The 286,495-nt window shown below is 51.0% G+C and overlaps 1 protein-coding gene across 2 annotated transcripts; it reads left to right on the top strand.

Moving 5' to 3' along the window:
* Nucleotides 1–55,348: 55,348 nt before the first annotated feature.
* On the top strand, nucleotides 55,349–179,727 carry RBM19 (RNA binding motif protein 19). Of its 2 annotated transcripts, XM_082416784.1 has the most exons (25): nucleotides 55,349–55,515; nucleotides 57,680–57,862; nucleotides 58,241–58,366; nucleotides 58,549–58,587; nucleotides 58,869–59,061; nucleotides 60,267–60,475; nucleotides 62,082–62,162; nucleotides 66,559–66,637; nucleotides 67,547–67,618; nucleotides 68,640–68,843; nucleotides 70,206–70,336; nucleotides 71,159–71,280; nucleotides 71,719–71,815; nucleotides 73,380–73,490; nucleotides 75,674–75,874; nucleotides 77,134–77,263; nucleotides 85,717–85,892; nucleotides 88,163–88,223; nucleotides 91,719–91,798; nucleotides 94,862–94,917; nucleotides 97,591–97,707; nucleotides 143,899–144,004; nucleotides 157,015–157,135; nucleotides 176,566–176,676; nucleotides 177,399–179,727. In XM_082416784.1, exons 1-24 carry the CDS (start codon nucleotides 55,480–55,482, stop codon nucleotides 176,661–176,663), a joined length of 2,829 nt encoding a protein of 942 aa, XP_082272910.1. In that variant the 5' UTR covers nucleotides 55,349–55,479; the 3' UTR covers nucleotides 176,664–176,676; nucleotides 177,399–179,727. The 2 variants fall into 2 exon arrangements, with proteins under 2 accessions (XP_082272910.1, XP_082272911.1); XM_082416785.1 differs by lacking the exons at nucleotides 176,566–176,676; nucleotides 177,399–179,727 and adding an exon at nucleotides 158,340–167,022.
* Nucleotides 179,728–286,495: the final 106,768 nt, after the last annotated feature.

Below are 286,495 nucleotides of genomic sequence, written 5' to 3'. Positions count from 1 at the left end.
GGCTTTTTCTAAGGATTAAATAAGCAAATATTTTATCAAGCAGTGAGGACAGTGCCTGGCACATCATGTTATATAAATGTTATTTAATGAAGAAAATCCCCGAGTCTTCCCAGAAACCTCATGGAGGAAGGGACGAGGGTCTCCCTCTTACCAATGAGGAAACCGTAAGCTGGGGTGTCTGTGCCTCCCGGGTCCCACAGCCGGCCCACGGCAGCCTCCAAATTTTGCAGCTCGGCGGTCTGACTCTAGTCTTTGCCTGAACCCCCAGCTTCATATTGCAGTTAACTGATTTGGTGACTAGACGCCAGATGGTTTTTCTCCTTGAACGTGGGCATTGTGCATTCTGTAGCCTCAGTGTCCGTCAGCCTCAACACTATCCGTTCAAACTACTGACGTTTTAAGCCCGCAACTTCTCAGACTATTGTCCTATTAACACAGATTATGAAATCATGTCTTCAGCTGTCTACCAGTTAACTAAAACATGGGGGGGGGGCGTCGGGGTGGAGAGAGCTGATGTTTAAGAGGAGCCACGGGAACCCCGTGTAGCCCTTAGCCAACGGCTGGTTTTCAAATAACGTTTATATTGGCCTTACTAGGTCCTGAACACTCATCTAAGTTCTCTGCATATGTTAGCTTCTTTGAAGCGCAGCTTCTCCATCTGTAATGCGGGGAAGGAGAGCAGCTTTGAGGATTAGGTGAGTTCTTTTGCCCGTGATGGTTGCAAAAGCTAGTAAGAGAACTAGCATTGCAAGCCCATGGTTCTGGTGCTGGTCTGTGCTCATAACCGGCCCTCTTGAAAAATGAGGGGGCCAAGAGGATGCTGAGCTGGGCCCAAGGCTTCTCTGAAAGCCAAGTGCACCACGGGGCCCGGGCGGGATGGGCGTGCCTGGCAGCGGGCGGCGTGTGTGTTATTCCTGCCCCACGTTCTGGAACCGAGGGCATTTGGTCTGTAGAGGACGTTGAGTAATAACCAGAGAAAGGGCCACTCTGGTTCCCAAATAAACAGCCTCATGAATGATGAGGGGACCACCCCTCCCCGCCCCTAACCACCCCCCCCCACCCCGTCCCCCGCCAGGGCAGCTGCCGCCGCCAGCACTGTGCACACGTTTCCTACACGAAGGCGAGTAAACACCACCAGGATCCACTTCAAAAGGCTCCGTGGGCAGCCGCGGCTGATGGAACCGACGTGCCTTTGGGGGGCTGGGGTGGCCTCCAGTAACAGACGGCCCCAAGATGTCCAAATACATCAGCGTGGAGGCCTCAAAGGCCCGGAGCCTGAGAGCAGGAAAAATAAATAATTTCGTTATCTCTGATGAATTTTTGCCTTTGATCTCACACCCCCCTCACCTCCTTCCATCTCTCTTTCTCCCCACCCCCTCCCCTGATTTTTCTCTCCCACCTACCTTTTTTTTTTTTTAAAAAAAAAAAAAAAAAACCTTTCCTCCTCGTGGTTTGATTTATGCCCCGAACAGCTCCGAGAGGCTGACGTCCCCTGATGAATTGATAGGGTTGTTCTGTTCCGAGACCCCGAGCAGGCGGCTGGGAGGGGGCAGGGGAAGAGTTGGAGGGTTCGTTTCAAACAGGGAAAGACCTGGCTCCAGTGAGGGCTTGCTGTGTAGACACACGTGGACACGCGTGTAGACCCATGTTCCATGGCACATCTGGGTACCTTGAGCTGAGGCAGTCTCTGCTCCCCCTTGTCTACTGGGTTTGAGCCAACCTAGGGGTGGGGAGAAGGATGCTTTCCTGCCTTCCCTTCCTCACTTGAGGGCTATTCATTCAAAAACCATTAAGTGCTTACTGCATGCAAAGCCCTAGGAATCGAGGGCTCAAGCAGGGCAAGACGGTGCCCACATCTCAGGCTCTGGAGCCAGACTGCCCAGGTTCAAGTTCTCGCTCTGCGATTCACTAGCTGTGTGACATTAAGAAAACTACTCCACCTCTCTGTGCCCTAGTTTCCTCACATGTAAAATAAGTAATAGGGTCCACATCATAGGATTAAACGAGTTAATACTGAAACCACTGAACAGCAGCTACTGGGTGCCGAGCACATTTCTACGCCCTGTTAGTGGGGGAAACAGCAGAAAAAGTGAATGATGCCAACCTGGTTTCCAAAGCAGTCTGGACACTCCTACTCACGGTTCATGAGAACCGCTGACCCACACCTCTGCCAATGCTCATCTGCTTGGAAGCGACCCGTTACTCTATCTCAGCAGGTCCTACACTTTTGATACCCCTCCCGCATACCCCTGTACCTACCTTCCTTTCATGGTCTTCGTTTTATCCCCAAACCGATCCTCTAATGGAGGACTTAGTAGAATCCCTGTGTCAAGAACAAGCAAACTGAGGAGGAACCCAAGTCACACTGATGGGAAGGGGGCAGATCCAGATCTCATTTCCACCTCGCACTTAGTAACAATCATAACCTTCAAGAAATCACAGTTCCTCAACTGTAGAAGGGCATCCTTTGTACCCCCTGGAGTGTACAGCTCAACGGTCCCTTCCCCAGGTAGGCAATAACTTGCACGGTAGGAGCTTAACTCCATTCTAAAAGCTGGTGGTGGCATGGTGTTGTGGCTTCGGTGATTCCAGACCATCACAAGGCTAGTCCCACACTTCGGGCTATTGGGCGGGCATCCAGAGGCTGTGAGAAACTCACCCTTTAGAATGAGACCGGGTGGGTAAGGGCTGCCCTCCATTAATGAGAGCCACGTGACCTTGGGCCAGTTCCTCAGCCTTGCTGAGCCTCCCATCTCCATCTGAAAATGGATAGACCACCTTGCTGCTAGAGCCATGGTGCAGCTTAGATACAACCTTGGTACGTTTGCAAACGTCAGACATTTCACTTGGGACCTTGGGAACGGGCAGTATACGCCACCACCACTTTAAAGAAAAGAGGGAAAAAAGCATATGTTTGAGAAAGTAACCTAGTTCCAGCAGTTAAAGTATAAATGCTGAGGAAGTTGTCTTCTTGATAATGCAGATCCCACAGCATTTTGAAGTGTGTGTGTGTGTGTTTGGTGAGTTACTAAGAGCCGCTGGAAGGGGCAACTGGGGGGCCACCTTGATTAGAGTGTAGACTCTCCTTGCAGCGGTCACCTTATATCCACACTTCCTGCCTGCTACTCCATCAACTAAGAATACAATTCTAAATGGATAACATTCCAAACAAAGGATAAAATCAACCCAATTAAAGAGGTGGATAAAAGTAGAAGAGGTTAGAATAACAGAATTAGTGTAAAATAACTCCCTTGAGTAGGTTAAGACCCCTAGCTGTCGGTCCTCAAAGCACCCCCACTCCCCTGGCTAGAAGGCCTCACAGTCATAAAGGACATATATTTGCTGGCTACCCACACCCAGAAGAGTGCCCGGGAGAGGGGCAACGTAGGGACAGCGGCTGCCGCCTTCAACGTTGTATCCCACACACGTAGATGCTCACTAGGCATTTTCCCCTTTCTCCTGCCCGCGGTTTTATTCAGTAAGCCCCCCTGGACCCAAAAATCTCCAATGAAAGGATAAGATAAAGCTTCGAAACTGACATAAGGCGTAAGCTAAGATGATAAATGATGTAATCATGGTCTGAAATAAGGAGAAAATAGGTGAAACAATTCTAAAGTCAAGTTAAGAAGCCAAGAACTTAATCGGCTAAAAGGAAGCGTGGTGTCAGTCTTGAGCTCTTTTCCCTTTGTGTGTTTAAGCTCCCAGGTCACCCTCTAGGTTCCGATGCCTGGATGTCTTCAGACCGAGGTAGCTTGACTCCAGAAGGGAGATACTTTTGCTCACCTGTCTTCCCAGGGTTGGAGCTGTCAGCAAGAGGCCATGGAAGCGCTGTCTCCTAACTTCCGGCTGAGCAGGGCCCTACGCCACCCTCACCTCGTGCCCCGGCGTGAGCCTGGGTGTCAAACTCTCAGGCTTGGCTTCTCCTGGCAAATCTCCCTCCATCAAAAAAATGAAAAAACGGGTGTGTGCCCATAATTCCCAAGCATGGCTTCCTTCCTGCAGCTTCCCTTCTAGAAAATCTCTTGTCCTCCCTTCCTGACTTAGGTGGTGTAGCCTGCTACAGTTATTCCCTCTTTAAGGGATGTTTCCCACTCAAACCAGTTTGCACCGGCCTCAAAATGTCCCTGTGGTTTCTAGGGGCATGTGTAGGGGTGTCTGGACGGGTCCAAGCAGAAAGGAAAAGGAAGGTAAGTTGGCATGTGATTCCATAGGGTCTGCTGCAGCTGGACATCCGGAATTGTTCATCCATGAGCACCAGGTGACCCCACTGGAGAAAGACCTTGATGTTGGGGTCCTGCTGACCAGGGTCTGCATAGGAAGGAAAAGAGTGTGACAGTCACGGATGACATAGGCTTACAGTGTCAGGTGGCTCTGATTTCAACCTGTTTTTACCACCCACCAGCAGTTTGCTCTTGGACATACTTTATATCCCTGAGCCTTCTTTTTCTCTCCTGTAAAATAGCAATAATAGTACCATGAAATAGTGTTTCTTTTTTTTAAAATTAATTTATTTTATTTATATTTATTTTTTGCTGCATTGGGTCTTCGTTGCTGCGCGCGGGCTTTCTCTAGTTGCAGCGAGCGGGGGCTACTCTTCGTTGTGGTGCATGGGCTTCTCATTGTGGTGGCTTCTCTTGTTGTGGAGCACGGGCTCCAGGACCGTGGGCTTCAGTAGTTGCAGCACGCGGGCTCAGTAGTTGTGACTCAGGGGCTCTAGAGTGCAGGCTCAGTATTGTGGTGCACGGGCTTAGTTGCTCTGCAGCATGTGGGATCTTCCCGGACCAGGGCTTGAACCCGTGTCCCCTGCATTGGCAGGCAGGTTCTTAACCACTGCACCACCAGGCAAGCCCATGAAATAGTATTTCATGTGGCTGTTGGAATTAAATAAATCCATAGGTGGTAAAGGGTTTTGAACCCCCCGTGCCAGACACTGTTTAGTATTGTTATATTATTATTCCTCCTGTGCTTGACATTTGCTGACTGTGTGACTTGAAAAATGAAAGTCACATCCTGAAAATCATATAAAATGGGGGAGGGTCCATTCCTTCCCCGAGGCTACTGTGAGGATGAGGTAAAGTTTACTCAGACCTGCCTCATGCACAGACCTCGGAGTCTGTGGCACTGTGTTTGGACCCTGGACCCTCCACACTACATGTAGCTTTGGGCAATGACTCTGCCTCTGTTTCCGCACCTGTAAAATGGGGATAACAGAACCCCAATGTGTGGCAGTAAGGATTAGCAGAGACAGCGCTTGGTGCGTGAGAAAAGCTCTGCAAACATAAGCTACAGTTAAGTGCCGGGAAGACCTTTTTCTGAAAGTGCAGTAATGAAGGTTTTCATGATGATGTGTCCAGCATTATAATCATTAAATGTGTGTTTGGCTTTTTCCTCTCTTCTCTAGGGAGCTCTCTGCCACCCCATCCTATCCTATCATTGTCTTTCCTTTCTCTCCATTCCTTTCCGTTGAGAAAAAAAGGACACCGTCTGAGAAGCTCCCAGCCCATCTGTTTCAACATTCAGGGAAAGATGCCAAGCAGCCTTCCCAGCTGGGGACTGGCTCGCCTCTGATAAGGATGGAGAGAGGTGAATTCTGAAAATTAAACAAATCCTGGTGTCTTTGAAAGGTCACCCGGCTCTGAGGTTGACCATCCTGTCGGTGACAGACTGCAGGGCCGGCCAGCCGGAAGCGGGCATCCTCGGGAGCAGATGAAACCAAAGCCTGGGGCGGCCACAGAGAGAGGAGGTCCCAGGATGTCCCTCTCCGTAGGTGAGCCGCCCAGAGGACGGAGGGAGCTTCCACGAAGCTGGACGTTTGCCAGCACATGCAGAGCGCCTGCATACAGGCACGGAGAGTGCAGGAATGACTCCATCCCCACCCCGCCCCTCTCCTGGAAGGACTCACTTTCTGGCAGAAAGTCAGTGCTTTTCCACTGCCCGGTGGCAGACAAGAGTGCCGCGTCCAGAGGTGGGCTTCGGATCTCTCAACAGCAACACAGAGGATGGTGCGGGGGCTTCCGCTGAGCCCGCTGTGCCTGCCCCTTTTCCCAGGAACCTACATGAGACTCACGATGCCCATTGCTTCCCTGGCATTGGACGTGGCAGTGGGGATGTGCTACGTTTCCCGGCAGCCTTGCCTCTGGGCACAGGATAGAGGGTCGGCTCTGAGGGACGTGCTGTGCTCAGGGGGTGAGAATGGAGGACGGGCACCACACGGGCAGAGGAGGGAGCCCAGCTCTTGGCTACAAAGTATTGAAAGCTTCCCATACCCATAAGGAGGTGGCTAGAGCCACACATTTCCCTCAAGAACTTTTCCTGTGTAGTCACAACTTGGCCAACTGTCAGGCCCAAACCAAAGCTAGGCATCTTGTGCCAGTCTTGGCTTTGGATGTGCCTTCCTCACTAAGCTAATAATTGTTCCTTGCTTTCGATTTAAAGTGAGAGACGTGCAACTCTTCCTTTCACTTGAACACGTAGAGGCCACTGTATTAATTGGCCTAATTTCAATATTGTTGTGTCTCGGGGAATAGGGAGGTCCAAGGATGGGGAGAGAGACTGGGAACGGCCGGTCGGTGGAGCAGTCAGAACACATAGAACATTCATCGATTCAGTTCCCCATCTTATATGGGCGCGGATCACGGTGCCCCAAAACAAGTACAGTAGGGGCATCAGAGATCACTGATCCCGGATCACCATAACAAATAGAATAATAACATAAAAGTTTGAAATATTGTGAGGATTACCAAAATGTGACACAGAGACAGGAAAATGAGTAGAAGCCGTGGGAAAAATGGTGCTGATGGGCTTTCTTGATACAGAGTTGCCACAAACCTTCAATTTGTAAAAAACGCACTCATCTGTGAAGTGCAGTAAAACAAAGTATGTGTATTATATACATATGTATGTTATGTATTATGTATGTTATAGTCATGTATGCATATAATGTTATACACAATATAAAATATATGTGAATGTATATCCATACACATACATTCATATAGATGCAGATATATGCATGCGTATATGCATGTACATATGAATACATGTATCTATTCACTTATGTGTATATTATACATATGAACACATGTATTCATACATATATGTATATATATGAATGGATGAATGAGTGCTATAGATTGTTTTCATCACATGGGATGCCATGAAGTTTTCTATCTTCCAGCGGTTCCTGGATCAGTGTAATAGTACCTTGTACAAGGTAAAGACATAATATGTGGTTTTGCCATGAGGAAATATTCAGTGGAGCTGGGGAGATAAAATTATACAAGTGTTTTATACACCTCTGTGGCCCACCATCTTATTTTCGTGTTTGTATTTAATAGGAAAGAAGGCAAATAAATGATACTGTGTATCACCTGCTGGTTCTATCACGGGGGACTCACAGGACCAAGGAGAACAGGACATCACTGGGGGAAGGGCCTGGGTCATCCCAGGGTTAGAATCCCAACTTGGCCATGGTGTGACCTTGGATAAATCACTTCACTTCCCTCAGCGTCTATAAAAGGATCATGAGGATAATGGCCATGTCACAGGTTGTCCTGAAGTTTGGAGATAAGGTACTTAGCAGGCAGACTGTCAGCTTTTATATTGTCTGCTGTGTGGCGTGGTGGTGAGACGGGACTGCCAGAGCTGGGTGGGCAGGGCACCTACTCAGTTCTGTCACTTGCTAGCTGTGGAGGACAGAGAGGTGAAGGGACCTGCCCCAAGGTCAGTGTCCTCAACGGTAAAGATGGATGACAGGGTCTACTTCACAGGATGGCTGCGAGGTTTCAATTAGTTGGACCACAGAACAGTGCCTGGTACATAACAAGTGTTGGCAGGCAATTCTTCATGGGCATCTCAAGGTTCTGCCTGTCTCGTGCATGAGACACTCACTGCCCTTTCATTCTGGGCTAACTTTTCAAGGATGTTTATAAAGCACACTGCCTTGGAAGAGAGAATTCGTATCTCGCTCCAGAGCAGGGAATAGTTTTGTTTGGTGTCCAATGTAATAAAGGTAATGTTTCATCTGGGGCAATTTCAGGCAGGTTTGCTTGCAGCCTGTTATAAAAGAGTCAGGCTCCCTAAACTTGGGGCTTCTCAACTGGGATGCAAACTCACCGAGTATGCAGTGTTCACCTGGATCACTCCTTGAGGGACGACGGGGACACCATGATTGTGTTGCTTTCAGTGCTGTGACCCAGGAGTCTCATGACCTCTTGACAATAAGTGTTCACAGTATAGCTTTAAAATAGCCACTATAAGAGCTACCATTTGCTTCCCATTGCAGATAAGGCCAACCTGGGATAATTTTCATCCACAGAGATGAACAGGTGAAGTTTAATTCATCCATCCCTTGTGGATTTCCTCTGTCTCAAAGGATGTTTTGAACCTACCTGCTTCCAATTATCTGTCATCTGCCAAGAATCAAACTTATGCCTGTCAAATGGTGGCAAAGGGATCGTGTTAAGGTGGGGACAAAATTCTGTCCCTCTAGCTACTTGGGTCAATTGGTGGAAAAGGAAGACTTCAACAATCAAGTCATAGATCTGCATCTGGAATATTAACACCAAAAGGGCTGTGAAGTCATGCCCTGTTACCAAACCCTAGCCCCACAACTAACTAGCTCTGTAACCTAAGTCATTTCACCTCCCTCAGCCTCAGTTTCCTCATGTGTATCATGGTTATAACACGGTCACCAACAACTCCGTCTCCCCCCCGCACCGATGTAGGCACCTGCCACTCCTCATAGTAAGAGGTGGAGTCCTTTTCTCCTCTTCTTGAGTGTGGACTGGCCTTGGGACTTGCTTTAATCAGTAGAGAGTGGTGGAAGTGATGTTCTGGGACTTCTGAGATTTTAAGAGGACTTGAGCTGCTGCTTTCCCTTCTTGAAGCCCAGCTTGCATGTTGTGAGGAAGTACAAGCTGGACCACTCAGTGATGAGAGGCCCCATGCAGAGAGACCCTGGAGGATGAGAGGTCATCTTGGCTTCCCATCCGAACCACCAGGTAAATGCAAACACACAGATGACTCCAGCTGACATCACATAGGGCAGAAGAATCACCCAACTGAGCCCTGCCCAAATGCCAGACCCACAAAATAATGAGCAATCAGTGTTTTTTGAAGCTATTAAGTTTGGCGATGTTTGTTACTCAACAATCACGATTCCCCTCACCAAGATGTGAGCCCAAATGCTAGGATTTTGTCTTGTTTCTACTGTATCCCCGAGTCTAGCATGGTACTTGGTACTGGATAATTACTCAAGTGTTTTAATCGGTGGTTAAAGCCCTTCAAGTAGGTGCAGTGTCTTGTTCACCACTGTATCTCCAGTTCCTGGGCAAAAAAGTTCCTGCCCTCTTATTGATTAGAGATGACTTGTGTACATTCTTTATCTGGAGTTACCTATTCCTGTTTAGTAAGGGCAGACAGACCATAGTGGTATAAGGCAGACCCATGAGGCAGGACAATCTGGGAGTATCTTCACATTTAACCCAGGCTGCCAGCGCCTCACATGTCCCCTTTCCAAAGGGTGTACTTCTCCCTAACATCTGATCCCAATTCTTTTAGTTGGTGGACTGCAGCCCCTTTCTTCGTCTACCTTATAACAGAAAGGGGCCCTTCTGCTTCCAATCCGTGCTGAGGAGGTGTGCCCTCCATCTCAGCTCCCATGGCACTGGTTTTCACTAGAAAGAGGGTGTCTGAGTCTGTATTTCTCACTGGTTCATCACCTCTGGGTCCTAAGAATAGGAAGATCTGAAGAGAGTTGATTTCGCTCACCCTGCTCCTCATCTTCCAGCCCGTGAGTGCTTCGGAGAAAGGCTGTAGACAAGAGGTGAGCAAGAGAAAGAGATGCCCAGCTTACTGTGGCAGCTGCCTCTCCCTTATCTGTCCCCCAGCATCAGATCACTGCTTCAGCTCCCCGAGCTGAGTCTGACAAGCTTGTACGTTAGCACATTTCAAAAGCAGTGTCCACTTTGGGAACAGTGCTGGGGCCCAAGAGCAGTCACTTCCTTTGACAAATGCCAGTGCTGACAGCTGGACGGTGTTTTACATACCCTGGACTCCTGCTGCAACCCGGGTGGTGCCGGGTAGAACAGGAAGGAGCTCAGAGGCAAGTCATTCACCAAGGGCAGTGACACTTGAAAGGACATCCACTTGGTGGAAATATGTGCACACAGAGGAGGGGCAGTTAGCTCCGATGCCTGACAGTCCTCAGGCTGCCGGTTTCCTAGATGTGTCCCTTGGGCAAATTAGCTCACGTCTCTGAACCTTACTGTCCTCACCTGTAAGACAGAGGCAGTCATCTTGCTGTGTAGTTATCTATTGCTGCTTACCAGATTATATCAAACCCAGCTTAAAATAGCACATGTTTATGCTCTCAGTTTCTGTGGGGAATTGGTACACTGCTTGGCTGAGTCTTCTGAGACAAGGTCTCTAGTGAGACCACAAAAAAGTGTCAGCCAAGGCTGGGGTCTCAACTGAAGGCTCAACTGGGGAAGGATCGGCGCCCAAGCTCCTATGTTGTTGACAGGACCCCGTTTCTTGCAGGTTGTAGGATTGATGGCCTCTGTCCCTTGCTGGGTGCTGGCGGGAGGCTGCCCTTGGTTCTTTGCCACGTGGGCCTTCCCAGCGTGGCCATTTGCTTCATCAGAGCCGGCAAGGGAGAAAGTCTGCTAGCAAGATGGAAGTTACAATCCATGTAACATATCACAGATGTGGCATCTCATCCCCTTTGTCATGTGCTGTTGCTTAGAAACAAGTCCCAGGTCTTATTTACACTCAAGGGGGTCGGGGTGGTAGTTTTACAAGGGCATAAATACCAGGAGGTAGGGATCATTGGGGACCATCTTAGAGCATGTCTGCCAGGCTTACCTCACTCACAGTGGGGCAATGAAAGAGCTGATGTATGTGAAGAACTTAGTGTAGGGCCTGGATTGTCTTTTTAATTCTCCTAGCATTCAGGGTCCCAGCAGGACATGGATGGCACATTCAAATGATTAAACTTTCCCCCCAAAGGGGTGGAAAGGGAGCATAGAAAAAAAGGGGGGATGTGAAGTACCTTGGGGCTAGTAACAGCAGACACTGTTAATGTCCCTATACCTGAAGAGTATATACTTGTAGACTGAATATTTATATCCCCCCCAAATTCATGTGTTGAAACCTAACCCCCAAGGTGATCGTATTAGGAAGTGGGCCCTTTGGGAAGTGATTAGGCCATGAAGTGGAGCCCTCATGAATGGGATTAGTGCCCTTATAAAAGGGACCCCAGAGAGCTCCCTCACCCCCTCTGTCGTGTGAGGACACAGTGAGCAGGTGGTAGCTGTGAACCAGGAAGGGGCTGGTTCCTGACACTGAAACTGCCAGCACCTTGATCTTGGACTTCCAGCTTCCAGAACAGTGAGAAACAAATATCTGTTGTTTAAGCCCCCAGTCTGTGGTATTTTTGTTATAGCAGCCAGAACTGTCTAGGAGGGAGGGTGCAGTTCCTGGAACTGGAAGAAAAGAGCCATATGGAGAAGGCTGCCTGATGAGAGCTGTAGCCTGTGGTGAGGTAGCAGTGGATGGCCAAACAGTGACCCAGCAGGGAGGGAGCCAGGGGGAAATACGCTGCCCTCTCTCCTCCTCTTCCTGATACCCTGCTTCACCTTCCAAAGCAGAGCCCCACTGGAAGTCAGAGGGCAAGTGAGCCCAGGGGATCAGTGCTCCCTGGTCAGCCTCTCCAAAGAGGTGCAGGGGGGATCTGGGGCTCAACAGAACATCCCCTGCAGTCGTTCACACCAGCCCATTTCCAAGGCAACTAGCAAACGGAAGGAGAATGCGTGTTTCCTGTTTCCAAAGATTGGAACATCTGCTTGGTTTGAGGATCATGGAGATCCAAAGACCAGTACAGCCTAGTTCATGGTCTAGTGCAAGGTCAGCATACTACACCTTGTGGTCCAAATCTGGCCCACCGTGTGTTTCTGTAAATAAAGTTTTATTGGAACCCAGCCGTGCTCATTCATTAACGTACAACGGCAGCACTGAGTAGTTGTAATAGAGAATGTACGGCCCTCAAAGTCTAAAACATTTACCATCCGGCCCTTCACAGAAGAAAAATTGCCAACCTCCGGTCTAGTGGAAAAAAACATATTATGGTTAGTAAAATAAGTTTAAGCTGTTTAGAGGACAGGGTAGGAAGAAGTTAAACGTAATCCCTGTTTTTAAAGGTAAGTATGTGGTTGGCGATTAATGGCGTCTGGTGTCTGAATTAGCTGGAACACATCATGAAAGCCTTCAAGTGACACTGCCTTTTATGGGAAAGAGTTCACATGCATTTCAGAGGTTTCTATTTTATTTTTATTTTTATTTTATGGCCGTGCATCGCAGCTTCCAGGATCTTAGTTCCCTGACCAGGGATTGCACCCGGGCCCCGGCAGTGAAAGCGTCGAGTCCTAACCACTGGACCGCCAGGGAATTCTGCGATTTCTATTTCAAAAGGTAAACATGAAATGGCTTCATTCAAGGCACACTGAATCCTGGCATCTAGGTGGCACATGTGTACATATAGCCCTGAGTGATCAGCGACAAACATGGGAGACCCAGCAAAATCCAAGAAAGCCTTCTGAATTCGCCGTGAACTTGATTTTACTAAAGCCACCACATTTCTATTACCCAAGCTTCCTTGAATAGATTCCCCATCTTGTCTTAGCAAACTCATTCTTATCGATCGTTAAAATGGGGAAGAAAATAATCCACAGTTTATTTACTCAACAAATATCTCAGCATCTTTTATATGGTGGGTACCAAGACAGGTGCTGGGGAGATTTGGAAGCTACAGTCATTCATTCCTCTCGGAGACCTTGATCTCAGAGATGATCCCCCCACCTCCACATGTCCCCTCAGTCCTGTTCCTTTCTTTTCTAGCCCACCTTCATGGCTGGTGGGTCAGAATGTTCCACAGCAGAGTCAGGATGGTCTCCTGGTCTCCCTAATTCTATTGAGTGTGCCATTGACTTACTAGGTGTGAGATCCAGGCTCAGTGATTCACCCCAACCCTCAGTTTCCTCATCTCTACAATGGGACTAACATTTCCTGCTCCATCTGGTTCAGAAGGTAGTCGTGAAGATGGAAAGAGATCCTGGAAGACAGATGCTGTGTGATTCCACTCATATGAGTTTCCTAGAGGGTCAAACTCAGGGACAAAAAGTAGAATGGTGGTTGCCAGGGGCTGGGGAGAGGGGAGAATGAGGAGTCATTGTTTAGTGGGTACAGAGTTCCAGCCTTGCGAGATGAAAAAGTTCTGGAGGTGGATGGTGGTGACGGTTGCACTACAGTGTCAAGGTATTGAATGCCACCCAACCGTAGACTTAAAAAAAATTTTTTTAAGAGAGATAATGGCGTAGTTAAGCTTTTGTGAACACTGCTGCAGGAAGAGAGGAGTGCCTACTCTCTCGTGGCTGTTGGGCTTTGCTGCCACCCACAGTGGAATCTTGAACCCTGAGCCCTTTGCTCCTTGCAGCTGTCAAGCAGCCTTCCCCACCCCAGCTCATCCATCACTGGGGTCCCTGCTCTCATCTGTCTCCTCAAGGCCATCCCAGACACCACACGCTCATCTATCAGTGATGCTGATACCATCCGCCTCTCGCCCACCTTCCCCAGCCCGCCAGCCCTCCTCCAACCTCAGGCTTGTCCCTGAGCCATCTTTCTGCTCCACCTGCCTCTCCCGCCTTACCTCCGTGACCCTCACTTCTGCTCTTCCTAATCGTCCTCCAGCTCAGCAAGATGCAGCCAGAACTACAGCAGGTGCGGCATTGATAGAGATGGGACCACCCCCTGCTTGGAGTTAATCTCCCTGCCCCGTTTCCGGAGACCCTGGGATCTTCTCAAATGATGGACCTGTGCCCCAGTCACCTTGGGGGTGACTTGTTAAAATGCAGAGTCTGAATCAGGCAGTCTCGGTGGGGCCTGAGTCTCTGCATGTCTGACCAACTCCCAGGTGATGCTGGTCCAGGGGCCACAGCTGGAGAAGCCGCATCTAAGATGCTACCCAATTCCCCCGCTGATGCCTGACCCCGGGAGGATTTCAGAGAACTCTGAGAAGGAACTCAGGGGATACTGGGGATCTTGCTTGAGAACTTTTGGGGAAACTCCACTCAATCAAATTGAATGAAACTGGAGTGCGGGGTGGAGATCTTCAATTCATCAAGCATGCTGTTATCCATCTTGGAGAAAGATAGGTATTTTAGTGGAATTTGAGAAATTCTCTTTTTACGAAAGTGAGTGATGAGGGAAGTGGGACAAACCTTCATTACAGGAGAAACCAAAGAGTAATAAGTAAATGTCTACATGTCCAGGAGGCGGGGCTTAACCCCTTCCCCTCGTCCCCCCACTCCCCACAAATAAGAGCATGTGGAATGGAGGAAAATGCTAGCTTTACAGTGAAGAAACCGGCAGACATCACCTTGACCACGTGGTCAAGGTTACCACCACCTGTGAGGGCAGGTGAGCAACGGGGTTTGCATGTCTGTGGTCTTCTTTCCAGTAACCCATCAACCCAGTCTCATCATGAGAACAACATCAGTGAAACCCCAGTTCAGGGACATTCTACAAAACGCCTGACCAGTAGTATTCCTCAAATCAGTCAACGTCACGAACAACGAGAAAAGACTGAGAAATTGTCATAGATCGGAGGAAACAAGATGAGTAATTACAATGTGGGATTCTGGATGAGACATTGGAACAAAGAAAAAGAAATATGATTGTGTAAAAGGTGGTGAAATCTGAATAAAGTCTGAATAACATTTAGATAATTGTTATGTACTGAAGTTGGTTTCTCACTTTTTTTAAAAAAATAATTTTAATTTTTTTTTCAGCCGCGCGGCATGTGGGATCTTATTTCCCTGACCAGGGATCAAACCCTCACCCCCTGCAGTGGAAGCACGGAGTGTAAACCACTGGACCGCCAGGGAAGTCCCAGCTTTCTCAGTTTCGATGAACGTTCCATGATGTTGGAAGATGCCAGCACAAGGGGCGAGGGGATTACGGGAATTCTCTGTATTATCTGTGCAGTTGTGACATCAATCTAAAATTATTCCAACACTTTTAAAGTTGTTTTTAAAGAAAGTAATTAACCTCTTACATTGTAGGCAGAAATATAACTTGGAACCAGTATCGTACTGGGAGGGGTGGTATGTGCAACAGCAGAAAGGAATTATTTTTATCGTTGGTATTGTTTTCAGTTTTACTGTCTCCTGCCAATTCTCCAAAATACTTCTGTGCCAATCACTGGAACACTGTGGGGGGCTTAAGGGAGGGGCACAGCGAAGTGGCTGCCCCAGGCAATAAGAAGACACATTCATCTGTAAAGAAAAACAACAATAAAACGGACTAACAGTCGGTCTGCTTTTTATTATTGCTTGCTATATGCTGGCAGTTCTAAGCAGTCATACTTTTGACCCAAAAATTTACCTTGCAGGCCTTGAAAATTGAAACCAACCTCAATTTCTGTTCCTACGTGAAACAACGTTGAGGCCAAGCAGAAACCAGCTGCTGGTTTTAGGACATACTCGCCCCTTGAAGACAAGACTAGACAACTTACCAAGACAATTTGCTCATCAAGATTCACCCTAAAGCCTAGCCTCGCTGTGTCCACCCATCCAGGGCCATCATGTCATAAGCTCTGCCAAATTCGAAACCGTTCCCTGCCCTGCGAGACCCACTTTAGAATCATCCAGCGCAACTTTTAATACCCTGTCAATACTCTGCCCTACTTCCCTTTTGAGACACGGCTACTACTGTCCCTTACTGAAGTCAGTCTAATAATCTTAGCCTTCTTGGTTATCTATTTTAAACCAACAAGGACCTACTGTATAGCACAAAACAAAAACACAGACCTAGAGAACGAACTTATGGTTACCAGGAGGAAAGGGGGGCGGGGATAGATTGGGAGTTTGGGATTGACATGTACACACTACTATATTTAAAATAGATAACCAACAAGGACCTACTGTATAGCACAGGGAACTCTGCTCAATATTCTGTAATAACCTAAGTGGGAAAAGAATTTGAAAAAGAATAGATACATGTATATGTATAACTGAATCACTTTGCTGTACACCTGAAACTAACACAACATTGTTAATCAACTATACTCCAATGTAAAATAAAAATTAAAAAAAAAAACTTAACCTTCTTGACCTACGGTTTTCTCTGGGGGGTCTTTAGGGGGAGTCAACAGATGTATCATATAGAAATACTACCACAGGTGCACAAAGATAAACAAGCACAAGATGTTCATGTGCAGAATGACTTCCAAAGGAGAAAGTAGGTAGTCACCTAGGTGTTCATCAAAGGGGGAACCGTTAAATGAATGCTAACTACCGAGTGGTATTTCATAGGACGAAATGCTAACGGAGCCATAGATATTGATGCTGAAATGTTCTACCCCATTCTGAGATGCATTACATAAAAATCACTAACTTGCAAAATAGATAGAATACGATACTCTTTTTCAAAAAACATACTTTCCAGACTATCTAGATGTACATTTATATTTGAAATATAAAAAAATTCATTGAAAGAAAGACTGGAGAGCTTCCCAAACTAGTTACAGTGGTAACGTCTGGGGAGCGTCAACAGAGGCTTTTGTTTTCCTATATTTATTTGTTTGGCTTTCTTTTCTCTTTCATTAAAACTCTGCTGAGTTTTTTCATAGATTGTCTGTTTTTCTCTCCTGGTCCTACATCTGGTATGTCACTAGGTTGCCCTCCTGTGCCCAGGTGATCATAAGTATGAGTTATGAGAGAGCTGGGAACTTAACTCCATGCAAGGCCACGGTCATGACCGTCCACTTAAAGCTCATGACAGTCCTAATGAGAGAAGTAGTTGTTTCTAGTCATAGAGGGGAAAACTGAGACTCAGATGTTATCACATAGAGAGTGAGTGGTGGGGTAACCATCTGACCCCACGTTTTCTTTCTGCTGAAACAAGCACTGTAGAGACAAGCGTGAACCCCCAGCCCAGACTACAGCTGAGCGCAAGGCTGGGAAAGCCCCAAGGTCATTCCAAGGTTACCCCAGTCATATCCCCCACCCAGACTCTTCCGACATAAACCCCTGTCTGACCAGTTATGACTCCAGCATCTTGTAGATTCGTTAGAAATGCGGTAAAACATCTCCTGGAACCCAGACGGCGGTCTCAATCAGCACTCAGCCTCTGACCTTATAGTTGCTCAGGGCCAGGCAAGGGGGCTGCCAAGTTCTAGTGTACTGCTGAGCAGAGGTCCTGAGCAGGGCTCTAGGGATGACATAACCTGCTCCAGGACCCACTTCAAGCGTTACTTGAAGTGGCAGCCTAGGAGGGCTTGGTTTTAAGCCAGCCAACAAGATCTCAGGTGAAAATCTAGTTCCAGCTCTAGAATGATCCAGGCCTAGGAGAGAGGGTCTGAGTCTAATAACTTCTCCCCCAGGGCCCACCACGGCTGTCTCCTGTGTCAGCCCAGCTGACCGTGAAACGCTGCAACTTGGCCAGGTGTGTTCCAGACCCTGAGCCCCAAAGCCCTTGTGGGTTCCATTCAGGGACTCCTAGCGGCAAGCTTGGAGCCTCAGACCTGGAGCCGAAGGCCTTTCCAGTGTCCTGGGCTAGGTCATTACTTCCCCAAGATTCAGATCACATAGTTCATCAGCTTCAGAATCAGAGACTTGGTCCCAAGCCCTGGAATTTTCATCCCCACGGTCATTAGTCCAGCACGTGGATGAGTAAGGTTTCATGGATTGGAGGACCAGTGCATTCTATAGTATGTGCTCCCAAAATGAAAGTTTTAAAGCTATCGGTGTCATTAATGATTAAGAGCATGGACTCTAGAGCCAGTCTTCCAGGGTTCAAATCCCAGATCTGCCTCTTGCCAGCTGGGTGACCTGGAGCAAGTTGCTGAATCTCTCTGTGCCTCCTTTTCCCCTTTGAAATGAGGATGACGACAGTAGTTACCTCACAGAGTTGTTGCAAAGATGAAATGATTGACTATTTCTAAAGAACTTAGAACGCTTACCATGGGCCGGGCCCTGTGTCATCACCTGGGTAACCCCTGCTGACACTGGGTTTTTACACTTTCTGATGGTCTTTTTATTTTTAAGACTGTCAGTACAAAAGGGAAGGAAATCCAAAGGAAAAGTCCTCCCTCTCTAATCGCCACCACCCACCTCTCCTGTTTCCCCAAAATAACCAATGCTAAGAGTCCTTTATATTCTTCCAGGAAAAAAAAAAATTCTACTTAATAATATGCCATCATCTTATTATGATGGCATTTAATAAGAAATTGCCATGACAGTTGATTAATCCCTGAGTTTGGGAAACATAAATGCCCACCATGCTGTGAGCAGGATATACAACGGCATTTATTGAGCATTTACTCTTTACTCAGGCCCTGGGATGTAAGCGATGAAATGCATTACCTTATTTAATTCTCACCGGCTCATGATATAGGCACTATTACTGTTCCATTTCACTGATGAGGAAACTGAGGGTTATAGAGAATGAGCAAATTGTACAAGGTTACCCAGTTGGCAAATGGTGGAGTGAGTGACAGCTCTTTTTTCAGGCTGCTTTCTTAGACGTAGAATGACGAGTGCAAGAAGGATACAGTCTTTAGGCTTCCTGGTTCACACTGTCACACTCGCTTTGGGAGACTGACTTTACCTGCTCTGCAGCAGCGTGTGGGAGTTTGACGTCTGGAGTTTGGATGACGGCTGAATGAAGACAATGCTCCCAACAGAGGGCTTCGCGGCATTGCCAGCGTTCCGGTGCCTCAGGTCTGCACAGCCCGAGACAAGACTTGTGTGCAAGGTATTTATTAATGGGTTGTCCCCAGGAGAAACCTGTAAGGCAGAGGGCGAGGCAGGAGAGGGGATCCAGCAAGGATGCGATTTCGGGCAAAGTCTCAACCTGATCCCACAGGGCACTCTGGAGTGTGAACTATACCTCTGAATTTGTCCCAACTTAGACGAGGGACCTGGGCTTCTCTACCACCCACCAATCCATCACAGCCTAAGGGCCGCCCCTGGAAAACACGGAGTCCTAGATTCTTCAATCCGCCTGGCAACGAGGGCAGAGCAATTCCAGTGCCCCGGGGGCCATCTCCCTGAGTGAGGTCTCGATTCGGGCCAATAGAAGCACAAGGGCACAGATGCTGGCGGTGATGGGGACTCAGGCAGAGTAAATGGCACCCCAGGGACCTGGGGGGCAAGCCAGTGGGGTCTTCTCCACCTGAAGATTCTCACTCCTTCCATCCTGGGCACTTCCTCCCGCCCTTTGGATCGTCGAGTTGACGGCAACGTGCACCTGAGTCCCCACCTCCACCCCCATCCCAGGCTGCGTCCCTTCTTCTGGACACCACTGTCCTAGTCGCAGGGCCAGGCCATTCCCTTTCAGATCGCAATCTCCTTTGTGAAACAAGGCTGTAGTGTGACTAGAATACTATGATTTTTATTTTCTTCTCCCTTTAAAAATGGCAGAAGAACATTTGCTTTCAAAGGCATATGACATACAAGTCTTAAATATAATTTTGTTTTCAGTTTTCATCTACCAGATTCATTGATCCTTGATATCCTCTCTCTCTCTCTCTCTCTCTCTCTCTCTCTCACACACACACACACACACACACACACACACACACAGAGGGATAACACTCAGGCTGTATAGAAACAAACACTTCAGCGGACCAAGTGTAAATTGCCAGAGCCCTTTAGGCAAGCAGTCTGATAAAAATCGGCTACAATTCAAAAATTCTGTGGCCTCTGACGCACTTCTGGAGCTCTAGAAGTAGTAGTAAGGGCTGAAGGAACACGGGCAAGGGTTTTGATCGTAGCACGTTTTATAACATGAAGAAAAGCTGGCGTGACCTTCCTGCCCATCAGCAGGGAAACGGCTGAGTGATGACCCAGCCACAGTGTGGAATATTACGCAACGCCTAAAAAAGAACGAGGCAGACCCATGAATTTTAACTTGAAAAATGTCCGGGATCTATCAGTGAAAAAGGCATGCCACAGAATAACAGTTTGATGTGATCTAATTTTTTCAAAAGGGAGGAAATCCTATGTGTCTATATGTTTCTTATCTGGAGGAGGAAGAAGTTTGGGAAGGTCACACGTCCAGCAATTCTTATTGTTTAGCTCAGGGTGATAGGATGATACACCCCCTCTGCATTTCACATTTTTCCTTAAAGAGAGATCATGAGCGCTATTCACGGTTACAAAATGAAGTACTAAAACCTTGAAGAGCGGCTGGTCGAAGAGGGAGCACTGGGGAGGGGGCAGCACTGGCCTCCCGCCTGCCCCTCTGCCCTCGGTCTGCTGTCCCAGGCTGGATGGTGGATTGCAGGCCACGGTCCCCCCACCTCTCTGCCGCCCCCTGGGCCCTCCCCAGTGGTCCTCCTGGGATGTCTCACGTTGACAGGCTCCATGCTGCCCAGCCCTCCAGCCCTCAGCAGGCCTGCTGCCCCGGCCCTGACCCCAGCCCTCCCAGAGGTTGAAAGGCCACAGTGAGATAACCCAGCTCCACGCCCCCACCCCGCAGAAGGTCAGTTAAAAAGCATCAGCCTGGAAGAACCCCCTCAGCTGCCTCTCTGGGCTCTTCAGGGCCTCCTAGGAAAACAGCCAACAGGCACTGAGCCCTTTAATGCTCAGTGCCGGGCACTGCACGGACCCCTTTAATGCTTTACCGTGTCACAGCCTCCTCAGCAGAGGGCACAGTTAAGAGCATGGACTCTGAAGACAGGCACCTGATATCTCTGGGACTTTGTTTGCTCATCTGTGAAATGGGGATGAGGATAATAGTACCTTCCGCAGCGGGTTGTTGAGAGGATCAAAAGATTGTGTGTGTGGGTGTAAGATTATATGTGTACATGTATGTATTCATATATTCTCCCATCTAACCTCTTAGCTATATCCTCATAGATATAGATATACATATATATTTATATATATTCTCTTGTCTATGTTTATGTACATATATATGTTTTATACATATTATATATTATAACATAATATTGGCTCTGTTCTTATCTATAATAAGAACAGAGCCAATATTTATAAAGTGCTTACTCTTTCCAGTAACTTCTCTTTCAAATAGTATTTAAGAGCTCTGGTGTCGAACTCAGACTGGACCTGGTTTCAAACCCCGGCTCCATAGATAACTAAGTCTCCCCAGACGATTGCCAGGGAGAGGCTGGGAAAGCATCCCCCATTGCTACCGCTTGGAGAGTTGGTGTCAGGTGGGAAGTGTCCCTGCAAAATGAGGGGCCACTTGGATGAATTTCCCCAACGAGAGAAGACAGTGTGGGCAGGACTGTTGAAGGGGCTTCTGTGCTGCAGGGTGGGTACTTGGTCTTCTGGGGAGACGGGCGAGGAGCTGGGTCATTTTGCTGCACAGCTGCGGGGGAGGGTGCCACTTATACTTCACGCTGGGGGGTCTCTCTGTGACCTTGGGGCAGCTGCTGCTCTTGGGGTAGCCAACACGGCAGTACTATCAGGACATTTTTAGTAGATGCCCCTGGGCAGTGAGCAGAGGATGAGGGGGGGAAGGGGGATCAACTCCTAGGCCCCCAGAAAGCTCACTGCCCCTTCTGACCTCCTGTCAAAGGCTCCTTTCTTCTTCTGTAAATGGGGACAGCAGCAGACAAGAACCTTACAATAATAAAAACCACAAAATTATTTATTAATGGTTAAAAAGTTAACAATTCAATCAACTGAAACTCTTGGCTTGGCACATTACATGTACTATCTCATTTAATCCTGCCCACGACCCCCATGATCTGGGGACCCTTCTAATTCCCATTTTCCAGGAATTGAGTAGCAGAACTGAGCACATTATAAGAAGCTGTCACTTACCCAGTGCCCGCCGTGCACCGGGCACCACGCCAAACGCTTTCCCTGCAAGGTGGCTATGATGCTTAGATAATGTGGTTAAAGGGAGTGTTCTCCCCGGTCCTCAGACAGGAAAACTGAGATGCATAGAGGTCGAATCCCTTGTCCAAAGCCTCGGAGAGAGCGAGTGTCAGAGCTGAGCTGCAAACCAGAGTTTCTCAGGCACCAAATCCCTTTCTACTCGGAACAAAGGGTTGCTTCCGCCTAAAGAGTATGAAGGACCCCTTGTGGCAAAATTTCGCCTCACTTGAAAACAACTCCAACAGAAAAGGGCACGATTGATGGGGAAGAGGAGGAGAGAGGAGTAGGAGGGATTTTTTTTTCCCCCTGTGTGGAGAGAGAAAAGAGAGACTCCCATGAATGCAACTCAGCTATTCCTTCCCAGCGTCTATAAGAAGGTGAAAAATTAAAACAACACAAATGTGCCACAACAAGAGATTGGTTAAATTGATTCATTTATCTGATGGAATTCAAGAGGCCATTCAACCTGATGTCACAGCTCTTTGAAGGATTTGGAAAGAGTCCGTTGAAAAGGTTCGTGAAAAATTGGGCGGGAAACAATCATGTACGACTGATCCATCTTTAATAGACACAATCTACATGTTACGTCCTTTGAGTCATATATTAAATCAATGTTGCATGGTTATACCTGAATGGTAAGATTAATTATAGGCAATTTTTAATATCCTTCTTATTTGCATTTTCCACATTTGATAAGCCTAAATGCTTTATTTTTCCTCTGGAGAAAAACACTGTCCTACAAAAAGATTAAAAATTCTTTTTATCATACTATTACAGAAGAAAGCCTCCCCTGGGGGGGCCTCAGTCTACCCACCTATAAAAGGAGGTTGGACTAGATGAGCTTCACATGACTCAGTTGTGTCCGACAGAAGGCGAGTCACTGCACTCTGGTTCCTCAAAGTCCATTCATGACCTGCAGCTAAAAATCCTCAAAAGTGGGGACTTTGCAGCCCCCGCTGGAAGTGGAAGGGCAAGACCGTCTGGGGACACCTTTCCGGGGGTTGGGTCAGTTCTCTGATGTGGGTCAGCGGCTGCCAACGTGACAAGGATTTCAATCTTGTAGACACAACACGCCTCGATGTTGCTTTCTGTTAAATGGGGCAACAACTTGCCTCTTGAATCCTACCCACTGGAGGTGAAGGGAACAGGCAAAAATCACACTGTATGTGGCTCATCCAGGGACCTGTTCTTCCTCTAAGCCTGTCCTCAGCATCTGTGTGGAATGTGGTGAGGGTGAAATCTGGAGAAGGGGTGGGAAGTTTGAAAGCCCCTAGGGGAAACACCCCTATGCATTTTAGAATGCCCCCCACATGGGATGCTGTCACACCCACTGCCTGACACTTGGTAGGTGCCCTGCAGGTGTTTCAAGAAATCCAGCCCTGCCTCACACTCCGTCAGCAGCCCCATCCTCAGGCAAGCGGCTAGCCACTTGCTCCAGCCAGCAAGCCCCGCCCACTCTGGCCTCTTCCTCCTTCCAGACCATTAGGTAGGCTTTCTACTAATCTAGCCTGCCACCTCTTCCTGCAGGAGCATTTTTAAACCCATCCAACAATCAACTGACTGATATTTCATAGGACAGTAGGAACCTACCTACAGATCTGGTAACAGTTGTGCGCGGGTGTTAGAAGGCTGGCCCTCACCCTGGCTCTGCCCTTGCTACTTGTGAGACCTTGTGAGACTTCCTTTCCCCTATCTTACCTGGGAAGACACTGAGGTTAGGAGAGAGGCAATGATTCCACCAAAGTTCACACAGCTGCTAAGCGGAGGACTGAGGGTTTGAAGCCAGGTCTGTCTGGGTTCAAAGCCTGCTCTCCTCCCGTTCTGCCACCTCTGCCCTGCATCCTAACACAGGACCACGCCTTCCATGTAAAAAGAGGGCATTCCAGGTTAGAGCAGGCCATCTGGGTGGCGGGACCCTGGCATAATTTGAGAGATACAGGGGTGTCCTGGTCCTACCGCCTCCCCAGTCTCTCTGCCAACAGTCACCCACTGGAAGCTAGTCCTGAATTTGAGATGCCGCCCCAGCCCTTGGTCGCAAAGGCTGGTGTGTGGACCATGCAGCAGAGTCCTCGGTCTCAGTCCAGCCCCCCTGAATCCAAATCCTGGTGAGAACAAGATGTCAGGGGATCTTGCGTGCTGCCCTAGACACCCCGTGAAGTGCAGGTGTAATTATTATTACCTCCCCACCCCACTGATGTTTGTTATAAGCCCCTTGACTTCTCCATGGAGGAGGGAGGCGTGCCATGAGGCATCCTAAAATTAAACCAGGTGTTACTTTTTGAGCCAAGCACTCACCTTATTTATTGAGCACTTACTACATAGTACGAGGCACTGTGCTTGAGGCTGCACATGATTCACATCAAACACTCCAGCCTGATAACGAAAGAGAGGCACAGTGAGCTAAATAGCTCTCCCCAAATCCACGCCGTAATCGGCAAAGCCAGGACTCAAACTCCCACACTTTTTCTAGAGTCTATTCCTCTGGGGCTGTTGTGGGCCTTCTGTGAACACTTGGGCCCCTGAGCCCTCATGCCCCCAGTCGTGGGCCCTAGACGCCCTTTCCAAGGAAGAAAGATAAATTGAACCGCTTTTGCCCACACTTAGCCAAAAAGCAACAAGTTCTTCCCAATCAGCGTCTATCTGTCTCTGTCTCTTAGATAGATAGACGATGGATGGATGGATGGGCAGGTGGATAGATGGCTAGATGGCTATCTTTTTCTCCCTCTCCCTATCTTTCCCTCTTTCTCTCTCTCTCCCTCCCTTCCTCCCTCCCCCATCCATCCATCTCTCTCTCTCTCTCTCTCTCCATGCTGCCCACATACACATAAATCTTAGCCTTCAATTCTTCAACTGTACAGTGGAGGTACTAAAACGCCATACCTCACAGGTGTGTTCTGAGGATTAAAGGAGTTGATATAGGTAAAGCACTTAGAAGGCATTCATCCATCATCATAAGCACTTAAAGCCCCTCATCACCATCATTATTATCCTTAAGCACTTAACAATGATGCTGGCGGACTAAGCCAGAGCCAGTCCTCAAACCCAAACCCTCTGGTCCCAAGTATAAAGCTCCTCCCTGTCACTGGATTCCCTGGTTCTTTATGACTTAGTTTCTGATAGAGGGGCATCAGCACAGAGGTGGGCTAGCATGCTGGAGAGATTTGGGAGGGGGATGAAAAGAGCTTCCCAGAGGCCTCTGAAGCCCCTTGGGGAGATGACCACAGCCCCCTGCCCTCAGCACCCTCCAGCTTCCGTGTACTCATCTCCGTCCTTTCTCGGCTGCTGAAGGTTTCTGCTTCCCTGATTCCGGGGTCCTGTTTCTGCCTGAGCAGCCCAGATCTCTATGCTTGCATTCCTGGCTGCCTGAGAGAGGACCAGGAGGGCATAGAGAGCTTTTACTTCCGAGAATAACTCAGAAGTGACAGCAAGGGCAAGAGGAAAAGGAGGAGGCTTCCAATAAGACACGATGCCCAGCTCCCACTCTGTTCCCCCAAGACTCCTAAGGAAGATTCTCACCATCGGGAAAAGATGGGGGAGGGAGGAGAGCCCAGACTGCTCTCTGCCTAGCCAGCCAGAAGTTTAAACCGTAAACTCCACCCACGAGGGGTTTGCTGCCTAAATTGAGGCTACACCGAGGACACCCATGTGCAAGGCTGAATTTAAATGTTACAAGATTCATGGAACACAGAGAAGTGGAATACAGAGTGTGAGCTCAGAATGGACTTAGAGAACATGACACCTGTGTGATGGTTTAAGGATGGCTGCTCCCTGGAGAGATGGAGTCTTATATTCCTCGCCTTGAATCTGGGCTGGCCTTAGGGACTAATTTGATCAGGATAGTCAAAGCTATCATAAGAGGTCATAAGAGGCCTTGCACCTGCCCCCTGGGTCTCCAGAACACTTGCTACAAGTCGCTGCCCCCATGCTGTGAGGAAGCCCAAGCTACACGGGGAGGCCGTGGAGAATAAGACAGCACATGGAGAGCGGGGCAGGCCACAGAGCTCTGAGGCTCCAGATACAAACAAAGAGCCGTCCTGCTGTCCCAGCCACCCCAGCAGACCCAAGTGAATCAAAGAGGAAATGCCCAGCTCATCCCTTCCTGAATCTCTGACCCACAAAACTGTGAGCAAAATAAAATGGTGTTCTAAGCCACCAAATTTGGGAATAGATTGTTATACAGCTGTAGATAAAACAAACTGTCATTTGTCTACCATTTTAATAATTTTGTCACGCCAAATTATTTACGTATGATTTTCCTCCTTTAAATGGACTGACCTTTTTTACTTTATTTTTTAAATTTTTTTGCCATGCCGCGTGGCATGTGGGATCTTATTTTCCCGACAAGGGATTGAACCCATGCCCCTTGCATTGGAAGCGCAGAGTCTTAACCACTGGACCGCCAGGGAAGTCCCTACTTTATTTTTTAAATACTTAATTTTGGGAATTCCCTGGCGGTCCAGTGGTTAGGACTCCGCGCTTTCACTGCCGAGGGCGCAGGTTCAATCCCTGGTCGGGGAACTAAGATCCCGCAAGCCGTGCTGTGCAGCCAAAAAATAAATAAATAATAAATACTTAATTTTTTATCAGTACAATAAAATGGAAAACCAGTATTATTAGTCACAAACAGAAGGTAAAAATGAAACCTCTTTCCTTTGTTGGATTTTTATTTTGCCTCCAGTGGTAAGTATACCACACTTTGGGAAAAACTATGTATTCTTATCTCTCCCTTGGGCTGTCTGGGAGATCTGAAAATCATAATTACACATGTGATACTCCCTGTGTCTGCACTGCCCCTTCTCTTCTTCGTCCCTGAGTATTTTTCATTTGTCCTCCAAGATTTATCTTCAATGTCACCACCTCTGTGAAGCCTTCCAGGGTTCCCCTTTCCAAACATCTGGCAATGGCTTCTGTCTCCAAGCCCCCATACTATGTTGTACCAATTTCTTCTTTACACTCAGACCCCTGTCATACAATGACATTTCAGCACCCTGGTCCAGGAGATGTGTCCCCACATGGAACCGTGTCTAATCCAACTCAGCATCTATTCCTTGTGCACTAATTCATTCAACTGCTACTCTGTCTACAAAAACAGGTCTGACTCCTTGATTCTTTTGTTCACAGGCGAATAAACATTCCCTGATGTGCAGCCCACCAGAGAGTTTAGGGGAAAAGGATTTTTTTCCTAATTAAATGGTGTACAAAATGGGGTCCATTTGCCCCAACGGGTGGAATCTTGACACAGAGGTGGTCGGTGAGAATGGGAGCCACTGGGCATCATATAACTACAAGCTTCCATGGCGGATGGCCCCATGCTACATACGCACACGTTACATAGTCTATACAGGTGTGTTAGTCTCGTGTAAATCCCAACAGCACACTTGAACATAATCAGGTGTAAGAACAATTTCCTGTAGAGACTCAATGTCAAAATGCTTTCCATCAATGAACTCATTTGAACATCACAACAACACGGTGAGGTTTATCGCATCCAAACTCCATCATTGTCTTTTTCCTATTTCATCTTATTATATACACACAACCATTATTATTAATCGTCACTAGAAAGGTATGTGATGATAGTTAGACTTTTATTCAGTAGTACACCAGATTATCTCTGATTTGATTGTGCAAAAAAAAAAAAAAAGAAAAAAGTCTTTGCAAAAAGTGTTGGCTTTTAATCGCTGTCCTGCCCATGTATATATCGAGTCTCTATCCCAAGCTGGGATCGAAGTCCAGGTGCCCCTCCCCTCAGCTTCCACAACATTGCATAGGATTCCCCTGTTGCTCCAGGTTGTCCCTCCCACCAGGCACCTGGGAAGAGTTTGCTTATGTTCTTCTTCTAGAACAGAAGTTCTTAACCTGAGCCTGTGGACCCCAAGGGGCTTCCCTGAACCCCCTGAAACTGAATGCAAAGTGTACATGTGTATACCTGCCTATGAGATGCTAATCTGGGCAGAAGCTACTAACTTTCATTCAATTCCCAATGGGACCTGTGACTCCCTCCACCCCCAGCCAATGTTTATAATCCCTAAACTTCTCAACTTTAAAACTACGGACATTTGGGGCTGGAATAGTTCTCTCTTTTTTTCTGCCAGGTGATCATTCATTAATTCATGTATTCACTTGTTCCGCAAGCATTTGTTTATCGCACACTGTGTATTGAAAGAAAACTAACCATCACTGAATATTTACCACGTGCCAAATAATTGACTAGGTCATTTGAGAAATATCATCACATTCAATACTCACCCTAACCCTCTGTGGGATACATTATTCCCGTTTTCAATTGAGAAAACCGTGGCTTAGTGGGCATGAATAATGTGTGCACTGTCCAGAAGCTAATAGCTGAGCCAGTGGCTGAGATGGGCTTTGAGTCCAGAACTGAACGACTCCAGGAACGGGACTGTAATGTGTGGGGCGGGGGGTTGACCCAGGCACTGGGGAAGGGGACAGGAGTCCCAGGAAAGGGTAACAACAGAGTTTGGGACCACAGAGAGCTTTACTATCTGGTTAAAGAGATACGAAAACAACAAGTATCAGTCTCATAATAAAGAGAATGTGGTACACATCATAACTGAGATGCAATATCTAGGTCTTCAAAGGAGGGAGAGATTACTTCCAGCTATGATAATTAAAGAAAGTTTCTGGGGAAAAAAAGTAAAAATCTGAAGAATACCATGTAAACTAAACCCCATGATCACGTGTTCATACAGCAGGGGCTGGAGAAGTCTTGGTGATGGGGGCCGTCCCAGGCATTGGAGGAGGGGTGGCAGCGTCCCTGGCCGCTGGATGCCAGTCATATTCATTCTCTATTGCTGCTGTAACAGATCACCACCAACACAGCAGCTTAAACCGCACACATTTATTATCTCACAGCTGTTTAGATCAGATGTCCGACGCGGGTCTGACTGGGTGAAGGTCAAGGTGTCAGCGGGGCTGCATTCCTTTCTGGAAGCTCGAGGGGAGCATCCATTGTCTTGCCTCTTCCTGCTCTGAGAGGCCACCCACATTCCTTGGCTCTGCCTTCAAACCAGCGATGGCGCGTATCTCTGACTTCTGGCCCATGGTCACATTTCCTCTGACTCTCTTCTGCTGCCTCTCTTCCCCATTTAAGGACCCTTGTGATTCCATTTGCCCATCCAGATAATCCAGAATAATCTCTCTATTTTAAGGTCAGCCAACTGGCAACCTTAATGGCATCTGGAACCCTTCATTCCCCTTTGCCATGTAACATATTCACAGGTTTCTAGGGATTAATAGAGGGACATCTTTGGGGCAGGGCGGAGGGGCATTATTCTGCCTACCACCCTTGTAGCTACCCCACCCCGAGCTGTGACAACCAAATACGGCTCCAGACGTTGTCAGATGTCCCCAGGTCGCCAGGGGCAGGGGTGGGGGTGGATCACCCCAAGCTGAGAACCACTGAGTCAGAAGATTCTCAAACATCTTAAAGCCCTGCTTCTGAGAGTCATGTTCTTTTTCAGTGAGTTCATAAGAATTGCAGAGTCCGAGGGAGAAAAGCACGTGTCCAGCAAATAGTAAGTCTCAAATCCTGGAAACTTCCCAAGACCCCCGTGAGGTCATTGACACCAAATGAGCAAGTAAGTGACTTAACCCTTCTGAACCGCCACTTCCTCATCTGTACCGAGGGGAAAATAAGAACGACCTTAGGATCATGGAGAAAACGAAAGGCTCCCACAGTGGCTGAGAACAGAAAGCCTCAGCGGTCAGACGCTGAGAAAGACTGTGAAATAGATGAACAGTATTAACTGTCTTACTGGAGGTGCCCTTAAGTCAGAGCCCAAGATGAAGGTTATTTTGGGAAGTGATCCCAGGTAGTTGGAGCAGGGGGTGGTCTGGGGAGGCACCGGATGGGTGAAATAAGGATGAGGAAAAGCCAACTCAAAGGTGCATTATTGAGCTGGGTGCCCTAAAGACACCTGGGCTCAGTCCCACCTGGGCCCCCTCTGAGGAACCCCGTAGAACACACCTCAAATGTTTCCACCCAAGTCACAGGAGGAGGGTACGGGGAGTATTAATCCACCCGCTTTTGATCCCGTGAGTCAAGGGTTTTCCCAGAGAATGTTAACTCCTGCATTTTCCAAGTATGTGTAAGTGTCCACATGGTAGAAGGATTTCTTGCTGTGGGCAGAGAAGCCCAGAGAAGAAAGCAAAAGATGAGAAAGACAGATGAGGTGAGTTTCTGTCTGGCTACGGCTGCATGCGGCTGGTTTCCATGGCAATGGGACGCTGGAGCAGGAAGGGAGATGGAAAGGGAAAGAGGTGGGGCTAAGAAGTTGCATTCTGTACAGCATAGGTTAGTGAGTCACCGTGCCATAGGAAGGCCTAGGTTCAAACCGCAGCTTCGCCTCTGGATGGCCATGTCACCTTGAGTAAGACACATCACCTCTTTCTGCCTCATCTGTTAAATGGGGGTGTTGACGGTGCCAATTTCATGAAGTTGTTGCAAAGATGAGATGGCGTCATGTATATTAAGTGCCTAGCAGCATGCGTTGAATGAAAGGAAGTTCATGATATGGAAGCAACTCGAATACGCATATTGAACCCAGTATCTGGAAAAGGGCTTCCACTTGCTCTTCTTTTTGGAAATATCTTCAGAATGAATCTGAGTCTCCTTCTCTGTAAAATGGAAATAATAACAAAACTTACCTTCTAGGGTTATAGTGGGGAGCAAGTGGGATAAAGCACGGACACATTAAAATGGGTACCCAGCATATGACAAGTGCCAAGCCTGGGCACTAGGTGATTACACTAAGGATCAGCTTCAGGGAGCTAAGGTACTGGGGCTGGGTTTTGTGTGTGAACCCAAAATAAGCCAAAAGCAGAGAAAGGTTCTGCCCCAGACTCTGCGGTGATGGGGACATGTTGGAGGGGGCCAGCACGGAGCTGATGCCCTCTCATCTCACATCTCTAGGGGAAGCTGGAACCCCAAGCAGTACCTACAGTAGGGTTCAGCTGCGTATAGAAAGGAAATGTGGGGGACCCACAGGGATGCCTCTGTCACTGAAAGACCAGAGCCCCAGTCCCTGTTCTGCCCCGCCCTCGTTGTGTGACCTTGGGGGATTCCCATGCCCTCTCTGGTTCAGCATTCCCTTCTGAACAGTGAGACTGCAGAACAGCCCAGGATTCTCCAACCAGACACTTCAGGATCTGTTTTCTTCTCTCTCTTCCCTGCCGTCCATCTCTCCTTCTTCCCTGGATGCTAGTCTGATCCTGGGTGGTCTCGGACACCAGGAACCTCTGGACTCTCAGGTCCCTGGCAGGGTTTGCCCGTTTTGTGACTGTCACCTGGCCACCTAGTCTTCTCCACCTGTCTGTCTGATTGGACGTGGTGCTCCTTGGTCATCTGTGTCTTGATTTCCTTCCTTTCCCTTTCCCCAGCCCTTGGCTGGTTCTGGTCTCTGGGGAACAAGTGCCACCTGGGGACATTAGCAACTCCATGACCACTTTTACGATAGGTGGAATTTAACCAGAACTCCACCTGGCCTGGGGGGAGGTCACCCTGCCTTCCCTGTTCCTCTCTGCAAGGTTGCTGCAAGGCAGGTGTATTAATCACATTTTTTCATTTGCTATATTTTCTGATGTTTTGATGTTGGGAAGCCATAGTTATTCTGGAGAGACCGCCCCGCCCAGGGCTAGCTGATTCCTAGAGACAGTAAAGGACTTGCCTGCAAGTGTATCTATGCAAGCCAACCAATCCAGAGCCCACACCCCAACCTTCTCCTTTACTGGGCTCTCACACCCCAGGTGACTATCCCCCTGCCCTAATCACCCCCAGGGCCAGGTACCAGGCAATTAGGGACAGTCCCTACACCCCAGAACCTGCTGAAATTACTCAAACTAACCCATCTTGAGCCTGCTTACTGTGCCTTGTCTTACCTTGCCTTTCCCGAAGAAATCACAAGAAAGGCTCTTGCCCACGTTTTCCGCTCACTGACTCCGCCTCCTGACAGACCCTGGTGCATACCCATGGCCCCGCAGTGCCATGCCATGCCTCCTGCTTCTCGGAAGTTCTGAGTAGAAATGTTTTCCTTCATGGTAGTCATGGCTGTGTCTGCGTGTCTTATGAGACCTGATTAAACCAAAACCCAGGTACATTTTAAACTATATGTGCATCGTCTCCCACCGGGGATTCGGGAAGGGATATGTTGCATGGGCACAGCATCAAATAACATTGGGAAATTCAATTCCACGTTCACTAACTCATTCATTTATTCCCATTCCATCTTTTGGATTATGTGGACGGGAGAGTCTCAGCTTGGTGCTGGTGTGCCATGAACATCTCTTGATCACCTGTTCATCTCTGGTTAAACACACAAATAAGCTTCAAGACTTTGGCTGAAGAGCATACGGTTAAAAACATATCACATTATTTTCATGGCTTTTATGAAGGAGGAAACTTCAGTCATCCCAAGACAACCTCCCAGGGAGGGACCCACACAAGTCAATACCCCGATTTCATTCTCCCTTTTTTTTTTCTCCTGGCAAGGCTGCATTATGGCCAGAATCAGCCAGAAGCCAAATGTAGGGGGACGCCTTGATGGTTCATATAGGTCAGCCTTGCAGGACACAGAACAGAATGGAGAAGGATGGCGAGACGGTGTGGAGAGGTGGAGAGAAGGGGGAACAGAGAGATCATATAGAGAAGCAGAGGGAGGGGGCAATGGGACCAACTTACACGGAAACCAAATTACTGCTGGTGCCTGAGTAGAGGGCAAAGAATCCCTCCCCACCCTGGGAATAAAACCTCCAAAATCCCTTAAGGAAGAGTCATTTGCATTATATATGAATTATCACAGAGTCTCTTTATGACGGGAGCCTTCTCAGTTCTTTTACTTTGAACCACAAAGTATTATTGGGGGACACATTAGCCTAAAAAAGTTGTTTCTCAAGCTTTGGCAGTACACTGGAATCACCTGGGAAGCTTTGAAAAATTCTGATGCCCGGGTCCCACCTGCAGGGAATCTGATGTAATTGGTCAGGGGTGGAGCCTGGGCACCGGGATTATTCAGAGCTCCTCCCATGACCCTTACGTGCATCTGAGTCTGAGAGCTATGGATTTATGACAATCTCAATCCCTGCAGACGATGCTCGTGGAAGCCACCTGGCATTAGTTCCCCCTCGTTCACCTAAACCCCTAATTCCAACAGGGATTCAGTAACTATTCACAGGATGATGGCCTCAGCATGGCATATGCTGGATGTCACAGGCCAGAAGTCTCTTTTTTAAAAACTTTTTATTGGAGTATAGTTGATTTACAATGTTGTGTTACTTTCTGCTGTACAGCAAAGTGAATCGGTTATACATATATCCACTCTTTTTTCAATTCTTTTCCCATATAGGTCATTACAGAGTATTGAGAAGAGTTCCCTGTGCTATACAGTAGGTCAAGTCTCTTAATGAAATACAGTAAATGGCTGCATTGTAGAGGATAAATACACCCCCAGGGATGAACTGGAAACTCAGCCATCCTAATATTGGGTAAAATGGCTCCTACGGTTTGCAATACAATTGCCAGTGTCAACATCTGTTATGGGTGGAATTGTGTCCCCTCAAAATTTATATGTTAAGCTCCCAACCCCCAGGACCTCAGAATGCTCTGGCATTTGGAGACAGGGTCTTTAAAGAGGTAATTAAGTAAAAGGAGGTCATTAGGGTGGGCTCTAATCCAATATGACTGGTGTCCTCATAAGAAAAGGAAATTTAGACAGACATACACAGAGGGCAGCTGATATGAAGAAACAAAGAGAAGACGGCCGTCTGCAAGCCAAGGAGAGAGGCCTCAGAATAATCCAACCTGTCGAGACCTTGATCTTAGCCTTCCAGAACTGCGAGAAAATTCATTTCTGTTTAAGGACTTTGTTATGGCAGCTGGAGCAAACTAACAATGTCATACACGTATTCAAACAACGCTGTATTTCAGACAACTTTGTTTTGTTTTTAAGAACAGGGTTGCCCAGTCACCAAACTGAGGCTTTTCCCACTGGGAAAGGAGAGTGAAAGACAGAGATTCTGGAGCCTCAGGCCCGATTCCATCTCTGACCAGTTGCATCTTCCCCATCTCAATGCTCTCCCCTCTGCCCAGGGCTTCCTGGCATCACCTCCCAAACATACTTTCACTTGATTCCTTGGCTCAGGGTCTGCTTCTGGGGGCATCCAGCCCAAGACACCTCCTAGCCCAGGAATTTGAGACTTTGGTCTGTCCTGACCGGGGGCTGAGGTCACTTTTATGTGTGTGATGCACTTGGCCAGGTTGCCTCAGCCACAGCAGCTAATATTAGGAGACGACGGTTTCCCAGGTGGCATTCAGAGCTGCTCAATTTCACTATTTTCCTCTGCAGCAGAAGGCAGCCTCCCCTGCTCCGGTCTCTTCTCACACAGGCAAAGCGCCTGCAGTTCTGGACATCACAGACTCAGGTGTAGGCTCTCAGCCTTCACACCTCACCCATCCTCAACATGCTACATTTGCTGTGACAGGTTCCTACTCAACTTCCATTCAAAAGGGAGGGACCGTAAGCCGACAGAGTCTTACGGAGGAGAGGGGATAAACTGGGATATTCCCAGGATCTACAGACCTGACGATCACTAAAGTGACAGAGAAAGACAAATATCATATGATACCGCTTGTATGTGGAATCTTAAAAAAAATGATACCAGTGAACTCATTTACAAAACAGAAACAGACTCAAAGACATAGAAGACACACTTACGGTTACCAAAGGGGAAGGGGGAGGGGAGGGATAAATTAGGAGTTTGGGATAAACAGATACTACTATATATAAAGTAGATAACCAACAAGGACCTACTGTATAGCACAGGGAACTATATTCAATTATCTTGTAATAATCCATAATAGAAAAGAATCTGAAAACAAATAGATTTATATATATATGTATGTAAAACTGAATCACTTTGCTGTAAACCTGAAACTAACACAACATTGTAAATCAACTATACTTTAATGAAAGAAAGAAAGAAAGAAAGGAGAAATAAAAACTTCCCTAAAAGTTGAGAACGGAAAACCAAGTTGCTGTCAACTTTCTCAAAACACTAGGCAGAGAGGACTATCACATCTAGAATGGATAAACAGCAAGGTCCTACTGTAGAGCACAGGGAACTATATCTAATCTCCTGCGATAAACCATAACGGAAAGGAATATTTTTAAAAAAGAATGTATATATGTGTAAAATGGAGTCACTTTGCTGTACAGCAGAGATTGACACAACATTGTAAATCAACTACACTTCAATTAGAAAAAAAAAAAACAAAAACACTAGGCAGAAGGGAGAAAAAAATCTCTCTTCATCAGCTTGCCCATGCATGGGCGGTCCCCAACCAAGATGCACTTCCTTTGGCTGTGAGGGTGTTTTAGTGGGCTCTTTTTGGAAAAGAAGTCAAATAAGGTTTTTGAAAATTGTCATCAGGTGCTTCCAAGAAAACTCAGAACTCTGACCAGAGTGGGAGGTAGTGTGGCCTCTCCTGGGCGGGAGCCACCCAGGAGCCTGGGAGAGTCAGGCCAGCTTTGGCCGGAGCTAGCTGAGCCCAGGGCAGAGGAGGTCACACTCTTGGATGTGCCAATGGACCACCCCGGGCAGGGCTGCCCTGTAGGACTCACAAGTGGCTCATTCTCTCCGAGACAGCTGGGCACCAGGCTCGGGAGGAAAGGTGGAGACTGTGTATCTTGGCAAAGCAGGGAAGAGGGTCTGGGAGACAGTTCACAAGACGGGCATTTGCATCTCCTGTCTACGTAGAAGGAGCTGATTCAAGGCTGGAGCCACTGGTGGAGCAGAAATTTGAAACCTTCAGGATCTAAGTCGGTCAGTCTCTCTTTTTAGAGAGAGAGAGAGAGATTCTGGGGTTAAAAAAAAAAAGGGGCTATGTGGGAAATCTGAATTCCAGGATCCCTCTAACTTCCAGACTGCAGTTAGAGAGCAGATGCATGAGGAGGGGCCTTTCACTCGTGGGCCATGCGACTTGGGCACTGGAGACCTTAGGACTTCGTAAATATCTCCCCACCTTCAAAACAGGGGCTTGAATTAACCACCACCACGCTACCATCTTCTGATGTCTTTAGGAGGAAATTTAGGTCATGTCTGGAAAATGCTTCCCGCTGGTCGGTTTATCACCACATAAATACTGGAAATAGACTTTGTAAAGGCCTGTCACCTGCATGCGGTCTGTAGGTAAAGCGTATTTTATTATAATCCTATGTATTAGGTGCCTTGTCACTTTTCACTAATAGGGTGACTACTGCCTGGGACTCTCCTGGTCAGCACTGAAAGTCCTACATCCTGGGAAACCCCTCAGTCTTGGGAAGAGCAGTTGGGTTGGTTAGTCAACCCAAACACCCACACTCCTAGGCCACCCCTGATCTTTTCAAGGATTTTGGCGGTTCACTTGCAAAAACTAGTCCCACACCCCCTTTGGACCTGTTAGGCACCACATGGAGCCCTATGTACATTCCATAAACGTGATAGATGGAGCTGAAGCCCCGCCCACATCCCCTTTATCCCTGATGCGCCCGCCCCTGACCTTCTCCGAGTGCTTCAGGAGACTCACAACCGTGCAACCTTCCCTGGGAAATTGACCTGGACTGAATCGAGCCACTTCGCCCAGAGATGGACACCCCTGGGAGGCTTTGCCCCACCTACTGGGAGCAGCTGATAATTGACTGAACTGGGGGGCAACTCTGTAATGCAAGTTATGCTCCAGAGTCCCCCAAGGGTGAGGTCGAGGCCAGACTTCACCTGAGGCCACACCCTGACTGGGCCCCCATCCCTGTCCCTTCCTGCTTGCCTCACTCCCTCTCCCTGACCCAGCAGTCTCCAGCAATCAATCAATCAAGTTTTCCTGAATCCCTTCCTCAGACTCTGCTTCTAGAAATCCTGACCTAGCACAATGCATATGGCCGGGTGCACTCCCTTCGGTGTCACCTTTCCCGCCACTGTATCTCTTGGAGCTCTACCCTTCTTTCTACGGCCACCACCAGCATTGAGGCCACCAGCATCCCTCACCCGGAGGACCCCACGGCCTGCTCCCTGACCTCCCTGCCTCCACTCCTGCCTCCTGCAGGCCACTCTCCTCTAAACGGCCAGTGGGGGCTTTTCAAAGTAAAGGTCAGCTCAAGGCACTCCTGTGCAAATCCTTCTGGAATTGAACACTTTTGTGAGGAAAAAGAAAAAAGCAAACTTCCTCAACCTGATTACAAGAAACCCTCAGCAAGCAACAGGCTTAATGATGAAAGACTAATTAAAAGCATTCCCCACTCTCCCTAAGATCAGGAGCAAGACAAGGATGGCCACTCCTGCTGTGTTTATTCAACACTGTGCTGGAGGTTGCAGCCATGGAATTAGGCAAAAAAGAAAGAAGGAAGGAAGGAAGGGAGGGAGGGAGGGAAAAAGAAAAGAAAAGAAAAGAAGAAAAGAAAAGGCAACCAGATTACAAAGGAAGATGTAAAACTGTTTCTGGTTGCAGATAACACGATCTCATGGGGCACAGGGTGGGTGAAGTCCTGATTTGCAATATTTACTGATTTCTGTGGCTGATTTCAAAACATCAGTATGATGTTCCTGAGTCTGGAGCTGGGAATGACAATTTCATATACAGAGGTGACCTCACCACTCATTGTGATTCTTCCTCTGAAAGCCCTCCTCTGACTTTCACTTACATGGTGTCTGGCATGGAGTAGACATTCAATAATTATACATCGAATTACGGGGGAAACACTTCTGTGGCTTCCCATTGCCTTTAAGTTAAAATCTGAAGTCTTTGGGGCTTCCCTGGTGGCGCAGTGGTTGAGAATCTGCCTGCCAATGCAGGGCACACGGGTTCGAGCCCTGGTCTGGGAAGATCCCACATGCCGCGGAGCAACTAGGCCCGTGAGCCACAACTACTGAGCCTGTGCATCTGGAGCCTGTGCTCCGCAACAGGAGAGGCCGTGACAGTGAGAAGCCCGCGCACCGCGATGAAGAGTGGCCCCCGTTCGCCGCAACTAGAGAAAGCCCTCACACAGGAACTAAGACCCAACACAGCCAAAAATAAATAATAAATAAATAAATATAAATAAATAAATAAATAAATAAATAAAATTTGAAAAAAAGCAAGTTGCCAATCTGTTTAAAAAAAAAAAAATCTGAAGTCTTTGCCGCTCAAGCCCCTGCGTGATCTGGCCCCTGACCCCCTTCCCAGCTTCAGCTTGGACCATCTCCCCCCTCACTCACTGCTCTCAGCCACATTAACCTCCCTTCTCTTCTCAATGATCCGAGTTCTTCCCACCTCAGGGACTTCGCACAGGCTGTTTCCTCTACGCAGGACGCTGCTTTCATTGACCTAAGTCTTACTCAGCGCTCAGGTCTTGGTTGAATGCAGTGGTTCTCAACTGGAGGGCATCTGCCAATGTTTGGTGGTCACAGCTGGTTACTAACATCTAGTGAGAAGAGGCCAAGGATGCAGCTCAATATCCTCCAATGCCCAGGACAGCCCCCCGCCGCAAAGGATCACCCAAGCCCAAATGTTCATAGTGCCCAGATGGAGAAACTCTGGCTTATTGTCAGACCTCTTGCCTTGATCACCTTAGAATGGAAGGAAGTTTTCCCTAATAATAAAAGTTTTCTCATAATAATATCTCCTGCTATTCTTTCTCCTCTTATCACTTAAGCACAATCTGGGTCAGGCCCACAGGAGACAGTCCAGAATATCTGAGAAGATATTTGGGATCCTCTGAACGGACTAAACCGTCCCGCTTATGTCAGACTCGCAGAAGCAGGAACGGACACTAGGAGTCTTTTGCATGTAATTTATGAAGGAAATGCTCCAGGAGGAAGCAATAGGTGACGGGGGAAGCAGAAGGGGGACAGGGAAGAAGCCAAGCCAGGGTGAGGTTTCCACGAAGCCTCAGATTAGCCTGATCCTGTGGGGAGCTTGGGAGCGTAAATGATACCTCAGAGCTCCTCTCAACTCATCGAGGCAAAGAAGCCGAGCTTTCATGCTCCTGGACCAGTCTGTCATCAGCTAAGGGTGGTGCCCGCGGTGTAGTCTATCTCCTGGCACCTCAGCCCTCTGGGTTTGCAGGCAGGGCAGCCGGTAGCCTGGGAGCAGACCTCCAAAGACAGCTCCAGGTGCAGATGCGAGGAGCAAAAGTTCACGGAAGCTAGAGGATGTCCGCACAGATATGCAAAAAAATAAAAAAGCGGGGGGGGGGGGGGCGGGGAGGGAATCTGGATAGAGCACTGATGGTGCAAATCTGCTGAAAATCTGGGTAATCTGGTTAAAATGAACAGCTCCATGTAAGTTTTTCTGGTCTGCAAGTGCCAGATCCTGCTTAAATGTTTCCCTTTCCTGGGGGCCAGCAGAAAGGGACCAGCATTGGTGGGCCCCTCCTGGGAGCCGGAAGCTGTGACATGACTCAAGGGGCATTATCTGTGCCAACCCCTTACCCACAGTTCTTGCCGTTCACACTCCTTCCGTCATGAAAGGTTTTGGGCTTCTCTCCCTTCTCATGATTTATGTTTCAACAAAGGTTGTTCATACAAAGAACATCTGTATATCAAATCCACTTGACTTAATCAGCTCAGAGATGCTTCCTCATGTCTGCCTGAAACTGCTCTGAGCAGTTACATGTCTCCAGAATGTCTTTTAAGACATGGATGGGTTTGAGGATATTTGAGGACTGCCCAAAGTTGTTTCCAAAATCCTACGTGCACATGAGATCTTTGTAGAGAGGGTCTGTTGTTTTGTTTGATGATGCGGGTGGCCCATGACCCAAAACACAACTGAGGAGAAGCTCCTCTCCTTGGCAGCACTGAATTTTTCTATTTTAGGATGTTTATTAGTTTGCTAAGGCTGCTGTAACCAAGTACCACAAACAGGGTGGCTGACACAATAGAAATTTATTCTCACGGTTCTGGAGGCTGGAAGTCCAAGATCAAGGTGTCGGCAAGGGTGGTCCCTCCTGAGGCTATGAGGGAGGATCCTTTTGTTCCTTGCCTCTCCCGTAGCTTCTGGTGGGTTGATTGGCAATCTTCAACATTCCTTGGCTTGTACCTGTTTCACCTGGATCGCTGCCTTCATCTTCACGTGATGTTCGCCCTGCGTGCATGTCTGTGTCCAAATTTACCCTTTGTAGAGGGAAGACAGTCATGTTGGATTGGGGGCCCACACTACTCCAGCATGACCTCATCTTAACTAATTATATCTGCAATGACCCTATTTCCAAATAAGGTCACATTCTGAGGCACTAAGGGTTAGAACTTCAACATGAGAATATTTGGGATCCACAGTTTAAGGATGTCCTAAAGTCAGGCAGGTGCCACGTTGTGCTGTCAGAGGCGGTACGGAGGGAGTATGCTCACTAGGGTAGAGGATGGGAGGGGGAAGGACTGATACGAGTGGGGTTGACCAGTTGGCTATGGAGAGCATGAGCCAGCCCCAGCCCATGGACTCTGGGAAGAGTGGCATCCAGGGTTTCAGACCTTCTGTGCACCTCTTCTATCTACTCAATCCCCCCTCTTGCCCCTGCCACTGATGTGGGGACCGGTTCACCAAGGTACAACCTAGAAGTGGGTGGCAGTTAACAGTCATGAGGTCACTTTGACCAATGCAGGATAGGAGCCGATGGAGAAACGCTTCCCTTCTTTATGCCATGGGCGGAGGCTTCTGAGATGCATTTCATGAGGCTTCCTAGGTCCTGCAGAATCCACACCGGTTGCCTGTAGTCACGGCCAAATCAGTAACACATGCCCACACTGGCTCTCCTTCCCTCCCTGTCCCTCATTCCTGCTCCTTGGGATCAATTCCCAAGTCAAATGCCTGCACATGAACCCTTGCCTCAGGCTCTGTTTTCAGACCCAGGCTAAGGTATTCTGTAGGCTAAAACTACAGGGAAAAGGGAGTGGGCTTCTCCCTGGTGCATCTGCATGTCCCCTCTGTGAACTGATGAAGCTCTTGGAGGGAAAAATTGGTGAGAGGAGAGAGGTCCAGGGGCGTCCAGTCCCCAAGAGCAAGCCACTGGCCACGGCTTACTGGGAACTCAGGAGCATCCATAAAAGCCCACAGGGCCACTGAACGGCTCTGTTTCCTAAAAGCCCCGATGCGTCCCACAACTACTGTGTGTAAGCTTGCTTCTTCCCTAACACCCCCTCTCCCCCCAAAATTAAAAACGCTCTCCCTACTGACCCACTTCCAAGAGGCATCATCCGTATAACAGCAAGAGCTCACAGCCCTACAGCCAGGGCTTAAAGTTTTGAAGCCTCACTGACCGGTGTGTGACCTTGGGCAATTTCGTTAGACTCTTTGTGCCTCTGTCTTCTCATCTGTGAAATAGGGATTTTTAACAGGGCTGGCCTCAGAGTGTTATTGCAAGGTTTAGGTGAGGCCAATGCCTGCCAGGCCATTTCCTGTCCCTCTTAGTTCCTGGTGAGCATGCAATCCATAAAAACAACTTAAGCAGTTTCCACGGAGAGGGTAGTGACCGGAAGGGCTCACGAGGGAGTTTCGGGAGTTGGGGAAGGGGGCAGCTGGGAATGTTCTGCTTCTCCATTTGGCCGCTGGTTCCATGGGTGTGTTTGGTTTGGGACAATTCAGTGTGGTGATATGTGCATTCCCCTGTGTGTATGTTATACTTTAATAAGAAATCAAAAGCCTAAAATAAAATAAAATAAAATTATAACCTGCTGCTGTTGGTAGTAATGTTATTGAACCCAGCCTGTAGGAGATAATGGGAGAATTCTTGGCTTGAGCAAAAAAACCAGTGACTCAGCATTGGGCCCCCCAAGCAGCAGCCTAACCCTCCAATTAGGGCCAGCTCCCAGGTGGTGAAACACTGGGCTGGTTTCTGGTTGCATGACTTCCCAACTCGAGACCTCGGTTTCTCCATGAGTCAAATGGAAAGCAATAATCCTTACTGAATTCCAGCATCTTGTGTGGTTTTCCATTTTACTGATGGGGAAACTGAGGCTCCAAATAGATCATTACAAATTAGTAGGCACTACAGCTTTGGGGACTATGCAGACTCTATCATTCCCTCCCAGACCTGGCTCTAGGAATAAGAAGAGCCCTAACAGCACGGCAACCACAGCTGGCATTTATGAGCTCAAACTGGGATCCAGGCTTCTGTTCTAAGTGCTCTTTCTTTTTTGAACTCATTTTGTCCTCACGTTATTATCCCCATTTTGCAGAGGAGGAAACTGAGGCACCGCGAGTCAAGGTCAAGAAGCAAAGCCCATGCTCCTAACTGCCCCCGCCGCCAAGCCCCTGCGGTTGGGTGGGTTGCTCCTCGCTCCCGCCCCCTAACTCCCTCTGTCCTTCCTTCCCCTCCCCCACCAGTGCATTTAGCCGGGCTGGGTCCTTGCCAAGTCTCTGCTGTCACAGCGTTCCCATCTTTGATCACCAGTCAGCGTTCTTGAAGTGCCGAGTCTCCCAGATGTTGGGCTGATCAAAGGCAGCTGCTGCCCGGACCCTCCCCAGAGCACAAGATTATAGACGCACGTAGGGTAGAGGCGGGAGGGTGGAAGGGACGCACACGTGACCGATGGAGCAGGGCAGCCCTGGGGGCGGGGCTCGGCGGGGCGATGGGGGACCCCCCGCCCCGCCCCGCCTGGCCGGGGTGGTGGTCCTGTCGGTGCAGGTCTCAGAAGGACCGGGGTCCACCGGCGCTGCGCAGAGCAGCTGATGCGGGGGCAGATATGCAACGAGCTTAACTTTGAAGACGCAGAAGCTTCAGGGGCCCGAACCTCAAAAGGAGATCAGAGGCAAAATCTCAGAGATTAATGTAGAGGTTGCCAGTAGCTTTTATAATGACAATAATTCCCTGCAGTTACATGATTCGCCCCATTGACTCCATCTTTTCTTGCAGGTCGTCAAGAGCTGAATTTTATGTTTACGATTAATTAAATAAAAAGCAGAGCATGAAACAGCATGTACGAGATAATCGTGGGAGTTTTGGTTTTGGGTTTTTTTTTGTGTGTGTGTTTGTTTGTTTTTAATACAGTTATGGGAACAGAGTAGAGGCGCGTACACCAGAAAACCTACAGTAGTCGTATCTGGGCTGAGAGAAAACATTTACTTTTCATCTTCTTTCATCAGTTCAACAATACGTATGGGCATGTTCTCAAATAATAGTACCTAAGTTTAGTAAATGTTTGCTGGATTCCAGAACTGGCTTATCTCTATTTTGCAGACTTAGTATACGCTATTTTTGTAAGAAGAATTTTGAAATTTAGGCAAAATATAAAATGGTGTAGATACTTGGATATCAATTTTCTAGAAGATGATATAACTATATAAATGATAGATGATAGATGGATAGATAGATAGATACATAGATAGATAGACAAGATATAAGGCTGAAAAAATTGAGCTGAAGTACACAAGGAGCCCCCAGCACCTGTCATCTGACTGGCAGTGGCAAACCCATCTCCCTGCCTTGTTCCAGTTTCTGTTTCCCGTGGGAGAAATGGAAACATATGCTGTGCTAGAAAAGCTGTGCCCGCATCCTCAGAAACCCCAAGGCCACAAACTCTAACTGAACCTCAGATAATGACAGCTCGCATTTTTAAGCGTCTGTTCTGTGCCACGCCCTGTGCATACATTTTCTCTAACCCTCACAACTACTGTCATCTGTGGTATCATCCTGGTTTTACCAGCTGCAGAAACCAACACACAGAAGGGCCAGTGACAGGGGTGTGCTGGAGCTGGCCGCACCCACTCCTGAGAGCTGATTGTTCAATTTTCAGGAACTTTTGTGAGTTGTTAAACACGGCCATCATTCAAAACTAAATTCTAGAAACTTACAATTAAATAAACTATGTTCCAAACAAAGGCAATTACTCCAAACTCATCCCTTCCTAATTGTCTTACGACATTTTGCCATTATCTTTGTTCTTGTGGTTACTTCTGGCTGGTAGAAATTTTATACAGTGGGGCGTTACTGTGTATCTCTTCCCAACTCCACATTCAGTGACATGGGTAGAAATCAGCCACGATAGAAGTATTTACACCATGGTAACTGGCAAACGCTACGTGTCAGGATTTTGTTTTTTCCGGAGAACCATTATGGAACATTTACCAGCACATACTATAGGCAGTGGTAGAGTCAGGATTTGAAATATCAATATATAAGCACAGAACCTGTGCTTTTAATGCCTGCACTAAATTGCAGTCACCCCAGCCCCGATCAGAGTTCCACACTGTCCTCTAAGCCTGGCCTCAGAGCCACCAGGATACCTCGTCTTCCAGGTACATAAAGAAATAAAATGCAAGTTTCATGTAAGCAGAGAGAAATCATTCTATGGGGAATAAAAAGTACATGATTTGAATCCTGTTCTATTGATGCTACAAGCTTTAAACGAAGGTCTCAGCCCCGACTCCAGCCCTGATGGGGGGGATGGATGGTGACCTCACTGGGCAGACGGCTGAGAACTACCCAATGTTGATGAGAATCATGGCTCCCTTTATTGAGCACTGACTGTCTGTCAGTGTGTGTGCAGAGCCCTTTAAGGGAATTATCTCATAGATTCTCCAGGACACATGTTTTTCCATTCAAATATGTTTAGGAAAACCCAGCCACTTCATTTTTCTTTCCCCTGATCAAGGCCCAAACATCACAGGAATCCTGAGCCTTGGCAATAGAAGGGCGAGCTGAAGCACACACCCTAATTGTGATTCCTCACTAGGTGCTGTATCTGCCTTCAGTCCCCAAATTTTTCCTAAGACACGAGTAGCGATAGAGAAGTCACTGCTGTATAGTTTGGAACCCGAGAACCACGTCCTGGCGCAAGGAGCTGACTTCACATGGTGCTGGGAACCGTACACGGTCAAGGGGGTTGAAATGAGCTCTACCATACCACTCCCCTGCCCCAAATTTTGATGGGGTAACCTAGAGCTCTTTGGTGAATGTCCAAACGCCCTAGCAAGGTCAAGGTCCACTCTGGACCTGCATCTGTGTGTCCAGTGCGATCTTTCAAGCACACCAAGCATCTCAGGCCCTCGAATGCCTCCTCCTTCCACACCTCTGCTCTGCACACACGGGTTGGTCACACTCCCTTGAGGTTTATCTTCACCGAGCAGCTTGGAGAGGTAAGGGCCTCCTCTGTGCCCTCCAAGCATTCATAGAAAACACCAAGAGTGAGTGATATTCGAAATATCTGACCAACTGGTCAGAATGGCCATCACCAGTCTACAAATAACAAATGCTGGGGAGAGTATGGAGAAGAGGGAACCCTCCTCCACTGTTGGTAGGAATGTGAATTGGTCCAACCACTATGGAAAACAGTATGGAGGTTCCTCAAAAAACTAAAAATAGAATTACCATATGACCCAGCAATCCCACTCCTGGTTATATATCTGGAGAAAACTCTGCCTGCACCCCAGTGTTCATTGCAGCACTATTTACAATAGCCAAGACATGGAAGCACCCTAAATGTCCATCAACAGAGGAATGGATAAAGAAGATGTGATACACACACACACACACACACACACACACACACAATGAGATACTACTCAGCCATAAAAAAGAACGAAATAATGCCATTTGCAGCAACATGGATGGACCTAGAGATTATCATATGAAGTGAAGTAAGTCAGATAAAGACAAATATCATGATATCACTTATATGTGTAATCTAAAAAAATGATACAAATGAACTTCTTTATCAAACTGAAATAGACTCACGAACATAGAAAACAAACTTATGGTTACCAAAGGGGAAAGGGGAGGGGAGAGATAAATTTGGAATTTGGGATTAACAGATATACACTATAAAATAGATAAACCACAAGGACCTACTGTGTAGCACAGGGAACTATATTCTATATCTTGTGATAATCTGTAATGGAAAAGAATCTGAAAAAGAATAGGTATATATATGTATAACTGAATCACTTTGCCGTACACCTGAAACATTTTAAATCAACAATACTTCATAAAAAATTAAAATTAAAAAAAAAATCTAAACAGCAAGCCTGGGATAAAAACCCATCAAAACTGACCTTGACTCAATCAGAAGGGAGTATTTCTAGTATAAACAACTGGTCTACCCATACTGAGCATCCTTTCTGCCTAGCCCTGTCTGAATACTCACCACGCTGGATCACAGGGTCTCTTTCTCTTTCTGTCGCCCCCTGAAGAATGTGAACAACTGGAGGAAAGGAACTGTGTCCTGCAACCTTGCTCGATCAATATTTGCTGAGTGCTAAGTGGAATCCAGCCTCACTGGTTAATAGCTGTGTGCTCTTAGCCTCGTCTGTAAAATGGGTCAATAAAGATACATGCCTTGTGATTTGGCTTAAATGCATTTAAAGCGCTTAGCGTGATTAGCGTAATCCGTCAGTAAATGGTAGTTTTTCATTATTATTTTGTGAGTGTTGGCTTTATGGGCTTGTCAGCTGAAAGGGGAGTTTTCTAGAGGCTGGAGAAAGTGTGATGGTACCAGCTTGGTAGCCCACCGCTCTGCCTCGATGCTCCAGAGCTGGAGTCTGCCCACCCCTCCATCCTGGCCCCTGAGAGCATGAGACCAAAGAGGGAGCTGATCAATCACCAGGACTTGAAAGGCCAGTCGGCTTTCATACACTGTGTCCTCCCAGTGTTTCTCTTAGCTACATGCTAACACCCGTTTGTTTAGAACTCGCAGCAAATACATCTCGGAGAGGACTTTGATCCCTGGCAGCTGTGTGAGTGAGGCTGGGTCCCAGGGGCAGACAGAGTCTGGAAAGGAGGTAGGCTGGACTTGCCTCTCTCATGCCCTCTGGGCTTGGCACTTAATTTCCCAAGCCCTGCCCCAGTGTGCTGTCCTTGTAGACAGAATCAAAAGCAAAAGCCCAAGCTCCAAAGTCAGAGGGTCTCCGGTTCACATTCGGCTCTGCCACTTTCCAGCTGCATGACTGTGGGAAAGTCACTCTACCTCTCTGGGCATCACTTTCTTCATGTGTAAAATGGGCATAATAATAGTTCTTGAAGCCAGTAGTTCACACAGCAATAAGTAAGATCGCACATGGAAAGCACTTGGGATGAGCTAGGAACTTAACAAGTATTTGAATGGGCAAATACTTTGCCTCTGCTTGTGAGAAAGACAGTACAACATTGTAATTAAAAGCACAGGGTCAAGTGCCAGATGGTACCACCACTGTCTAGCTGTGTGGCCTCAGGCAAGTCACTTCCCCTTTTCATCCATAAAGTGGAAATCACAATAGTACCTCCCTTATAGGGAAGGTTAGTATGAAAATGAACCAAGGCATCACCTTAAAGCACTGCAAACAGTCCTCAGCACATTATACTCAATAAACATGACTATTATCTTCATGATGTGCAGTAGTAGTGTCATGTGATGCTGTGTGACCACGGGCATTGTTCCCACCTCTCTGAGCCGATTCCTATCACAAAACGATGATAATAATAACAATAACAATAATAATAATAACAAAGAACTCACAGAGCTGGGGAGGGCACTGCATTAAGGCAATCCCATGAGAACAGATGGTGTGATGAGTCATGGGGTCATTTAGGGTTAATTTCTTTTAAAATCAGGAGAAAAAAATGAAGATAATAATAATGAATAAAAAGTAGTGAATCCAGCCTGGATTATATTTATCTTTATATCAACGCAGTCAGAAAATGGGTATATGACTACTGCAATAGTTATATGACTATAATGTTACACATCCTATATGTATAACATATATATGTTATGTAGTATATACACATATATGTTATATAGCATGTGTTATACTTGTGTATATATAAAAATATTGCTATATGTATCTATGAATATATGTGAACTTATATTTATATATATAGATACATAATGTATGTATAACATAGTTATACATACGTGCACAAAATATATGTATCTTTTATTATGCACAGGACATACACATACATGTATACACACATATATAGCGACACATGTATATATACACACAAACACACACGTACTTATATATATAATTTTACGAATGGGGGAAGAAGTCCTCCAAATGCGTCCAGGGCCCAGAGGAGTCATGAGTCCCGACGTGGTCCTGGTGCTGCTGTGGACAGTGGTGGCTCAGCCCGGCTGGAAGTGTCTGGGAGACTACATAGATCACACCTCAGAGATGTCCCCTCTCACCGAGGGCCAGGGAATCTGGGACATTTATCCATCCACTTCAGCAGGTGAGAATGATCGTAAGAGCTTGCCTGGTGCAAGGTTGTGTAGGGCCTGCACTTGTAGAAAGCCCTCCGAGGGGAGACACAGGGCTGCAGAAGTAAGCTGTTGGGATGTCAGTGCCGAGGGAGTGTGGACGCCCTCTGTTATAAATGTCACCGTTGCCAGTTTCTTAGGTATCTTCCCAGAAGTAGTCTATGCATAGAGAAGCATAAATGTGTGCATTTGATATATTTTTACACAAGTGGTCCCCTCATAAAAAAATGGATACATTTGTGAAGTCATCATCAAGACACTTGTTACAGTAAAAATAAAAGTGTACTGCACTGTCTTGAAACCAAAATGGAATTACACTGTACATAATGTTTGGAATACTGCTCTCTTCCTCCAATTAATATGTGTCAAACATCTCTTCATGGCATTCCTTTCAGGAGTTTGGTGAATTTCACTGTGTAGTCTAACCAGAGTTTTAAAATTTCTTCTTAAAGTATTAAACAGTTCTTGATGGTTGGACATTTCTAGAGCTTTGATTTTTCACTATTGTGTACAACACATACTCAAAGCTTTCATGCATGGGTTAAATAACTTCCTAAAATAAACTCCAAGAAATGCAACTGTTGTGAAAAAGTCTCCTATGTGGTTTTCAAATCATGTTCCCCCCAAAATGTAACAATTTCGCACAACTTTTTTCAGAATATTACAGAATGTCCATTTCCCAACGCCATCACCGATACTGATTATTATATTCTTTTTTTATTTTAACCAAATCAGAAATGATAAGTTAATCATTAAAGATAACTTCAAGAAAGTGTTCCAGAAGCATCGCAGTGTGAGGTATATACGTTGTCCTGTGAAAGAAAGGAAAATCCACCAAAATATGGGGCTGTCCTGGGAATGGGAGATCTTCGCTGCGAGCACAGACCTGCCGCGCTCGTTATGGTCCATTGACCCCCAGGCCCCACCCTTATCCATCCTTCACCCGCCTGTCGGGCTCAGCCAATGGGAGGCACCATCAGGCAATCGGAGGCGGGAGAAAAGGCAGTTCGATCCCGCCCACGCCCAGCCTGGACCGTGTCTTGAGACAGTGGTTGAGTCTCGCTGTGCCCATAGCTCCTCTCTAAGTAGCCCCCGGTCGCCCCCCTCCCTCCCTCTACCTCTTCAGTCCTGGAGTAGCAATGTCTCTGTATTAGTCTCTTGTGACTGCTGTAACAGATCACCACAAACTTGAGGGTTTAAAACAGTACGCACTTATTCTCTCAGTTCTGGAGGCCGGAAGTCCGACATCCGGTTCACTGGGCAGACACTGAGGTGTCAGTGCGGCCAAGCTGCCTCTGGAGGCTCTGGGGAGACTCCGCCCCTTCCCTCCTCCAGCCTCGCGTGTCTGCCAACATTCTCTGGCTTGTGGCTGCATCGCTCCCATCTTCAAGGCTGCGCCTTGAAATCTCCCTCTTCCCCATCTCGCATCGCTCGTCTTCTCTGTGGGACTCAAATCTCCGTCTGCCTCCGTCTTCTAGGTACACACAGAAATCTCAAAATAATCACATCTGCAAAGACACTTTTTTTCCCCTGTTCTTTTTCTTTCTTTCTTTTCTTTTTGCCACATAAGGTAGTATTCTCAGTTTGCAGGGATTAGGGCGTGGCTATCTCGTGGGGGGCCATTTCTCAGCCTGTCGCAGATCCGTGCCTTTGATCCTTGGCATCTCCTAACCCTGCCCATGACTCTGTAGATGGTCCCTACATCAAACTATCTTCAAAACCTCCATGGCCTTTTCCCTGCTTGCTACCCGGACCAGCAGTGTCCTCGCCTTCCTTCCCAGACAGAACTCTCCCTCTTGCTGTCTGCAGTTAGACAGCTTTCTTGCACTTCCTCTGGGTTCAAATCCACTTGTTTATCCAGAAATATTTACTGACAAACTCTAGCCAGGCGCTCCGTTGAGCAGGGTTCTGCTGGCAAGGATGCAGGGTTCTGTCTCCCTAATGGGGTGAAATCAGGAATAAGCCCCATCCATTGTGACCAGGTTAGGCCCGTATGTCTGGGGGTCCTACCGCCCAGTGGACAGTGTCCTTGAAACCTCCCGCTCTGTGGATTCAGGTTCACAAGGATTTTCCCCTTGTTTCCTCTGCTCTGAACGTGTTTATACATGATCCTCTGGCGCTATCTGCTGGCCAGTCTCTAGAGCTGCAGACAGGCTTTCTAAATGGGCAGCGCAAAGACCCATTGAGAAAAGAAGCCTCTTACCCAATAAGGAAAAGCAGGAAAGGGAATGGGGGGTGGTGGGATATGATGGACATTAACAAGAGCACTGATATTGGGAAGGGAAGGAAGTAGGAGTGCGCAGAAGGAGAAGTCAGGCTGTGCTGCGGTGTCACAAGAGGCTTCGGCTGACCTTCCAGAGAATTCTGAAGATGGGCTGAGACTTCAGGGTTGCCCTTAGTTGGACAAGGAGGCTGGGCCTCTATAACCGCTCCCCCACACACATCAATCAGTCACTGGGCCAGGACCACGCAGGACGGGGTGAGGCAGCCTCCTGCCGCTGAGGAGGAGTCCTACGAACCATCCTGAATTCACGGAAGGGGAGATGGGCGGCCCTTCACATCACCCACCCGAGCGAGCAGAGGCAGAGGCAGCCCCTGCCCAGTGAGGCTTCCGTCTGGGGGCAACAGGCATCAAAAATGTGGACAAGCGAATATCTATGGGATGACAAATGGCTGAGGGAGGTGGAGGGTGGTTTCAGAGGCCAAATCAGTGTGGCCCTGACGTAGACTGTGGTGTCCTCTCTGAGGATGGGGCATTTAAGCTGAGGCCCCTGGGATGAGCTGGACTTGGGCAGATGAAGAGTTGAAGGGGGAGGCCAGGATATGCAAAGGCCCTGGGGTGATGTGTCTGTCTCCGAGGGCTGCTGTAACAAATCACCATGATCTGGGTGCCTTAGAACAACAGAAATGTATCCTCTCACGGTTCTGGAGACTCTACAAGTCTGAAATCAAGGTGTGGGCAGGTCATGCTCCCGCTGAAGGCTCTGAGGGAGAATCTATTCCTGGCCTCTTCTACTCTGATGGTTGCTGGCAATTCTCATCTTGTGGCTGTATGACCCAGGCTCTGCCTCTGTCACCATGCAGAACTCTCCCTGTGTGTCTGTGTTTCCACGTGGGCTCCTTGTAAGGACACCGGCCATTGGAATAAGGGCCCACCCTAAATCTAAAATGACCTCGAATGACCTCATCTCCAGATCCTTCACTTAATTACATCTACAAAGACCTCATTTCCAAATAAGGTCACATTTACAGGTTCCAAGGACTACAATATATCTTTGGGAGGAGGGGGGACACAATTCAACCCATGGCAGGTGAGAACAAGGTTTGCACATCTGAGAAGCAGAAGTGGCTGGTATGGCCAGAGCTGAGTGGAAGGGGAGCAGAGGTCAGCAGATGGACCTCGTAGGACCTTGAGGCTGAAGTCAAGAAATGAACTGTCTTTTCAAACCAGATCCTCTTTGGTAATCGGGTAGCTGTCACCGGGGGCAGTGGAGTGACCAGGCCATGTGTCTCTCTTCCTGCAGGTTGACCTGGCCTTGTCCTCAGGGTGCGTGGGGCTCCCAGAGAGCGTGGCAGCACACGGGCCCCGCGTCATCAAGGCTCAGATGTGGTCCCGCCGCTTCTGCTTCATTGTGTTGCTTAGTACCACTCTCCCAGCGGGTCCTGATGCAAGAAGGGGAAACGGGCTCTCTGCCAATGGGAAGAACTCTGAGGCTCCACGCCGAGGATGTGGAGAAAGGGAGGGAATAACGGAGGTCATCCTAGCACTCGCTTCATCAGAGCTGGATTGGAATCGTGGCTGTGTGACTTGTGAGCTGCAACATTTACACTTCCCTTTACTCCTCTCAACAAACAAATGTGGGTAATAGCTAGTTTACAACACCGCTGCCACGTGGATCAGGGACAAAATGTGGAGTCCCAACTCTTCCTCCCCAACTTAATCACACCATTGCCTTAAGCCCCTTCTCCACATAACCCTCCAAACAAGTCAATTGCCAGCTTTCAAGGCTCACCACCTCCAGGAAGCCTTCCCTGATAGCATGCCGACCCACCATGACCAGAGCGCTACCTTTGGAAAGCCCTTCTAAACAGTCAAATAAGTGATGCCTAAAATGCTTTGTGGCATTACCTTTTCTACTTAAAATGTCTCAAGCCCCCAAGCCATGCGCCCCAAAGAGCCCAGCTTCTGCATTTGGTAAATGAATTAGATTTTTTAAAAAATAGATCAAACACTCACCCCTTCCCCCAGCCATCCTGTTTGCCTTCCTAGAGGAAATCACTGTTACCAATTTCTCATCTATTCCCCCAGAGATAGCCAAGCACGGGATCAGCAAACATTTTCTATAAAGAGCCAGGCAGTCAATAGATTCGGTTTTGCAGGTATATGGCCTTGGTCGCAATGACTCACCTCTGCTGTCTCCAAAAGCAGCCACAGACAAGACATAAGTGAACACGTGTGACTTGGTTCCAATAAAATTTTATTGATGGACAGGGAAATGAGAATTTCATATCATTTTCACGAGTCATGCAACGTGATTCTTCTTTTGATATTTTTTTCAACCACTTAAAAATGTGCAAACCCTTCTCAGCTGTGAGGCCATGACAAAAACGGCGACAGGCCACATCCGGCCCAGGACACGGTTTGCTGCCCAGTGTACAGAAGCAGGCGTGTAGAGAGACCCCCGTGCCTTTCTGTTCTACACCAAAGGGAATATCCTTAAGCACCGTGCTTTTTGCCCTTTTATAATATGCCTTGGCAATTATTCCACCTCTATAAATACTGACCTCCTTCATCCTTCTCTTTTAATCTTCAAAATGTCTCTTTAAAGAGATAGTTAATAAACTCTTTATTTTAGAATCTCTTTCAATGTACAGAAAAGTTGTGAGGATACTGAGTTCCCACGCACCCTACAGCCAGTTTCTCCTACTGTGAACATTGCTCTGGTACGTTTGTCACAAGGAACGAACCTGTATTGATATGTTATTACTAATGGAAGTCCGTGCTTTGTTTGGGTTTCCTCAGTTTTCCCCTGATGTCCTTTTTCTTTTCCACAATCTCATCTGGGATCCCACATTCCACTGGGTCCTCCTGCGTCCTGAGGCTGCTCCTGGCTGTGACAATTTCCCAGACGTCTCTGGTTTTGGATGACCTCCACAATTTTGAAGAGTTCCGGTCAGGGATTTTTGTAAGATGTCTCCCCTCCTACCCTATTGGAGTTTGTCTGACATTTTTTTATAATTAGATGCCTCATGTGGAGGAAATCAAGTGTCCAACTTTCTCTCCTCTCTCCATCCTCCAACCCTTCCAAGATCTCTCCCCACGGCTGGCCTTTCCCTGGTGGGACATTAATTACTACAGAGCCTAGACAGACTTCTCATTGCCTGAGTACATTTGTGAAGGCAGCCGTGATTGATTGGAGCTAGTTTAGATTTTAGATTTACCTGCTTTTTTTTTTTATTTTTTAAATCCCCGTGTCTAATCAGAGAGCCCAGCCTGGTGGGGGCCAGGTGCCCCTGGATAATATTTGGTGGGAGAGAAAAGGAGGCCGGAGACAAAACGGGAAGGCAGGAAAGCAGGAAGGCTAATAATAATGTTACAACCTAGCTGTTTATTAAAAGCCCAGGGATATACAGCCCAGGAATGGTTCTTCCTTTCCCCGACATGTGGGGACCATATTTTCTTGGCCCAGAGTTGGGTCGTGCGATTAGCCGAGAGCATTCCATTTTCTTTTAATACCTTTGAAAGGCCTTCTGATTTGTGAATTTCTTTAGGGAAGGCTACGTTTAGTTGCACATTTTAATAAAGGCAGTTCCTGAAAATAATAAAAAGAAAAGTACGTGAAACCAGGCCTGGCTGGGGAACCCACACTTGCCCTCTCATAAAAGGCTAAGATCTCAGCGCTGCCTCGTAAAGCTTGCTCCGGCCTGTTCTGACCAGGGTTGCGGTGTGCAGAAAACAACCCCCTAATTGTCATTTAATTAAAGAGCACTTTCATACATATCAATAAATAGCTGTTGAATAAATGAATGACTTGGAAACACAGTGACCCCTTGTCACCTACTCTAGGCTTGAGGGTACGTTTTTACATGGGTGTGTGTGTTTTCTTTGAATAGACAGTCTATGTAAGATGTGGACAGGGCGAAGTCTGACCTTCAGAGTAACCTACTACCAAGCAAGTAAATCCTCAAGTAATAGGTTGAAGAGACATGCCAACATCCTTTCCCCGGAAACTGTGAACATGACCTTACTTGGAAAAGGTTCTTTAGAGACATCAAGTTAGGGATCTTGAGATTAGACCATCCTGGATTTAAGATGGGCCCTACACCCATCTTAGCAGGTGTCCTAATGAGAGAACAGAGAGGGAGATAGATTGATTCAGACACCAGAGGAGAGAAGACCACATGAAGACGGAGGCAGAGATTGGCGTGATGCAGCCACAGAGCCAAGGTTCCCCTGGAGCCACCAGAAGCTAGGAAACTAAGGAAGGGTCCTCCCTCAGAGACTCCGGGGGCAGCTCAGCCCTGCTGACACTTTGATTTTGGATTTCTGGCCTCCAGAACTGTGAGAGAATACATTTCTGTTGTTTTAAGCCACTAAGTCTCAGGAAACTTGTAGTAGGTGGTAGGGAAACAATACACCCCATAATCCTATGTCGACTGAAAAAAAAAATGCACAATCTAAAAATTGAGAATTGTATTTTATTCGGCAGACTTACTGAGGACTTAAGCCCAGGAGGATACAGCTTCTCAGATAGCTCTGAGGGGCTGTTCCAAAGAGGTAAGGGAGATGACAGGATATATGACTTTTTCCACTTGGGGGGAAAAAAAAATGTAGTTGAATATCAAAAGATTACTGCTAATCACAAAAACAGACATCTCGAGTTAATGATTTTAGCACTTTTAGTATGGGAAGATGCAAGAGCCTAGGCTCATTGAAATTATTCCTTTGATGTGCATCTTAACTATCTTGGGCCAGGATCCTGTTTAAGTACAGGAAGTGGCTAAAACGATGATTTCCGAGCCTAAGCAGAGCTAAAATGCTGTTCTGCCTACGGGCAATCCCCCGCCAACGTTAGGGACCAGCGCCCCCTGGCGGCCTGGCCACTACGTTGGTCTCTCCAGGCGCCGCCAAACAGCCTGCGCCTGCGCAGAATGCAAGCGCTCAGGCCCACCCCTTGGAGGGTGTAACTTCCTTGGGTTGCTCTCTTTGGCCACGCCTACTTCCGGAGGGGGGTGGGCTACGCCTGGAGCACGTGACTCGGTTCCGGCTTGCGGAAGATGGCGGCGCCCAGAGCGGTAGCGTGAAATTTGGTGGTGGTGGTGGTAGTCGCAGGCCATTCGTGCTGGAATCAAAACAGTGGAACCGTGCGCCATGTCGCGACTGATCGTGAAGAACCTCCCAGATAGGGTGAGTACAGAGCCTGGACTTGAGAATCTGAAATTGGGACCAGCTAGGAGCTGGAGGTTGGGAGGGAGGTGCCTGAGGAGAACTGAGGGGCTTTATCGATCTCGGGCAGGATTCCCGGAGGATTCAGAGCCCGAAAGGGGCAGGCTTCTCGGCACATTCCCAGTTGACATTTGGGAGAGAGGGACAGTGCCTGCTCGGGGTTTCACAGCCGGCCCGATGGTACGTGATCCCAGCCAGACACCTCCTTCCCCGGGACGTGCCAGCCCCCACGCTGTGTCGAATGCCTTTGCTCCCACAGCCCTCTTGTCAGTCGCTGTTTTGGGTTGACTCGTGACTGGGTCAGACACTGCGCCTGTATCCCTCTCCCACTCGGGACACTGTCTGGGAGGAAAGTGGGGAGCAATAGACTGAAGACCTGCGTTCCAGTTCCCACTCCCGCCTTTAGGGAAAGTAGGAATAAATAGTCTAAGAAAACTGAGTGAGTGTGCAGGGCTTTAAACCACTTATTGAGTAAGTGGGGAGGGGTGACCCAGTCATACTTGTCTCCGCCTAGAGTCCGCACAGAACCTGGCACGTGGTAGGTATCCAGTAAATACATGCTGAATAAATGAGTGAAGAAATAGTTGAATGTGTGGTGTCAGACGGTTAGTGCTTTGTGCCCAAGTGGATCATCTGTACCTATTTCACTATGACTTTTCTTGGATAGAGAGGCCACGACTGGTGTGGCCAGTAAACTCATTCCCAAAATACAAAATGTGCCGTTTGGATGGCATGAGAGATCTTGTGTACTCCTTAGAAAGAGTGAGAACATAAAACCATTTCTGTTTCATTGTTGTGGTTTTTTTAACTTTACCTTCCCCCCCGCCCCGGCGGATGGGGGGGCACCTATCATACGATTTTTAAAATTCAGTATAAAACGAAAAGCACAGTGTTTTGTTCCATCCTAGCCTCCATCTCTCTCCAGGAGTAACCATCTTTACGGCTTGCATCTCTTGACAAGTTCCTCATCTCAAAACCCTTAATGTAACTACATAGTAAGCTCTCAAAGCGTTAGCTACTACTACTACTGTTATTAACTCTTTCATTCCTCAAACAAGACATGCAATGGTAAGAGACACAGTCATACTGAGAAGCAAAATGAGACGGTAGTTGAGAGGGGAAGGAAGGGTAGCCATGCTAAAATCCTCATCCATCAGAGTGAGGCATCAAGAGACGCTATCTAAAGCTGACGGATGGATCAATAATAGATACTTTTTAAGTGTACTGTTTAGGATAAATGATGGAAGAATTAAAAACAATAAATAACAGTGTGGAGGGAAGGGATAGTTAGGGAGTTTAGGGTTGACATGTACACACTGCTATATTTAAAACGGATGACCAACAAGGACCTACCGTATAGCCCCGGGAACTCTGCTTAGTGTTACGTGGCAGCCTGGTTGGGAGGGGCATCTGGGGGAGAATGGAGACACGCATATGTATGGTTGAGTCCCTTTGCTGTGCACCTGAGACCATCACAACATTGTTAATCGGCTCTACTCCAATAGAAAATAAAAAGTTTAAAAAAAACCCAATAAATAACAGAGACCGGAAGGGAGGAATAGATGATGTAGGTTTTTTATCTTTCATAGTGGGAGTCAGCAGATAGTCATTGGGTAAATAAGCCAAGAAATGAAAGTGAGAGCTCAGTATAGGGACATAGAGCCATGCTTATGAGGAGTCCTAAAAGCAAGCCGTAAAGATGGATACTCCTTTCTACCACAATTAGCAGGCACTGTGTAGTTTACCATTTCCTTAGTTCACACGTCATTGTGACAGGCATTTATTAGGCGTCTACTATGCCGCAGCCGTGATGCTGGGCTGCTTGTACGATAGGTCTCCTTAGCCTCCTAGCAGCCCACAGGATAGGAAGATTTCAGTGCAGTCATTGTGAGTCTTGATTTCCTCATCAATGAAGTGGGGAAGGGCCTTGCTCAAGGTCACACAGCGAGTAAGTGTTGGAGCCAGAGCTGGAACCGGGTCCACCTGCAAAGCATGCTCTGCCACCACCCCTTCTAAGGTCACCTCCGGGGAATCCCAGGGCCTCAGGTTCCCAGCCCTTTTTGTCCCCTTGGCTCTGAGGGTTCCCCGGCTCCTCCCCCCACCCATCGTCCCCTTTCCATCCTAGATGAAGGAGGAGCGTTTCTGGCAGCTGTTCACTGCCTTCGGCACGCTGACAGACTGTAGCCTCAAGTTCACCAAAGACGGCAAGTTCCGCAAGTTCGGCTTCATCGGCTTCAAGTCCGAGGAAGAGGCCCAAACAGCGCTGAACCATTTCAACAAGAGTTTTATCGACATGTCCCGGATCACGGTGAGTGGGTGTGAATCTCACCCTCTCCTGCCTGTCAACAGTGACCCACCGGCTCTTTCTCTCCACGCTCAAGTCCAAAGCCTGTCCCCTTCCGGACCGTGACATCTTTGGTCTTCCTCACTGTTCTCAAGTTCCCATGCTTGTGAATCCCCTGCAGCGTTTGCGGAAACAGTTTCCCCAGAGCTTCTGATTCCGTATGCTGGGGGAGGGGATGCAAGGATTTGCAGGTCTCGCAGGCTTACAGGTGATGGGGATGCTGCCGGTCCCAGGGTGAGCGGCACTGGTCTACATTATTCATCCACTCGCCCAGTCAGTGGCTGAACGGCCTGTGCCGGGCGTGGTGGCAGCTGTCATCATCCCCCTCTCTGTCCCTCGCAGGTGGAGTTCTGCAAGTCGTTTGGGGACCCGACAAAGCCCCGAGCCTGGAGCAAGCATGCCCAGAAAGCAAGCCAGTCGAAGCCACCTCCGAAAGACAAAGACTCCATCTCCCCAGAAACTAAGAAGGTGCATGCATGGTCACTCCTGGCCGCATCCGGGTGTCAGCAGGGTGGTCACCCCGGGAAGGCAGGGGAGGGGGAGGGACCTGAGAATCCCTCTCGGATGGTTCCCGAAAGCAGCCCTCCCAGGGCAGTGCGTTTCCATCTCCTTTCATCGTGACCCTCACCACCTGTGCCTTCTGTTTTTAGGATGACAAGAAGAAAAAGGTAGCGGGTGAACTGGAGAAGGTGAGTCTGTCCTGGTGACAAGCGGAGGGCGGGCAGCGAGGGCGGGCCCGGCAGGCAGCGCCTTGCCGTGGCTGTGGCTCCTTCGTCTTTCTGTCTGATGAAGAGTCCACGCCACCCTCCCTGGGACTGACCCAGCTGGCCCCAGGGGTCCTCTAGAGACTAGGGGAAATGGCCTCAGAAGATGCGCTTACCCTCCGAAGAGTTAGCAAGGGTGAGCCCTGCCTGAGCCTTCTCTGCCTGTTCTGCCTTCTTCCCGCTTCCCTGCCGGCCGGCGCCTGCAGCTGAGGGAAGATAACGAGTTCCAGGAGTTCCTGTCGGTTCACCAGAAGCGGGCGCAGGCGGCCACCTGGGCGAACGATGCCCTGGACGTTGAGCCCTCGAAAGGGAAGAACAACTTGGCCAACGACTACCTGAACTTCGACTCCGACTCAGGGCAGGAGAGCGAGGAGGAGGGAGCCGGGGAGGCCCCGGAAGGTAAGGGTGTGCCCCCCGCCCGAGTGCGCGCCCTGCAGCGCCCGGGCCTGTGCGCACGTGACCTGAGGCCCCTCCGCGCCGGGCCCAGGAGACAGCGAGTCAGACGCTGCCCTGTGGAGCAGTGATTATCCCGCGTACGGGTACGTCGGCTTTGACCGATCCTGGTTCCTTATTTAGTCAGTTGATGACTCACTCAAATATTGATTGAGCACCAACTGTATGCCAGGCGCTGCTTCAGGCATTGGGGATATAGGAGTGAGCAAAAGACAGGGAAGCCTGCCCCCGTGGAGGTGTCGCCCTGGTTGGGGAGAGAAACAATAAAGACATTGGTCTCCTATTTAGTATATGATATGAACGCGAGTGCTGTGGGGAGAAAGCAGGAAAGGGAGGAAAGTAGGAAAGGGGATGGGAGAGTCACCGGGGAAGGCCTCCGAGGAGGTGGCCCTTGAGCAAAGGAGGTGAGGGAGTGAATCTCTGTCCTCAGAAAGGGGTCACGGTGTCATGGGGGGGCCGTATGGACCTGTGAGCGACTGTAGCTCAGAATGGTGAGTGCCGTGGTCGTGGGGCGGGAATCGACTTTGGTTAAAAGGTGAGGGAATGAATTTAACGTGAGTTTTATGGCTGGTAAAGTCTCTGTGCAAAGCTGGGATCCGAAGGACTCACTGGGAGTTGGTGGGACTCAGAAGGGATGGGGGGAGAGAAGGGGTTCCAGGCAGAGGGAACAGCATGGCAAAGGCGCAGAGGGAAGGAAAAACAGGAACTTGGAGGGGGGGTTCCACATGGCTCAGGGCGGCTGCAGCAGTGGGAGCTGGCGGAGAAGCCAGTGAGCTCACCGGGCCCGACGAGGAGTTTGGGTTTCACCCTGAGAGCATCTGGGAGCCCCTGGTGTGTTTTGATCAAGGAGTGAGAGTCCTCTCTGTAGGCTCAAAAAAGTCACGCAACCTCGCAGTTGGCGAGGCTGGTGAGGGAACCCCGAAGTTCTCAGTGTGTAGCACGGAAACTGTCAAAACTCCATCAGTTTCTCCCCATTTGACGGTGTTTATTCAAGGACCTACTGGGGACTGGCTGCTTGGCACGGGGCCCCTGGTCACCTCAGGCTTGGCACCTTACGTGCCACCCATCGGTCACACCCCCATGCTGTCTGCCCTCCAGCCCTCTCATTTGCTCACACCCGTCACCGGCTCCCAACCTCTCCGGTTTTCCAGAGGAGGACAGCGGCCTCGAACCCAAGGCAGCCGTACGGAAGGAGCTGTCGGACATGGATTACCTGAAATCCAAGGTGGTGGAGGCCGAGTCGCCATCGTCAGGGGAGAGTGAAGACGAAGCCGTGAACTGCGAGGAGGGGAGCGAGGCCGAGGAAGAGGGTTCCTGCACCACCCCCGCCCAGCAGGACCGGGAGGCGGCCCGAGCCGAGGTGCGTGTGGATCGGGGTGAGCTTGGGAGCCTGGGGAGGGAGGAGGTCTGCTTGGCCCTCACCCACGTTCCCTGCAGCCCCTTTGTCGGGGCCTGTAACATCGGGGAAAGACAGCTCAGCGGCCCAGAGACCTGCCTTCAGGTCTCGGTACTGCTGCTTGCTTGCTGTGTGACCCTGGGCAAGCATGTTCCCTCTCTGAATTTATTTCCTGTTGCTAACGCAGAGGCTGCCCGCCCCTCTTGACTTGGGGGAGAGGGGGGTGTAAATGAGCTGAAAAAGTATCCCAAGCATATTGTACTGTGTAGTTACTAGCAAGGTAGACAGGTGTGAGCCCATAATCAACAATAATGCATGAAATTAATTGAGCACTTACTACATGTGAGGTTCAGTACCTGGCGTGTCATTTATCATTGAATCTCACAGGAATCTTGGGGGATGGGGATTCTTGTCCCCTTTTACAGGTGAGGAAACTGAGGCCCAGAGAAAGGAAGTGACTTGCTCAAGGTTTCGGCTGGGAAGTGGTGGGGTCAGCACCTAGACCCAGGTCTGCTGGGCTCTGGAGTCTAGATCATCAACATGGGTGCTTCCTCTGGGGATGGCCGCCCCGTCTTCCACCCGGGGGTCCTCACACATCCTTTGGGTCTTCATTCCTTCATCTCCCTCCTCCTCTTTCTCCTTCCCCCTCTCCCTCCGTTCATTCTCTTTCCCTTCTAATTGCCACCTCCTGTCCTTTTCTCCTAGAGATGTATATTCTAAAGAGGTAGTCGAGTGTGGCTGAGTCAGGGAGCCGTGGGTTCAAATCGCAGCGCTGATGTGGAGTAGCCATGGGATGGGGTGAGGTGCTTCTCTTCGGGCCTCTGATCTTCATCTAAGGCGATGTGCAGCAGAGCACGGGTCTCTGTGTCCAGTTTTCAAAACCCCTGCACCTGGGTGCGCACTGGAAATCACAAGTTCCAGATTTCAGGGCGATACCCCTTAACTTATACAGGGCAGCACCCCATAAAAGCACATGACTATTTCTGCAGTGAAGCTAGAAATGATTACTCATCTACTTGGGATAGACGTAAGCCCTAAATTGTGACGTAACAGCTCAGAGCAGGCTTTGCCGGCAAATGAGTCCAAGTCAGGGCAGGTTTTGTTACCAAACGAATTAACCAAAAGATTAGGTTTTTCAGAGCTGTTTCGATTCTAAAACTACAGAAGACATCCCAAACCCTGTAAGATTGTCTCAGAGATTCGAGAGGACAGCTGTATCTGCAAAGTATTTTGCACAACATCTGGCACAGAATAAGCCCTAAATAAGTGGTAGCATGTGTCACCGTACCTCAGGGCTCCTTCCCAGGAGGTCTGCTCCTTCTGCGAGCAGGCCCCCAGCGAGCCGGCCTGTGGTTCCGGCCCTCATCTCAGGGGCACATGGAGGCTTGGCACCTCCTGCCGCAGGCTCTGGCCAGACTCCACGTCCGTGGCAGGCACGATGCTTCCGGCATTGCCAGCTGGCCCTGGCGCCAGGGGCCTTGGAGCGTTCACTGCGACGCCCGGGTCAGCACCTCCTGCGGCTGCACCAGGGAGCTCACCGTGGCCGTTTCTGTTCTTTGCCATCACTCAGACCGAGAAACCAGCCAACCAGAAGGAACCCAACATCACCCACACCGTGAAGCTGCGGGGAGCCCCGTTCAACGTAACAGAGGTACGCGCCAGTAACGGGACGGGGTGAGGAGCCCCCGGGGAGCGGGAGGCAAGGGCGAGGGTCCCAGGAGGCTCTGCCGCACGGGAGCTTCAGGATCAGTTGGGGACTTCAGCTGGAGGGGACTGGGGGCCAGAGAGACTGATACTGAGGATCTTGGGCATCGTCAAGGTCAGGAAACAGGGCCGGCTATATTGAGACCGAGAAGGAGTGGTCTCACTCACCAGTCATCTATGCTAGGGGTGGGTAAACTTTTTCTGCTAAAAAATTTAAAAAGGATCAGCTAGTAAATACTCAAGGCTTTGTGATCAGTATGGTCTCTGTTACGACCACTCAACCCTGCTGTCGTAGCGCAGAGGCAGCCCGAGGTGAGAGGTGGCCAAATAGGCCTGGCTGGGTGCCAATAAAACTTTATTTACAGAAGCAGGCAGTGGGCCACGTTTGGCCTGCGTACTGTAGTCTGCTGACTCTGGGTCTCCACAGGAGAGAACACTTTGTCAATTTCCCTCCTCATGGAAGTAGTAGAAGTTCAGCATAGGAAATGTTTTTTAATGTAGCTAAATAACAAGAAGTAAAAATTACCCATCACTCTATAAATTGCCAACCAAACTGTGTTGAGAGAGAAGTGCTAACCAGATGGGGTACCAGGCTGCAGAGCTAATTACCTACAGGTCTGATTACTATAGGAGTAAAGACTGTCCCAGGCAAACTGGAGCAAGCTCCCCTCAGTCCCCCACGTCTATATCCCATACACTGACAACCACTAATAAATTCCGAGTATATCTTCTTAGACATCTTTTTCTTTGTATAGAAACGTTGACCTGTGTTTTTCTTTTTTTTTTTTTTTTAATTAATTAATTTATTTTTGGTTGCATTGGGTCTTCGTTGCTGCGCCTGGGCTTTCTCTAGTTGCAGTGAGCGGGGGCTACTCTTCGTTGTGGTGCGCGGGCTTCTCCTTGAGGTGGCTTCTCTTGTTGTGGAGCACGGGCTTTAGGCACGTGGACTTCAGTAGTTGTGGCACGCGGGCTCAGTAGTCGTGGCTCACGGGCCCTAGGGCGCAGGCTCAGTAGTTGTAGCGCACAGGCTTAGTTGCTCCGCGGCATGTGGGATCTTCCCAGCCCAGGGCTCGAACCCGTGTCCCCTACGTTGGCAGGCAGATTCTTAATCACTGCACCACCAGGGAAGTCCTGTGTTTTTTCTTTTTAAAAAGCAATCCTACAGTAGGAACTATTTTGAAACTCTTTTCCTCCCTCATCACATTGTCATAAATATCTTTGAATATTGAATATTCTGCTACAGCATCATTTTTCACATTGCGTGCTATTCTTTACTCTGGACACACTGTGTTACACTCACCCAACCTCCTCAGTTGAGACATAGGGATTGTTTCCAGTCTTCTGCTGATTTGAATAATAATGCAGTCAGCGCATTTCTTGAGATCAGAGGTCAACAGATGTTTTTCTATCAACGTCATTTAGTGCATATTTTAGGCTTTGTGAGCTATATGGTCTCCGTTGCACTTTTTTTTTTTTTTTTTTTTTGATGATCCTTGTTAAATGTAAAAACCATTCTTAGCTTGCAGGCCGTGGGCAGTTTTTGGCCTGTGGGCTATCGTTTGCCAACCCTTGCTCCAGATAAGTACTGTACACAAGCACATGCATGCATTCAGTACATTTTTAAGGCTTTGATACAGAGTGCCAGTTGCCCTCTGGAAGCCTGGCCAGTTTATACTCCCTTAGCAGAGAATGAGAGTGCCCATTTTTGTGAACCCTGGGTATTAATCTTTATCAACTTGACAGGTCAAAATGGCATTTTATTTTGATTTATATTTTAAATTATTAGTGAGATCAATCATTCTTTCACGTTTGTATATCATGTGTGTATCCTCTTTTGGAAAGTGCCTGATTATATTTTATGCCCTTTTTTTCTCAAAGTACTCACCTTTTTTGAGCCTGTATATTTGCTAATTACTTTTTTAAGTAAAACTTAATCAGATTTCGGAGTAACAAGCATTTGGGTTCTACTGGACTATCTGAATTGTCTGCTAATTTAGAGTCAGAGTTCTGTCAGTACCAACCATGCAGAAAATCATGTGCTTCAGTGGGGACAGGGGACATTAGATGGACTTTTGCAAATAAATACACAAAAAATGGTCACTTCTTTCCTCTCCACAAATGGTAACAGAAAATGTAATGGAAAAAAAGATTACTTAATCATAAAAGATTATGAAAGAGAAAGAAAAGAAGGAAGGAAGGAAAGGAAGGGAAGGAAGAAAAGAAAAGGCAGTCTACTTCTAGATATTCTAATGAAAATTATGTATTGGGGGCTTTACAGGTATTCTAATAAAGGTTTTATAGATTCTATATAAAGAAAGTGTTCAATTCCACTGAGGGATTTAAAAGAATGCTTACATAAATGTAAAGCCATACATTCTTAGAAAGTAAAACTGCCAATTCCTCCCTAATTAGTGAATGAATGAATAAATTCAGTGGGTTCACAGAGTTTCGTCAGGATTGGGGGGGTGGGGGTGGGATCCCAGAGAACAGCTGGGAACATCCTGTGGGAATAGACCCTTCCCCTGCAAGATGTTGAAACATGTTTTGAAGCTACAGTAATTAAAACAGTTTGGTTCAGGTGAAGTTGTTGACAGGTTAATGGAATAGAATCGAATTCAGAAATAGACTCACATGTATAAGCATCTAGTTTAGGATAGGGTGTCTCATATCAATGAAGAGAAGAGAGATTTTTCTATAAATAGTAATGGGACAACCAGTTAATTTTTGTGAAGAAAAAAAAAAGGTGGAGCCCAGCCTTACTCCTCATAGCAAGCTAAATTTCAAAGGCATCAAGGATTTACGTTAAAAAACTGAGACAATAAAAGTTCTCGGAGAAAGCATTGAATTTACTTGTAATCTTGGAATGAAGAATGCCTTTCTGTATTCAGTATCCTGTAATAAACTGTAATGGAAAAGTATATGTATACATACACATATATATATGTATGTACACACATATATGTGTATACACATACATATATATACACACACATAACTGAATTGCTTTTCTGTACACCAGAAACTAACACAACATTGTAAATCAACTATAATTCAATTAAAAAAAAAAAAAGAATGCCTTTCTAAGCAGTTTGCAGAACTTGGTAGTCATAAGAAAAAGATGGATTAATTGACTAGATAACATTTAAAACTTCTCTAAGGCAACTTTTTGTCATAAAGTCAAAAGACAAACAACAGACATGTATAACACAAACAACAGACAAAACCTGCTTCTTTAATTTACAGATAGGTAAGTAGATATTAGGACCTACGTATGACCCAATAGAGAAGTGGACAAAAGATAAGAGGTATTCTAAGAGAAAGAATTCAAATGGCTGGGAAATATGCCTGAGTTCACTCATAATTAAAGAAATACAGATCAAAACAGGAAGGTTACATTTTTGCAGAAAGTTTTTAAGTTCAGTAATAAATTGTTTCACACACTGTTGGGGAAAGTGTGCGGTGAAGCCTTTTGGAAGGCAATCTGGAAGCATCAGTCAGAATTTAAAATATATGTACGTACCTTTGACCTAGCAATTACCTTGCTGGGAATTTGCACTACAGGCGAATCAGCCAGGTAAACCAAGAGGTCAGTGCAAGAATGTTCATTGCCGTATTTTCTAATTCTTATTTTATTTATAAACTAATGTATTAATTTGTGTCATTTTATTTATAAAAACAGAAAACTGGAAACAACCTCTATGCTATATCACTAGAGAAGTGGTTAAATTAGTGGGTCTCAGCTGGGGACAGTCCCCCCCCCATCAGGGAACACGTGGCCCTGTCTGGAGTGCCAACAAGAGTGATCTGGGCCTTGCAGTTACGACCATTTTTGTTTTCTTCTTGGGACTTTTCAGTATTTGCTAAATTTTGTACTCTGTGTGTTTGCACATGTTTTAAAAAGAGTTTAAATCACCCTCACGTCTAAAAAATAGACAAGTAGTTAAGAAAATGGGGAACCATGTACAACGGTACTCGATGTGTATCATCCCTGTGAAGTAACGTGGACAAATAATCATGCTTTGATGAGACGTGAAAAAAGCTGGATTTAACCCCAATTAAGTAAAAAGGTACTTAGGAAAAAAAAGATCAGAAGCAATACCTTACAATACTAATGGTGCCATTACTCTTCTATATTTATATTCCTTGTTTCTTCTCCAACTTAAAACAAAATTTCTTTTCCAAGGCGGTTTTAATTTACGATGGAGAAAACGTGTATAATTTAGAGGAAAGAGAGAGACTACAAAAGATGAAACACTTTGGTGTCCTTTCTGAATTCAGAAATTTGACCCATGTTTCTTTATTCGGTCTGCACTTTTGGAAAAGAACTTTTCTTCTCCTAACAGAAAAATGTCATGGAATTCCTGGCACCCCTGAAACCGGTGGCCATTCGAATAGTGAGAAACGCCCATGGAAACAAAACAGGTGAGGTCTGGGCTGTTCCGAGGGGGCTGGAGAGGCAGATGCTGGAGCTGGAAGGTTGGGGCAGTTGAACTGTGGAGATGTTTGGAGGGCAGCTACTTTTTTCCTATTTGTGGTCCCCACTTCTGTGGATGTGGACAGGGGTCTGCCTCTTGTCCCCTGCCGCTGGCAGCCTGGTATGAGGTTTTCACCTGTGCAGGCAGGGTCTGGCCCCCAGGCCTGGGGGCTCAGTAATGACTGCGGCCTTCAGCCCAGACGCAGGGGCCCACCAGGGGCTCAAAGCAAGGGGACGCCGTGATCGGATTCAGGATGGTCCCCTGGCTGGTGAGGGAAGGGTCCAGGGGCAGGTGGGCTGGGTGGGGGCTTTTGCAGTCCCCCAGGGAAGGGTCTCGTGATAGAGACCAAAACCCATAGGCTTTGGCGCAGGTTACGGCACTGCCACGCGTTAGCTGTGTGTCCGTGCACACGTCACTTAACTCCTCTAGAAAAGTGGGGAGGCGAGGCCTCTCGTGTTTAGGGAAGACTCCACGTGCTCGTCTGTGTAAGTCAGGGCCGCGGGCACTGACGGGCAGTCACCGTGGAGGTGGCCCCTTGGTGCCGAGCCGGGTTGCAGCACTGCAACCACAGGCATTTGTCCAGCGAAGGTCACGGAGCAGGCGCTGGTCAGGACAGGGTGAGGCTGGGAGGGAGGCCAAGGCCCTAACGTTTCGGAACGCTTCCTACGAAGGGAGATTTGCCTGGGGGGCATCAGGGAGTGTCTGTATTTTGGAGATTGGGGGGAAAGTACAGGTTTTCCTCCCCCTTTCTGCTCAGATTCCCCCAAACACCTAGCGCAGTGAGGGTGTTCCTCCGTGACTCCCACGATTGTCTGCAGGGCCTGCAGACCTTACCTTTGTCGTGGTCCTTTCACAGGGTACGTCTTTGTGGATTTCAGCAGTGAAGAGGAAGTGAGGAAAGCTCTGAAATGCAACAGGGAATACATGGGTAAGGATGCCGGGCGGTCCCACGCCACGTGGTGGCAGGGGTTCGTTCATTCAGTTACTCTGTAAGGTTATATTGAGGGCCTGCTGTGTGCCTGCCGGGCACTGCCCTGGGCACGGAGGATACAGCCGTGAGCAGAACAGACCAAAGCCCCCGCCCTCCTGGGGCAGAGATTAGGCTAAGTTTCCTGTAGAGGAAACTTACATGGAGAGGGGAGAGACAGGCGGTAGCCAGAGAGGCTGTGCTCTGGACAAGTGCAGGAGAGGGTCGGGATGGGAGGAGGCGCATTTTAAACAGGGTCGTGTCAGCTTGGGCCACACTAAGCTGGCGACACTGGAACAAAAGCCAGAGGGGTAGAGTGAGCCAGCTCTGGCTTTGTGGGGCGGAGCCGTTCCAGTACAGGGAACAGCAAGTACAGGGAACAGCAAGTACAGGGTCTGGAGTTGGGAGGTCACCTGAACAAGATATCCAAGGACGTGCTCTTTGGCCTGTCCCTGGTGTGGACAGGTGATTCAGGTCCAGCCATTGACCCCTTGTGAAGACACAAGTTCTGTTAGGGAAGAGGAGAAACCTAAGCAGCCTTGCTAGCAAGTCAGGTGGTAGGTATTTATTGAGCACCTACTGTGTGCATGTGGAGGTGATGGTGGGGGTCGTGGTCTAATCAGGTGCCCGGGGCAACGCATGGACACAGTTCAGCGGCAGCCCAAGGTGGCTCTTCAGGGTTGGGCTGTCACATGAGATGATTCCCAGGGCAGTGCCAGGGGCCGTGCCCTGGAATTGGGAGGATGCAGCCCCATGGACCAGGCGGCCCAGGCAGGCTCCCGCCCTGGGCTGAAGCCGAGCTCACAGGATGAGTGAGATTGAGGCCCGGCACTGGCTGGGGCCGCCACCCTGGTTAACAGAGCCTGGTGTCTGGCGCTGTCACCAGCCACCTTCGCCATGGCTTCCAGAAGGCAGCAACAAAGTCTGGAAGCTGGCAGGTTCCGGGCCCCCCCCGGGGCCCTGACTGCCTCTCCTTGTGCAGGTGGACGCTACATCGAGGTGTTTAGGGAGAAGAACGTCCCCGCAGCCAAGGCGCCCCCAGAGAATAGCACCAAACCCTGGCAAGGCCGGACACTCGGGGAGCATGAAGAGGAAGAGGACCTGGCCGACTCTGGGAGGCTCTTTGTGCGAAACCTGCCCTACACCAGCTCCGAGGAAGACCTGGAGAAGCTCTTCTCCAAATACGGTAGGGGCGTGGCCTCCGGCTCACCACAGGCACCTGCAGCGGGTGGTCCGAGTCCCCATCTGCCTCCTGCAGCTCTTGACCTTGGGCTGATGACATCCCCCTCTGGCCTCAGTTTTCTCATCCATAAAATGGGCCTCGCCATCTCTGAGCTGCTGTGAAGATTGAGACAGTGTGTAGACAGCGGAACTCGAAGTCCTAGATGGCATCACAGGCACCTTTCGTGGTCTGAACCCAGACTCCCTTAGCTCTCACTCGCTAAACTCAGAACTGACGGGGTTTGGGTGCAGTTTTCTGAGATGTCCCTGGTATCTGAACCCTTGCTCTGGTCTTGGAAGCCCACTCACTGTGTGTGTTGATATGAAGTGCTCCCCAGTCTGAACTCTGCTGTCTAAATAATCTTGCTCTCCAGATCCAAATGCGTTTGCTAGTGAGGGCCATTTTCATTGTTGTGGTTGCTAGCATTATTTTGCAGGACACGGACTTGAAGGCCTGTAGTTCAGCTTGGCACACGGGGCTGTGCTTGTTTGTAAGGTCGTGGTTGTTGAAGAGAAGGAAGTTAGGGCTCAGAATGGCGGGGCGAGGTCTAGATGCTTTTAAGATCCCCCAGAGCGTCTCCCCGCTTCTCTTCGGAGACCAGCTGTGGGTTGCAGGGGATCCGAGCTCGGTCGAGTGCTTGTCTTCCGGACAAGGAGGCCCTGAGTAGGATTCCGCGATCAGGCAAATTGGTGTCACCTCCTGGCCTGCTGTCCAGCCGCCAGATCCTCCCACACAGGCTGGTGCCCTGGTTTACATGGCAGGGCTGGGCAGCACTGGAAAGGGGGTCGTCAATAGACTCGAAGTATCCATCCGGGAAGATAAAGCCCGGGAAGGAGGACTTGGTCACACCCTGGTGTTCAGAGTGGAAGGTGTGTACTTTAATGTGAGCATCATGATAATATCCCAGCAGACACTTCTGTGGCCCTACGTCACCAGCAGGTACTGTTTAGGACATGACACGTATTAGTGCGTTTAACTCTCCCCGCCGTCCTCCGAGCTGGGTATTCTTAACGATACCATTTTACAGGTGAGAAGCCTGAGGCCCGTAAAGCCCTGTGGCTTGCCCGAGGCCACACGTATAGTATGTGATGAAGGCAGGGTCCAGGCCAGACACCTCTGCTCTCAGAATAGACACACGAAGGGTTGTGGAAGGACACCCTGACCCATGAGGGGGTCTCACGGCAGCCCCTTGCCACCTTCTGTCCTGGGCCAAGCGGCAGCAGCAGCTCCACGCTCTCCCTGGTTAAAACCCATCGCTTGACTAGTGCCCAGAATTTTCTCACCCCGCTCTGGCCTGCAGGACACTGACATCCTTCCTACCCTCAGGTCCCCTGTCTGAGCTGCATTACCCCATCGACAGCCTGACCAAGAAGCCCAAGGGCTTTGCCTTCGTCACCTTCATGTTCCCGGAGCACGCCGTGAAGGCCTACGCGGAGGTGGATGGGCAGGTGTTCCAGGTGATGGCCCGCGGGGTGGCGGGCGGCTGCCGGGCCCGGGTGATGGGGAGAGGCTGTGGGCGTGTGCGCGTGCGTGTGCGCGCAGGCAGGAAAACGCACCCACGCTTCCAGGGAAGCACACCTTATGCACGTGAAGCCGCCTCCTGATCCGAGCTGCCTCCACGGGGCAGGGTCTGCTCTGTCCTGTTCACCGATCTATCGTTAGCCCCTAGAGGAGCACCTGGCCCACAGTGGGCCCTTAAAAAGTGTCTGTGGACTAAATGAACTTGCTCTCTCAAAATACCACTTGGAAGAGGAAGGAGTAAGGAAAGAAACAGTTTTGACCCAGTCATTGAAATGGCCACAGTAGAATGTAGGAAACGCCTCTTTCTTCCAAATAACATGCTTAGCACACAAGCGGAAGCCCCAGGCTGCCTCGCCTCCCTTTCCTGTTCATTCGTTCATTCATTCATTCATTCATGATTTATTGATCCCCTGTGGCTGCAGGCTGAACCCGGCTCCTGCCCGCGTGGAGCTCACACTCTCACAGGGACAGAGTTGGGTGGGGAGTCCTGCAGGTGTTACTTACAAACCGATCAGCGTCCTCTGTGAAGCTTTGTCAAGTGGCCCCCGTCACAAAGTCAGGCCCCTGTGCCACATGTCCAGGCCCCCATTCTGGGTTCAGGGCGGCCTCGTGGGCATCCTGCCCGAGGCCCCCGTCTTGCGACAAGGGTCTCAGTGCTGGGTCCAGCCCCCTCGTGGAGAGGCTGACGTACCCGGGGCAGGATGTAGAAGCGCCTGCCCCCTTCCTGTCTTTACCCCCTTCCCCTCGTCCTCCTCCAGGGCAGGATGCTCCATGTGTTACCATCCACCATCAAGAAGGAGGCCAGCGAGGACGCAGACACCCCAGGATCATCGTCTTACAAGAAGAAGAAAGAGTCAAAAGACAAAGCCAACAGCTCCAGGTCCATACCTGCCTCTGACCCAGGCTTTGGCTGCCCTCGCCCCTCCTTTCCTAGCCGCCAGGGTACCCTGACTCCTCATGGTGGCTTTAGCCCCTCATCCATAACTTTGCTGAGCCTCAGTTTCCTCATCTGCAAAATGGGAAGGATCAGTGGTGCCTCACTTTTGTGGTGTCATAAGGATTGAGTCAATGTAAGCAAAGTGCTTGGTCCCTGGTGCCGAGTAAGCGCTTGACAGACGTTAGGGCTTATTAGTATCATCGTGGCTCTTGTTGTCTTCAGGCCCTGGTACTTGGCCCACGCCAAGTAAGATGGGGGAGGAGGAGGCTTCGGGGACTTAGGAAGGCAGGCCCACAAGCTCATTTCTTACAGGCTTTGCATCTGAAAAAAATTGCCCCCATTCAGCCATGGTCTGACCTCTCTGTTCTGCCTCTGACTCAGCTCTCACAACTGGAACACGCTGTTCATGGGCCCGAATGCAGTGGCCGACGCCATCGCCCAGAAGTACAGCGCCACCAAGAGTCAAGTGTTTGACCACGTGAGTGGGCACCCTGTCTGATGTGCCCCCGGCTCTGGGCAGGGGAGGGGGCGGGATCGGGCTGGGGTTGTCCACCAGCTTGTCCTCTGGGGCCTCCCCCATGGAAGCGTCCACCCTGCCCTGGCTTCTCATGGGTGAGCGTGGAGCCACATGGAGAAAGTAACTGACGATGAGCATTTAGCCTGCGGTGCTCCTCTCGCCCCACTTCCCAGATGAAGAAATCGAGGCCCAGGGACACAAAGGCACTTGCCCAGGGTCACACACCTGGAAAGAGGCGGAGGTGGGGTGACCCCAGGTCAACCCGAATCCACTGCCCTCGCTCTGAACCACTCCTCAAAGGTGGTCCCACCCACTTCCTGGGCCCAGCCAGCCCAGGTCTTTGAGACGAGCACAGGGTAGGTCGTAGGTCTCTGACCCTCCCCCTCTCCCAAGTCTAACCTTGTTCCTTCCGACCTTCCCCCTCCGTCCATTTGGCTTCTCCAGATCACATACCTTCTTTTAAATGCTGTGTCTCCAGTTAGACCGTGGCCAAATTCATCTTTGGCAAAACCTGGGAGTGTGTTTTTCAGCCAGCAGGCAAAGGATATCCATAGATTTGATCCATAAACTCACTGGCCATCGTCATTTACTGCCCCTGCCCCTTCCCCATGCTGAAGGTCAGCGCTGTCCCCCAGAAATAGAACGCGAGCCCCACACAGAATTGTAAATGTCCAAGTGGCCACATTTTTAAAAAGCAAAAAGGAACAGGCAAAGTTAATTTTCAAAGTTAATTTTTCAGAATACAATCTATTCTGTTAATTCCATACGGCCAAGATATTATTATTTCATTATCCACAATATAAAAAAATGACAAGCTGTCTTGCATTGCTTTCTTTGTCCTCACTGAGTGTTTACATTCAGTGCATGTCTTACACTGGGTTCAGACGTGCCGCGTCTCAGGTGCCCAGTGGCTGAGCTCGTGGGCACCGTGTTGGCCGCACAGCTCCGGACCTCAGCCAGTCGGGAGCGGCTGCAGCTGGTTCAGATCCCACCAGCGCCCTGAGCACTGGGAAGAGAGCAGGGCCCTAAAGGGAAACAGTCCTGGTCTTCTAGAGCCTTCCAGCAGAGGAAGACACTAGCTCATTAACAAAGGTGCCGCATGTTGGTGTGATGGCTTGAAGAAGGCTTAAGCTGAGTAAGGGGACAGGGTGTGAGAGCGAGGCAGGCTGCTCAGGGGTGCGACATTCTAGCAGAAATTGAATGGAGGGCAGAGGTGAGCGCACAGAAGCCCTCAGGTGGGAATGAACTTGGCATGAGACCCTTACATACGACTGGAGGGGAGGGAGCAGGCGGGAGAGGGGGGAGGGGAAGCTGGAGGTGAGGCGTGGGGCTCTTGATTCATTCTGACAGACGCGGAACCCAGAGCCATCAAGCCAGAGTGGGTATCCACGGGGGGAGCATCCGCGGGGGGCATCCACGGGGTCCGGCTCCGTGCAAGCCTCCTCCTCAGGCTGTTGGGAGATGGGACAGCTGACCCGTCACCTGCCCGACAGACGACAGGGCATCTTCCCTTTCCCTCCCGCAGGAGACCAAGGGCAGCGTGGCCGTGCGCGTGGCCCTGGGAGAGACCCAGCTCGTCCAAGAGGTGCGGCGCTTCCTGCTCGACAATGGGGTCAGTCTGGACTCCTTCAGCCAGGTGAGTGCCCACTGCCCAGCCCAGCGAGCCGCTCAGGGCTCGGGCCACCCCGCCCCTGGAGAGCTGGGGGCGGAGTCTCACATCAGCGGATGTGTGGATGGGTGGGAGGGTCAGACCTTTCAAAGATGATTATCATTAACTTTGCAACTGTCGCTTAAGAAAGAAAGAAAGATCATCAGCTCAGACTCGTGGCCCATCGGAATGGTGTCCCTCGGGGGCCGTAAGCAAGAGTTTCTCTACACAGGACGGGGTTGGGGGGGGGCCCTAAGCATCCTGTTCCCCGACCTAGCACCTTACTAAGAGCACCTGCTATCTGTTTCGGGATTGAGACCTTTCTTGAATCACATAGGGGAAGGTTCCTCCACATGCTTATTCCTTACGAGGTAGAAGTTCTTAGGTGTCTGGATGATGAAGTCTTGGAGGGCCCGCTGAGAACACCTGACATCCTCTCCTTCGTTTTACAGACTGGGAACCTGAGGCCCAGAGAGTGGGGAAGGGACTTAAAGATCAGACAGTGAGTCTGTGGCAGGAGCCTGGACTCAATCTCAGGGCTTCTGACCCCCAAACCACTGTTTCCTCAGCCTCACCAAATCTTAAGAGTTTCACCTTAAAAGGACGGTTAGGATACATGCACCCCAATGTTCATTGCAGCACTATTTACAATAGCCAAGACATGGAAGCAACCTAAGTGTCCATCGACAGAGGAATGGATAAAGAAGATGTAGTACATATTTACAATGGAATATTACTCAGCCATAAAAAAAGAATGAAATAATGCCATTTGCAGCAATAGGGATGGACCTAGAGATTATCATACTAAGTGAAGTAAGTCAGATAGAGAAAGACAAATATCATATGATATCACTTATATGTGGAATCTAAAAAAAAAAAAACTTATTTACAAAACAGAAGCAGACTCACAGACTTTGAAAACAAACTTATGGTTACCAAAGGTTAAATGTGAGGGAGAGGGATAAATTAGGAGTTTGGGATTAACAAATACACATCACTATATATAAAATAGATAATCAGCAAGGACCTACTGTATAGCACAGGGAACTCCACTCAATATTCTGTAATAACCTATATGGGAAAAGAATGTGAAAAAGAATGGATATATGTATATGTATAAATGAATCACTGCTGAACACCTGAAACTAACACAACATTGTAAATTAACAATACTCCAACGTAAAATAAAACTAAAAGAAATAAAACTGAGGCCCAGAGGGAAAGCACTTGACCCAAGGTTTCAAATTAGATTGGTGGCCAGGTTGAGACTCGTACCCAGATATGCCCTATGCCTGGAATTCTCCCGTTAATTTTTTTTGGCTCTTTTATGCTCCATCCAACATGCTTTAATAATAAAATAATTGCTAATGTTAGCAATTGCTAAGCAGCGTGCTTATGTCAACCCCTTTGATTGACTCCTTTCCTGGGACGACCCGTGAAATAGGTGCCGTGTCCTCATGTCAGGTGAGGGGGCTGAATACATTTCAAGTGCATTTCTCAAGGCCATATATCTGGTGTCTTGGTTTGGGTTCTTCCAAAACCTGACTGAGACAAAGATTCATGCACAAGTAGTTCACTGGACAGAAAACACTGGCGAGAAGGGATGAGGGGCGGGGGGAGACCAGCACAGGGCATGCTCGTCCCAGTGCCACTGGTAGAACAGTGGGCTGGCACTTCCCCCGGGGGACACCGCCCAACTCGGAGTTGTCCCACCCAAAGGACAGGGGACACGCCAACTCCTGAGAGCCACGGGCAGCTCCCACGGGGTGTTAACTTCTCACGTGTGGTGTCGGGCGTTCTGCAGATCCGGGAAAAGACCCCTAGCACAGAGATGCAGGTCCCGGCCCTGGGCTGGAGCGTTCTGGAAGGTCCAGTGAGGGCTGTGGTTGGGCGCTGTCAGAATTTGCCTCGGCTCAGTAGTGGAGGGGCCAGGATTTGACCTGGGGGGTCCAGCTCCAGAGCCCTCTCCCTCATCCAGTCCTCGGGGCCGCCTCTCATCCACAGGGTGGCGCGCCCGAGAGGGTGGGGTCTCCTGGACCTGCTTCCTAAGGGCCTGGTACCCGAGGTCCCACGTGGCCGCCTGGTCCAGAGTCACCCACCAATCAGTACTGGCGTTGGGGGTCAGTGACCCTCCTTTCCATCGTCCCACGTGAGCTGTCCCCTCCCTGTAGGCCGCCGCTGAGCGAAGCAAGACCGTGATCCTGGTGAAGAACCTCCCGGCCGGCACCCTGGCGGCCGAGTTGCAGGAGACCTTTGGCCGCTTTGGCAGCTTGGGCCGCGTGCTGCTGCCAGAGGGCGGCGTCACGGCCATCGTGGAGTTCCTGGAGCCGCTGGAGGCCCGCAAGGCCTTCCGACACCTGGCCTACTCCAAGGTAGGGCCGCCCGAGCCCTGCTTCAGGGACAGGACGGAGGGAGCTGACGGGCGGACAGTCTTGGCATAGACCTGGCATGTGCGAGCACTTGCTGGAAACCACCCGTGTCTGTCGGGATTGTGAATGTCACCCCGCCCCTGGGAGCACCTCTGGACGGGGGAGTGTGAGGGGCAAGCTCAAGACATCCTCCAGAAACCCTGCCTTGGTTCCCTGCCGATTCTGGCTTTCCTCAGCTTTCCATTCCCCCATGACTTTGAACCATCATCCTTGGCGCTTTGGCTATCTTATACCTACAATTAGTTGAAAGTCAATTCTGTAGGTGGGCTGCCTCCTGATTCTTGGTCAAAAGGAAGAAAAAGTTCTGTGTGTTAGTGTGTTCCTTTCTGTGGCTGCCATAACAAGTTACTACCAATTTAGTGGCTTAAAAGAAGAGAAATGTGTTCTCTCACAGTTCTGGGGGTCTGAAGTCTAAAATCAAGGTGTCCAAGGGCCATTCTCCCTTCAAAGGCTCTTGGGGGTGGGGGGAGGGATCTTTCCTTGCCTCTTCCCGTGCCTGGTGGCTCCAGGTGTCCCTTGGCTTGTGGCCGCATCACTCCAGTCTCTGCCTCTGTCCACATGGCCTTCTTTTCTCCATCTCAAATCTTCCCTCTGCTTTTCTCTTACATGGACGCTTGTCACTGGATTTAGGGCCCACCCAGATAATCCAGAATGATCTCATCTCAGGATCTTTTATTTAATGACATTTGCAGAGGCCTTTTTTCCAAATAAGGCCACATTCACAGCTTCTGGGAGTTGGGACGTGGACATATCATTTGAAGGGCCACCATGCAACCCACTGCAAGTAGCTTCTCTTTATCAAGGACTTGAATGCTTTGCTGACTGTTTGTCAGTGTCTTGTTTATCCTTCTTTTAAAAAAACCCTCTCTGCACGTACATATATGTATACTCACTGCCTGTGAGTGTACGTATGCGGAGGGAGAGAAAGCACGGTTGGTGTCCGGCGGCCCCGTTGCACTTCCTCCAGGAGGGCTGCCCTGTATCAGTGATTCTGCTTCCCCGTCCCACGCCCTGTCCACACTCTTGATTAGAGAAAGCACAGGGGGATGCAGAGGTATTCAGTGACAGCAGATGCTCCAGCCTCTCACCTGAACCCTGAGCTGCAGCAAGGGGAGCAGGCAGCACCTAGAGTTCTATACTCTGAGCCTCAGGCTCTTGGTCTGTGTCGTGGACTGAGTCCCTCCCCCGCCCCGTCTCTGCAGTTCCACCACGTCCCCCTGTATCTGGAGTGGGCTCCAGTGGGCATCTTTTCCAGCCCAGCCCCACAGAAGAAAGAACCCCGAGATGCACCAGCAGAGCCGGCCGGAAAGGACAGGATGGAGCCAGAAGCAGGTAAGAGCTGGGTCTGGATACAGCATAAGGTAGCCGACTATCTTGGCTTATCAAGTATAGGTTGTGAAAGGAAAAATAAAAAACCCACTAGAATCTATTAATAGGGATTCGGAACAGAGCAAGAGAAAATAGCCTCTGGTTCGTATTGATACATCCGCCAGGATGGATGAGCAGGGCTGTTGGAGATGTTTATTCTTCGGGGTCCCAGGGATGGTATGGCGCCCTCTGGTGTCCAGTGACTGCAAAGGCAGGAAAAGGAAGGGAGGCGGGGGCCCAACCCTCAACTGATGCTTCACCCTCAGGTGAGGAGGGGGCGCTCCTGGCACTCAGGGCAGCGCAGTTCTTCCCTGTCGGGACTGTTCTGCAAATTGTAAGACATTTTGTTGACCCTGCCCCCTGAATGTCAGGAGTGCCCCTGTAATTTTGACAATCTAAAACACCCCTTCCCTGTATGCCAGATGCCCTCTAGGGGGCAGTGCAGCCCTCGACTGAGAACCACTTAGGGGACCATGACTCCATCCTAGAAGCGAAGACCTTTAGAAAAGCTTTGAAGAACACCCTTACCCAGACATTAAGATCTTGCCCATCGGTAATATCCGTCCTCCATACCTCCATCTCACCGTAGGGTTGCCGGTTGATTAAAATAAGGATTAAAAGAAATACATCTCCCGTATACCCTCTCCACTGTCCTCATAAAAGAATTGGGGTGGGGATGCGGAATTCTTAGATTAAAGAACAGTCCTTTAATTGAATAGACCTCACTGTCCATAAACCTCCCTAGGCTGGCTGCATTTCCCAGTTCATCTTGGATCGGTAAAACCTCCTTCAGGACTGGCCCAAGTCACTACAAGACATTTGGAACCCCCTGGTCTAGAAGCCTTGTTTCAGTCAGGAAGGAAAATTCTTCAGTCTCTGCTTTCTGAGGCCCCCGAAAGCATCCCTTAGCCATTGGGGTTACCTACTGACCATTGATATAAATCTTTCAAAAGCCCCTCACTAGCCCCTGTTGATGAGTTATTTTTGTCCACAGATTGGATTAGCGTTCTCTTCCAACGTGCTTATGCTTCCATCAAAAAGAATTCTCTTTATATAGTCACGGTTTCTTCTTAACTAGCCATCACCCCCAAATTATCAGCGACCTTGGTTTCAACTTCAGTTACTAAACTTGGACATGACTAATGTTTTTCAGCCAAAAGCAAGTCCTCCTTTAAAGCACAGATTTGCCAGGAGCGAGGGCCCTGGAAACAGATCCAGCAGAGGCCTCTCCTAGCTTTGGCGGGACCACTAAGTATGGCGCCTCCCCGGGGGGCCGCTGCCGTGTGGCCACACTCTTTTGCAGGTGTCCCGGTGCTTCCCTCCCTTCGCTCTGTTGTTTTCTTCTGTGACACTCGTCACAGTTTGTATTTATCCTGTTTATTCGTTTGTTTTACTTGTTTAACATCCGTCGCTGCCAGACAGTGAACCGCGAGGGCAGGGAGTGGCCGTCTCGCTCACTGCTGGGCGCAAGCATCCCACAGGGCCCCGGGCACGGGGTAGCTCAGGAATGTGAGTCGAGGGAGTGAAGGAATGCAGGAAGAAGGGTTTCTGTGCCTCTCTGTCTCTCTTTACCTGTGAAGAGTAGGGGCTGGGCCATCCTCGTCCTTGTGTCCCAAGCCCCGGCACATAGTAGAGTTGGTGACATTGGCAGGTTTGTTCTCCATCGTTCGTTAAGCATCCGAATGTGGCGCCATCCATCGCATAATCGCCGTGGCTCCCTTCATGGGTACTGATCTGTACCCACCCCTCCCCTCACCCTTAAACTTTGTTTCAAAGGCTTATTGCTGCCCAGAAGAGTGTCATTATGGGTTCCCTTCCTCAGTGTCTGTCTGTCTGACTCCCTCACTAGACGTCCATCCCGCAGGCCGGGTACCTCGTCTGCTTGTGCACTGCCGTGCCCGGGCACCCAGGAAGGCGCCCGGCGTCTGGTGGGAGAGCAGTCAGTAGGTGCTGAGTGAATCCACAGGCAACAGCAGCATTTCCTCCATGCCAGGCCCTGCACTAAGCACTTTGCGTCCTCCGTATGTGAGGCTTACAGCTCCTGGGGAAGTCCTCTCCTAGCCCTGTGACTGGGCAAGCCACCAGCGTTCTCCCAGGCTGTTTCTGCATCTGTAAAATAGGCAGAAGGCCTTTGTGAGAGTTCAGTGAGAAGCCGCCCGAGTCACCATTACTCTGACCCTCGTCCTATTCAGCAGCGTGAGGTGAAGTGGATGGTCTCTAACTCAGCCCTGAGCACCAGCTGGGTGCCAGCCATCGAGCTGGGGCGACCAAGACGGGCCCAACACATACCGCTTCCCCAGAAGCTCCCGGACCGCTAGGAGGACGGGTGGGGCTGTTTGGGGTTAGCCGAGATGTCACAGTAATAGAAGTGGGCCCTGGGTGCAGAATGTTCTGGAGCACAGCGAGGGGAGGCTTTGCAGAGATAGTGTGCCCTGGTCGGAAGGTAGAGGGCTGCCCCTGCCTGCCCCCAGTGTCCCCTGGGTGCCCGGGCCTAGGTTCCGGTGTTGAGAGCATCCCAGACAGACTGTCCCCAACAGGCCCTGCCGCTTAGGGGGCTGCTGTCCAGGGTCCTGCCGTCACTCACACAAAGGAGGCCTCGGAGCTGGGAGGAGGGAGCCAGTAGTTGTAGCTAATAGCTCGGATTGGGGGCCAAGAAGTTGTGCACGCCTGTGCTGATTTCAAACCCCGCTGAGTCCTGTGTCGTCAGGCAGATCCCCACAGAGCTCATCTCGCGAACCTCCTTTTGCCCTTTTTTGTTCCTTTTCTTACCTGTATCACATACACGGTCCCCTCCCTGGTCCCCGAGCTGTTCCTTTTCACCTGCTCCCCCCAACGCCCGCCCCTCTGCACACGGTTCCTGAAGCTTCCCCAGCCCCTCATCCCCATTGCCGGGGGACTCAGCCGGCCCCCAAGCCCTGGATTTTCTCAGGCTCCGCAGGAAGGCGAGCAGGAGGGGAGTGGACGGAGGTGTTTTTTTTGTTCACCAGCGCCCGCTTTCTTTTCAGCAAAGCCCTCCGTTCTCTGTACCGTTCTCGAGGGAGGGGGACAGTGTGTTTTATCTCTCCACAACCAAGACCCTCACCTCCAGATAAAGGGCTCCAAGTAGGGGGAGGTCCTGAAAAGCTGCTTGAAACTGATAACAGTCTCTGCTGTCAGCCTTCCGCACAGAGAGCCGGAAAGGGGAGGGAGCGACCGTAAATTCTGCGGCCTGATTATAATAAAGCCCCATGTGGTGATGCGTGACTGGATTTTATTGTGCCAACTACAGATGGACGCGTATTCCCCCCTGCCTCTCCCAGCCCCCTCCAGCCCACCTTGCTTTGAGAGCCTTCCTCGCACCCTCACCCCGTCCCCCACACCCCCGCCCCTGCCCCCGTCCTGCTCTTCTTCCCACTTTTCCTGGTTCCTGGTGATGTCGTTGGCAAACATCTGTTCATTTTGTGATGCCTCCTTTTTCCTTCCTAGTCTTCCTGTCGTCACCCCACTTGAGGCCAGGGGCAGAAGCGCTTTTCTTTCTTTTTTTTAATTTATTTATTTTCTTTATTTTATTTTTGGCTGCGTTGGGTCTTCGTTGGTGCGCGCGGGCTTTCTCTAGTTGCGGCGAGCAGAGGCTACTCTTTGTGGCGGTGTACGGGCTTCTCATTGCGGTGGCTTCTCTTGTTGCAGAGCACGGGCTCTAGGCGTGCAGCCTTCAGTAGTTGTGGCACGTGGGCTCAGTAGTCGTGGCTCGCGGGCTCAGTAGTCATGGCTCGCGGGCTCAGTAGTCGTGGCTCGCAGGCTCTAGAGCACAGGCTCAGTAGTTGTGGTGCACGGGCTTAGTTGCTCCGCAGCATGTGGGATCTTCCCGGACCAGGGCTCGAACCTGTGTCCCCTGCATTGGCAGGCGGATTCTTAACCACTGTGCCACCAGGGAAGCCTGGCACAAAAGCACTTTTAACAGTGAGCTTTGGCTTCGTCCTTGGCCCTTGGCCGTTTCCACACCTCTCTGGACATGGGCATGGGTCATAGCAGGGCCTGGCCACTTGAGCGGGGCAGAAGCTGTTGCCAGGGATGTGGCCGGCAGAGACACAGTCCCCGGCACTCAGACCTGTGGCGCTGGCGGTTCTTCTCAAAAGCCTGCAGCCGGCCGGCCTGCCTCTTCCGGCAATGGGCCTGTGGAGGTAGGGATTCCTGACGTTTTCCCCTGGCCCAGACACTGTTTTAACTGGGTTTCTGTGCGCTAATTCTCATAATTGTCTTGCAAGTGGACCTTGTGATTGTCTTTCTCCTTTTTGGAATGGAAAGAAGGAAGCATAGGGAGGTTGAGTGACTTATGCAGAGTCACACATCTGGAAAGAGCTGGGCTGTGCCCAGAGCCACCAGCTCCCAGGTCGGTGCTCTTAGCTGTGACCCCGCAGCTCCTGTCGGTCACACTAAGTGCCATTTGTGTAGCAAATCATCATCCACCAATATTTTTGGAGTATCTGCTCTGGGCCCAGTGCTGGGGATGCAGAGGTTACTGAGTCAGATGTGGCCCCATCCTCAGAGAGCTCCCCTTGCAGTTGGGGGACACAGAGAAGTGAACCGATAGGTGATTTCAGAAAGGGGTAAGGGCTCTGAAGGAAGGGTACCCAGGGGCCTCTGATGGCAAGTGGCCAGGCCTGTGCTGGGAACAACTGCACAGGAGGAGCTCAGAGGGGAGGACGTTTGAGCTGAGACCTGACAAGAAGCAGGCCTGGGAAAACAGGATGAGCAGGACAGGCAGAGGAGACAGATGGCAAGTGCAAAGGCCCTGTGGCAGGGATGGGTTTTGGCAGGCTCAGAGGTCAGAATAGAGGCTGGTGCAGCTGGATGGAGAAGGCGAGGAGACAGAATGGTAGAAGCTGGCAGGCCAGGGACGGGTGCCGACGGGAGACCAGTGAGGAGAACACTCGGTCATCCAGACAAGAGGCAACGGTGCCCTGGACCAGGGACCCAGCGTGCGGATGGAGTAGCAGACATTCGAATTTCCAAAGAAGCCAGCAGAGAAAAGGGGAGTGTGTGTGTGTGTCTGTGTCTGTGTGTGTGTGCGCGTGCGTGCGTGTGTGTGTGTGTCTGTGTGTGTGTGTGTGTCTGTGTGTGTGTGTCTCTCTGTGTGTGTGTGTGTGTGTCTGTGTGTGTGTGTGTGTGCGTGTGTGTAGCCCCATTTCCCAGGTGACGATGCTAAGGCAGCGTGTGTAAGCCAGTCACCCAGGGCACACAGCTAGTGAGTGGCGTCACCGGGACCCTGACCCAGACTCCTCTCATGTCTAAGGCCGTGCGCTTTCACAGCTCTGCGCTGCCTCCTGACTGCGGTCTGTGGGCCCCCTTCTCGTTTTCTTCAGGCCCCCTTTTTTCAACAGATCTCGAGACTGGGATGCCCTTGTCTTGTTAGCTCTTCCAGCCTCCCAGGGGCAGTCGCAGACTGGGGGAGGCGGTGGCTGGGTACACAGAGGTTTGGAGAAACAACGGACGTCTCTGTGCTGTTGGAGCAAAGCCAGGCTGCGTTTAATCGTGTCTTTTATTTCAAGCTGGATGTTCTCCTGGATGTTGGGGGTCAGGGGCGTTGGCTGACTTAACAGAAGTGGGAGGAGCCAGGCCAGCTGCACACCCGGGTAGGTGATAGGTCCTGGCCGTCCTCGCAGTCTCCTCTTGTTCCCCCTGGGCTGGGACTGAGGGCAGCTCACCCACTGGGGAAGGGATCTGTCTCTTCCTGGGGTGCCAACCCTGACTGCAAGCTCGTCTCAGCTCTGTCACGAAACCCAAACATCACACTTCCTGGGCAGGGGCCTGTGACCTTTGAAATGCTTTGAAGCAGACCAGCCCTTGCTCCTGGGGCGGGGAGGCGGGGAGGAGTGGACTCTGGCCCTGCTCACAGCCCCTGGGCTCCCTGGAGCTGTCGTCCTTGTGAGGCTTCACATCCCTGGGGTGCCACGCTGGGAACTGGCTGGATTCCAGGCCCCTGGGAGAGGCAGAGGGAAGGGTCGTTGGGCTTTGCCAGGCTGGAAGTGGGGAGCAGAGCACAAAGGCCCATAAGCTGGTTTAAATCAGTCTGTTGACCACTGCCTAGGACAGAAGCCACATGCCACTGAGTTAGTTGCCAAGGGTTTTAAAATGTGGGTTTTCCCATAAAAAGCTGGATTTTCAGCTTCTCGTGAAAGCTCTGAACACCTGACCACACTCGGGTTGATGTGCCCCCGTGACGGCACTTGGCCGGTGCCGCGAACGGGCTGCCCCTTAAGGCGGCACAGCGCCCTCCCGGTCAGCGTCATCCCCACCATTCTTTTCTCTACAAAAAACATGTTTGCAGTCTCCCGTGAACCTCTCTCCCAACCTGAAGATGCCTGAGGTCTAGAGGTCAGAGGCAGCGGACTCCAGCACCTGCCGTGGACCCCCGGTTTACTGTGGCGCGGCTGCCGTGGTCGGCAGTGAGACAGCATCCTCGCAGGCCCAGCCCGGTCCCCGCACGCAGGGGGGCATCTGATTGGCATCCCTTCCTCTCTCCTTTCATCTCCGAGACGCCAGACGTGAGGCGAGCCGGTGGGGCGGGTGCCCTTCGCAGCTGAGGGGCTTGGTCTTCCTTTCCATTGAGGTTCTCATTCAGAACCTGGAGTCTTGGCCTGTCTGCTTAGCTTTGCCTCCCCATCATTAGTAATACTTTTTCTACCCTGCTTTGCTTTGAAAGTTGGGTTTTGAGGACAGATGGCCACACCACGGAGTCCCTTGTTGGGTAAATTGCGTTAGTTTCTTGGGTGGGGGAAGGAGCCTTTATGTAGATTTCTCCTACTTTGTCCTGGAGCGAGAGTCTGGATTCTGGGTTCACCTCCGAGGGAGTGTGAAGGGCGAAGGCTGCCCGTTCAGCTGATGTGAAACGGGCAACATCCTCTCTGTCGCTCTTTCCAGTAGGGCTTGAAAGGGTTGTTTTATGACAAAGCTTTTGAAGTTCAGTTAGGCCAGCAGTAGGCTTGCATCAGAGAGGGCCGGGGCGATGGAGGTGGCTCTCGTGCTTGGCGTGAGAGCGTGGGGGACGGGTTCGAAGCCCCAGAAGCTCCCTTGGCCTTGAACTACTTGCATCAAGTGGGCACGAGAGAATGGAGCGTCCCCGTCCGCTCCAGGTCGGCGCGTGCAGGGCTCAGACCTGAGGGGAGGGACGGGGCCACATGCTCAGAACCATGAGGGTGGGAGCGGGCGGGCATCTTGGAGAATGGCTGAGATGGGGTTTGATTTCCCCGGGGGGTACGGGAGGAGCTTCCGGAGCTTGAACGTGGGGGAAAAGATGATTGTCCCCAGGCCCCGATCATGTGAAAAACTGGGGAGGTTGACCCAGACGGAACACATTTTTCCAGCAGCGGAACTTCTCAGGAGGTCACGATGCCACCTCCAACCTTGTGAGGCTTCCGGCACCCTCGGGTGACATCCACGTTCTCCACCAGGGCTCCATCCTGAGCTGCAGCCACACGCCCGCCCTGCTAACTCCCACCCTCACGATTGCCCTTCCCTCCTCATGCAATGCTGTTCCTTCAGAGTAGGCGTGTCACAGGGCTGGGAGTGATAGGATAGAGCCCTTTGTAATCACAGTCTCCAGAAATAACCGGGAGCACGTGATTTTCTCTTGTTGCATATGTGTCTCGTAAGCTCTGGGTACAGAACGTGATTGGGGTCACGTCGTATGTTGTTTTGCACCTTCAGTTTTCTCTTAATTTTTCTGTCATGAGCATCGTTCCACATCTTTAAACATTCTTCGGAAACATCATCTTTAACTACATATTAGTCTAGCCTTTGGTGGCAGTATAACTCTCCAGATCTCTTGTTTATGAATATAGTGGGTTTTTGTCTTTTTTTCAGTTTTTCGCTGTTATGTGTAACTCTGAATCGAATATATTTTGTGTAGATGAAAACGTACTCTTACGTGTATGCTTCCTGAAGTTATGTATATTGGGGATTTTAAATGAACGTAACATCCCTTAGGTTCCAGGGGTATTTAGAACGTTCTGAGTTTTGCTCCCATTCTGTAATTTTTGCAGTTTTAAGTTGCATTTTATTTTGAAAGTTCGCTAAGTGCTGGTTTTTGAGGAAAAAGAACATGTCGCTTACGTTTGCAGCTCACAGTAATTTATTTTGAAGTTCAAATTATATGGGTTATATAATGTGGGTCAGTCTAAGTTAAGGCTCTGGGTTTTGGTCTGTGCTTCATACTCTTTTCTCTTTGAAACAGAGGCAGGAAGCACGGCGGTCTCTCCCGTCCTTCAGCCCACCCCCCAACAGTTGCTAAAACCCAGCACAAGCTGTCCCTTCCTGACGCTGCCCACTCAGAGACAGAACCCCTGGGTCTGGCAGGTTCTATGCTTTAGGTCCCGGGGCTTAGGCAGATAAGGCATCATTTAACAGATTTGTTTTGGTTTGGGGGGTGGCCCATGCAGACGCCGAGACCCCAGAAGGTGAAAAGCCGACAGAGGGAACAGCACACGACACTTCAGCAAAGATGGAGGAGGAAGAGGAGGAGGAGGAGGAGGAGGAGGAAGAGGAGAGCCTTCCCGGGTGCACTCTGTTTATCAAAAATCTCCACTTCGACACAACCGAGGAGACGCTGAAGGGAGTGAGTGACTGCTCGGCCTGGAGGGAGCGGGCGGGGCGGGAGACCCCGTCTGCTGATGTGGTCCCTGTGTTTATCCTGCCTGGACGTGTGACTCGTGGCAGCATGTAGATTAACAGCCAAGAGCCACCCCATTGACACCTCCACCGAGCTGTCCAGTAGACATCTCACCCGGAGATCGGAGATCTGGAAATGGGGATTCTAGTGCCAAAGGACTGGGGTCTGCGAGCTCCCCCACTGGACTGAGAACTGTCCATGGGGAGAGTCTCCATTTCTGTAAACTGGGTTTGGCACAGAATAAATGCTCGATGCCTTTTTTTTTTTTTTTTTTTTTTTTAATGCATGAATTGGTGATTAGCAGCCTGACAGCCATGAACTGGTTCTGGAAAGGAAGAAGGCCGTAAGGATTGAACTGATTGGTTTCTGCAAATTCTTTTGAGCTCTGAAATCCTAGAGCTGGATTCAAGAGGGGAGACGGGGTCCACTGAGTCCCAGAGGCAGGAAGACGGTGGATGGGTGGCAAGGAGGCCAGCCTGCATTGGCGGGAAAGCCCAGGGTGTCGAGGTGAAGCAGGAGGTCAGAGCCTGCACGCTGGGACCCTCTGGCTAAATCTCCGATGTGACTGTCACTTGCCAGTTAGAAAAGCCACCACAGCAGCAGAGGTGCCTGGCAAAAGCAGCAGCATTTTAAGGGCAGAGGTTCGCCCTCTGGGGCAATGGGAAACCCACCCTTGGACTTTTCCTGGGCTACTTCCTGAATCCGTTTTGGCCTGGTTTGAGTTTGCTTTTACAAACAGGCACATACTAGTAGTGTCCAAAGGCTAGATAGCTTTGAAGAGGTCAAACCAGCTTGCGGAGGGTTTGTTTTTTATTTCTTCTGTGCTGGCCCCCCTGCATCTGGTATGGGGATGTCGACAACAGGAACCATTTTTTTTCTGGAAGATGTGCCCAAGCTTCAGCCTAAGAGCATCCTTGGAATTAAAGAACTCTGGAGTTGGAAGGTACAGCCAAAATGATGTAGTCCAGGTTCTTCATATTACAGATGTGGAGACTGAGGTTCAGAGAGGTCAGTTCACTGACCTAGGGTCACACAGCCCGTTCGAGGCACTGTGGCGAGCAGCGTCCGGCTCACAGGGCTCCTGTTAACAGCATCCTGAGTGGAGAGTTGTGCTTAAGGGTCAGTCTGCCTGGACTTGGGTCCCAGCCTCATTCCTTGCTAACAGTGTGACCCTGGGCTGGTCCTTTAGCCTTTCTGTGCCTCAGTTTCCCCATTTGTAAAATGGGGGTGTTAATAGAATCTTCTGTGGAGCTGTTTGGAAGATCTGATTAGAATGAATGAGATAATTCAACTGTTTGACAGTCGGAATAAGAGAGTCAGTGAATGTCAGCTGCCTCCGGATCCCCCCTCCCCTCTGCTTCCCGTTCACTCAGTCGGTGAACGGTGACCGGCACCTGCCTCTCCCTGGGCCCTGTGTGTGCTGTGGAAGACACCACAGTGAACCACAAGGACAGGAATTCGTGCTGGTCAGTTCTCAAATTCTAGCAAGAGAGACAAAAAAAGTAAAGGAAAAAATAGAGCAGAATGTGATTTTTGAAAGTTGTAAACATTAATTGGCATTAGGTGCAGGGGCAGTGAGAGGGTCAGGACTGGGTCAGTGGACTCCAAGCTTCTAAATGTAGGCCCAGCTTCCCCACTGCGTGACCCTCGGTGATTCCCTGGACTGTTCAGTGTCGCAGGTCCTTCTTGGACACTGGGAGCCAGGATCCAGCCCAGCGGCCCTTACGGGGAACCCTAAGGGACCGTCCAAGCTACTTAAAGTAGGCCATGATCCAGTGCCTCCAGATATTTTTGGGACCCCCGAGATGATATTAGGGGAAATTTGGGGGGCCTAGTGTCTGACCAGGACCCCCACCTGCACGGTGTTTAGAACCTGGGCTCTGGAGCCTGGATCCAAATCTCAGCTCCGGGGCTTCCCAGCTCTGTGACCCTGGGTGCATCTCTAACCCCTTGGAACCTCAGTTTTGTCATCTGAAAAATGGGGGTAGTAACACCTACCTGGTAGAATCACTGCAAGGGCTGGATGAGTTCATGCAGGCGGAGGGCTCTGGCCAGGGCCCGGCCACGGAAGCATGTCCAGGGGTTAGCTCTGCTCTTACTCTTGCCCTCTCCATGCCTGCAGTTGCCCGGTCCCCTCTGTCTTTCAAGACACGCCTACACCAGGTTGCAGGATTAGCCCAGAACTTCTGATAATACATGTCGACATTCTCTTCCAGGTGTTTTCCAAAGTGGGTGTGGTGAAGAGGTGCTCCATTTCCAAGAAGAAGAACAAAGCAGGTATTTCACAGGAGATCTCAGTCAGAAAGGAGCAATTCTGAAAGAAGCAGTGTCGCTCTGGGTAGGGGTAAGGGTAAGAGAGAACAACCTCTCCCTTGCTTATTCTGAGGGTCTTCTTTCATTCTGAAGCATTGGCAGCCCCACACTCTCTCGTTTGGCTCGTCTAAAATGGTCCTTCTTTCTGGGTCCCTGGAGACTCCTGGTTTCCGGTGGGAGTAGCCATACGTGTCAGATTCTTCTGAATCTAGACCCTTTGCCACCCTGGACTGTCAGGGGTGGTTTCAGAGCAGTGCGATTAGAGGGCTGGCAGGGTCGACACTGTTCAGTGGCAGAGCCTCTCCCTGATCCCAGCATCTCTGTGCTCTGGAAATCTCCCAGGGAAGAGCAAGAACAGACCCGTCATGGGGTTTCCCTCTTCCCTGCCAAGGGAAATGACCCAGATGTAGAACATCTGGAACACTCCGCTGAGTCATCAGTGACCACGCACCTCACTGGCTGCTGGGTGCCTGGGCCACGCAGACCCCACCCTCATCTCTCCCGTCAGCCTCAGGCGTTGCCACGAGTCCCTTGGCGTCTCGTCTGTTTCTTCTCCAGCCCTGGCTTCCTGCAGGTGATAGGCCATTGCTCCTTGCTTTCTCACAGCTGTGCGGTCCCCATCCCTTCAATTTGGTGGGATTTGTAGGGATGCCACTTGGGCCGGCCCGTGGCTGTGTCCTAAGAGACTAATGAGCTAGTGGTTACAGCACAGAGCAACAAGGGGTCTGGTAGAGGGGGCCCTGGCTGGACAGGAGCCAGGCCAGGGGTCTCCACGTCAGACCGAGACTTGGAGGGTAGGGAGGCAGAGCAGTCAGCTGGTGGGAGCGGGGTGTGGGTGAAGGAGGCGGGAGAGGGCATAGTAGCAGGTCGGGAATATATTGAAGAGGCAGAAGATGCACCTAGAAAGGTAGGCTGATTCCAGATCACAGAATGGCTTTCTGCCAGGCAGAGGAGTCTGGGCTTTTTGCCAGAGGAGCCTTGGAGGGTCTGAAGCAGACGGGTGCCATAGAATTTGGGGAGTTCCTTGTATTCGTTTGCTAGGGGTGCCATAATAAAGCACCACAAACTAGGTGGCTTCCACCACAGAAGTTTATTACCCCACAGTTCTGGAAGCCAGAAGTCCAGGATCAAGGTGTGGGCAGGGGTGGTTCGTTCTGAGTGCTTGTGAGGGAAGGATCTGTTGCAGCCTCTCTCCTCGGCCTGTGATTGTCTTCATGTTCACGTGGCATTCTCCTGTGTACACCTGTCCTGCGTTCAGAGTCCACCACCACCCCTTTTCTTTTTTATAAGGACACCGATCATATTGGATTAGCGCTTAACCTCAGGACCTCATTTTTACCTTGATTACCTCTGTAAAGAATCTATCTCCAAATATGGTCACATTCTGAGATGTGAGGGTTAGGACTTTAATGCACACTGGGGGGCTGGGCACAGTTCAAACCATAACATCCCTGTTCACCAGGAACCGCAGATGTAGTTTGGGCTACAAGGAAAGGCAGCTAAGCACCGAGTGAACGACCTGAAGGCTCAGTTTGGGGGTGCTGGGGACGGAGTTCAGGAAAAGAGGTGACCCCTGAAGTCTGGGGGGTGAGACAGGCTGGCAGAGGGGTCGCCAGCTCCATCCGGGGCTGTCCCTGCAGGTTGTAGTGTCACTGTGCCCGTCTCTGCAGTCAGACGCTCTGCGGAGCCTGCCTCTCGGCCCTCAGGAGCACTCTTCAGCGTGCTTTAGAACAGTTACCTGATCTTTCAGTGTCATGAGCAGCTCTTGAAAGCTACACTGTCTTTTTTAAGAGCCTGTATTTGAGAGCCCTGCTCTCTGGGGCTCATCCATCACAGCTTGGGGGGAATCTAGACGGTGTCTGTTATCAGCGAGGGTCTCAGTAGGAACCAGAAAGCACGCTCAGCTGGGGTTGTCAAGGAGATGTTTGTAGTGAAGGGGCCAAGTGCCCAGGTGTGGGCTGGGCTGAGGGGACCCACAGGGGAATGTCGAGGCAGTGGATCATGTGGGAGAACGCTCCTCCCCTGCGGAGCCCAGAGGCTGTGGGGAGGGAGTGGTGTGACCAGAGCCATAGAAGAAGGGCCACCAGCAGAGCCAAGGGTGTGGGTTGGACACTGGCGCTGCCAGAACCACGCCAAAGCGGGAAGGCGATGGGGTGTGTGGAAAGAACCGGGGCCCCAACTCTCCCTCCTCCACCCGCTTGGGTAAACCAAACAGGAAACCAGAAGGCCGGCGAGCCCAAGTTGTGTTCTCTATAGACATCAGCGTTCCAGGGCAGGAGAAGGGCAGAATGGATCTGCACAGCGTCAGTGAATCTGCAATGAACTGGACTCTCTCTAGTTGCCTTTAACACCATCTTAATGAGCTTTTTAAATATCCTACGGGCACAGACCCTCCAGCCTTGACCCTCAGAACAGAGTTTTCACGTATCCACTGGAAAACAAATACTGAAAGTCACCACGGGGTGGCGCTACCCACCAGCCAGCAGTTCTGTCTGAACCTCCCTCCTGTCGCCCGCAGAACCGTGTCTGGGCTGTTTGTGGAATTTCTTCCTGCTTTGGGCCATCGTTTTATAACACGTGGTTGTGAGTGGAAATGCAAACACGCAGGGGCACAGCCTCACAAACAATACAGACAAATATGAGGACTGCTGGGTCAACAGTGGTGACCTCTGAGCCTCATTTGGGCCCATCAGCCTTGAGCCGACCCTCTGAGTTCAACTGTGAAAAAAATAGAGACTAAAATTAGTAAATCAGCATGAACCGCGGGGGCGGAGGCATGCATCACATTTCATGTCGAAGAGCAAGGTGTAATTAGAGACCTTATTCTTGTGTGCCCCCAGTTATACATATTTACATTCGGGAAGCAAAGTTCTCTATAAATTTTGGAGATACCCCTGGCTATCTGAACTCATGCTACTCACGACCCAGCAATAGGGAACCAGAGGAGTTCTAATAACGTGGTCACAACCTCCCTCTCCCAACCGTATGTCTGAAAGCCAGGAACCAGGTGTAACTGGGTGGTCAGAAATACTTTGTAAAGAGTAAGCCTTCGGCGCACTTGACCTTGATGCATGTGTTCGTTTCATGCATTATGTATGGAAGCAGGGGACTGCCCGGGTAGAGGTTTTGCCGCTTGTCATGGCGATGGTCATCCCTCCCTCCCAAAGGCGGGATTCTATTATGAAGTTAATTATCACGTCGATCATCTGTTAATTAATAGTCAGCTGGGCCTCAGGTGGCGGCTATATAACCTCATTGGCTGATTCTTCAAGACGACTGGTAATAAATGGCAAGCCGGGAGCTGGGATCTTTTGGGGAACAAAGAGGGGCATGAAGAAATGAGAATGTCGAGGGGCCGTCCAGGGGCCCCTTGGAGCCCTTGAACTTGGTCTGGTGCACCTTCTTTGTTTTCCCCCCTGCCTGGCGCCCCAGTACGATTCCCACCTCTCTCTCTTTCAGGAGTGCTGCTGTCCATGGGGTTTGGATTCGTGGAATACAGGAAACCGGAGCAGGCCCAGAAAGCTCTCAAACAGCTCCAGGTAAGTGGGGATTCTCAGCCGAGGTGCACGGGGGCGCGAGGCAGGCAGTGCGGTATCCCGTCAATCTTCTGAAATTGAGTGGGAATGCAGATCAGTCCGCATCTTCCCAGGCCCATTGCTTTCTCCAGTTCCCTAGGGGACTGTGGCCCACGGCCTTGAACCTTCCTCAGCTCCCCACAGTCACTGCAATGCATTCCTTCAGTCTGCAACCCTTGATCAAGAGCCCGGTTTGTGCCAGACCTCAGGGAGATGGGTGAAGCAGACCTCTGAAGAAATACGCCAAGACCGGGTCCTGAGAAGTGCTCGGATGCAGATAAAGCAGGCACTGTGGTGAGGGGAAGGCTACTTTAGATCGTGTGGTCAGGAGAGGCCCTCTCTGAGGACGTGACAGTTGAGCTGACACCTAATTGACAAGAAGGAGTCAGCTGCACAGAGATCTCGGAGCAGCACGTGCAAAGGGTCTGAGGCAGGGACTCTGAGGCAGGAGTGAGCTTACTATGTTTGAGGAGCAGAAAGAGGCCAGTGTGGCAGCGACAGGGTACAGGGTGGGAGGTGTGTGGAGCTGGATCTTGCAGACCTTTTATGGACTGTGGAATTCAACATAGAGGCAGTGCGATCCCATCAGAGGGTTTGGAGCACTTTGGGGAAGGATCTGATTTCTGCTGCAGAACAGTCTCTCCAGCTGCTGTATGGAGGGTGCATCATAGGAGGGCAGGTGGGAGACCGCTGAGTCCTCCAGGCACAGGTCAGGGTGGACGCAGTGAAAGTGGGGAGAAGGGGGCTGAACGCAGAGGTGTTTGGGACACAGACTCATGTCCTACTGAGAAAGGAGCGATGCCCTCCTGCTAGGTCAAAGTGCAGGGACAGATCCGGGCCCTGGATGGCAGGAAGGGAGCTGGGGTTACAGGGAGCAGAACAGAGCCCCAGAGTGGGCCAGGCCTCAGCTTAACACATGTCCTCAGCACCTTCCCTGACACCCCACGTCCCCAGGCCCTTCGGTGGCAGGAAGGGGACGAGGAACAGTGCTTTCTCACGAGCCTCTTTCTTTCTGGAGGCCCGCTTGCTCCAGGGGGTCCAGGATCCTTTTTAAACCCTATTCAGAATGTCACGTGTCTGTATAGGCCATCCAGGCAGCGGCAGCATTAGGTGGAGTTGACCAGGGCCAAGTTTACAAGCGAGTGCGTAGCAAGCTGCACGCCCTCCCAGCTCCCATTCTCTCCGAGACGTGGGCTTGGGCCTGCACAGCTGGGCTGGATACCAGGTGAAAAGGGCACCCATACCGGCCCACCTCCCTGTGGAGCCTGGGTTTATAGGGACCCTCCAGGTGATGCAGTCTGTCCCAGTAGAGCTTGCTAGTCAAGCGAAAGACCTTGGGGGTTATAGGAAATGTAACTGGGCACTTAGCTGATATGACCATTTCTGTAGAATTTTGATGACCCTCCCTTTGGCCCAAAGCAACTCCAGGGAGGGCTGAATTGGGCTTGGGTGGGGTGATGGGGAGGGATGGCCTCTGGGGACTCTGCTCGCACTTGGAAAGGCTCTCTGCTCTCCACCTCACATGCCCACGGGGCCAGGCTAGCTGTGTAAGCTAGCGACGGGGCCGGCATCACCCAGAACAGAACCTGGGCACCCGTGCCCCTTCTAACAGGGCAGCCACTTCTTGGCCTCAGCCAGTTACTGCCTGATGGGCAGGTGGGCCCCAGCCATACCAGATCTTCTCTGGTTTTTTGTTTTGTTTGTCGTTTTTTCAAGAGACAATAGAAATCCAACTTTTTTTTTTTTTTAAACATCTTTATTGGAGTATAATTGCTTTACAATGGTGTGTTAGTTTCTGCTTTATAACAAAGTGAATCAGCTATACGTATACATATATCCTCATATCTCTTCCCTCTTGCATCTTCCTCCCTCCCACCCTCCCTATCTCCCCCCTCTAGGTGTTCACAAAGCACCGAGCTGATCTCCCTGTGCTATGCGGCTGCTTCCCACTAGCTATCTATTTTACATTTGGTAGTGTATATATGTCCATGCCACTCTCTCACCCTGTCACATCTTACCCCTCCCCCTCCCCATATCCTCAAGTCCATTCTCTAGTAGGTCTGTGTCTTTATTCCCATCTTGCCACTAGGTTCTTCATGACCTTTTTTTTTCCCTTAAATTCCGTATATATGTGTTAGCATACTGTATTTGTTTTTCTCTTTCTGACTGACTTCACTCTGTATGACAGACTCTAACTCCATCCACCTCACTACAAATACCTCCATTTCATTTCTTTTTATGGCTGAGTAATATTCCATTGTATATATGTGCCACATCTTCTTTATCCATTCATCCGATGATGGACACTTAGGTTGAAATCCAACTTTGTCATTAGATGTCGTGTACTCATTTAACTGGATTTCAGCTCTGCACGCCCAGTGGTCTGTCTTTCTCTTCCGTGTAATTCAGGAGCCTGTCAGATTCTACCTTGCACACATTAGAGTTATGTTCTGTGCTTCGCTGTGTGCTACATACGGGCATATTACCGCAAAGAACTGTTTATACGAAGCTACGTGTGCTGTATTTTATGGGAGACTTAAAGGATTTTCAAGGGTAATTTTGCTAATACACCAGTTTTGCCTTAAGGGACCCATGTTAAGAGCCTAGCTTTAGATGCATCTCTGCTGTGATTTAGAATTTTTTTTTTAACAGCATACAATCCAAACCAAACTCTCTCTCTGCAAGCCAGACCACAGGGGCTTACTTTGCCTGAAAATGCTTATAAACAATGGAAAATCCTGTGCCCCTTGAATGGCTTAAAGGTCAAGGCCCACTCGTGGCTCCAGAGGACTTGGAGGGCTGGGTCTCCGTAACCACCAGCTGCTGCCCGGGCTCAGCGGGAACCACTTCCAGGAAAAGCCCTTCTCTGTCCTTGACTCCAGCGGGCTTGTCTCCTGGGAACAGTCAATGCCCCCTCGAAGTTCTCTCTCCCCTCACTCAGCCGAAGCCCACTCCGGTGAAGGACAGGGCTACGGGTGAGTGCTTCTGAGAGGACAGAGGGACAGGCTGCGTTGTCTCATCTCTCAGGGTCACGTCATGGACGGCCACAAGCTGGAAGTGAGGATATCAGAAAGAGCCACCAAGTGAGTCGACACTGCCCCCCCTTCCTTGGATTGAGTCCGTCCCCTTGTGTTGGTGCCGGTGCCCTGGAGGGTGTCTCATGGTCTTTGAACATCCTACCCCACCCAACCCCCCCTCACCCTGGGACCCCTTCCTAATTAAGGAGGTGTCCCGCATGCCAGCTCCGATACCCATTTCCCTGGTAAACTGGGACCACGCCAGTCCCCGGAGTAAACGTCTTAGTACACATCTGTTATAACAAAAGGAACACAGGCGGGAGAAGCAAGCAAAACCCACTTATCTTGGCCCTATAGATAAACCCAGGGAGACTTGCAAGTTGCTGGAGCCTTGGACGAACCAGAAGCAGTGATAAAACCTAGACGTCTCCCATTGTGGGGCTTTCTTTCTTGGAGTTGGACAGTGGTGCCCAGAGACGGCCTCCACTTAATTTGAAAGAGATTCAGTAGATGTTAGAGATGGAGACAGACCACTGGACCCAATGACCAGTTTCCTAAAGTAGTGGCGGTCTCTTGGGAGTTTTAGTTTTGCCCCTACATCTTCACCCTTGCAAGTCCTAATTGAACTAATACACTGGAGGTGCTTTGAACAGTGCCCGGCATGTAACGCGTACCTGGGGTCAGCCTTTATCATTGTTGTCATTGTCAATCCCATCTGTCCGCCTCAGGTGATGAAGTGACCGCCTCTAACAATCCTTGGGCTGGTTTAAGATATTTATTTGATGGTTTTCAGCAAGTCGGTCATTTGTTGTGGTCGTTGAGCAGATTAGCTGCCAGTGAGCTGACCTGAAGCTGCCGCTATCTCTTCCTTCTCTCTCTGTTTTTTAATGCTACCTGTGAAGCCAGCCTCGGCCACCTCTGGTGGTGTCCACCCATCCCAGTCCATTCCATGCTGAGCATCCTTAGCCAGAAGAAGCTTGGTGTGGGAGCCCCCAGAAGCTAACGTGAATTAAGAGTTGGGGGAGGGTCCAAGCTTTGTGCCCTGCAGCTCTGGGTTCTAATCCAGGGGCTGTGTGACCTTGGGCGGGTGATTTTGCCCATACAGTAAAATGTGAAAACTGGAGGTTGTGCATGAAGCATCTAGCACATGCCCAGCACGTGATCACTCAGCCAGTGGTGCTGGTCTTTCTTCTCAGTCCCCTGACTCCAGGGAGTCAGGCTGAAGTCACCTTGCAGGCTCTCAATTCCTAGGCAGTGTTCATTTAGTCTTTTCTTTTATGCAACAAAAAATTACAGAAAGCCTACTGGGCACCAGACACTCTTCCCAGGAGCTGGGGAGGGAGATTCCTCATGGGGTTTACATTCTAGGGCAGCACTATTTGATAGAAGTTTCTGTGATGATGAAAACATCCTATAATGTTCTACATCTGCACTGCCCAGCGTGGTAGCCACTTGCCACACATGGCATTTGAGCTCTTGAAACGTGGCAACTACCACTGTGTTAATTATCTATCGCCACATAACCAAGTATCCGAAAACTTAACAGCTTAAAACAGCAAACATTTATTATGTCACAGTTCCTGAGGGTCAGGAATTCAGGAGCAGCTTAGCTGGGAAGTTCCGTCTTGGCATCTCTTATGAGGCTGCAGTCAAGACGTTGGCCAGGGCTGCAGTCTCATCTGAAGGCGCAACTGGGGTTGATGGATTCACTTGCAAAATGGCACACTCACATGGCTGTTGGCAGGAGGCGTCAGTTCCTCACCACGTTGGCCTCTCCCTAGGCTTGCACAAGTGTCCTTACAGCCTGGCAGCTGGTTTCCCCCAGAGCGAGTGATCCAAGAGAGAATAGGGAGGAAGCAGCAATGTCTTTTATGACCTAGTCTCAGAGCAGGAGAGGAGTACACAAGGGGCATGAATACCAAGAGGCAGAGACCATTGGGAACCATCTTGGAGGCTGGCTAGCCCAGCAACTGAGGAGTTGAATTTTTAATTTTGTGTCATTTTAATATCGATTTAACTGTTAGCCACGTGCAGCTGGTGGCTGCCGTGTTGGACGGCACAGCCCTAGAGGACAGACCGTAAAGAGAAACATGACTGAATATGTAATATGCTCTTGGATAGTGATGAGTGCCAGGAAAATCGAGCCAGGGGTGGGGGTGGGAGTGGGCTGCTATTTTAGTGGAGACAGTTAGGGAGGAGGTGACCTGGAGCAGACTTGAAGTGAGTCATAACCGTCCTCATAATCACAGCCGGCATCTTTCTGGGCACCTGCAAAGAAAGAGACAGAGGAGACTGGGTTTAAGGAGAAGAAAGAGACAGAGGAGACTGGGTTTAAGGAGAAGAAAGAGACAGAGGAGACTGGGTTTAGGGAGAAGAAAGAGACAGAGGAGACTGGGTTTAGGGAGAGACTGCCCCCACCCCCATCAGAGTTCTGTCCTCAAGTCCCTGCTAGCCCCTGAGGGTCTCAGATGAAGGGCAGCAGACACCCCAGGGTAGGATGTGCCGACTGGACATCCACAGCTGTTGGGGGGAGAAGATAATTAGGCTGCGTGCCACCCAGGGGAGCCCGCCTCCTTCCCCTTTCCTCTCAGCCGCGTTCACGCAGAGTCCCCGAGTCCCTCACCTGAGCAGAGGACCAGAGCATCAGTGCTGGGGCGGGGGAGGGGGCCGGTGGAGTCAGCAGAGGGCAGCAGCTGCCGAGGCCCCGAATGACCTGAAGCCTCTCCCCTGACCCTCCAGGCCAGCCCTGACATCCGCTCGGAAGAAACAAGTGCCCAGAAAGCAGACAACCTCCAAGATCCTGGTGCGGAACATCCCCTTCCAGGCTGACAGCCGCGAGATCCGCGAGCTCTTCAGGTGAGAGGCGCTGGTCCGGTCCGCGGGGCCGTCGTGTCGGGGGGAGCCTGCTGGGCCTTCGTGTCCTCGATGATCTGCCGAAGGCCAGCGCGGTGGCCTCTCAAAGGTCGTCTTCTGGCTGCCTTTGATGTGTCTCCCTTAATCTCAGACATTGCTCTCCAGACTGCTGGGCAGAAACATGTCCAAACAGGGCAGTCAGTCTTCTTCATCCCCACCAGCTACCTGCAGGAGGGGCAGGGACCCAGGCGGCTGACGCCCAGCTCTGCCCATGATCTGCCTGAAATCCTGCCGCCCAAATCATCCTTTGGTTTAAGCCAGTGGCCCAATACCTTCTCTGCACATTTGAATCACCTGGTGACTTTTATAAATACACCTTTGCTCAGGCTCCACCCCCAGAAAGTTGCATTCGGTTGGTCAGGGGTGGAGCCCAGATGCTGGTATTTGGATCAGAGCGCCCCAGGGGATTCTGATATCCAGCCAGGGTCGGGCAGCACTGGTCTGCACTGCTGTCTATGGAAAGCTCGCTTTGAGATGAGGGAGGATCGCCTGCCAAAATAATGCAGTCCACCAGCAGCTGCTACAGCACAGGAGTCAAAACTCAGAGGTCTCTTGGGGCCAGGCAGCAAACAACCTGGCAGAGCAGACTGGGTGGGAACTGGCCGACTGGAGGGCCAGCGGAGATGCTGGGCAGGGACGCAGATGTCGTAGGACCAGTTCTTCCCGCGTTTTGAAAGAGAAACTGGCAATCTGGATTCTTGAGTTGGAAAACTAATTCATTTTCTAAAAACACTCTGTGTGGGACAACGTCTACCTGAGGGCCGGATATAACCCAGGGGCCACGAGTTTGCAACCCCTATGCCAGTACATTACACTGTTTGGTTTTTCAGATAAGTTAGGTATCACCCAGCACCAAGCCTTGGATGAAACGTCTTTAGAGAGAGGGCATAAGGGGGAAACGTTTATAAAGCCAGGGCACTCTCCAGGCGTGTGCTGTGTGGCACAGAGAACAGACCCTTCTAGCTCTCAGAACCTAAGGCAGATGACATTGGCCCCAACCAAGCAGATCATGGAAGCTCGGCTGCAATCTAGGAGTGTTCTGGGGACCGATAGCCCTGTGGCCTGCATAGGGGTGAACATTTAGGATTCCGTGTACTAGACCTTGTTTGTTTAACCTGCATTTGTCCGGTTCTGGCATGAAGATCAGGAGAGCTAAATCCCGATTAGGATTACCAATTAGCATCTGGCCAGGTCAGCTGTGGTTGCAAAGTAGAAGTCCTAGATTTTGGAGACTGGAAAGTATGTGTTATCTTTGTGTGAAATCTACCCTCTTTGCTCCTACTCCGTGGTGTAAAGAATGGGGAACCACTTGAAGGGTCTGCTTTAAAAATCCCTCTCGTCCTCCCCCCCATTCTAAATCATACACTGGCACACAATTCATTACCAGACATCAGCCCAGTGCTGATGCAAAGACGGGGACCCTGTCGATTTCTTAGTAGCAGGGTCTTAGCTATGATCCCAGGGTCCCCTGCGTGGTAGTTAACAGCCTGGTAAGGTGGGGTCACCATCTGCAGGAGGCTGTTTTCCGTCTCCCAGCGTCTGGGGAGACGAGTCAAGGGGAGTGGGTCGCCGTCACGAGAAGGTATGTATCCCGAGCCTCACACGGCTGCTGGTTTCAGCCACGCTCCTGCTTTTTAAAGAGTCCAATATAAGAACTGCCAGATCAAAACGGGATTGCTCTGAGCAGCACGTGTTGATCAGGAAACAGCATCCTGCCGAAATGACAGTTTCGCTTGGTTCCGCAGTCTGTTGAGGGTGACACTTATCCAGGGAAACAAAAGACCACAACGGGAAGGGAAAAGCGCTTTGTCTGATCTCACGTTTTATGTTTATTTTGAGAAGACAGGGAATTAGTGTCCCCCAAACATCATTACATGTGGTGTCTCGTCTTCCTGCCATTGTTCTGGTGGTAGTTTTCATCAACCCCTGGAAATCCAGAGCCTGCTTGGAGCCTGGCTTTGTTGTGCGTTCTGGCCGGGGGTTTGAGGCCGTTCCGAGCGCGGGCAGCAGGGATCGCTGTGAGCCTTCTCTGGGAGACAAGCTCCGCCAGGAAAGCACAGACCCAGTTTCAGACAAAGCCAGTGGCCGGCAAAGGTCAGAGCCAGGGGAAGATGTCAGGGTTTAGGGGAACCAGTCCAGTCCATTTTGCCAGGCAGTTTTCATGGAGTTATCCCACCGGGCATAATCAAAATCACCAGCTCGCTGTGTGTTGGGCTCTGCTACACGCCTTCCTATGCTGTATCTTTTATTAAGCAGCAGAGCAGCGCTGCAGAGGAGGAATGCTGTTATCCCTTAGTGGAACCACCATCCCGCACGTGTGTCGTCTGCACCAGGCACTGTGCTAGGCGCCCGGCACGTAGCCATTTCAGGGGAGACAGGGTCCTCTCTCAAGGAATTCACTGTTTGTGAAGGACCAGGAAGGAAAGCGACAGTGACAGTCGCACAGTGACACACCCAGGTTGTGAGGGCATGAGTGCAGCGCCGTGGGAGGGCACGGTCTGGTTCTTGAGACAGCCCGCTGGGGGACAGCAGCTCGCCCGCCCTCCCCCGCCGCTGGGGGCCCTGCCCGTGCGCTGGGGGCCCTGCCCGTGCGCTGGGGGCAGTGGTTTCTCAGCCGAGGCGGTGTTTGCCTGGGCCTTTCCTGGAGGCCACCAGCCTTTCATCCGGGCCTCACTGCACCACACCCCAACCCCTTAAACCCAGCCAGGTGGGTGCCAGGAGGCCCTGCAGATCCATGCCTCTGCGGGATCGTCCTCTGGGACAATTGGAGGCTCACCCTTTAGAAAAGTCAGAGAGTAGACACAGCAGTGAATTAGGAGACGGCAGTTCTCTCTCTGCCGCCCCCTTTCTGGGCCTCAGTTTCCCCTGGCATAAAACAGTAGTCATAATACTGGTGATAACATGTGCTACGAATTGTGGTAATGATGCTAGCGTTTATCATTATCATGAAGTAGATTTTTCGAGCGCGACCTCTGTGCCGGGCTCCGTGGGCTGAAGCGCTTTGCCTGATTACAGCCCCGCGGAGTGCTTGTCATCGGCTCCATTTCCCAGTGAAGAAACCAGCTCCAGAGCCCAAATCCCTACCCACTGGGTTGTCGGATGGCTCGGGCTGGCACCCAGCTCCCTCACCATGTGGCTGCCTCAAGGGCTGTTAAAAGGATTAAGTGAGATTATGCATGTGGGGCACTTAATACAGCACCTGGTATGGAGTGGGTAGTTAGCTAGCATTAGCTGTGGTTATTAAACAGCACAAAGCCAGCGGCTCCAGGCTCTGAACCCAGGGCAGGTCTGACTCTAGACAGAGCCCGTGTCACAGTAGTGCTGAATCCTTGGAAGTTCTCTGCAACATATCCTTTTTTTTTTCCTCTTTTCCCTAATTATCTCCCTCCCTCCCAGCTCCCCGCGCCCTCCACTGTAGTCCCCTCCCGCTCCAGCTAGGTTCTGGGGCAGAGAGGGTCAGTAAGGAATGTGAGACACAGGGCGAGGCCGAGCTGGTCCTCCTCAAGCCCTGAAAGGAAATGTGGAGGACAAACCGGGGTTCCCCAGCCCGTGCAAGGGTGCACATGGATGCAGGGAGCCAACGCCTCAGCCCACAGCCAGAGCAAGGATGGCAGTGGTCCTCGGCTCACCCAGCAGGTGCCCACAGTGTTAAGTCAGTATCGATTCCAGAAGAAGAAAGATGTAACGTGGGCATCCCCCTGCTCTCCGGGTTGACTGTGGGGTAGGTGTGTGTGCGCATGTGCATGCCTGTGCTAAGTTGTTTTGCTAAGTTGTTTTTTGTTTCATATCTTTATTGGAGTACAGTTGCTTTACATCGTTGTGTTGGTTTCTGCTGTACAACAAAGTGAATCAGCTATACGTATACACATATCCCCATATTCCCTCCCTCTTGAGCCTCCCTCCCACCCTCCCTAAGCTAAGTTGTTTTTTTATTCTTTTCCTGCCTCCATCCGAAAGCCTGGACTTGAAAGACCCCAGGGCAGAAGTGTGGTTCAGAGAATAGCCCCTCAGATGCTTCCATGGAGCCAAAGTCCGTTCGCTCAGTGGAAGCCTCTGCATTCAGGACCTCCCGTCCTGACGCACAAGCGCGTGTGTGCAGAGCCAAAGCATTTGATGGAAGGGTCTCATTCCCACCCACATTTCAAGTGATGGCGCTGAGATAGCAAAGACCCCTTGGGAACCAGGTGGCTAGTGCCCGCGAGCACCTAGGAGGCCTCGGACACTGAGCTGACCACATCCTGGGCACTCATGGTATCAGTGTGTCTTCAGAACAGCCCGGCCTGGTGGAACTATTGTTGTGTCCATTTTCTAGATGAGGAAACTGAGGCACAGAGAGGTCAAGGGGCTGTTGCTGGAAGGACCCTCAGCTTGCGCATTTCTTTTGTACTCCAGGGGCAGCCTTGATTTGAGGCACCTGGTTTCTGGAAGACAGTGATCTTCCAAGAAAGAGGTTCTCCAGACAGGGCCAGCCTTGTGAACATCTGACCTGTGTAGTCCCTCAAGGCCTCACACTTGGTTTCATGCTCTCCTGTCGCCATCTTGAAATTCTTAATTTTCCAACAAGGGGCCCTAAATTCTCATTTTACACTGGGCCCAGCAAACTATGTAGCCAATCCTGCCCGAAAACCAATGGAAAGATCAGGAGATTCGGAGCCAGAGTGTACTTTGGCAGTCGGCCAGCCTCAGTTTCCTCATCTGCAGGAGAGGATTGACAGTCACGCCCACTTCTCCTCCCTCCCCAGGCAGTGAAAGGCTCACCTGAGAAGCAGGTGCCATCGTTGATTCAGTGCCTCTCTCCTTATAGCAAAGGTTGCAAATTAGCAGGGTAGGTGCGGCCCCTGGTGTGGCTTACTTGGGCCCACACAGTGTTGGGGTCAGGGTGGTGGGGATGAGTTGGTGTCCCGTATTTGCCGAGCATGGACTTTCACATCCAACCCTGGTTTCTGACCTGGGAAAAAAATCGACAGATCTGACTCCATCAGGCCCGGGTTCCTATGTGGCCTTGGCCGTTGCTCTTCATAGTGGCTGCTCACACCTGCTCTTGAACTTCCCACCCGGCCCACTTCGCTCTTTCTTACCCACCAGCCTGGTAGACACAGAGTTCATGATTCCTGGCTGAGCGTCACAGCGGATATGGGGACCAGACAGCCCCTCTCTGGCCCCTCCCCCTCCTGCGACTTCACTTACAAGCGCCCCGGGTAATGTATCGCATTCAGCGATCCTGCCCCTTAAAGGCTGGCCTCGATTTGAAAAATGTCCACAGCACAGAGGCATCCTTCTTAGGTGATGATGATGGTATAGCTTAAGTCTACAGTGCAGTCAGATAAGGACATGCAGCTTGGGTCCAGCCCGCCTGGGTTCATGTCCCACCTCCACCACTTCCTAGCTGTGTGACCTTGGGCAAGTCACTTACCCTCTCTGTGTCTGTTTCCTCATCTGGAAAATGGGCATAGACCTCCAGATGACATATAACCTTAGCAGGAAGTTATAAGGATTGGTTTTGGGAACAGTGCCTGGCACAGAGCAAGCAGAGTTAGCTGGAATTCTTGCTGTTGAAAATGAGGCCTTCAGCTCACCCTTCCGCTGGCTCACTCCTGACCCCCCCAGCCAGGGTAGCTTGGCCTGTCCTCTTCTCCCACGGCCCCCATTCCCATTCCACCCAGCCCGCCTTACAGCTCCCCTTGGAGTGCTGTCCATGCGGCTGTTTCATGTCCCTCACTCCCCACCCCCAGACACGCTGTCTGGTTTGCTGCAGTGGCCACAGGCCCCTGGTACGTAGATGGTTCTCAGTAAATGTTTGCTGATCACATAGATTTAACTGTGCAAAGCCTTGCCCTATGGAATCTGATAAAGATAGGGCGTGTGAGACACAGAGAGGTTAAGGAGTTTGCCCAGGGTCACACAGCTCTGAAGCGGCACAGCCAGGTCTTTCTCACTCTGGAGCCCCCTCACCCCCACCCCTGGGGTACTGTCCCTGGAGGTCAGGGATGTCAGGTGGGAGCCGCTGGCAGAAACGCCACCATCTCTGGCAGGCTAGGCCTTCGGCTGCAGGCTACAGATGGAGAGCTTTTCATCTGAGCCTTTTTTTTCCCTCTTCCTCAGAGGTGTGAACCACCTGCCAGGGGTGTGAATGGGTGAGCACACAACAGGTGTCTGGAGGCCTTAATTACTGGGCTTGCATCTCCTGTCCCCGGTGCACCTGTTGTGCCCACTTTGTGGGCAGCGTCCGTCTGTCCCAGGCCTCCTTTCCTCCTCATTTCCTCTCGCAGTGACCGTGACCATGGAGGAAGGGCTGAAGACAGCTTGCCTGCCGAGTTCCTCTCACGCACTCCCCCCTTGTCCCCCGCCCAGTGGCAGGGTCACTGCCCGTTTAACTCCTGGTTGTCAGCAGCACTTTTCCAAAAGCTGCAAGCCCTGTAACCTGCTCTCCGCAGGGGCCCGGGGACGCATGGGGCCACTTCCCGTTCATTAGGGAGAAACTCTGCAAAAAACAGGCTTGGGCAGTTCACAAGAGCCAGCCTGGACCATTCCAGAAGGGGGGTTGGGGGTGGGGGAGGTGGCGGAGAAAACCCTCAGCCAGGTTCTGAAAGGGGGGTGGGGTAAGGAGGGCGCAGCTGTCCCCAGGTGCCTCCCCACCCCCGCTCATCTCCCACCAAGTGTACCCCCGCAGAGCGACCCTAAAAAGGCACTGCATCCACTGATCAGACCCAGCCATGCTCATTCATTGTCTTGTTGTCACTGGCTGCTTTTAGGCTGCAGCAGCAGAGTTGGGTAGTTATGACAAAGACCAGAGGATCCACAAGGTTATAAAATACTATCTGGCCCTTTATGGGGGGAAAGTTTGCTGACCCCTGGACTAAATTAAACCCAGGGCCTGCAGGGAGATGGGGCATGCCCTAAGGGGTTTTGGCTCTGTTTTCTAGGTTTAATTACACACATAAGGTATTTTTTTCTTCCCCCTTTTATGAGACATACAAACATTACAGGTAAAGCTATAGCCCCACTGACCCTGCTGAAGATAAGGTCTCAGCTCAGAGAATTGCTGTGTTCATTTCTGCAAACCACGTCCCCACTCTGACCCGCTTTTCTCATCAGAGGTATCCCTGCTCCTCTGACTTTGCTGGGGCTTTTTTTTTGGTTTGTTTTGTTGTAGGACTGTTTTTTACAAGCAGTTTTAGGTTTACAGCAAAATTGAGAGGAAGATATAGAGATTTCCCACATGCCTCCTTGCCCCCGTGTGTACGTAGCCTCCGTGACTATCAATCAGCATCCCCGCCAGAGTGGGACATTTGGACTCAGTGAATGTGTAGTTTGCAGCATTTTGTCTTTTTTGAGTAACACATGCTCCTGGGAACATTCTTGTGTATGTCTGTTGGTGGCCATGTGCATGCTCTTCTATAGGTTGTACCTGTAGGAGTGGAATTGCTGGGTCATGGGGTGTGCGTACTTCAGCTTCAGTAAATATTGCCAAGCAGGTTTCCAAAGTAGTTGTATCAGTTTGCCCTTCCTCCATGAGTGTTCTGGTTACCCCTTGTCCTCGCCAGCACTTGGTAGTGTATGTCTTTCTCTTTCTAGGCGTGTCTGGTGAGTATACAGTGGCATCGTCATGTAATATTAATTTGTGCTTCCCTGATGGCTAAGGAAATCAAATGCTTTTTCATACATTTATCATGATTTGGCTATACTCTTTTGTAGAATGCCTATTCAAGTCTTTTGCCCATTTTTTAAAATTGGATTGTCTTTTTTTCTTATTAATTTTCTTAATTACTTTTTATATAATTTTATATATTCTGGGTTCAAGTCCTTTGGTGGATATATGATTGCATCCCCTCCCTCTCCCATTCTGTGGGTAGCTTAGTGGTGTCCTTGGATGAACTGAGTCTCTTAATTTTAAATATTGTCAAGTTGTTATTTTTTCGCTTCCTGGTTAGAACCTTTTGTGTCCTATTTAAGAAATCTTTGCCTCCTCCAAGCTCATGACGACAGTCTCCTATGTTTTCCTCTAAAATCTTTGACCTTTCACAGGTAGGTATGTAATCCATCTGGAATTGATTTTTGTGTATGGCGTGAGGTAGAGATCAAGGGACATTTTTTTTTCCCACATGGAGATTCAGTTGGTCCAACATCATTTATTGCAAAGACCATTCTTTCCCCTCTGCTCTGCAGTATTGATTTTGTCATAAATCAGGGGACTGTGTATGCGAGGGTCTGTTTCTGGACTCTCTAATCTGTTCCACGGGTCTGTTTGTCTACCCTTGTGCTAATACGCACTGTCTTAATTACTGTGGCTTTGTAATAGCTTGCTCTGTGGTGTCTTTGTTCTTCAAGACTGCCTTGGCTGTTCTCGGCCCTGTGCTCTTCAGGTCTTTGGGTTTTATTCCTCAGCAGCTGGAGGTTCTGAGTGGAGGGAGTGGTGGGATCTGACTTCCATCTGTGAAATATCTTGTGAGGAGACCCGAAGGGAGGTTTTCGCAGTCCCGTGGGCCAGAGGTGATCGTGACTTGGACCAGGTGTCAGCCGTGGAAGTGGGGTGCCAGATCGGTGCCGGGGGGTGCATTTTCAGAATCCTGCTGATGGCTTTAATGAGGACCGTGATGCAAACAGGAGTCAAGAATGACCCCTATATTTAGGTCCTAAGCAACGAGCTGGACGATCTGGGGTCAGGGCAGTCCGAGGGAGGCGTCAGCTCCACTCCACACGCCCACCCTTTCCTCACCCTCGATGCATCACACATAACAGGGGCCACGGCGTGGTGCCAGAGTTGCACTTCTCAGTTGATCTGTCCACGTGTGTGCATGTGTTTGGGGGTTCGGCAACACCTCCGGTTCAGGGCTGCCTGTTAGCTGCGTGGACGTCAGCTGTAGCAGCGGCATCGCTCTGTCAGTATCCCTCATGGGCGTGTTCTCTGCCGTGAGAGGGAGGACTGTTGACAGTACTCCGGATGTTTGCACAGCCCTTACCAGCGGGCCCTGCCGGGGCCTGAAGTGCCTTTGTGCTCATGATTTCATTTGTTTCTTCCCGCACAAGCCTGGGGAACAGCCGCTGATGAGGCAGATGGCTGCACAGTCATAAAACCCCGAGCAAGTGGCAGAGTCGGATTCATGCTCCCAGTCACTCCCTTTCTCTGCTCCTGTTCCCGTGGCACATTCAAGGGATAGAGACGTGCCTCTTCTCACGTATCCATGTGGCTCATATCTATTAAGTCCTTGGAATATGCCTGTGATTTTCCATGTCTATGATGCTTATCAAGACCAATCTATAAATACGTAACATGTGCTCACTGTGAGCTAAGTACTGTGCCCGTTTCAAAGTGCCCGCTTCTGCCTCTGGGATCACTACATTCTAAGAAAATGAGGGGCCCACCTGGGAAGATGATTATAGTTACAAGGCAGAAACAAAAAAATGCGGAGGAATCAATTCTTCCATTAAGGGACTGTCCCAAAGACAGAATGCAGGAGTCCTTGCCTAACCTCTTTTTATTTGGGAAAAAGATCTGGGGTTCTGAATGGACTCCAGGGTTCACACGAGCCAGCTGTAGAATGCAGCTCAAAGGACTTACATGGTCCAAATCCCAGAGGTCCCATCCCCACCCTGTGGTGTGACCACATCTTGGATCCAGCTTTTAATGTGGGGGTCCCTTGGTTTAGAGGGGAGAGGTGTGAACTAACCAGGCTATAGCAGATTAGAGGAGCCTGCAGGGCGGAGACGCACAGCAGATGTTACTGGGAATCAGATTTCTGCTCAGAGGAAAAACAGGCAGATACACACTCCTGTCAGAATAGCTAAAAGAAAAAAAACAAGAGTAACACAAAATGCCGGCGAGGATGCAGAGAAACTGGACCCCTCGCGCATTGCTGGTGGGAACGTAAAGTGGTGCAGCTACCCTGGAAAAGAGTGTGGGCAGTTTTGGACAAACAAGACAGGCACTTAGCACGTGACCCAGCAGTTGCCCTCTTGGGCATCTATTCCAGAGAAATGGAAATCTGTGTTCATACAGAAACCGATACACGGGAATCCCCTGGCGGTCCGGTGGTGAGGATTCCATGCTTTCACTGCCCAAGGGCCCGAGTTCAATCCCTGGTTGGGGAACTAAAATCCCAAAAGCCGTGCAGCGTGGCCAAAAAAAACCCTATACACATGTCCAACCACTGATGAGTGGGTAAACCAAATGTGGTCTATCCATACACTGAAATGTTATTCTGCCATAAATAGGAATGAAGTACTGATAGCTGCTACACCATGGATGAACCTCGAAAACGTTAAGTGAAAGAAGCCAGATACAAAAGACCACATATTATATGATTTTATTTATGTGCAACATCCAGAATAGACAAATATAGACAGAAAGAAAGTAAATTAATAGTTGTTTAGGGATGGGGAAGGGGTTGGGGGTGATGGCTAAAGGATATGAAGGCTGATGAAATTTTCTAAAATGGCTATGGTGATGATTGTACAACTCTCTGAATACACTGAAAGCTGTGGAATTGTGCACTTTGGGCGAATTGTATGGTATATGAATTGCAGCTCAGTAAAGCTGTTGGAAGGAAGGAAGCGGCACACAAATGTTCATAGCAGCTTTATTCATAACGTCCTTCCGTGGGCACGTAGTTAAACTGTGATGCATCCATGCAATGGAATATGACTGAGCAATAAAGAGGAAGAAACCACTGGTACGTGCAACAGCGTGGGTAAATCTCTAGAGCATTATGCTGAGTGGACAAAGCTAATCCCCAGAGGTGACATACTGCATGATTCCATTTACATAGCCTTCTTCAAATGACGGAATCACAGAGATGGAGAGCAGATTAGTGGCTGCCTGGGATTAGGTAGGCAAGAAGGGAGGGAGGTGTGGCCATAAAAGGGTAGCACAAGGAATCCTGTGATGAAACCGTTCTGTGTCTTGACTGTCGTGGTCACACGAGTGTACATGTGATAACATTGCATGAACTAAATACGCACACACATGAATACATGCAAAACTGGTGACATCTGAGTAAGGTCAATGATAGTATGACTGTCAGTTTTCTGGTTGTGATCTGTACTATGGTTTTATAAGATGTTACCATTAGGGGAAACTGGGTGAAGGGTATATAGGATGTCTCTGATTATTTCTTACAACTGCATGTGAGTCTGTAATTATCTTAAAATAAAAAGTTTTTTGAAAACGAATATCCCAATCCATAACGGATAAAAAAAGGCCACTTCTTGAATGAGCGAATTGCCCGTTACAAGGCGTAAGCAAATGAAGGCTAAGGTGACTGTTTGTTAAGGATGCTATGAAAGGGATTTCTGATGGAATGGGAGGCCAGGCTCACTCCCTCTGAGACACTTCCACCCTTAAGTATGTCAGCAGTAGAGTCCGTTCTGCCAGAGAAAGGAGAATCCTCTGGGCTGTGGTGTCTGCGGAAGGTGCTCTGACTCTGTGGTCAGAAGGAAATGAACTCTCGGCAGCCTCACAGTTAATAGCCAGGGTGGAAGGGAAATGGGGCAAGAGAAATCATCCCAACTTGTATAAAGATTATATCCTCCTTACGACTTAAATCTAGGCTAATTGAACCCCAGGAAATGAAAAGACTGGTCTAGTAAGTATATTTCACCTCCTAGGATCTCTTTTCATTTCGTAGGTTTAGGCACGAACCTGGCTATAGAAAAATATTAAGCTTCAGTTGTTTGCCGTGTGAGGCTGAAGTGTTTCTGCACCCTTTTCAGAGAGCCAGGGAACCCAGGGAACCCCCCGGGCTCTTGTCCGACTGGGCGCCTCCAGGTTCTCTGTCCTGCAGGCTGGGCGCAGAGCCCTGTCTCTCAGAGCAGGCCTCCCCCCATTTAACATCCTGGGAACGTAGCCCCGAGGAATCTGGTAGAGATGTGTTCTGGGTGATATTTGCTTCATTTCGGAGGCCTGCTTTGCAGAAAACCCCACGCCAAACTCTTTGCTTCCCTCTTTGAATGATCCTGCTCCCTGCCTACCAGTATGTCCACCCAGCGCTGGTCAGAGGATGTAAAAGTGACTGCAGCACAAACCAGGACAAAGCAGCGCTTGCCCAGGTGAGGTACTCAGGTTACCTGAGTTCTCCTTTTCCATGCTGTCTTGTCCCCCGGTCATCAGAAGTCAGCTGTCAGCTTGGAAAGGAGCCAGTGTGATTTTCCAAGTGAGACCACATGGCCAGGGAGTCAGGAGACCTGAATTCTGGCCCAGCTCTGCCTGGCACCCGCTACATAACCTTGGGCACTTGGTGACTTCTCAGAGCCTCTGTTTGTTGAGTGAATCGGTGATGGGGTTGGGCGAGGCCAGCCAGAGCTATCTGCCAGAGCAGATAGCTTCCCCCTCGCAAGGCGGCGTAAACCCATTGGTCGTGGCTGCTGGAGTTCTGTCTTGGAGGATTGTGAGGCTGCCTGGGCTCCGCAGGAAATGGCACTGTAATTGATTAGCGATGTCTGCCAGGGACACGGGCGCAGCGTCTGTGATAGGCAAGCAGCTGCAGGTATTCGCCGAAGATTCTGGTATTTATCGCATGTCGCTAAAGCTTTTACGTTTCTGTCTGCCAGACTGACTGGTAGAGCAGTCCCAAACCACAGCCCATGTGGAAGTGGACTTAGCTTTCCTCTTTAAAAAAATAAAAGTAAACTGAAAGTCGAGAGGATATTTCTTTCGTTGTTTTCTTCCTTCCTTTGCAATTCCATAGATTTGGTCTTCCATCACAGCTGACATTTCCTTTCGCCCCACGCCTAGACTGATTGCAGTGTAGTTGACAAAGCCCAGACGGTGGAAAGGGGCACCCTGGGGAGAATGTGCGGTTCCCAGGGGAGGGTGGGTGGGGGAACGGGAAGGGTGCTTTGTGCCTGATTCCCACCACAGCCGCCTGCTCTCACTTCCTCTCTCTGCACTCAGTGCCTTTTCAGTTACAAGGTCTCCGCGCTTTGTCTGGGCTTGTTGGGAGGGCGGCAGTCAGCTCATTGTTGCCACCCATAATTGTGCTGTGTGTCACCAGCACCCTGGTGCTGAAAGGCGGCGGGGAGGGAGCCCCAGGAAATCTTGGGAGGCTTCTGAGTAAGAACAGGTTCTGAATCCTCTCCTGTCTCAGAGCTTTCCATGGAAAAGGGGTCTTGCCACACTGCTTTTTAGTTAAGAAATAACCCGTGGGTTTAGCAAATATTTACGAAGCATCTCTAATGAGACAGGGGCTTTGCCAGGTGCTGGGTTACAGAAACAAACGTGAACTCCCAGAAGGGAAGGGACTGTCTTGGTTTAAGGAGAAGTGGATACAAGGTTCACTCCATTAAAACCCTCACAGCAGAGGCCAGGTCATACACGTCGTTGGTCTGGTGACAACTTCGCCAGGACTCAGTGTTCGTCTTTGTAGAATGGCAAGATTAACAACTGTATCCAGTTTGCCGTAAGGACAAGGTCAACGATATTAGTAAAGTGCTTGGCCCTTCTGCAGTCCAGAGGATGTTGTGTCTGGTACCCAGAACTCCTAGAATACACTAGGAGGGCACCGCTTACTCCTAGCCCTGCTACTAACTAGCCGAATGCTCTTAGGAAGCTTACCTTATCTTTCTGGTCCTCCCCAAGGACACTCTGAAGTGATGGAGCTTAACGACAAGAAGGTCTCTGGAAGGGTTTTATTTTCAAGGAGCATTTCATAAAATCATGGGCCATGACCGTATTTCTCAAACTTGAGAAATGTATAAAGAGCCCTCCATTTAAAGAAAAAGAAAAACCTCATGGTCCTTCCCCACACAGCGATGATGTAAATATTTTTATTACTGTTACTTAACTATGTACAAATGTAAAACCCAGAATAAACAGACAACTTATGCTCATGGTTCTCTTAGGACCATAAAACCAAAACACATTTTCAAATTAAATACAAACAAAATTCAAAATCAATAAAATTCAAATTAACAACATTATTTTAGTGTGATGGCTGATGTTGTTTTGCGGAAACCAAATTCAGAATGTGGGTTTTAATATTAGAAAGTTGTAGCCTCAGGTCCAGATCTATAATCGGTTTTGCTACTTTTACGTCAGTCATACTAATGCAGAGGATGCTTATTTGCATAAGTCAGTACGTGCAGGACGGGGACACCGGTTTGAAGGCTTTATTTGCCAGTTCAGCATAATCAGACCTCTCACTTGTCTAAATCTCAGCCAGTCATCAGACACCCCTTTTCGGGCAGTGTCGCTGAGTGGTTCTGTAAAGTCATCTTGATCACTTAAAAATAAAAGTTAGCATTATAGTGTCATTGAAAATATCAATGAATGGATAACCAATTTCTTGTAGACTTGAGGACAGAAAAGTGTTTCATTGTTCATGCTGGCTAATCGATCTCTTGTTGCAGGTCGGTACGTGTAAACATCAGTTCTGCACGATACAGCATCTGCTCTTACCCTGAGTGCTATCTACTCCAGTTACAGGTCTTTTGAGGTCAGCGTACTTATACCAAGACTCTTAACAGCCCTGTTACAATACACACATATATGCACATATATTAAAAATTACATTATCTAAATGCAAACAGAAAATTTTAAGATTATCCTACAAAAGTAGCTAATCCTCTCCACATCCCTGCCCCTACCCTCATACACATACCCAAATCGATCTGAGAGGCAGTAGACCTCACGATGAGAAACTCTGTTCTATTAAGGAGGCTCTTACCATAGTACAAGTTTTGAGTCCGAGGTACTTGTGGGGTCCACTTAGACCTGTAGATCTTTTTCCCTGCCAAGCCTACTTATGGTTGAAATGCCACTGGTTTTTATGCAGTTCATGCTTGTAGGAGTCACTCATTTGGCTTTGGTCACCCAAAGTTAAAATGAAGCTTTTGGAGCTCTTTAGCTTGCCCTCCCCATCTGAATTTGCTGGGGAAAGGATGGGGGCCGAGGTGATCATAGAAGGCAAAACAAAAGGCTGCTCAGTGCGGGGGCTTTGTGCTAAATCCAGCACCACCCGTTAGCTTCATGATTCAGAGCACCAGCACTGTAGTCTGTGACCCCCTCCAGAATTGTTCAGTATTCAACCTGTACAGCTGAATGTGGTGCCCCTGGGAGTCCATCAGATCGGTGTTTCAATGTTGGCTCCTCCATCACCCGCTATCAGAGTTGGACAAGGCATTTAAATACCCCGCATCTCAGTATCTGCATCTGTAAAATGGGGACCATAGTACATACCTGTCAGGGTTATTGGGAGAATTCAATGAGGTGATGAAAGTAAAGCCGTTAGCCCAGTGAAGTGGTTCCCAAACTGTGCACCGAGGCACCTTGGGGTGCCTCAGTGAACACACAGGTGCACTGAGGGCTATTTTAGATTTTCAAGAAAAACACAGCAGCATCATCAGCCATGGTGCCAACCACTACTAATTACTTGTTTAGACCTATTAATGGTTTAGACTATCAGGCTGTTATAACCAAACTGTTAGGTGTTTCTTTTGGCCTAGGAATGCCGTGAGAAAATTACTGAGGCATCAGGGCACCGTGCATCAACCAAGAAAGTTTGGGAACCTGTGGCCTAGTGTTTGGTACAAATCACAGCTCGATAAAGAGTAGAGATTGTTTTATAATAATATAACCAGAAAGGCTGTGCTGGCCGCAGGATTCCGTTTCAGCTCTGCAGACGTTGCACTTGTGGGATTGGTACCCAAGATGACTAGCCTGCGCCTCCTGCCTCCCCTCGTTTCACTTCTGTTCGCTGGTAAAACGCATTTCACAACATTGATTTCCCAGCTCAGATTTTGGAACAACCCCAGGCTGCCCGCAGTCATCTCAAAGGGGTGTCGTGAAGCATCCAAAACATAAAAGTCTTAGAAGGAAATTAATTCACTTGAGTATCCATGCCTCACAGAGTTCCTGGCAAGGGCCAGCACCCGCAGTCTAGACCCCGGCATGGGGAAGGGGGGCGGCCTTGACCGCCTGATTTCTGCAGAGGACAGCCTTGACCGCCCTAAGCCTTTGAAGTGTACACGGCCCCCAGCTGAGAAATCCCTCTGAGCTCTCACAACATCATATGTGATGGGCTGCGGCCCGGGAGGATTTGCCCGGCTTTCCCTGCACTGGCGAACAAAGCACATTGCAGGGAAGATATGTGAGCCCAGGGCCCAGGGTTTTATGTGTGTGGTTTGGTGTGGTTTGTTTTAATTCCCTTCCTCCTTCTAGCGGCCTCTGGCCGTCTGGCGGGATTGGGGGGTACGCCTTAGCCTGCAGATATTAGGTTAAACTGTATGAGCATGCCAGTATGTGGTCAACTTTGACCTGCAAAACAACACTTTTACTTAGTTCAACCTAATGGTAATTGTTCACCCTTAATTGAATCCCTTCCATGCAACCATCAGTTCCTCGTGTGCGTGCTCTCTCTTTTTATTAATCTTTTTCTTCAAAAAAAAAATAAAATTTAGTTGCACAACTAAAACAGGAATATGATTTTCTTGTTGAAAGAAAGATTGAAGGCCAAAACCCTCGTTCATCAACTGCCACCCTTGGTCGGTGCCACCCTCCTCCCCAGAGAAATTTACATTATCCGTTTGGCAACCCTCCTTCTAGATCCTTCCCTGTGAACCTGAAGACAACATACACAATTGCGTTGGGTCCATTTAGACCAAAATGGTGCCCTGTTTCATGCATCGTTAAGTGTTTTTCCCTCTGAAATGTATCTTGGCGATCTTTCCGATTTAGTCCCTGTAGCTCTACCTGGTTCTTAATGTCCTACGTTATCTCTTTGCTCCGAGAGAATCATGCAGCCCATTTTACAGATGAGGGAAGTGGAGTTCAGAGTGGGGAAAGTCACAGGGCTGGGGGGTGGCAAAGCCACTTCTGAGTCCCAGCCCAGGCTGAATTTTCTCTCCCCAGCAGCCTTCCTCTGTTCCTGAGTCTCCAGCAGCCTGCTCCGTCATCCTTTACAGACTGACGTATTATAACTCCCGCCAACCCAAACCAAGTTGAGGGATGGGGCTTCCTGGCAGACCCACCATTCAGGTTAATGGAGAGTTACCATCGATACCATGGATGGCCAATCCAATTTCCAAGGAATTAGAGTAAAGTAGAATCTACTTAACGTTGGAACTCGGTGGAGTGTAATTGAATGTTTGACGATCAGGGCCTGCAGGGCCCCGGGTCATCATTACGAATACCAGTTACCACTGCGCAAGCCGGGCAGAAGCCTTGGTTAATGGGGCGTCCTGGCTGCTGGCCTGAGCGACTCTCATTGCGTATGGTGTCCCCTGCGACAGGCCTTGTCCTCTGGCCAGAAAAGCAGGCTTAGAGAAAGGGGCAGCCCTTATCCAGTATCGGAAAGCTCAGGGACATCTGGGGGTGCATCACGTGACTTTAACATCGTCCCACTAGGTGCATCCCACTTGAGCTTCTGCAAAACACTTTTGGCCAGAGTTTGGACTCTGTAGTCAGGCAGCACTGGCCTCAGTCATAGCCCAGACCTTTCCTTGTTTGAAGGGATAGGTGTACAGTTTCTTCCCTTTTCAGGAAAAGGAACCTCTGAGAGCTGAAGGAACTTCAAGGTGCCAGCAACTTGCCTAGGAATCTGTATAGGAACCTTGTCTTTTTACCTCTACTTACAAGTAGATTCTTCACCTAGTTTCAGAAGGAACAAGACCTCAATTCAGTCAGTATAGAAGTTTAAGAAAAATGTCAGTTGGAAGAAAATTATATTACAAGTCCCAGGCTGAGGAGTCCTTCAGTAAAGCGGTACTTAAGTCTGAGCTCCCTAGCAACCAAAGCAAGAAGGGGAAAAAAGCACCAGCGCCTGCTAATTCTTAAGCTACCACCCAGCCCTCTAAAGAGATTCTGCTCCCGTGGAGGGCTCCCAGGGGACTAACAGGATGATTTTTTTTTTTTTAATGTTTTTGCACAAATTTACAGCCCTGTTGTGGAACAGAATGCAAAGTTTACACGAAACGTTAAAATGAGTATGAGATAAGTTTGCCTTATACTCACTGAGTCTTTAGAAGTGGGCATTTATTCTCATCTGCCCTTTGGGGTAAGGTGCATCTCTGAGAAGTTTTGAGAAGTCTTAAGTCATACGTGGAAAGAAGGGAATAGAAGGGGGGGGGGGGGTGAAAGAAAAAACATGGTGCCAGGTCAGGAAAAGGTGGAAGACCCGGTGCCGGTCACGAGTGCCAAGCTTGTGCTACGGCGCTAGCCCCCGCTGTGAGTGTGTAGTGCATGCCAAGGGCAGCACAGTCCCGTAGAACTCTCTGCAACGATGGAAACGTGTCCAATATGGCAGCCATTAACCCGTGTGGCCATTGAGCACTTGCAGCACGGCTTGTGCAGCTGAGGAACTGAATTTCAGTGTTGTTTCATTGAACCTTAAATAGCAAATTCAGTGTCTTTCCTTTTAATTTGCAACAGTCACGCACAGTGGTGGCTGCCATATTGGACAGCACTGTATGACAGTGTTCATACCTTTTGATCTAGTGATTCTGTCTCTAGAGTTTTACCCTAAAGAAATGATTGGACATATCAACAGGCTTGCTGTGCGGGGATCTTCCATGAAGTGTTGTTTATGGCGGGGAAAAATTGGAAATGTTACTATTCAGCAGTGAGAGAGGATGGGTTAAGTAAGTCATGAACGGAATGCCGGAAAGTCATCAACAGCGTTCATAAAGAGCGTCGCTGAGAGGGGAAATGCTTTTGTCCGGCAATTAGGTGAAGGAAGCAGGAAATCCAAATAGGGTACCATGTGATCTCCGAGTAAACACGCGTAGAAAAAAGACTGGAAGGAAATGCCCCAAAATAACAATCGCTGTTGGTAAATTGAATGGCACTTCTTACTTCCTTCTCTGTATTACTGTGCATTTGGCAGATCGCCTACGTGAGCATGAAGATTGCTTTAGATTCAGAAGGAAAAGTACTTCTTCAAAATAAGACAGCTGTCTGTTGCTCTATCACAGTTTCAGGGACCAGGGGGTAGTGGTGCGTGGAGGGTATTTCTTGAAATATTCTGGTCAAACTCCAGACCCAGTTCACTTGTAATAAACCCTCTGAGTGGTTCTTAGCTTTCTCTCTGCCCCATCTCTGTTCCATATTGCCCTTGAACTCCAAAGCCAACCCTTTAAAAAATCTAATTGCATTGAACGGAGACAGGACAATATACCACTTTAGTGGGGTTCTTTTGCTCAGCACTTTATAGAATTTCAAAACTCTGTCATATACAGAACTCTCTTGAATCTTTCTCTGTTATTAGCAAGGCAGAGTTTTACTCTTTTTAAAATTCTCTCTTCCGATTAGAAAAGTAACCTCATTCCAGAGTCTTTGGGAAATTGAGCACAAGCCAGAGAAAACCGCCCATCTCCCCACCACGAGACACAGCAATCCCCTTTGTGGGTGCCTTCCCTCATCCTCTTTCATATGCCTCTGCAGGCAGGGCAGGTATTAATATCACCATTTCACAGATGAGGAGACAGCAGGTCAGAGAGGTTAAGTGCCTCGCCTGAGGTCTCGTGGCTGGTTAAGTGGCAGAACCGAGGCCCGAGCCTGAGTTCTAGTCTGCGTTCTCTCCCCGGCTCTATAGGTGAGGTTTGACGTAACCCCCAAATAGGCTCCTCACCTATTCATGGGATGCTGAGAGCCTCTTGTCCTTCCGAGTGTAGCACTTAAAAGCCTTCTATAATGGCTCAGCTCACAGAGTAAGTTACACTGGGCTGATCCTTTCTTTATGGGAGTTTACTCTTTAAAGTAGGCACGGGTGACACAGGCGGGGTTATTTCAAGATGTGCATTGTCGCACACAAAACAGAGTAAGCTAAATGTTTACCCGACACATGGACGGAGGAATAAAGGCTTTCTGCAGGGAAATGAGTGGGAAGAAAGAGTCATGTGGAAGAGGTTTTAATCCAGGCGGCATGATTGCACTTCCCTGGGACAATTATCCTCTGCCTACCTTGAATTTAAATAAAGTCCCTTTAATGGCTTGTTCGCAAAAGCGCTCTTTTTCACCCAAGCCTGAGCCATTACCTCGGCTTCTCTGAATACAGCCGAGCTCAACCCAGAAGGGTTTAAAAAAAAAAAAAAAAATGGATTTCTACAGGCCTCCTGAGTATGGCATGTACTCTGGAATTTTCAGAGGCATTCTGTATCCTCAAGTAAATGAATGTTACAGCCCCTGCCTCCTCTCCCACCTGGATGATCCTAGCCCTGCCTTAGATCCCAGGCAAGGGCTGGCCCTGGCAAAACGAGAAGGAAGTTTCAGATCCGCCTGCCCCTCTGCTGCCCTAAGCCCCCTCCATCCTAGGAAACACGGAGAAGTGCTGACCACACGCTTTGTATTCCCTGGGGTTTATTTGTGCTTTTCTAAACAAGTTGTGCTCATGTCGGCTTCCCCAGGGGAGTAACAGCCCAAGTTTGAAGGAAAAAGTTGGCTTGATAATAAAAACACAGCCCAGAGGCCCGGCTGTGGACAGCGGGGAAAGGGGGCAGGGCGGGGAGTGAGGGATCCTGGGAAGGAGCCCGCGGTTCTCTCCCTGGGGCTCCTGATACAGCCTCCCTGGGTGGGTGGACGGAAAAGACCCCCGGGGGTTGTTTCCACTCAAAAGATTCCATCAGCACATCCAGCTGCATCTCGGAGTGTGTAGCACCCCTTCAGGGAAGGATGTCGGACCCATTTTAAAGGCCTGTGGGATCCCCTTTAAGGGGAATGGAATGGGGACAGTCTTCCATGTCTAGCTGGCTTGGGGGCTTTTTCCTGACCCATCTCTCCTCCACCGTGGCCAGTACTCATCCCTAGCGTCTCCGAGCGTTCCCCGCCGTGCTCGGAAGCCGGTGGGGTGGGGGAGGACGGCGGCTCGTCCCCACTCACGAAGTCACTCATTTGTCTCTCATTTACGAGTTATTATCGAGCCGCCGGTCGTGAGGGTGTTTGGACAGCAGCTGTCAGCAAGGTGCAGGCAGCTGCCATCGCCTCCGATTGGCTGAAGACACCTATGGCAATGTGTCGAGTAACATCCCAGCCTGCCCCGCCCCCTCCCCAGCCAGGAGCAGGGGGAACCAGGGCACCAAGGGAGAAAAAGCAAACAGAAGAGCGGAGAAGGCAGACCACCCCAGCCACTCCAGGCCCCAAGGCAGCCCTGGCTCAGCCCGGCAGCCTCCGGAATCCTTAGCATTTTTCTGACTCCCGCTAGAGAAGGCGGCTGTAAAAGACTCAGATTGTGTCTCGTGTTTTGTTTAATTTATTTTATTTGAGGTTTTGGGCAGCGAGGGAGGGGGGATGAGAGAGAATCCATCCCCCTAAACAACCATTTAGGCTTGTCAGAGTTCATTTATTGAATTAGCGAGGTTACCACTCCCGGGGTCCCAGCTGCCTGCCAGCAAAGCCGGGTTGGATGCAGCCCCTGAGCCGGGAGCCGGGGAGGGGGGCGCCGAGCAGAGAACCAGGCTCTCTAAGCTCTGATCAATTATGGTTACTTTTTTTCTCCCTCTGCTCGACTGAAGTGCAGAGGAATGCGTGTGTTTTCCCTTCTCCCTTGAAGAGTCTCCTCTCTTCATAATATCAGTCATTCCACGTGTTTCTTTCTAAGCGCTGTGCATCCAGGCAGGGGAATAAATAATACTTTGTATTCACTGCCTTTTACGTAAGCCATTTAAAATTCATTCTTTTCTCTTCTTTTTCTTTTTTTTTTTTAAGTATGGGGGAAAAAATGTCAGTGACACCAGAAAGCAGATGTTTTGTGATCAGGAAGCGAGCACACTTCTGCCTTAAATTGAAGGCCTGCGGGGCTAATCTCCAAGGCACAGTGACTGCAGGAGAATGTAATCTTTGTGTACCCGACAAGGGAGACCATGTGTCATTCTTGTTTTCCTACCCATAAAATTCCCAGATCAACTCAGACTTCCACAATGGGGGTCTCTCACTTTGGGTTTCGGCCGCTGCAGTCAGACTTGGGGCTAAGATGGTTTGCGTGTTATAGATGTGCACCCACCTCATCCCTACTGATTTCCCTTGCCCGTTGGTACCAGAGAGCTGAAAAGAGCTACATCCTCATGATGCATCTATTTATCTATAGCAGGAGTGTTCAACCCGGGGCATTTGTGCCCATCAGGGGACACTCGGCAATGTGTCTGGAGTCACTTTTGGTTGTCACAACGTGGAGGGCGCTAGTGGCCTCTAGTGGGTAGGCGCCAGGGATGCTGCCACACATCCTACAGGGCACAGCAACAAATTATCCCGCCCAAGATGTCAGTGGTGCAGAGGTGGAGAAACCCTGGACTGTAGGGAAAGGGACCTTTTGCAGAGGAAACAGCAGAGGAGCTTTGAGTGTCCCAGAGTTTCTAAATAGGGGTGCTGTTGGCATGCGAAGTGGGGTGGCTATCTCATGCCTAAAGAGTGTTTCACCTCTATAGCTGCCACTTGGTCAATGCCAGTGATGTCTCCTTTCATTGTGACAACCAAAAGCAGCCCCCACAGATCCCTCGGGGGGGAGGGTGCCCCTTCCCTTAAAAATCCCTGCCTTTAATTTTGTGTTCAGTGATGACCACGTGCCCAGTGCCAATGTAAGTTCTCGCATATCCCTCTTCATATTTAATCTTCACAGCAGTCCCAGGAGGTCAATGTTTTTACCTCCATTTTAAAGATAAGGAAGAGAACTGAAGCTTAGAGAGGTGACATCCCTTACTTGCAGCTAAGAACCAGGGAAGACAAGAGTTAAAACCCAAACCTGTCAGAGGCCAAACCACTCAACCACTCTGCTCACTGATCCTCTTGGAGCCTCAGTTTCCTAATCTGTTAAATGGGGGGAAATGATAACTGTCCTCCCACCTCAGATGTTTTTCTTGAGACTCTTGAGAGAGAATGCACGTAAAGGGCCTTTGAAAAAGTACAGAATACAAATGTAAGGAAATTTCAGTAATTGTTGTACCTGCCAAGAATCTAAAACCACATGAATAGTGAAAAGCGTTCTTCATGAACCCGTGTCGTCAGCTGAGTCAGTGACCATTGGAATGTGGACTTAGAAGAAGGTCAGGTTTAAAGCCAGACTAGGTTGGGGCCAAAATGTGCAAAGTGGCTGCAAAGCAAATACCCTTTGGGTGATGTGCTGTTGGTTTCTTGAGGATTGTTTACATGCTATGTCATTAAACAGACTGGTTATATAATGGCATTTCAAAGGGAATGTTTTTAAAGCATTGAGTTTTTACAAAAAGCATCACAGGCCTAGTAGTAGAGTCCCCCAGCTCAGAATCTCAGTAGAGCAACATTCTGTGCCGTCTCTCTCTCCCCAGCTTGGATGGGTGACGGGGCGGTGGGCTGCAAGTCGGGGGGACCAACCGCAGATCTGGCTGCACACCCAGATCACCTTGGGGGCTGTAGGGAAGCCTGAGCCCCACCCCAGACCAATTAAAGCGGAACCTCTGGGTACTGGCTTTTTTTTTTTTTTAAACACCTAAATATTTAATAGTGTATTTCTTCAAAAACAAGGTTCTTTTTATCATTGTGGTGCAGTTCTCAAAATCAGGAAATTAACTTAGATACAGCCGTCTTATCTAATCTGCAGACCTTATTCAGATTTTGTCAATTGTCCTAATAATGTCCTTTGTAGAAAAAAAAGGTCTGATTCAAGATCCATCCTGGGATCACATATTGCATTTCGTTTTCGCTTGTCTTTAGTTTCCTCTAATTTTGGAAGCATTACCTGGCATTTCTTTTGTCCTTCATGCCCCTGACAATATTGAAGTCTACTGGCCAGTTGTTTTGGGTTGGGTCCCCCAGTTGGGTTTGTGGAATTAGATTGGATTAGATTAGATTGGACTGCGGCTCTTTGGGATTACATTGGATTGCGGCTCTTTGGTGGCAACACCACGGAAGTGGCGTCCTCCACAGTGCCTAGTGTCAGGAGGCACATCCGATTCGTCCCACTGCTGGCGATGTTATCTTTGGTCACTTGGGTAAAGTAGTTTCTGCCAACTTTCTCCACTGTTAACCTGTTTCTGTTCCCTTTGCAGTTAATAAATATCTTGGGGTATGCTTTGGGGCTCTACAAATATCCTGTGTCTGGGCTCACTGTACTGCTTTTAGCATCCACTGACGGTGCGTGCCTGAATTATTCATTACCAAGCTGGCTACCAAATGGTGATTTAGTAATTCATTCATTCCTCACGTTTATTAGTTGATATTCTCCTCCTGGGAAGGGCTTTTCTGCCCGTTCCCCCCGCCCTATATTTATTTATTTATTTATTTGATTTTTATCAGTGTGGACTCGGGTTATTCAATGAGTCATAACCCATGATTATCATTATTTATTGTGTTATTGAAATTGTCCCCAGTTAGACCAGTGGGAACCCCTTCAAGCATGGTTGGATCCTTTTGACATGTCCCTATCTTTTTTTTCTTTTTTTGTTTTTTGAGTACTTCCTTATTTTCTGGCCTAGCAAGATATTGCCGACCCATCTTGTACTCTCTCAGCTCCAGCCCTGGAATCAGCCATTTCTCCAAGGAGCCCTATTTCTCCTCAGTGGGTGGTGGTATTTAGATACCAAGATCTGGGCGCCAGGTGTGCTCAGGGGTCTCATGGCCGCTGGGCCAGGGTTTTAGCACATTTGGGGCTGGATAATTTTCTGTGATAGAGGCTGTCCTGCACATTGTGGGAAGTTTAGCAACATCCCTGCCCTTTACCTGCTAGATGTCGGAATCTTAGTGTCTGGAAGCAGTGGGGGCTCCAGAATTTCTTCAGTGGGAGAGGTAGGGTGTTTGCAGACACTCGTCTGGGAGCTGCATTCACATGGTAATGAAGCACATGTCTTACTTAGAGAATGGGTGGTTGATCAGTGGAAGTCCTGAAGGCTAAGGTACCCCCAGGCCACTCCTTGGAGCCGTCCCTGGTCTTGGTCCCGCTCCCCTCCCCATCACTGAGCCTCTGAGCCCTCCCTCTCCCTCTGCCCAGAGCTCTCATTTAAAATTCGCCCCAGCTCCAGAGCCTTCTCTCATTCCTCCTGGTACTAAGCAGGCTTTGTCTTGCAACTCTTTTTAGTGCGACCTCAGAGCGCTTTTAAAGTAAAATATGCTGGTCCTTTACCCCGGAGGGGGAAGAGTATTGCTAGAACACAGAATTATGGCGGATTGGGATAAGGCTTTACAGTTTGCAGAGCCCTTCCGTGAACCCCTGTGGAGGTGACCCAGCCTTTGAGGCCAGTTCACACATGGGGTCAGTGACTTGTTCCAGGTCCCAGAGCCCCACGGGCCAGGTTGCCTATGTCTCTAAACGACTGGTTAAAACGCAGAGAGCCAGGCAGCCTGTTAATCTGTCCATTCCAAGATGAGTGAGGTTTTCTTTTCACCTCGAGCCAGGGGACCCAGCAGTGCCTCTCCTCCTGTATTACTGCCGTTCGGTGTCTGGCACCCCGACTTCCAGCATTTTCTCACCTGAGAGGGGAGGACACATCCGCAGACAGGTCCAAGCTGGACCTCCCAGAGAACAGAGGCCGCCAGGACCCTGCCTGCTAATGGGGCCTGGAGGTTTCGTGGCGGATTTTTGAGTATGAGAGGGTCAGCGACCCCGGGTGCTGGCCGGGTGCACAGTCAGTAAGGTGCAGTCCTGGACACACCCCCGGGGGGCGCAGGGTGCGTGCATCACCTGTGTGATGGGGTGGGGTTGGCTTCCATCCAGAGGGGTAATTGGCCACCTGCAGAGCCATTCCCCGTCCCCTGTTATCTCAAGAGTCAGTGGTGTAAGGAAGCAACAGTGGTTTGTAGAATGAAGGGTTTTCTCCAGCTCCTAGAAGCTACCTCCTCTCAAGTCAGGGAGACAGGAGGTCACGGGGCCACAAATGTGGCTCCATTTCTTGTCCACACCCACCATCCAAACTGCTGCTTAGCACAGCATCTTGCCCTCCTGTCCTCTCCCGTTCCCAGCTTCCTCTTCCTCCATGCCACGGGCCCCTGAAGGAGGGAGGAAGCCACTCAGAGGCTTTGACAAGCAGTGGCTTTAAAGAAAGACCCTCCAGGCTCTGGATATAAAAGGAACGTAACTGGAGGCCAGAGGAAGGCACAGTTAGGAGTAGATGTCCCTACGATTTTTCAAATTCACTAGTTTCTCTCCTGCAAAGATAGATAGGTAAGGCATGCCCACCTGGGTCCTTGTAAGGAATGTTCTCACCCTCCCATCTTTCCAACCGAGGACCTTCTCTGGCTGCGGGAACTTCGATTATTTTTTGGAGGCGGGGACGTCAGGCCACACGACACTCATCCTCCGTCCTCCCTTCCCATGACAGATCGTTAAATGATTCCAAGGGAGCCAGCGCTCAGGCTAAATGACCGCGACGACCGTATTATGGCAACTGTACCTGCCTCTGGTTCTATCACTTTCTTTCACCGAGAAACTTGGTCGAGAAAAGTCATTATCAGGGCCAGGCAGAGAATCCAAGACAATAAGTGTTTGAAAGCTCCCTCCCATGTCCATACACCCATTGGGTTGCCTGTGTAACAAAGCAAATTGGGGGGATGGGGCATTTGGGGGGTGACTCGTAGGTGTCTAAGTTGACAGGCCAAAAACTAAAGGGCGTTTGCAGGCTAAGTGAAATTTGATGACAGCAGTGTTTTCAGGAAGAGGGGGAGGCAGAGAGGGTCCCTTTCTTTTTGCAGTTCTGATTTTTACCCTCATTCATTGGTTTCTTGAAATATGGAGTGCATGGTAGGGCCATGGGGGGGTACATAGGTGGCCAAGACCAGTGAGATCCCCGCCCTGGCAGAGCTGATGTACACGTGGGGAAGGGGACATCAGACAGTGATACACGCAAGGCTGACTCGTTTTGGGGTGATGGGGTTGGTCGTGCCTTGGAGCATAGCTCATGTGGTTGAGGAAAGCGTCCTTGAAGAGGTGACTGTGACCTGAGACTCGAAGGATGAGAAAAACCTAACCTCACGGAGACGGAGGCAGGCGAGCTCCAGGCCTGAGTCAGCGCAGCTGTAACTCAGAGTCTAACCAGGCGTGGCCGCTACGTCATCCTGCGCCCAAAGAATTTGAAGCCACTTGAAAGAGGACCCTCGTTCGGACAGGGCTGACAGAACAAGAGCCTTCTTATCTGCCAGGGTGCCAACTGGGAACGGAACTCATGCCTCTGCTTTAAGTACTCCAGTGAACGCATTCCGTACAGGTGTGGGCAGGATTCTGGAACCCACAAGGAACCGGTGGGGGGTGAGGGAGGAGGCACCCAAAGATCAACAGCAGAAATCTGTCGCACAGAGGTGTCAGAGGTAGCAAGTGAAAGTACAGGATCCCCAGTGTCATTTGAGTTTCAGATTAAAAAAAATTTTTTTAATAAGGTGGGTCTTTTAAAGTGTAAGTATGTTGCATGCAGTGTTGGGGACCTGCTTATCCCGAACAGTTATTTGTTCTTTATCTGAAATTCTTGTTTAACCGAGTGTCCAGTGTTTTATCTGGCAGCCCTCATCACTACCCCTGGGGCCAGAGTGACAGGATGGGGAGCCAGTCTGTGGTCCAGCGTGGAGGAGGGCCTGCCTGGGGGGGCTGTCGTTGTATCAGAACTGCTGCCAGAGAAGGGCCTGCAAAGCACAAGGACGCTGGGAAGAAATGCTCTAACCCCTCCCTCCAACCTGCCCACAGGGGAGTTAGGTGATGCCCTCCATAGCGCATCTGAGAGGGGCAAAGGGAGGAGTCTGTGCAAGTGAGGGCAGTATTGGGGCCAGAAAACCTTGGCCTCTGGAGGGTTCCTGCAGTGGAATATTGGATGTCGCCTGAGCTCCCTGGCAGCCTAGGGAATAAGGGAAACAAGTGGTCCCACTGGGCTTCTTGAATACATGGATCAAAGGGAGAACATTATTTTCTTAGCACTAAACTCTCAAGAGGAAGAAATGAAGTAGCAATCCAAGTATGGTTGAAGGGATCAGTATTTGAGGTGTCAGTGGGTCTCCTTTCTCCCCTTTAGAAAAATATATACAGGGAATTCCCTGGCAGTCCAGTGGTTAGGACTCCGCGGTTCCACTGCAAGGGACGCAGGTTCAATCCCTGGTCAGGGAACTAAGATTCACAAGTCACGTGACGTGGCCCAAAATATATATGTATGTATGTGTATATATATGCATATGTGTGAGCGTGTGTATATATACACATAAATTGTATACATGTATATGTAATTGTATATATTGGGTGTATTACATATACATATAGTATATATAAATACGTATTATATTTATACATATGTGTAATTATTTTTATAGAACATGCACATAGTATAACAGCTATAAAAAGGGATAGAATAAATGGCAAGTATGTATCTTCGTTTGGTTCTCCCCACGCCAGAAGCTTGGAGAAGGACTTAGGGACAGAGAGTGTATTGGCAGGTGACCCGGGGAGCAGTGAGGGGAGGTAGCCATACACAGGGGTGTGACCGAGGCCACCGCTCTGAGTACCAGGGCCTGGTCTCACGGAGACTCCTGAGAACAGCACAGGAGGCCTTTCCAGAGCAGTCCGCCTGAGAGCCTGTGTCCTGCCAGCTGAGCACTGCCCCCCGGGGCTGGGGCTGCCCTGCACTTGGGATTGAGCAAGCGCCTGGGGCAGACTGGGGGCCGCTGGAGGTGGGGCACTGGCAGGGAGGGGGAACCTGAGCGCTCACGAGGACCGGCCACCATAGCTTCAGCCAAACGCCAGCGTGGCGCGGGGCAGGTGACACAGGGTCTGGTCCCTCGTGCTGCTCCCCACAGGCAGCCGCTGCAGCTGACGTCTTATGTTTCTCTCCAGAAATAATACTGTGTGCACATATACGCACCTGTGTACTGCCTTCTTCCCGCCACTTTGTGTTTTAACTCTCTGGCACCTGTTGTTTTTTTGTCTTGTCTTGTTTTGTTTTGTTTTCCACTTGATCACCTATCTTGGCGAGGATCTAGTTTGGGGAGCAGTTTTCCAACATTAGAAATAGATGAGCCCGGACTGCCTTCCTACCGCCTGGGAGGCCACTGTCCGTGGCGCGCTGGCTGGGTGAAGGTCAGGCTGAGGGTGTTCGCGTGGCGGGGAGGCGGGGGGAGCACCTGGATCTCCCGAGCGCCGCATCTCGTCGCTCCCGGGGCAGAGTGACCGGCCGCGTCTTCCCTTCTGCTGGTCCTGTGGAGAAAAGCTGGGTGCGGGGCTGCCGGGGTGACGCCAGGCCCAGCCGTCTGCGATGGCAGGCTCCCGGGAAACCGGCCCTCATTAGGCCCCCTTGGGCAAACGATGCCTTGGGAGGGCCAGGCGGAGAGACCTAGGGATGCTTTCTGCAAACCTCGCTAATTACCAGCTGCCTTGGATTTTCCCAGTGCCTCTAATAGCGCCCCATGAGCATACAGGCAGACCTCGGAGATATTGCAGGTTGAGTTCCGGACCACCTCAATAAACAGCATCACAATAAAGCGAGTCACACACATTTTTTGGTTTCCCAGCGCATGTAAAAGTTATGCTTTCACTCTCTTGTAGTCTATTAGGTGTGCAATGGCACTGGGTCTAAAACAACAACGTACCTACCTTAATTAAAAAGTACCTTATTGGGACTTCCCTGGTGGTCCAGTGGGTAGGACTTGGCACGTTCACTGCCGAGGGCCCGGGTTCAACCCCTGGTCGGGGAACTAAGATCCCACAAGCCCCGCGGTGCGACCTAAATAAATAAAGCAATAAATAAAAAGTGCCGTATTGCTTAAAAATGCCAAAATGGTTACAATCATCACATCAAAGATCACACTGATCACAGATCACCATGACAAATATAACAATGATGCAGAAGTTTGAAATATGACGAGAATTACCAAAATGTGACACAGAGACACAAAGTGAGCAAATACTGTTGGAAAAATGGCGCCGATAGACTTGCTCAATGCAGGGTTGCCACAAACCGTCAATTTGCTAAAAAAAAAAAACGCAGTATCTGCAAAGCGTAGGAAAACGAGGTCTGCCTGTAAATACCTGATCAGGGAAAACAGGTAACCCAGGAGCCAGGAGGTAAAGACACCTGGTTTTCAGGGTGACGTGAGGGGGATGTGGCCATGCCAGGGGGGACGCCCTGAGGTGGGGGACAGTGATGGCGTGATGACGGAGTGGAGTGGCGTTGGGCCGGGGTGTGAGATTGGTCTGGAACTGCGGTTGTCAAACTTCTATGAAGAGCCTGTGATACTTAATTTTAAGGGTCAACTTGACAGAGCCACCCGGTGCCCAGAGAGTGGTAAAACATCATTTCTGTCTATGAGGTCTCTGAGCGCCTTTCTGGAAGAGATTAGCCTTTGAATTGGTGAACTGAGTAAAGCAGACGACCCTCACCAGTGGGGGCGGGCACCATCCAGGACCTTCCATCCGAGACCCTATTAGGACAAAAAAGTGCAGGAAGGGTGAATTTGCTCTCTGCCGAAGCTGGGACACCCATCTTCCACCCTCGAACATTGCTACTACTTGTTTTCAGGCCTTGGAACTCAGACCAGACTTACACCAGAGGCCCCCAGTTCTTGGCCCTTTGGCCTGGGACTTACGTCATCGGCTCCCCTAGTTCTCAGACCCTTGGACTTGGACCGGAACTAGCTTTCCTGGGCCCCCAGCTTGCAGGTAGCAGATTGTGGGGCTTCTCAGCCTCCGTAATCGTGTGAGCCAGTCCCTCTTAGGAAATCTCTTTCTGTATAACTATATATAACCTATTGGTTCTGTTTCTCTGGAGAACCCTGATACAGAGCCAGAGAGTAAATATTTTCAGCTTTGTGGGCTGCGTGGTCTCCATCACAGGTACTCAGCTCTGTGCAGCTCGGAAGCACCCCTAGGTAAGACGTAAGCAAATGGGCATAGCTGTGCTCCAGCACAACCTATTGACCCAAACAGGTAATAGGGCAGATTTGGCTCGTGAGCCGTAGATTGCCAACTCCTGGTTTAAAAGAACCAGTCACTTTTTCCACATTGTCATTGAAAATCGGAATAGCCATGGATATCGGAGAGCAAGTGACATCTCTGCCCCAATAACTGACCTCCCCCCGCCCATCCACCTTCAGTCAGTGACCCTGGAACACAGCAATGGTGCTGATGGAGAGGAGGGGATTCTCCCCACAAAGGAAATCACTCCCCCAGAATCCTGAAGTGCAAACCATACCTTCACGGAGCTTCGCAGTTTCGAGTTGGAGAGGATGAGACGGAGCAGCTCCATGGCCCCGGGGCAGCCCATTGGGTGAATAGGGCATCAGTCTGTGGGTTCCAGTTCCTTCTCTGCCACTTGGCCTTTTAAAGGGAGGCAGGGCCAGGGGCCTTCGCCTTTCCTCATCTGTGACGTGGGAGCCCAGTTCTGGCCCAGGACCCCTCACCGCTGGCTCAGGACAGGAGAGAACACAAATACCAGAACACTTCCCAGGGAGGATTATCCTTACCGGCCTCACTTGATCCCCTTTATTGACTCTGTCATTCACCCCTGCATTTGTTCCTTCTGCTTCTTAGTGAGCGCGCACTAGGAGCCCAGCTCTGTGTGAAACGCTTCAGATATAATGTCTCCTCTAAGCCCTACCACAGCTCTATTGGATGGGGGGGGGGTTATCCCCATTTTACAGATGAGCAAGCCAAGGCAGAGAGTGAGGGAGGCAGCTTGACCCCCAGGCTTGTGCTCGTAACCCCTGTGTATCCCTTGTAGCACCATCTATGCCTTCTGACCTCTGACCTCTCCCGGTTTGAGCGGGGGCCGCCCCAAATATGGGGTGCTTTATCTCCCGGCTGCCTCTCGGTGCACAGGAGAGGGGCTGGGGGTGTGAATCTCGGCTGCGCCTCCCTCACCTCCCCCGCTCCCCCGGAAGACGGGGAAATGTGGCCGCAGCTTCTTCTGAGGCAGCAGGCCTGCGGCAATGCACAAAGCCAGAGACAGGATAACTTACTCTTCCCTCCTCTTGAACTTTGCAAATGATGCCCTTTAACTCGCTGGTGAGATAAACAGTGCTTGTTGCAGAGGGGACCTTTCCCTACTGACTGCTGATTTTTCTCCTCTTTCTCCTCACCTCTGCCTGGGGCTCCTTGGTTTTCTTAAACCCCAAATCCTGTCTGGCCCTGATTCGGTTTCTTATCACCGAAAGAACCCCACATACACACCTGCACACGCCAAGATATGCCCCACGGAGGGACCCATCGTGGCTCTCATGTCCACACACCTCAGACTCATTCCCTCTCCTCCCGGGGCCGCTGGAACCAGCCGTCCGGAGCCCATTTCTCTCTGTCCCAGACTCCAGACCATGCAGAGCCCAAGTCAGGCCCCTTTGGCTCTCGGCTCCTGATGTCCCATCAGATTCTTTTTTTTCTTTAAACATCTTTATTGGAGTATAATTGCTTTACAATGTTGTGTTAGTTTCTGCTGTATAACAAAGTGAATCGGCTATACGTATACACATATCCCCATATCCCTTCCCTCTTGAGTCTCCCTCCCACCCTCCCTGTCCCACCCCTCTAGGTGGTCACAAAGCACCGAGCTGATCTGGCCCATCAGATTCTAAACTTCCTCTTCCCTCCTGTAATTGAATCGAGCTCCACATTGGTTTATTTGGCCCCAAACAAATGGTTCTCCCTCACAAATCCATTTCTACCTTTCCCTGTCTCTGAAAACTTGCCAGCCAGCCTGAGCTCCGGTTGTTTTATTGTTGTTTTCTTTCCCAGGCTTTTAAAAATCATATCTGTCCCAGCCGGAGTGAGTGCCTTCCCTCCCCCTCGGCGCCGGCAGGCTCGCCAGCGTGAATCACCGTCCTCCACTCCGTCTCCCACAGGCCCCTGGAAGGGCCTCCCAGGCCTTCCATCGAAGGCCCACGCTGTGGATTTACCTCTCGCATCTCCTGCAAGGGTGTGTCAGCTGTCATCCCCTGGTGACGACAGGCTGGCTTTCTTCGCAGGCTCCGATGCCGAGGCTGGTTATCTGAGGCACACTCCAGTCTGAGCCCCGCTGGACCAGAAAAGTGGTCCCCTCCCAACTGTGACTTGCCGGTCTGGGGCCTCGGGGGGAGACACGGTGACTGCGCTCTCTGCCTCTTTCCAGCCATGAGTAGGGCTAGATGGATGCTTGGGACTCTTGCCAACGGGGTGGAGAGCTTTCTCATGCTGTGGGGGTCTGGAGTGTTCTTCCTAACGGCAGGTGTCAGAAGCTTCTAGAATGCTGAGCTCTTCAGAAGCTGCCTTCCGTATCTGTCAGCATCTCCTTGGCCTCTTTTTCTGTTTCCTCCATCATTTGCCTGACGGCTTCCCAGTGGCTGGCAGGCTCCCGCGAGAACCTGAGGAGTGGGCTGGGGGGCAGAAGTGGGTTACTCCGCGTGGCGTGGGGACATAGCACAGCAAAGGAGGAAGTCGGGGAACTCCATGTCCGTGGTCAGACAGCCCTGGATGCAGCCCTTTGAGCTCAGACAGACGCCCCCTCGGTGTCACATGCCCCCTGGGAGTGCGGCCGCCCCGGGCCTTGCTCTGAGCAGTGAGTTAGAGCATCCAACAAGGCATCAGGTACCTGGTCCCCTCCCCGCTCTCTGTTTCCTGTTTCTGATATTGAGGACCTGGGTCATAAGAGGGACCACATGCGGTTTGTGCTGAGCACCTACTGCATGCCAGACACCGTTAGCCCCACTCTGGGCGCTGGCCACTCAGCAGTCCAGCAAGGAAGGAGGACCGTACGCAAACGGAGAACAAAATGCACAGTAGGATGTCACGTCGCTGACATCCAGGAGGAGGAGTGAGTCAGGTGATGGCAAATGCAAGGCCGGTACAGGTCGGCAGACCAGGTGGGAAGCCTTCGGCGTCCTCCACCCCGGCAGTCTGTCCCTCTGCCCCCCGGCAGTCTGTCCCTCTGCCCCTTTGCGGGGCAGCGACCGGGCTTATGGGTCTGTATGTTTGCCTCGGTGATGCCGAGCCCAGGCCGCACTGCATGGGGCAGATCGGGGCTGCGTAGGTGCGTCTGCTGTTTGCCCTGCACCTGGTAGCCCCGGGCTGCTGTGCTTGTCCAGTCATTTTAATAGCACGTTTTGGTTTTTTGGACTAATGTAGGGGTCAGCAAACTAAGGCTCACACGCCAGCCCCGTCTTTGTAAATGAAGTTTCATTGGCATGCGGCCATGCCCGCTCGTTTGCATGTTGTCTCTGGCTGCTTGCACGCTGCAGTGGCAGAGCTGAGTAGTTGCAAAGCCAAAAATATTTACTATCTGACCCTTTACAGAGGAAGCGCGCGTGGCCCTGGTCTAATCTGTGACCGTCAGCCCTCCCTTCTTGAGGCCTTTTAGGAACCTGCCCCTGTTAACCCCTTTGCCCTTCTCAGCTGCTCTGGGACAAGAAATTAAACAAGTTTGTAAAGTAAAAGTTAAATAGGCTTTCAGTGGGAGGGGGCAGGGTCAAGGGCTTTCCCATGGGTGACAGGCAGAAGCTTAGTGCATGGGCTTCCTGGCGTCATTCTGTTTTGCCCTGGGGGTTCTTTTCTTCCTTCTGGATCCTCTGTAGAACGAATGCACACAGCTTCTCCTTGTTCAGGCCGCAGGAGCTGTATGGCGTTGCTGACATGTGACTTGCTGTGCTCTGAGCCCCCTGCTCCCCGAGTCTCTGTCCTCGGCCCCTAAGTGGTGGCATTGGCTCGCATCCCACTCGTGCTCTGGTTCCTGAAACCATACAGGGGGCTGCTGCCACCATCCCGCCCCTTTTCCTAGAGATGCTGTCAGGACACCAGAGACTTGTCTGGATGTTCAGTTGCCACCTTGTGCTTCTCCAGAGAGATGGGAAGAGACGGGGCCCTGGGGCCGTGATGCAGGCATGCGCGTTGGTGCACCCTGACAGCCCCGAGCTGCTCTGTGGTCCATCTCCAATCTCCCTGGGATGGCTTCCTCTTGATGAATCAGAAGTGGAAGGCAGTGTTGGTGGCTGTGGGCTGCTGCTTGGCACTTAGAATAGGGGGACCATCAGTGGAGAGTTTCTAAACCCCCGGCGACTAGAACTTTCTGCCTATCCACATGTGCCCCTTAAGATCCCTTGAGAACCTTACAAGCTCAGTGGAAGTTCTCCCCGTATTTGTAAGACCTGGCGTCTCCTTTTCCCTTCACGTCCTCGTGCTTGTCTGCCTGCCCTCCACAGTCTCCAGTTAGGGCCACTTAGATCACTGAAAGACTTGTGCCCTTAGCTTGAGATGTTAGAACAGGCCATGGTAGTTTGGGAGAATGGTGTGGGCCTGATGGGAATCAACCGGAGATAATCTGGGTTCATGACACGCAGTCCTCCTTAGAGTTCTGAGCGGTAAAATGGATCCAAAAGAAATGATACTGAGGGACTTCCCTGGCGATCCAGTGGTTAAGACTCGGCGCTTCCAATGCAGGGGACGCGGGTTTGATCCCTGGTTGGGGAACTAAGATCCCACATGCCATGCGGCGTGGCAAAAAAAAAAAAAGAAATGACATTGAAGGGGCCCTTTCTGTGTATGCGTAGATGTGGCAGAGGAGGGGGCAGCCGCTGATGGAGGTGGTGAGGGCTGAGAAGTAGAGGGGCCACCCTTCATTCAGCCTTCTCAGGAGGCCTGGCCGTGACCTGGCAGCGGGCGGCATGAGGGGTGTGGACCAGTGGCGAGGGGTATCTCCCTGCCCAGCACCCCGCCCCCACCCTGGAAAGGGGGTCTAGCTACCTGCCCCGTTTTGCACGGGAGCTAACCCCACCCTCTCCTGCCTCATAGAGACCTCAGGGATGTACAGTCTAATCCAGTATCAGAGGGTTCCGAGTGTGGTGCTTAGGTGGAGGCCCGGGAGTGGCCCTTCTCTGAGTGGCAGCAGCAATGGGCAGAGCAAAAGGTATCAAGTTATAGACAAGCTTAACCCTGCCTGCGGACTTCCTGGATTCTCTCCACCTTCTCTCATATTTTCTGGAGTTACTATGGCGATATTGGGCACCACGGAGATAATTGCAAGAAGCAAGATATGTGGCAGATTAATTCTTTAATCAGATTTAAGCCCACCAGAAAGAGGCTAGGTTTGGGAGAGTTTGGTTGTTTTTTTTTTTCTTTCTAATTTTTTTTCCTTCCTCTCAAACATTTCCTGTACTGAGAATAACGACACCAAAGGGTGTTAAATTGGTTCTGAAGGTCCACCTCTGGCTGGCCACATTCTTGTAACGATTTCATTAGCCTGAATTATCCACTTTATTTTCTTGTAACGGGATTAGCTGTACTTGAGACCAGAGAGGGAGAAGGTGGCGGAGAGCGTCCACTGTGTATTCAATTAACTTACCCCGGCAGAGGCGTGGAGCTGACCTGAATGCACGCCCCAGGCCAGAGGTTGCGTCCTGATGCTCTCCTTCCGAAAGGAAGAGGGAACACGAGCTGTTCCACTGGGCTCGCTCGGCCCGAGGGAAGACACAGGGGCCTGGATCTGGCTGACGGATGCCTCCTTGGGGACGATTTCTTCTAATTATCTTGCAACACTAGTAGGACACATGGATAAGACGGAGAACTGCTTCTTTTCTCAGGGATCCAAGAATCACAACATCACATCTGGCCCTCTTACCAGATCTCTTTGCTGGAAACCCCTGGGGAGCCCCCAGGAGAGACCAGCCCAGCCTGCTCCTTCTCAGCTTCGACTTGACACATCGTAAGGGCTCGGGAGGTGTCACTCGCTTGGCGCCAGTACAGATCTGTGTAAAGGACAAGGGCATTCCTGATAACAACTTCCCTTTCTTCTTTCCCAGTACATGCCAGGAACCATGGCATCAGCAGTCTTGTACGGTGGGCTGATTATTCCCATTTTACAGGTGACAGAACTGAGCCTCAGAAAGGTGACGTCAGGTGCAGGGCTGGGATCTGAACTCACATCTGACTCCAAACTTAGGTTCTTTCAGTAATGTGTGACTCGACCCCTCACTGTCAAAACTAGACTCCTGCAGCATTTCCCCACTCTGCGTGGTCCCTGGCGAATTCGAGGTTTCACCTTAGTGTTCAAGGCAAAGACCTTTCACCTTGAGGTGTGTGACTGTCTTACTTCTTATTCTCTTCCAAATTGTATTTTCCAACTGTGTTCCGTGGAATAACAGTGTCTTAGGAGGTGCTGATAGGTTTTCTTGTTTGAGGGGAGGAGGGGGTCAATGGCTGGATGAGTTTGAGAAATGCTGTGTCTTCTCTCTCGCTCTTCCAGATAAATCCTCCCTGCATCAAATACCTTAAAGGGACTGACAAGGTCTGCAGCGGAGAAGCTTACTGAAATCTGTTTAGGCAGATCTCTCCCAAATGTATTTAATTTCAGAATGCTTTTTACCCAGAATACCGAATAACAACTTTCAGGACAAGTTTGAGAAATGTTGTTTTTTAAAAGTTACCTCTGATTTCAGAAATTTTTTTTCTGACATGATCTGCCTAAGGAGTATACTCAGATTCAGCAGGCAGTGTTCAGCCTGCAGTTCTTCTGAAGCCCTGCAGCCATGCACAGATGGCCCCCTTCTAGTGCAGAGCAACAGATAAGAGCACAGGTTTTAGAATTTCATCAGGCCTAGGTTTGAGTTTTGGCCAATCCCTTAAGCAGCTGGAGCCTCAGTTTCCCCATATGTAAATGGGTACGTGATCCACGCCTCACAGGACTGCTGAGGACGGCATGAGGTCACACATGAAATATACTTAGGACAATGCCTGATCCGTTGTGTGCCTTCAAAGGGTGGGACTCTAAAAAGTGCCTACGACTGTCAGTTGGGGAAGCAGTAGGAAATCATGACAATTTCCATTTCTATTTCTGTTTTATCTCATTCTTTTAAATGTTTTAAATATCTAAGGATGAACGTATACAGTGAAATAGCAGTACATGTGCACGTCACTTATAAATTAAAAGTGTACATATATCGGAGATGAACGCTCAAAAGTGTTTTACTGAGGATGTGCACCAACCCTAGAGGGTTGAAAAATGAAAACCACCGGCTTATAATCAACAAGAAAGAGGCTGTGCCCCATGGAGGCCCGGGCACGTCTGGCCCGCCGTTCTGTCCCAGCACAGAGCGCAGTGCCCGCACGTGGGGCATGCTCAGGAAATAGTCGCCAAGTGAATGCAGGATCCATCATACCCGAATGACGAGGCACATTAAAATTCCTACCGTGCTTCATGCCTGGGGCTGGGTCCTGGAGAATGGTGAGGGTCAATTCATTCAGTGCCCGTGTAGCCAGCCACGAAGGTGTCCACGCCTGGTTAGATGCTGCGGGGCAAATGTGATGGGCAAACCCTCTCTGTCCTCAAGGAGCTTAGAATCCCACATTACGTGAACATAGACGACCAAGGGGGCCGACAGGCTGCAGGGGGCCAGGAGGGAGAGGGCAGGGCCCCAATCTGAGGTAATAAGGAGGGGAGGAAATTCCATCACTTTGGAAGTAGACCAGCCCTTCTGATCTCTTAGAATTGAATCAGAACGGAACTTGCATGTGCAGGTGCTAAAAACGGGGCATCTGGTATCTTTGGCAACACAGTGTTGAAAATGTTTTGACTTTGATACCAATATTTAAAATCCCGTTTCTTAAAAGAATCTGGATTGCAGAGCTTTCTTTAGAAGAAAGCTCTGCCAGTCCTGGGCCTAGCTGGCTGTTCAGGCTGGGGCTGAGGGGTCCCTGCCTGCTCTGGTGGAACAGTGGTCCTCAACCTGGGGCAGGATCACCCTCACCTGTTACAGGTGAGCTTGTTACCACCTGGACTGCTGGGTCTCCCCCAGAGCTTCCGATTCAGAAAGAGGGGAGTGGGCTGAGACTTTGCATTTCTGACAAGCTCCTGGATGACACTCTTGCTACAGGTCTGAGAATCACCCAAAGCTGGGGGCCTTTCTGCCAATTTGCCCCCAGCTCTCTTGGCTCCCTCCCGTCATCTGTCTGGCCCCAGAGGTCTTTGCTTGGGGACCAGTGTTCTGTCCCCTGCATTATCCTGGCTCTGGCACGTCTCAAGATGTTTTTATACAGCTTCCTCCCCCTCTCTCTCTCTCTCTCTCTCTCTCTCTCTCTCTCTCTTATCGGTCCAGCCTGGAAACGACTCAGCCAGGGTCACACGGCAGGTGAAGGCAGAGCCACGACAGGAAGCCTCTATTTTCCAGTGCCAGGTCCCCTCCGCCAGAGCCTCTCGGGCGAGTCCGGGCTCTGCCTGGAACTCGGGCCCAGACTCTGATTCAGAGATACCATTTAACTGTTCATCCCCGGGACTCCTCATCTAGAAAACGAGAGGGTCACGCTTGCCTGCAGAGGACCCTGTGAAAGGCTGTTGAGAAAAGCTAAGCACTGTCCTCCACACCTCCTCTCTCCCTTCCGTGGAAACCAGGCCATTCTTCAGCCTCCAAGAGGCAAAAATGAAAGGAATAGTGCGCCAGTGGTGATAAGGTAACCTTTCTACATCCAGTTCTCACCGTGATGAGCAGTGAGTAATTGGAAAAGTTCAATCTGGAAGGTACTCTTTAAAAAGCGAGAGAGAACAAAAGAGGAGGAAACTCTGAGCTTAAATATACCTCCATGAAACGGCTCCCAAAGCCACTGCCCCCTCCCCACGCCCCCCCCCGAGTGGAGTAGAGGCGCGATCCGGGGTCAATACACACCTCACCCGCGTAACCTGCTGGGGGAGCAGATGCCGCAGGTGAAGCCTCGCTGAGACTCCCCACTCCTGTCTGCAGCTCAGCCAGGGCTGTGTGGAGGGAACGATTTCTTTTCTCTCCTACGCAGCAGGGCAGGATTCTGAACCCCGTTGTCTCGGCACTAGTTCCTTGGTGAGTAATCCAGCCGGCCCCCTTTTTGCTGGCTGTTACTCACTGCTTGCAATTGAAGGAATCGATGCAGGTACTTTGGAAGGAGCCCCTGGGGGCTGAACACTCCTTGTAATAACGTGTGGTTGTAGAACATGAGAGAGTGTCCTGAGGACAGAAGGACTGGGTGTTCCGGCCCCGGACGTGCCGGTGCCATCGCGATAGCGTATGCATTGTGTGAGATGATTCGGGTGAAGGACGGAGACCCGGCGCTTAGGGAGGACTCGGTCAATGTCAAGTGCGTGTTTTCATGAATGTTTATAGAGTGTTTTCTGTGGGCTAGGCACAGGCCTAGGTTCTGCAGACACAACAGAGACTAGACTCTGCCGTCTTAGAGTGTTCTTTGTGTCTCTAGAACAGGGAGGGAAAGACAAATAAGTAAACAAGCCGTTCCAGACGGTGCTCAGATGTGACAGCGTGGCTGGTGGCGTGGGGAAGCGACGTTAAATAAGGTGGCAGTGGAAAGCCTCCTTGAGAAGGTGGCATTCGAGCTGAGATTGAATGACAAGAGGGTCTGTGGTGGGAACGGCTAGGCATGGAGAGTTCTGGATTATGGGAAGAGCAAGGTCATAGGTCCTGGCCTAAGTTTGGTGGCTTCAGGAGCAGGAAGAAAGCCAGTGTGGTTGGATTAGCCTCCGTTTCCCCATCTGTGAGGCCGCAGTTTTGGACGAGGCAGCCTTGACCAAAGCCTTTGCTTTGTATACATTCCAGGAGCGGGAGGTTTGGATGATGGGTCCTGTTGCCCAGCCTCCCTCCGCTGCAGAAACCACCTGTCGTCGACGGAGGGGTGGGTTTGTCTCTAGGTGTCCATTCAGCCTGTCTGTCCCGCCACCCTGCTTCAGCTGGGGCCCTTAGCCACATGGCGACTCAGTAAGGAAAGAGGAACACGAGACGGGACACCGGGCAGAGCGGCTGCCAACCTGCCACGTTCATTCACCCCGTGGGAACTACTCTGTGAGTTCATGGTGGACCCTTCTTTAGGATGTGGGCACGGAAGAGAGAGCAGTGAGCGGGGACCAGAAGCCCCAGGCTGTGGACCCTAAGCAGTTGAGATGGGGGGGTTGATCCCAGAGTCCTCTTTGGTCTGTGGGGCCGCAGGGGGCTCACTGCCTGCCTGTAGCTCTTCCCTACCAGCCAAGGGTCCCTAAAGGCAAAGCTGATGTCTGGCCCACCGTTGCCTCCCCCAAGCACCTTGCACACAGATCCCTTTGGCCAATTATTAATAGACAAGACAGACCACACAAACTTCCAGTGAGCAAAGCACAAGTTCAGGGACAAACTGCCCACTTGGAGTCCAGCTTGGCTCATTACCACCTGTGGGGCCTTGGACAAGTCACTTCACCCCCGTCGTAGGTAATGACTCAGGGGGTGACCTTGGAGAAATCACATAACTTCTTTGAGCCTCAGTTTTCTCCATCTATAAAATGGGAATAGCAGTGCCTAGGTCATAAGGCTGTTGTGAGATCATGTATAGCTGATATTTAACACACCGCGGGGCACATGGCACTGAGAAGGACAGGGGGAATAATGGATATTACGTGTGTGTGTGTGTGTGTGTGTGTGTGTGTGTGTGTGTGTGTGTGTTAGAAAATTGGTGGTGGTATATTGGAAAGGCTTTTTGATGCCAAGAGATTTAGCCCTTTTTTCTTACTACAGAAGGAACAGAAAGAGGCCTGCAGTTTATTCTTATCACAAAACCACCCCTTTATCTCATTGTTGTTCACACCACACTGTTGTGGCAGCTGATTTTTTTTTTTTCCCCTCAGCAGTGCCTTGAGTGCAGGTGTAGGGAAGTCAGGCCAACAGACTTCCCCACGTGACTCAGCACTCCTGCTGGGACTCTGGTTCCTCCAGCGGATCCAAACAGGAGAGTGATAAGGACTTGTGTCCAGGGAGCAGGGGGGCCTAGGCTCCTTGGGGTGTGCCCGACCCCTACTTGGTGTCAGCGTGCGGGCTAGAAGGTTAGGCCGGCCTCCCAGCCTGCCCATTAAACCCCCAAAGCCAGGCATCAGCACAGCTGCAAAATCATCAGGTTCGGCATCTCTGGAGGGCTCTCTCTGTCTCCCCCTCACTTCCTTGTCCCCACCGCACCCCACCCCATCCCATCACTTCAGTCGAGGAGGAGAGAGAGGATGGTTCATCCCTTTCAGTAGCAGAGCCAACCCCCCCCCCCGCCCCCCGCCGCCGAGCAGCTGCCATCCAGGGCTGTGGCAGGTCCAGTCAGAGGGCGCCAGGGGAGGGGATCCCCTCACTCACGCGAGACACACACACGTATTGTGTCTGCGATCAGGCCTGTGTGCCAACACGATTTGCATGCCTGGACTTGTTTACGAGGCCCAGGCATAATTGGCTTGCCTCGCTCCACACCTTGGTGCGCCCTCCCCACCTCCTCCTCCTCTTCCCCCTCCCACCCCCACTGCACCTCGAAAGAAATTAAAAACGTGACAACAAACTCCAGTTGTCAAAAACCCACGGATCCCCACCAGTCACGTGCTCCTGGCGTGGCGGAGCGGGGCGGGGCTGCGGCGTGGAGGAGTAATTGGTGAACCCGAGGTGAATGAAATAATTGGAAAAGTGAGGTGTGAGTTTGTTACTGAAGTGTGAGCATAGTGGGGGAGGGAAGGAGGGCCATGTTTAAAAGCCCCGTATGTCCTCTTTATTCACAGCTTCTGATACAGTAATTGCTATTTTGTGGTTTCTATTATCTACACAGTGGGGAGCATCTGTGTCTCCTTCCCAAGTGGTAGAGTCTGGGCTGGCGGGAGGGGGGGGCTGGTTCCTGGGTGCCCCGTCATCTTCCTCCCTCTCTGGTCCCTGGCGGCCCTGCCCAGCCACGCCCAGGCCTCTGCTCCCAGGAGACACGCAGAACTTCCTGCAAAAGCCGCTCTTAAAAATGGCTCCGTGGGCTTTGCTGTCAGATAAGAACTTTAATAATGGCTGGTATTTATATATCGCTTATCTCCAAGGAGCTAAAGGTACTTCATCGATTCCCCTGCCCCAACCTTTTTTTTTTCTTTTTAATTCTCTTTTGATATCTCTCTGAGATCATTAGTATCGGCTTTATTTTCTCCCACACAGTAGTTACACAAGCAGCCGAAGCCATCCTTCCTGAGCCGGGAGGGAAAGCTCGCCTGAGTTTCGAGTCCCGGGCCGTGGGGCTTGGGCAGGTCACTTGGCCTCTTTGGCCCTTGCTTTTCTCATCTGTAAAAATAGGAGGCGGTGACTCTTACCCCACAATTGTTGTACCTAGAAACGGTATATTTAAAAGGCCTAGCACGCCACAGACACTCTGTCATCGGTCACTGGGGTGACAGCTGCAATGACGGTGTCTTGAAGCTTCAGCCATTCATTCCGGGGCTTCACGGGAATCGGGAAGTTCTTTCTAAGATCTAACCCTAATCTTCCAGCTGCTCTGGAAGCCCTCGCTCTCTCGTGTCGTGATTTTTTAAGCTCCTAGGCTCTTGGGACACAGCATTTCCTTGGCCATGCAGGTGTCTGTCTGGACACCCCAGACGGGCAGTGACCTCCCCACGGCCCCCCAGCTCCCTGGTCCCCACCCTCAACTCCCTCGTGGATCGAGGGTGCCCCTCCGTCCTGGCTTTTCCCTGCCAAGCTCCCGAATGCCGCTTCTCCAGGCCACGTGAGCATGGCTCCTTCGGCTTCTCTCATCAGCTTTTTTTCTCCACCTTTTAATTATTTTCATCGCCTTTCTCCGGACCCTCAGCTGCTTACCATGCATAGAGCGTCCACCGCTTGCAGTGTGCTGCAGAGAGGGAGGAATTAACCTCACCGGTCTCTCCCTCTCTCGGTCTCTCATGCGCACACACACGGGTGAGGTCCCAGAAATGAGCCACGGCTAAGGAGAACTGGGCAGGGGCCTTTGAGACCATCAGGGGACGGGAAGTTGGAGCCCCTGTGGGCAGAGGCAGGGGCTTTGCACCCAGTGCAGGCAGGAGGAACTGGGTCTGAGTCGGCCTCGCTTGCCCTGGGATCTTGGGCGAGTCACTGGACCCCCCTGCACAGCGCAATCCTCGCCACCCCCGTACACGGCCTTCCTTCTTCGTGCCAGACGGGGCCAAGCCTCAGAATGAAGGCCCCGCTCCTGAAAGTGGCTGGTCGCCTCCAGATAACTGAAGAGGGTGAAACGTCGTGCAGCGGAGAGAGCTCCTCCGGCTTCACATCAGACGCTCCCAGGTTCACACTCTGGCCCTGCCACCTACTCGCAAGAACCGCTACCTCCCTGAGCCTCGGTTTCCTCGTCTGAAAATGGGGGCGGTGAGACCAACACTAATGAACATTTGTGCTCTTCGTATGTAGCCGTGGCCTGGATCGTGGAATCCTCATCACCACCCTCTGAGCGTAGGTGCGACATCCCGATGGTCGTGTCCCCCCTTCCAGGGCTGCTGTTTCTTCGTTCCAAAACTACCTCCAGGCGTCCACTCTGAGCCAGGCCTGGGGCACCTTGCTGCAGATCCCGTGATGGGCAAGATAGGTGTGGTTTCCACTCTCGCAGAGCTGAATTCCAGCCCCAGGGGAAGGCAGAGCGTTACCCAGGCGTCCACACCGAAGCGCCCTGAAGCACAGTGGGCCCTGACCCCTGGGGGGACATCCATCCCCAGCCAGAGCAGATCAGCCAGGGCTGCTCACGGAAGCCGAGGCCTGAGAGCCCGGAGGCTGGGGCAGGGGTGGAGAGTCAGGCGGAGAGACCGGCACACCCCATAGGTTGTCTGTCCAGCACCCAGCATGACCCAGACACACAGCGGATGATCGGCAAGGCCTCCCTGTGCCCTTCAGCCTTCTCAGACCAGGTCTGAATCCATCAGATACACCGTCCCCAGAGTCCCCGTGGCTCTCTGAAGAACTTGGTGCCAAAGCGCCATTTATGTTTACCCAAAGGAGCCTGCAAGAAAATAGGTGCGTCCCCTGCCCTCTGTGTCCAAGGCTAGCCTTGACAGAGGCTTCGGGGCTTCACTGGAAAAAGAGGCAGCGTGTCTGCCATGGGGCGTATCGGCCTTTAGGTGGCAGAATAAAGCAGGGTTTGTGGGCAGGACTCCGCTGGGTTCTCGCACCTCACCTTCGGGCTAATCCCCACCTGCCCAGCCTCTGGGCCGCTCCAGGTGGGCCACGAGCCTCAGCCGGCGGCTGCGATGACTGACAGGCCTCCACTGCCCATCGTCTGCAGCCCCTCCGCTCCCCGGGAGGCTGGCCGTGGCGCCAGCAGCCCAGCTTCTGTGTCTTGCTCAGAGAGGCGCCGGGAGGGGGAGCGGAGCTGCTGGGGAGAGTGCCGGGGAGACGTGCAGATTCATTTTGAGGCTTCATAATGCCGCATTTACACACCGTCCTGCCTCCAGAAATTGGGCTGGCAGATGCCTGGTCATGCTGGCAGGGCTGCGGGTTAACTCCACAGATTTAGCTTAGATCATTTCACGAGAGCTCACGGCCTTTACTGTGTCTTTCGCCCAATCGGTCTCTGGCCCCGAGGCATCCTGCACCATCGTGTGTAGGTGCGTGTGCCCGGGCGCCCGCAAGTGTGTGTAGATTTTCAAATAAAATAATACCTCTTTCAGATGCCGTGCACATTAAATATTTATCAGCAGCAATTTGTGCGTATATGTTTGATAAATGGACCTGAGGATGGGCTGGGGGCGGGGGAGTGAGACAGGAAAGCAAGGGAGGCCCAATCCTTTTGTCCGGGAATTTCTCAAAGGTTTATCCAGGGGAAGAGGGGGCGTTGGGGAGGTGGTTGGAGGCCCTGTTTACCTGTTTGATCCCTGTTGGCTGGTGGGGGGGACACCTGACTTTTCTCCTCCAAAGTCAGCTTTGCCTGACTTTGGCTTAGCAGATATCAAAACCCTGAGGCAGGAGGAGTAGGGTTTAGAGGGCGTGGCTGTGTGGCATTCAAGCACCAAGCGCTGAAGAACCATCCCAGGTCCCAGCTCTGGGAGAAGGGACTCGCCCTGCTTACTCAGATTCGTGGGGGTCCATGGGGAGTCCGTGGTAACCCCGAGTCCGGGGCCCTGGCCTGCCCAGTGCCTCCCCAGCCCAGCCATGCATGCTCGGGGCTGGATCCCCCTTGCTGGATATTCACCCCACCCCCTCACCCCTGCTCCCCAGGCAAGGGGAGGACCAGTGTGCCTGCCCGCCCGACAGAGAGGAACGGAAAATTCTCCATCCCCAGAGGAACGGCATACCCAGTCTGATGGTTCCCTCCCTGCCGGCGTGATGGCCAGGCCGGAGGGAGAAGGCCACCCATGCACGCCCCCAGGACACGTGCTGGCCAGTGGGGAGCTTACACTGACACGAGTGTTCGTGCACTTGGCTGTGCACACGTACCCCCCCCGTGTGCATCTGCGGGCATCCTCTCTTCTAACTGGAAAGGGTTAGCGGGTGAGAATCGATCCTGCCTCCCCCCGCCCCCTTTGCAGGCCTCGATTCTGAAACTCCCGTGTTTTTATTCCCAGCACCTTCGGGGAGCTGAAGACCGTCCGCTTGCCGAAGAAGATGACGGGGATGGGCAGGCACAGAGGGTTCGGCTTCGTCGACTTCCTCACCAAGCAGGACGCCAAGGTGAGACCAGGGCCCCTCCCTCCCGGCCTCTCCTCTCTGGGTCCTTTGTGGGAGAAGCAGCAAGGCCTCTTCACAGACATGGGCGCGTCCCCCCTGCTCCCTGTTCGGGTTTTCTCTCCCCTCCTCTCCCCAGCCCTGCTAATTTGCACAACGTCCTTGGAAGAAAAGACCATGGGCCTTGTGTTTGGAGGAAGGGGCAGTTCTGTGTCCCGGGCCGCTCCAGGTCAGACAGAAAGCGTGGGAGAGGCTGTGCAGAGCGTGGAGGGGAACCAGGGGACGGCGCTCGGAGAGGAGACCGCCAGGCACCCCAGTGGGAACCCGTGGGGACAGCTCTTCCCCCTTTTCTTCCTGCTGGTGCCTGCGGCTTCTGTTCTGTGCTGATTTCAGGTGCGCTCAGGCCAGGCAAGTGCTGCTGTGTGTAAGCACGTGTACGGAATTCCTTGGAGACAGAGCCACCTTTTATTTTTGAAGCAAGGCAGCCTCTCCGGGTGTGGGCTTGGTGCAGTAGGTCCTGGGTCCTCGTCCTCCGCGGCAGCAGACAAGGGGCAGAGGCTGTGTGACGGGTTCTGGCTGCGTCCGTGGTTGTTGCTCTCACAGCCCCAGGTCAGGATCCTGGGGGGAGGGGGCCATGGCGCTGGCTGCGTGGGCTCCCTCCGAGAGCCTGTGCCACAGGCAGCCTTGCCCCGTCCTGGCCTGTCTTCCCTTGAGGGTGCAGTACAGCACGGGGCACGTGTCACTGATGGCTGGGATCCCCTCCGCCTCTGAGGAGGCATCTTCAGAAAAGCAGAGTATTTGTTGGAATCACACTCTTGGCCTGCAGCAAATTGGCGTTGCCAGAGGCCCTGTGGGTGGAGCTGAAGGTGTCATCTCAGGGACACAGCTGCGGCCTTTGTGGGCCCTGGGAACACGCACAGGCAGAGAGGGTGCCCCAGGACTTCAGCAGGCCTGCCAGCCACCTTTGTCTCAGCGTCTTGAACTCAAGTGCATGCTTTGTTGACACGTGGCCATGTTTGTCCGGACATCTGCGCCTCTTTCTTCTCGGCTGGCAGTCTTCCCCTCGCCTCCTGTCATGACAGGAGGGACCGCAACCCCTGCGTGCAGCCGGCCCACGGCCTTGACGCTCACCAGCAAGGCAGGCACCTGCGGGGTCCCCCCACCACTGGCTCAGAGAGAAGCCAGGGAACAGCCGTCCAGAGCACTGCACTTACTGCTGGCTGCTTGGCTTTCCCAGCCCTGCCCTGTGCCTCAGTCTCCTCATCTGTAAAATGGGAATGATGACAGGTCCCACGCCCACAGGGTGAAGGCAGATGGTGACACGGGTCCTGGCACACGGTGCTCGAGATGAGTGAGCTGTTTCCTCCTCGTTCCCACCAGCCCAGGTCCCTTCAGAGCCACCAGCCCTCCATCTGTGGACAGAGAAGAGAGGGGTGCAGGCAGCGCTTTCTCCACTGCGTCCGTCTAGCCCTGAGCTTCTGTGAGTGTGTAGGACCGTTGTCATCTGTTTTGTGTCAGGGTTCCTGCCTGAGACTGCAATTAGGGGAGAAATGAAAGGGGATTCACTCCCTGCCCCAAGAAACATCTCTTATTAAGGGCCAGTGCAAGGGCTAGCTGTTAGAGCACAGACTCTGCAGCCAGAATCCTAGCACTTACCTGCTATGTGACCTTGGGCAGGTGACTTACTTTCTAAGTGCCTCAGTTTCCCCCTTATAGAACAGTAATAGAATTTCCCTCACCGAATCGTTGTGAGGCTGGGATGAGATGATAGTCTCAGAAGGGGATCTGGCCTCCGTGAGCTCCGTCTGTTAGCTGTGACGAGGAGGAGGATGGTGATGGTGGTGATCTAAGAAGAAGGGAAGGAGCAGAGAGAAAAGTTGTCCACGCCCCTCCAACTAGTAGCTTCTTCCATGGGGCAGCCTCCTTCCAGAGCTTGAAGTCAGAATTAACGTGGCTCTCGGGGCCCAGAGGGTTGGACCCGGCATGGACTCCCAGCCTTGAAATTCCACGCTCCCATTGCCAGGATGCAGTCAATATAGCTTTGTTCCCTGGGGGTCATTGGAACGGGGCGTGGGGGGGAGATTCTCAGGTAGCAGGGCAGTGCCAGTGCCCGCTTGGCTAGTGCCTGGCACCGGAAGCCAGGCTGCAAATGTTCTTTGCAAAGCCTAGCACAGCCTTCTGCTGACTTATGGAGGTGGCTCCTCCCCCTCTGTCCCTACCGTCCTGGGCTCCAGGAAGAGAAAGGGCAGCCGAGGACAGCGAGGGCTCAACCCACAGCCCCTCCAGGACTGGCTCTTGCGGCCCCTCACCTCCGACAGGCGGCAGCCTGGCTCCAGAGCTGTCCCGGCCCCGCCATCCCCGCCCCTCACTGCACCAGGACTCGGGCCCTTTGTGCCGCCGCTGAGCGAGCTGGTCTCCCGTGAAGTCTGAGCCCACCGGGAGCGCACCTCTCCTGCAAAGATCCCTTTGCTCTTTTTGCTTCTCGGAGAAGCTGCCGTGACTTTTCCCTCTCCTTCTCCCCGTCTGTCTGAAGAACTTTATTGTCTCCCGAGTGGAACATTTCGCGCTCTCCACTGAGCCATAGAGCCGTGTGCACTGCATATTGGTGAATAGACTTCTGAATATTGTAAATATCTGGTTAGCTCGAGGGCGGGCGTGAGTTTGAAGAGGGAAAGCAATGCTGGAAGGAGACATTGAGTTAGAAACCCCCGGAGACCTTTTTTTCATCTCAAAAGAAGGAACTCGTGGGAATCCCAGGGCTGGTAGGGGAAACTCCAGGACCCCCAGTTTCTCGGGACAAGCGCCGCCCACCTCCCCACTCCCACCCCCAGCGGTTCTCCCTTTGAAGCGCTTCAGGGAAGAAGACCTGCTTTAGAAATCCTTCCCGGTGCTTGACTGAACCCTGACCGCTGGGCTCCCTCACCGAGGGCTTCAGCCCCGTTTCCTGCCGTGGGGCGTCCTCCAGGAAGATAGTGGTCGGTAACTCTTGTGGCATCAGCAGCGCTGGAACCTGGAGGTGCAAGCCTCCTGTGCCCCGGGGCCCCAGGCGGTCCTCAGAGGGGAGAAGAGGAGACAGGGAGGAAAAGATGAGGGGAGTGGACACATATTAGGGGGAGGAGGAGGGGAGGGAGCAGAGGCTGATTGTAGAACCTTGGGTCTGGAAAGCAGTGGCGAAACTAGCAGTTTCCAGGCTGGGCTGTGAACCCAGGTATGCGACTCACAGCACAGTACTCTTTCCTGGGCACCAACCAGTCCACTTCGCCAGCTGGCTGAGGAGAGAATCAGGCACCCTGGTTGGTCCCTGGAGGCATCCGCTCAGCACCCCCATCTCTCTTTGGGCCCCAAGCACAGGTCATCTGCGTCCTCCCCACCCCCAGGGATTCTGAGTCTTCCGACCTTGCTCCATGACCCCGTGTTCCACCCCGCACGTTCTTGGGAACTCCGTCATCCGTCAGGCCCCTCTGGGTCGAGCACACGCCCCAAACAGGGAAGAGAATCCTAGCGCAAGGCTCCAGGAAGAGCTCAGGGTAACCAGGCAACTGATGACAATAGCCAGAGGCTCCTGCGACCAGCTGAGCTGGCTTTGTGTGTGACATGTACACCGTACAACCATTGTCTCATCCCAACCTGCAGCAGCCCCGGAATCAGCTGGAGATTTGCATAACTCCCTCCCCGGTTTCTCCAGGCGCTTGTTAAGCTCCGTGTGTGCAGGGTCCTGGGAACCGATAGGAAGCCAGGACCTGGCTCTGTTGCTAAGATGCTAAACCAGGGTTGAGACCTGGCCGTCAGCCCCTGTCACAGGCTCCGTGAGCTGGCATGTTGTCCCAACCTAGGGCGTTTCATCAGCCCCCGATGTCCCAGGCATGAATGTCAGTCCCCCTGAAAGGGCTGCTGTTATTATTATCTAAACCTCCAAGTGTGATGAACCCACATTTCTCAAAGAACTTTCTCCCACGTGCTGGAGGGAAGCAGGGACAAAGGTCGATGAGGGCAGACAGGAAGTCCCAAATGCGGTGGTCTTCCCCGGTGGCCTGGGTCTGCACTTGTGTGTAGGGATGTTTGTAGTGTCTCAGGCGCCACGTGGTTCTCTGGGCCCTGATGATGTTTCTGGAAGGGCAGCCTCTTGGCGTCAGTAAAAAACCATCAACTTCTAAAAGCCCGTCTTTGGCAGGGACGGTGCTGGGCATTTGTACGCATCAGTGGTAGGAAGCCATTTGACAGATGGGTAAACTGAGGTTCGAAGGGATGGCGCCACTTGCCAGAGCTGGGAAACCCCGCGTGTCGATCTGATTCCAAAGTCCACGGATTAGCACTTCCTCCCTTCATTCACGTAGTCACTTAAATTGAGTGCCAGCTGTGGCCAAACCGTGCGCCAGCCCCCTCCTCTCTACACCACAACCCTCACCTCTCACCCATCCCCAGCAACTCACCAATTAGACATTTTGGAGGAAGGCCAAGAGGTTGGCCCTTAAAACATCTCTTGGGAACAAGCCCAGGATGAAATCAGCTCCTCCGGGGCCCCCAGAGGAGGAGTGGGCATTCCTTTAGGGGCCTCCAGAGCCGCACACGGTCTCCTGCCAACCCTCCCGAGCCTTGGAGGCAGCAGCTTTCTACCTGGGCAGGTGACCTGGGATTCCCAGCCAGCTGTGCCCATTGGCCAACAGGCCACCAGTAGTCATTGGGGTTCCATTTAGAAGCCGCCACCTCCTCTGTCCTCACTTGGACCGGCTGGTCACGGAGGAAGAAGGGAAAGAAGGCAAAGAGCGGACTTGCAGCCCGGAAACCAGAACATTCCTTTTTTTTTTTTTCCCCCCATGCACGCGCCTTTAATTTCTCCCTTCCCCGAGCCCACCGAGCCTTTGTACTTTTGCAGTTGCAGCTGTTTTTATTTGCTGCCGCTGCTGTTGTTTTAAAAGGTCTATTTTCACATGGAATGTTATCCAATTAGCAGAGCAATGTGTTGGCTTAAATAAACACTTGGGGGGAGCCGGCAGTAGGGAGTTGGGATGGCGGTCGGCGTTGGCAGGCAGCGCTCTTCTCTTCTCACTGGTAAACAACCGCAGCTTTAATTGGGGAGTCGCGCCAGTTAACGTCTCCGTTCTCACGTCTCACTTTTGTATGGTGCCCGGGGAGAGGGGGGTGTGGACACAGCCCCAGGCCCACCCCAGTTGGGGTGATGCTGAGAGTTTCGTAGGGGGGGTCCCATCAGGCCTCTCCGTACCCATGGCCTTCGCCTTGCAGATTCCGCTGAAACGCGACCAGTGGTGGGAAGAGGTGACGATGAGCAAGACAGAGCTTCTTAAGGCAGGGACAGCCGCCTTCTCTCTGGGTGCCCAGCCGCAGTGCAGGCGCCATAAACGGCGATCGCCATCAGACTAGCAATGGATGGCGTGCACGCCACACACAGACACACACACACGTTTGCTTACCTGAGTGCAAGGAGGGCATAGCGTACAGCCTCCCCGGGGGCCCTGAGGGTGTGCAGCCAGGGTCTGAAGGGGACGTGGCCCCATGGAAATGAAGACTCCGTGGGCTGTGTCCTCCCTAGACAGCCCATGTTCTAGAAAGGCAGGGCGGCACGGTGGTTAGCAGCATGGCCCGTGGAGTCAGAGCTGCCTCCTTCGATCTGCGTGAACGTGGGCAAGGGGCTTCATGTCCCCACACCCCAGGCTGCTCATGCCGCAACCGGAAATGATGTGCGCCTTGAGGCAGCCATGAAGATTAAGTGGAAAGCTGAGTGCCAAGCACTCACCACAGGCCGCGGCACAGGGCACCAAAGGAGCAGAGGCAGCGGAGTGTCCCGGGCCCCGCGGGGCAGAGGCGCTGTGCTTTGAAGCCGAGGTATCAGTTGCTTTTTGTCTCCTGAAATGTTAACTGGACACAAATCCAGGAATTGGGGTGCTATCCCCACTTGTCTGTGTTAGGTGTGTGCACTCGCGCTTGTGTTTTAATTGCAGGTTTTGCCTAGTTCCTACCATCAGGGCCCAGGGGTAAAGGAAAAGGTGTTTGAATCCTGAGCCTTGCATTTCAAGGCATGGATTCGGGCTCAGCCAACACATTTATGGGCTGAGAACCCGGGATCAGGACAAGCCACCCTCCTCAGGCTAGCAGATGTGCATCCCTCATCGCTGGGTTATGAGCTGCCCCGCAGTGTGCCCATCTGCTGGCTGCATCCCTCTGTCCCTCCATGTGCCCTGAGGCCTGCCCAGCCCCTGTGGGGTCAGAGGCCACGGAGCTCCACTGCTCTGAGAAGGCCTCAGGTTCAGATGTCCTCGTTTCAGATTTATTCAGCGATCAGGACCAGTTCCCCAGGAAAGGTAACCAGCCCGGCTGAGCTGGACAGCCTTCCTCCCTCCCAGCAGCACTAAGTAATCATCATTTTAAAACTTAACTACTGGGAATTCCCTGGCGGTCCAGTGGTTAGATCGCCACGCTTTCACTGCCAAGGGCCTGGGTTCAATCCCTGGTCAGGGAACTAAGATCCCACAAGACATGCAGTGCGGCCAAAAAAATAAATGCATAAACTAAACTACCAAGGGCAACATCACAGGTCCCGGGAATCAGGCCCTGCCCGCGTGCCGGGCGCTGGGTTAAATGAATGGCCATTATCTTCTGTATTCTCAGCACCAAGAAGGTTGAAGCACCTCCACTTTGTAGTTGAGAAAGTGAATACTCAAAAGTTTCTCGCCAGATCAAAGCCAGAAAGCACAAGACCATGCTTTGCGACCCCCCTGTGGAGCCCAAGGCCATTACCGGGCCCCACGGCCTCGTTGCCTTGTCACTTCTGGCCCTTGGCTGCCTGGCTTGGCCCTCTTTTCCTAGTGGCTTTTTTCTCTCTCCCCGAGGTCAGAGGTGGTGCGTCACCTTCCTGTTTAGTCCCCTCATTTTGGCCCATAGTAGGTCCTCCAGGGATGTTGAGTTGAATTGGATTGAGCTGAGTGGATGGATGGGTGCAAGGAAAAGACATCTATTCATCTGAAAGATTTTAGACGCCACAGCCCGGAAAACAAGTCCGTGGGTGTTTCTCTTAGAAACTTGCCCTCAGCTCCACGGCATCGTAAGTCGGAGTGGCCCAAGGTGCTGAGTGGAGGCCCACAGTTGAAGTTACCAGTATTGTGCAAAGAGCCCCACTTTTTCTGGGGACCAGCTCTTCCCCAGTGGAGGCCAGAGGTAGCTGGAAGGTTTGCTGGGAGCTCGCTCACAGGCGTCCGGGAGCGTTGGCACAGGACAAAAGTGATCGCTCCCTCAGCGCACAGGATGCTGTCCACAAGGAGACGATACAAAACATCCCAGGGCAGCAGACTGTCCTCCCAGCAATCAGAGGCCCCTGTTTTTCAAGCTCCTCAGCAGAGAAGGAGCCGAGCCCCCAGCAGGCCCAGCTGGGCCGGTGCTCCCATTCCCTGGGCTTGGCTGCTGTGCTCTGACCCACGTGGTCATTCTTGGCCACGCTTCCTCCAGGATTTAGGGGCACAGATGGTTTAGGACAGGTTGGCGTCGTCCGTGTTCAGGTGGATTTGGCATCTGCCGAGAGATGCAGACCCCCCACTCGGCGAGAGACAGCAGAGGGCCCAAGAGATGCCCTGGACGTCTCAGGACAGGAGGCCTGGCCTCAGCCCGGCCCAGGAGCCATGGCCCTTGGGACGGGAGTCCTGCCAAGGGCATCGAATGGGCCTTTGTTGCCAGGAGGCAGAAGCCCGTCTTCCAGGGAGAGCCGCAGAAAGGTCAGGCCCGGCACTGAGCTGGCAGCCTTCCAGCGCCTTCCCTGTTCTGGAAAGGTGGCTGCCAGGCCTGGTCACAGTCTAGCCGGCACTGGAGGCCAGGGCTCTCGGTGCCCACAGTTGGTGGCTTAGGTCAGAGGGGATGAAAGAGGTGTGTTTCCAAGACAGCTGAGGCAGAGAACCGGGTGATGGGGCAGCTCCGGACTCCGGCTAGACCTGCTCAGAGCAGCCCTTGTCGGGCCTCGCATTGTCTAAGACCTGCTCTCTGAAGGGGGCAGTCCGTCTGCCCCGGGTCAAGACAGAGGGACTTCAGGCGACCATCTGTGTCAGCAAACAGAACCTAACCCCAGATGGTTCAAGTGAAGAGAGATACATGGAGAGGTAAGAAGGGCTCGGGGGGGCTCGCCAGGGATGTGACCCACCCCCACCAGGGCCAGTGGCAGTGGGAGCTGTCGCCACCTTAGGCTAAGGGACCTTAAAGGGACAGGTGAGAGCCTGAGCTGTCAAGGAGGGGCCACCGGCAGGAGCTGTGGTCCTGGAGGGAGGGATCGAGGGAGAAAGTCCCCCGACCTCTCTGCCCCTCCTTCCAACCTCTCACCGGCGCCTCCCATTTGCTCGTCCTAAATGGAACCCAAGGCCAGCGAGCCCTGGTTATGCCTTCCAGGGGAGTCAGCTCTGAACGCCCGGAGAAGGGGTGCAGGGGAGGATCAGGAATAACCAGCACGGGCCCATCGGATGATGAAGGAAGTGGCCCCGAAGTGGCCGGCGGGGGCCTCGTCTTCTACAGCATTCTCCTCTTTGCCAAACCAGTGACCCCTTAGAGTTCCGTTCTAGACCTTCACGCTTCGGCACTGACCCAGCTGGGCGATCGGGTGTTAGTGGCACAGGCGACTCTTCCCATCCCAAGGTCCCAAAGTCACGCATGTTGGGAGCAGGGCCTCCTGTCCGTCTCTGTGCCGCACCCAGGACTATGTATGTGTCAGCTCTTGTCCTAACCAAAGGCAGAGCCTCCCACTTGTACAGGACAGGACAGTCGTGGGCGAGACGTGCTCCTTTCCCTGCTGCCCTCGTGGGCTGAATCTCAGGGCTTGGAGGAGCCAGGGCAGGACATGGAAACCAGCCCCCCGTCTCCAGCCGGGGCCGACCTCAGCGTCCCTCCCAGCCTGGAGACGTGCTTTCACGACCCTTGATGAAGGTCTTGCTCCACGGTTCGCCCTGCAGATATTTACCGAGCACGCTCTGTCCCGAGCTCTGTGCCAAGGGTAGCCAGGATAGAGGCCTCCCTCCGAGGTTAAAGGTCAAGCCAGGGAGCCCGGCACACAAGCAGGCGTTAATGGGGCAGGTGTTCTTAAGGAGGCTGGGGGCGCAGGGCACGCAGAGGGCACCAGGCTGCAGTCTGTACGAGGGGAGCCCTTCCGAGGCTGAGGGGGATGTTACAAAGGCCCAGGGATGGAACAGTAGAGGCTGAAAGGAAAAGTAAGAAGGAACTTGACCTGCATACCAACCTTGGCCTCAGTTTTCCTTTCCTTGAAATGGGAGAATGATGTCTGTTCTCATGAGTAGGTTGAGGTCAAGTGCTTAGAGTTCTCTGGAACCCAGGAGATCTCTAATCCGTGGTATGAAGGCCCTTGGATGGCAAGGGAGGAACACGGGCAACAGATGCAGGATTCGGAGAGAAGCAAAGGGCTGCGAACAGCTAACTTTCCACTTCCTCCATTGCGGCGCCCAGCACTCCGCGGAACCCCGGGCACCCCGAGATGACTGCAGCCCTAGAGCTGAGGTTCGGGAATTCTCTGTCTGGGGAGAAGGTGGCGTGGGTTTCAGTGGAGTCTAGTGTAGGCACAGAGACCTGGGAGGAAGCTGCTAGACGAGGGCAGGCCAGAGAGGCCGGGGCTGTGCATGGAACCTTCCCCTGCACTGGCCCGAAAACGCCAAGGCCCTGGGGCTGTGTCTCCCCGTCACCCTCCCCGGGTCTCACATATAACAGGCTCTTTGCATGAAGCACAATTACTCGGGATTATCCAAGGCCAATTTTAGCCGGAAATCACTGTGCTCCTGCCTGCGACAGTTTGGGGCCACCACATTCCAACCACTAGGGCTGGAAACACAACCTGATTTCCTATTAACCTGAGGGGACTAGAACCGAGAAGGGTAATTCTGCTATTTTTGGAGACTCACACATTGTGCTCTAACCTCAAATACAAAAGAGCTTTTGTACCCTACTTACCATTCTTCCTGCTCTTTAGCGTGATAATGGGACGTCGAGGGCATACATCATCATAATAACAACAGCCAACATTTAGGTGAGAATTACCATGGGCCAGGCAGTGTGGTGTCAGACTTAATAGTTCACTGAATCTGCGCATCCATTCTTTGCTGCTGCCTCTCATTTTACACATGGGGAATCTCAAGCTCAGAGAGGTGAAGCAGCTTGCCCAAGATCACACAGCTTGTAAGTGCTGAAGCAGGGATTTGAACCATAGTAGCCCAGGTCCAGAGCCCCCAGTCTTAATTGCCGTGCCCCCTCACCTCTTAGAGTGAAAAGCCCTTCCAAAGAGGAGATGAGAATTTGCAAGGGGTGATGTCAGAGAGAGGCTGGGAGAGGGAATTTTTAGCAACTCCTGTAATGAACAGAGACTGCTCCAGGCTTTGCATGGCACAGGAATGGAAAGTGGGTTTCCAAGGGTAAGAAAGAAACACAGATGTGACGGCTGGAGTTGGGGCATCTCGCCTAGACTCACCTGCCAGGCTCCGGTACCCACTTGTTCTGACTCTGACTTAGTTCCTACCAGATGCCGCCTCTTGGCCGCCCCCATCCGACCGTGTCCCCGGGACCGCAGCTCCTCAGGGACCCTGGCACCAGGATGGAGTACCCGCCACGCCAGACTCCCGACCAATTTCACTCCCCCCTCTTAAAACCCCAGCTCCCCCAATCAGGCTGTTTCTTTGCCTCACCAGCTGAGAACGCATGTGTTTTAAAGCTCTGAATGGGCCATTTCGACTTGGAGTCCAGATGCATTTTTATATCCGCATGGAAAAAAAAAAAAAATGCAGAGGCTCTGCTGGCAGTCAGAAAGAGTTTTTTAAATTAACGTTTAAAAAAAAAACAAAGGAAAGAAAAAGTTTCCTGCACCTGGCCCTTCTCAGAAAAGCACGAAGGAGAACAAAACCATTTCTTTAATTTGGCCCCATGTCTAATTTTTAAAAGATGCATGTCCCACCCACCTCGCACCGGTGCTTTTCAGATGCAGCCGTCTATCGAATACCTACTCTCTGCCACCCTCGGGGCTGATGGTGTGTAAGTCTCACAGTTAGCCCCATTTTACAGGTGAGGAAACTGAAGCTCATGGGGGGGCAGTTGGCTTACCCAAGGTCACTGTTGCCTTCCTAGGCTGCTGTAAGAGACTGGGTGGCTTAAAACAACAGAAATGTCTTCTCTCACAGTTCTAAAGGCCAAAAGTCCAAGCTCAGCTTGTCAGCAGTGTTGGTTCCTTCTCAGGGAAAATCTATTCCATGCCTCTCTCCTAGCTTCCGGTGACAGCCTGCGTTCCCTGGCTGTGGATATCACTCCAGCCTCCTTCGTCACGTGCGTTCACCCTGTCTGTGTCTTCACATGGCCATCTCTTTCTTGTAAGGACACCAGTCACACTGGATCAGGGCCCGCCGTACTCCAGGATGTCCTCATCTTAATTTAACTGCATCTGCAAAGACCCTGTTTGCAGATAAGGTCACAACCTGGGGTGCCAGGTTAGGATTTCCACATCTCTTCTTTTGGGGGACCCAGTCCAACCTCTAACAGCCACAGTGCAGATGAGACCAGAGAGGGACTGGTTCCAATCCAGACCCCTGGTTATACAGCATCAAAGAAGCAAGAGGGACAAACCCCACGGTGCCTCTTCTCATAGCAGATGGCGCTGCCTGCAACCCAGAAGCAGAGACCAAGACGCCACCACCGGCCACTGCTGCTCCCTGGTGCTGACAGCGCCTGGGAGCCCGCCCCTTCAACCTAGCACTAACCCGAGGCCTCTGTGCCGAGAGAAATTGCAACACCACCTTCACGAGAACTAGCATCTATTGAGCACTTACTGTGTGCCCCCAGAGTGTTCTGGGCACTTTGCATGTTAACTCTTTGTCTTCTCTAGAACCCTAGAGGATAGTGCCATTAACATTCCCATTTTACAGATGAGGAAACTGAGGCCAGGGAGATTCATTTAACTTGCCCAAGGCCTTGAAGTAAGAAGAGCAGGACCTGCCCTGCCCAGGCGGGGTGGCCTCAGAGCCCAAGCTCCTGGCTACCAAATGCAGTGGCCTCTGTGTACCTCAGGGGTGTTTTGGGAAGAGCCCCAGCACAGAGCCAATTTAGCTCTAGACATGGTGATGTTTTAAGAGGGAACTCACTGGTGCCATATGAATCCATTTGTGTGAAGTGTCCAGAATAGGCAAATCCACAGAGACAGAAAGTAGACTGGTGCTTGCTGGGGGGCAGGGGGAATAGGGAGTGGCTGCAAATGGGTACAGGGTTTCTTTTGCAGTGATGATGCTGAAAATGTTCTAAAATAGGTGTGGTGGTGGTCACACGACTCTGTGAATAGACTAAAAGCCATTGAATTGTAGACAGGTGACTTGTATGATAGTGACTTGTATGTATGGTGAGTTCTATCCCAGTAAAGCTGTTACAAAACAAAAGTCAAAAAGAGGGAAGTAGGCAGAGTGCGGGGGGAGGTCAGGAAGAGTGAAGAGCAGGAGGGAAGAACATGTGCAGGTCCCAGGCCTCTGAGCCCGGGGCGGAAGCCAGTGGCTGGGGGGGCCACGGCAGTGCGGCGGCCAAGGGAGCCGCAGCAGAGGGCAGCAGAGAGAGATGGGGGACAGAATCCCCAGGACCGGCGGAGGACGGTGCCGCCCAGTGACGGTGAAGGGCCCGCATGGTTGTCATCGAGGGGCCGGGTGGGCTCGGCTTCCTCAGAGGCACTGCCCCTGGCAGCCGGGTGGGAGGCCAGCCGCCTGACGGGGTCGCCGTCCCCAGATGGGATGGAACACGGGAGGGAAGCCGGCTGCCCGGCCCAGGCCCCAGGCACAGCCCGGACAGCGGGTGTATTGAGCACACGGCCACTTGCAGCACTGTCCCTGGGCACGTAACCCACTAATGGGATAGAAGAGCCCATCAGCTCCCTACACCCGCACCAGGAAGCAGGTTCGCGGGGCCAGAGCTGGCCTTTAGGTTTGCGGTGCTGGCGGGTAGGAGACCAGGCTGTATCGTCTGCTGGTGGGTCTTTGCTCATGCTCTGTGTTTCGTTCCAGAGGGCCTTCAACGCCCTGTGTCACAGCACCCACTTGTACGGCCGGAGGCTGGTGCTGGAGTGGGCCGACTCCGAGGTGAGCCTGCAGACCCTGCGGCGGAAGACGGCCGAACACTTCCACGGTAAGAGAACTGCCGTCCACGGGCCGGGCTGCGGGGGCCAGGTTCCTGGTCCTCCCTCCGTCCCCTTCAGATCTACCCTCCGCCATCCATACGCTTCTCTGTGCCAGTGGGAGGTGCTGACCCGAGTGGGTGGCATTGGTGGCCTGCGTGCCCTTTTGGTTTCCCAGTCAAGTCAGGTCACTGGGAGGCCTGGCAGGAAATCGGGGTGAGGAATAGCCTGGGTCAGGGTGGTTATCCAAACCCCCCCCACTTCCTGCCTGATTGCCACCGGCTGGCTGTCACTGCCATCAGAGGCCACAGCTCACATCCAGTGGCTCTCTGCACCCAGCACTCTCTGTCCAGGGTCCGGTGGCTGACCCAGGGACCACTTGCCCCGATTTCCCTGCGCCTGCTACCTGTTTACTGGACCCTCAGTTATCCAGTTTGAGCACCTTCCGCTTCCTGCCCGGGCCCCGATGGTCACAGGACCTAGCTCCACCTCTTATACACCTTGGTGGCGTCACACAGCCTCGCCAGTAATGCAGCCCATCCCCAGAAAATACTTAGCCCCTGCCATGTCCCAGTGCGAGGAATGCAGTGGTGACCTCAGGGGGCTTTGGGTCCAGATGGAAGGGGCTAGGTCCAGAAGGGCCTCCCCTCAGAGGTGACGTTTGTGCCCACAGGAGGGTTGCCCAGGGTTGGCATGAGTGTGACACATCGAGAAACGGGGCAGCCAGTGGCTGGAGAGGGCAGCCAGAGGCCTCACACGGGCCTCGCCTTCTCTAGCACATTGTCTAGAAACAGCATGGAAGCCCTTTGACCCTAGCTCCACCTGCCAAACCCTTCAGAACACACCCCCGTGCCCACCCCAGTGGCCTTTCCTGCCTAATCCTTTCCTACCACACCTCCCGTGGCGGTCACTGTCTCCAAACGCCAGGCAGGACTCTGTGTCTTTGCATATGCCTTTCCCTCTGCTCAGAATGCCTTGCCTCTCAGTTTTGTTTTTCTTTTTTTTTCCAACCTGGCAAGTGCCTATCCAGCCTTTAAGGCCCAGCTCAAATGACACCTCCTCCAAGAAGCCTTCCCTTTCCTCACCCCCCACCCCCAGGTATCAGTAATGGCTCCGTCCTCTGCTCTCCCACCTGTGTTCCTAAACCTCCTTGCCACGTCGTGATGTATTTCTTTTTTTTTTTTTTAATTTTATTTATTTATTTGGTTGCACCAGGTCTTAGTTGTGGCAGGCGGGCTCCTTAGTTGCGGCATGCACGTGGGATCTAGTTCCCTGACCAGGGATCAAACCTGGGCCCCCTGTATTGGGAGCGTGGAGTCTGAACCACTGCGCCACCAGGGAAGTCCCCGTCCTGTATTTCTTAACGATTCTTCTCCTCGCTGGACTGGCGCCTCCCCCAGGGTGGAGAGTGTGCCGTCGTGTGCCATCATGTCAACTCTGTCACTGATTGGTTCATCTCCGGGCCCCCGTGCCAGCCTGGGCCAGTCCGAGGCTGGGGAATACATAAGCAAAGGCAAACGAGAAAGCAGAGCCATCAGGGCTAAGTACACAGTCGCAAACACACAACTCAATAAGTCCCCAAATCCTGCCGTGCAGGAGGAGAGCCTATCCTTATCGACAGCCATTGACCGGCCTAAATGCACCCATCGGCAAATGTTTGTGTAAGGGACTCTCCCGTCCCCCTGCCCCCCACCCACCCACCCCGCAGGGGAGTGCAGGCTCAGCAGTCCTGCCCTGCATTGGAGAGCAGCCCCCTTCAATAAACTGAGCTCCAAAGACAGCATTTACTGCCTTACCCCAGCAGAAAGCCTCGGCTGGAGGCGTTTCTGTGGGATTGGCTATCTCCCCCTATCAGCTGCAGGCCGAGGCCCAGACAGGGGCAGATACAATAATAATATCAGGAAAGACAGCAGGTTATTTGCATACATCTTCCCATTAATGCCCCAACAGCCCCGTGAGGTGGGCCTGATTAGCCCCGTTTTGTGGATGACAGAATTGAGACCAGCCGAGCATTAAAGGGACTCGTGAAAGCTACTGTTTATTAAGGGCTTCCTCTGTGCCGGGCCGTCCTCTGTATGTGACACGCGTTGTCTCTTTCATCCTCACGGCAACCCTTCCAGCCACGGGCACGGCTGTCTACATTTAACAGACAGAGAAAGAGGTTCAGCCGTGTGCCCAAGACATGAGAAAGCCTAGAAAGTGCACAGCTGAGATTTGAACTCTAGACCAGCTCTAGAGCCCTCCGCCCCGCCCTGCGACAACCCCACGCATGGCATTATACTAGCAGATGCCACTTGTAAAAGCCTTGGGCCTTCGTTAGATCTAGGGTGTGTGTGTTTACTGCACGACTTCCTTCCTCCTGACTCATCCAGACCCTGAACCCAGAATGTACAGGGTCCCTTCCAGAAATGGAGGGAATGGATACCAAATCATAATGAGAAACGTAGGGGGCCCTTTAGAATTGACACCCTGCGATGTGCGTGTTACCTTGTCCCCATTTACAGATGAGGAAACCGAGGTGCAGAGGTGAGAAAAGGCCCCACCAAGGCCAGCGCTGGGTGTCAGAGCCCAGCCATGTGTTTGTACTTCTTTTGAGTCCCCTTGAGGGGACATTCCCCTCCCCCGAGTTTCTGGAAGGGGCCCCCGGCTCTGAGCTAACCAAGTGTGCAGAAAGGGAGCCCTGAGAGACCTTCCCCGGCACCACGGGTGGATGTCAGGGTCCCAGCAGGGAACAGAACTCACCCCAAGCCTGCCATGCAGAGGTGGGGGCAGGGTGCAGAGGTGAAGGGGCAGCAGGAGGAAGTGATGCCCCAGGGGTCCAGGGAGAGCAGGGGCCTTGGGGATGGCCAGCTGGTCCCCAAGTTTGGAGGGATGCAGCCAGTGCCAGGGCCCTGAACCAAAACAAGGAGGGAGCCAGGGAAGATATGCCTGCAGCTCCCTCGCCCCCCTCTCTGCTCTGCTCTCCTCCCGGGTCTCGCGTTGGCCCATCCATCAGCCAGAGGGCCAGGCTCCCCAGTGACTCCTTCCAGGGGATGGAGTAGGACAGGGGAGGGATTGGCAGCACCAAACAGAATATCCAGCATCTCTGGTGACCCACAAAGGTCAGGGCATAGGGCGGAGGTGGGGGGCTGTTTTCTGGGGGGCAGGACCAGCAGTGCCTGGCTTGGTGGGGATGTGTTCCGTCCAGAAGGGTCACTGGCAAACATGGCCAAGTGTCAGACCTCTAGCTGGCCTCACCTGTCTGGGGCGTGAAAAGGCAGCAAAGAGGTAGCCTGAAAGTTTGGGACCCAAAGAGTCTGAAACAATTACCTATCATATTTATACCGCACTCTTTCCAAACAAATATATGATAATCCTTAGAAAGCAAAAGGACACTATCCAGAGCACAGCAAGATATGACACAGGGATTTTTAACCCAGAATCCATGAAACCTTGTCTTCATGGGCCCTAGTCTAGGGCTGGCCTCAGAGGGGCTGTGAACACCCAGAAACGTTATTATCTGGTATGTGTGTGTATGTGTGTGTTTACCTCTCTGGCAAGAGGATCTTTGTTGTCATCAGATTTTCTATCAGGTCATGGTCCCCAAAAGGTTAGTTTTAGGAGGAAGAGCATCAACTTTGGAATCACCAAGTCCTGGATTCTGTAGCCTCCCAGCTGAGTGTCCCAGGGCAAGTCACTGTGCCCCTGGGGCTTCTGTTTTCCGTTTTACAAATGGGGATACAAGGGTACTGCCTTATGGAGTACTGGTGAAGATGCTCAGGGCAATAACAAGAGCAGCGCGAGCTGCCCTTTTTTTTTTTTTTTTACCCACACAACACCCTTAGGAGGTAGATGCCCTTAATCACCCCATTTTACAGATGAAGGGACTGAGGCACGCAGAGATGAAGTAGTTTACCCAGGATCACACAGGCAGTAAGTGGTAGAAGCAGGGATTGAACTCGGACAGTCTGGCTACAGCGTGCCATCCTTGGGGTGACTGCTCCCTACATCCTTCCCAAGTAAGCAGGACGCCGCGGGGGGAAACAGGGTAGACGAGTCGGCTGAGAACAGGCGCTCTGGAAGTGTCAGCCCTCTCACCCAGCCACCCCATTGTCTGCTTGATGTCTTTGGAAACGGGGTGCCCACGGCAGCCCTGAATACTCAGAATAGGGCTGCTGGCCTCCTGCCCTCCTGACTGGACCCTTTTCCCTGCTCTGCCCCTTCCCTGTGGTGAAAAATACCCGCTTGTTTGTGTTGAAATCCACATTGTTCAGAGCGTCCAGGGCCCTGGCAGACTCCGAGGGCAGGTGGGATCCATGCCCAGTTCCCTCCCCCGGCCCTGATCTGTGCCAGGAAGGCACTCAGAGCTCAGGTGGAGGCCCCGAGCCCCATTTGCCCAGCCTGAGCACCGAGGCCAGGACAAAGGGCTCCCTGTGGAAGGTGGGCCTCGGAATGAAAGGCAGGCGTCTTAACCATTGGGCGGGACCCAGCAGGAAGCTCGCTGGCGACACCGTGGCCTCTGAGCTGCCCTCGGGGACAGAGGGGGATGGCCAGAGAAATAGAGAGCAGCTTTGGCCCTACTGTGGCCGGTACAATCAGAGTTCACCTCTGCCTCTGGGATCCAGCTCCCCTGGGGGAGGCTGTGGGGGTGGGGTGCTGGTGGTCCGAGAGCTGCCCAGGCCCTGTGACCAGCCCTTCTCTCCTCCATTGGTCCCTGACAAGCCTAGGTCAAGGCACACAGCTCCATGTGCAGTTCAGGCCAGGTAATACTAATTACTATTATTATTACCATGACAACTTTTCATCTGTTAAGCCTCACTCCATGCCAGGTACTATCTATGGGCTTTCACAGGTATTACTCCTGTGGAATCCTGGGAGGTAAATACCGTCATTATCCTCAGTTTCACAGACAAGAAAATTGAGGCACAGAGAGGGCAGATGATTTCCCCAGGGGCACCCAGCTACTAGTGGCTGAGTCAGGAGTCAGACCTGGGCTTTTAGCCACCCTGCTGGCTTCATATGAGCAGCTATGCACCGCTACCCCTTAACGTTTCACCCCAGTGTGCGTCCTCGTGTCCGTTCTGTTTCCTCAGGTAAGTCACTCGGCCTCAGCTTTGTCATCTGTACAGTGGGACTAGGGTGCCTACCTCATAGGGGAATTGGGGGGCTCACAGGAGATGAGGCCTCCAAAGCTCTCGGTGCACAGTGAGAAAGCAGCAAGTATTACTTATCTTCCCCTCCCCTGCAAGGCGCTAATGCTTCTTCCTTCTCCGGGCCACCAAGAACACTCCCTGTTTTCCTTGCATTCCGGGGGAGCCAGGCCGAGGGAGGGTGTTCTCTGGGTGGAGGAACGAGACATAAAGAGGAACTCCAGTTTTTAGGAGCCCGGACGATAAGGAACGTGTGAGAGAGGGAGGGAGGGAGGGAGAATGAATGAGAATGAATAGCCCATCACCGGGGCAGCGCTCAGGACGGTACGTTTGCATCTGTAGATGCCACCTGTCCCCATGCCTGGCACGTGGCAGGCTCTGATTAGCACACAGTAACAGCAAGGAGGAGGAGAGGATTCCTCGCCGGTAAAAGTGCGTGATGTCTTGCTTTCCGATGCAGTCGTGGGAACTAAACACACCCAGCACCCAGTCTGGACGTCGCCACTCATCTAGGCTCCCTATCCGCAGCCAAAAAAGCTCTTTTCAAACCTCCCCCCACCGCCGACACCCCCTCCCCAAGCAGGAGGGTCTTCATTTCACCCACTGTCCCTGTATCGTGGCAGGGCATTAGATATTCCCTTGCAAGTTGATGCTTACGAAATACCCATCAAATGAAACAGCCGAGGGCAGCTCTTTGAAAGTTGTTCAAAAAGCTGCCCTGGGTAGGCAAAGCCCTTGGCCCCAGACAGCGGTGCTTGGGCCAAGGGAAGAGCAAGACGGCCCTCTTCCTCAGAGCCGCCCTCCCCTCTCCCCTGTCCTCTCCCTGCCTTACCTTCCTGGCCCCCCGGAATCAGCCTTCTCAGCTGCAGCTCGGCAGCCCCCGGCAGGTGAAGTGCTATTCTTCAGTGCCTCACGTGCGGGCGGGTGAAAAGAGAGAGCGCAGAGGGAAGAAAGAGGAAAGTCGGCCACTGGCTGTGTCCTTTTCTTCCCGAGCGTGTTACAAACCAGCAGGGTCGCGGCATCGAGAAGCTTTCAGGGCCCCGGCAGGCCGCAGTACCTGCGAGTGCCGCCGAAAGAATATAATGGTACGGAAGCAATCCGCCTGCACAGCCCTCTGTTTTCGAGCGGGCACAGCCAGGGAGGCCTAGGCAAACAGGCTTTTATTGGGCCGGGAGCGTGGCTCTGCTTCCCGGCGTTGTCTTATTCCAGCTGGGAGGACTGATGGGCTGTGGTTAGCGGCTGCACCTTTCACCTCCGGAGCTGGGAGCGCAGACATGACCGGCATGGCAAGTGGCTGGCAGCACTGCCGTCGCCCGCCTGCCCGCCCGCCCCCACCCTCGGCCGAACCAGGCCAGCCTGGGATGCGAGATCTGCCGTCTTCAGGCCCAGACGGTGGGCGCCTGTCCCATCGGTCACTGGCCTCCAGCACGGTGGCCCTCCTAGCCAGGAAGGAGGGAGCCCGACTCCTGGGGCCCTTGCCCCATCGGCCTGGCCCCCAGCCCCCCATGATTCAGATCTCAGCCAAAGTGTCAGAGATTCTACTTTTCCCCGAAAGTTCCCTTGTGGCACCGCGTACCTCGTCTCCCTTGAACTTTGTGTTCACGTGTGTGGTGGTTTCACCTCCCTACTCCCCGAGAGGCTTTATCCTCCAGGGGACAAGGCCCTCTCCATGTCCGCTGCCTTGGCCCTGCATCTAGCACAGAGTAGGTGCTCACTAACAGTCGGTGGGGTGAATAAACGAACAGAGATAAAAGCCCTGATCGTCAGAAGCGCCCGTTCTAATGGAGCATCTAATGTGTACTGGGCACTGCAAGAGGAGCCCTGCGTGGTGTGCAGCCAGGTGGCCCTAACCTTGTCCCTCTAAACACCACTGGTCTGAAAGAGGCAATTGTGTGCCTTCTTTTTAAAGATGAAGTCAGGAGAAAAAGAAAACAGGAGAGAGCTTGGTCGAGGACGTACTGTGTGCAGGAGACATTGCCAGGTGGTTTCATACGCTCTCATTTTAGCCTTGCAGCTCCTTAGAAGAGGTGCTGTTCCCATTTTTCTGAGGTGCAAACTGAGCCCCAGAGGGGTCTAGTAACTTGCCTGAGGGCACACAGCTTTGCACACCGCAGAACAGCTCACTGTATTTCGCCACTCCCTACATCCCCAGCAGTTCCTAAATTTCAAATTATCCCCCCTTTTAATGGATCTGGGCTCCACAGTCCAGGTAGGGCCGTGGTTACAAACTACAGCCCCACAGCCAGATTCAGCCTGCAGCCTACTTTTGTAAATAAAGCTTTCGGGGGGAACACAGCCATGCCCATTTTTCACATAGCGTCTCTAGCTGTGTCTTCGCACTGTGAGGACAGAGTTGAGTAGTTGTGACAGAGACCCTGTGGCCTGCAGAGCCCTAAAATATTTACTATCTCCCCTTTTACAGAAAAGGTTTACAGCCCCTAGGGCTTGTGAGATGGCTGCGCTTCTTTTGTCTAAAGCCACGGGTGGCTAATTCCTCCCACATAACCCCCCTTTCTCAGAGAACTACAATTCTAGAGGCATCATAACCCCACCCACATCCTCCCGGCTAGAGCCCTCTGCTTAAGAATCCCCAGCTCGGGCTTCCCTGGTGGCGCAGTGGTTAAGAATCCGCCTGCCAATGCAGGGGACACGGGTTCGAGCCCTGGTCCGGGAAGATCCCACATGCCGCGGAGCAACTAAGCCCGTGCGGCACAACTACTGAGCCTGTGCTCTAGAGCCCGCGAGCCACAACTACTGAAGCCCACATGCCACAACTACTGAAGCCCACGCGCCTAGAGCCCATGCCCTGCAACAAGAGAAGCCACCACAACGAGAAGCCCATGCACCGCAACGAAGAGTAGCCCCCGCTTGCCGCAACTAGAGAAAGCCCATGCGCAGCAACAAAGACCCAACGCAGCCAAAAATAAATAAATACATTTATTTAAAAAAAAGAAGAATCCCCAGCTCTTCCTGGAACAGAGGCTGCAGTGCCTTGCTTCCCACTTCATTCATTCACTCACTCAATTCTCCATTGATCATCTAATTATCCAGCCTTACTCAGTACTGAGGACAAAGCAGCAAACAGAAGAGAAGGTGCCTGCCCTCATGGAGCTAGTATTTGAGTAGGAGAGATAAATGATTTAAAAAAAAAAAAAGGTAATAATGAGAAAGTTATGATGATCGCAAGCCCTGTGGAGGAAATGCAAAAAGATAATATCATACACTCGGGGGTGTGAAGAGGGAGGAGAGATTCCAAATGTGGTGGTTGGAACAAGTCTTTCCGAGGAGTCAGTGTTTTTGTGTGATTCAAAGAAGCCAGCCAGCCCAGGATCTGGGAGGAAATCATTCCAAGCAGAGGGAGCCGCAGGTGCAAAGGCCCTGGGGCAGAAGCATGCTCATGACAGGCCACTGTGACTAGAGAATGAGTCCAGGGTGGAGAGTGGTTGGAAACAAAGCTGCAGAGGCCAGAAGGGCTTCCTGGTGGGGTCTTGTGGGGTGGGGCAGGGAGCCTGGCGTTTATTCAAGATACAGTGGGAAATCCCTCAAAGATTTAAAAAGAGGAGCGCCATGGCCTGATTTACACTCCATACCTCATCCTCGCTGCTACATGGGGCGTGCATTGTAGGGGAGCAAGAATACAGAGTAAGAGTCCCACTATAGTCGTCCCAGCAAGCCAAGGCGGTAGTCTGAGCAGGGACGGAGACAGGAGGGGTGGAAAGAAGCCAGTGGATTGAGCATATGTGGTAAAAGTAGAGCTGGCCAGACTTCTGGGAGGCAGGAGGGAAATTAAGGCCAGTACAGAGATCTTTGCTCAGAGCGAGCCACTCGAAGGATGGTGGTGCTGCGTGACGATGAGGCCCTGGAAGCTGGGAAGAGCGGGTGGGGGTGGGAGTGATCCGGCCGCATGGGGTTTGAGGCACCTATTAGGACTCCCCATGGGATGTCAAGCAGATAGATCTCTGAGTTGGGAGCTCAGGAGTGAAGTCTGGGCTGAGATATAAATTTGGAAGTCATCAGCATACAGATGATATTTAAAGCCTGCAACAGTTCGCCAACGCCCCCCCCCCCACCATAACTTAATCATTCACAGGACGGCACATTTTCAAAAGACTGGGGACCAGGAGAGCCCATTATCCCCGTGCCAGCCCTTACAAATATGCCTCGTTGATCTTGGCCCTGAAAACATAATCATCGGGCTTTAAAAATCACAGTCAGGAAAGTTCAAGCAAGTATGTCAAGTCACAGAGTTTATTATTCAAAATATCCCTCTGCCATGGACCTTTCCAGCTACCTGGAGACAGAAGGTTCCTATAGGCTGCCCTCGCCTCGTTTTTATTCCTCCATTTGGGTGCATCGCATTCCCTCCTTAAGGCTTTGCTGTGGCAGCCCTTCCTCCAGAGGTGTCAGAGGCTCCAGCAGAAGGCAGGTGAGGGAGGACTGTCCCGGATTGCCACAAAGGGTCCTGACAGCGGAAAGGTCACTGTGGGCACCCAGGGCCACCCAGGAGGTGTTGCGCCCGCGCCCCCTTGGAAGTGGATGCCCGCCCCTGTACAGGGTGCTGAATTTGTTCTTCCTCCTGCTCCCAGCCCTGTTGGTGGGCAGCAGCAGGAGAGAGGTTGAAACTGGCTGGGAGACCCATTCTTTCTCACATGCCCCAGGCCACCCCAGCTGATGCAGGCAGAATCGAGAGAAGAAAAATCAGGAAGCAGGAGTCAAGGTGGCTCCTTGGTGGCAACTGCTAGCAATGGTGCAAATGGCTGAGCTGTGGCCAGGGAGCCAGGTTCAGAGAGCCGACTGTTTCTCCCTGCAGAGGTGCTAGGGAGGCTGGGGGGCCCTGGAGCAAGCTGGAGCAGGTGTCCTTGTCCTCCAGGTCACCCCCTCCCCCTCCTCCCTCCTTCCACCCCCCCACTCCCCGAGCCTCTTTGAGTGGTGTTTTGGAAATATTTCCAAGCGCTTCGGCAATATCCTGCACACTCTCTCCCCCTTCCCCCGGGAGCGGCTGTCCGTGCGGGGAAGGTACTTGCTCCCAATCCAGCTAAATTGTTATTGACTTGTGTTCTCTGCGTTCTGCAAACATTTCACTCGGCTGTCGCCAGTGAGGCCAGGAATCCCTGCTAGGGCTAACGGGGAAACCAGCTGTGCCGGGCCATTTCTCCTGCTCTTCCTCATCGATCATGGAATTAAACTGACAGAAGGAGAATTTCAGAGCAACTTGGGAGGGGAAGGGGCTGGGCCCGGATTGGATGAGGGTTCGGGGACCTGGGGACCAGAGTGCTGGAAATAGGGTCAGGAGGAGGGTGGACTTGCCTTCAGGGTTGTGGCTGGTGACAGGGGGTGGCCGGGTTTGTTTCTGAACTGTAGGCTGGCCCAGGCCTGAGAAGCCCAAGGAAAACACACAGACGAGGAGGTTTTTATTACTGCTTCATGACCACAAGTGAAACCAGTGGGGTTTTGTAGCCAGAGAGGAGAGAGAAAGTAAATCAGAGGCTGCACTGGTGAGCTGTCGGCTGAGATCACAGATCTTTATTTTGCCTAGAAGATAAGGGGGAGAAAAAGCGTTGTGGTTTTTTTTTTAAATTAATTGTCACTATTTTGCTAACAGAGGATTTGACCTGAAAGTCAAGATTCTGGCCTCTCTTGAAACATCAGGTCTGACCACCCCAGGTCCTACATTCATTCACATAGAGTAGCTGGGGTCGAGTTACATGGGCTTTTTTTTTTCTTCTTCTTCTTTTGCCGCAGTCCGCAGCCCTCCCTATAGTCACCCACCCAGACCGTTTAACTCCATCACTTTCGCACTTATCCTAGCGCAGACAGCATTCCACCTTGGCCCCTCAAGACGATGTTACTGATTCTTTCCTTTTAGCCTCTACTCCCAACCCAGGGCCTTTGCCAAGAGGAAAGGGACAGACAGGTAGTTAATGTCGACCAACCTCCTAGAAATAGGAAGATCCCTCCAGGCCCAAGACAGGAGAGTCGGGGGTGGGAGGAGCGGTGGGGGGCGCCTTCCAGCCTCTCCTGGTTTCTTTTTCTTTTGTCCTCTGCAATGAGTCACCTTCCCCTGGACACTCCCCTGCCTCCCTGGCCCGCACAGGCCGCTCCAGCACCTGTAACTAATGCAAACACATGCAGGACCAAGCCCCAGAGCCCCCAGGCTTGGTGGCCCCACGGCCCTACCAGGGGCTGAATCCACGATAATCCAGGCCGGGCACCTTCACCAGCCCTGGTGGACGGAGAGCCGCCAGCCCGGCTGCCTGGAACTCCTGTGCGCCCTGGATGCCCAGAGCAGAGAGCAAGATCAACCTGCCGGGCGGCACCGGGGCTTCCTGCTTCACAGGAGCCAGAGTCCTTAGCGCTGTGATTCACAACGGCTGTAGTCACGGCCGTCTCAGTAGCCAGTGCCCACCCCAGGCCATTTGCATCAGAACCTCTGGGGGTAGGGTCCAGGTATCTGAGGTTTTCCAGATGATTCTGTCAGGCCGTGGGTTGGGAACCAATAGCTTCTTGAAAACATGGCTGATGTAGGCACTGGGCCGCTGCCATGTGGCCTGAGTCTGTTTTACGCCTTTCCTGTTGAGAAGTTCCTTCTGAGGAGTCTGGGCTGGCGTCTCCCCCTGCAGGGCGGGCAGCTGAGCCACGGGACCACAGACGTCGCTGTGGGGTGACAGGAAGACCCTGGGACCAGCCTGATCTGCGCTCAAGGCCCCATTCGGGGGAGTCTTCCCCAAGCCCTAGAACAGCTGCTTATGCATCTGGAAAACGGGACAGTAATATCACCTGGCTTGTGGGAGACCTGTGAGTCCACACCCAGCCCATGCCTGGAGCCCAAAGAAGCTGGGCTCAAAGCCCGAGGACGCAGGGTTCTCTGCCTTCATGTTCGGTCGGCCCCGGCTCAGCCTGCTAGGTTCCCAGTTTCCTGAGTACCGCCCGCTCTCTGGGTGTCTTTGGATGACACCTGCGTTGTTACTTTTAACATGACTCAACGCCTCTGTGTGCCTGGCACTGGGCTGTGTGCATCCAAGCCTTATCTGTTGACTCTTCTTGTGGCGGGCACTACTGCCATGCCCTTTCTACAGATAGCAACTCGAGTAGATCAGACGGCCTGGGGCCAGTGAGTGACAGAGCTCAGAGCCCAGCTCTGCCCGCCCTGGGACCCCAGCATGGCCTCCGTGGCTGCTGGTTCAGTTTCTCCTTTGGCGGCTGTATCCCTAGCACCAGGCCTGGCACAGAGTATATATTCAATGACTGTTTGCTGTGAATGACTGAAGGCTGAAACCCTCAAGGCCTGAGATCAGGAGAGCAGGCACTGTCCCCAGTTAACAAACAGGAACACTGAGGAATGGAGTTAAGAGGTTCCCTTAAATCCTTGAGGTGGCAGAGGTGGGCCTGGGGCCCAGTCTCCCGTCTGCCAGCCCCGAGCAGGGGCTTTCGGATCACACCTGGTTGTTGGGGGACCAGCTATGTTCTGAAAAGGCACATCCATGAAACAGCCTCCTGGTACCGAGAAAGGGCCACTCGTTTGGTCTTAGGAGCCGGGCTGATCCTCTCTCTAAAGAGTGCCCTTTATTCTGTGATCATCGAGTGTGCGCCTGCTGTAAACAGAGCCCTGGGAGGCAGACCCGTCGGGGTATCTGAGGCTTTTGCCCATGGGGGCTGCCAGTCTGGAGCCTGGGAGGCAGGGGGACCCAGGAGCAGGCAGCCTCACACGCCAGGCCAGCCCTCAGGGTGCCGGCCCCTTGCAAGACCCACATCCTGTGTCTCCAGCACCGTAATGTCCCCAAGGGTGGGGACTGCAGGTTGCTTGTGCCCCCCGATGGCCTGGGGCAGCAGGCCACTGAGTCCGAAGGCTGTGGTGGCTTGTCCCAACCTGGAATCCCGCCCTCCGCTCTCAACCCTAACCTCCTTCCTCTCCTGCCCTCGAGGGACAGACCGGAGAGAGGGGCACACCTGCTCCCCCTCCGCCCTCCCCCCCCAGCCTGTTGGAGTCACCTCAGGTACGGTTTTAACAGGGGAAACCTGCTACACGGGCCTGCACTTAACAGTTTGCCAAGGCCTCGCCTGCCCTTTGTCTCGGGGAGTAGCAAGCTCGGGACCTCCAGGAACAGGCAGAAAACACCCAAATAAACGAGACCTCCCATCTCCAGGGGCAACTGGCACACACCCCATTCGTTATCCTTAGGTGGGGACATGGGCCCAGTGTGGCCAGATCAGCCAGTTTCAAGAGAAACTAGAAGTGGAGATTCTTGTGTAGCCTTTCTTGTTTTTACATATTAGTTACTAAGTTTTTTTTTTAACGTTCCGTGATGTCAGCAAATCCAGATGCCCTTCAGTGGGCCTGCCAAATGAGGCCCTGCATCATCCCATTTGGTCACCTATAGACAATGGTGTCTTAGCTTGGGTTCCCTGGAAGCAGCCCCTGACCAGCTAGGAGGGGAGCCAGTTTGGGGGATGCAGTGAGCAGGCCCCACTGTACAGCCCACAGGGACCCCTGAGAGCCGTGTGGCACCTGCCTCAGAACTGTCCCCCAGAGTCGAGGGAGCTGGGACATTTCTCCAGGGGGCTTAAATCCCCAACACTTCCAGCCTACCCTGTGCCAGGGCCACGCGTGCCCTTGTGGCCAGAGAAAGCTCCCGGCCCTCCAGGCGGGGAGCTATGAATATGTCCCAGAGCTGCCCGCTAACGCTGCAGGTGACCGTCAGGAGGGGGCACCCACCACGGCCGCTGCATCTGTCAAGGGCTGGTACCGCCATCCCCATTTTATGGAGGAGGGAAGTGACCTGCCCACGCACTCTCAGTAACAGTACCCATTAACGACAGTAAGGGCGGTCACTTTCCCCCGTGTCTCCTGCGTGCCGGGCGCTGTCATAAAGGCCTTCAGCGTCTGTGCCCTTCTGAGGCTCTTCAGTACCCCAGGAGCTCGGTGCTCTTCAGTACCCCAGGAGCTGGGCGCTCTTCAGTACCCCAGGAGCTGGGCGCTCTTCAGTACCCCAGGAGCTCGGTGCTCTTCAGTACCCCAGGAGCTGGGCGCTCTTCAGTACCCCAGGAGCTCGGCGCTCTTCAGTACCCCAGGAGCTGGGCGCTCTTCAGTACCCCAGGAGCTGGGCGCTCTTCAGTACCCCAGGAGCTGGGCGCTCTTCAGTACCCCAGGAGCTGGGCGCTCTTCAGTACCCCAGGAGCTGGGCGCTCTTCAGTACCCCAGGAGCTGGGCGCTCTTCAGTACCCCAGGAGCTCGGTGCTCTTCAGTACCCCAGGAGCTCGGTGCTCTTCAGTACCCCAGGAGCTCGGTGCTCTTCAGTACCCCAGGAGCTCGGTGCTCTTCAGTACCCCAGGAGCTCGGTGCTCTTCAGTACCCCAGGAGCTCGGTGCTCTTCAGTACCCCAGGAGCTCGGTGCTCTTCAGTACCCCAGGAGCTGGGCGCTCTTCAGTAACTGCCGAGACTGAGCACAGAGAGGGGAGGCCTCGGCCCCAGGTGGCTCAGCCGGGGGGCAGCAGGCTTCCCTCCGATCCGGGCAGCCTGGCTACTGCCGGCCACGCCATCAACTCCGAGCCCGGCCGCCCCGGCCAGTCACACCTGCCTCCTCTCAGGGTTGCTTTCAGGATCCCCTCCTCCCCGACCAGCCCTGAAGCTCTGCCCTGTCCTCCCGACAGCCGCCCCCCTCCACCTGCCTGCCCGTGCCTTGCGTGCAGGGCGACAGCGCCAGCCAGGGATGGGAGAGAGACGCGGGCTGGCGTTCTGTCAAGGAATTAATTGAAAAATAAAATCATTAGATGGGAACTCCAGAAATGCAAAATGGTGGCTGGAGAGTGGGGAGGGGGGCGGGGGCAGGACTGGGGGGTTGCTGGGGGACGGCTGAGCTTTTTGTCAAGTTAATTTCTTGGGTGTTGATGTTTGGTGACATTCACTTGTTGTTTATCTCCGGGTGCAGCTGTAATACTGAAAGAGAACGCACAGCTTGTTTCGTTTATTTATTTTACACCTTTCTCCGGTTCTGCATTATGTTTGTTCGGTGAAAACCCACTGAGGCTTTTGATGTCGGGGAAATGGGATTTCAGCAGCTGTTCCCGGCAAGCAGGGCACTCCGCGTGCGGGAGGGGCCGGCGGGGGGTGCTGGGTGTTGTCTGGTGGGAACTCGGGGCCCGACGTGTCCTCTGGGGGGCGGGGCGGCGCTGGGGGCCCGGCCTGAGCCAGATACACCAGGCCCCAGGATACCAAGCCCTTGGGGCGCCAGGCTCCATGCGTGAACTCGCTGATCCTCGCCGCCGCCCCGGGAGGTCGCGTCTCCACCCTCAATGTACAGACAGGCAGCTAAGACCCAGAGAGTACAAGTGACCTGCCCAAGGTCACCGAGCGTTAAGTGGCAGAGCTGGGACCTCAGATTGTCTGACTTCCAGGGGTCATGGAGTCAGCTGGTCGCTAACGACTTGCCTGCCCCTCACCCCACAGCCATCAGTGGAGACCCCTGTGCCTCTCTGGTTTCCAGCTGGAGGAGGGGGGATCGTACCTGCTTTGGCCTTGACCAACCAAATCACTTCATTCATTTACTGGACAACCATTTATTGATCACCTACTGTGTACCAGTCTTCCTGTGACAGCCCCTGCCCTGCTGGCGCTCCCTGGCCTAATGGCAGAGGGACACATTAAATCAACACCTCTGATGTGAACAACAGTAACAAAGATGGTGGTCTCAGCACCGTCCTGGAGCCCTAACCACGTGCTGGCGTTGCTTCTCTCTCCTCAGTGCTCACCACAGCCCCAGGAGGTAGGCATTCCTAGTCGCCCCATTTTACAGATAAGGAAACTGAGGCCCAGAAGGGCTAAGTCTGCTGCTCGCAGCCTCACAGCCAGTCCATGCTTGGGCTGTGGGGTCAGTGCCCACTGTTCCTGAGCACTGTTACGATAGGTGCTGCGGACAAGTCAGGGGGCTCTGAAGGGCTTTTGCAGGAAGAAGGAGCCCTCACCTCCCGGAGAGTCAGGACGGTAGCAGAAGGCAGCCACAGAGAAGGGAGGGTGGCGGAACAGCCCCGTCCCCCCACGTTATACATAAGGGGTTGAATCTCGGACAGGGCACGTGCCCTGCCCAAGGTCACCCAGCTCGGGAACGGTCAAAGCCAGACGCGGTGGCCACACGCCCTGTCACCACAGGGTCCTGCGTGATCTTGGCCCTGCCCCCAGGCAGGGCCCCTCGGGAGATGCCACAGAGCACAACACAGAGCATGCATGGGTTGCAGACTGGACCGTCTGAGGTGGAATCCGGGGGCTGCCACGTGTTAGCTCGGGGTGGGGGGGGTGCGCCTCGGGTGTGTATGCTTCTCTGCACCTCCGTTTTCCCACCCGTGAAATGGGGGTGATGACACCAGCCTCCGGAGGGTTTATGAAACTAAGGTGAGACACCACTTGTAAAGTGCCCGTCCTGTGTGTGTTTCCTCTTCCAGCTATGTCCCCCCCCTCTGGGCCTCAGTTTCCCCAGTCTCGGTGCCTCTCTTCCCGCCACTCCATTTGTTTGTTTTCTATCCCGACAACTGCAGTTTTACTTTTTAAAAGTTACCCACATTGGTGCCCCTTTTTATTCATTCACTCAGTCATTCATTCATCCATTCTTATGTTCAACAAATGATGACAGAGCACCTACTGTGTGCCGCGCCCTGGGACAGTATCTCCCAGTCTGGCTCACAGTCTGGTGGAGCCAGGCGAGCGGTGCTCGGGATGTTCAGATGGCAGAGAGGCCCTCGGAGCTGGCCAGGCCGCTAGTGACCCTGGGCCGTGCTTCTCTGAAAGGTCCCCCGGGTGGGCTGGTGCCCGAGGGGTGCCCTGTGCTGGCCACTGGGGGCACCGGGAGTTCAAGCCCCAGTCACCGCCTGCAGGATGCTCCTGGGCCAGCTGGGTAAGAACCACCCGTGTGCCTGGCACCTGCCCCCTTGCCAGTCTCAGAGTCATGGTCAAGCCGTGGGAAAGAACACCAATTCTGCCAAGGTGAAAGCGGCGGCTGCCACCGTCGTGGCTCCTGCTCCTCTGGCCACCCCCTCGGGCCCCAGGCCGTCCCAGGAGAACAGGGACCCGCCGTCCCGGGAGCTCAGACCTATCCCCATCGTCAGCCTCTGGGAGGGGGGCGTCAGTGACAGGCCCGCAGGTCCTATTTTGCTGCCCTTCTATTTCCCGGCTCCTACTACCTGCCCAAAGATTCAATTTCCAGAGACCGTTACGCACCTCCGGCAATTATTTGGAAACCCAGAGGGGGCGGCGGGGGCGAAGGAAGCAGGTGTCCGCCCCAGCCCGTCTTGTCCCCCCTCCCTCCTCATGACTAACGACGTGGTGATGATGGCCTGAGGCTCCGGCCGGGCGGGCCTCCCACCCCTTCCTCACCCTCCCCGAGGGGCCAGCCCCTCCGCGTCCCCCGTTTCTGCCCCATTCGCTCATCCCCTCGTTCAACAGCTGCTCACGGGCACCCACTAGGTGCCAGGCAGTGTGCTAAGGCAGGGGACACGGCCGTGAACGGGATAGCTCTGTCCGCAAACGAAGAAGCGCCCGCCGTGTGGTGAGAAGCGCTGTGGAGCGAGGAGGGGTTGGAGAGCGGGGGGACCTGTAGACAGTGGCCAGGGGAGTCCCTCTGGGGAGGGGGCGTGGGAGCAGGGCTGTCTGGGTGGGCGCGCACTTCGCGGGCCTGGGAGGGGCCGGCCCAGGCAGTGCCTCGAGAGTACCACGCAGAGCTCCCGGAGCAGAGCGGGAACGCCTGTCCTGGAAGGATCCCTCGGGCTGCTGTCAGGGGGGGAATAGGTGGCCCTGAGGGTGAGGGCGGAAGCAGAGTCCGCTGAGAAGGTGGGAGTGCTCGGGTCAGGCAGGTAGCTGTGGAGAAGAGGAGAAGGGTCAGTGTCCGGGTCAGGTTCTTAGGAATGAGATGGAGAAATAGCCTCAAAGAGGCCAAGTCACTTGTCCAAGACCACCTGGCAGAGACCCAAGATGCTCCATCTTGAGGGCGAGCGTTGGGCTGGGCTGTGGGGAGACCCGCTGCCTGCAGGAGCCCCAGACCCAGTGAGGAGCTGGCAGCTAAGGATCACGGTGGCAATGTGTCCCACCCGGAGGACTTCACAGAGGAGGTGTTGTTTGAACCAGGGAAGGAGAGGCTATTGGGACAGCATCCAACAGCTGCCTCAAAACAAGGCCAGCGTTATCTGGGGGTGAGGCTGACCATGAATGAGTGGTTAGACTAGCAGAGGGACTGACAGAGTCAATCTAAGCCCAGAGCCTACCCCCTCCCACCCCCCACCCCATTCCCTTCCTGGAGGGCCAGGGGGACCAGCACACCTCCCCCCCTCCACCCTTTGTCTCCCTGGCAATCTCTGGGCAGCACCTGCGACATTTATGAAAAGAGGAAAGACGGTGGGCTTTGGTGTGTCTTGGGTCCTGGTTTCACCACTTCCTAGCTGAGTGACCTTAGACTTACGTGTCTGTGCTTCAGTGCTCTCACCTGTGAGAGGTAATAATAATACCTACCCATGGGATTGTTGAGAAGATAAGAGCCATAGCACGGAGCAGATAATCAATAGTGTTTGGCACCCAGGGGACATATATTTTGCCGAACCCACCATGCCCTTTCACACTGTGCATCTACATCCCCTTCCCCGTCTCCTCACAGAGAACTCCTCTGCATTCTTCAAAGCCCAGGTCAAATAGCCCTTCTTCTGTAAAGCCACCTCTAATTGTTATTCCCTCCATGCCTCCTCTGGAGTCCTTGAGCATCTAGTCACCCAGCATTTACTAAACACCTACTGTATGCCAGCCACCTACTATACCATTAAGAGTCTGCGACTCCAAGAGAACAGGAACTTGTTTCCCAAGCCCTGCCCTCTCTTGACTTGACCTCTGGAGGTTTTGGCTCCCCCTACATCAGGCAGAGATTCGCTATCTCTGACCTGCCGGGAAGGGCCTTCTTCTCTGCTTTCCTCGGTGGGTGGAAGATGGGCAGGGGTGGCCGACAGGGCCGGGAGAGAGGCTGCCCCCTGGTGAAGTAGAGACTGACCCTCCTTGTTTCTCTGTCTCCCGCTCTGCGCTGTCTTCCCCTTTCTCATACCTCCTTTGATCCTCCTTCCCCCCATTTCTTGTCTTTGCTTATTTCTTCTGTCTCATCTCTCTCCCCCCCGTGTCTGTACCTGCTCTCCCACCTCCCACCCCTTCCCTCTGTTCTGTTCCTGAATCCCCTCCCCCCGGCTCCTTTTTTGTTCTTCCCTTCCCTCTCCCTCTCTGTCATCTCTCTCTTCCTGCCTCCCAACCCTCTCGGCTGTTCTTTTCTCCTCTCTTGCCATCTGGGCTCCCACAGAACCCCCGAAGAAAAAGCGGTCTGTGGTGTTGGACGAGATCCTGGAGCAGCTGGAAGACAGTGAGAACGACGGCGAGGAGCAGACCCTTCAGCTGTGAGCTGGCACCGAGGGTACGTGGCTCCAGAGCCCTGGGGACGGGGCACAGCCGCTCCAGCTCTGCGCCCCCTCCCACGGCGGCTGGGAGGGCCGCACCGCCCTCCACTGGTCCAAGGTCGGAGGGGACGATGGCCTCAGCCCCCTGCACAGGCATCTTGGGCCCCAGACACTGACTGCGCCTGCTCTGTGCCCGGCACTGCAGGGCCAGAGAACAGGCGCAGGATGCCACTGTGCCGGGCAGTCCCTCGTGGCAGCACGAGGATCTGGAAGTGGCAGAAACCACCGAGCCCTGCGTCCAGCCCAGCCATTGGCAGTTCCCGCACGAGTTCCCCCTCTTGCTCCTCCTCCCAGCAACCCTGAGATGCAGGCAGGGCCCCACCGTGCCGGTGCGAAGGTCGGGGTGCAGAGGGACTTGAGGGCTTTCACCGGGGTGCGCAGCTACATGGGCGCAAGGACCCTCGGGCCCCACTGCTCACGAGCCTGGAGTACTCACCAGGCTGAAGGCAGCTCTCCGGAGTTGGGCTGTTTGGGCATGAAGCCCCGCTCCACCCGGCACAGACTGGGGACCCCTGCCAAGTCAGCTCACCTCCCTGGGCCCAGCCTCCTCCTCGCTAACTGGTTCCCACCTCAGAGGGCTTTAGCGAGAAAGAAATGTAATGATCATGAAGAACGCCAGGAACAGTGCTGAGCGTGTAAGGCGGGTTCCAGAAGCTTCTGTTCTTGCTCCCCCCTCCAGGGCTGCTAAGCTGGAGTTCCCGCCTCCGTCTCTCCACGGGACTGCTCACAGCCTGGGGCGTGGCCTCTGTCCTGCCCCTTCCTCGCCACTTGGGACCATGAGCCCTGGTTTAGTCACCAGAGCATCTTCCGTCCACGCTGACCATGGGGCCACTCCCGAAGCACCAGGCTCCAAACCCAGACACTGGCTCATTGGTTGAGCCCGGCTGCGTCACTAACGGCAGACGCCCTCTACCCACAGGCTGCGGACCCTGTGAAACGCAAACAGGTCCCCAGCCCTGGCAAGCAGTGTCCCAAGGCTCATCCCAGACCTGGGGTACCCACACCTACTCCCGCCTGGAGATTCCCACCCAGCGCGCACCGGGAGGGGGATGGTAGAGAGGAAAGAGCTATAACCCCTCTGCCCTCGGTCTGAATCCCAGCCCAGCCATCCCCAGCTGTGTGACTGCACCAGCGAGGTCCCCTCTGACCCTCAGCTTCTCTTTCTATAAAATGGGGGTGATCTTGTACCTACCTCAGGGACGGTGCTTGGACTACATCAGTCAATCCAAGTAAAGCCCAGAGCAAGCACTTGTCAGCGTTTTTGTTTCCTTCTTCATTTGGGGCAGCTGGGAGCCCCGAGTGAGAGCCCAGGGATCTTCTGACTTGCTGTGTAAAATTCGGTCTGTGTATTTTTCTGGGAGGAGGCTTCAGTCCACATCAAGCCGTTTTCGGAGTGGCCTGGAATCCAAGCAAGACCACACAGCGCTGACAGCCCTGCAAGGCTGAGCGTGTCCCCAGTTCCCTGGGGGGCAGGTGCTTCCTAATCCATCCTAGGTCATCCCTGGGACATAATGGAAGCAAAAGACACAGACCCAGCGTGGCTCATTCCCAGCTTTTATAGTGAGGTGTCTCCCCGACATCAGACCACAGAGCCTGCGTGGGGTCCCTCGGGTGACCGGGCTCCCAAGTTTCCGTGGGTCCCAGGGATGACAGGGCTGGGGTCCACCCCCTCCCTCCCCACTGCTTGCCCCATTAAGGGCCATGTGGATTCTTCTGGTTAGATAAGATTGCAGACCCGTGGGCCTGGCACGGAGGGAGGCGACATTGGCACCGACTTCACTGAAGGTACTAGAATGTCCCCAGATCGGAATTCACCACCTCCTGGTGTTGCCATGCCAGCTCGGGCTCTGCGTTCAGACCATTCTGGGTCCCTGGTAACATCCACCACTCACCAGCCTTGTGAGCGTGGGCCAGTGACTTAACCTTCGATTCCTCAGTCTCCTCATCTTTAAAATGGGTTGGTGCTAACGGCGCCTCCATATGGCAGGGGTATTGTGAGGCCCAGAGAGCTTCAGGCACCTGCAGGATGTGAATCTGACCCCAGGGCCTCGGGTCTTTCTTGACCTTCATGCTTTACTGTCTTCCCTGTGTCCAAAAGAAAAAGCAAGCAAGCCGCAGCCTGAGCCCAGAGAAAGCTCGGGACCAGCAGAGGAGCGAGGGGGTCGTGAAGCTGACGGCCTGAGGGAGCAGCAGGAGGGAAAACCACCAGCCACTCAGCCAGCTGCGCTCAGGGAGACTGTGGCCCCTTCCCTCCTGCCTGCCCGTCCCAGCCTGGCGTCTGTACCCCCAACCCTGGGGACTTACTGTCTGGGGTGGAAGGGCCCCTGCAGAAGCAAATAGAAGCAGTCGCTTCAACTCCCCTAGAGATCTGGGGGGGGTATCCCGTCCCCCCACCTTCGTGCCACACCTGGCTCTCACCAACGCCCACGGCAGACTCCACGCTCCCTCAGGAGCACTGCATTCTCCACGTGCAGCCATGAGCTGGATCATGGGGGGTGTAGTTTAAATCCCTTCGGCCCTGCCCCCCCGTGCACACTTGGAGTAAAACCACACTCTTCACCACGGACGAGCAAGAAGGCCCTGCCTCCCCTGCCCCTGCCCCTCACTTACTGCGCTCCGGCCTCTACAGCAAGTCCCACCCCAGGGCCTTTGCGCTTGCTCTTTCCTCTGCCTGGGGCACCCTGCCCCCGCTTTCTTCCTGTTTCCTTCCCCCACCTCCACCAGCCACTCTGAGATCTTAGTTTAAGCTTCCCTCCCTTCCTCAGAGAGATAGCCCCGTCCACCTTATGGAAAGTAGCCACATTCCGTTCCTCTCCTTGCCCAGCCCCTGCCCCCATGTCCCTCCTCAGCCGATCCTGTCCCTGGTCCTTTCAGGCACAGCACCTGGCGCAGGGGATGGCCTGGAGGTTGAACAAGTGTCTCAGTAATCCTGAGCCCTGTCCCCACCCCTTTGAAGGTAACTCTTTAAACAGGAACTACTAAAGCTCTCATCATTTTTATTATCATAATCATCATCGTCATTATTATTGGTATTCTGGAATAAAAAGTATAGCTAGGTAATAATAAAATAAAGCCAGGTCTTTAGCCTGGCCCAGAGGAGGGCGCGTCTTTCCCCCTTTGAGGGAGAGGGATGGCGTGAAAGCGTTTCAGAAGAAAAGCATCCACCCAATGTGTGCCGGGTGAACTGGGGAGACTCCGGGCTTGGAGCCAAGGCCCTGGGGAGATTGACGGTCACTGTTGTCACCAGAGCAGTGGGGCACGGGGGGAGCTTTCAGGGAGGGGGCTTCAGGTGAGTTTGAATGATGATGGGACATCAGAGGTCCCAAACCACCAGAAGACGTAGGAGAGAAATTCCAGAAATAAAGCAACGGAGGTCGCACCTGAGGAAGGATGAGCATTCTGAGGTGGGTCATAGTGGAAAGGAGCCCGTGTATCCAGGAAGGCAGCCTGGAGGGGGTGACCTCTGCCCAGCAGCCTCCGAGCAGGCCAAGCAGAGACGTGGTTTACCCAGTTGCTCCTCATACAAAGTCAAAGCCAGACTCAGGATGGGCCCACGGTTGCCGTGGTGCAGTTGGGAAATAAGTGAGCCCCTCCCCCAGAAACGACTGGTGTTGCTGTGCTTACTCCTAACCCTTTCCATCCTGGGGTTACCCGTGGGCACCAATGCCATTGCCACAGAAGACTGGAAGCCAGGTTCGGGCCCTTGTGTCAGCGCTTGTAGGCCATTCCACAGACCCTCAGCCATCGTGTGATCCCAGGGTGTGAGGTCTGCCCCCTTCCTCCTGGGAAACGCGAGCTGGCATCCTCCGGCCAGTTTGCATGCTCTGCAGGGGCTGGTGTGGAGGATCACAGGACTGGAGTGAGCCCAGGTCCCAGCAGAAGCACCTTGACCCTGGGAGGGCGCCAGGCATCTTACAGTGTCTCAGAAAGGAAAGGGGGGGAACGGCACAGGCCAGAGGCAGAGGGTGGCGGAGTTAAGTCCTCAAAGCCAACGGCTAATCCTCACCCCCAATCATTCATTCATTCGTCCGTCGAACACTAGGCATCCCTCTGCACTTGGCACTGTGCTGGGTGCCAGGAATGCAGGCACAGAAACCCTGGATCCACACGGGAGTTTGTCTCCTGGGCTTGAAGACCCGAGAATCAGGCAGAAGACAAGTTCGAGCGGCCTTTGCCCCCGTGTTTTTCCTCCTTTCCTTTTACCGCCTCCTTGGGCTCTTTTGTCTTTTGTGGCAGGGCCCGTCCCTCCCAGCACCCGTCTGTGCTCTGCAGCAGCTAGGAAAGGATTAGTGCAAGCCGAGCATGCAGGCGTTGGTGAACAGAGCCGAGTTTGGTTTCAACATCTAATTCAATTTGTTCTGCCGAGATTGAAATATGAAATGGTTGCCAGTCAAACGTTCAAAGGACGGCGAAGGGAGAGTGAGCGCCTGCTGAAATTTGAATTTTAATGAAAATGACTTTAACCCTTTGGTACACCTTGCAGAAATGGAACGTGCGCTCCCTTCCCACAAAAAAGCCTCTGGTTCTCTTTGCTGAGCTTCACTAATAATATGCGATCATTTTTTCCAGCAGTATTAATAATAACACATTAGTAGAATCCTGGCTTAATAATAAATTTGTTCTCCCATCTTGCCCAGCTGCTGAAATAGGCACCTTCCCCTAACTGACTTTTCCAAACCCTACACCAGACAAGCCAGGCCCCCCTGTTGGATGCCCTCGTAACACCTAAGCGCGTCCCTGGCCCCTGTCACAGCTGTAAATGGTCTGTGTCGTGGTTTCGTGTCTGTCCTCCCTCCTGGGGTTGTCAGCCCCGGGAGGGCAGGCTCCGTGCCTGTTCCGTGTGCACCGCATCTCCTGTGCCTCTCGGGTAGGAAGTGCTTGGTAAATATGTGATGAAGGAACGAATGCCACTTTGTCCTCCCAGCAGCTGTGGGAGGTAAGTTTACAAGATGTACAGAAGTGGAGCCTCCAAGGGACAGGCGACGTTCCCAGGTGACACGGCACAAGGGGCTGCCCCCGGGACTCGCGCCCAGCTCCAGCTAGCAGGAAGCCCGAGTTCCAACCCGCCCCAAGCTCTCCTGCCCGGGGCGGCGGGGCAGCACGTGCTCACAGGAGAGCCTGGCCCCACTCGGGGCCTTAATGCACACCCTCCTCTCCTCACCCCTGTGCCACGGGCTGCGCTGCTGTCCCCATTTTACAGATGAGGAGCTTGAGGCTCAGGAAGGAAGGCCGGCGTGTACCGGAACACAAAATCTAACCTCAGGGTGGCTTGAATGAAAGGCATCCAGTCATTTTTCCCCTGATGAGGCTTTTCCTGCTCAGCACCTACTTACCATGAACTCCTAACATGCTGTTTGGTTTTGTTTTTAATACCATCGAATGCCGTCAATCCCCAGTGCACGGGCGCATGTTGGGGCTCAGTGGAGCTGTGGAGGGCACCAGGGTAGAGCGTGGGGGTGATGGGGTACCCCCGAGACCCCCGGAGGACGGTCACCTCCCGAAGGCAGAGCCTGTGGCCTCATCCCCGGGGGCTCCTGTTGCTGCAGAGCCCAAGGAGAGGTCTGAACCCGAAACACCTGGGCGCGTGCATCCCAAGATGTTTGCTCTGGCGGCTGTGCACTAGCCCCAGCCCTGGGTGCTGGGAGGGACACTCCCGGGTCCCCAGGAGCCAACAGTGGGATGTGGGGAGACAGACAGCAAGCAGATGTTTTCTCCTCTGGTGCTACTGAGGCTGCTTTCTGTACGGGGTGTCCGGAGGGACCGAGGAAGGACTCCCCAAGGAGGAGGCGTGGGAGCAGAGCGGGAGGGAAGGGACGGAGGGGCAGCGGGAGCGAGGGCCCTGGACTGGGAAGACCACTGCGCAGGCTCAGCTTGGCTGCCGAGCCCAGCGCCCGGGGAGGAGGGCAGGGCCCCTGCCGTAATCCAGGGGAGGTGTGGCGGCTTCAACCAGCGGAGGAGGTGACAGGCGGCCAGGTCCCAGATGTATTGAAGGTGGAGCCCAGGGGACAGACTAGAGGTCTGGCTGTGGGCTGCGCGGCGCCATGGTTTGGGGCCTTAGCCCCGGGGAGACAGAAGTCAGCATGTGCTGAGACAGGCCACGTGCAGGAGCTGGCCCAGAGGGGAACCAGGAGTTGGGTTTTTAACGCGTTCAGTTGGAGAGAGCCATCAGGTGGAGATGGAGAGCTTCCCGGAGGATGTGTGTCTCCAGGAGAGAGGGCTGGACCAAAGGTGTAACAGGAAATCATCTGTTTTTCTTTAGGAAATCTAAGAAGCAGCGTGGAGGCTCACAGCCCCGTGCAGGCAGAGCCGGGATGTCCTCGCTCAAAGCTCACCAGTTCCCAGTTCATTTTGAAGCCACTTTTAGGTGGTTCCAAACTCTCTTGACCACAGGACCCGTTTTCCAAGCAAAAGTCTTATGCAGAACCCCAATGTAGAAAACAGAGAAAGTAGAACCGCTCTATTCAAAGTCAGAGTGTAAGTTCCCCCCACGTGTTCATCCTCCCCGTCAGGAGTTGGTTGGAAAACCACTGATGTAAACATGTCTCATGAAGCATGGAGTGCAGGCTTCCGTGGTACACGAGATGATTTTAGGCAGCCCATAAACTTTATTTTTTTTAATTTTTAACTTATGGGTTTATTTTCACATGTATGTTACAATTGGAAATATACAGCTAGCTCATCAAGCCAATGGTTTTGCCAAGTTCTAAGGAGGAGGTAAAAAAATAGTGAATTTGTATAAAGAAAATTATTAAGAACATGAATGTGATACAAAGAAGTGGTAAAGGGAATTCCCTGGCTGTCCAGTGGTTAGGACCCCACGCTTTCACTGCCGAGAGCCTGGGTTCAATCCCTGGTCAGGGAACTAAGATCCTGCAAGCCACACAGCTTGGCTAAAAAAAAAAAAAAGTGGTAAAGAAGGGACATGAGTGATCTAATCTGGGGGCTGGTAGGCTGCGGACCTGTGGACCAGGTCAAGCTGCTGCCTGTTTGTATAAATAAAGTTTTATTGGCACACAGCCACGCCCATTGGTTTACAGATGGTCTAGGCTGCCCTCCTGCTGCAGCAGCAGAGCTGAGTAGTTAAAACAGAGACTGTATGGCCTGCAAGCCCAAAATATTTACCGTCTGGCTCTTAACATCAAGTTTGCCAATCCCTGATATAAAGCAAGCCCCTCTAATCTTATAGCTCAGAAAGCCAGAGCCAGAGAGGGCGGGTGGCTTCCCCAAGGTCACACCGTGGCATTGCTCCCCATTCTGTGCCCTTCCTATCCTGCCACCTCTGCCCAGACCCAGCCAGGCTCCCTGGGCCAGAATCCCAGCTCTGCCACTTACCTGCAGCATGACCTTGAGCTTGCCGCTCGACCTCTCTGTGCCTGGGTGTCCTCATCTGTGAACTGAGAACTACAGCCATATGACTCCTGGAGTTGTGAGGATCAAGTCAGTACAGTATGGTCCCTGCCATGCAGCAAGCACCGTACAAGCGTTCGCCGTAGTTACCCCATTCCCCAGCATAAGGCGTGCCCCCTGGGCCCCGGCAGGCTCTCGCCATCACCCACCACCCAGCACGAGCCCTGAGCCCAGGGCCTTCTGGCTCAGCAGCAAAATAAGAGGGGCCCTGCAATCTAATTAGAGCATTGCCAGAAGCCAGGGCTGCGTCCCCTCCAGCTTCTTTAATAGACCCCACTTCCCCTTAATTGCAGCTTTCATGAAAACGATCCACTGGGGCTACAGTGCCCCATCCTTGGGCTCAGGCCAACAGCAAACATTTCTCTGTAGTCGTGCAGATTTCTGGATGGCAGCTGCTCCTGCCTTCCCTAGGGACTGTCAAGAGCCCTCCCTTCTCCTGGACCCCCAAAAAAGATGCCAGGCGATAATACCACCGCCACCTCGCATGTCTGTGTGTCGCCCCACAGTTTACAAGGCGCTCTCGCAGGGTTGAGTCTCAGCTGCGACAAGGCAGAGGCTGTCGCTCTCGTTGCCCAGGTGAGGAAACTGAGGCTTGAGGACTGAAGTGAGCCGCGCACGGCTAATACTCCAGGAAGGTGCTGGAACAAGGCAGGTCCCCTTGCCTCCAGGCATCCTCACTGGCCACCGCCCCACAGTCAAAGTTTTGGCTGCTTGGGAGAAGGAAGGACGCTTGAGGAGTGGTGGGCCACATAAGACATAGCCTAAAACACTCGTTCCTTTAATGATTCTCGAACTGTATTTCCCAGAGGAGCTGGCATGTGGGTCCAGAGCCCTTAAGCCCCTCCCCCTCCAGTATTTCTATTCTTGGGTTCAGTTGCCCAGCCCTCAGAGAATAAGCATCTCTGACCGCAACAGTTTTGAGCTGGGAGATCTTTTGTTGACTCTGAAATGCTAGCCAGCTTCTTTACCTGGTGCTCAACCAAAGAACAGCAGCAAGCTAGAGATACAGCCAGCTGTGGTGGCCTTGCAGACAGACGGTGTGTTAGAGTGTGTTTCCCCTGCTGTGACAGACCCCAAAATCAGTGGTTTCAAGAGGATGGAGGCTGACTTCTCTCACGTGACACTGGGAAGGTGAGCAGCCTCGCTCTGACAGGGCACTGCACAGTGGCAGGGCCCCGGCTGCCTCTGAATCACACGGCCAGGAGGGCTCTCTCTGTGCAGGACCCGGCCAGCAGGAGGACACAGCCTGGGCCATCTCATGTCACTTCTGCCCGCATCTCTTTGGCCAGGACAGAGTCACATGGTCAAACCTGCCTTCAAGGAACACTGGGAAATAGTCTTTCTCCTGGGAGGCCGTCGGCCCATTGAGACACGGGGGTCCTCGTGCTGCAGGAAGCAGGACAGGGAGTGTGGGAATCAGCCCGGCGTCTTCATGGGGCGTTGTCAAGATCAATTTCACTGGCCCTGATTTTCACTTTTTGAGCTGACTGTAGAACTCAACCCCACATGAGCACCATTCAAAGATCTAAAAATATGATGCTTCCATGGATTCTTTTTTTAAATTTTTATTGGAGTACAGTTGCTTTACAATCTGGTGTTAGTTTCTACTGTACAGCAAAGTTAATCAGCTATACGTATACATATATGCCCTCTCTTTTGGATTCCCTTCCCATTTAGGTCACAGAGCATTGAGTAGAGTTCCCTGTGCTATACGGTAGGTTCTCATTAGTTATCTATTTTATACAAAGTATCAATAGTATATGTATGTCAATCCCAATCTCCCAATTCATCCCACCCTCCCCCTTTCCCCCTTGGTATCCCTACGTTTGTTCTCTACGTCTGTCTCTATTTCTGCTTTGTAAATAAGATCGTCTATACCAATTTTTTCAGATTCCATATATATGCGTTAATATACAATGTTTGTTTTTCTGACTGACTTCACTCTGTATGACAGTCTCTAGGTCCCTCCACGTCTCTACAAACGACCCAATTTCGTTCCTTTTTGTGGCTCAGTAATATTCCATTGCACACACATACCACATCTTTCCATGGATTCTTAACCCAAGAATTTGGATAACGGGTTTAAGACCCAAGCACTAGGTGTCAATGAAAAACCCCAGAGAAGCGTGTGACTCTTGTTGCTTACACACAGCTTACACGCGAAGACAGGTTTGCTTACTGCCCCGTTGGCCAAAGCAAGTCACATGGTGGAGCTCAAAGTCAGCAAGGGTGGGGATTAGCAAAATGCACGGACGTGGTGGTGGAGGGGGTGAAAAGCGGGCCGTGAGAGCAGTCGGTATCCCACACACGACATACCCAGCACCCATCCCTTCCCTTGGGGACCATCTTAGTGCCAGCGCCCATCTGTGGCCTGGGTGACCGGGACACCTCGTCTCCCACTTCCCCCACCGTTTCCCGCCTTCTCATCCTTCGTGTCTTGACACCACTGGCTGTGAGCAGTGCCCCCTGGCCACCCAAGACTCGGGTGCCCTCCCTCTGAGCCTCTCAGGGTTGTCGCTGCCACGGTGCTTCCTCATGGCACAGAGTGTGTGTGCTCTGTCCCCAGAGGAAGCCTTCGAGGGCTTGTCCACAAGGGGGGGGGGGAGGGGCGCCCACTAAGCGTTTGCTGGAACCCAGGTCGCCCCTAGTCCGACCTCGGGAGAAGCAGGCCATCCAGAGACTCTTTACTGCCAAACCCAGGAAAGTTCTAGTCAGGCAGGTGAGCCCAGACTCCGAGATGAATCCTCTCTCTTCCGGAGCGTTCGCGCTGCCAAGGGACCCAGATGGCGCTCATCAAGCCCCCGGGTGTCACTGGGCCAGCGAGTTAATATCCTCCTGCTGGAAGTTTCTGTGCTCTTTGCCCTCTGATCGTCACAGCCAGGTGTGCCCCAGAGCTGCCCAGAGGTCACTGACAGATTCCCTCCGGCCGGGCAGCCTCCACACCAATCCTCCTCGAGGAAGGGGAGCCGGCCCCTCCCCACAGTGCCCCGAGCACCCAGTACGTGGACGTGGTTCCCATCCCCGGCCCGCCCCCCTTTTTATTTATTTTTTATTTTTTTATTTTTTTAAAATTTGTTTTTTTAATAGCTACTTTATTTATTTATTTATTTATGGCTGTGTTGGGTCTTCGTTTCTGTGCGAGGGCTTTCTCTAGTTGCGGCGAGCGGGGGCCACTCTTCATTGCGGTGCGCGGGCCTCTCACTATCGCGGCCTCTCTTGTTGCGGAGCACAGGCTCCAGACGCGCAGGCTCAGTAGTTGTGGCTCACGGGCCCAGTTGCTCCGTGGCATGTGGGATCTTCCCAGACCAGGGCTCAAACCCGTGTCCCCTGCATTGGCAGGCAGATTCTCAACCACTGCGCCACCAGGGAAACCCACCCCTTTTTAAAAAAAGCCCTCGGGTTTCAAAACAAAAAACAAAAAAACGTTCATTCTGGTTCCCAAGACTCAGTCCGTTCAAACCTTGTTTTCTCTGGGAAATGTTTGAATTTCGAAATCGGAGTTTGGATTTAGCCTCATTTCTCTGCATACTGACCCCTCTCCAATCCCTAGGCCTCCCTGCCCTGGCCTTCGAAGCCAGGAATCAGGGACGGGCACACCACCTCGTCTCATTTTGCAGGGGTGGGCTTGTAAAGCAGCTGCTGCTTGTTCCTGCTTGAAGAGGCCAGACTTGAACTTCCAAGCGTCTGGAAAGCAGTCCCAGTTTCCGCATCTCTCTTCTGTTCAGCTGGGTATCTGATCTGCGAAGAAGCATATAGACAGATCTATGCTTTCAGCCCCCACTCAGCAAAGCGGTTTTTCAGAATGGAGAGGGGTTTGCATGTTCTCTGAGCTGATCGTCAATATTTACTTACACAGCATCTTGCCTGGAGCAAAAGCCCCCGGACCCTCAAGACACGGTACTTGCCAGAAACCCAAGCCCTTGGGGGTGAGAGGTTAAGTTCCTCCCTTTAACCCTGAAGCACAGGCTTGAGAATCACACCAGCCTAGATTCTGCTTCCTAGGTTCCTGAATCTGTGCATCTGCTCCCTCTGCAAACAGAGAATAAAATCCCTCCCAGGGGGTTTCAAGCCCAGGGGAGATGTGGGCTGAGCCACAGCCCAGGGCCTAGTCCGGGGAAAGCACTTTACCATGCATCCCACCAAGTTTTACTGAATGCTACCCTGTGCCAGGCGCCAGATGGTGAGCCAGGGGTACAAGACTAGGTCCCCATGGAACTCAACCCCAAACACCAGAAAACAAGATTGCAGACCGGAATGCCCCTGCAGTGTGTGTGCGCGCGGGCATAGTGCAGTGCACCAGGAGAATAATGCTGGGGGGCCTGACTCAGATGGGGGTGCTGGGGAGGCACCTCTCGGAAGTGATGTCCCAGCTGCAGGGGGAGGGGGTAGCTAGGCGGAGAGGAAGAGGAGGTCCAGGTGGGAGGAACGGCCGTGCAAGGGTGGAGCAGTGGGAACTGGGGCGGCCGTCTGCTGGCCTCCCTCCGCCCCAGCCCCGGCCCCTCCTCCCCGCCACCATCCGGGCTGGAAAACCCTGCTGGCACCTCCCGGTCCCGGCCACTGCTGGGCATGGACGGCCGTCAGCCGGGGACCGCCGCTGTGTGCCGGGGCCACTCAGGTCCCCGCGTCCTCAGAGCAGCCGCCTCCCCCAGGCAGAGTCACATGGCAGCTGACTGAGGTTTCAGATGTATCCACTCATGAATATCAATCAGGCCTGGTAATTCACAGTAAGTGGGCTCCAGATTGACTAATAAGCAAGGCTTTCACCCCAAACCAGGGCCGGGGAAGGAGAGTGGCAATGGCGTGCGGCGGCGGGCAGGTGTGGGCACGATGTGACCGGAATTGGGAAACCTGAAGGCAGGGCTGCAGATGGCAAGGTGGCCCGTGGCCACTCGCTCCCACAAGGGGCTGCCAGACGGCTTGGGGAGCAGGGGTCCCCTCACAGCAGCCAGCGCCCTCGGGGGAGCTGGGGGCAGGCTCTGGGCCCGGGACACAGAGCACACGGAAGGGGCTGGGAGAGGGGATGCAGCCTTTCAGGGATGCTGGCACCCACCCTGGCGTCTGGCTGGCATTGAGGGTTTGGGACCCCAAACCCGGCCACTCTGAGGGAGAGGAGGTTAGCCTCTCCCTCAGGGATCTCCTGACCACAGTTACGGGGGTCCAGCCAGAGACCCCAGGAGGGACCGGTTGCCTGGGGCAGACCATCCCAGGAGGACCAACCCCCTCGTCACCAAGTGAGGAAGAGCTGGTCCTGGGAGTTGCAGGCACTTCCCGTGGATGACAAGCTCACTAACCCTCCCCGCAGCCTGAGGTCAGGGAATCTGAATCATGCACAGCTGGGTGGGAAAAGCCAGACTGCTGGGTAGAAATCCCGGCTCCACCGCTTACGACAAGCTCTGTGACCTCAGGACCAAGTGGCCTGGCTTTCTGTGCCTCGGTCTCCTCTTCTGTAAAATGGGGATGACAGGAACGCCCACGTCAGAGGATTCAGTGAGCGGGCCTGGGTGGCTGATCACCGGCTGTGTGACTCAGGCTAGACACTGCACCTCTCGGAGCCGGCGCCCCGTCCGTAGGCTGAAAGAGACATAAAGCCCCTGGCACACCGTGGGCCTTGGGGGAGGGTCCTTCCTGCCTTCTCTTGGCCTCCCCCACTGTGGGCTTGGTTCATCCACCATCCTAAGTGACCGTAATCACCACTGCTCTAACCACGGATTAACTTACTTAATCCTTCACCTCCCCACGAGATGGGCACCATTATCACCATCCTCATCTCCACTGAGGAAGCAGAAACCCAGAGAGGTTAGGTGCTTTGCCCAAGACCACACAGCTCCAGGGTCAGCTGGGGTCGGAAGCAGGCGGCCAACTCCGGGCTGTGCTCTTCACCTCCAGGCTGCGTCCCCTCTACTCCCCACCCCGTCCTGACCCTCCGTGTCTGCCTCTGCCTGGAAACACAGCCCCACCCATTTGAGGAAGCCTGGCAAGGCTCTGAACCACCCTTTCTGCCCGTTCCTGTGAGCTGGAAGCTCCCCTCCAGCCAGGCTGCTGGCAGCCAGAGCCTGTCCCTTTTCCTCTCGCACCTGGAGGAGTGTTTGGACTCTTAACCGGAGCTCGCGGGGCGTCTGCAGAGACTACATCCTACTGCATCCTTGACTTTCCTGGTGTGGTGCCGCCTTGGTGCCACAGTCCCTAATTATTAGGACGAAACCCGTTCCGAGAAGCAGCATCCGCCCCCCGACCCCGTCCTCCCCGTGGGGGTGGGTGCAGCATCTGTGTTCAGACGCCCAGAGAGGACCCGCGCTGTGTCTCCAAAGGCAGTCCGTTCTGTCAGGGATGGAGGTCGACCCAGAGCAAGGACTTGAGTAATCGGGGGCCCACATTAGAAGACCCTGAGCCCTCCAGGCACACCTGCGACAGTCTCAGGGCTGGGGTCTGCGTCCTCATGACTCAGCCATCTTTCTCTGAGAGCTAAGTTCTGGCCCTGGGGATTCAACGATAAAATGAAGTCCAGTGATCCATGGCTGAATACTCACCACAGCCTTGCAACCCACAGGCACTGCTCTTTCCCCCCATTTTTCAGTTGGGGAAACTGAGGCTCGAGGCTATGCCGGGGACAGCCCCAGAGTCTCCCAGCTCCAAAGAGGCTGGGGTGTTCCTGCTGGGTCTCCCTGACGTTCATCCCCAAGCCCCAGACCGCCAGCCGAGGCCTTTGAGAGAGAGTGCACGCGTTTATTCATTCAGCAGAATGTTGACTGGCACCTTCCCTGGGCCGGGTCCCGGGGTCCATGGGGAAGAGGGCAGACACAGCCCCTGCCCCTCGGGGCCCGCAGGCTGGGCAGGAGCAGACAGTTCAGGCTGTGGCAGCCTGAGACTGCTGAGATGGGGGGGACGCTCCAGGGGCACTGGGGAGGTTCCCAGCTCTGATGAGGCATGCGTGTCTGTGTGTCTTTTGTGCAAAGGACAGGGAAGCCATGCACATGCGGTTCTGGGTCGTCCGGAGCTTAGCCTCGGCTTCAGAAGGCTATGCGGCCAGCGCAAGCCACCACCTCTTTTGCCCAGACAGCAGCAAAGACACGCATTCAGGGTCCTCCAGGCCCCTCCCCACTACACCGGCTCTTTCTCTGATTCAGGGCAACAAACCAGTAGTTTTAAAAACCATAGCCTCTGTGACCCAGGGAGGCAAAGAGGTCGGCTGCCTTCATCACAAACAAAGCCTGGGTCCATCCTCGAAGTGCCTGTAATGTCAGGCAGAGAGAAGGGCTGGAAATCAGAGCACGGAGATGGCACTGGAAGTGGAGGGGGGGGAACACCTTCACATGGGCTCAGGGACGGTCCCACTGATGAGGGGACAGTCACCTACCATCCCTGGGTCCTCGTGAGGATCAGCTGAGCCGAAGCTCACCAGGGGCCTCAGCTTAGCGCCTGGCATGTAGTAAGTGCTCAATAAACGGCAGCTCCTTGGGGGTGATCAGCGTTGTTTGCCTTACGATTCTCCGTCCCACTGATTCTTAAGCAGATGCCGGGTCAGCTCCAAACTCCCCAGTCGAAACTACAAAGATGGGTGATATTAACGAGGGGCCGTGGGGACTAGTTGAGCCAACTTGCTGCTGCTGCTAATTTTCATCTGCATCTCAAGTGGGCCTCCGGGCCTCCGAGCTGCAGGGGAGCCTGGCGTGGATTTGGTGGGTGCCGCAGGCACCTGCGTCCTGGTCCAGGGGCTTGCAGTTATCCCTGCTCCGTGGAGTGGTGAGGGTTGGCCATCGGAGCTCGGGAAGCCCAGCCCACTGCCTCCCATGAAACACTGGGTGGTTTCTCATTTTCCCCTTGAGCAGTTTCACAGCCCAGTTAAACCTGCAGCAAAGGCTCGCTGAGATGGAGACCCAGACCCAGGAAAGGAGGTGGGTGAGAGGAATAAATACACCCTGCATGGTGCCCTGCCCCTGCAAACAACAAATGAGAAATAACCATGAAGAGCTCAAGGGAGAAAGTGATTTACAGATCCCAGCCCTGGCCCCTCCCTGGACCCAATATGAGCCAAATACATAAATATCCCCAGCATATAGATTCCACTTTGGACATTTATTTTGCAAACCAGGCTGCAGGCTATACAAAGACACCCTGTTTCAGCTCTTTTAAAGCAGAGGTTTGCCCCCTGGCTTATACCCCTAAAGTGTGGTTCAGCTGCAGAATTCTTTTGCTAATTGGGATACTCTTTAAGCGGCCAGCCAGAGTCTGACCATCTTTTGTTTATCAGGGCTGTGTTGGACTTGGAAGTGCTTCTGTTGAGAACCTCCCCTGAGCCAGATTCTTAAGAATAACACCTGTCTGTACCGTGTGAGTGGGGCTCATGTGCCCATTGTCCAGATGCGGAAACAGAGGTCCAGAGAGATGGAGTACCTTCTCCAGGGTTACACGGCTCAGAAACAGCAGAGTCAGCCTTCAGGGCTCAGGATCTGTCTGGTTCCAAAGCCAGTGCTCTTTCCAAAAACTAGCCTGATGGGCAGGAGCAGTGAGGGAGAGAGGGGTCGCTCTGCACCCATCATCTCGAAAAGGGTCTCCTTTTCAGGCTGGTCTGGGGTCCAGGCAGTTCCAGGCCAGCCGCCATCCTGATAGCGTCATTTTACCTTCCGGCTCACTGGTCCCCTTTGTAGCTCGCTTTCAATCAGCGCGAGCAGCTGAAATGAGATCCCCCGGCAAGTGCCGGCCCGGGCCCACAGGCAGGCCGGACGCCACATATGGGCATCTCCAGGTGCTTTCCCTCCCCTTAGGACCCAAATCAGATTTGAGCAGGGACTGTCCAGTCTGGGCTGCACCAAGCCTGGCTTCGTGGGGCCCCAAAGCATCCAAGGCTTCGGGGGCCCAGCCCCGCCGTATCCCTGCCTACCTTCGTCCCAGTCTCCAGGCTCGTGATAATTCTCAGAACAGAATCGTCCAGCTCGGGCCTTGGGGCTTGGCCTTGCAGGCCCTCTGGTGAGCATTCCGTGCCTTCGTTTCCTCCAAGAGGTCTTTCCTTCCATCACCATATAAAGTAGGGTCCCCAGACACGCTCTGATCCTCCTGACTCTGTTTCATTTTCTTCCTAGCACTTAACAGCCTCTGACGTGCTTTCTGTTGATTTGTTTATTATCCGTTCCTCCTCCCCATCAACTAGAATGTTCCCTGGGGGCCGGTGTGTCCTCTTGGTCACTGCCCAGTCCTCAGAGCCCAGCACAGCTCCTGGGACAAAGGCGGGCAGATACCGAGCGAAGGAATCGGTTTGGCAGGTACAGAGTGGGTTCTTCCTCCTTCAGTAAGGACGGCCCTGCCAGGCGAGTCTCAGCCCCACTTCACAGATGAGAAGACTAGGCCCCGGGGCCTGTCCAGGTGCAGAGAGTCACCGTTTCAACCTTCAGTGGTGGCCGGCCACAGGACGCTTTCCCCTCCATGAAGGAGGGATGTCCAACTCTTGGCAAGCTGCTGCTGCTTTCTGAAAGTGACAAAGGGGAATAAAATCAGTCAAGAAGTTGGAAAGTTGGGTCGGCCGACGTGGCTCTGAGCCCCGGGCGGGGCTGCAGCTGCTGTCTGCGCCGGAGCCGAGCGCCGCGGGGTCTTGGGGTTTGCTGGCAGACGGCCGGCTGAAGGCTCGCGCCTCGACTTAGTTAGAATGCAGCCGTTAGATCGCTCCCTCCTCTCTGATGGCAGCGAGTGATTGACACTTACAAATTACCCAGCCGAAAGTGTCGAGTCTTTGACCCCTGAGTAACATCTTTGGCAAGCCTGAGATTTGCCAGCATTTTGTCATCTAATTACTACAAATCCCTTGAAAATTCACTGGCTGGTGAATTTTTAATGCGGGGCAATTTCAATGTGATGCATTGCCCAGATGGGTTCTTGCGTTTCTCACCTCTCTCTCTCTCTCTCTCTTTCCCTCTCTCTCTCTCAGTCTTTCCTCTTCTCTCTCTCTCATGCTTACGCTCCATCCCTCTTTGCTTAACTTTAATAATCTCACAAACTTCTGAATGAGCTTGTAGCAAGACCCCAGCCTGAGTCTGGGCAGAGCTGTTGGAGGATGTGCTGTGTGCCCATCTGATCATGTCTGTGCTCTGTTCTTTGGAAATGGGCATAAGACTGATCAGCAGAAGAACATTTCAGGGCTTTCCTGGTGGTGCAGTGGTTGAGAATCCGCCTGCCAGTGCAGAGGACACGGGTTCGAGCCCTGGTCTGGGAAGATCCCACATGCCGCGGAGCAACTGGGCCCGTGAGCCACAACTACTGAGCCTGCGCGTCTAGAGCCCGTGCTCTGCAACAAGAGAGGTCACGATAGTGAGAGGCCCGCGCACCGCGATGAAGAGTGGCCCCCGCTTGCCGTAACTAGAGAAAGCCCTCGCACAGAAACGAAGCCCCAACACAGCCAAAAATAAATAAATAAATAAATAAACAAATAAATAAATTTATTAAAAAAGAGTGACTTAAAAAAAAAAAGAAGAAGAACATTTCATCCTTGCCTCCCAGGCAGCCTGTGGGTCTCTGCCTTCTCCCCCTCAGTTTCCCCAACTAGCACAAAAGACTAAGCCGCACAAATAAACCAGCCTCGTTTATGACACGCCGTGCAAGTGGTTACTTTCCCCGCGCAAAGGGGTTGGTGACTGTTCACAGGGTTGGTTACTTTCATGCTAAACCCTCGGGCAAAGCAAGTATTTCAGCACATTATTTTACTTCATTTCTTCCCCTCGTTCTTTAGATCCTCGGAGGATGGCACTCAGTGAGGCAGGGTAGAGATGCTGCCTTTTTGGAGCAGAGGAGAGGTTGTACCTTCCACTCCGGGTACCTGGACGGCCTCCTGCCTCCTCCGACCCCGAGGGGAAGCCCTACTTTCTCCATCCAAGCACCCCACTGACCCGCCCATGCTGCACAATGAACTTGGAACTCCAGCCCCCAGGATGCCAGCACTTAGGGCTTGCTCCCCACAGGAGCAAAACTGTCCTCAAACCACGAGTGAGAAATGGCCCCTGAATGGGAAATCCAGCTCTGTTCCCTCTCGGGGAGTCGCGCTCCCGTTCCTGCTCAGTTTTTAAATATTTCTTATTCTTTGCTTTTTCTTCACCTTTTCTCTGCATATCAGATTCTTATTTTTAATACAAAAACAAGAGGCCTTTTAAACTTCATCCCCAGAACAGCCCTCGGTGTTAGGTTTTCCGAGTTGACAACACGGAGGGTGAAAACCGCGGTCGCATCTGTGTTCTGGCTGCTGACCTCGTGGAGATAAGTCCCTTCCAGCCACCCCACCCGCCCTCCTTCCCCCTATTCAGGGAAACGAGGTTTTGCTTTTCAGCCCCATTTCTGGTTACATATGTACACGGCTGATAAAATATTCCACTTCACCCCTTCTCCCCATGGGACCTGCCGTCTTACGGGAAGAGGGTTTGTATGACAGCGACCGCGACAGCCCGCGTGTCGCCTGGAAACCGCAGTTGGGGCGGGGAGGCAGCTCTCTCCCTGCAGCTCCTCTTTATTGAGATTCCCTCTTCTGGTTCTGAGAACGGCCGTCGCTGGAGAATAAAAGCCCTGAGCCTCCTCCATGGGCTCCGGACAAGGCCCAGACGGTCACCCTCCCGTCCTTGAAAGGGGAGATATTGCCCAAGTCCCACCCGTTTGCTGCCACCTTCCCTGGACATCCCCTGGGGCCACCCAGACACGCAGAGAGGTCGGCTCTGCCCCGGCTATGGCTGCTCAGGGCTTCATCTCCCCTTTGCTGAATACCCTCGAAAGTTGGGGCCAGAGCAGAATCCGGGTGGCAACAGGTCCCGAAGAAGCAAACTTGGCTGGACGGAGGGGACCCAGCAACGGGAGAAGGGGCTGGGCATTGTGCACGGGGACGGGGATGTCACAGCCAGCGGAGGTCATCCAGGAAGGAAGGAGATGAAGAATGGTCTGGGCGTCCTCCCCAGAGGGCTCTGGATGGGATGTGACACCGCACTGAAGACACTGATCCCTGCTCCTCTCTCTGCTCGCTGGGTTCTCTCGCATCTCCCTTCACCTGTAACTCATGTTCTCAAATCCAGAGGCCAAAGCAGGGGCTGAGGGAGACATCCCCAAGCTTCTTTCTAACCTCCTTTTTCAAGAAGCATCAGCTCCCTTTGCTCTGCGTACACTGCAGCGGGGACTTTGCACCCAGCGTTCTGAAAGCTGCCCCCACAGGTCTGTGTCTGCAGAGCTCCTGCAGGCTGGATGCCGAGGGGCAGAGCCACAGATCCTGTGCAAAAAAAGAGCTTCGAATAGGGTGTGGGGTTACTGGAGGGGCAGAGTCTTCCAAAAGATTGGAAGAAGGTGCAGTTCCAATAAGAACGCAACCAGCATTTAATAAGCACCCACTCGGCGCCAGGCAGCATGGTGGCAAAGATGAGAGACGTGGTCTTGGTGTCGACAGGCTAAAGTTTAGTGGGAAAGACCTTTGCATGCAGATTATCTCTTAGAAGGGGAGCATCAAGGTGGGAGGTTGCCAGAGTGAAGGCAGGGCAGCTACAGTGGCCTTCATGGGCGAGGAACCACTCGCGCCTTGAGACCCCCTCTAAGGGGGGCTTGGCAATTTTCAGGCACAAAGGTGCCCACTTTCATTTTGTGTGAAATACAGCCCGGTGCCAATGCCGTGGTTCGATTACCACAAACTAGCAACACTGGGGCCACATAAAAAGAAACGCATTGGGGCTTAAAAATAAGAGAGCGCTGCAAATGATTAATTCTGTTAATCTGCCCACTGATGCGACCTGTCGTCCCCTTCGTGGTCCTCAAGATAGGAATGAAGCAAAAAGGCTGATGGGAAGTATGAGGGTGTCTTTATTATGCCTCAAAATTCCTCTACTTTTTTCTTGTTTTGTTTTATTTTGAAGTCTGTGTGTGGACCCACGTGGATGTGTTTGCATACACACATTTTACTCCTAACAAAACTGCTGTTATTTAAAGGTCTGGTTTTATTTGAACCACAGTCTCCACTTGACAGTATCTGCCAACAGTTCTGAAACTATCGACTTTTTTCCCCTCCTTTTCACTTATTCATTCAACAAATATTTCTTGGGAGCCTGGCACTGTGGTTTGCACAGTGACATACTGCTAGGACAGGAAGTTCCGACGTCCCTAAGTCTCATGGGGAAACAGATGATAAAGGCAAATTGTACAAATACATGTATAATTTCACGTAAGGATAAGGGCTAGTGTAAGGGCCGACTTTGGTCTGGGAAGGCCACTCCGAGGAAGTGACATTTAAGCCAAGACTTGAAGATTGAAAAGAAACCACCCATGCATGATGGAAATGGAGGTGGGAGAGGCAGTATGTCAGGCAGAGAGACAAGTGAGTCCAAAGAAGCAGGGGCACCTTTCTTTGAGGACAGAAAGTTGGCCAGCATTCCTGGAACATAGTGGATGATGTCAAGAATGGACTCGAGAGATATTTAGAGGCAACTGTCGAGGACTCACCATTCATTCAAACAGGAAAGACATAAATGTTCCAACAGTGAAGCGTGGGAGGTGGGGTAGAAACAGGATGCAGCAGATGCTGTGGGATAAACGGTTGTTTTCAATCTCCTTCACCTGTGCTGCCCGCCACTTGCTTTCCCAACTCCCCCTGGCAGCTAGAGGCGTCTAAGAGACAGTTGTAAGCAATCAGACTTAAGCAGAAATCTGCTAGAAGCTTTGCAGGCAAGTTTTTGTTTTCCGGATAAAGAGTGAAACTGCAGCACCTGTCTTTTTGCCTTTAACTTGGATGTGATGCTTGGCACTGCAGCAGCCATTTTGCAACCTTGAGGGAAAGGCCAAGAGAATCACAAAGACAGGCAAGCCATTGAATCCACACTTCCCTCTAGATTTTTTCATTATATGAGAAGAATCGCCCCCATTCATTTAAGATATAGTTAGTTGGATTTTCTGTTATGTGTTGTCAAAACATCCCTGGGCTGGTACATGGAGTAAGGAATTGGGGCTGAAGAGAAGTGAATAACAATACGGGTGAGTCTGAGTTCAAAAGCAGCAGCCTTGAGATTCTAACATGGAGCACCAGGTGTGGAAGAGCCATGTTTGATGGTAAAATGAACCTACTGTTTCCTTGAGTATCTCTACCTCAAATACCATATTTATTGTGAAGGGCTAAGGGGAAATGAATCAAAATTGACATAGATCCTTTTTCTTTAAACATGTGATCCTTATTTTAGCTAAAAGCAAGTTTGGTGGACAGACGTCACCATTTGAGAAAGACTGCTTTCTGGGGTTTAATTCATGTGTTCACTGAACTTTGATGGAGAAAGAGCCAAAGGTGATAAAGAGTGAGCAAGGGGCTTCCTGGTGGCGCAGTGGTTGGGAATCTGCCTGCCAATGCAGGGGACACGGGTTTGAGCCCTGGTCTGGGAAGATCCCACATGCCGCGGAGCAACTAGGCCCGTGAGCCACAACTACTGAGCCTGCGCGTCTGGAGCCTGTGCTCCGCAACAAGAGAGGCCGCGATAGTGAGAGGCCCGCGCACCGCGATGAAGAGTGGCCCCCACTTGCCACAACTAGAGGAAGCCCTCGCACAGAAACGAAGACCCAACACAGCCAAAAATAAATAAATAAATATATAAAATTTTTTTTAAAAAGAGTGAGATAAAGAAGATTTTTCTGCACAAGCCCTGAAGAGGTCCTCGTGCTATTCCCTGAGTTTCTGGGTTTGAGGTACATTGTGACAATAAATGTGTGGAACAAGAAAGAAAAATTATGAGACTGTGCAAATTCTTTACACAATGTTAGAAGAAGAAAAAAAAACAACATTTATTCAGTGTTTTGTGTTCTCTCAAGAGGCCCACATAAATCCTTGTTAAGCGAAGGTATGCATTGAAATAGAAATCATACAGTAGCCACAAACTTCAGATTTCCTAAGGTTGAGGCCTCAGAAGTGCAATGGTTGAAAACACAGATGACACAGATGGGATGAATGTGGAGCCCTGGTTCCTAGAATCTGGCATCAGGGCCATCCTGATTCTACTCCCTTAATCAGGTCCCAGCTGAGGTCAAGGTCCAACTGGACCAAGAGAAGCCGTCGTGCCCCAGGGGGAGGAGACAATGCTGCAGCTCAGATGCTGAACTCACAGCTCTCTGCCTAAGCTTGTGGCACGTTGACATTCAATCAACAAACATGTGTTGAAGACCTACTATGTCCATACTGTCTTGGGTGCTGAAATTATCTGGGTGCAAAGGATTATGAACATAAAACGTGGATGTCGAGGTAGCTGCCAGAACTGAGAATCAAGAACATCGTAATGGCCACGTTCTCTGCTAGGAAGTGTGCTTTTAGCTGCCTCTCAACCAGGATGTGATCATTCCACGCCTGAAGTGGCATGAATGCTGAAAATCATTTTAAGATACAGTAGTTTGGAGGAAGTATCCCAGGGCCTTGGTGTTATTGAAAATACAAAGATTTCAGGGAAGAAGCTAGTAAACGTGCAGAAACCCCACGTACCTTGGACTCAGTTCTGTTTTCTGCCCTGCTCTGCTGCAACTCTGTCCTTTCTCCTGTTGCAGGGATGTGGCCACATAGTATTCTAAGTTCCTTTTCTGAGCACAAATGAACTGTTGGTTTACGAACATTTACCATCAAAAATTAGATTTGGGGGTGTAAGGTGAAGGAAGAAAGGAATAAGATACCATTTAAATCAGGACATAGACACAAAAGCATCTGTATAAGAATGCTCAGAGCAGCTTTGATTGCAGTAGCTAAAGACTGGAAACAACCCAAATGTCGATCAACAGTACAATGGGCAAATAAACTGTGGCATATTCACACAACTGAATACTTGTCAGCAATGAAAAAGAAACAAATGATGTACCCAACAGCACAGATAGTGTTCCACTGAGTGAAAGAGGCCAGACACAAAACGGCTGTTACTCCATTGGTCCAGAGTTCAAGGAGAGGCCAAACTAAGGGCTACTGATAGAAATCAGAACAGTGGCTCCCCTGGGGAGAGGGCGAGTGATGGAGGGACCCGAGGGAGGCTGCCGTGGGCTGGAGATGTTCTGTATCTTGATCGGGCTGGTGGTTACATGGGTGTTTACCTGGGTAAAAATTCATGGAAATGTGCATTTTAAGTTATATGTGCATTTTAATTTTTCTAGAAAAGGAAGACCATAGATTCACATGTGTGTCATCCAGTTATAAAGCCTGTTATGTGATTCATCCTGCACCTGCCTGCATATTAGGATTCCCTGGGGAGTTTCTTAGAAACACATGCCTTGACCCCCACCCCCAGGGATTCTGAAATAACTCCTCTGGGGCACTGGTGATGTTTCAAAGCTCCCCAGGTAATTTTGATGAGCAACCAGGGTTGAGAACTGCTGCTCTGGTGAGCCAATCCACAGCCACACATGGAGCTTCCAGCCTGGCCCTGGGACTTCCGTCTCAAGAACAGCCCTAGCCTCCCTCCGTCCAGATGTTTTCCATCTGTTCCAAGAGATAAGATATCAGAAATGATTGAAAGTTGGGATTGTCTCTAGTTCCAAAAAATCTCAAGCAAGAGGTCAGTACAGACCTCATGGAAGAAAAGGCTTTGTGGAAAAGATGGATCTCAAGTTAGATGGGTCAAACAAAAGCAGATGGATAGTGGAAGGACAAGCATTCCAGAGTGGAATGGCATGAACGGAGGCACAGAGGCAGACCAGCCTCAGTGTGAAGAGCACTACCCAACTCTCAGGGCCTAGTCCAGCTGGGAATCCTCTCCCTAGACTCTCCTCTGCCTTCTCCTCCCCTCACATGACCTCTGTACCTCCCTCGACTCACCTCCCTGCAGGGAGACTGTCCATTTTGCAAGCCTAACTCCTTCTTAAGCCACAAGCTCCCCAAATACCATGATTGACATATCCACTTTTGAACCACACACTTTCTGACCCAATTTCTTGGACAGAGAGGGAGAGAGGGATAAAGTTTCCAACAGGGAGCTGGGAAGTCAGGCTGAAAATGGTGTCAAATGGATCTGACCCAAAATCGCTCAGCTTGTAAGTGGTAGAAATTAACTCAGGATCAGATGCCGGACACCATCCGTTTGCCCAGATCTACTCTCCCCTGTTCTCCACCTGCTGTGTGCGTGGAAGGCTGGCATCAATGGACCCCCTTTCAGGCTCCCAGGTGTGTGTGGCCAGCAGGAGGCCCTGGAAGAAGATGAGAGGCAGAAGGAGAAAGAGATTGGGGTACAGATTCGCCAGCCCCCCTGCTGTGGGGTCACCATGACTGTCTCCCTCTGCCAGAGGCCACAGCTCCTGACCCGCACTTCTCTCCATCAGCTACAGCAAGGTTTCTCAGCGTTTGTTTTTTATCATCCTTCTCAGGAGACTTATTAGACATTTTTTCCCCCTAATCACTTCCCTTCCTCCCCCACGAGACTGTAATACCACAGATACACTGTAGGTCTGTTTCTATGTGCTGTGTGTGTATTTGTGCTTCATAAATCGAGTAAGATTCTCTCCATAAGAAGAGTAATAATAATACCCCCATAGAGTCCCAGAGCTCCATGTACATAATTTGAAAACTGAAATAATAGCTAATGTTTATGGAACACATCCTAAATGCATGGCACTGTTCTAAGCACATGACATTTATTGATTCATTATATTTTCCCTGCCATGTACAATCCAAAACTGTGCCCATTTTACAGATGAGCAAACAAATTCAGAGAGGTTAGGTAACTTACCTAAGGCCACACAGTAAGTGGCAGTGCTAGGTGAAGAACTCAGGGAGTTCTCTGCATGTGTGTGTGCATGTATCTGTGTGTCTGTGTGTCTGTGTGTGTCTGTGTCTGTGTACATTCTTATAATCATGATGTTTGAATGGAAAAGTCTGGAAAAATGGGCACTAAACCATAGGCAGTGGTTACTTACAGGCCTGAGAAAACAGATGGACCTTTACTTGTAATGCTTGAAATTTTCAATCAAAAAACAAATAGCGATTTTGAAAAACAAAGTCAATAATACTTTTCTTGCTGACCCGTGAGCAGGCCCTGAGTATGTGACCTTGTGTGTGCCTATGCATGTGTGTGTGTGTTGGGGCGGGGAGAGAAACTTCCAGAAAGCCACAAGCTGGGGGGAAAGTTGCCCAGGTCCCCGGCACCGTGACACTGGATTGCTAGGTGATGCCGTGGTGCTCACAGGTGACCAAGGGCCATGCTGTGTCCCCCTGACTTCCTCAAGGTCTGCACCCACATGGGGGGTGGGCACTGGGGTGCCCCCAGAAAAACCTGCACCTGCCTCAAGCCACTGGAACTTGCCGGAGCCATGGGCCTCACTCTCCGGGGTGCCCACAATCACCCTGCGAGTGTGAACACCCCCCCAGGTCCCCCAGAGTTCACAAGGCAGGAAATTCTCATTTTCACCCAGGAGACAGCCTGTCTGTCGGTTAGCTAGGAGCCTCCTTCTATTTTTTTTTTTTTCCTGAATGATAATTTCCCCCCTTTTTTTGTAGCTAAAAATCACCCAGGCTTGTCCAGACGAGAGGGCAGAAAATTATGCAGTGAAAGAGAAGGGAAGATAATTTCTCTGGGTCACAGGCATTCTCACTTGTCATCCGTCTGCAGGAGGAGAAGTGGAGGGTGGGGGAACCAGCCGGGATGCGAGGCCAGAGGATGAAAATGAAGGCTGGTCCAAATCCATCACTGTCTGCCTCAGCGCTCCCTCAGGGGATGAGCCGGGGGAGGGCGCAAGGGAGGGACGGGGGCTTTGGGCTCTGATCAAGGGGTCGGGAAGAGGGGGGGAAGGCTGCAGAGGGTGGGAGGGAGGGTAGCCTTGCTGTCCAAGCTGGACGGGCCCCCCCTTCCCCTCCTCAGGCCTCAATTTCCCCATCGAGAAAAGAGGGATAAGAACTCCCTACTCCACTCACCACCTGCACCCCTCACCCACACCGGAGATAACAGATGGGAACATTGTGGAGAAGCTGGACCATAAAAACACAAGATATGGGAGGTAACAGCATTGATGTTCACCAAAGGCAGATGAAGCCTGCAGGCTGGGGGTGCGAGGGAGTGGGTTCAAATCCCAGGGCCGTCCCAAGGAGGGCTTGGGCAAATCGCATCCCTGTCTGAGCCTCAGTTTCCTCATCTGTAAACTGGGGATAAGAACACGAGCCATCTCATACGGTTACTGAGAGGATGAAGTGAGACATATATAATGTGTCTGGCATATTGTAATCTCTCAATCATAATAACAACAGAAACGATAGAAAATTACAAGGGAACCACAAACAGTCGCCCACATTAACAATGGGTAATGCCTCAGGGTCTCGATTTCTCATGCATTAAAAAAAAAAAAAATGTTGGGCTTCCCTGGTGGCGCAGTGGTTGAGAATCTGCCTGCCAATGCAGGGGACATGGGTTCGAGCCCTGGTCCTGGAAGATCCCACATGCCACGGAGCAACTAGGTCCATGAGCCACAACTACTGAGCCTGCGCGTTGGAGCCTGTGCTCCACAACGGGAGAGGCCGCGACAGTGAGAGGCCAGCACACCGTGATGAAGAGTGGCCCCCGCTCGCCGCAACTGGAGAAAGCCCTCACACAGAAACGAAGACCCAACACAGCCAAAAATAAATAAATAAATAATAATTAAAAAAAGAAGAAGTCTCCGAAGCTTTTAAAGAGAAATACAGAATCTACAGTCAGACAAACTGGTTTTAGTTTTAGCTGTACCACCCACCGTGTGGCCCTGGGCAAGTCACTTTACTTCCATGGGCCTCAGTTTCCCCGTCTGCAAAGAGCAGGTTGTGATACCTCTCAGGGTCACCGGGAAGATTAGAAATACTCAGGGGGATGTGCCTAGTATAATCACGACCACGGGCCTACAAAAGTGCTGGCTCTCCGTCATTTCACATCATTTCCTCTCCTCCCCCTCCTCCCCCCACTCCTCCTCACCTCCCTCCTCCTCTCCCCCCTCCTCCTCTTTGATTTAAAAAAATCAAAACCCCCCGACTCTGACTTCTCTTCAAATCTTCAAGGTTATCATGTTCCTCCTGTCTCAGGGTTTTGGCATCTGCTGATTCCCCTGCCTAAAATGCTCTTCCATGCCCTCTTCACCTAATCAATGCCTCCTTATCCTTCAGACCTCAGCTCAGATGTCAGAAAACCTTTCTGGACAGCCTGCGTCTCCTGCCCTGATATTCTCCCTCATAGCATGTAGGGTTTGTGATTTGGTATCATCAACTCCTCCACTGGGTGGTAAGCCCCATGTTCATTTGTTGATTCATTCATACTATAGATATTGATTGAGGACCTACCATATGCCAGATTGAAATGGTTGGGAGGACCAGGAAGCAGGAAAAAGCTAGATTCTTACAAGGAAATAAGTGCAAGAAGGCAAACATGGCTGGATCGAAGTGAGGGAGGGAAGGAAAGAGCAGGAAGAGATGAGGTGCAGGGGGAGGTTGGATTTAATACAAAAGGCAAGGAGAAGCTGTATCAGTCAGCTACTGCTATAATAATGCTGCCAAACAAATCACCCCAACATTCAGTGGCTTGAAACAATAAGCATTAAGTATTGCTTCAGGAGTCTATGGGTCACGGTTCTGGCTTTCTCTGGGCTCTCTCATGCTTCTGTGGTCTGTGGTGGGTGCTGATGGAGGCTGGCCTCTCTTACATGTTTGAGGCTCAGCTGAGCTAGAATGGCTTCTGCTGGGAGGACCTGGCTCTCCCCCATATAGTCACTCCAGTAGCAGGTTAGCCTAGGCTCAGTCTCCAGGTGGTGGAGTCAGGGCTACGAGAGAGAGCTGAAGCTGCAAGGTCTCTTGAGGTCTAGGCTTGGAGCTGGTGTAGTGTAACTTCTGCAATAATCTCTTGGCCAAATCAAGCGTGGAAGCCAGTTTGGTCCACCATTTCTCTATCCCTGCAATAGCACAGTGCCAGGCATAGGTGAGGATCTCAGTCAATATTTGTGGGATGGACGGACAGGTGGAAGGATGATGGATGGATGCTCTTGGCCTTTGGCTGGGTCAGAATTAATGATGGGGGTGGGGTAGGGTGGTAAAATCCCTCAGCCTGGACAATTAGGAGCCCCAGCTCCCCTTCCCCAGGGCTGCAAAGAGGAGAGGCGACAACGTTCTTCCTCCCCAAGTTTAATTAAGTGATCTGCCTCCATGGGGCTAATCCTGTTATCGCTGCCCAGAGCTGACCACAGGGGCGGTGTAAAATGTCAGCTGTCTGGAGGGCCTGGTGGGACGCTGAAAGCCACTGGAATTTGGGGAGAGGCAGGGGGTGGAGCGGAAGCCAGAGCCCCCACGGGGGCAGAACGTCCGCTTTCCAGACACACACAAAGGGGCTAAGCTCACTTTCAATCCCATCCCAGGAGGAGGCTCAGAGGAGGAGGAGGGAGTTGGCTAAGAAGCTTCTGACTTGGGTGGACTTTGCTGTGGCTGCTGCCTATCCCAGGCGCCACATTCCAGAGGGGAAGCTTCCGGCCTCACATCCCCTCCTCTCCTAAAGAAGTGGGCACTCCCCTGTCTTGGACACACAGTTCTGGACAAGATGAGCTTAGGTTTGGATTCTATGTCAACCATTTCCTGTGTGGTCTTGGGCAAATTGCTTGACCTCTCTGAGCCTCCATTTTCTCATCTGTACAATGGGTGTGGTAATATCCATCTTCCAGGGTTAGTGAGAAGATTCAACGAAACACCTAGAACAGTGTCTTGCATGTAGTAGGTGCTCAGAAAATGCTGTGCAGAGGCTTCCTCCCACTGTTATGATCACACTTAACATGACGAATGGTTGTCTTTTGTCTCCCCTACCTATCCATGGGCTCCTTAGGAGCAAAGACTGTGTCTTAGACATACGGCCACCACCCTACTCCTTCAAGGCCACCTATCACCTCGCGGCTTGTGACCAGCACACCCTGGATGTGTGTAAAGCACAGGCTAAGTGACCTTACCAGGCAGCTCTGCTCATCACCCAACCCCAGCCCCTAGCCCAGGGCTTGACTCGCGTTGCCCCAGCTTTTCACGTGTGACTCATTCATTCATTCATTCATTCATCAACAGATATTGGTTGATGCCATTTCCCTGTCTATAAAATGGAGCATGGGAACGGAGGGAGGGTCATTGGACAAGACAGTTCCTTCTTGCTCTAACATGAGATGGTTTGGGGGGACTTAGGACCCCTCCTTTTCCCTGAAAGTGATTCCCTAATCTAGTGCCTAGTATTCCCCCCAAAGGCAGAAGTCTTGCGGGTCCCCAGTCATGAGGACTCAGGACACCTGTCGAGGTGGGAGCGATTAAGAGCAGTTGCTATTCGGGAGAGAGGAGCAAAGCTCCAGGGATGCAAGTGGGGAGGAGAAAGCAGAGCCTGGGGCAGTGAGGACCTTCACTAGTGTCCCAAAGTGACCCTGGAGTCACCTTTATAATAATCACCGGCTTGTCCCCAGAGCTTTCCACTCATCATATGCTGTCCTAAGCACTTAAATTTCATCCTCCAACCAACCTAGGAGGCAGGTACTGTTTTTACCTCCATCTTTTACCCCCATCTTTCCTCAGATGAGGAAACTGAGGCTCAGAGAGGTGGCCAGAGTCACACAGCTTGTACGTGGGGAGCTAGGCTACCAACACTCTTGGAATCTGTTTTCTCATCTGCAAAATGGGGATGAGTCACTGTGCCTGCCTCCTGGGGTGCTTGGGGGATGACAGAGCTGTGTGTGTGCCTGGCACAGAGAGAGCGGGCCAGGGAGGCCCCCCCCCAGCGCGTGGCTACGATCTGGCCGGAGTCCCCGGGAGTCATCGGCCGTAGATGGGGGAAAAGGTACATCTGCCTCCTGCCACCGTGGTCTCCAGAAGTCACACAGAATTGGCGGCCCCAAAGAACTCCATAAAATCCAAGTGGTAGTTAAGTTGGACTCCTGAATGAACAGGAGTAATTAGTGCACTTCACACAGAGAGTGAAACCCAAATGTCAGACGATGCCAGGGCCATTAAAGCCGGCCTCTGCTGCAGCTCCTGCCTGCCGCTGGCTGGGTCTCCACCTGGCCGCTGACCTTGAAGGCTGTGGACAGCACGGCAGGCGGGTAGCCAGGCCTGGGGACTGGAGTGTGGGACACGAGGTGGGCTCTGCAATCTGCTCAGCTCTGGGTACCAACAGAGCCTCATCTTCTTCATCTGTTAAGTGGGCTGTTTCTGCCTCATAGGGTTGTAGGGAGAATTAGATTCAATCATGGGTCCCGAATGTTAGTCACATGACAGCCACTCTCCAAGAAGTGGGTAAATACCGTGAGGGCAAATAGTGCCCGACACCTCGTAGGTGTAGCAGATGCCACTGGTAACCCACCCAGATCACCTTTTCCCAGCACCCATCCCCAACTCTTGAAGTGGCTGCTAAAGGCTTTCAGCTCCTTCCGTTTCCGGAGACACGCCCTCTGCCAATGGGAGCTGCCGCTGAGTAGCGGGTTTTGTCACCCTGTCCCCCAGCGCAGCCCACAGCCAATGCCTGGTTGATACAGGAATACAAAAGGTCAACCACTTGCTTCAGGAGCTGGGGCAATGCTGTGGGACCATTCACCCTCCCGAGCTCCCCATGGGACTCTAGCTAAAACCACATCTTCACCCAGCTCCTTCCCCTGCTCCGTCCTGCTCCCCTCACCTCTCACAGATTTCTCCTGCAAATGCTCCTTCAGTAAAACACTTCCTGTGAATCCCCGTCCCAGGCTCTGCCTAGCAAGGGAGTCACTTAAGATCATAGGTGTTCAGTAAAGACTTGTTGAATCAAGGTATTGTCTGTTGTTCTAAAAACACAGGGCCAGGATTAGGGTGAGGCAAGTGAGGTGCCTAGGGTGTAAAATTTAAGGAAGCACTCACTCTTAGAGTCATGCAAATGCCTAGTGCTGCTAAAAAATTGGAAACCAATTATGCATTGATCGATCAAGAACCAGCTATGTAAATCATGGGACTTTCCTGAAAGAGGGCCGAAGATCATGGTTATGAAATTGATCCTTGAGTCAGAGGTAGATAGACCTGGGTTCAAATCCTGGTTGTGCTACATTGTAACTGTGACCTTGGGCAAGTCACCTTGCCTCTCTGAGCCTCCTTTTCCTCATCCCTAAAATGTACATGATGATATCTCTTTCACAGGGCTGTTGGATGGTTTGATGAGATTATGTTAATGGACTTTGCACATAGCGGATGCTCAAGAAAGAGTAGCCATTGATCACAATGAGAGTGTGATCAATGGCTGCCTTTGAGAGCACTTAGAGCAACTTTGTGAAGGTGTCAGAGGTGGGATGTCTCCTTCCCACATCTGCCCTGTGGTTCCCTCCCAGATTGCTCTTGGACTTCTCAGTTCTGATTCTCATGTACTGCATCGTAGACTAAGTTATTAATTTTTAATGTTGCATACATTCCCTCTGCTGACCAATGGGCAGCTGGATCGATGTCTAAGGAATCTTTCAATCATAATTATGATAAAATGAGGTATGCATAAGTGCACCTCATTCCATGAATTGACCCCAGCAGCTAAAAGGAAGACCACAGCAAATGACACAGAAGCACCCTTCCAGAGGCGAGATGACAAAGCACAGGCTCTGAAGAACCACATCTGGCCGTGTCTGGTTCCATTACTCACTGTGTGGCCTAAAGCAAGCTGTGTTTCCTTTCTCTGCCTCAGTTTCTGTGTCTGCAAAACAGGCATCATAAAGCTCATACTGTTAGCTAACAGTGACAGAGCGCTAACTATGGACCCACGCACTGGGCTAAATTAATTTATTTACATGACCTCTAAAGTTTGTAACGTTGGTATTATAATGATCTCCAGTTTCCAGATGAGATGGATAAACTATCCAGGGGGAGATTGGCAGCTTCCGATGGTGGTGGGCATCTTAAATTCCAAGAGAAGCCGGCATGAAGCAGGGTGCAGGAAAGAATGGGAGACTAAACCACAAAAGCCTGGGAGATGATAGGATCTGCGAAGGTCTGTGATCCTGCCTGATGAGCCAACATGAAGGTGCATATTAAATCATCTTTTTGAGTGTTCCCTGTGTAAAGTAAAACCCAGCTTGATTTTAAGGGGTGATGAAGGTCTTTTCTATTTTGCTTCCTTTGGGGATCCAGCCATGGATTTTTTGCCTTTCAGGCATTCCCTCTTCTTCCGTAAATGCATCACCACTTTCTGCAACTCTAGGTCCACAGAGCTTGGGTGAGGCTGACCCACCTTCAGATCTAGGGGTGATCACATGACTCAGGACTCGTCAAAATATTTCATCTCTCCTGGCCTCATTCATTGGTCTGGGATGGGCATGTGACCCAGATTTGACCAATCAGAATATTTCAGTCCCCTAGCTACACTGATTGGTTCAGGGATGGGCACGTGAGCAAGTTGGTCCAATTGGAGCTAGTCCAGGAATGTTTTTCTGGAGTGGCTGAGAAAGAGGAGTCTCTCATTATTCCAGAACTGCAAACAGTGGGGAAGGCTGAGCAGGGGACTACTAGGGGCTATCATGTGGAGCCTGAGAATGAAGCCAACACCCAGGAAGCAGAAACAGGGAAGAAGAGAGACACATACATCAAGCCCTGATGATTGTTTGAGCCTCTGGATCCAGCTGAGCCTGAAGCCATCTATTCCTGGATTTTTGCTACATAAGACAAAAATTTTTGTCTTAAGTCAGTTTGAGTTGGGTTTTCACCATAGAAACCCAAAAAGCTGTTTGCATTATTTTTTCCCAGGGAAAGCTTTCCTCCCACCATCACATGATGTCGTTTCTAAGCAGCAGTGTGGAACGGCAGAGACAGCATCAAATTTGGCATCAGACACACCTGGATTAAGATCAGAGCCCTGCACTTAGGCAAGACTCCCATTGTTCTAAGCCTCAAGTGTTCCTCTATAAGATGGGGATATTAATATTCCCATCACAGTATAGATTTGATGGGAAAATGTATGTTAAACTTTTACATGAGCTATTCCTTCTACCCAGAATGCCCTTCCTTTCCCTCCTTGTGGACTTACCCTCTACTCATCTTTCAGATTCTCAGCTCAAGGCTCCTTTTGTCAGGGTTACCTCCCCTAATCCTGCTGGCCAAGTCCGGTTGGTCCATGAAATTGTCCTACGCTTGGTAGCTCTTGTCACAGGTTCAATGTGTCATTACAGGCATGGTTATTTGATTAATGTCCACTCCTCCACTAGAATGTAAGTTGTAGGTGGGCGGGGAAGTGTTGGATTCTGTTCACCACTATGTGCCCAGTGCCCGGCACATAGCAGACCCTCGAGAAATGTTAGTTGTATTAACTGCTATTGAACCCAGTTTCCAATCATTTGAGGCAAGGGGTGTTTCTGAGCACTCAGCCTACGCAAAGTGAGTGTCTGACAGGTACCAGGATGCCATGATTTCGGCAAGTGTCTACGTGGGTCCGGCTATCCTGAAACCAAGGGAGATGGGTGTTGGGGTCTCTACGTGGTCAGTCTGAGCCATGTAGATGGCAGATCTGCATCCATTAGTCAATTAAATTTCACTACCCCTTTAGGACCAGGAAGGCAGGAACAGTGGCCACAAAAGTGGCCTTCAAAAAATCTATGGAAAGGATGAGCTTAAAAATAAGGAGACACTATGCTATGGCAGGCTCCGGAGGAGTCACACTTCTGGACGGTTCGTAACTCAGCTCTGCCACTGACTGGCTAGCTGTGTGGATCTGGACAACCGTGAACCCTCTCTGATCCTCACTTCCCCCATCAATAAAAGGGAGATGGTCATCCCTGCCTCCCAGTGTTGGGAGGAGGCAAACTGACTGGGTCCAAGTCCCTGTCCTCCACTCAAGCTGTGCGACCCTGGACACCCGATGTATCCATTTTGTGCCTCAGTTTCCTTGGCTGTAGCAGGCTGTAGCAAAAAAACCTAACTTACAAGGAGGTTGCAAAAATGACACAATTTAATTAAGTGCCAGGAACCAAGCCTGAATTTAATAGGCATTCAATGTATGTGGCTACTGCTATTTTCTGCTACTTCTGTATTAGGATTATTAGTAGGAATATTAATATAATGTCAAGCACCCTACACAGTGCCTGAGGGACCATCGGTCCCTTTCTTTTCTCCAGATGTGCATCCTGGCTGTGTCCACTGGCTGACCCACCCCAATTAGGTGACTCTCGTGTTAATATTGACACACAAAGGAGCCAGCTGGTGACCTCTGAACTCAGCTCATTTGGGATCACAGGCTGAGTTCGGCCCCAGCCCTCAGCTCTGAGAGCAGGACTCGTAATCTTCTTTGACGTCAAAAGGAGCTGGCCTCGCCCTGACCTTTGCTCCCCAGCTCCCTGATTCCTGGCGTTCCCAGGGCCTGACGGGAGTTGCACTGCCCATAGCACAGACTTGGCCTGGACCAAGTGAAGGGAGGGCTGCAAGAGCCAGTGTTTCCTGCTTGAAGAAGGGAGAACCTTCAACTCAAGAAAGCTTAGCTGGTTTCTGGGTAGAACGTGGATATGTGGGGGCAGATTGCCAGCCAAGGAGCCCGTTAGGAGATATTTGCCGTCATCCAGGAGGGAGATGCTGATGGCTGAATTTGGGTGCTAGTGGGAAATAAAGCATGGATAGGACAGAAACTGGGAAGGTGGATCTTAGGGCTCACTGAGGGGTACTGGGAGGGATGCTCTAGGAGGGAGGTCCCTTCCCAAGTGTACACACACAGGTTTGGGGTTTTTAAAAAATATTTATTTATTTATTTTGGCTGCACCAGGTCTTTGTTGAGGCACGCAGGATCTTCGTTGCAGCGTGCGGACTTCTTAGTTGCGACAGGCATGTGGGATCTAGTTCCCTGACCAGGGATCGAACCTGGGCCCCCTGCATTGGAAGCACAACGTCTTACCCACTGACCACAAGGGAAGTCCCACACACAGGTTTTTTTTCCTCACAAGGGAGGAGTCCAGGCACCTCACCCACTGCCCTTGTCCCTGCCATGAGTGACTAGAACTTGATAGTTACAAATTACCGAGCATTAGAAATGGCCTTGTGTCTCTACCCTGCTGTCTCCACCCAAAACCAGCACTAGCCTTGGCCCTGCCTAGTCCCAACACGGAGCCCATGAAACAGACCCAGAACCTGGTGATGCCCTGGAGGAGTTGCCATGGCAACAGGCGTGTCCGCATGGCAAGATGGGGAATTTTACTGACCCATACCCAGCCCACTGGCTGCCCTGTAGACAGAAGGCATGAACCATCAACTCTCCTTGGAGCTGGCACTGGGGAACTTGGCTCTGGACGTCCCATCAAAGGAGAGGTTTGCCCATGGATGTGACTAGACGAAGAGCACCAGGCCAGCCTGATGATGGAGCTCTCTGGGTCCTTCCAGGGCTTCCCTGGTGGTCCAGTGGTTAAGACTCCACACTTCCACCGCAGGAGGTGGGGGTTCGATCCCTGGTTGAGTAACTAAGATCCCGCATGCTGCACGGTGCGGCAAAACAAACAAACAAACAAACAAAAAAACCCCAAAAAAAGGCTCTGGGTCCTTCCAGATCTTTCTATGGTGCCTTTGATTATGGTCCCTTCTGGAAGACAGTCTGCTTCCATTTTCTCCTGGCAGCTCTCCCCTCCTGTGTTGATGGGAGCTGATGCCCCAAGCCCTGGATTGACTGACATTCAGCTGAAACTCCTCTCTGTGACGGGCCTGGAGCACACAGGGGTGGAAGAGGATGAAAGAAGGGTCAAAAGAGTTAAGATTAAGGGTGTGGCCTCTGGAGCCAGACTGCGTGGGTTTGACTCTGGCTCTGTCACTCACTAGCTGTGTGACCTTGGGCCGGTAACTCAACATCTCTGGGCCTCATTTTCTCATCAGCAAACTGGGAGTGATCACTCCAGCACTCACTTTATTGGATTTCAGTGAAGATTAAGTGAGATGATACTGGACAGTGCCTGGCACAGTAAGTGTGTTCAATTCTCATCATGCTTTCCTTCTCTGAAATCACTTATTCTCGGGAGGAGGGGAACACATTTCTGGGCACAGAGCCACGAAGATGCAGAGGGTTAAATAAAATTGTAAAAGCGTGAACAAGTCAGAACTGGATGTACTGAGAATTAAAAAGAAGGATGCTTTTAAAATATTATCTGAAAAAAATAAAATATTATCTGCACTAGACTGTAAGCTTCCAGGAGGTAGCAAGCAGGTCTGTCTGATTTATTCCAATCCTCCCAACACCCAGCACAGGGCACAAACTCTTATTTTCAGAGTCTGAAAATTCCATCAATTGTAAGAGGCACCATCCATTTAATTACAGTGTTTCCCAAAAATAGATGTAGGTATTATATATGTAATACAGCTCAATTTCAACATGTTAAAAAGAAAAAAAGAAATTGATCTTAAAATTGGAGAAATAAAGGAATAGGTCATCAATAAATGGAAACTGCCTATGTGAATGAATGAACGGTTGCACAAACAATACAAAGGAGTGTGGTTAAATACCGTGTGCCGCCAATACTGGAAGATTTAGGAAGGGGATGCACCATCACAAGCAGAGCATATCTGGGGGGGCTTCCTGGAAGAGGTGGACCATGAGTGGGAATAAGCAAGAACTTATCTGACTTAGGAAGAGGAAGAAACAGTGGAGGAGGGACATCCTGATAAATCAGGAAACCAAGTGACCATCATCCCCACCCCCCTGCCCCCCCCCGCCGCCCCGTTAGGCAATGGAAGATGGCAGAATTATCCAGGGAAGTGACTTCTATGTCAGCTCAGAGGAGTCAGGACCAAACCAGACATGAGTCCCAGGATATGGGCCTGCATCAGGCTAAAACTACATGGGACTTAAGATATGGGCACTGGAGGCAAAGAAGCCTGGGTTCATATCCCGGCTCTGCTTGCTCCTTAGCTGGGCAACCCCAGGAGGATGACTTGGTCTCTCTGAGCATTGAGCCCTTCACCCAGGAACTGGGGAGACCAATAGGATTCTGAGGTCAGACATGCACAGAATCAGGCATGTAGAAAGTGCCTCATAAACATTCATTTGAGAATAAATAGGATATGTTTTCTTTTGGGGGGAAAGTTTTGAAAGTGAAAGGCCACCAGCGAGGAGGCACTCCTGTTGGATTCTCCTTCCAGCCCTGGAATTTGAGAGTCCCAAGCTCCTCAGATGACTTACTACCCCTCAAGCCACCAAGATTGTTGGCCTATTGAGGGGTATAGGCAGAACCGGGTATTTTGCAGGGCCCAGTGCAAAATGAAAACGTGGGGTCCCTTGTTCAAAAATTATTAAGAATTTCAAAATGGGGACAACAGAGCATGAAACCAAGTGTGGGGCCCTTCTAAGCGCCGGGCTCTGTGCAATTACAGGATGCAAAGCCATGACGTGGGCGCTGGGCAGAGAAATGTGCCCTCCAAGCTGCTTCTTTGGGCCTCTCAGCGGTCACCCAGCCTCCAGCCATAATCCTGGCAAACACTCGGAAAGGAACATTCTACAGGCCCCAGCACGGACTGGAGCACAATTTGAACGCAGCCTTGTGAAGTAGGTAATACTGTTATCCCACGTTACAGATGAGGGAACTGAGGCACACAGGGAGGGACCACCAGGTAGGCCACCAAAGGGCACACAGCTGGGTGGTGGCTTAAACCCAGGTCTTTGGGAACCTGCACCCGCGGGATCTGGAAGCATCTCACTCCCACTAGCTCACTCCTTCTAGAAGGTGAAATACACATTCCCTCCAATGCTGGCAGCCTCTGATGAGGTTTAACCCAAATGTAGGAGGCCACACGGCCAGAGGTTTAATCCCAGCCTCCGTGGGCACCTACTGTCCATCGCACCCCCCTCCTCCAGCAGGACAGAGTCCGGCGTCCGCCAACTTGCTCCCCGGGCCGAGGCCAAGAGTTAACGTCGGAAGGGAGCCGGGAGAGTGTGAGAGCGGAAAGACATGTCAAATCAATCATATTTAAACAAAAGCCTCTCCCGCCCAAGGGCCCTTTTAAAAGCTGCTTATTTAATTAAAAGTCCCATTTTCCATATTTATGGCCCTTATTCAGTTAAATATTAACCGCTGGGGCCAGGGCTGGTGTGTGCTTTGCGAGCGGCGTGTGGGGAGGTTCATTACCGAGTCCGGGATTTCTCCGATGGCCGCGCGGCCACGGGATCAATGCGGTTCCTTGGACAAACACCCGCTCCTGCCGGCTCCGCCCGCTGCCCCGCTGCTCTCGGTCTCCCTCACTCCCACACGCTGTCTCTGCCCGGAGACAGAGACCAGGGGCAGTGAGAGACAGTGAGGGACCCAGAGAGACAGGGAGAGACCCGCAGAGACAGAGAAATCCGAGAGACAGTAAGAGACCCAGAGAGACAATGAGAGACTCAGAGAGAGACCCAGAGAGACAGTGAAAGATCCAGAGAGACAGAGATCCACAGAGACCCAGAGAGACAGAAAGAGACAGTGAGAGATCCAGAGAGACAGAGAGAGACCCAGAGAGACTCAGAGAAACAGAGAGAGACCCAGGGAGACAGTGAGAGATCCAGAGAGGCAGAGAGAGACCCAGAGACAGAGATCCAATGGGAGACCCAGAAGCAGTGAGACTTAGAGACCCCCAGACACAGTGAGGACCGGGAGAGCCAATGCATAGTTTTTCTCTGCGTTCACCTGTGTGTCAGTCAGGACCACGTGTCAATACATACTTTGTGGGGCCCAGTGAAAAATGAAAACGTCAAAAATCAAGACTTTCAAGACGGCCCTGCATGACGGCACCGGGTGCGTGCTCTGGTCTCTGCCAGGATCGCAGTGTGTGCTGGGTCCAGGGTGGCAGAGGTGCCAGGCACAGGGGGTGGGTAGGAAAGGCCCACGCCGACCCCACTCACTGCTATTCCCGGTCCCCACTTCACTGGGAGATTGGCCAGAAGAAGAGGAGAAGGGGAAAACTGGCATGTCTTAAGGGTCTGATCCCCAGAAGCTCAGGGATAGGAGATCTCAGTTTCTGGAACTCCTGCGGGCGGACGGTCCCTGGCCAAACGCAGCCATTAAAAAGAACCGAACCATCGGGTGAGGAAGGTGTCTGGATCCCAGGAGGGTGCTCGTGGCTGCAGAAACACCATCACACAGAAAACCTGAACCAGGCTTCCCACGGGCCTGGCACCACCCCGGTGCTGTCCGAGGACTGACTCATGGAATTCTCACTTCTACCCTATAAGTTATCCCCACTTTACAGATGGGGAAACGGAGGCTTGGGAAGGTTGGGTAAGGAGCCCAGTGTCACAGAGCCAGTGAGGGGCAGAGCTGGGATTAGACCCTTGTCCTCTGACTCCTAACCACACGATAGAAATCACCAGAGTCACTAAGACCAGGCTGAGGGCCACTGCTGCCCTTTATTATTTATTTTTGGCTGTGTTGGGTCTTCGTTTCTGTGCGAGGGCTTTCTCTAGTTGCAGTAAGCGGGGGCCACTCTTCATCGCGGTGCGCGGGCCTCTCACTATCGCGGCCTCTCCTGTTGCGGAGCACAGGCTCCAGACGCGCGGGCTCAGTAGTTGTGGCTCACGGGCCTAGTTGCTCCGCGGCATGTGGGATCTTCCCAGACCAGGGCTCGAACCCGTGTCCCCTGCATTAACAGGCAGATTCTCAACCACTGCGCCACCAGGGAAGCCCTACCGCTGCCCTTTATAAGCCCTGGGACCTCACGCAAGTTCCTGACCACTTCTGCCTCAGTTTCCCCATCTGGGAAATGGAGGAGGAAGATTCTTGGGGCCATTTTGCATCTGATTTTTGGTTGCTGTAGCCCGGGTCCTACTCTCCATGCTACAGCTCCTGGTCACTGCAGTTGGCGGACACACTCAGCTGTGTCCAGAAATCACTGTCCTCCCCCCCACCTCTTCTAAGCCCCGCCTGTCCCTCCAGCTCTGGTTCTGCCCCGTGACATGACCCTCTGGATGTTCGGGACAAAGCCGGGGTGCTCCATCATCACGTACTCAGTGCTCAAAGGGGCAGGGCTTTCTCTGCACCCCCCCACCCCCCCCACCACCACAGGAAACAGCAGGGTGAATGGAAAAGGTGCGCTTTGGGGCCACAGAGTCCTAGGTTTGAATCCCACCTCTGCCAACTCGGGCTGTCTCACATCACCTCTCTGAGCCTCAGTTTCCCCATCTGCAAAATGGGGAATAATAATAGTACCTCCTGTTAGTTGTTACAAGGATTGAAGGACATGATTCTTGTAGAGGGCTTGGTAGAGCCTGGCACCCAGGGAGCATCGCTGCAGGGCCTGGTGGGGCTGCTGGCCTGGCCCCCTCCTGAGAGCCATGGTTCAGAAGGACAGTGGGGCTCCAGTTCCCACCTACACTTTGCCCGTCTCCCAGGGTCCCGACAGGGCAAGGCTCGGGCTGCAGTGCCACCTCTGGCCCTACCGGGACCTCAGTCCTTAATCACGGCACTGCTCCTTCTGGGGCCTCATTGTACCCATGTGTGGAATGGGGATTGTTGGGTGTAGAAAAATCTCTCTGGGCCGTTTGCAGGGCTACTGCGTCTTGACAGCAGACAGGGTAATGATGAACTTGACCTGAATATGAGAAACTTGGTAAAATGTGCCCATTTATGTTCTAGAAGGACCATGTGAAAACAAGCAGTGCCCAGACCCTCAGAGGTGTTAGGTGCCAAAGCCAGACTGTGAAGGGTGCCTTCTACATCACAGACACACGCAGGCATACACACGGACACACATGCACACAGCACGTGCACCCACACACCACACCTTTTGCCCCATACTCTACCCCTCTGTTTGTATCCTGTTAGGAGCTTGGTTCCTTCCACTGCTATCCCCTCCCCCCAAAAGAAAAAAAAAATTCTGAAAAGCCAGATTAGAACTTCACACACACATCGCCGGGAAAAATCTATGTCTCATTTTCATATCTAGCAAAATAAAATGACACCAGAGCACTCCAGCAAACCCCTAGAGGGGGCAGCGTGTCTGCCAAAGATGAGGGGTGGGGGAGACACCTTTCCCAAAGGGGGGAGGCCCCGGGGCCAGAGACGCGGGAGGGGGCGTCGGGCCTGGTGAGAGGCTGGGGATGAAATCGATCAGGCCATTTTCTCCTGGGGCCAGAGGAAGGCTGGGGGTCCTGGGAAGAGCCTGGGGGTGGGGGGTTGAATAGAGGGTAGGGAGAGGAAGAGAGAGAGGAGGAATAAAATCCCAGGGATGGTGGTGTGAGTGAGGGAGCGGGAGAGAGAGACACTAGGTTATCAGAGAAGTGTGAAGACAATAATACAATCTGACATTTCTGAAACAAGACCCCCGGTTGCCATGGCAACGTCTCATGTGGGAGCAGCTCCCAGGAGACGGCTCTGAGATGTACTATAAATGATGTTTGATTAGAATTTAAATCATTTAGGCAGAGAGAAGATAGGCCTTTTGTCAGCAAGGGGACCTGGGGGTGGAGAGGGAGGGGGGCGGGAGTGGTGGCGGGGGAGGGGGCGCAGCCAGAGACCGCGGGGCTTCGGCTCCGCCAGCCTGGGTGTGGGGAGCGGGATCGGAGGTCAGTCTGGGGGTTGATTACTTTTGCCCTCGGCTTCATTCCCGTTTACAGTAACCTTTCCATGGTGGCCAGAGGGACTTGGAGGGCAGGAGAGGAGAGGCCTGGGGGGACGGGGGGCTGTGGGAGGGGAGTAAGTGAGAGTGGCAGAGATGGGGAGAGACAGAGATCATGGAAGAGCAGAGAGAGACGGATGGGGAGAGAAACAGGAAGAGACAGAGAGAGAGAGACAGACACACAGACATGTAAAGGGGCAGAGATTATGAGAGACAGAAAGAATACAGACCAAGAAATAGGCTGAGAGACATGGAAAGAAGGGACAGAGGGAGATGAAAGAGACTGGGGGGAAAAAAAGAGAGACAGAAAGACCAAGAAATAGAGAAAAAGAGATGCAGAGAAAGACAGAAGGGGTCCAAGCCAGAGCATTTGTTGCTAAAAGAGACGGAGACAGAGACAGAAAGAAACACTGAGACACAGAGGCAGAGAGACGACAGACCAAAGTGAAAAAGAGGACTGCTGGATCCATGCACTGGGAATCACTCTCCAGCCTCTATAAACTGCATCAGGAATGTTGGAGCCCCAGACGAGCCCTGCACTTAGAAAAAGCTCCTCCTCCACCTCCCACTCTGGTTTCCCCCACCCACAGGGAAGTTTCCTGGGCCTGGAATTCCTGGGCTGGGGTTCGTGACCCAGAGAAGAAGCACTGCCTGCTTTCTGGTCTCAGGAAAATGGGTCAGGCTGACCCTTCCCATGAAATCTTAGGCAAATCACTTCTCCACTCTGACCCTCAGTTTCCTCATCTATAAAATGAGACGTGTGAGTCAGTGGACAATGAGTTTTGTCTGCCTCATTCAGTTTTGATTTTTAGTTGCGTTTGTTGCCAACATTTAAAAATTGGGAGACCTCATATAAATATTTGGATTTCTGGGGTCTTAAAAGAAAACCAGGAAAGTCTATCCCAGCTGGGCCTGCGCTTCTGCATGGCAGCCGCTTGCTGGAAATGAGTAGCAGTCACCACTTTTAGGCAGAGCCTCAGTCTCCAGTTCGCCGCAGTCCTCACCACTCCCTGTTTTGTCTTATACCCAGCTGCAGTTTACTCATTGCCAGGTCCAGAGGAAAGAATAATCCACTTCTGTTTCTGTTTCCGTATCTTACTATTCCTGGATATTTTTACTACTGGGAGGTTAGACTGTGATTAGACGTGGGCACCTGAAGGGTGACTCCTGGAAAAGCCAAGAGGCAGGCAGAGCTGACAACCTGTGAGGCAGGGAGAGGTCATTTGATCATTTCTGAGAGTAGGTGGGTCATTCAACATTGCCGTGCCAGTGAGCTGCACACCAAGAGGGGACCCTTGAACTGGAACCCCCGTTAGATGAGAGGTCCTTGGGGGCCCAGGGGATTTGCATATCCTTTTGACTTGAATAGAGGCATGATCGAGATATTGCATGTGGCCCACTTAGCACAGTGGCTGGACCACGGGGACTGCTTGTGGCATCTGCCTCTGGTTCCTCCTGCCACATCCCCTCGGCCCACCTCTAATTAAGTGCAGGTCTGTGCAAGCAAGCTGAGATTCACATCTTTGTTGACAGCGTCCTTTCTTAAGCGTATCTTTGTGTGTCTTTCCTCCGGTCCCAGGTCTTGTCTGATGCCATGGGAACCCACTCAACTATACACAGTGTAGCCTGGACATTTAAGTTACGGCTTGTATTCGTTTCCTGTGACTGCTGTATCAAATTCCCATGCTGCTTTCAGGGGAACCCAAACTCAGACAGTGCTCAATAAATGTTAGCTATTGCACTGGTTGAGCTGGAGGTGATAGATACAACCATAGTGGCTGGAAACAACACACACTTACATCTTACAGTTCTGGAGGTCAGAGGTCCAACATGAGTCTCACCGGGCCAAAATCAAGTGCTGCATTCCTTCTGGAGGCTCTGGGGGAGAATCGCTTCCTTGCCTTTTCCAGCTCCTGGAAGCTGCCCCACGTTCCTTGGCTCGTGGCCCCTTCCTCCATCTTCAAACTCAGCAACATTAGGCTGAGTCCTTCTCCCACTGTCATCTCTCTGGTTGTCCATCTTTTGCCTCCCTCTTCCACTTACAAGAACTCTCGCGATTACACTGGGTCTACCAGGATGATCCAGGCTCATCTCCCTATTTTAAGGTCAGCTGATTAGCAACCTTAATGCCATCTGCAACCTTCATTCCCCTTTGCCATGTAGCTCAACATTTCACAGGTTCTGGGGTTCAGGAAGTGGACAGCTTTAGGGGCTATTATTCTGCCTATCACATCTCTCCTGGGGTCAGTCCTTCAGTGGAGGACAGAAGCCAGTGGATAATGCTTCAACCTCCTGCTGTTCAATAGATAATTCTGGAAGGCATTCTCTACACTCCTCAGGATGTCGGGGAGAAATTGAGTCCCAGTTGTCTGCACTAGCAAGCTCAGTAATGCACCTTTATATTGACTCTCCTTCTTCCCTGAATCACTCTCCATTGTCCCTCACTCCTGTTTCCAGAGATCACCTGCCACATAAATCATCTGCACTCAAGTCCTCATCTCAAGTTCTACTTTTAGGGGAACCCAAACTAAGACAGGGCTCAATAAATGTTAGTTATTGCATTGATTGAGCTGGGGGGTGATAGACACCCAGTTTATTACTATTATTTTTTGTTTGTCTGGTTTTTGGCCGTGCCATGTGGCACGTGGGATCTTAGTTCCCTGACCAGGGATCGTACCCGTGCCCCCTACAGTGGAAGCATGGAGTCTTAACCACTGGACCACCAGGGAAGTCCCAGATAGACACCCAGTTTAAAGTGGCTTAAGCAAAAACAATTTATTTTTCTCATTGACTGAAAAGTTTATAGTTATATCTATAACTTCAGGTACAGCTGGATCTAGGTCCTGAAACAATGTCATCAAGAATTTGTCTCTTTTTCATTTTGAAAGTTGTGCTTTCCTCTGAGTTGGCTTCATCCTCAGGCAGCCTCTCCTCACAGCTTGGCAAAGATGGCCCCCAGCTGCTCCAGGCACCAAGCACAGCAAAAATGAGAGCGACTTTTACCCAAGAGCACCAGCAAACATCAGGTATCCCTGTTCCTTAGCTCTGATTGGCTCATCTTGGGTCATGTGCCTCTGCCTGAACCAATCACTATGGGGAAAGGGGATGTGGTACTCTCATTGGCCTGCCTGGGGTCACCTGCCTAGCCCAGGACCTGGGGGTAGGGTCAGCCCTGTAAAGGCCACCTGGCCTGAGCAAGCTGAGGCTCCCCTAAGAAAATTGGGGTGCCTTTAACATTAGAAGACGTAAAGGGAAAAGCACAGACATCCTCTACTAGTAAGATCATCACGTACTGTTAATTTTAGGTAAACCTCTGCTGAGGATGGGAGACGAGATACTGCCCAGCAGGTGGGGGCCTGAAGCTGGGAGGAAGGGAAGCCAGGCATGGTGCCAGTCAGTGGTGCCAACCCGTCCTGGCTGGAGGGAATTCTCAGGATCAGAAATCTGCAATCTGAGAACTTGTCTATATTTTTGCAATTTCTATTTTCTTCACTACAAAGCTGAGGGAAAGCCAAAAGGAAATAAAGTTCCTTTCAGAAGTGCCAGCCTATTTGTGCCGCACGAAATGGCATATGAAGAGAGAAAGCACCTTTTGTGGAGGCTTGGGGAGAAAGAAAAGGGGGTCAGGGCCAGTGGTGGCAAGGGAAATGTATGGGAGGCCCCATCCCGTGGGGAAGAGGCAAGCAGGGGTGGGGAGGAAGAAAAGGGTTCTTTCTGCACAAGCTGAGTCCAGGGGAAGTTTGAGTGCATTGATTGTTGGGAATCATACAGACCTGGATGTGAATCCCAACCCTACCACTGCCTAGTGGTATGACTTTGGGCTTCAGTTTTCCCATCTGTGAAATGGGGATGATTATAGTACCTCCTATGCCTTTTGTGAAGATTAAATGAAATGATACATATGAAGCCATTAGCCTGATGTGCTTGAATCCATGATACACAAAATAACACAGTGTTAAATAAATACGGGATCTGACTGTACTTTCTTTTATTTTTTATTTTTTTAATTTTTGGCTGCATTGGGTCTTCGTTGCTGTGCACAGGCTTTCTCTAGTTGTGGCGAGTGGGGCTACTCTTCGTTGCGGTGCACGGGCTTCTCATTGCAGTGGCTTCTCTTGTCACGGAGCACAGGCTGTAGGTGCGCGGGCTTCAGTAGTTGTGGCACACAGGCTCAGTAGTTGTGGCTTGCGGGCTCTAGAGCGCAGGCTCAGCAGTTGTGGCTTGCGGGCTCTAGAGCGCAGGCTCAGTAGCTGTGGCACACGGGCTTAGTTGCTCTGTGGCATGTGGGATCCTCCCGGACCAGGGCTCGAACCCATGTCCCCTGCATGGGCAGGCGGATTCTTAACCACTGCGCCACCAGGGAAGCCCTGACTGCACTTTTTTTGCCTCACCCTAATCCTGACCTGTTTGCGATTAGGCTGTGGGCCAGGGGCTGGCTGTCTCTGGGCCACCTCATGTGGGCACAGAACTGTCCAGAGTCTAAGAATGCAAGACTCAAAGCTGGCCTTCCGGTTTGTTATGATGGCATATTTGTCCAGGCAGGAGGATAGAACATATTTTATTTAAGAGTTTGTTTGCTCGATTTATAACTTTTAGATCTCAGACATATGGTATGTAGGCTTCCCTTTGTCTTCTCACCTCTGGGTTTGCTGAGGTTAGCAGCCAGCTGCCCTCTTCTGAGTCAGACGTATCCTGTGCTGTGAGCAGAACCCAGTTCCTTGCAGGCTAAAGGGACAGAAACATCATGAGGGGAGATGCAGGGGCAAGAGCTGGGAGAGGAGAGGCAGAGAAAGGGAAGTAGATTGTCTGCCAAGAAGAGACAGGGAGTGTGCAGGGTTGATTTGTAGCCCCTCAAATTCGTGTCCATCCGGAACCTCAGAATGTAACCTTATTCGGAAAAGGATCTTTGCAGATGTACTTAGTTAAGGATCTCAAGATGAGGGTGGGCCCTCCGTCCAATGCCTGGTGTCTTCATGAAAAAAAAAAAAAGGAAGGAGAGTTGAAACAGACACACAGAAGGGAATGCAACATGAAGACGGAGACAGAGATTGGAGTGAAGCATCTACAAGGCAAGGTACGCCAAGGATCGTCAGCTGCCCTCAGAAGCTAGAAAGGGATGTAGAACAGACGTTCCCTCAGAACCTCTAGAAGGAACCACCCTGGCCAACACCTTGATTTCAGACTTCTAGCCTCTAGATCAGTGCAAGGAAAAAATTCAGTTGTTCTAAGCCACCCAGTTTGTTGCCATTTGTTGCGGCAACCCCAGGAAACTAACACAGGGAAAAGAGGCACGCGGGGCAGGGGACAAGCCAGGACAAAGGCTTGGAGGTGCCAGGATGCTTCCTCTGCCTTCAACGAGGCTGGACATTCCCATCAGAGCTACCCAGACGCACGTGCCTTTGTTTTATATGGTTACAGCACTAAGACCATGTTGGTTTCCTAATATGTCACAATATTAGACTGTGAACCTTGGGAGGACGGGGAAGTCATATTCTTTAATGATTCCAATGCAAGCTTTGGGTTAATGAAAACCTATATTAATTACTAATAGCATATTGCATGCCCACTAAGCAACAAGCCCGGGTCAAGCATTTTATATGCAGGATCTCTTTGAATCCTCACCTCTAAGGTAGGTACTGTTATTATCCCCACTTCCCAGGTAAAAACTCAAGCTCCCAAAGAATCGCTGCATTGAGGAAAATAAAACCAACAGCTCCCATGCAATAAAAACAACGGCACTTCCACAGCACTCAGACGTGCCCCATAGCGGTCTAAGAGTTTTGCATATGTGTCAACCCGTTTCACCCTGATGGTAACCTGATAAGGGACTTACTATGATTCAACCCATTTTACAGATGAGGAAACAGAGGTTAGGAGACATTCAGAGCTTGCTCAAGGTGGGGCTGGAATTTTCACCCAGACAGCACCCCTCCAGCGAAACTGCTTCTCATTTATTGAAGGCCTGCCACGTGCCAGGCAGTATGCTGGACATTCTACATGGTGAGTCCTCCCAACCACCCCTGGGTAAGTGCAGAAATAGCGATGACCGTTTCATATGGAGTATTTGAATAATAAGCAGATGACAGCAGAATGCAAAGAGACTGTGACGTTGTGCTGCCTTTGGTCCTTGTTTTTCTACCCATCCCCTATCCTTCCCACAGTACTCCCAGAGGGCATGGAACATTGATCCTTGGATCCCAGATACATGGCACAGTGCCTGGCACATAGTAGGCATGCATGTTTCCTGAGCTGCCCACCACCTACAGGCCCCACTGCATCTGGCATGGCCCAGAGAAGGGCAGGAGGCTAGTGAAGCTATTTGGCTGAATTTATGCCCTCCTTCCCTCGCTCCCCAGGGGCCAGTGAAGAGGAGGAGGAGGAGGAGGACGAGGAGGACGAGGAGGAGGAGGAGGAGGAGGAGGAGGAGAAGGCAGGATCCACTCCAGTGCCGCCTTGATGGGCCTATATATTACCCAGTATAAATGGATCCACTCTGAAACGTATCAAGCAGAGTGAGGCAAATGTGAGCGTAGAAGGCCTGCTCACCCATGAGAGCTGCTACCGCTGCTGCCCCAGGGTGAGGCCACGACGGGGGCCCTCACAGGTGCTCCATCAGGGCCCCCTGCCCCTAGTTGTCCGCGTGGCAGATGGGTGGGGAGCGACTATCGCTTAGGGATAAGCGTCCTCTTGTGGCCCCAGCTGTCCCGGACCCAAGCTGGAGAGGTGGTGGATAGATAGAGGGTGACAGCAGGACATTTACAGTTCCGATGGGCTGATAGGGACCTGGGGCAGAGAAAGGTCAGTGCAGTTGATGATACTTACGGCCCATAAGATCTAGATGTGTGAATTTCAGATAGACAACAAATCAAAATTTTTTAGTGTAAGTATGTCCCAAATTTTGCATGGGATATACTTTTACCAAAAAATTTATTTGTTGTCTACCTGAAATTTTAATTTTACTGGCCATCTTGAGTTTGTATTTGCTAAATCTGGCACCCATATGCCCAGAGGATTCTGATGCCCAGGGAGATAGGAAAGCACTGGGGTAGATGACGTCCTGTCAACGTGAAAAATCCAAAGATCTAAGTCTCATGGCACCAAGGGCTGGGGCTTCAGCATCCACGCTGTGGTTTGGGTTGATTTTCTCACCACTTTTATGGGTGTATCAAGGCATGATGGGCTCAGAGACACCCAGGACAAGGGGGATCTGGGACCTGAACCTGACTGCCAACGTCCTGGCTTTGGTACACTGATTAGAGGCTCTTTGCAATGGTCGTGCTGCATGCTACATTCTTCTCCTAAATATCATGTACTGCAATGCGCTATAAGCATAACCAGTCTTATTACAATTTGTAGGCGTTTAACTTATTTGCTTTTGGTCTAAATTCCACCAGCCCAGTGAGCAGGCCTGTCTTGTCCTCTGTGGTATCAATGCAACGCCTGGGCGATGAGAAATACCCAATACCAATGGCCAAGATAAATAAATGACGAAGTTCTGGGGTAGCGGCAGATCAATTTCCTGGTTTGTGTCCCTTCAATATATCAGTCAGTATATCTTTGCTACTCCCAGTGTGATCCAAGGACCAGCCCCATTGGCATCACCTGGGAGCTTGTTAGAAATGCAGAGTCTCAGGCCCTACCCTGGACCTCCTGCATCCGCTGAATCTAGTTTACCCCTTGCTTGTGGATCATTTCCTCCAAGTCTCCAAGTCACAGTTTCCTCAGCTGCAATATAAAAGATAATAAGGTCCTTTACTGCCGCCTTCTTACCCTGTCGCCTATATCAGATGAGAGAATGCACCGGAAGGTGCAAAGTTGAATATGCTTCTTGCAAGGTAGCATTCTTATTATGAGTGGCTGGAAGATTATAAAAGAGCCCCGTACGTCCCCTATTTCCTTCCTAGCTCATCTCTCCCTCTCCCATCCCCAGTCCCTGAATAAAACCCAGCTTCCCCTCCCCGCTTCTCCCCGCCCCTCCTCTCTGAGTTCCTAACCGCAGGCAGAGTCGTCCAGGTGCTTGTCAGTTTGCGTGGCTTGAAACAAGCATTCGCACGCGTCTATCTGAAGGAGGTCAGGGTTGGGGGTGGCTGGGTTGTGAGCGGGACCAAGTCAAACACGATCTAGTCCCCTACACTCTGTTTTGTCTTGTTGCAGACGTGCTGTTTGATGCGGGCCTGATCAAACACGTCCCCAAACTGGGGGATGTGGGGAATGGCGGGAGGAATTAACATTTTTCTCTCTGAGAAGCCTGCCAGCATTCCGCCCCGTCCTACATTTGGGCCCCATGGGGATCGCATCCAATTATAGATGGACCTCCAAGTCCAGCGACCGCCTTCACATCCCGCACCAGTGCGGGAGGTTTTCAAAGGAGTGAGCTAACGTCTATTAATGGTTTCAACGTGCCGGGCTGTGTGCTGGGTGCTTTACAAACATTTTTATGGCGTTACTGGGGGGATAAAATGAAACACAGGGTTAATGCATTTCCTGAAATCGAAAATTCCATCCACTGTAGCTTTGCCCCCTTGATTTAATAACAACCACATTAAATGTATAAGGCGACCACTTCCTGGCTACTCAGAAGGTGGTCCATGGGCTGGCAGCATCCGCTGTCACCTGAGAACTCGGGAAAAATGCAGCATCTTGGTCCCACCCCAGACCCACTGAACCAAAATCTGCAATTTAACAAGATTCTCCAGGGAAACTGTGTGCATTCCAAAACCTATCTTGCTTTCAGAATCATTAAAATATGGGGGAAAAGACACATTTTAGAAGCAAGGACACAGGGAGATGTCCATTTCAGGTGAGGAAATTGAGGCTCAGAGAGGCAAAGTTACTTGTCCAAGGTCACACAGCTTATAGATGACAGAGTCAGAATTTATAGCTCGGATCTCAAGGGCCATGTTGTCAGCAGCTTGAAATCAGGGGATTAGAAGTGGCAGCAGCAGGGGAAGAGATGGGGGATCCAGCCCCGTGATCTTCCCACCTCACTGCACTCTACCCCACCCCTCAAAATGGAGGATGTCATTGTCATCAGTGATAATCAATACATGTTTTTTTTTTTTAAGATGATTTAAGCATTATTTTTTTATTTTTTTAATTTATTTTAATTTATTATTTATTTATTTTTGGCTGTGTTGGGTCTTCGTTTCTCTAAGAGGGCTTTCTCTAGTTGTGGCAAGCGGGGGCCACTCTTCATCGCGGTGCGCGGGCCTCTCGCTATCGCGGCCCCTCCTGTTGCGGAGCACAGGCTCCAGACGCGCAGGCTCAGTAGTTGTGGCTCACAGGCCTAGTTGCTCCGCGGCATGTGGGATCTTCCCAGACCAGGGCTCGAACCCGTGTCCCCTGCATTGGCAGGCAGATTCTCAACCACTGCGCCACGAGGGAAGCCCCAATACATGGTTTTTGATGTCAGCTCAAGATAGTTACCAAAGACCAGGTGTGTTTTTCCTGTCTCTTTGAGAGACCGACCTTGTCAACCACTCTGGGCCTGGCTCTGAATATTTCCAGGGTAAAAAAAGAAAAAGTTCTGCAGGGTTTAATGTTGACAATGTTGATGGCCATATTGTAATGATCAAATAGTGAGTGATTAGCCTCATGGAAGAGCTCTCTGCTTGCCATCTAGGTCTCGTGTATGTGTCACCCGCCCAGAGAGGCCATCCTTGACCACATGGTCTAAGTTAGGCCTCCATCCCGTTCTAGCACATTGAAATGTCCTAATTCTAAGTGTGACCCTTGTCATTGATAAGATGATCTTGCTTATTTATTGACTTGTTTATGATCTGTCTTTTCCCCAATGGAATATCAACCCCATAAGGGCAGAGATCCCATTTGCATAGTTTATCACTGGATCTCCATTGCCTAGAGAGGGCCTGGCACGTGGTAGGTGCTCAATGGATATCTAAGTTGATGAATGAATGAATGAATGAATGAATGCATTTTTAGGTGGATGGATTATTGTTTGGATGGACGAATGGGTGGATGGTTGGGTGAATGGGGGTGTAGATGGGTGGATGGATGGATAAGAGGGTGGATGGATAAGTGAGTGGATGGAGAGAGGAATTTTAGACAGCCAGAGGATTTGAGAAGGGTTCAACTTTCCATTTTAGACTTTGAACTGTCAAAGGAAAGTCACCAGTGAAAACCACTTTAAAACATTATTCCCATCAGAAGTGAAAGAAGGTAAGTTTCATTATGAAAGAAGAAAATTTTTTAAAAAATAAATAAAGGGACTTCCCTGGCATTCCAGTGGTTAGGACTCCACGCTTCCACTGCAGGGGGCATGGGATCGTTCCCTGGTAGGAGAACTAGGGTCCCGCGTGCCGCGCCGTGCAGGGGGGAAAAAAAAGTATTTACCTGGCCCGATGGCTCTCATCTTCAAGCCGCTGAGGATATTTAGAAAGTCAAAACAAAATGATAACCTTCCCCCTCCCCATTTTCTTCCTTCTCATTTCTCTCCCCTATAATTCAGTGGGACTGAAACTAAGCCTTCTCCTTCTAGACCCTTGATAGCTTGCGGGCAGCTCCTGTGGGTCACCAGGTTCTCACTGCCTCTGAACCAGGACCTTCGCAAGCCCATATGGCACCTTGGTGAAAACTAGAAAAAGACTTCCCTTCTTCCAGATGGGCATGGCTCTGGGCCATGGAAAATGGTTTGGTGAGCATCTTCTTGGCTTGGGACTTTTGTGCAGGGACCAGTCTGCCCAACTCTGCACGGTGGGCTTGTCTGACCCCCAGGACTGGTTTGTTTCAGGCCCACAGGCTCTGAGCTGCCAGTGACTTTCCCGCATCTCCTGAGTCCCAGCCTGATCTCCTTAGGTTATTCTTTGGTCATTTCCTAAGCATAAGCCCACAGGGTGGGGAAGCCTGTTCTTAGTCCCCATACGGCCGACAGAGGAATCTTTCACAGGGCTCTCTCGGCCCAGAAAGTTCTCTCTCTCTCTCCCTCCTGTCTCCCCTGTTTTCCTCTGCAATTAATCGCTGTAGTCTTCAGTAATAACAGCATCCCCAAACTCCCAGCGGTGCGGGCTCCACCAGGTGGCGGTCTGAATGACGAGATGCAGCCCCCTTCCCTCAGCTTTGAGGACAGCTGTGGATGGAGGGGCCGGCCCACGTCCCTGCTCACGTGAGGATGGTTCTGAGTCCCATGGCAAGAATTCAGACCTTCCGGGACAGAGCGGAGACTGAGACTTAGCAGTGAGGGCCACAGACATAGGAATTAGAAAGAATTGGATTCAGGTCTGCCACATCTGCTTAGTAGATGTGAGTTCAGGCAAGCGACTTGACCTCCTGGAACCTCTGTTTCTTCTTCTGTGAAACAGGTATAAAGATCCCATGTTGCAGGGCTGTGACGATGAGATGTAAATGGCTAGGGTTGCTATTCCGTTGGGAGCTTTTGGAAAAGTCGGGGGAGGGGTGCAGGGAGATAGCCTCATCCAGTAACCCGGACCTGTCGTCCCAAGTGCCAGGAGCCCGAGGATGCTAGGAGAGAGGGAGGCATGGGGAGATGGGCCCACCCGGGGCTGGGGCATTTTTCCCATCAGTGGGCGGCAGGCTTGGTCCTCAGAGGTTGGAGGAACCTTTGGGCAATGTCTTGTCCTCTGCGGTTCCCTGGTCAGAAAGAGCTGGGAATTCGGATAGAGATTCGTGCGTTCTAGTCAAGGCCAGCTCACTGGGGCCTTTGGGCTGCTTACTGTAGACTCAGTCTCCTCAGCTGCTGAAGGCTGGTACGGAGGCTCCTGAAAGGACGGCTGATGAAAGGTGATGGGGTGAGAATACTCTGCAAAGTCCTTTAAACGGGGAAGTGCTTCAAAATGTGGGCAGGTACGTTATAAACTGTAGATTGCTTTACAAATTGAAAGGTACATTGTAAAATTAAAACCTATCAGCTCCAGTCCCTGCCTGGTCCAAGTCACCTGAAAAATCTCCCATTGGGGTGATGTGGATTGCTCTGAGGCTGGGATGCGCAATGGGTGGGGATCTTGGCAATGGGAGACCAGATGGCCGTAAGGGCAGGGAAAGAACCTTGACCAAGAAACCGCTGGCTGGGGAGCTCCAGCCCTCACACTGGGGTGCATCTCAGCCTCGACCCTGGGTCCTGTGCCTCCTTCTGTCCTGCCCCGCCCCGAATCTTCCTCTCCTTCTGAATTGGTGTCACCTTCAGGGTTTGTTTGTTTGTTTTTTTCTGATATGCAGATTCCTGGCCCTTCCCTGAATCACATCCACTGAATCATCATCTCTGTGGGCTGGGCCCAGGAATCTGCATGTTAACAAGCTCCCTGAGGGATCCTGGTGCTCTGTGATGGCTAAGCAACACCAGGTGAGCCCCTGATCCCCTGTCCATGGTGTTCCTAACACAGTGTCTGGTGCATAGCAGGCACCCAGCATATGCTTGTTGAATGGACGCCTGAATAAATCAAACCTTTACAGGCCTCAGTGTCTTCATCTGTGAAATGGGAGGGATAATCATCCCTGCCTTGCCCACTGTCCTTTGAGGCGTTTCAACAAACAGCAGTTCTTCCGAGGTTGCAGTGAGGCAAGTGCATGTTAAAGGTTAAGAAATGCAGTCCTAGATAATCCTTGAAGACCAGAGTGTCCTCCTTTTATTTTTCTTGTATTCCAGGAGAGCATTTTCATGGTCCATGGCAAATGCTAAAAATATAAAGCAAATAATAAATGCCTCTGGGTCAGAGACTGATTTCGTGTGGCTGAAGTAGAGGCTGTCTGCTTAGCCACGAACCAGATAAGTGTGTGCGCCTGGACGTGGCAGGCAGGGACTCTACATGCGGACGTGGTCACATTATTGGACATCTATTGAGCACCGATACTATGCGATGCATCGCACTGGGCATAGATTTGTGAGTCTGCTGGGCAGTGACCCGAATTCAGTGCTGGGTAGAGTGCCGGGTGCATTGGGGGAGATCAATAAGCAATTATAATTATTATTACCATTAATAATAAATGCTACATGGTCCGGACAAAGAAGCTACGATGAAGTGGGTGCCTTGGAGCCCAGGCTTTGCATGTATCGGCGAGCCGGCCCGATGTTGCCTCTGCTTTCAGCTCTGTGCAATTGTAGAGCGCTGCTCTGCAAGGGGGAGGCTGGGAGGGGACGGTTCTTATAGTCTCTGCCCCCATGGTGTGCTTATTCACCACTTCCCTGGGAGGGTAGGAAAGAGTCAGGGCTCCACAAGGAAAGCAGGCAGGTCAGGAGAGATCCCTAGGGGTTGGCTGTTTATGAAGGGAGTCCAGAAGATTCTGTTGGGTGGTCCGACTCAATGGACCTCACTCCCACCCTCCCACCCATTGCTCATTCTCCCACCCATAGTCCTTCGCACACCCTCTCAGAGAGCACTGCTCACTTTGAATGCATGTGATAGCAAGGTGGAAGTGTTCCCCAATGGTTAGGCACACAAGCTCAACAGCTCGACCTCTTGGGTTCTAATTTAGGCTTCACCACCTATGAGCTGTGTGTCCTCAGACAAGTCACTTACCCTCTCTGGGTCTCAGTTCACTCCTTTGTAAAATGGTGATAACAATAGTGCCCATCTCATGGGGCTTTTGAGAGGATATAAATAACAAGTATAAAGTGCCTTGCACACAGTGACCACGCCAATGGTCATTGTCGGTATTTACCATCCTGTGTCTTGTTCATCACTAAAAGCCTGGTATCCAGCACAGAGGAGGGGCTTGGTGCATGTGGGTAAGTCACTGGCTCTATGAATAATCACAGCCAGCATTTACTAACCGCTCACTCTTGCCAAGCGTTATTCTAAGCATCTGTTTGCATCTGTTAACTAGTTCATCTTTGCACCAATTCTTAGAGGGAAGAACTTCTACTGTTTCCATTGAACAGATGCGTTACTTACCTTGCCCCGCATCATTCAGTTAGTAAGGGATGAGCTAGAATTTGAACAGCCAGTCTGGACCCAGAGCCCATGCTCCTAATCACTGCACTGGACGGCCTCTTGAAGGAAGGAAGGAAGAAGGATAGAAGGAAGGAAGGATGGGGAGAGGGAGAGATACATGAGATCACTAGATGGATAGTCAATAAATAAACTCATGGAGAGGTGAAAGAGTGGGAATTGACCTTAGAGAGTTACTGTGAAGATTAAAATGAGTAAAGGCACTGGCCCTGGAACATAGTAAGTGCTCAATAAACGTCAGCAACGATGATGCTGTGACAATGATGACGATGGTAAGTGGACAAATAATGGATGATAGTGAATGGGAACAGTGGGTCGGCATTTGGAGCCTCTGACCAGCCAGATCTCTCGAGGAGCTAGCAAGAGAGACACACAGAAGCTTGGATTTCTCTTCCCATTCCCCGGATGGGTAATTTGAGGCACTAAAAGTGGGAGGACTCTCCCAGGGTCACAATACTGATACTGGAGTCAGGATTCCACTCCAGAGTAACCCCTGGGCACAGCCTCTGTCCTTTAGGGGTCCTGAACTGGCATCCGACTGTGTCAGAATGACGGGAATTTTCTAGAGGACTGAGGCAGAAGGAGAGGGAAAAGCTAATATTTTTCAGTTCACCAGGCATTTATTGAGTGCCTACCGTGGGCCTGGCCCCCTGTGAGGGGTTTTCTCATATGCCGATCCATGTTCTGTTCACCTGGCCCCAGCTTCTGGGCCCTGGGACCCTTCTGTAGGGCGAAATCTTGGTGACTAGGGGTGGGCAGGATCCAGAGTGGCTGCCTTCAGAGGAGAAGAGGTTTCTGGTTGTATCGGTCAGGTGACACTATGATCCCCACTGATGATCACTGCACAGACCACAGGGAGGAGGAGGGGCCTGTGGCTGCGGCTGTGAGCTCTTCATTTGCTCCGTGTGTGCACGAGAGAGACTGTGAGATGCAGGCCAGGGGGAGGAGCCATGTAAGGCTTGGGGTGGGGCTCAGTCTATGGTTGGGATCGGGGCTCAGTCTATGGTTGGGATCAGGGCTCAGTCTGGGACCAGTGTTAGGGTTCAGTCTGGGTCTAGAGTTGGGGTTTAGTCTGGGTCTAGAGTTGGGATTTAGTCTGGGATTGAGGTCAGCAGTCCATCTTTGGGCAGGATCAAAGCTCTGTTTGTGACTGGGGTCGGGAACAATCTGTGACTGTGTTCAGGGCTCAGGCTATAAAAAGAGCTCAGGCTGTGGCTGGGATCAGGGCTCAGTCTGTGAGTAGGATCAGGGCTCAGTCTGTGGCTGGGATCAGGGCTCAGTTTACAACCAGGATCAGGACTCAGTCTGGAGCAAGAGTCAGGGCTTAACCTGGGGCCAGGATGAGGGTCCAGCGCTTGACTAGGGTCAGAATTGCCCTGCGGTCATCTGTATCCATGGATGTGCCAAAGCTGGAGTCTCACACCCCAGAACCACAGACCAGAGCATCAGTCTGAGCCCAATCCCCACACCCCAGGCCCCTTGCCCTGCCTCCACTTCCGCAGGATGAGTGCCCCCGAGTGGGGCTCCCCTCCCTCCCTTGCCCCAGCCTCAGGCCAGCCCGGCGTGGCCTCATCCCTGCCCAGCTTCCGTGTGCCTCCCTGCCGCCTCCCTCCCTCTGCCACCAGCTGCCGACTCCGTCTGCTTGCTCTCTCCCCGTCTCCCCTTCTCTGCCTTAGAGACAGCTATAAGTCTCCCGTGAAATATATACAGTGTAAATATATAAAAAGCTTGTGCCTGCCTGCTGCTTATGTATTCATGAAATAGTAAATAAATTTTATGGGATAATTTGAAGGCTGCCAGGAAGCCGGGAGATGAAAACGAGGGCCTAATGAGATGGAGTATCAGGGCGGCGCACGCACAATCGATCTGCAGTCGCCTGGGCCCAAGCGGGGCGAGTCCATCTCCTGTGGCCCAGGGCCTCGCCGCCAAGACACTTCGCAGGGGCCTCTGGGGGTCATAAACCACGGCTGGCTGCAGCCGGGGAGGCCCGGGCTTGGAGAAGTGGTGATGGGTGGTTGACATGCACCTTCTGGGAAACCCAGGGAGGGGGAGAGGTGGGCTGGGTCCTTTTCCTAGCTCTGCCTGGGACGTGCTGTGTGACCTTCAGCCAGTCACCTCCCCTCCAGGTACCTTAGTTTCTCCATGTGGGTGATGAGTACCTTGAAGGAGAAGGTCCCCAGGCTGGGGCATGTGGCCGTGACAGTCTCTCTCAGAGTCTTCCTGCTGTGTACAGCACTGTATTATTTTATGCTTATTGGATGAATATCTGTCTCTCCGCTACACTTCCGCTCCATTTGGACAGGGGTCTGGGTCTGTTTTGCTTAATGTTTAGTATCCCGAGCGTCTGGCACAGAGGGGGATCGTCACAAATATTTATTATAAATAATGGAATAAATGAGTGAATGAATGAGCGTGTGACTGAAACATCGAGAACAGACCCAATCCCACCCACCACCCTTCACTGCAACCCCTGTGGTCCAAGCCACCATCATCTCATGCTTGGACTAGTGCTGTAGCCTCCTCTCCAGTCTCCCTGCGTCCACCCTGCCTTCCTATGGTCTGTTCTCCCCACGGCCACCAGAGGTATCCTGCTAAACCTAATAAGTCAGATCGTGTCCCTCCTCTGCTCAAAACCCTCTGTGGCTCTCATCTCACTCGGAGAAACACCCAAGGTCCTCCCCATGGCCCACAAGGGGATGTGTGACCTGCCTTTGGCCCCTCTGGCCACCCTCACCCCCTACTACCCACTTCTCCTTCCCTCCCTCACTCCACTCCAGCCACTGGCTGACTCTGCTCCTGGATCCCACCTCAGGGCCTTTGCACTGTCTGTTTCCCTGTGCCTGGAACATTCTTTCCCTGGAGAACCTCATAGCAAACTCTCACCTTTTTCAAGTCTTTGCTGCAATCCTGTTCCTTCTCTGAGGCCACCCTGACCACCTTTCATAAAAGTGCATCCCAGCCTTCCCCTGGCTCTCCCTGCCCCCCGATCCTGCTCCAGCCACCATCCCCCACCTCCCCTTGGTCTGGGCATCAAGAGTGTCCTGAGGGGTGGGCAGTGTCCTGAGAGAGGGAGGAGAGAGAAGGGAACAGGGAAGAAAGAGACCCATGCTGGCTTGGATGGGCATAGAGAGATGTGTGGCCTCAGGGGAGGGGACCAAGGAGGGGACAGGCCAGCCTGGAGCCTGGGCCTAGGAAGAAAGCAGGACCCTGATGGAGCTCTGTTATGGGCTGAACTGTGTCCCCCCCGCCCCCAAGTCATATGTTGGAGTCCTAACACCCAGAACCTCCGAGTGTGACCTTACTTGGAAATAGGGTTGTTGTAGATGTAATTAGTCAAGATGAGGTCACTAGGATGAGTGCTAGTCCAATATGACTGGTGTCCTTATAAAAAGGGAAAGTTGGGGTGTAGCCATGCACACAGGGAGAATGCCGTGCGGACACAAAGACAGAGATCAAGGTGATGTGCCTAGAAGCCAAGGACACCAAAGGTTGCCAGCAAACCACCAGAAGCCAGGAGATGGACAAGGAATAGATTCTGCCTCATAGCCTCAGAAGGGCTGGCTCTGCCGACACCTTGATCTTGGACGTCCAGCCTCCAGAACTGTAAGACAGTACATCTGTGTTGTTTTAAGTCAACGAATTTGTGGCATTTGGCTACAGCAGTCCTGGCAAACTAATCCAAGCTCTGAGAGGCAGAGGGAGACTCATGGTTCTCTAAGTTCAATCCAGGCTGGAAGTGACTTCAAGAGGTCATGGGGGCCACCCCTCTGCCTCCAAGCAAGGACAGAGAGGAAAGTCTGATTCTTTCAGGGATACCTCTGAAACTCCCCTCGGGCCCATGAGATTGTCAGGAAGTCCTTTCTAAAGCTGACTTAAATTCTGCATGCCATAGTTTATATCTACCTCTTGTTCTCAAGAACCTACCTAGCCATCCTCCCACGTCTGGATGTGACATTTGACTAATTGCACTAGAGTCAGACAGACCTGGGTTCCAGCCCTGGCTCTGCCACTTACAGGCTGGGCAGCCTTGGGCAAGTCAGCTCATCCCTGAACCTCCGTTTTCTCATCTGCAAAATGGGAACAGCAAAGCTCGCTGATACCTCGTGGAATTATTGTAAGGATTAAATGAAGTCAGTCACAGGAAGCAACTAGTACAGTGCCAGGTAGGCAGCAAGAATGAACTGGATGCCAGACGTTCTTATTACTATGGGTTTGTTGTCAGGATTAAGTGAGATATGACGCATTAGGTGCTGAGGGGCTGCTCCAGCCAACACACGTGCCAACTTGAGCTTCCTCAGCAGATAGAGGGACAGATCCATATACCTCAGACATATGAGAAACACAAGAGCCCGCAAATCGTGGGCTTCCCTGGTGGCACAGTGGTTAAGAATCTGCCTGCCAATGCAGGGGACACAAGTTTGATCCCTGGCCCGGGAAGATCCCACATGCCGCGGAGCAGCTGAGTCCGCGAGCCACAACTACTGAAGCCCGCGCGCGCCTAGAGCCCGTGCTCTGCAACAAGAGAAGCCACCGCAATGAGAAGCCCATGCACCACATTGAAGAGTGGCCCCCGCTCGCCGCAACTGGGGAAAGTCGGTGCACAGCAACGAAGACCCAAAGCAGCCAAAAATAAATTAATTAATTAAAAAAAAAAACAAAGAGCCGAAAACACCTAAATAAACAGAAGGCATTAGTTTTTGAAAATAAAGCGCCAAGCATATAGTAAGCACTCAATTCGCTGAGGCAAGAACGATTGTATCTTATAAGAATACGGACATGACCTCTGCCCGTCTCTGTCCTCAGTCTGTGCATCTGTAAAAGGAAGTTGCAGGTCACACCTGCGGTTTCTAACTCGGTGTCCCTGGGCCACAAGGTGCGGTGGGGTCTTTGAGGAGTGTATAAATGTCGCTTGACATTTATACGATAGTCTCTGAGTGTGTACATTGTCTGTCCTTCCCGGAATGGGTGCGCTTGGGAAATCCAACATCTGCCACTGACAGGCTTTCTCCACCAAGCGGAGAAGTGCCCTGTCTCCCCTTGCCCCCTCCCCCCTCCTCCCCTCCCTCTTCTCCTTGTCTTCCCCTTCCTGCTCCTCCTCCCCCTCCCTCCTCTCTTTCCCCCATCTCTCCCTCAACCTCTTGCCCTTCTCCTCCCTCTCCTCCCCCAGCCTCCAGCTCCTTTCCCGCCTCCTCCCTCCTCCAGTGAGCATATGAGGACCTTGGCCCTCCGAGGGGCTCTTGTTATCCTGGCAAAACTTTTCTCAGCAAGCCCTTAATCCGTTTCCTCCCACTAACCCGGAGAAGGCAGAACTAGCAGCAGCCAGGGTCGGCAAGGTCTGTGGACCAGACCTTGGGCTCCTCTCCCCTCCCCCCTCTCCCCTCCCCCCTTCTGGGGATGCTGGAGGAGGGAGGGGGGCTGGGAAGGCTGGAGGGGAGGACCCCAGGGTCTCTGCTGTCCTGGTCTAACCCCCTGCAGATGGAACCAGAGGTCAAACAGAGAGGGCGAGCCACTTCTCCATGTCCTCCCGTGTATGCTGGTGGTAGGGTCAGGATTTGAACCCATGGCCCAAGGGTCTACTGCTCAGACAATTATGCAAACTCCACACTAATAGTCATTTTTGTTATTATGATTATTTTCTCATCCTCAACATTTCGCACTACTTGTCGAGAACTGTGTGCCCAGCCCCGAGCTAAAGAATTTATGAGCATCGCCGCATATAACCCTCTCAGTGGCCGGTTGAGGTGGGCAGAGGTGATCAAGGGGGATTTACTGAGGCACTTCTGAAGCCTAATCTTCAGCGCTTCTTACTTGCACTGGCTCCTTTTAAAAAAAAAAATTCACTTCTGTAGCTAATTTTTTATTCATAATTAAATGTTTTCTTAATTAGATCCTCCAAAATTGTATAAGCTTCAGGCCCCTCCAAACTTGGATCCACCCTGGAAGGGGGTACTCTTAGTACGCCCATTCTGCAGAAGAGGGCTACGGGGCTCAGAGAAGGTTCTTCATTTGCCCAAGCGCACACAGCCTGGAAGAGGCAGGGTGGGGACTTGACTCCAGAGTCGCTGCCCTTGGCCACCACATCATGCAGGCTTCCTGTGGAAAAGAAAAGTTCCCATCCCATCCTGCCTCCAAATCTTCTGCCCCTCCAACGACAGGGCTGCTGGCACCAGGGCACTCAGTGGAATCACCCGGGCATTATAGGGTAGATGTAAGTTCGAGAAGCAAGGAACAAGCAGGAGAAAATGGTGGCTCGGGTGGAAAGACATGGTGGCCTGGACAAAAGCTTGTGTGGACAGCTGTCAAGTTCTAAGAAAGATGAGGTCAAAGCTGCAGAAGAAAGTGGAATAGGAGGTCCTAACCTCTTGGAATTTTCCAGCCACAAGTTATTATGTTTCTTTTCCTAAGATGTTTTAAGCAAAGAGAATGAGTTCTAAATGAAAGAGTTTGGGGGTGAATTCACGAATGAGAGTCCACACCGTCCGCTGCTACATCCCTAGTCAAGCCACCAACACAACCACCTCCTAATTAACTTGCCTCCCTGCTTCTGCCTTTGCCACTCTCTTTGTCCAACAGCATGGAAGCCACCGTGCAATTCCCTGGCCAAGGTCTTCCAATGGCTTCCCATCTCAATCAGAAAATATCAGCCATTAGAGTGGTTTCACACACACCCCCCCACCTTACCTCTCTGACCTCACCTCCCACTCACTTTCCCCTTGTTCACTCACTCCAACAATGCAGCCCCCTCTATATTCTTCAAACTCTCCAAGTATATTCCTACCTCAGGGACTTTGCACTGGCTGTTCCATCTTCCTGGCACATTCCTTCTCCAGATAAGCACATGGTTTGCTCCTTCATCAAATGTCAATATACAGGGGACCTCCCCGGTGGTCCAGTGGTAAAGAATCCACCTTCCAATGCAGGGGACGCGGGTTCGATCCCTGGTCAGGGAATTAAGATCCTACATGCCGCGGGGCAACTGAGCCCATGCACCACAACTACTGAGCTTATGTGCCTCAACGAGAGAGCCCACGTGCTGCAAACTACAGAGCCCACCTGCCCTGGAGCCTGCGCGCCACAACTAGAGGGAAAAAAACCCGCACACCGCAACTAGAGAGAAGCCCACACGCCGCGACGAAGAGCCCAGGCACCGCAACAAAAAAGATCCTGCGTGCCTCAACAAAGATCCTGTGTGCCGCAACTACGACACAACGCAGCCAAAAAAATAAAGAAAAAAAAATGTCAATATATAATATTGCAACCCTGCACCCACCGTCTCTTATCCTGTCCCTGATTTGTTTTTCTCCTTGACATTTACAACCATAACACATTACACATTTTATTTATTTATCTTGTTCGTTATCTGTCTCCTTCCCTAGAGCAGCAGTTCCATGAAAGCAGAGATTTTTGTCGGTCTTGACCGCTATCTCCCCAGCATCCAGACACTGGTGTCAGACACTGGCAGACCTGTTGAGTGACGTGGCGTCTTCCTGCCTGCGATAAATACTCTGAGCAGAGACAATGTGGTCTGGGGGGAACTTTCAGGGTGTCCGGAGCTGAGCATCTCTATAAATGAAGCCTGGGAAAGGGAATCTATACAAACGGCTCAAGGAGCCGAGCACGAGGCAGGAATGCAGAGATCAGTGCACGCTGTTTGTGACCCTGCTGGTCAGCCCCTCCACCTGTCCTTTCTGGGGCTGCCTCCTCGATGAAGTAGAGAAGGGCTTTTCTTCTTTTCCTTTCCTCCAAAGCCAATCTATATTGATTTCTCCACCTCTGGCCGCAGTCAACAGGCATTGAGAGGGGCTGAGCGTGTTGGTTTTACTTAAGAGCCAGCATAGCCTCCAGCTGCCACATCAGCCTGCGGGGACCCTGGCTGCCTGGCACAGACACCCCTGGGGTTCTGGAGAGACACAAGCCAGCACCCAGTCGTGGGCAGGCTGGGTCAGTCATTTATGTCCTAAGCATTGTCTGGGCACATCGTGTGTGCCAGGCTCGATGCCTAAGTTTGAATCACTGGGTGATTCATTCAGCTAACATTTAGTGAGCACCTACTATGCCAGCACTGTTCTAGGTCCTGGGATACAGCTGTGAGGCACAGAGATGAAGATCCCCTTTCCTTGAGAGTGTGGAGGAAAGGGAACCCTCCTACACTGTTGGTGGGAATGTAAGTTGGTGCAGCCACTATGGAGAACAGTATAGAGGTTCCTCAAAAAAATTAAAAAGACAGCTACCATATGACCCAGCAATCCTACTCCTGTGTGTACATCTGGAAAAGATGAAAACTCTAGTTTGAAAAGATACATGCACCCCAATGTTCATAGCGACACTATTTACAATAGCCAAGACATGGAAACAACCCAAGTGCCCATCAACAGACTATTGGTTTTAGAAGATGTGAAATACACACACACACACACACACACACACACACACACACACAAACACACATAATGGACTATTACTCAGCCATGAAAAAGAATGAAATATTGTCTTTTGCAGCAACATGGATGGACCTAGAGAATATCATACTAAGTGAAGTAAGTCAGATAAAGACAAATATTATATGATAGCTCTTATATATGGAACCTAAAAATAATACAAATAAATCTATATACAAAACAGAAACAGACTCACAGACTTAGAAAACAAACATATGGTTACCAAGGAGGAAGGCGGAGGGGATAAATTAGGAGTATGGGATTAACAGTATGGGTTGCAATATTATATAGACTTTTTTTCTTTATTAACAGATACAGGGAACTATAGTCAATGTCTTATAATAACCTATAATGGAAAATAATCTGAACATATATATTATATCTGAAAAAAAATTCCTCTCCTTGTAGAGCAGGAAACAAGGGAAAAATAAGAAAACTATCTAATATGTCAGATGGTGATAAATGCTCTGGAAAATGTAATGTGGGTGTTCACTGAAAAATTCTTTCACCTTTAGGTTTGAAACTTCATAATGAAATGTTGGAGACAGGGACTTCCCTGGTGGCACAGTGGGTAAGACTCTGTGCTCGCAATGCAGGGGGCCCGGGTTCGATCCCTGATCGGGGAACTAGATTCCACATGCATGCCGCAACTAAGAGTTCACATGCCACAACTAAGGAGCTTGTGTGCCGCAACTAAGGAGGCTGCCTGCTGCAACTAAGACCCAGTGCAACCAAACAAATAAATAATTAATTTTTTAAAAATGCCTCAGCTTATAAAAAAAAAAATGTTGGAGACAAAGGGGTTAATAAGACCTGTCTCACCAGGTTGATGTAAGCACCAAGCAGGATGTCTGCATAGTGACCAGTCCAGAGAGGACACGATGCATGATAACAATTATTACCATAAATAGAGATGCTGCGTGGAGCACAGCGAAGTGTTTGGAAAGGAGAGTGAGAGTGTGTGAGGTCTGCAACACCCAAGTTGGTAAATCTTTCCTACTATTACAATTTTAATTTTTTATCTGTTTGAATTGGTAGTACTTGCACATGGTACAAAATTCCAAAGCCACAAAAGTGTATAAAGAATGAAAACTTTTCCTCTTTCCCTTGTTCCCCAGCTACCCAATCTTGTCCCCAGAGGCAATCAATGATACCAGTTTCTTACAATTCTTTCCAGAGATACTCTCTCTATATACATAATTGCATATATATAGTTTCTTTTTGTCATAGTAGCATGCTATACACTGTCCTAACATTTTTTTTTTTACTTAATATGTCCTGGCAATACTTCCATATCAATATATATAATCCATCCTTATTCTTTTATATGACTGCATAGTACTCCATTGGATGGACAGACCATGGTTTATTTCTTTGATCCCATATTGATGGGCATGTGGGTTGTTGCCATTGTTCGTTAAACCTTTTGAATGGTACCATTGTTTTAAAGACTTTGAAACTGAATCTCGCATCTCTCAATAAATCGAAGAATTAGGGGGTTTCTCTGATCAAAACCCATAGCGCGTGATTAAGTCCTTGGGTTTCTTCACTCCAGCTTTTATTAAATTATCCCAATTTATCCTTTCAAATAGATGTCTTTTCTTAAGTAGTGATTTACCACAATTAAGCCCCCCAAAATTAAATTAAATGAATTACATCTCTTACGTTGGGTGTCTGCAAGAACCAAGGTTGGGCACAGTAATGGTCCAGATGCTATTAAAAGCAAAGGCAGGAGGATGTGCGCTGGGTTAGAAGGGAAAATTCATAGCTCCACTGATACGCCATGATAAATAATTATGAGTTATTAATTTTAAATTACATCTTTAATGCGTTGCATGATTTTAATTCCCCCTACAGTATTAATATCGGACTGGCTTTGATTAATTTAAAGCAGAACAGAAAGGTGCCAATTAAGGGAACTAGCTGGGAACTTTGAGGTGTTTATATCTGTCTCTTGATAGCCCCCATGGTGGGGGGCAAGGTCATTGCTCAAGGGAAGCTAGTGATTATCCAGGAGAACACAGGGTGGGATGTGTCAAGAAGTGTGGGAGACGGATGTTAACCCTTTTTGTGTCTTTGAGTGCCAGGGAGGAGAAAGATAAGGATGGGAAAGCAGGGGGGCTGTACAGTGCTTTGAATGAGCCCAAAGCAGGTCAGAATAAGGCTGGGGATGCCGTGGCCACAGGGAGGGCTCCAAGGACCAGGACTCCTGAGTCCCGGGGTTTGCCATGTCACTCCAGACCAGAGCTTTGGCCTTCCTATGCCTTTATAGATCTCAAGACTTGGAAAAAGGGGGTCACACTCAGTAAATAGGAAGCCATAACTCAAAGAGTTTCCTAATTAGCTAAATGGAAACAGAGTAATGCATGGAACAGCAGCTCACTGTTAGTAAATGGCATACTTAGAGACACTTTGGGGTGGCCGATGGGCAAACATTTTATTTTATTTTACAGCTAAGTGTTCACTTTCATGTATGCGAGAAAGAAATACATAACCAGCCCACCGAATTCATGATTTCATAAATAATGTTACTTAGGTTGAGGCTAAATTTAAGGGGGGGAGAATAAAGAACGATCCAAAACAAAATGAGTAATAGTTGTATTTGGCGTGTGGCTATGGCAAAGAAAGAATAATAATGATGATTATGATGGTGATACACAAGTAACTGAAGTTAGCACCATCAAATTAATGTCGTTACAGCCACATAGGACAGCAAGCCCTAGGCTTGGGGAAAGGAGATAGCATTTAATAAATATGAAGCAATGAATCAAAGGGTTTTCTACTTAGCTGAATGGTGAGAGGGTAATGCCTGGTATTAGATACTGTTAGGGTATGGCATCCATGAGGAAGCTCTTTCTGGGGGTGGGGGTGGATATTATTTCACTTAATAGCAAAGTGTTTAGTTGAATGTGTGCCAGCCCATCAAACTTTTGGTTTCATGAACAGTATCACTTAGGTTAAGGTTATATTTAAATTTTTTTAAAATGTGGGATTCAGAACAAAATATGATATAAAGCATCATTTTATGGGGTATTTGACTATGGCAAATCATAACAATTATGAGGGTGATACACAGGTAACTGAGGTTGGTGAATATCAATGTCCCTACAGCCCCATATGATAGCAATCCTAGTCAGGGCTCTAAATTAATGACCCTAGATGTGAGTGAGTTGAAAAAGAAGTCACCACAAGCCACCGTGTGAATTTATGACCCCTTCTTTTCCATGACAGATCAGCCTTGACATCGCAAAGCTCTTTCCCATTTGGTACATTTGATTCTTAAAATAATTCTAGAGATGTACCGTGCCAAGGAAAGTGCCTGAGTCATGGTCTATGCCCAGTTTATGATTGTGGAGGGAGGGAAGGAGACAGGAGGAAGAGAAACCAGGACAGATTGGAGGGAAAAGATAATAGCAGGAGTTCATCAACACTAACATGATTATCCCATGCCAAGTGTCATCCCATTTAATGCTCGCAACAACCCCATAAAGCGGGCGTTAGGTGTTCTCTTTGATCCTGATTCACAAAGGAGGTCACTGAGGCTCAGAGAGGTGAGGCGACTTGCTTGAGGTCATCCAGCTGGGAGGCCACAGAGCCAGGTTTTATGCCTATCAATATTTTATGGTCTCAGAACCGGCACAGAGAAGTTAAGCAACCGGCCCAAGGGCACACAGACGTTAAATGATGGAAAGCCTGACAGTTCAGATCCAGAGCGTCAGCTCTCCAACACAGAACTAACGATACGCCTTAAAAAAGAGATACACAATTTACAGATGGGGAAAACTGAGACCTAGCGTGTGCTAGTCCTAAGGGCACCATCTCAGTGTAGGATTGAACCTAGGCATCGGGACTCCCTGCCCCAAGTTCTGGTCATCAAAGGCGACTATGTCTACATGACCCCGTTAACACTGAGGAAGGGTCTCTTCATGGGCGGGTCCTGCCAAGCACATAGGAGGTGCTCCCTCGTGGCCTCCTCCACCCTGGCTCTGCTCCCTCCAGGCTCAGTTCCTTGGCCTGCTGGTCTCCCGTAAGCATCCCCTGGGGCCTCCCCCCCTCCCCCTCTCCCTCCCCTCCCCCTCCCCCCGCCCCCCCCCCCACCCGGCTCTAGGGGCATCTGGAAGCCCAGCCCGAAGCCCCAGGCTGAGGCTTCTCAGCAGAGCTGCAGAAGCGAGACAATCACATTAGGTCCCTGGAGCGAATTTGGAAGACTCGTCACGCCCTTGAAAGACCAGGATTGGCCGCTGGACAGCGGGAGCAGCCGGAACTGGTTCCTGTTCAAAGCTCCTTCCTCCAGCGGCATTAAAGATGGGTTAAAATTCAGAGGGTTAGAGAAGGGCCACTGAAGCCAGCCCTCGTCCCAGATAAGATGGCCACGCGGGTGGGAGCTTCCCGTCAAGGGGCAGCCGGGGTCCAGAGATAACAGCAACAGCCGCAATAGCAATAATCGTGAGCGCCTACCAGGGGCCAGTTCTGTGCTAAATGCTTTTGGTCATCTCGTTTTAACTCTCACGGTCCCCAAATGAGGAAACCAGGACACAGAGAGATCAGCTAACCAACCCAAGGCAACCCAGCCAGTTTCAGGGCTAAACTCAGACTCTGCCTTACGTCTGACACATTTCGTGTTTTCACTAGCCTGTCCCCCAACTGTAACGAGTTAATTGTCTGAACAATTAGTTAAGTCCCTGTCTTCCCTGCTGTTCCATACGATCAAGGCCAAGGTCCCTGTCTGTTTCTCTCCCACCATATCTCCAGAGTCAAGCAGAGCACCTGGCGTTGAATGGGTGCACAATGCATTTTTGTTGAATAAATTTTGGAAAGAGGGAGGGAGGGAGGGAGGGAGGGAGGGAGGGAGGAAACATATCCTAGGCGCCGCCCCCCCAGAATGCTTGACCTCAAATCTCCGCTTGTGCCCTCTGGAGGAAAGAGGACCCCAGGAGGAGGGGAGATGCTGAGCAAAGACACAGAAGGGGGAAATGTGGATACGTATAAGGACCTTCACACTGTGCAGCGTGTGATTGCTGAGCCCTGGACCCAGAATGCACAGACTCCAAGCTCTCTAGTCCCCACTCCGTGCTTGACTAGCCATGTGACCCCCAGTCAGGTCAGTTTAGTCATTAAAAGTGGTCCTCAGTTTTCCCCACGTCCCTGCCTCCCGGGACTGTTCTGAGGATGAGACTGGAATACGTGCTATTCACGCCCAGGCTGTTTGATTCTGAGGCTCCCCTTCCAGCCGGCAAAGCAGATATAATAAAAGAAGGACAGTTTCCTGCAGCTTGGAGATGGGCTGCCCAACAGGGTGGGTGTGAGGAGCACAGCTGGGCAGCTGTGTGGTTGAATCTTAGCTCTGGGGTTTGCGTGCTGTGTGACCTTGAGCGACTGACTCCCTCTCTCTGGGCCTCAGTCTCCAAGCTATAACTTGTGGATAATGATAGGAGCACCTACCTTACAGGGTATAATGATGATTAAATGAGATGGCGTTCGTAGCGTGCTTAGTGCAGTGCCTGGCCGTGGTCAGCACCAACCGTACACTCACTGCTCTCTATAATAATACTATGTTTTAGAAGGATCAGCCTGGCAGCCATGCCGGGGGCTGTGGAGGTAAGGAGGGATTCCTGGAGAAAGTGGCGTTTAGAGGAACAGTCAAGTGAGTTTGATTCTGAGGCTTAAATACAAGCCTCAAAGTCAGAATGGAAAAGATACATTTGAGGGGAACAGGAGATCCCTTATATTTCAGGGTCTCATATAGGGCAGGAACTATGTATAAATTTAAACTTTAAATTGTATTTTTTTCATCTCAGAAGAGGCAGTGCACCTCCATGTGTATCGGCTATCGATGACCACGATAATGCTGGGTAACAAACGATCACAAAACCTCGGTGCGGTGGTCAGTATCCAGGCAGCTCTGCTAATCTTGACTGGGCTCATCTACACGTCTGGGCCTCGGCTGGCTGTCAGCTGATCTGGGAATAAATAGTGACTCAGCTGTGCTCCACATGGCTCTCATCCTCCAGCAAGTTAGCCAGGGCCTGTCCTCATGGCTCTGGGCAAAATCAGAGTGAGCCCAATTGTGCAAGTGATTCTTAGGCCTCTGCTTGTGTCATATTTACTAACATCCCATTAGCCAAACAAGTTATGTGAATGAACCCAGAATCACAGTGGACGAGGACTACAAAATCTCACGGCAGAAGGTGTGAATGGGGGGGATGGATGAACACAGAGGGGCCAGTTTTGTCATCTACCGCACCATGGTTCAACAGTCAACAAGTGTAAAATGTGCGTAGTAAAAATCTCCCTTCTACTTCCGACTCATGGCAACCACTATTATTGGTCTCTTCTGTTTCCATCCGGAGATATTTTCTGATCTTACAACATCTTTAATCATTTTTATGCCTCAGTTTTCCCAACCCATTCCTTACCATCCTTCTAAATTCAGCCCCTGCCGACAGTGTAGAGGCTGTGAGGTCAGTGCCACTTCGGATGGCTTCTGTGATGTCTCTACCACCTGCCGCCAGTGTGACCTTGGGCACATCATTTCCGCTCTCTGAGCCTTATTTTCCTCCTCTGTGAAATGGGAATGATAGTGTGTCCCTTGCAGGGGTTATTATGAAGCACAAACAACATACATGCGAGTGTTGGATATGGTAATTGCTAACTGCTTTGTCATTATTATTATTGTTATTGCTTTTGTTGTTAGCTCAGGAAGGCATGATTTGCTCCAGTGGTCTCAAGGCCTCTGGGATTCCTAATGGGAAAGGACTTTCCTTCCCACGTCTGGGCCCTGGGAGCCAGCTGACCATCTGCCAGGAGGGCTTTCTGTTTAACAAGCTCTTGTAATCTTTGCTGTGATCACGACTCCCTTCCCGGTCTGGGCTCTCCTCTGGGACCTTGCCGCCTCTTAGGCTAAGCCTCTGCTGAACCTCTGAAGATCTGAGCACCTGACCCGCATTTCAATACTCCCAGCCTGTCCCTGAGCTTGTGTACTTCCTGGATATCTGCTCCAGGAAAGCGGTTGCACACTCTGTCCTTCCAGAAGCCCCCGCCTCCCCAGCACTAGAAACGTTGATTCATCCCGGTTTTTCACTCAATATTTATTGAATCCTCCACTATCTGCCAGGCCCTGTCCTAGACCCCATAGCGATTGTCAGTAACATCTGACTGTTGTTTCTGAATCTCCAGTGTTGTCAGGGCTTCTTGAGAAGGAAGTTGAAATGCTTGGCCAAAAACAGGGTAATTAGACCCAATTTGTGGTTCAACGATCCATGAGTTTCCAAGAGTTTGTCTGAAGTCTCTGTCTTAGGGAACACTAGGCAGGTTCTCTAGAAGCAGACCTGTGATGGGGCTTCATAAGGAGCCAGTGATTGACTGAGAAAGCTCTCAGGTGAAACCTCGAGGGGACTGAGGGAGGAAGGACAGGGCATGGGGAGAAGCCAAGCAAAGGTGTGACATCTAGTCCCAACCTGATCCCCAGGGGAGCTCTGGATCGTAAACTGCACTGCAGAGTCTGTCCCACCTTGAGGCAAGGGGATGGGGCTTTTGTACCCACATGAGTCAGTCGTTCGCTACAGGCTACCCTGGCTATCTTGGGGAGGCTGATGTGATTCCAAGGCACTTCCGGGAAGGCAGCTCCAATCATCGGGGGCGATCCTCCCGGGAAAGCTGCAGGAGTGAATGCAGGGTAGCAGCACCTGCAGCAGCTGAGGGATGGGCACACTGAACCGTAAAAGAAGTCCCGTGGAAGTGGACAGGGCCCCTCTCTGCCCCTTGGGATGAGATCAAGGCCGGGGGATGGGGGCGGGGGGGACACCCCGCCTGGGCTCCTTCCCCTGTCCTTTCCTGTTCAGGTTTTTGCATCACGCCCCTGCCCCAGGCTCCACTTCTAGGGGCCCCGACCCAGGAAGATCCTCAAAACAGCCCTACATTGTTGGGACCGTGACGCTCCCCTTGACAGATGAGAAGCGAGGTCGCGTGCCCAGGGACATGCACGGCACAGGTGACTGAGCAGGATTTGGCCCTGGTGTGTCTTAGGAACACGCTCAGGCTTGGCTGGTCTCTGTGGAAGCCCATTGCAGCTGAACACCTGCCCGGGAGGCGGCAGACACGTGGGCGCTCCATCGGGGGTTGGGTGGACCTGGGTCACAGAGCCCTGCTCCAGCGAGGACACAGGACCTGCCCTTTGGGATGAGGCCACTGGGCAAGCAGGGAAACAAGAGATGGGGCGGGGGACAGGGAAAGAAGGAGGACCGCTGCTGTGTCCATCAGGAAGGGGGGCAGTGGACCACCCATGCTCCAGATGGGCCAGGGTCCCAGGTGGCCGAGTTACCCAGCCCTGAGTCAGACAGGGCCAGCTTCCGCCTCCACTTCAGGGGCACTCGGCGTTCCAGCAGTAACTGAGGACATTGAGACCTGTCCTTGTCCCGGCTCGGGGCAGCTGTCGCTGAGACGGCGTAGCTGAGCCAAGGACGTCTGAAAATGGCCAAGAACGCCCCACATACTATCAGAGGCTGCTGGCTTTAAAGGTCACATCCAGAAAGAAAGGCTTTCCTGCATGGCCTCATCTCCCAAACACGGATGTTCTGGACTTGAAGAAGGAACGTCAAAGGCCATTCTGTCTATACCTCCCTGTCAATAGGGTCTGTGTCCCCAAACCCTGCATTAGGGAGCAGGCTTTGCCGACATTTACTCCCCACCCCTCCCAGACAAAGACTCCGGTCCTGGCTTGCTCTGCGGACTGGCAGATCGGTGCACCTCATCACACTGTCTCCCAGTGTCTGAACACATCGGGTAATGGTTCTTCTTCTCCTTGCCTGGGTATGTAATAAGGGAGATGTCAACTCATTCATTCCACGCAAATGAATTGAGCACCTACTGTGTGCCGGGCTCTGTGTGATACAGCGATGCGTAAGGCGGACAGTTTAAGTGGGGGTGGAGGGATATAGACCACAAATAGTAAACACACAGCTAATGTGTGTCAGGCAGCTGATAACAGGATTAACCCTGCAGAGGCAGGGCACTTAATTAACTTTGGGGACGAGAGGGGAAGGGAAGACAAGGTTCTTAAAGGGACAGGCCGATGGATCTCACCCCGGTCGGTGATCAGTCAGGAGTCAACCAAGGGCATATAATCTCTCGTTCAACAAGTATTCACTGAGCATCTACTGTGTGCCCAGCACCGTGCTAGGCACTGGGTAGACAGGGATGGGTGAAACAGACAAAGATCCCTGCCCACATGGAGCTGACACTCTTGTGGGGGAGATAGAAAACTGCTACATATAAGTGCATGTTATTAATAACAGTTGCTGACATGTATTAAGGCTTCACCTGTGCCAGGAAGTGTTAGGTGCAGACACACAGGAGGATGCAAAACAGGAAGGACCTCTGCCCTAAGCCAGCAACTAAATGTACAAGTTCAACGTGTCAGGGGAGATATCAGGCCAAGAGGGCATAGTAAGCCTCAGGCATCTCCTCTGGAAAATGGGGACAGCAGTGGAACCTCTCCCCTATGATAAGAATTAACCTGATATAATATGTGGAAAATGCTCAGAACAGTACCAGGGCCTTGTAAGAACTGGGTCACTCTAAGCTAGCATTATTATTTAAAATCAAGGGACTCAGTTCTACTCTGACAAGCCTCACAAACTCCATTTCCTCATGAGGAATGCCCCCTCCTCGTGTCTTCACATCTTCCTTCACACCCCAGAGCATCCCAGAGGCCGTTTCCATAGCAACTGTGGAGCACCCCACCCCCACGCCAACTTCACAGCCAACCAGTAGCCCACACCCACAACACCTGGCAAGACTGGGTTAACCACAGGCATTCCCATCAGTGTGTTCTCACCATCCTCACAATAGCTCAGGGCAGTTGGGTAGACTGTGCCCATTTTCTAGATAAGGAAACTGAGGCTCTCCTAGAGGGAATTAGTAATGGAACTAGACCTTGAACCTCCAAGGAAAGTCAAGAATTATCAGCCTCGTGACCTTTGTTCTTGCTCCATCTTCTCTGTCTAGAAGGCTTTTTCTTCCAGGCTTCACAGCTAGCTCCATCTCACCCTCCAGGTTCAAATGTCACCCCCTCCAAGAGAATCCTTCCCTGATAACCCCTAAACCAGCAACTTTCATGGACTTCTGCTTAATCATACTCGTAGCATCAATGACTCTGAAACAGTCTATCTCTCCCTGCAACTAGAATATCATTTCAATGAGGGCAGCAAACTTCCCTGTCCTAGTCCTGTCCAGGCATCTACTATTGAATAGAGTTCAATAAGTAGTTGTTCAATGAATGAATGAGATCGGGGATATGAACTTGACACTTCCTCCCTTTCTCCTTAAAATAGCAAATACCTAGTTGCAATCAGCATGGGGAGTGCCAGTTTTGGTCATCTATTGTTGCATACCAAACATCTATTGGTTAAATGCAGTGGCTTGAAACAATGACAGCATTTATTTGGCTCACGAATCTGCAATTTGAGGACAGCTCATCTCCGTTGCACTCTGCATCAGCTAGAAGACTTGAAGGCTGGGGCTGGAATCCTCTGAAGAGTGCTGCCTTAGTCTATTGGGGCTGCTGTAACAGAATACCATAGATTGGGTAGTTCATAAACAATAGAAATTTATTTCTCACAGTTCTGGAGGCTAGGAAATCCAAAATCTGCTGGGAACCAGATTTCCTAATTCCTGATTCATAAATGGCTGTCTTCTCAATGTAACCTCACATGGCAGAAGGGGCAAGAGACCTCTCTTGGGGTCTCTTATAAGGGCACTAATCCCATTCATGAGGGATCCACCCTCATGACTTAATCACCTCCCAGAGGCCCTACCTCCAAATACCATCACCTTGGGGGTGGGTTTCAACATATGAATTTGGGGAGGACACAAATATTCAATCCACAGCAGGTGGCTCACTCACCTGTCTGGAGGTTGATGCTGGCTGTTGGCTTGGGTTGTCAGCCAGAACACCTATACATGGCCTCTCTGTGTAGCCTGGGCTTCCTTACAACATGGCTTCTGGGTTCCCAGAGTGAGTGTCCTGAGAGAGAGAGTCAAGTGGAAACCATATATGACGTAGCCTTGGAAATCATACAGTGTCATTTTGGTCTCATTCTATTTTTTGAAGCTAACACAAACTCACACGGGTTGAAGGGCAGGAAAATAGACTCCACTTCTTGCTTGGGCGGTGGTGAGGTTCTCTGTGATAAGTGGGAACATGTGGGGTCAGAAATATGGCCATGGCCATTTTTGGAAAATACACAGCACCCATCAGAGAAGGTTCCAGGAGGAGGTTAAGGCAGAGGGGTTTACAGTCTAGGGGACAGTGTTGGTTGGTAGTAGAGGGTCCTGCTCACTAATGTCCCCTCTTGAACGTCCTCTCCCTAACACCGCCCCCCATCTCTTTCCGGGACACTCTGTGACACAGCAGCCTCAGACCCTCCTTGCCTTTCTTAGGGAGGACAGCATTCTCTGACTTAAAATAACACTCCAAGTTCAAGTCAACTCAGTTCTCTTCTGTCCTGTTTTTGTTCACAGGGAGAAATAGTGGTCATTATTTCTAAGCAGGATGAGAAAAGATGCTCGTTGACTAAAGACTCTACCCCTTGCCAGTTCCGGTGTTCCCCATGCCCAGAGACACTTCCCAGCCATTGCCTGATCCAACTAAGATTTAGACTTGATCTATCTTCCACCCCCTTCTTGCCAAGACATAAATACCTGAGTCCCTCTTGGACATCTCTTAGGTATCTGGTTCTGAGACTCTTTAGGTTGCAAATGGCAAAAACACAACTCAAACTCTCATAAATAATAAAAAGGGGGAGCGTTTAGTGACTCATCTAACCGAAAAGCCAGATGAAGCCAGGCAATTGAGAGGGCTGCCTCCAGGGCTCAGATAGTGTCAAGGACTCATCTCCTTCCCCTCAGTAGACTTCATTTTCAGGCTCAACCAGCCTAGCCCTGCACTTCCGGGTTTATATCCTCTTATGAGCTTCAAATCCTGTCAAAATCTCCTGGGAAGTCCAACAAAGTTCAGGGACTGCATCTCATTGGCCTAGCCCGGGTCACGTGATTTTCTTTGAGCCAATCAATGATCTGGGGATGGAATGTTCTAATTGGTCAAACCTGGGGCACATGACCAATCACAGAGACCAGGAGGGTGAGCCCCATTCAAGACATGTGACCTGAGCATGGGGGAGAGGAGAGTTCCATAAAGGAAGGTCAAGCAAGATACTATTTCTTTAGGGCAAGACAGATTCACACAAGTGGAGGTGACATTTTGTGCTGTGATGGATGAAAGGGGGCAGACTGACACAGCCTCTCTTATCAAGGATTTTACCCTTTGATTGGAGTCAAAAATGCTCAGGAAACAATTCAGGGACAGGGGAAAAAAGAGAATGGGCAGAGTTAAAGAGATATGGGTTAAAACTATACATCTGAAATGAGATCGTTCCTAAGTAGCACTCAGGGCTGAAATCACTGCCGTCCGATAGAAAGATGTGAACCACATATGTTATTCTGAATTTTCTACTGGCCTTATTAAAAAGAAAAAGTATAAAGAAACAGCTGAAATTAATTTTGAAAATATATTTTATTCAACCCAGTATGTCTAGGATATTATTTCAACATACAATCAATTAAAAAGTATTAACGAGATATTTTACATTTTTTTGCGCTAAGTCTTTGAAGCCCACTGTGTGTTTTACACTTAGGGCACATCTCAATTTGGATCCACCACGTGTCAGGTGCTCCACAGCCACGTGTGGTTGGTGGCCACTGTGCTCGGCATCCAGCTCTAGACCCTTGCTCCTCAAAGTGTGGTCTGCAGACCTGGGGAGCTAGAAATGCAGAGTCCCGGGCTCCACCACAGACCTCCCGAAACTGAGTCTGCGTTTAACCCTGTTTATCCCACGTGATTCCTATGCAACGTTAAATGTGAGACATGCTGATCTAAACCAGCGCTGTCCAAAAGAGTTTTCTGCAATGATGAAAGTGTTTTATATCTGCACTGCCTGACGTGGTAGCCACAAGCCTCATGTGGGTATTGAGTACTTGAAATGTGACTGTACGACAGGGAACCAAATTTTTCATTTTATTTCATTTTAATTTAAACGGTCACAATGGTTATCTATTGGATAGCGTGGGCTTAAATCAATATAAGTGTTCCAAAATCTTAGCCATTATTATTATTGTTGTTGTTGTTATTGTTACCCTGTTACTTGGCCAAGGGGAAGGAAGGAATAAAATAAAAATATATTCAGCAACATGGGCTCATTGTTTTTGTGGTAGGTACGTAATTATCGTCATCGGGCAGATTTGGAAAGTGAGGCTCGGGACATAGTAAATAGTAATGATCATGCTAACATACATCATTGATCAAGCCCACCTGTATATCAGGAACTCTGTATACTTGGTTTTTAATCCCTGAACCAATGTGTAGATACTACCTACCATTTTACAAATAGGGAGGTTTGGGAGGCTCAGAGAGGTGAGGTGACTCGTCCAAGGTCACACAGCATTGGGGTGGCAGAGTTGGGGTGTGGTCCCAGGCCTGTCTGTCTCCCCAGCTGGGGTTCCTCCCAAGGCAGTACCCATGATGTACTCCGAGTAGTTGGGGGGTCTTAGCCACGCTTGAGGGGATCTGCAGTCTGAGGCACACAGTGGCTACTCGGTATCTGGAAATGCTGCTCAGCAGTTGGGGAGGGGGCACAACAATGACCTCCGGAGGTCCCTCGCTGCCCTCCAGTGGGGCAGTGGCAGATGCCAGGCAAACACTGCAGCCCGCATGAACCTCCAGTCGTTGTCTGGAGCGGTGCTGAGTCAGCCCAGGCTGCAGGCAGCAGGCACCAGGGAACGTGAGCTGCTTCCTGAGTAGCCATGCGGGCGGCTGTAGCCAGCGAGGTCCAAGGAAGCCGGCCGTCCGCCCACCTCAGTCTCTGCTGTTTGCTTGTATTTAACGCCTCGCTCCATTTCCAAGCGAGCGTGGGTGCTGTGTGTTTGTTTGTCTAGCGACAGAAGGCAGGCTCGCAGGGAAAGCCACCCCCTCCCTCCCTGGCACCCCTCCATGCTCACACACCCCCCGCCTAATGCTGCGTGACGGGAACAGGCAGATGATTAGAAAGTGGGCTGAGAGCATCCAGAAATGGCAGCCCCTCCTGCCGTCGCCTTCCCCAAAGGGGCTCATCTAGACACGTGAGCCCCTCCAAAATGTTAAAGACGAGGCCATCCCCACATGGTGATGGGAGCCTGAGCTGGGAACTTGGAGATTATGGGTTCCAATTCCCAACAGGTGGAGAAATAATAATGATAACAACAATGAAAATAGCAGGTGCCATTAGTGGACATTTACTAAACACCACACACTTCTACATTAATCCATACAGTAGCCCTATAAAGCAGGCTCTGCTATTATCCCCACTCTACAGAGAAGCAACAGAGCCTCAGAAAGGTATTTGGCCAAGGTCACACAGCAAGGATGTGATAAAGGCAGGATTTGAATGCATGTCTGCCTGGAAACCAGGAAGCAGATTAGAACTGTGATGTATAGGGGAAAGCGTGGGTTTGGGAGTTTGAGCTCCAGTTCTGCAATGTCTGTATTGTGTGCCCTTGGGAATCTAAGTGGCTTGACCTTCTGAGCCTCGGTTTCCTCATCTGTACAGTGGGCACGATAAGGCCAAATGTACATGAAGAGTGGGAGAATTAAATGAGATGAGACACACAATGTTCAGGAAGGAATCGGCGGGGGAAAGAATGTCTGTCACAAATGGAGCACAGTGCTGGTATACAATAGGCACTTAATAAATGGTGTGAGTCCACACCATAGAAGGAGAAGTCCCTTCCCTTTTAAACCTCTGGGACCCACTGCCTGGAGCAACAAGGTCCTATCCACAGGGAGAACTAAGCGTTTTGCTCACATTATCTCATTTAATCCTAACCACAACCCTCTGTGATTAACCCCATTTGATATACCTGAAAACTGAGGCTTCAGAAAGTTTGATCACCTGATGGGGGGCTCAAAGCTGCTAAGCCTTTGAGCTAGGAAAGCAGTCAGGCTCCAGCAGAGTCACAGTGCCAACCAAATGCCCTGTGGCAGACCAGAGCCAGGCCTCCAGCAGGGGCCGCCTCCAGGGCGAGCGCTGAGGGTGGTAACTGTGATGTCTGCCCCTCACAGATGGAAAGCCGGAGGGGAGCTGGTACAGACTCACACACAGCTGCTGCTGCTGCTGCTGCAACGTCCTTGCCCCACTACTGGGGACGGCCATCACCATGGCAACCGTCAAAGGCCAGCTGGCCTCAGGTGTGAGGAGGGGCTATGGCACCTTGAGCCCTGGCCCTGGGGCCCTCTGACCACTCTTGATGACGTGTCCAGTCTGGCAGCCTCCAGAAGTCACCAACTCTGACAGCTGGGTGGAGGGAGAGTCCCCGGAAATAGACCCCACTGACCACACCCCAACCCCTGCATCCAGGGTCCTCCTCCAGCCCCAAGGACGCTGCTGCCCTGAGAATCTGGGGTTCTTGCCCTGAGAATCTGGGGTTCTTGTCCTGAGAAGGGCCGAAGGTCCCGGCTCTGTGGGCGGGAGCAGCTTAGCAGTCACAGCTCTGTGCTGCAAATATTAATTATATCCTAACGACTCTCCATGCAGTCATTATATCTCAGCTGCTGGCAGCTGTTCCTAAAAACCTACGCAAGGCGTCTCTGGGCAGAAGGAAACTGCCCCGGTGGCTGGAGGGGTTAAACAGGCCCTGTAAGCATGTGGGGGCAGGACGAGGCTGAGGGACTCTGGGAGGGAAGGGAACCTGCTGTCCTTCAGGGAGGAGGAGAATTAGGGAGCAGTGAGACGGGAAGGGGTCTGGGTGAGAAGAGAAGACTCTGGAAAGACAAAATTTTAAGGGTGTAGAAATGCTCAGTCTTTGCTGAAAATCACTTGCATTTATTGAGCATTTGTAACGTACCAAGTGCTTTGATGGCTTGCTGCTCCGAGTGTGTCCACAGACCTGCAGCCTCAGCAACACTTGGGAGCTGGTTAGAAATGCACAGTCTCAAGTCCACCCCAGGTCTAGCGAATCAGAAGCTGCATTTTTAGAAGTCCCCGGTGATCCATGCAGAGGTTGAAGTTTAAGTCCAGCTTTAAGGCATTATCACTTTTAAACCTCCCACAAGGTGATGGGGGAGGTACCATTATTATCGCCATTGTACAGAAGAGGGACTCAGGCTCAGCCAGGTGAGCAACTGGCCCAAGGTCACACAGCTTAGCGAGGGGCAGAGCCCTGACTCATGGCTTTCTCCAGCAGATTCTCTCTGAGCACCAACTACACACCAGATACTGTACTGGGTACAGGTCTGTCTTACTCCAATTCTCAAGGTCTTAACATGGCACCCGCTTTCTGCTGGTACAACTAAAACAGCGTCACCAACAGAACCCACAGCTGAACAGCACTTCACAGTTTATGATGTTTCCCCACCCACAGCTCTCATTTGACCCTCACAATCAGCTGAAAAAGCTGCCACTATAATCCTCATTTTCCAGATAAGAAAACTGAGGCTTGGGAAGGGGCAGTGATGTCTATAAACCAAAGGGCACAGAAAAGGTTTCCACCTGGAGGACAGGGCCCTGCTTCCTCTGGGTGTCCCCAAGATTGGACACCTTGGGCAGAGGCCACAGGGATGTTAGTTTCAACACAGCATAAGATTCTGCTCAAGCTGAGGACCCCAGACCTCCAGGATAGGAGCTCCCGGGGCAGAAGTGGACTCTGGATGCAGTGGCTGGGGTGTGGCCATTGGGGTCTGTTTCGGGAGGGGGGACTCTCCCTTCATCCAGCTGGAATTATTGGTGACCTCAACCTCCAGATGCCAGCAGGCTGGACATATCATTAAGAGTGACCACAGAGGGCACCAGGGCCAGGGCTCACTCAGTATCCAACTGTGGAACAAGTCACCTGGAGTGGTGGTCTGCTTCCACCCCCCGACGTATGCACAGAGCCTGGATGACACCTTGGCAGGGCTCTTGTGGGGTGTCCAGGCTTCAGAGGAGAAGGGGTGACAAAAGCATTGAAGGTCCTGGACAGTTCAGATCTCAGCTCTGCCACTCAGTAACTGGGAGACTTGGGGCAAATTCTTTCATCTCATCAAGCCTCAGTTTCCTCATCTGTAAAATGGGGGCAATAATAATAATTGCCTTGAAAGGGCATGTTCCCAATTAGATGAGATGAGGTGGGGAGAACATTCAGCCCAGGGCACAGGGTTATTCCTGTAAGGTTGTTTCTAAAGTGTGGGGCAGGAACCATGTACTTATGCATAGTAATTTTAAGTGGTCCAGAGAAGGAACATTAACTAATATGAACAGCAGAATGAGAAAGGCATTCCTTTTTTTTTTTTTTTTTTTTTTTAGTTCAGAGGAGATTGCGTGCATAGAAAATCTTTTGCGAGTTTTTATAGATTTTTGTTCATTCCTTTTTAATTCTCTTGACCCTTCTCATGCCACTGAAGAGAAAGGCTCAGTTCGATGCTGCCTCATCTTTGACACCTTCTAGTTTTCCTCTTTTTTATATCTTTAAAAAAATTTTTATTGGAGTATAGTTGATTGACAATGTTGTGTTAATTTTTTTCCTCTTTTTTAAAAATTGAGGTATAACCACTTCTCGCACACGTCCCTCTTAGATTTCTTTCATCACCTTATTAGCTCCTAGAGGCATCTGATTTTAAGAGCCCTGGTCTATGGGATTTATAAAGTCCCATCCAGGTTGGAGAATCTGAAAGAGGTGGTGAGACAAATTCTGATGGCTGCACAGCCATTAGATGGGAAACCGCCATGCATCCCAGGACCCAAAGCAGGGAACTGATATTCAGTGTTATGTCACTGGCAAAGCTCCAGCTTTGGTACCCAGAGACCTGGGTTTTATCCCATTCACTAGCTACATGACCTTGAACTTGTCATTTCTCCTCCCCGTGCCTCATGTGCACAAGGAGATACATCATACAGACATGTACAGCCTCGTTTCTAATTCTTGCAATAGACCCTCTGAATGCAAGGCGCACAGTAGGCCTTCAGCACAAGCAAATAATCACCGTAGTCATTATTCCCCCCGGCTAGCCTAGCACGGAGTTGCCCCCGGCGGCCACCCAGACCTCTGTCTCTTTCATCAGAGAGCGGCTGGGAGGACGTGCCAATAAGTGGCTAGTTAACTAAATAAATGAATGAGGCAGGTCTATGCTGATATAAATCTCTGGAAGGGAACATTTAGACACTCCGTATTCGAGCTGGATGTCATTTAAATTACCAGGCTGCCTCCTCGGCCCGTAGCCCCTTATTACCGTGTTTTTAAAGCTCAGAGCTTAATTGCACATCGCCACAGCCTTTACCCACGGCGCTTGCAGAAATTAGAGGCGCTTGCCTGCCCACTCATTTGTAGCCCATCACTCCCTGGCCAGCGCGTGGCCTGGGGATTGGGCATTGGAGGGACGTGTGTGTGGGAAGCAGGATCCAATGTAACCGGGTGGGAAGTGGATCAGGCAGGGGGTTCATCAATCACCTCCCTGTCTCTGTCTTTGCCCCCTGATGCGTCATTCTCCATACAGCAGCCAGGATGATCCTTAAATATAAATCCCATGATGTCACCCACCCCAGCTTCGACTCCCAGATCTTCGACTCCTTCAGATTAAAAGCCAAACTCCTCACTTTAGGCCCACATGCCCTGTGGGATCTGAACTCCCACAACCTCTCTGATCTCCACTCCTATCACCCCTCCCACACCGCCTTGCTTACTGTGTCCCAGGTATACCAGCCTCCTCACTACACCTCCAACAAGTCACTCTGCCTCAGGCCCTTTGCACCTGCTGTCCATGCTACCTGGTTTGCTCTTCCTCTGACATTTGCATGGTGGGTCCCTCCACCTGCTTCAAGTCTCTGCTCCCAGAGGCCTTATTATCTAAAGTAGGTCCCCTCTCCCACACTGCCTCCACCTTCTGCTTCATTTTTCTTCATAAAATTCATCACTGCATATATAAATATTTTGCAGCTCTTTGTGTATCTGGTTTGTTTGGACACTCTCCTCCACTGGAATGTCATGCCATGAGGGCAAAGGCTTTGGAGAAAGTGCAGGGAACAAAGACGGGCCCTTCATGGTGCCTCAATGGTAAAAACTCAACCAGTGGCCATTAAGAGAATACATGAATTATTATTCTTGGGCCACTTGTACCATTTCCAACCTCTAAGTTCCTACATCACGTTCTGGGGAATTGATGGGAAGGAGCAGGTAGCTTTGGACCATTTGATAAATGGGGAAATTGAAGCTCAGGGATGTGACGTGAGTTCCCAGATATCACACAGTAAGTTGGGGGGCACATGTCCCCCTCACTCTCTGACAAAAATGTACCATGTGCCTCCCACCACAGGGCCTTTGCCCAAGCTGCTCCTCCTGCCTGGGCAGCCCTTTACCCTACCCCCTTGTAAACTTCTCTTCCTTTAAGATCTCTGTTTGACGTCACCTCCATCCTGAGACTAGGGCCGACCTACTCTTTAGAAGTTCTCAGCATCCCTTGTATCTCTTCACAGTGCTGATCAGAGCTGTAAATGTAAAAACATTTTTTGTTAACTTAGGAGTCTCTGTGGAATGCAGATGTAAAACACTCTCCTAGGCTGGGTTCCTGCAAAGCAAATCCTGAGACAAAGATTGGGAGCAAGTACTTTCTTTGAGAGATGATGCCAAAAAGCATAAAGGAGAGAGTGAGACGGTAAGACAGGGAAAAAAAGAAAACCAGTACAGGATGAATTCATGAGCTGCTGTGGGCCACGGGGGCTCAGTCCCACTGGAGATGTCTGGGAGGCCTCAGAGAACATGCCTCTGAGAGGCAAGAAAGCCGGGACTTTGTCCACTCACTCTCATCGGTCATTGATGGGGGTTGTTTCTGGGAGCGTTAACTTCCTGGCACTTCTGACCTACCGTTTGTGGGGATGGAGCTCATCCCTGTAGCCCTAGGAAGCCCTCAGGCAGACAGAGGCAGGTGTTGGAGGTAAGACCCCATCAGCCTGTTTGAGAACTGTCCTCTGAAGCCCCGGGATGGGGCTGAGTGACATGCGTGGCAGCCAACAGTATCTGCTACAGCTTCTTGCTGTAGTTAATATTCGCATGTTTATCAAACAGTCACCCAACAAATACTCTATTTCCTAACCCTGACTGTGCATTCAGCCCTGAGCCTTGAGGATCACAGAGAAGCCCAAGACCTTTGCCCTGCCCACCTGGAGCAGAAAAGCTAGGTAAGGAGCCCAGACTCAAACACCCAGAACAGCTCAAAGAGGCAGGGATATTTCCCAAATGAGGTGCAGTGGTGCAGAGAGGTGAAGTGACTTATCCAAGGTCACATAGCTAGAAGTGGCAGTGCTGGGGCTTGAACCCAGGGCCACACACTTACCCTCCATCTGCAAATCCCTGGCAGTGCACCATTAGTGGTAGCTGTTAATGTTATTCCTGCCAATGACCCTCCCATAATGTGAGTACAGTCCCTACATCTCCCCTAATCATCCCATTTTACAGGTGAGGAAATTGAGGACCAGCAAGCACATGATCACAGGGCAAGTGGGAGTCAATATCTGGACTCAGAGACCCAAGTCAGCTACCTTCCTGCGAGTCAGCCTCCATCACTGTCTGCTCTGTTAGCCCTGTGGAGACCAGCAAGCAGAAGACCTGGAAGTAATGATCACTGCCATTTAGTGAGCAACTACTACTTGCCAGGGCCTTTTACATAAACTAGCTCTAGCCCTCGAATCATCCTCCCTCTGAGGTGTTAGTGCACCCATTTCACAGCCAGGAAGACTGACAGGAACAGATTTACTTTTCTTCTCCAAGCAAGGGGCAGAGCCAGGATTCAAATCCTCGTCAGTCTGACCCCAGAATCAAATCCACCTTCCTGCTCAACAGAGGAATTTGTGTTAGGATGTCTGAGCTTGATTGCTTCCAGTTGATGGGGGGCTCCCTACCTTGCAAAGCATGCTGGTCCACTGCTGGGCAGCTCTAGCTGGGTTCTCCCTGGTTGCATATGAGGATTCCGAGCTTCAAGCATGGGTTTCATTCAACTAAGAATCCTCAGAGCCCAGCATCGGGCCTGACCTTCATGGATGGGATCATTTTGAGCTGCAGTCTCTTCCCTTGTAAACTTCACATCTTATCCATGTCTGTCCTGTGAGGCACGATAATCTCCACCTAATCTCTCGACAGAGAGGTGGAGAGACAAAGAAATAAGCTAAAATCACATAAAATAGCATATGCAAAGCCCAGCTCAGTGTCCCCAGCACATGGCACACACATAAAAAGAGGGAAACATATTATTATCATTATTATTATTTGTATTATTATTATTATTAGATTATTATTAGTAGCAGCAGCATTGGAGCTATTTAAAAAACTTGGGGCGGGGGGCCCTAAGCACAGTCACAATTGGAAGCCCACCCCACAGTGTATCCAATACATGAAAATGCACCCACATCCCACATTAAAGACAATTTTCTGTGAAAAAATCATTTGGAAGGAATTTTGCAATTTTGCCATTAATTTTGATTCTGAAAGTTCCTCTTCGTATAAGAGAGGTAAAATTTCTTTTCCTTCAGTGTCAAGCACTCTTGTTTGAGGAACTGGATGGGAAAACCGAGGCCCAGGGAGATGAAGCTTCTTGCCCAATGAGACACACTTAGCAGTACTGGCTGTGTTCAAACCCCACCGGCTCTGACTCCAGACCTGGACTTTCACTGCTCTGGGATGAAATAGAAGCGGCTGGTGGGAAGGGGTGAGTCGGGAGGGGGTGGAGGGGACTGCCCTTGGCTGGGGGATGAAGGGGGTGGTGGGGAGCTGCTGCAAGCCCCTGCCCCCTCACCCCTGCCTGCTTAATTGCTCCCACTAACAGTTCAGGGCCAAAGCTTCGAAGCGGTCTTATCTTGGTCTTCACCATTTTTCTTTCTGGGCAGTGAAGTTAAAAATCCCTTTCCAGAGCTCCGATGGGGTTTTGTAAATGTAGCTTCCATATCACTATTTAACATGCACTGCTAAAAACTCGATAAATAGCGACCGTCATTTGCAGATTAGCTCTTCACATGACGAAATGATTTATTTAGAAGATTTCTCACTCCCTCCTTCTCTCTCTGTCTCTCTCTCTCTCTCTCATTCCTTGGCTAAGAACATATTAATCAGAAATTAAGGCCAAGGGAGGAATGGAGGTGAGACCGATGGGGGATGGTGAGAGAAGGGGGTGTGGAGGGAGATAAAGCGAGTGTGAGGAGATGCTGGGGCAGGTGGCAGAGGGAGGCTGGAGGGACCAGGATGCAGGGGGCTGAAAGGAGGGGAGGGGAGGGGGGAATAGAGGACTCTAGGGAGGGTCTGGAGAGAGGGAAATGCAGGGAAGGGCTGGTAGGGAGGGTGGGGAGGGAAAGAGAGAGGAATGGGCTAGGACAGAGGTGGGAGAGCTGGTAGAGACATAGGGAAAGAAACACAGGAGAGAGAAGGAGACAGAGACAGGAGAGACCAGAGAGAGAGGGGGGAGAGACACAGAGAGAGAGGGGGCAGAGAAAAAACCAGAGAGGGAGAGAATGAGAGAGAAGGTGGAGGGAAGGGAGCTCTAGAGAGCTTTAGAAAACATAGAAAAGAAAAAGGATGACAAGAAGAGATACAGACGGCAATGAGGACAGGAAAACAGGGGAGAGAAGGCTGTGAACGTGGGAACCTCCTTGCCAGAGGGAGGCGGGTCTCCAGGGGAGCCGACCACTTGGGTGCTGGTCCCCTACCCCACTGACCAGTCCAGCCCCCTCCCCAGCCCTGCCAGCAGCCTCACCAACATAGGCAGAGGAAGCACAGCACGCAGCAGTCTCTAGAACCTTCTCCACACCTCCCGGGCCAGGCAGAGGGGCCAGCTGGCTGCAGCCGGGCTGCCTCACTGGGCAGAGAGAGAAAAGAGCTTAGCCTCTTGCTTGGTGCCTCCTTTTTATTATTTCATGCATATACATATATTTATAGAAATTTCTATCAAACATAAATATATATGTATAAATCTCTCACTTTTTCTCTCTTGCAAGCCTGCGAGATAACCAGGCCTGGAGCAGAGGCTACAACGATAAGAAGATTAGAGGGGATTGGTTCATTTGTTGTAAGATACTCCAGGAGGGATATTTCGCTCTCAGAAGACCAACCGGAAGGTTATCTAAATAGGCTAGGTCTGAACTCACCAGAGCTGCTCCCCACTGGGACATTAATGGTACAAAGAGCGAAAGACAGGAGGGGCGAAGATGAGTTATAATGATTATTTGATTATCTTGGGCTTTAACAAACCCAGCCAGTTCGTCTGGGTGTGAAAAATTAGCTGTTCTCCCAGCGGCAAATTTCACAGCATTCGGCGTTATATATCTTTTTTCTCCAGAGAAGAGAGTCAGGCACTGCACGCCGGCTCTGGGGTGAGAAGGACGCCGCAATTCCTCCTGAAGGGGACCCGGTGGCCCCGTCCTCTGGACCAAGAAATCGCCTAACAATTCAGGGACAGTTCAAAGAATGTTCTGGTTCAACAGCTTAAAAAATATATATATATATATAATAGGGGCTTCCCTGGTGGCACAGTGGTTGAGAGTCTGCCTGCCAGTGCAGGGGACACGGGTTCGAGCCCTGGTCTGGGAGGATCTCACATGCCGCGGAGCGTCTAGGCCCGTGAGCCACAACTACTGAGCCTGCGCGTCTGGAGCCTGTGCTCCGCAACAAGAGAGGCCGCGATAGTGAGAGGCCCGCGCACCGCGATGAAGAGTGGCCCCTGCTTGCCGCAACTAGAGAAAGCCCTCGCACAGAAACGAAGACCCGACACAGCCATAAATAAATAAATAAATAAATAAAAATTGTATAACTTTAAAAAAAATTTTAAAAATATGTATATATATAATATATATACAATCTTTCTATAGAGATAGATATAGATATATTTTATTTTTAAAGAAAGCAAGCACAGCTATATACAGACAGAGAGAACTATAAATATATATATAGAGAGAGAGAGATCTATTATCTACCTGTCTATCTATCTATCATCTATCTATCTATCTTATCCACAGAAAGAGAGGGAGATAGAGAGAAAGAGATCTATATATAGGGAGAGATACTGGCTACAGAATGGAGTGCAGTGTATCCTTTCTTAAAAAAATGAATTTTTTTTTAATATGTTAGTTTTATATGCCATTTATATTAGGAGGAGATTTTGCTTTTTTTTTTTTTTTTAAAGAATTTGTTTTTATTTATTTATTTATGGCTGTGTTGGGTCTTCGTTTCTGCGCTAGGGCTTTCCCCACTTGTGGCAAGCGGGGGCCACTCTTCATCGCGGTGCACGGGCCTCTCACTATCGCGGCCTGTCCTGTTGCGGAGCACAGGCTCCAGACGCGCAGGCTCAGTAATTGTGGCTCACGGGCCCAGCCGCTCCGCGGCACGCGGGATCCTCCCAGATCAGGGCCCGAACCCGCGTCCCCTGCATTGGCAGGCAGACTCTCAACCACTGCGCCACCAGGGAAGCCCCAAAAAATGAAATTTTAAAAATCCCCAAACTACCTGGTTTACAGTCCAGTGCGAACACCATTTCCACCTAGAACTGCACTGCCCAGTATGGTAGCCACTGGCCAGATGTGGTGACTCAGTGTGTGACCTGTGGGGAGCCTGAATTGAGAAGGGCTGTTCATGCAAGCTACACGGTGGATTTTGAAGACTTAGTTGGGAAAAGAAAAAAAAAGTAAAATGTCACAGTCAAGATATTTCTCTATTGATTGCAGATCGAAATGGAAATGCAATATTTGGGAAATACAATGTATTGAGTTAAATCAAGCATAGTAGTAAAATTCATGGCACCCATTTTCTTTTACTTTTAAAAATGGGGATACGGGACATTGGGAAGGACAACACGTGACTCCGATTCTATCATCGGTGCTGCTTTAGACTCTGGGTCCTGTATACAGTAGGCGCTTAGATCACCATGGCACGTACTTGTTTGGTTAAAAGTACAGCAAATGAGTGGAATTTGTTCCAACGTTTAAGAGCTGGCCTGGTGCAAAGTTATCTCGAAAGGCCAATGCAGGGAGGCCTGGATCTCAGGTGATGTTCCACCCCCATGGTGGCTCTTCAGTGCAGACCATACCCTTGAGCAGGCCAGGCTTCAGAGCTCCAAAGAGATGGGGTGAGGCTCCTGGGCCTTTCAGAAGAACTGAAAGGGCTGGGAATTTAGCTGGATTTTGCTGGTTAAACGCTCAGGAGAATGTATTCCTCCACCACACACGTCCCTGCCACCGCCCTGCCACCATCTTTCTTTGGCTCAGACCTCATCACCAGGGATGTAATGCTTGGTCCGAGATAGGAAGGTTTTAGGCAACAGCACCAAAGAGGAGGGATTGTGGGTAAGGTCAGAAGACACCAGGGAAAGAGAGGAAGGCTGCCAGGAATATTTTCTGCTTCTGGGCTCCACTCTGAGCACATTATTCAAGTGGCCTTGTTCCTTTAGCCACACAGCTGCCCTGAGAGGTAGGGTCAGTTTCGTCCCCACATTGCTGCAGAGCTGACATTTATTGAGCACTTACTATGTGCCAGCTCTGCGCTGACTCAGTGCTCACTCCCTCATCTCATCCCCACGGTCAAGGTCCACAGGATCATTACCCCCAGTGGACAGATGAGGAAACTGAGGCTTAGAGAGTTGAAGGGATTCACCTGAGGTCACCCTGCTCATGGGATTCACGTCCCTAAGTCACCATAGGGCAGGTGCTCTATTCCACCTCCTGCAAACCCAGAGACCTGCAGGCTGGACAGGGCATGGGGGACACATGGGGAAAGGAGACATCATCCCTGCCATCCAGAAGCTCACCGTCCTTCTCCAGGGTCAGAGGTCTCTCAGGTATAGACAAGCCCAAGAGGAAGCAGAGGGATCTGGGAAGGCTTCCTGGAGGAAGGGACATCCTGCCAGGCCTTGAAGAAGGAGGAAGGGCGCGCCGCAGGGCAGGACCTTCTAGGCACAGAAAACAGCATGGGCACATGCAGGTCCGGGCTTGACTCATTCCTTCAGTTTGGGGGTGCCGGTGTCCAGTTCCCCACCTGTTCCATGGAGCTGCTGATAGCTGCCCTCGCTCAGTCACAGGCAGCTGTCAACTTCCACTGAGATACTAGCCAGGAAGTGGTTTGAAAAGTGAAAGTGATCAGCAGATATATGATTGTCACTGTTGTCACCATCATCACCCCATCCTTGCCCTCACTCCACGCCTCCTGCATGCTTGCTTCTCCCTCCGTAAAACCCCAAATCCATTTTCTTGCCCCACCCCAGCCCAGCCCTGAATTTTAAGATGATGGCCTCATTCGAAGCCGCTCTGAGTGAAGAAAGAGAAAACCAGCAGGGATCTGGACCACGCTGTATTTATGAGAATAGACTTCAGCCTGGGACAGTCCTGGGTGTGAGTGCCGCCTCTGCTGTGTGGCCTTGGGCAGTACACTCCAACTCTCTGAGCCTCGGTTGCCCCATCTGCCAAACGGATGATCATGGTGCCTCTTTTCTAGCTGAGGCCTTCCATCAGCTACTCTAGGTCAAGATACACAATACCTGCTCAATAAATGCTCACTAGGAAGCCCCTGTGGTGGAGACAGCTAATTGCCTACCCACCATCATTTCCCTACCTCTGTTGCTAAAGAGTCTGGATTTTATTCCGGGCAGTTTTGGGCCAGTGGAAAGAATGTATCTTCTGGCTTTCCTTGTGGTTAGGCCGGCCCATGAGATATCAACCGAAGTCACTGAGTAGAGATCTGCAGGGCTCTTTAAGAGGAGCTATACCCCAAAGGAAAAATAATAATAATAATAATGAAACACAACAAAAAGGAGCTACCCTAGCTGGATCAGTGTCCCTTTACATCCTCACCCTGCTCCAGCCTTCCGCCTTCTTTGAGCCTAGGATAAGGATGGGGGCCTGGAAACCAGACCTCTTAACTGGGGAGGAACCTCGTGGCCCGGATCCCACCCCTTCCTGAGCCCCAGGCAAGCGGCCGGAGCACTGCTATTGCTGAGTGAGGACAAGGAAGAAATTGATGGGCTCAGTCTACTCCTCAGGGGCCCTTTCCACAGACAGCACCGAGAACCTGCGGCACAGTACCCCCATTATTATTATCACCCCCGTTACCGTCATTATTATTGGACATAGCCAGCCCTCTGGTTTTCTGTCCTCAGCCTGAGCCCCAGCACCCTTCTCTCCCCGAGACACCTTGGCTTCCGTCCCTCCGTTCTCTCGCCTCACTCCCTCCTTCTTCCTTTTATGTTTTCTGCTCCCCACCGCAGTCTCCACTCCCTTTTCTCCTTCCTCTTTATTTTATCTCAACTGGCCACAAATCTGTTCCCCTACAAAGCAGCTGCCATCTTTGTTCTGAGCCATTATCTGTGGCAGCGCGGCCCGAGCGGGGCCGCCCGGCGGACAATCACCGGGTAATAGAGTGTCTGCGAGCTATTGTGGAGTGTGTCCGGGCCGATCCATCACCCGCCGCCTGATACCGCGCGGGCAGCAGACGGAAAGCCCTCCGGGGCCACTCTCGGAATCTCCACCCTGCCCCTCCACACATAGGACCAGGACCCGGCACGAGGTGGCTTTGGACTCTCTCTCCAGCCGGAGGGCCATGGGCTGCTTCTGGTTCTTGTGATGTGCTAAGGAGCCTCGTGGCTCTAGCACATTTAATCGACGCTCCAGCTCTCTCAGGGAAAGGTGGCTTATTCTTCCCCAGGTCACAAATGTGAAACTGAGGCTCAGAGAGGGTAGGTCATCTGCCCAAGTTCACACAGCAGAGTCATAGCTGAGACTTGAACCCAGGTCTGTCTGCCCCAAAGCCTGTAGTCTTAAATAACCCGAGATGCTTTTTCCCAGAACGTGCTTTTGCAGGACGGCAAAGTGTTGTACGTGTTCAGGACACAGGATGGTCCCAGTATCTTCAGGACCACGTTCTAGACACTGAGAATGCAGTTATTAGAAGAGACGTACACCAGCCATACCCTTCTACTCCATCCTGAAGCTGGTGGTCTAATGGGAAAACATGGGGGGCACAAAAAGGAATATTTATCATGGTAGGAAAGAGAGTGTCGTCGTGGACCCCTGGTTTGCCTTCCGGCCCTGCCACTCAAGCTGTGTGACTTTAGCCAAATAGCTTCACCTCTCTCTGCCTCAGTTTTCTCATCTGTTATAATGATAGTCCCTCTGTCGTGGGATTGCTAGGAGGATTCAATGCCTAATGGAAGGGCCTGGCCCTTAGGAAATATCATGTTAGGTATTTCTATTCATTCTGGTCTTACTTGGGGCCCGATGTTTTATTTACTTTATGCCATATGCCCAATAAAAAAACCCATGTAAGGTAGGTCCATCCCATTTTACAGATGCAGAAATTGAGGCTCAGAACCTTGCCCGAGATCATCTAGCTAGCAAAATAACATCCTTCCTTGTGCATTCTTTAGGCATTACTTGAACATCTACTGCATGCTAGGCCTTGTCCTAAGTGTTATAAGAGCCACAAAAGGATGCCTTTGTGCAGCCACTGGGTTAATCAGGAGCCCTTCTCTCTGCTAAGCAGCTGAGCTTAGTTAATCCCCCAGCAACCCTCAGAGTAGGAGTCATTATCCCCATTTTACAGACTAGAACACCAAGGCACCAAGAGGTTAAGTAACTGGTGGAAGATCTCGGAGTCCATAACTAGGGCATCCAGGACCATGCCCTGGAAATCTTACTCCAGAAATGGAGGGACACAGATCTCCTCACCTGAGAGCACTCTTTCCTGTCCTGAATTCGCAGGGGAAGGTCAGCTGTGGAGGCCCCTAATTAGGGTGTGAAGAATTAGAGCCACCCAGATGGAAAAGCCACTCCAACAGGCTTTGGCAGATAGAGGAGAACTCAAGTGTGTGCCACTGAGGGGGTCAGGGAAGGTTTCCTAGAGGAGGAGGAAGAGGAGGGGCTGAATGCGGACCCCTGGAGAAGATGCCTAAGTCCAGCAGGGGCTCTGGAGCAGCTTGTGTAGCTAAAGACTCACGGAAAGAGAAAATCAAGACGTTATGGCCATTAATCTGAGTTCATCATGGGGGATCTGCAGGAGGTGGCCCAGAAATCTTGGAATGGTTCCCCAGGGATGAGTTACCCTGCTAGACATTTTAAAATTAAGCGCCTACTGTGTGCCAGACCCCTGCTGTGTGCTCTCTGACCTTATATTGCCCACAGTCAAGCAGGGATGGTTATGATGCAGAGTGACACGTGCTTGATGGAAAACATGGAGAACCAGAGGGGCTCCCAAGAGGGCCTGGGACCCTCTTAACTTGGGGAGCCCAGAAGGCTTCCAAGGGGAGCCAGCTTCTAAGCTGGGACCCAGAGGATGGGATGGAGCAAACCAGAGAAAGGAGGGGGGATGGTGTTCCAGGCAGAGGCATCAGTATGTGCAAAGGCATCAGTATGTGCAAAGGCTGGGAAGGGGGCAAGGATGAAGCTGAGGGTGTCAGGCGGGGAGCGGAAGGAGGTGGGGTCTCAGCAATGGTTGGAGTTTGCAAATCAGCTTGACAAACAGGCCTGTGTCCACGAAAGGGAAGTTCCAGCTCTTCTTGAATAAGTCAGCACGGAAATGCTCAAATGGGATATTGGGGAGGGGGGATCAATATCAAACTTACAATACCCACCATTCTTCGCACACTTAGTGGTTGCAGACACTGTGCTTCATGCTTTACACACACCATCTCAATCAATCTCTTCCATCATTCTTATTAGAGAGGTCCCATTATCACCCCCATTTTATAGATGAGGAAACTGAGGCTCAGAGAGGTAAAGTCACTTGCCAGGCATCTGACTTCAGAGCCCAAACTTTCAGCTGCTGCAAAAAGCAGAGGCCCTCCTTGCCTAGGCGTCTTCCCCGGGCAGCTGGGGCAGAGTCTTCCCTCGCCAGCCATTGTGGAAGCTCCTCCCACCCTCCCAGTGGCCTCACTCTGTCCTGTCCTAGTCACACATATCAGTGAGGGTCCCTGCCTCCCTCTGCCAGTCAGCTCCTATTCATCCTGCAGGACCCAACTGAGATGTGCCCACCCCAGGATGCCTTCTTGGCCAAATTGATCCCCTCGGAGTCATTTCTCCCTGTGAAGGGCACCTTGTGCTAGGGGCCATTTTCCTGGGTTTCTTGATTAATAGTCTGATATTAGTTACCATTTATTAAGCACCTAGTACATTCCAGGCATTGTAATGTAGCAGAAATAGTAATAGTCATAGAGGTTTTAGACTAGTAACTATAACACTAACAGCCATGATAGTAATCGCGCTCACTTTTTAAGCACCTGCTTGATGCCAGGCACTGTGGTAAGAAAGACTTCAGTTGTTACCATTAATTGAGCACTTCCTCTGTTCCAGACTCTGCCGCCTCTGCTTCCCCCATTCACTGAGTGTGCCTAACGTACCAGCCACTGGCCCTGGTTAATTGCTCACTTGATCTTCACAGCAATCCCCCCAGCTAGGTCCTGTCCTTGGCCCACTTCTCAGATGAGGCAAGTGGTGCTCAGATGGATGTAGGGGCCTGTGGAACCAGTGGCCAGCTGCACTCCAGCCTCTGGATCCAGCCCAAGCACTGCGTGGCCTGAACAGATGACATCGAGTTTCATCCACTGTGAAAGGCCAACCCCAAATGCCCAGGAGGCCACCCCAGCCCTTCCGTCCTCTCTTTGTTCCCTCTCTGTCTGCACCTCTCTGAACCTCCTGGAAGCTTTTTCCAGCGGTATTTTTATTTCTTTAGCCGTCTTCCCTTTTCTCTCCCGTTGTCCCCCAAAGACCCCCATTGCTCTTTCTTCTTCCCCCTTCCCAGGCACAAGAACCTTCCTGGTCCTGAGTTTGGTGATGAGGTGGGGCCGATGCGACGCTGTGCAGAGACCCCAGGAAGGCAGAGAGAGGGGAGGGGGACGGGAGGTACCACCTCTGAGATCCTGGACTCCCTGGGGGCAGGAGCTTTGCTGGGGGTCAGGAGAGGTAGCTGGGGAGGCCTCCAGCTCCAAGGGAGGCAAGAGGGGTCCACGGAGGTGCAGGCAACTTGGGAGACAGCAGGGGGGGCTGGCTGACCGGAGAAGCCCTCCAGGACACTCACCCATTGGGAGAATGCCAGGGTGGGGAAGGCCAGGGGCAGCATGGAAGGTGGGAGACCCTGCGGGGGTCATGAGAGAGGGGGCCCAGAGGCACTGTCAACTGGCATGACCCAAATCAGAGGTTTAATTGACCCGGGAGGGATTGAGGGGAGGTGTAGACTGTGTGATTGTGTGCGTTTGTAGCTAGGATGGAGACGGTGTGCATGTATGTGTACACAGGATGGAGATGTGGTGTGTGTGTGTATGTGTAAGGGGGTAAGCCGGGCTGGATTCCCCGTGTGTGTAAGTAAGGGAAGGAGATATAAGAAGACTACAAACAAGACTCCTCTTGCCTGCCCAATTATAAGAAACACACATGCATAAAAACCTGATTGCCCCAATGCTGCTTAAAAGCAAATGCAAAAGTATATATACACACATGTATTTTTTTCCTTTAAAATCAAGAGTTGCAGCAAATGTCAGGGAAGACCCCGCACCAGGACCCGACCTGGTAATTAACAAAGGAGCCTCGATTTCCCCGTGCCTTGTATTTACTGATCTATGCATGCGCACACAAGGTGAGATAGGATGAATGGCTAATTTCCCAGCGGCTTTTGCTCCTGCTTGCTGCAAAGTTGTGAACAAAATGACTGGCCATGCATTGAACTGGCTTACACAGCTCTCCATATGGAAATTAAGATAATCCAGGGCCCAGCTTTGTGTCTCTGCGACGGCAGGGGACCAAGGAGGGAAGGGGAGGGGCTGCGGAGGCTCCGAAGAGACGGGGTGAGGCTCCTGGGCCTTTCAGAAGAACAGTTTACTGCGCGGGCTGGGAATTTAGCTGGATTTTGTTGGTCAAACACTTGGGAGAATGTATTCTTTCACCGCCCCACCCCCGCTCCCTGCCACCGTCTTTCTTCGGCTCAGACCTCACCAGGGATGTAACGCCGGGTCCCGGGTAGGAAGGTTTTAGGCAACAGCACAAAAGAGGAGGGATTATGGGTAAGGTCAGAGGGCGCCGGGGATTAGAGATATGATGTATTAAGAGGGCAAGGCCGCCAGGAATACTTTCCGTTTCTATGAAGCCTGTGTTAATTGATGGGAAAAATCTCTCCCCCTATGTATCCCATCCCACAACCTCTCCACGCTCCAACTTCGGCCTCTCTTTCTTGTGCCCTTGCCTCTCTCTCACTTCTTTCTATCTTTCTGATTCTACCCCCCACCCCCAGGCCAATCTCTTCCTAGCCACAGCTTTTCTGGTGCGTTAGGGTTGCAGGTAAAGGCAGAATGGTCTAGGTGAGGCGGTCCTGCGTAAGGGGTGAAGCTTGGGAACCCACACCCCGTCCCCTGCAATGCACACACACACAGACATGCAGACACACACACACACACTATATATCGGTGATTAGGAGAGTTCCTCAAGCTTGCTGAACCTCAATTTTCTACTGTGTAAAATGGGAATCAAAATAGCAATGGGAAAAAAAAAATAGCAATGGTTACTTCATTCTTTTTTTTTTTTTCTAATTACCTGCTATGGGCCAAGCATTGTGCTGGTTGCTAGGGGTTGGACATAGGGACGAGCAAGCCCCCTCCCCTCTTGGAGCTCACAGACTAGTAGGGGAGCTAGGCCACAGGCAGGGAAATCAACCAATAAAAGGAAACGGTGGCAGATTGTGAGGTTGAGATAAGGGGCATCAACAGGGCGCGCTGGATCGAGGCTAACAAGGAGTCAAGACCGCAGAGGGAGGTCTGCAGTGTTGGAGGAATCAGGGCAGGCATCCCTGAGAAGGTGTCCCGGAAGGCTGAGAAGGAACCAGGCTTGTGAAGAGCCAGGCACAGGCAGGGTTCTCCAAAGCCCAGCAAGTGCAAAGACCCCAGGGAGGCAAGGAGCTGGTGTGAAGGAGCAGAGCTTCAGAGAGAAGCTACAGGAGATCAGGTTGGCGAGCTGGTGGGAACTGGGAGAGGAGCTTTATTAAACTGGAAGCCCAGAAGTAGCCACTGGAGAGTTTCATGCAGGGAAGTAACATAAACGGGATCCATCTGCATTTTTACAAGATCACTTTGGCGCTGGGTGGAGAACAGTTCAGGAAAATGCCACAGAGGAGGCCAGAAGAAACCACGAGTTTGGCGTGGCCTCGAGAACACAGACTCTGGAGCCAGATGACCTGGGTTTGAAGACCCAACTTCTCTACTTGTCCCTTGGAAGACAGTCAATGAGCACATAACACAGAGAGACAGGGAGAACCCTGTGAATCCAATTCAGAGCTGTCCAAAGACGAGAGGAGTTGCCTTGGGAGGGAGTGATCTCCCCATCACTGGTGGCATGCAAGCAGAGATTTCATGATGAACATCTGATAGGGATGAAGTGTTACGGTGAGAACATTTAAGATCTATGCTCACAGCAACTTTCAAGTATACAATACAGAATTATTAACTCCAGTCATCCTGCTATTGAACTTTTCTTTTTAACTTTTAAAATTTTAATTTAAGATGAAACTATGTCATGATCATAAATGGAAAACCAGTTTCTCTTGTCACAAATTGATAGTAACCATATAAATAAGTACAAATAACAACAACAACAAAATTATGCTATTAATTTAAGCCAAATGTTTTTCCCTGCTGAAGGTTCCAGGCTGTTCCAGGCTGTTTCTGCTCTTCCTTCGTTAAAAAGAGAAGTGAGCAGTTGTTAGAAAGATGCTAAAGACCCATCAGCACTAGTGGAGACTTTCTCCTCGCTGGAATCCCAAGGTTGGAGGAAGACGAGAGAAAAAGGGAACAATTTCTCACCCTGTAATTCAAGATTATTTAAAGTTCTGTGAACCACTTAAGGGTGTGTTCTGTTTTTAGGAATCGCTGTCCTAAAGCTGCATTAACCAATATGATAGCCATAGCTACATGTGGCTATTTACAATTAAATTAATTTAAATTTAATAACATGAAAAATTCAGCTCTTAAGTCTCACTAGCCATATTCCAAGTGTTCCATAGCCACAAGTGACTAATGGCTACCATACTGGATAGTGCGGAACATTTCCATCACTGCAGAAAGTTCTGTAGAACAACGCTCTTCTAAGGCATTTCCTTCTGATTCAGGGTTTTGGGGGGCTTACTGACACAAGCATGTTTCAAAACTCCTTTCTCTAAGTGCTGATGAAAAGGGTCAGGTCATGAGCCTCTGGAGACTGCAGGAAAACAGATGGGGCTGAGGCTGCAGTGAGGCAGATGGGGCATTACCTCTGCCCTTCTGGAGCTCACCAAGAAGCCCCCTCCCACCTCTGGATCCTTAGAGAGAAGACCCTCTTGCTGCTGTCTCCCTGAGAGCGGGGCCACTCTACATCTCTTCAAGGTCTCTTCCCCTTCCTCACCACGCAGCATCCAGAAAACCAACTCAAATGCCTATTAATGCCAGTCTTAGAGAAAGACCAAGATACAGCTAGGGGGAAGGGAAAAGGTGGATGGCTTAGAAAGTAAGATTTTTCTGTAATCAGCCATACCAGTCACTTTTCGTACTTCTTTTTTCTCCTCCTTTAGAGAAAGGCAGGGCCAGTGTTGGGAGCATGACTAGCCACTTATTGCCTCGGTTCAAACCCTAACTCTGCCACTTGGTAGCTGTACAACCTTGGGTAAGTCACTTAACCTCTCTGAGCCTCAGCTGTTCTGCCGGTAAAATGGGGATTCATGGTAATACAGTGCTCACAGGATTAGGTGAAACAGCTTATGTAAAGTAGCTGGTATGTGGTTCGTGGTAAAAGAAAATGTCAGTTCTTATTGTGAGCATTGGAAAGATTAAGCAAGATATTTGTGGACACCCTGTAGAGAATATAAAGAAGTACAAAAACAATAAGGATGGTGGTGGGAATGTTGCTACTGATAACTGAGAAATTTAATATTCTGGAGGAAGTTACTCTTGGGCACCCCATTTCCCAGACCTCCCCCCAAATCTCTGATCCCCAACATTCTAAGAACCATGTAGTAGACATCTTTAATATCCATCAATATCCAGGTCTCTAGTTCCAGGTTCAAGGGGGTTACAAGTTCTCCTTCCCTTGAAAGTAGGTGTGATCATGTGACTGGCTTTGGCAAATTAAATATGAGCAAAAATAACTGCATTGCTTCCTGGCCAAAGCATTTATCTCCTGATGCTTAGCCCCCACTGTCCTCTTCCTCTGGTGCACAGATCTTGGAAATGTATGTTGAGATGTCAATATCGTAAAATGGTGAGATCTCAGTGTCCTCCTGCTGGATCCCTGAGTGAATCCAATGAGCAGAGGTGCACCAGCTGACCTGCCCTGGGCAAGTGGAATGAATGAGAAATGAACCTTCATTGTTTTAAACCACGAGATCATCGGACTGTTTGTCGTGACAGCAAGACCTAGCCCATCCTGACTAATACAATGCAATTAGCCCTTTCCCAAAGGCTGCATATTAGAAGCAGAATTTAGGTTTGCTCCTAAATTGGTGCTGCACCTCACACCATGGCTGAAGGAATGATCAGCTCCAGACCCACCAAGGCCATGAACCTTCCTGTGCCCCCAGAACTTGAACTCATAACCAGACGGTGATCTCACGCATGGTCCAGACATGGGACCCAGTTGGGAAACTAAGACTCAGGCCTCACCACCCAAGATTTACAGAAAGGATTCCAGCCTTTCACCAAACTTCCTCCTCCCTGCCTGTACCAAACGCCGCCTGCCAAACATTATGTGATCTGGCTCAAGTCCAGAGACATATTAGTTGTGACACTTTTAAAAACCCACATCAACAAACACGACACCACAGAGAATTCATTCCCCTCTTTCCAAACAAGAAGAGCTATACTCCGCTTCCAAAGAGCCACATTGCTAATTATGCAAACAGTCTCCTAGCTAGCAACAGCAGTGAGATCTCTGCAATACTGTTCGCATTTTTGGCTCGAAGAAAATGAAGAAAATAATTACAAGATTCTAAATTATCTGCTAAATGAAATTGTTCTTCAATAGACTGTTGAGTTCTTTTTTTTTTTCTTGGCGGCTTCTAGTGTTGTTTGGGGGCTAAAACTACATTCTGAACTAATTGTGTAATTTGTATGACATTTGTCATTCCCTTATTTGAAACAATAGAGCAACAATAACAGCAAAACTAATAAGAAAATCCCTTGGTCTTTGGATTTCTCGGGATGCTATTGAGCCTATGAGGAAATTCCTTGTTGGTTTCTGTCTCCCTAGAATAGAGAATTTGAGAGGCTGGGGTGAGAATCTGGCCTTTGAATGAGATGACAGAGCGCTGGGAAGACTGCAGAAAGGTAAGCCTTGACCCCCGCCCTTGACCCGATTGCCAAAGGGATTATCAGCTCTGGACCTCCTCAAGGCCAGTCTTGCCCTCTACTCATCTGATCTCTGTGTGTTGTTTTAGAAATAATATTTTTGTTGGCTTTCCTTTTAAAACAAACACATAATGAGATTCATAAAAAATCATTCCCCAAACCATAATTCAAAAAGATACATGCACCACAATGTTCATTGCAACACTATTTACAATAGCCAGGACATGGAACCAACCTAAATGTCCATCAGCAGATGAATGGATAAAGACGATGTGGCACATATATATGATGGAATATTACTCAGCCATAAAAAAAGAATGAAACTGAGTTATTTGTAGCCATAAAAAAGAACGAAACTTAGGTGGATGGACCTAGAATCTGTCATACAGAGTGAAGTAAGTCAGAAAGAGAAAAACAAATACCGTATGCTAATGCATATATATGGAATTTTGAAAAGCGGTACTGATGAACCTAGGGGCAGGGCAGGAATAAAGACGCAGATGTAGAGAATGGACTTGAGGACACAGGGGGTTAAGGGGAAGCTGGGACGAAGTGAGAGAGTGGCATGGACATATATACACTACCAAACGTAAAATAGCTAGCTAGTGGGAAGCAGCCGCATAGCACAGGGAGATCAGCTCAGTGCTTTGTGACAACCTAGAGGGGTGGGATAGGGAGGGTGGGAGGGAGGCTCAAGAGGGAGGAGATATGGGGATATATATATATACCTATAGCTGATTCAATTTATTGTACAGCAGAAACTAACACAACATTGTAAAGCGTTTATACTCCAATAAAGATGTGAAAAAAAAAATCATTCCCCATCCCTCCACCTGGTCCTTGCCATTGTTAACAGTTCGGTAAAGATCTGTTTAAAATTTAGAATGAATAGTAAAACATTCAAGTATGTTAACTGAGCACAGATACTACTGTTGCAATACTGTCCCCTTGGGTCACTGTTGATTGAGCCACGCTGTCATTGTGATACCTGCAACTTACTGCCTTTCCTTATCCGTAAAATGGGGATGGTAATAAGACGGTCCCACGGGGCTGTGGTGAGGGTTTAACAAGATAATGCTCATAGGATGCTGTGGCAGACAGACTCCAAGCTGACCCCCAATGATGCCAGCCTCCTGGGATTCACACCCTGTGGAGTCCCCTCCCCTAGAGGGTGGGCGGGGCCTTGACTTGCTTCTAAGCAAAAGAATACAGCAAAGGTGGTAGATGTCACTTCCCTGATGCTATAACATAAGACTGTCACTTCCACCTTGCCAGCCGACCCTCTCTCTTGCTGATTTTGATGAAGCCAGTTACCATGTTGCGAGCTGCCCTATGGAGAGGCCCATGTGGCCAGGGCCTGTGGGCAGCAACAGACCATGAGGAATGGGATCCTGCCAGCGGCCAGGTACACGAGCTTGGAAGCAGATCTTTCCCCAGACGAGTCTCAAGATGAGACCCCAGCACCTTGATTTCAGGCTTGTGAGAGACTCTGACCCATCTAAGCTGTTCTTGGAGCCCTCACCGTGCCCCCCAGAGATGTGAGATAATACATGTGTCTTGATTAAAGCTACTAGGTTAATTTGTTATGGGGCAACGGATAACTGATACTCATATTAAGCCTGGTACATAGTGAGTGCTGACAAAGCACGGCTGAGGGTATTAACACTGAGACACCTCCATGCTGCCCTGACACTGGCATGGAAATCTAACTGCTGGCAGGATCTGAGCTCCCTCTGTGTGTGCGACGCATCTGAAAGTTTTATTCAATTTTTAGCAATCATTCAGCAAACACAGAATAGCAGCTACGGGCCTGACTCTGTGCTGGGAGTAGAGATTCGACAGTAAGTCCAACGTGGCTCCAGTGGGGAGACAGACATGAAATTAAAATGATATAAGTGATTATATAGTTACAAATGTCTGCAGGATACAGAGGTTTGCATCTGTGTAGATAAAGCTATAACAACAGCTTCTTAGTACTGAACACCTTAGAATGTACAGGCACGGCCATATAAGCTACCTGTGCAGTATCTCCATCTCCGGAGAAGTCTTTAGCACCAGTATCCTCACTTTATGGTTAGGGAAACTGGACCTGGGAAGTTGAATAACAAGGTTTCTCGAGCCAAGGTGCAAGCCCACTCTGTCTCCCAAATCCTTCCTTTCTCCATCATACTCACTACCTCTCTTCATTGATCTTTATTAATTGCTCAGATCCCCTACGTTTTCTTTGTTATCTAATTGATCCATCAAATCTGAGAGTGCTGTGTTAAGAGCCTCCCACTCCAATGGCATGGGTGAAAACCTAGTCTATGGATTTGCCCCTCTTTTGCATAGCACTCAGGAAACCTGCCTTGGCCCACCAAGAAAGGTACTCATTGGTCGCCATAAATGTGGCAGCTGGGGACTCTGAAGACCTTGGAAATCTTTAGATCAGTGGTTCTCATCTGGGGGGAGGGTTGGTTTTTGTCTCCCCAGGGGGCATTTGACAGTGTCTGGAGACATTTTTGGTTGTCACAACTAAGAAAGATGGCGCTACTGGCACCTAGTGGGTAGAGACCAGGGATGAGGCTAAATGTTCTACAATGCACAGGACATCCCGCCACAGCAAGGAATTATCTGGTCCAAGGTTGAGCAACCCTGTTTTAGATGAAGGACTAAAACATCCCCTATGGGACTGTGCACCAGGGGAGAGGGGGCAGAGAGAGTTTGGGAATGAAAAGGGACCAGTCTTTGGGTCCTTCCTCTGAATCACCAAAGGCAGTCATGTCCACTTTAATGAGAATCAGTCAGAGCTCTTTCTTCTAAGTTTAAGAGTCTAGCTCTTAGGTTACAAAAAAAGTAGAGGCTTCACGAATGGGGACCATAATGTCCACAAGTTTATTTTTCTCTTTTTTTAAAATTTTTTAAATTGAAGTATAGTTGATCTACAGTATTATATCAGTTTCAGGTGGAGAGCATAGCAAACCGGTATTTTTACAGATTATAATCCATTAAAAGTTATTAAAGGATAATAGCTATAACTCCCTGTGCTATACAATATATGCTTGTTGCTTATCCATTTTGTACATAGTAGTTTGTCCACACGTTTTTGTTCTGTTTTTATTTTTGTTTTTTGGGGGTTTTTTTTTGGCTGCATTTGGTTTTAGTTGCGGCACGCAAGATGTTCGTTGCGGCATGCGGGATCTTTCGTTGCAGCGCGAGGGCTCTCTAGTTGAGGCACGCAGGCTTAGTTGCCCTGTGGCATGTGGGATCTTAGTTCCCCAACCAGGGATCGAACCTGCGTCCCCTGCATTGGAAGGCGGATTCTTAACCACTGGACCACCAGGCAAGTCCCTGTCCACAAGTTTAAGTGTTTCATTTACACCGAAGTTGCTGAAGTCTCCACTCAATCTACCATTTGCAATAACGCCACCTCCCCGAGGCATAAATCCACCTCTGCTCCAGCAATGAGAGCAATGCACTGGGCCCAGCTTTGGTGTTGCAGCAAGATTTCTGGGAGCATGTTTCAGCTATGTCAGAAGAGGAATTGTCTTTAAGGAGCGTAGCATTTTAATTGCTGATTAAATAGGCTCATTGGTGATAATACAGAAATTGGGCATTTGCTGAGTGCTTTGTACATGCCAGGCACTGCCCAAAGCACTTTGCCTCTCTTAAATTTTCATAACCACATTGTGAGATGGGAAGTGCCATCGTGCCCATTATACAGATGTGTAAATGGAGGCACAGAGGGGTTCTGTAACCTGCTTGAGGTCACCCAGCCAGGAAGTGGTTGAACCTGGATTTGAACTTAGGCCACCTGCCTTCGGAGCCCACATCCCAAGGCACTGTACCTTATTACCTTGGCAATTGTTATTTCCCAGTGAATTTTATCTCTGCATTTAGAAATGCAAGGCCTTCATTTAGAATTTTATATGAAAGAAATGGATTTTTATTGATTGGGGGATATTTAGTTTTCAGACCTGCTACTCATTCAAACCCCTCTTTCCTCTCTCCATCCCTCCAAATTGGAGAGGAGTGATTGTTTATCTTCAGAGTATTTGCATTGGTATTCACCTGATGGTTGCTTTGATGAAATGAACTCTAAAGGGTTCCTGCTCTGACTCTCACATGTTCCCTTTTGATTCCATTTTTGTTCCTTATAATTTAGTTTCAAGATCATGAGTATATCCAGCTTTTTCTTTATATATCTTGGACCAGCCATTGGCCCACAGCAATTTCATCCTCAATATTACTCCTGCTACAAACATTTCCGAAAAGCAGCTTTTGTAGACCCAAAGCCCTGGGCAGGTGGCAGGATGTTCAGAATTTGTGGCCCATGGGCCTAAAATCCCCAGAAATCCCAAATCCACACGTAGCTTAGTGCCCAGGATTGAAGAGTTTTGATCCTTTGTCCCACTCAGTGAAAGAGACTTTGATTGGCAGAGCCAGAGGTAGGTTAAGTCGAAGGGAGTTCTTAAATCAGACTCTTCACGCCGGAGCGTGTGAATACATAATCTCCCGCATATGACAGGATACACAATACATCATCATCCGTAATCATAATATGGCATCATATATCACCTGCTCATAATAAATAGCATATCATCTGCTCATAATATTTTATCATATAATATCATGACATCTGCTCACAACATCATATATTATGTGATCGACACTCAGCATTTCCTCCTACAAGGAGCGTCCTCAGATATATTTGTTTAAAAAAAAAAAGTGCTGCTGACTTTTGTTAGAAGGTGGGGCGTTTTCTACAAGTCCTGGAGGCTGACTTGAATGGAATTAGAAGGACCCTAACACAACATTGCAGATAGCTCCTCAGCCAAGACGTATAGTTTAGGCTGGACAAATAGAAAAGGCATTTGCCTTCGTGTGCTCAGATCCTGGGAAAATAAAACTGGTTGCACAGTATGTATATATCAGATACCTCAAGTGGACATTTTAACACATGGTCCCCAAATTCTTTGACAGCTCTCCACTGAGCGGAGGTCATCTATGTCCTGCCTCTTCAATCTGGGTGGGCATGTGACTGTTTTGACCAATCAAATAGGGCAGAAGTGATGTGTGGCTTCCCAGACTGGGTCATAAAAGACCAACCAGCTGGCCACCACGTAAGAAGTCTGACTACCCTGAGGCCGCCATGCTATGAGGAAGCCCAAGTCACATCAGGAGGCCATGTGTAGGTGTTTCAGTTGACAGACCTTTCCTCTGAGTCACTCCAGCCCAGTTTCCATCCAGACATGTGAGTGAAGATACTTCCAGACGATTCTAACCCCCAGCAGCTGTGTTATATCCAGCCTTCAAGGGTCCCCAGCCCAGGTCCCAGACAGCATGGAACAGAGACAAACCATCGCCACTGTGCCCTGTCTGAATTCCCATCCCATAAAATCTGGGGTTGTTTTAAACCACTATGTTTGGGATTTTTTAGTTAGGCAGCGATAGTAACTGGAAAATATGCATGGAGGCTAAGTAGAGATGTAAATGAGGATAGTAATCGTAATGATAATAATAATAATCACCAACATTTAGTGAGTGCTTAAACTACCCTATGAAATTGATGTGATTTTTATCATACCCATTTTACAGGTAAGAAAACTAAGGCACATGGATTCAGTCAATAAACAGGTATTAAGGGCGTACATAAGGCAGACACTGTCTTAGGGGCTGGGGATATAGCAATCAAACAAAACAGACAAAGGTCCCTGTCTGTGTGGAAATTACATTTTTACAGGGAGAAGCAGACAATAAAAAATAAACACAAAAAATTAGTAATGCCCAAAGTAAGTCAAGATGCGGAAACTTGAGCCCAAGAAGTCTAACTCAAGTCATAATTGTCTGGCCCACCACCTGCTAGCAGTCAAGGACATCTTCCCTGCGTGGTCTCCTAGACATGCATGATTTAGAAATATTTACCTGCAAGTATTTTTACTACGCCCAGAGATAGACCAAAAGGTGACTTAAGATGTTAACCAACCTTGATGACAATAGTGCATCCTTTGACCTCACTAAGAAAGGTGTGGTCCTCCCAGAAGCCTGACTCACCTGGGAGCCAGTGAGAAATGCACAGTCTCAGGCCCAGCCCCAGACCTGCAGAATCAGACTGCATTTTGATAAGATCCTCAGGTGATCCACGAGCACATGACAGTTTAAGAAGTACTGTCGGACAGGATGCTCAGATTCGGCTGCTTCTAAGTATAGGGGAGAGGGTCCTCCGGGTCTGTATGCATGTCCGGCTCAAAACGGCGAACAAGCAAGAGTGATGCGTGACTCCACCCTCACGTGACAGGGGCACCCAAGTGCAGGCCGGGCCCTCTCACCTGCTCAGTCTCACACACACCTCCAGGAAAGATTCTCAGAACCTCCAGAATTAGTTCCCCGCAAGTGCCATGCATTTCCACTCGGTTGACAACTGCTTGGCCAGGGGCTTATAGGCTGTGAGAATTTCTATCAGGCCAGTATTTTTAAAACAGATTTGTCTTTATTTTTGTAAATTTCCTAGGGGATCACCAAGGAGGTGGCATTACCTAAGTAAATACAGATTTTTTTTTTCTTGTATTTAGCATAGGATCTCTGGTTTCTTAATCCTGTCTTTTAAAAACTGTATGTACAAACCCACATGTACTTCCTTGTCATTACTGCTAGAAATGAGAGACATATATTTATGGAGAGATACTTTTTTAAAATAAAATTTAAAAATAACTCTAGCCAGGATTTCTCAACCTCAGCACTATGGAAATGTGGGCTGGATAATTCTCTGTGATGGGGTCCATCCTAGGCATTGGAGGATGTTTAGCGGCACCCCTGGCTTCTACCCATGAGGCGCTAGCAGCATCTTCCCTCCCCAACCAAAAATGTCTGCAGACCTTGCCAGATGTCTCCTAGGGGTCAAAATTGCCCGAGACTGAGAATCACCGTACTATACTAAAAATCAGAGACCGCTAACACCCTGGTACAGAGACCCCACTCCTGTTCCCTCTTCCCAAGATGTTTTGAATCATCAGCGGCTTGGGCGGATGGGACAGCTGTCAGTTAACTCCTTCCCCTTGTCGGGTCTGCTGGTGCCCCAGTGTGAACTCCTGGGCGAGTGTGTGTGTGTGTGTGTGTGTGTGTGCACGCGTGTGTGTGTGGAGTATGTGTGCGTTATTCCAGTAATTCTTTTATCTACTTCTCACACCCTGGGCATTATGAACATTCATCAAAATAATTGACGCGGATGAAATTAGCACTTTCTGCTATGTCGGGCAGATAAACTTTGCTGAATATTGATTTCGCACAAAGAAAATGACATGTGCTTAGGCCTAACCCTTTATCTGGCCGGGCCAGGGAAATACAGCAGGAGGGGGACGGGGCTGGCCGCTGCTGGTGGAGAAGCGGCCATAAGAATTACTTTTATCTCTTCTTCCACAAAAAGACAAGGGAAGATAAGGAGCCAGAGGGAGAGAAAGCACAGCCCTGGGCATTGGGGAAATCCGCAGAAGGCATGGGACAGGGCAGTACTCCGGGGACCAGGGGCACTGGAGCTGATGAATTCAGAAGAGAAGGAGGAGCAGGATGGAAAATGCAGGATGGCGCTGGGGAGAGGGGGGCTGAGGGGGTCGGCTGGTCTTGGGTTCAAATTCCCGTCCAGTGGCTAAAAATCAGGGTGACCAACCATCCCAGTTTGCCCAGACTCAGGGGTTTCCTGGGATGCTGGAATTTCAGTGCTAAAAACGGACAGTCTCAGTCAAGAGAGGATGGCTGGGCATCCTACATTTTAGCTGCATGACATCAAATCAACTGGTCGTCAGTTTTCTCATCTGTAGGACTGCCCTACCTCTCTGGCCTGGGATGGGGAGGGAGGTGAAAGCCCCCTGAGGTTGTGCCATGTTAGCCCCCAATCCTAAGGGACGATTCTAGATCAACGCCACCTCCTCCCAGAAGCCCTCCCTGACCACCCCAGCTCACGGAGACCTCTGAGTGCCATGAAGGCCCCCAGCTCCAACTGCCTGGCTTTTTCTTCTAAAACCGAGTAACACAGAAGAGGCAGTTTAAGAAATGCTCGTTTCCTTCCTTCACTTTGGCTTGGAAATCATGCACTTCCCATCTCTGCTACCAGCTGGGATTGGGCAAGTCTCTGAGATGCCTGGCTAAGTGGGAAATGTTCTCCCTGAGATTGCTAAATTCACTTTGCTGAAGGCCTACTATGTGCCAGGTGCTGTGCCAGGAATGGTGGGAGGTATGACAGCTGACAGCTAACAGCTATTCCTTCCTTTTCACATGAGAATCCCTAAACAGCCTCAGCGTCTTGGGCCCCCGCCTTAGAAAAATGCTTGGCCACACCCCACCCCATAAAGGAAACAGGCTGGCTTTGAGGTCAGACTCTAGGATGGAGTCCCTGGCACTCCTGAGAACCCAGGGTTCTCATGACATGTGGGGAACCCAACTGACATTCTTGTCCTGCCCACTTTATTCATGGGAGGACAGTGCATGGCAAGTGACCAGCAGAAGGGAGAAAGAAAGGCACTGGGAAAGCAGGCAGGGGAGTGTAGTGGTTAGGGTAGTTCTAGAACCATCTAGGCCTGGGTTGATTCCCAACAACACCTTTTGCCGTGTGACCAAGGAAAAAACCTTTCCTTGCTTTACTTTTCTCCTCATTGAAAAGTGGGCTTATAATAGGAGCCACCTTGTAAGATTATTATAAGGAACAAATGAGCTAATAATATTTGTAAGGCGCATAGGACAGTGCCTGGCATGGGGCAAGTATTTGCCATCTTTATCAAAATTAGAGTCGCTGTGTTGTATGACATGGAACACAGTGTGAAGGGTGTCCCCTGGGGTTGTGCAATATGGATTCTCCCAATCTTAAAGGGACAATTCTGGATAAAGGCCACCTCCTCCTGGAAGGCCTCCCTGACCACCTCAGCTCACTTCTGCATGCCGTGATGGTTCATGGTCCCTCCTACCTGGCTCAGTCCAGAAGCATTAGGGAGTGTTCATGTGAGGCCAGGGCTGTCTTGATTACCTCTACAACCACTCAAAGCCTGGTCTTGGGCAGAGGGTACTGACTGCTGGGGAGGGTACGTTTGCAGGCAGGCAGTCCACCCACTGGACCCCACAGGATGCTTCCCCCTCTTCTCTCTTCTCCAGTTAAGCTTGATTGGGATGCAATAATAATAATAATAAAATATCTGTCATTCATTGAGCCCTTTC

Source organism: Balaenoptera physalus (assembly GCF_965194825.1).
Source record: "Balaenoptera physalus genome assembly, chromosome: 12".
Taxonomy (NCBI): domain Eukaryota; kingdom Metazoa; phylum Chordata; class Mammalia; order Artiodactyla; family Balaenopteridae; genus Balaenoptera; species Balaenoptera physalus.
The sequence above is the reverse complement of the archived record's forward strand: the minus strand, read 5'-3'. Positions and strand labels throughout refer to the sequence as shown.

Coding starts and splice junctions, on each gene's coding strand:
- RBM19 (XM_082416784.1), top strand. CDS start 55,480: ATGTCGCGACTGATCGTGAAGAACCTCCCAGATAGG. Junction 71,816..73,379: donor AGAGTCAAGTGTTTGACCAC/GTGAGTGGGCAC, acceptor TCCCTCCCGCAG/GAGACCAAGGGCAGCGTGGC. Junction 88,224..91,718: donor CAAGAAGAAGAACAAAGCAG/GTATTTCACAGG, acceptor TCTCTCTTTCAG/GAGTGCTGCTGTCCATGGGG.